Source organism: Ursus americanus, chromosome 14 (genome assembly GCF_024610735.1).
Source record: "Ursus americanus isolate L20-20 chromosome 14, mUrsAme1.1.p, whole genome shotgun sequence".
NCBI classification, from domain to species: Eukaryota; Metazoa; Chordata; class Mammalia; order Carnivora; family Ursidae; genus Ursus; species Ursus americanus.
This window is the reverse complement of record NC_142140.1, coordinates 57,327,828-57,552,794: the sequence shown is the minus strand read 5'-3', so window position 1 is coordinate 57,552,794 and position 224,967 is coordinate 57,327,828. Positions and strand designations below refer to the sequence as shown.

General features: G+C 57.0%; 10 protein-coding genes and 1 non-coding gene across 14 annotated transcripts; 4 read left to right on the top strand and 7 right to left on the bottom strand.

Moving 5' to 3' along the window:
* Window positions 1-2,154: 2,154 nt before the first annotated feature.
* TJP3 (tight junction protein 3) lies at window positions 2,155-29,839 on the top strand. Of its 2 annotated transcripts, none has more exons than XM_045804380.2 (21): window positions 2,155-2,320; window positions 13,994-14,050; window positions 14,179-14,288; window positions 15,035-15,137; window positions 15,357-15,681; window positions 17,086-17,189; window positions 18,186-18,345; window positions 18,629-18,737; window positions 19,935-19,993; window positions 20,233-20,299; window positions 20,521-20,677; window positions 21,295-21,403; window positions 21,477-21,714; window positions 21,835-22,046; window positions 24,393-24,488; window positions 27,123-27,193; window positions 27,548-27,758; window positions 27,839-27,939; window positions 28,114-28,377; window positions 29,169-29,215; window positions 29,594-29,839. In XM_045804380.2, exons 2-21 carry the CDS (start codon window positions 14,003-14,005, stop codon window positions 29,694-29,696), a joined length of 2,694 nt encoding a protein of 897 aa, XP_045660336.2. In that variant the 5' UTR covers window positions 2,155-2,320; window positions 13,994-14,002; the 3' UTR covers window positions 29,697-29,839. The 2 variants fall into 2 exon arrangements, with proteins under 2 accessions (XP_045660336.2, XP_087723517.1); XM_087867391.1 differs by lacking the exon at window positions 2,155-2,320 and adding an exon at window positions 9,722-9,908.
* Window positions 29,840-29,922: 83 nt separating this feature from the next.
* On the bottom strand, window positions 29,923-37,362 carry APBA3 (amyloid beta precursor protein binding family A member 3). The gene is made up of 11 exons (XM_045804382.2): window positions 37,095-37,362; window positions 35,850-36,452; window positions 35,722-35,761; window positions 32,547-32,692; window positions 32,308-32,394; window positions 32,061-32,222; window positions 31,473-31,652; window positions 31,179-31,391; window positions 30,468-30,587; window positions 30,233-30,373; window positions 29,923-30,147 (listed from the first exon to the last, which is right to left on the bottom strand). Exons 2-11 carry the CDS (start codon window positions 36,423-36,425, stop codon window positions 30,076-30,078), a joined length of 1,737 nt encoding a protein of 578 aa, XP_045660338.2. The 5' UTR covers window positions 36,426-36,452; window positions 37,095-37,362; the 3' UTR covers window positions 29,923-30,075.
* Window positions 37,363-37,996: 634 nt separating this feature from the next.
* MRPL54 (mitochondrial ribosomal protein L54) lies at window positions 37,997-41,080 on the top strand. The gene is made up of 3 exons (XM_045804379.2): window positions 37,997-38,153; window positions 38,801-38,966; window positions 39,633-41,080. The coding sequence occupies exons 1-3, from the start codon at window positions 38,036-38,038 to the stop codon at window positions 39,763-39,765; spliced, it is 417 nt and encodes a 138-aa protein (XP_045660335.1). The 5' UTR covers window positions 37,997-38,035; the 3' UTR covers window positions 39,766-41,080.
* A 924-nt stretch (window positions 41,081-42,004) lies between these two features.
* Window positions 42,005-43,391, bottom strand: RAX2 (retina and anterior neural fold homeobox 2). Its single transcript, XM_045804378.2, has 2 exons — window positions 43,161-43,391; window positions 42,005-42,418 (listed from the first exon to the last, which is right to left on the bottom strand). Exons 1-2 carry the CDS (start codon window positions 43,374-43,376, stop codon window positions 42,080-42,082), a joined length of 555 nt encoding a protein of 184 aa, XP_045660334.1. The 5' UTR covers window positions 43,377-43,391; the 3' UTR covers window positions 42,005-42,079.
* A 3,393-nt stretch (window positions 43,392-46,784) lies between these two features.
* On the bottom strand, window positions 46,785-53,821 carry MATK (megakaryocyte-associated tyrosine kinase). Of its 3 annotated transcripts, none has more exons than XM_045804377.2 (13): window positions 53,651-53,821; window positions 52,259-52,318; window positions 51,805-51,918; window positions 51,587-51,702; window positions 51,288-51,507; window positions 50,691-50,784; window positions 49,357-49,422; window positions 48,459-48,558; window positions 48,304-48,379; window positions 48,134-48,207; window positions 47,830-48,025; window positions 47,324-47,410; window positions 46,785-47,231 (listed from the first exon to the last, which is right to left on the bottom strand). In XM_045804377.2, the coding sequence occupies exons 2-13, from the start codon at window positions 52,265-52,267 to the stop codon at window positions 46,992-46,994; spliced, it is 1,392 nt and encodes a 463-aa protein (XP_045660333.1). In that variant the 5' UTR covers window positions 52,268-52,318; window positions 53,651-53,821; the 3' UTR covers window positions 46,785-46,991. The 3 variants fall into 3 exon arrangements, with proteins under 3 accessions (XP_045660333.1, XP_045660331.1, XP_045660332.1); XM_045804375.2 differs by having other exon boundaries at window positions 48,295-48,379; window positions 53,651-53,818; XM_045804376.2 differs by lacking the exon at window positions 53,651-53,821 and adding an exon at window positions 52,494-52,777 and having other exon boundaries at window positions 48,295-48,379.
* A 12,276-nt stretch (window positions 53,822-66,097) lies between these two features.
* Window positions 66,098-104,914, bottom strand: ZFR2 (zinc finger RNA binding protein 2). The gene is made up of 19 exons (XM_087867390.1): window positions 104,861-104,914; window positions 89,099-89,312; window positions 88,048-88,171; window positions 87,376-87,597; window positions 86,987-87,273; window positions 84,120-84,302; window positions 82,520-82,748; window positions 81,309-81,469; window positions 80,329-80,448; window positions 78,761-78,885; window positions 77,755-77,887; window positions 76,916-77,106; window positions 74,654-74,825; window positions 71,993-72,128; window positions 70,449-70,546; window positions 69,907-70,002; window positions 68,547-68,658; window positions 67,886-67,983; window positions 66,098-67,189 (listed from the first exon to the last, which is right to left on the bottom strand). The coding sequence occupies exons 1-19, from the start codon at window positions 104,911-104,913 to the stop codon at window positions 67,010-67,012; spliced, it is 2,934 nt and encodes a 977-aa protein (XP_087723516.1). The 5' UTR covers window position 104,914; the 3' UTR covers window positions 66,098-67,009.
* A 6,385-nt stretch (window positions 104,915-111,299) lies between these two features.
* ATCAY (ATCAY kinesin light chain interacting caytaxin) lies at window positions 111,300-139,983 on the top strand. The gene is made up of 13 exons (XM_045804374.2): window positions 111,300-111,645; window positions 114,265-114,382; window positions 125,021-125,079; window positions 127,908-128,129; window positions 129,311-129,496; window positions 129,808-129,910; window positions 130,684-130,815; window positions 131,573-131,659; window positions 134,681-134,779; window positions 135,452-135,487; window positions 137,484-137,555; window positions 138,608-138,637; window positions 139,862-139,983. The coding sequence occupies exons 2-13, from the start codon at window positions 114,306-114,308 to the stop codon at window positions 139,869-139,871; spliced, it is 1,113 nt and encodes a 370-aa protein (XP_045660330.2). The 5' UTR covers window positions 111,300-111,645; window positions 114,265-114,305; the 3' UTR covers window positions 139,872-139,983.
* Window positions 139,984-149,838: 9,855 nt separating this feature from the next.
* On the bottom strand, window positions 149,839-162,535 carry DAPK3 (death associated protein kinase 3). Its single transcript, XM_045804372.2, has 9 exons — window positions 162,410-162,535; window positions 161,311-161,451; window positions 156,042-156,402; window positions 155,756-155,885; window positions 155,408-155,456; window positions 154,718-154,744; window positions 152,806-152,958; window positions 152,068-152,113; window positions 149,839-151,607 (listed from the first exon to the last, which is right to left on the bottom strand). Exons 2-9 carry the CDS (start codon window positions 161,370-161,372, stop codon window positions 151,071-151,073), a joined length of 1,365 nt encoding a protein of 454 aa, XP_045660328.1. The 5' UTR covers window positions 161,373-161,451; window positions 162,410-162,535; the 3' UTR covers window positions 149,839-151,070.
* Window positions 162,536-166,191: 3,656 nt separating this feature from the next.
* On the bottom strand, window positions 166,192-175,360 carry EEF2 (eukaryotic translation elongation factor 2). The gene is made up of 15 exons (XM_045804371.2): window positions 175,215-175,360; window positions 174,010-174,224; window positions 172,905-173,086; window positions 172,607-172,818; window positions 171,923-172,101; window positions 171,619-171,724; window positions 171,089-171,202; window positions 170,707-170,845; window positions 170,371-170,566; window positions 169,486-169,744; window positions 168,930-169,037; window positions 168,224-168,577; window positions 167,731-167,913; window positions 167,517-167,649; window positions 166,192-166,912 (listed from the first exon to the last, which is right to left on the bottom strand). The coding sequence occupies exons 1-15, from the start codon at window positions 175,215-175,217 to the stop codon at window positions 166,719-166,721; spliced, it is 2,577 nt and encodes an 858-aa protein (XP_045660327.1). The 5' UTR covers window positions 175,218-175,360; the 3' UTR covers window positions 166,192-166,718.
* Window positions 172,174-172,238, bottom strand: LOC123796853 (small nucleolar RNA SNORD37). The gene has a single exon (XR_006780825.2). It is a non-coding gene; the product is annotated as a small nucleolar RNA SNORD37 (small nucleolar RNA).
* A 21,419-nt stretch (window positions 175,361-196,779) lies between the features above and the next one.
* PIAS4 (protein inhibitor of activated STAT 4) lies at window positions 196,780-220,092 on the top strand. The gene is given in 12 exon segments (XM_045804370.2): window positions 196,780-196,909; window positions 201,891-202,317; window positions 212,626-212,710; window positions 213,545-213,586; window positions 213,942-214,032; window positions 214,137-214,265; window positions 214,347-214,452; window positions 216,494-216,567; window positions 216,660-216,820; window positions 219,204-219,334; window positions 219,546-219,601; window positions 219,604-220,092. Coding segments are annotated over 12 exon segments (1,548 nt in total). The 5' UTR covers window positions 196,780-196,882; the 3' UTR covers window positions 219,823-220,092.
* Window positions 220,093-224,967: the final 4,875 nt, after the last annotated feature.

The window sequence follows — 224,967 nt, the reverse complement described above, 5'->3', positions numbered from 1 at the left end:
CAGCTTCGCCTAGGAGCTTGTTAGAAATGCAGATTCTCGGGCCCCCTCAGCCTTCCTGTCTCAAACACTCCATGGGCGAGACCTATAACCTGGGTTTCAAGGAATACCCCCCTTCCTACTCCAGGCAATTCAGATGCCTGAATTTGACAACCACTGACTCCAACAGGAGAAGGGCTGGGGGCTGGGCCAATGATAAGGATCATGAAAATGGCCAAATTAAAAAAAAAAAATCAACTTTCAGGTTGATTCGGAATGTCTCCTGGAGGGAAGTCAATACTAAAACTGAAAAAAAAAAAAAAGTGGCAAAACAGGTCTTACTTAGATATGCGGAAGTGAATGTCAAAATAATCAGTTAAAAGATGCCAAAGAGGGGGTGCCTCTGAGAAGGGAGAAATTGCGGGGTGGCAATGGCATTGGTGGTTTTAGCAAACCTAAACGACAATTTGACCCTTTAGAGTGCGTGCATTATTGGGAAAAACAACCCCAAACTGGTGTTGCGGGAGACAGGAGAGGTTGGGCAGGGAAAGGAGAGGGGGCGCGGGGATCTGGTAGGGGTCGCAGGGTGGTGTCACAGCTTCTGAACCTCCTACTTCATCCTCTTGTGTTCCTGCTCCTGGGTTCCCATTCTGCAGGCTGGGAAACAGGCTCCCTGGCTTGGCGGGGTTACCTGGTTTCTGGCGCCCCCTGGTGGCTGCTACCATCAGAGCCAGGTGCTGCTGGCAGGGACTCCTGTGTCCCTCCATCCCCCTCCCCATAATTTTTTTTTTTTTTTAAAGATTTTTTTTATTTATTTATTCGACAGAGATAGAGACAGCCAGTGAGAGAGGGAACACAAGCAGGGGGAGTGGGAGAGGAAGAAGCAGGCTCATAGCGGAGGAGCCTGATGTGGGGCTCGATCCCGGAACGCCGGGATCACGCCCTGAGCCGAAGGCAGACGCTTAACCGCTGTGCCACCCAGGCGCCCCTCCCCTCCCCATAATTCATCCGTTCATACATTCATTCATCCATTCGTTCATGCCACAAATATTTATTGAGCACCTACTGTGTACCAGGTACTGTTCCAGGCCACAGGGACACAGGAATGAGCAAGACAAAATCCCTAACCTCAATGAGCAACATTCTAGAAAAGACAGATAAACAGGCACAAGACACAAGGTAGTTTCAAGTGCTAATAAATACTTTGAAAATAACACATATGTGCTACAACTGTGACGGAACGTGATCGGTAAAGACGGGCTTCACAGATAACGCATCAGTATGCGTTCAGCACCTGCCCCCAAGTTGTCCGATAGAATGATCATGGAAGCCAATTTAAATTTAAAACTCTAAATGTCATTTTAAATTTCCTACTGACCACATTTTGAAGAGTGAAAAATCAACAGGTAAGATTAATTTTAACAATATATGTCACCTAACCCAAAACATTCGAAATACGATCATTTCAATGTGGAATCAATACGAAAAATAACGAGTTATTTTACATTCTTTTTTTTTTTTTTTTTTTTTTTTTTGGCATTCTGAGCCTTCCAAATCCAATATGTGTCTTTCACCTACCCACATCCTATTCTTTCTGACCTGGGGATGGATAGTGGCTAGAGGGTGTGTACCCAGCATGGTTCTATAAGCACTTTCTGGACATCCATTCACTTATCCAACTTCTGAAACAGTCCCAGGAAGTAGAGGCTGGTGTTTGTTGCCATTTTTCAGCTGAGGAAACTGCGGAGACTCAGTGACATGCCCAAAGCTGCCCGGCAGGAAAACGGTTGAACACCCCTAGCACAGGAACCCAAGCAGGTGAGTTGGTGGCCAAGGAGCAGAATTTTCGCTCAGTTCTGTCCGGTGGGAAGGAGCCAGTTCTGCGGTAATCTGTGGGACGGCACGCTTGCTGGAATGGCTTGTCTGTCCCAGATTCAAGGAGGACAGTGAGAAGGGGAGCCACGAGGTGTTTGTTTTCCCCGAGGACCCGCCTGTATGTTCCAGTCCCCGCGCTGATGCCAGGGGCGCAGGGTCCGCGGTGTGAGCAGGGCAGTCACTTGGCATCCCTGGCCTCTGGGAGAGCAGGGGTTAAGGCCAGCTGCTCCCACGTGAGAGCACCTTGCGACAAAGCCATACACCCAACCAGCTTCTGGTTTCTCCCTGGCGTTGTGCACCTAGTCCTGCTGGTTCCACCTGCCACTGACAGAACTGCTGAGGAAAAGTTGGGGAACCAAGTGGGGAGGACAGAGCTCGAAATTCAGGGCCCCTCCCCACCCCATGCCAGGCGGGCACCCAAGCCCTGGCTCCTGCCGCCTGCCCAGAGGCCACCCCGCCTCCTAGACAGGTAAGTACCCCCCCCATGCCCTGCTCTGCTCTGCACAGACCGAGCTCCCCACCACAGGGTCCAGGGACCCCCATCACCTCCCCTCTACTGCCCAGAAAGCAGGAAACTGACACTCCTGTGTGGACATTTGACATAGTTTCTAAGGGATTATCTGGCTGGCAGTTACTGCCCCTGGCAACCTGCCCAGGACGCCAGAGCCAGAGACTTAAAAGGGTCATTGTTGGCCCAGGTGGTGCCGGGGAGGCAGACAGGGCACAGGCTGCTCCCTAATCCCCCAACACTGAGCAGGGGAGGCCCGGGTAAGGAGGTGGCGGGTGAGACCGCTCCTTCTGGAGCTTCTGAAGACACTCCCAAGTTCCCTGGCAGTGATACCCCCCCCACCTGCTGGGACCTGCAGGGGGCTGGGGAGGGGTCCCGCGGCCCTGGGCCCTGGGCTTATCTCGGTTGTCTTGATTCCTTCTCTGGGCAAAACTTGCCAATGGAGAAAAGCAAGAAGGGGGGAGGGTGGGCTGAGCCTCCTGTGGGCAAGGTGCCGATGGTCCCCAGGGCAAAGGAAGCCAAGAGCCTGCAGAGGACAGAGTGGGGTAGGAAGAGCTTTTTCTGGGTCGTTTGCTCCCCAAAGTAAGGACAAAGAGAGCTTCCTGGCCAGCCAAGTATCCGATTGCACCTCAAGTTTCTTTGTCTGGGACAGAGAGGGGCCCTCTGGGGCCAGGCAGGCACAGGCATATGACTCTCTGGTATATAGATGGTCTGGAATTGGAGGTCACTCCCAGGGAGTGGAGAGACTTCAAATCTGGAGTCTGTGGGGTTGGAAGGGGATATATCTTGACTGTCAGATCCCCCCTGCCTGGGATTTGGAGAGAAAACCCAAGGAGTCAGATAGATCTAGCCACCAGCCACTTTCCCTATCAAAACCTCAATTTTCCACTCCATAAAATGGGTACAATTCAAGTTGGCACGACCCAGGGCTGCTGAGAGCAGCAAAGGAGGGTGTGGGTAATCGATTCTCAGTCATGGGGGGTTGGGGTAAACAATCCCACCCAAAACCAGAACTCAGAATGCCAAGCTAGTTGCAATGTCCCATCTGCCTTCTATTAGACAGAAGTTGAACTCGGGCTCAGAGAGGGGCAGCTACTTGTCCAGGGCTGCACAGTAAAGTAGGGATGTCAGGCATATAGGAGAGCAGGAAGTCTGGGGGCTGCCCCTGCCACCCCCACCAACACTCCAGGCTCAGCATCTTGTAAAAGTCCTGCCTCTGTGGCACAGGGCTTCCGCATGGCCCTGAGTTCTGGCGAAAGTCCGCTGAGGCCCGTTTGGGTTCCTGTTCTTCCTCCTCAGCCTGGCCTTGCGCCAGACGAGCAGTGTTTGCTCAGGGAGGAGCCTGACACCCTTTGGAATGGGCTGAGGTTAGCGGGAGATGCCGCTGGGAGGAGGGGCTGCCCAGGGAGTGAACTTGCATTAGCGAGCACCTACTGTGTGCCAGGTGCCGGTCTGGACCTTGGCGATTCAGCAGGGAACCAGACCAACGGAGATCCCTGCTCTTGTGGGCTGTGTTTGGTAGAGGAAGACATTCAAGAAACAGGAGATATAATGAGGAAGGAAATTGTATCCAGGGTTAAAGACTGGTCAGTCTCACTGAGGGGAGAATGTGGAAAAGCAACTGGGACAGGAGTGAAACAGGCAGAGGTATATTACAACCTCCAGTGGAAAGATCAGGGAGCCTTGTTGAGAAGGTGACATTTGAGGAGACATGAAGGAAGTGACTATTAGTGAACGAGCATTCCAGGCAGAACGCATAGCCCGCGCAAAGGTCCTGGGGCAGGACCAGGCCTGGCATGTTGGAGGAACAGCCAGGAGGCTTGTGTGGCTGAAGCAGAGTGGGTAACGGGGAGAGAGGGAGGAGGGGAGGGCAGGGAGGGGACAGGGCGGGTTATGCAGGGTCTTGTGGGCCACAGGGGGGACTTGGGCTTCTACCCCAGGCAGTTGGGAGTCCTGGAGGGCTGTGGGCAGAGGAGGGCGGGACCTGACTCAGGTGCTCACGCGCGCCCTCTGGTGGCCTCTGCAGGGAGGACGGAGTGCGGGGGGAGGGGGGTGAAGTCAGGAGCAGGGGGACCAGGGAGGTCAAACAAGGAAGTCCTGCAAGATGTGGCTTTAGAACAAAGAAACATTTTATTTTGAATCATCTAAAATTGACAGAAAAGTCGCAGATTCAATTCAGAGAATCCCCCCATGATCCTCACCTGGTCTCCTGCGACACTCACATTTTCCCTGACTGCGGTGCATTGTCAGGACTGACACCAACACCCTCCATCACCCTGCCCTGAGCTGCAGACTGTAATCAGAGCGTGGGAATCGCCTTTTGTGCCCGGGGCCCCATCTACGACCACAGAGCCCATTCAGTCATCAGGCCTCCTTGGCTTCCTCCAGGCTGTGACCTTGTTCCTTGACCTTCACCGCTTGGAGGAGATGGTCAGGGATTCTGTAGAAAGCACCTCATTTTGGGTTTGTCCAATGCTTTCCTCATGACTGGATGGGGAGGGGTGAGGGTAGGAGGGGCAGATTCAGGGTGCAGCAGGCACCAGCATGCACAGGAGGGGGGAGGGATGCCCCAGGGCTTGGCAACATGGGGGGTCCTGGGGCATCTTAATGAGAGCACTGTGGTGTAGGGGGTAAGGAAGGTGAGGAGGGGCATGTAGACTCTTCTAGAAGCTTGCAGTGTGGGCTGCAGCTGGAAGGGGACTCACAGAAGGTACCCCCACCCCCAGATGGGAGGAAGCCGGAGCCCTGGGAGGGAGCTCTGCTGCAGAAGAGCAGAGCCCCCCCCTTCCTGCCTCAGTTTCCTCATCTGTATAAGATGGGGACCTGGTTCCAACTTCTGAGCAGTATCATGGGGCAGCTTCAAAAGTGGAAACAGCGGGCGTGGCGTGGAGCCGGTGCATAGGAAGGTTGGCCTGGGCACTCCTTTCGCTTCCTTCTCTACTCCCAGGCAGGAGGGACTAGAGGTCCCAGTGGGGGAAAACGAGGGTGATTTTATGGTGTTCCCAAGGCTGGAGGGGCTCCCCGGGAAGCTGTTTATATCAAGGTTCTGTCTTTCTGTGTAACACCTGGGGATAGGACCAAGACCCCTGCCACCTTTGCTTACTGTCGCTGTTATCAGCCTGGCCTCTGCACCTCTCCCCCAGGCCAGCTCCCCTCAACCGTCCCTCATTAAACCTCCCCCACGACCCCCACTTTGCCAATCCTTATGTGCTCTCTGGCTGGGCCCGCCCCCCGCGGAATGTGTCCTCCCAGGTACACAGCCCGGGTCTTTCTCCTCTGTTCAGACTCTTAGGCGGCTTCCCAGGAGCTATTTATTCATTCATTAAGCACTTACTGCATGCCAGGCACTGTTCTAGGTGCATGGGAAACTATAGGGGTAGAGCTCGCAGACCAGCAGGAAGAAGGGATCTTCCAGAAATAGTCCCACAAATAAATGTGCAGTTAATAAGCTGCGACCTTAGCTCTAGGACATTCCATAGCTCCTTAGCATTTCTAGAGCGATTCAGCATCCGGTCAACGCCAGGCTTTGGGGTACCCTCTAAAACTATCTGCTCTTCCTCTCGCCTCTGAACCATTTCACAGCCCTGTAAATTAGAGGAAAGCTGTAGCAGGGCAGGTGATTCCGGTCCATAGAAATGCAAATGAATTTTGTCCAACGGAGACTGTTGCTTATTGCCCGGCGGTGATTGTCTAGTTTACTGTCTATCTGCAAATTCATGTCGGCATTCTTGATGTGTGCGCGCGCTTGTGCGCGTGTGTGCGCGCGTTTGTGCGTTTGTGTGAGCCTGTGCGCGCGCGTGCGCTTCTGCGCGCTCATGAACAGTCTGCAGTTCGGTTAATGGTGACGTAGGATGTTGGTGTCTTAGTTCTAACAACATCTCGCGGTCGTGGAAAATGCTAGTGTTGGAGGAGACCAAGTGAGGGTCATTTGGGGACTCTCTGAATTGTATCTACAACTTTTCCAACAATTTGAAATGATTCCGAAATAAAATGCGTGTTTGTTCGTTTGTTTGAAAGCCACACCTTGCAGGGCCCCCAGGTTTGACCTCCCTGGTGCCCCCGCTCCTGCCTTAGGCCCCCACCGTCCGTCCTCCCCTCAGTGACCACCAGGGGGGCGCATGCGAGCACCCAAATCTCGGTCCCCCTCTGCCCACTGCCCTCCAGGGCTCCCACCTCCCTGGGGGTAAAAGCCCAAGCTCTCCCCTGGCCCCCAAGCCCCTGCACGACCTTCCTTGTTCCTCTTTCTGCCCTCCCTTCCCTCCTCCCTCTCTTCCGCTCGCCCACTCTGCTCCAGCCACACAGGCCTGTTCCTCCAAAATGCCAGGCCTAGTCCCGCCCCAGGGCCTTTGCACAGGCTGTGCCCTCTACCTGAAACACCTAGATCTCTCCATGGCTCCTCCCTCATCTCCTTCAGGTCTAATTGTTCCTCGGCTTGGATCCGTCTCACCTAGGTCACTCTTACTAAACTCAGTTCTTATTTTGAGTGCCATTCCTCGGGGAAGCCCTCCCTGAGCCCCCAGCCCCTGACATGTCTCCCTGCCAATGCTCTCAGAAGTCTAGGTAGTACTTTTTATTCATGTTGTGTGATGATTCGATTATTGTCTGGCTTTCCTGGGTCTGTGGCATCAGTCCCGTGCATACACAGTGGGCACTCAGTACATGCAGATGAATGAACAAGCCGGAGGCGGCCAGGCCGCGGAGCTGCTCCAGGGCAGTCTTGGGTTCGAATGACACACGTTAGGCCACAGATTATGGCCTCAGCCTCCTGCAGCCCAGCAAAGCAGCCTCTACCAGGGAGGCCCCAAGCCCCCTATCTGAGCCCCCACCCCCAGGCTCTCCCCCCTCCTGTGGTCACCACTCTCGGGGGCCTCAGTCCAGCCCCGGCTCTCTCTCTGGGCCTCAGTTTCCCTCTAGGCACTTGGAAAGATGGACCAGGATCATCCCAGGGGTACTTCCAGGACTCCACCTTCCATGGCTTCCTCCCTTCCCCCTCTCCCTCACGCCATGCCCTCACTGCCCCCCTTGGTTGAATTTAGCACTGACATTTCAGATGGGAAGTCAGTTCCGACGGGTTCCTGCTCACCTGGCGCATAGTGGGGGCTTGAGACATTTTTGTTGCATTAATGACCAAATAAAAAGTGAATGCATGCATGAAGTAGACTGATGGAAAGCAGATTTTTGTTTCCTTAAAGTGATCTGGCTGGGGGGTGGAATAGCGGGCTTAAGGCGAGCTCCTCTGGCCAGTGGGGCAGCACAGGCCACGCCCTTTTTCAAAACCCTGCGTGTGCTGGCTGGGTTGGTGGAGCCTGGGACACTCGATCTCGGGGTCGTGGGTTCAGGCCCCATGTTGGGTGTGGAGCTTACTTTTAAAAAAATACCTGCATTTGAGCTCAGGGTCGTCTGATGGGTACTAGGGAGCCATTGAGAGTTCTTGAGCAGGGCATGAATGGGGGGGCAGAATGTTGGGTGGCTGGAAGAAGACCACGTGTCTTGGGGTGGTGGCCCCCCTTCTGAGAGTGGTCTAGAGTGGGGTTTCTCTGCCTCAGTGCTATTAACATCTGCAGCAAGGTCATTCTTAGTGGGGAACAGTCCTGGGCCCTGTGGAGTGCAGAGCATTACCCCTGGTTTCCACCTTCTTGAAGCCAGGAGCACCAGTCTGTTTTGACAACACAAAATGTCTCCAGGCATCTCCAAGCGCCCCCCCCCCCCCCCGGGCAAATTCCCCTACAGTGAGAAACGCTGGTAGAGAGTGAGGGGTGTGGGGTCAAACGGCCAAATCCGGGGCCAAATCCGGGGCCAAATCCTGCTCTTGCCGGTCAGGCTCGCCCCTCGGCCCAGCTGCCCCGCGGACACGTGGGTCTCATTCTGTGCAACTGGAGCGAAGCAAACGCTCACGAAATGAGCCAGGAGCCTCATTACCACAGACTGAACCCATTTAGTCCAAAGATAACGGTGCTGAGCTCCGGAGGAGAGCAGGGGCTCCCCACATACGGGCCACTCCCCAGTACTCACAGCCACGAACACCCACAGACGCGTGTCCGTGGGGAGCTTGTTTATGTTCTCCGATGACTCATTAAAACAAATACATGGCTATGTATATATATATAAAAAAAAAAAGTTTGACCTTGTTCAACCTAAAATGGTTTTTCGAACTGCCTGCCGGTGGCCAAAGATCACACTGGGAAAAACTGAGCTCTTCCCTCCAGCCCTGAGGTTTCCAGTAGGTCCTCAGAGGGGTTTCTGCAAAGGCTTACTGTCTTGGAGAGCTTTGGAGACGCTTGAGAGCCCCTGCTGGCTGACGGGGCTCTGCGGACTTGTGTTTTGGGGAGAACTGCAGTGGGGCGGGGTAAGAAGTCTATTTTGAGGGCCTCAAAGATTTTTATTATATTGTCTGCCTTGTTCATTTGGCAAACTCTTACTCAACCTTCAAAACCCCAGCGCAATTCTCCCTCTTCCAGGAAGCATTTCCTGATCCCCTAGTTTCCTTGTTTCCTCTCTACCTTTCGGTGCCACGGCGGGGGCGGGATTCCTCTCCGCCAGAATTGACTGGATGAGGCTGGGAAAGGTGTCTATGCCCAGATTTGCCCTTTCAACCTTGGGATGAGGCAAGGCACAGGAACAGCTGGGCCTCGGGGTGTGTGTATAGAGAGAGACCAGTAAGGAATGTGTGGGTGTAGCCACGGTCAGCCCCGACCATCCTGGTGATTCCTCCCTTACTCACCCCGCAAGGAGAGGTCTTCCTGCCCTGGCCCCCTCATTCCTAGATAGCACCTTCTGAGGCTGGGGAGGACGCCGGACCTTTGCTCCCAGAAGCTCGAAGAATTTCTTCCGGCCAGCCCCGCCCTCCTCAGCTGGTGGCCCAGCCCAGTGCCGGGTGTGAACAAGGAGCTCAAGCTCGGCCTTAGGGCCAGGCCTTAGGGGCGGTAACCGCGCACCTTCGGCATCAGAAGTCCGAGCCTCGGACCTCACCGGACCTCGGTTTCCCCCGTATGTAACGGGGCTAAACCTCCCGAAGACGCGGTGCCGCGAGAAAGGCTAGCCCTGTGTTCTGGAGGTCTCCGGCACTCAACCTGCCCCTGTTGCAATAGTTGTCCCAACTCAACCTCGAAAGGTACCCAGTCCGCCGAGGTCTAATCACAGGCTCCGTTCGGAAACGCGGCCGGAACTTCTGCCGGGTCTTCACTGCAGCCCTGTCTGGCCGGTCTCCGGCCCCGACGGCCGGCAGGTGTTCAGCTGGGTGGAAAACCCGGCCTGGTATTCCCACGCCGGGGCCTGGATCCTGCGGTTAGGGGCGAAGGCGGCCTTCGCGGCGTCCCGAAGGCGTGTCGGGGCGGGGGCGGGGCCGGTAGGGGACAAGGAGGAGGAAGAGGGGCAGGTGCTGCCGGGAGCCGCAGAGCGGGCTGGAGGAGGGCGAGGGCCGGGCGCTCTCTCCGCCGCCAGCCTCCTCAGCCTCCTCCCTCACTCCAAGGTGGGGACCGATTGACCGTTTCTAGGCCCCTCAGGGGCGCTGGAGACCCCGAGGGGGTGGACCATGGCGGTGAGATTCCAGGCGAGTAGCCCGCAGACGGCGGGAGGGGGAGGGGATCTAGCTGGAGTGGGGCCTGAGACCTGGACCCAGGACCCAGGACCCCAGATCACCCCAGATTACAGATGGGGAAGTTGAGGCCCAGAGGAAAAAGGGTGGCTAGCCCGAGGCTGCGCAGTGAGGGGCGTTCGCGCCCGCTGGTCTCCAAAACCTGTCTCTGGGGTCCCCAAGGCCTGCCTCTGTTACCCGGTAGACCTGGGTTCAAATCCTACCTTTTCTGTATAACTTTGGGCCGGCGAATCAAGCCTCCCTGTACCTCGCCTGTAATATTGGTGCTCTTCATTTTAAAGAAGGGTGTAGGGAGGATTCTAAGAGGAAAATGTGTTTTAAGCGCTTGGCACGTAAAGGTGCCCCATAAAGATGTTGACGCCTGGCTCCGGGGGTCGCGTCGAGTTAAGCTTGAGCTACGGTGCACCGGCAGCTGTGGCTTCTTTTGTGGGCTGCGGTGGCTTCGGTAAATGCGACAGGCTGCTGGAGAAGGAACCGCCATGCATTGGGCACCTACTGTATACAGGGGAGGCAGATAGGGGTCGAGACCCCCTTTTACACAAGAGTAAGCCTGCTGGGAAGGAGGGGATCTCCGTGTCTCTATTTGGGGGATCATCACCCTCCAGGCATGGAGCTGGAACTGACAGTCGCCGCACTGGGTGGGAGATCACGGCGGGGGGGGGGGTGGTGGTAAACTGAGGCCGTAGGGGGATTGTGGCTCGCCCCAGTCCTGAGGTCGGGCAGTTCAGGTTCCTGCCAGCTTTCTTCCTGACTGCGGGGAAACAGCTTCCAGAATCCCCTCCCCATGTCGCCTATTTGTGGCCCCCTTCCCCACCTCCCCCACCTTTGTTCCCGGAGGTGGGGGCGGGGAGGGGGAGAGAGAACTACAGTCCCTGAGCCTGGTGCCTGGGGTTGTGTGACTTGGTACCACCTGACCTGCCCCCACTGGGTGACTCCTCCTCTCCCCGTTGTTTGTCACAGGCCTGGGGCTCGGGGTGGGGACGCAGGTGCAGGCCCCGCCCCCTCAGCTCACCCGATGGGTCTCACTGGCTGAGGGGGTCTAGGAATTCTGGACACACCCGGTTGAGTTCCTGGCTGAATATACCTTTTCTTTTGTCACCATTCACCCATTCCTCAAACTCTTGTCTCCCCACTGGTCCTGTGGGGACTATGCTGGGATCCCAGGGCCCCCAGCCGTGCCCACCAGCAGGCCCCGGACTAGAGGGGTATATGGGAGACGGTGGACAGGAACATCCCAGATTCCAGTAATTAGGGATGTGAGATGTGTGTACGGGGCCATTGAAGGCTCATTCCCTGGAGGGAGACACAGTGGTGCTGGGGCTGTGATGGATGAATAGGAGTTTGCCGGAGAGAAATACAGCTCGTGCTCCGAGTGGAGGCTCATCGCAGGGCCAGGAGGTGTCAGTGGCCATCGCCAGAGTGTGCAAAGAGACAGCCTCATCCGGCCTTCACAGCCCAGGAGGAGAGACCAGAAACCTGCAAACTGATGATTACACAAGATAGTTTGAGATGGTTTGGAAGCCATGAATAAAACATAATAAAACACGGTAGGGTGGGGGGGAGCCAGGGAAGTCTGGCTGGGCAAGGTGGGCTCCCTGCGGAGGCAGCTTTGAGCTGAGACCCCGAGTGGCAAGGGCTAGCTGTGCACAGATCCTGGGAGTGTGTTAGGCACAGGGGTCCCTCAGGGAAAGCCGTGGAGGTGAACCAGGCTGAGGGGGCCTGTGCGGTTAGGCTGGGCCCCCAGGGCTCTAGTCAAGGGCTCTGACCGCTGAGGAGGCAAACCTGTGCAAGGCGGGGCAAGCCTGGGCCACCTGCCCCGTCCCTCTAGGGGCCCTGGTTCCCTGGGGCTGTTTCTTAAAATAAGGCCAGGAAATCAAAATTCTGGAGGCCATTTCCTGATTCGAAGTGTACAGTCAAAGCCAGGTAAAAAGATTCTGTTTTTGAAAAATTAATTTGAAAAATTAATTAAGCAGAAGGGTGCTGTGGCCCTGTGGTGAGGAGTGAGGTGTGGGATGGGCTGCCTGCGTCCACGGTTTGCTGTGTGACCTCAGGCAAGGTATTGGACCTCTCTGGGCTTTTCTGTCCTCTCCCTTACGGTAGGAATAATAGTGGTGCTACATCCTAGGGCCCGTCAGGGTTGAACGAGTGAGTGTATGGAAAGCCCTGGCTGGCAGCCAGCATGGCACAGTGTTTTCTTATCAGCGTGCAAAGGAGGAAAGTCGGCGTTCTCCCCTCTCTCTCAGGACCTCTGGCGCGTCTCTGGGAGAGAGGCTCTTTCTGCCTCTGGCGCGTGGCTTCTCCTTGTCCCGCTCCGGCGCCTCAGCCCTGGAAGACGGGCAGCGGGGATGGGGGTCACCCATTTTACAAGAGGGGAAGCTGAGGCTGGGAGCGGCGCCGCCCCCGCCAGCCAAGGGGTTGGAGTCCTGGTTGTGAGAGCTGCCCTCTCAGCTCCCGGGTAACTGCAGAGCCAGGAGTGCCCGGGAGGCCCCGCCCTGGGCTTTGTTCCTCTTCCCCCCGCCCGCCTCCCCCCTCTCTGGGAGCCAGGAATGCTGCTCTCCTGGGAACCATGAAGAAAACACACCGGAGCGGCCGGTGCAGGGTTTTTCTGCCGAGGGAGTCACCCGCCCGTGGTACCAGGCTGGGGAGGGGCGTCCTTTCTAGCAGGTCCCCCGGGGAAATAGGGCCACGGAGTTGGGGGGTGGGCTCCTCCTCTCTGCCTCCCCCCCCCCCCCGCCCCAGGGTGTCCTGGAGTGTGGCCTTGCACTCTCATCTATCGCAGGGGACTGAAAATAATCTGGAATTTCCACATTCCCCAGCGGCCACCTCCATCAGCTCTGTCGGCTTGGCAGGTGACTCTGCCTCTCTGTGCCTCAGTCTCTTCCTCTGTGGCTTGGGGAGAATAGAATCTCCCTTCGATGAGTGGATTAAATGAGATGGTTCATGGACCGTGCCCAGCACAAGGAAAGCCTGCCTGCCCTTCCTCCCTCCCTTCCTCCCTCCCTTCCTTCCTTCCTTCCTTCCTTCCTTCCTTCCTTCCTTCCTTCTGTAAAGAGCTGTTGAACCCGGCTTTGAATCAGGACTCCACCGCAAACAAGATAAACAAAAATCCCTGCCCTCCACATCTGATTTTCTAGAGAGGGGAGATGGACAGATCAACAAAATCTAGAGAAGGTCAAGGGGTCACAGGTTGTATGAATTAGGCAACTGTATTGGGGCCGGGTGGGTAAGGGGGTCCGTTGTGGAGTGGGAGGAGCTTACTGTTCTAAATGAGGGGGGCGGGAGGCCACGCCAATAAGGTAATGTGTGAGCAGGCGGCCTGGGGAGGGGTCAGGTGGAGATCCGGGGGAAGAGAGTTTCAGGCAGAAGGAACAGTGCGTGCAAAGGCCCCAGGTGTTGGAGGAACAGCGAGGAGGCCCGGGTGGCTGGAGCAGAGAGCACTCCGTCTGCCTGGCGGGCCTGGCTTGACCCCCAGGCGTGGGTCCCCCAGGCTTAACCCCCTCAGGCATCGATCCTTCCAGCCTGACCCTCCCCAGGCATGGATCCCCCCAGACTTGATCCCCTCAGGCATGGATCCGTTGAGCCACTGATCCCCCATCCCCTGCTTGGTTTCCCCCCCCAGGCACTTGCCTTTTCTCTGCTTTTACCAGTTTGGTTCACTTAAACCAAGGTCTCAGCTTTGGCACATGAATGTTTGGGCCTGGATTGTTCTCTGTGGGGGGCTGCCCTGCTCTGTGGGGGGTCGAGCAGCACCCCTGGCCCTCACTCCCTGACGCCAGGAGTACTTCCAGTTGCGATGACCACACATGCCTCCAGATGTTACCAAATGTTCTCTGGGGGCAGAATGGTCCCTAATTGAGAACCCCCGACTTAAATCCACTTTGCAGATACAAAAGCTGAGGCCCCCGGAGAGGTAGCCACTTGTCCACAGGCTTGGACCATGGGGGTGTCAGAGCCGGGCTCCCCACCCAGGGCAGGGGACCCCTGAGTGCTCCAGTGGACCTGCCATGGCCTCACGCCCGCCTTCCGTTCCCTCCTGTCAGGTGTTGGACATGGAAGAGCTGACCATTTGGGAACAGCACACGGCCACGCTCTGCAAGGTGAGGCCTCCCTTTCCCCACACGGGTGCCAACAGGAATGTCCTTTTGACCCCGGGCTGCTCGACAGGAGGGGAGAACCTTTGTCCCCACGGGAAGCAAAGCTCATCCTATATGTTATCCTCTCTTAGGACCCCCGGCGAGGCTTCGGTATTGCAGTCTCTGGTGGCCGAGACCGGCCCCATGGATCTGTGGTTGTGTCTGATGTGGTGCCCGGGGGACCAGCGGAGGGCAGACTGCAGTGCGTACCAAGGCAGCAGGGGTGATGGCCGAGAGGAGGGACCCGTGCGGGCCGAAGCTAGGAGCCGGGAAAGTGCCTGGCGCCTGCCAGCTCTGCCTCCACAAGGCTTAGAGCTGGCAGCAGACAGAGTTGGCGATGTGGCCCTGCCTCTCCCCAAGGCACTTCCTGGTCCTCCAGTGTAGGTCTCAGGGTCACAGTGGCCCCAGGGCATTCCTGGAATGAAAAGACTGGAAAACCTGTTGTGGCTGGAGGGAAGGAGACCCAGTGTTCTGAGCCCTCGGGAACAGGAGGCTCCTGGGAGTTAAGTTGGGGGAAATGGTTCTGGGACCTGAGTGGCTGACGGGTGATCTGGCTTAGCTGGGAATCAAGGAACAGCTTCAGAGAGAGAGAGATGTTGAAACACAGATGGGAAAGAGGGGGAGAATAGCAGAAAGAGGAGACTGACAGTTGAAATGAGGGGTATGGAGACACCCGTTACAGCCACGGCTTCTGTTCTGTGGTTGCGTTTTATCATTATAAAGCATCTATGATTGGCCGCATTTTAAAGATGAGGAACCTAAGGCCCAGAAGGATAAATGTCTTTGTGAGACTTGGGACACCAGTGAATTAGAACCAGGCCTTGTAGAACTGGCGATGCCCGCCCCAAAGTGGGGCACTGGGGGAGGTGCCAGGGGCCCCCAGGGGAAGGCCTGGGGAGAGGGCTCCCATGTGAGGCCTGCTCCCTGAGACCCAGCCTCCTCCCTTAGGACAGGGGACCACATCGTCATGGTGAACGGGGTCTCCATGGAGAATGTCACCTCCACCTTTGCCATTCAGATACTCAAGACCTGCATCAAGGTGGCCAACATTGTGAGTGGGGGTCAGGTGGGAGGGGCAGCCCCTGGCACAGGTGGCTCTCCCAGTCCTGCAGCCCACGGGCAGTCTGAGTGTAAGCATCTACGAGCAAGTGGAATCTTGTCCCCATTTCACAGCTTGGACGTGGAGGCCCAGAGAGGGGCCAGGGTCCCCCAGGACCACCAGTGGATGGGTCAGAGCCTTGAGCTGGCCCTCCCCTTACTCCCCTAACAGACGGTGAAGCGTCCCCGGAAAATCCAGCTGCCTACCGCCAAGGCCAGCGCGTCTGGCCGGGGACATCAGGACTCCGACGAGGCTGACCACGGCCAGGGCTATGAAGGCGACACATCCAGCGGCTCCGGCCGCTCCTGGGGCGAGCGCTCGCGCCGGCCGAGAGCGGGCCGCCGGAGCCGGGCCGGCAGCCACGGGCGCAGGAGCCCCGCTGGGAACTCCGAGGCCAACGGGCTGGCCCTGGTGTCTGGCTTTAAGCGGCTGCCGCGGCAGGATGTGCACATGAGGCCCGTGAAGTCCGTGCTGGTGCGGAGGCGAGAGAGTGACGGTGAGCACGTGGCCCGGGCGTGCTGGCATCTGTGGGATCAGAGCTCCCGCAGAGCGGCGCCGGCCCGGCCCTGACCCCGTCCCGTGTGCTGTGTGGTTCAGCAGAATAAAGGCCCCCACGCATGTCCCCGTCCTGGCCCCCCCCGGAACCTGGGACGTGTCGCCTCACGTGGAGAGGGAAACCTGTCAAGGCCCCAAGGTGGGGGTGGGGGTGACCCTGGGCTCCCGGTGTCCTCACGAGGTCCTCACGAGAGGGAGGCAGAGGGCGGGAGGCCCAGAGACGGGCAGACCCCACGCTGCTGGCGGGGAGGATGGCGGGGAGGCTGGCGGGCCAGGAAGAGGCAGGAGCCGGGTCTCCCTGGGGCCCCGGGGACACCAGCCCTGTCCACGCCTGGGTTTTAGGACTTCCGAGCCCAGAACTATGAGATCACAAGCTGGTATTGTTTTAAAGGCACTAAGTCTGTGGCAATTCCGAGTAGCCCCAGGAAACACACTGACCTGGGTAGAGTGTCGTGATAATGGAATTCCCTTTGTGATACCAGCGCAGGGGTGTGACCTCTGACGCCATCTCGACTCAATGGCAGCACTGTGACCTTAGAATTCTAAACATGATGTGACAAATGGCACTGGGACATCTGTCCCCATCTTGGAATTTTATTTATTATTATTATTATTTTAATATTTTCTTTATTTATTTGAGAGGGGGAGAGAGAGAGAACGCACAAGAGCAGGGAGAGGGAGAAGCGGGCTCCCCGCTGAGCAGGGAGCCTGATGCGGGACTCGATCCCATGATGCCAGGCTTATGACCTGAGCCGAAGGCAGACACTTCACCGACTGAGCCCCCCAGGCACCCCCCACCTTGGGATTTTAATAGCAAGAGTCACATCCTGGGGCGCCTGGGTGGCTCAGTCGTTGGGCGTCTGCCTTTGGCTCAGGGCGTGATCCCGGCGTCCGGGGATCGAGTCCCACATCGGGCTCCTCCTCTGGGAGCCTGCTTCTTCCTCTCCCACTCCCCTTGCTTGTGTTCCCTCTCTCGCTGGCTGTCTCTATCTCTGTCAAATAAATAAATAAAATATTTAAAAAAAAAAAGAGTCACATCCTGAACACTGATGGTGATGTCATGAAGAGCTTCTGTGTGGTGATGGGAGCCGGGTGCTGGGGAGCGGGGGCCAGGGCTCTGTTGCTTCCCAGGCCCCTGCCTGTGACCTTCTGTGTCCGGGTCCTGGCGGGCGGGTTGTCAGAACAGTCCCAGGGTGGCGTGGAGGGAGCCGAGCCTGAGCTCTCCCTGCCGGCTGGTGGCCTGGCAGGCAGGCGGGAGGGTCAAGGGCAGGTGAGAAGTCTGACCTTGAGAGGAGCCCGCAGTCCAGACCCCAGGCCCTGCCTCAGTTTCCCTCCTCCCCCACAGAGTTCGGGGTCACCCTGGGCAGTCAGATCTTCATCAAGCACATCACCGATTCGGGCCTGGCCGCCAGGAACCGTGGGCTGCAGGAAGGAGACCTCATCCTACAGGTGAGCCCAGGCTTCCCGTCGGGGGCGGGACAGGGAGACCCAGCCACGGGCAAGGTCGGCAGAGCTGGCCGGAGCCCTCTGCCTGCTGGGTGTTGCCTGTTACCCAAAGGTTAGCGAGGACAACGCAGGAGCCCCCGCCCGCATCCTCTGCTCTAACACTGCCCAATGTCGGCTTCTAGTATCCCCGGAATCACACGGGGGCGCTGGCCACGGCGCTCATTCCAGGACACGTCCTAGGAGGTCGGTGCTGTCGGTCCAGAGGCCAGGCTTACAGGCACGGCTCTGCCTCAGAGCTGATTTCTTTCTAGACCCCTCTCCTGAAAATTGGTTTCTAGTGATTCCTAGTAGATGATTTCCAAACCATTCCCAGCTGATTGCTTCAAGAGCCTCTTCAGAGTTACCTGTTTCTAGTGACCCCGAGGAATTGTCTGTTTCTAGTGGTTTGGGGCAGACACTAGAAACAGGTGGCTCGGGGATGACAAACTCACAATCCCCAGGGTGAATGAAAACAGACACCCCCGCCCAGAAATGTTAGAAAGGGATTCTGGAGGGCCCAGAGAGGACAGTCCTTCCCCAAATTATGTTTCTAACGCACCTCTAAATGTCTGTTTCTGGTCCCTCCTACAGATTGCTTCTGGTATCTTCAGCTATCTACTCTCTGTCCCCTAGTGAGACTTATTTCTGTTTGTTCCTAGTGTCTCCCAAGAAATTCCCCGTCTAGGGAGATGGGGAGTCAACCTGCTTCTAATTTTCCCCTAGTGCCACCCCACCCCTCAATAAATTGGCCGATTCTGGAATTCTTGTGGGGTCACTTCTGGGCATGATCTCCTCAGAGCAGGAGGAATCCAATTCTATTCTTTCCTCTTGAGAATGGCTGTTTTTATGACTTCCTGGGGATTGTGTGTTTCTAATCCCCCCCTCCCCCCCAAGCTACCTGTTTCTAGTATCCCCGATCTTGCATTAACTCACTTCTGTCTTTCTTTCTGGCCCTTTTAGATCAATGGTGTGTCCAGCGAGAATCTGTCTCTGAGCGACACACGGCGACTGATCGAGAAGTCAGAAGGGAAGCTGACACTGCTGGTGCTCAGGGACCGAGGGCAGTTCCTGGTGAACATCCCCCCGGCCGTCAGTGACAGTGACAGCTCCCTCCTGGACGGTGAGGGCCCAGAAGGCAGGCCCTGGGGCTTGAATGGAGAGTAGGGGAGGCAGAGAGTGCTGGGCAGAGCCTGGTGGGGGTTGGAGAGCCTGGCCCTGAATGGTTCAGAGAGGGACAGAAACTTGCCCAAGGCCACACAGTAAGTCAGGGCTGGAGGCCCTGGCTGAGCCCAACTCGGTCTAGGCCCCTTTGCTGTAAGGGGCCTTGATGTTCCCCTCTGTGAAATGGGTCCAGTCTGGAAGGTGTGGGCCGGGGGCCTGAGGGGACATGCTCTCCCCTGCAGACATCTCGGACCTCGGCTCAGAGCTGTCTCAGGCGCCGCCCTCCCATGTCCCACCGCCACCCCAGCACATGCAACGGAATTTGGATGCCAGCCGAACCAACTCCCCCGGGTATGTACCCCCATCGGCCAGAATGGTCGAGCAGGAGGAGCATAACTTTTCCACCTGGTGGCCTGCCTGGAAGAGGCTTCCCCCGTCCACCCATAGTTCTCCTGGCCCCCAGGACTGGCTCTGGGTTCTCGGTCCCAGGAAAACCTGACATGGATCGACTTTAAAGCAGAAAGCACTGAATTGTACAACACATCCCAGAAGACTCCAAGATGCATAAGGCGCCGTTTAGGGATTTTCTCGGGGGCACAGCAGCCACGGATGTCTGCAGGGATCGGGGGGTGCTTGTTGCTTATGACGATGATCACAGATGGGGACAGGGGGCAACAACCTTGCATCAGTGTCCTGTGGCGGCTGTAACAACGGGTGCAGACACGGGGGCTTAGGATGGCAGATGAGGGCGTGGGACGGGCCGCGCTCCCCCTGAGGCTCGCGGGTGGGGGTGGGGCGCTCTCCTAGCTTCTGGAAGCTTCCAGTAGCCCCCAGCAGTCCTGGGCTGGGAGGTGTCCATCTCCTCTCTGTCTTCACATCATCTCCCCTCTGTGCATGTCCGTCTGTGTCCAAATATCCCCATTTTAGAGGGACAGCAGTGCCAAGGGACCAGGGCCCACCCTACTCCTACTGGTAGGACCTCTTCTCCGCTCATGACACCCACAACGACCCTATTTCCAAGAACCATCACATTCTGAGATGCGCGAGATTACGACTCGAGCAGATGAATTTTGAGGGGACACAACTCAATGCCTAAAAACCTAAGTGCCCAACACGTGGGAATTAGATAACGGGTGCCCTGCTTAGGCCTCCCGCATCTGCGAGGCAGGGGTCTGTCTGTCATCTGTGGCTGTGTGGCAGATCACCCCGGAGCCTGGCAGCTCCAAACGCCAGTAAAAACGTCCTCACACTGTGTCTGAGAGTCGGGAGCTGGGGCGGCTTGGCAGGGCGCTTCTGATGTGCGATCTTGGCGGGTCACCCCCGAGGAGCCACCTGGGACTGTAGGATTTGGGGGTGGATGACCGACTCCCAGCCTCCTCATGTGGCGGATGGAGCCATCCCCAGGGCCCGGAGAGAGCAGTGGCCCCGCGGTCTCACAGTGAGGAAGGAGCAGAACCAGGAGTTGACCCTGGGTGCAGAGAAGTTAGAATTCCAATAGTCGCGTCTCAGCATCCACCCCCACTTCACCCCAAGTCTGTTCCCCTCCAGGGAGAGCCCCCCACTTCGGCGGGAAGATTCGGTGGATTCCAGAACCATCTCGGAACCAGGTGAGCAGATGGCGGAAGGGTGGTGACTCTGAGCATCCCTCTGGTTTTTCTGATCCCAGCCAGTGAGGCTGTGCCAGGCAGGGCGGGAGAGGCTGGCGTGGGCCTAAGAGGTCAGGGACAGCTCCCTGGGGATGATGGGGGGCTGGGTGACCCCACCGTGGGGCAGGGAGGCCGTTGGGCAGCGTGTGGTGTCTGGACTAGTCTGTGTGCTGGGGAAAGACACCGCTGTTCCCTTTCAGACTCCCCGAGGCAAAGCAGCTACGACATCTACAGGGTGTCCAGCAGCCAGAGTGTGGAGGACCGCGGGTATGTCCCCAGAAAGAAAGCCCACTGCCCAAGACCTGCACACCCAGGGCCGCCTCCCTAGCACACGGTCCTGTCTTCTGTCACCAGAGGGTCGATGCAGCCACCGTGCGGGGCTATTTGGGAAACTGAGGCCCAGAGGGGGTGGGGGCTCTCCCAAGGACGTCCCGCATGTCCCCTCCCGCCCCCCTCGGGCCTGACCCCATCTCTGCCTCCCCTCCCAGGTACAGCCCCGACTCCAGGGTAGTCCGCTTCCCCAAGGGCACAACTATTGGGCTGCGGCTGGCCGGCGGCAACGACGTGGGCATCTTCGTGTCGGGGGTGCAGGAGGGCAGCCCAGCCGACGGGCAGGGCATCCAGGAGGGAGACCAGATTCTGCAGGTGACCCGGGCAGCTGGCGGTGGGTGTGGCACCCAAGTCTGTCCCGGCCCGCCTGTCCTCCCCGGTGCCCACCCCTCGGACTGGCCACACCCCCGAGGGCATCTGAACCTTTTCACGCCTCCCTGCTTGGGTCGTGACCTTGTTGGCTGGATCACGACCTTGCTGACTGGGGCACAGCTTGTCTGGGTCACGGCCTTGTCCATGTCACGTCCTGGTTATTGGTGTCACGACCTTGTTGTCCAAGTGATGACCATGTCCAGGATGCGTGCTTGTTATCAGTGTCACGGCCTCGTTATCGACATCGTAATCTTGTCGTTCGTGCCCCAGCTGCACTCACCGTGTCCCGACCGCGTTGTCTGGGCCACGGCCTCGGCCGCGTCGTGCCTTCATGGCCTGTCTTGCCTCCTCCACATCTGTCACCTGCTTACACTCGTTTTATAATCTTGCCCACATTCAGTCTCCTCCCTGTCCTGACCCCCTCGCCCTGCAAGCGCGGCGCCACATCCGCTCCCCGCCGTCCTCCGCCCGGGAGTGGGCTCTGTCCAGGGGCGGAGCTGGGATGCCCAGCCGAGGGGGTCCCCAGGGCTACATCCCATCTTGCGCCCCCTTCCCGCCAGGTGAATGATGTGCCGTTCCGGAACCTGACCCGAGAGGAGGCCGTGCAGTTCCTGCTGGGGCTGCCGCCGGGCGAGGACGTGGAGCTGGTGACACAGCGGAAGCAGGACAGTGAGTGTGTGTGGCCAGGAGGGCCGGGGCCGGGCGGCAGCCTGGGCGCTCACGGAGTCTCCCCTGTCCGCAGTCTTCCGGAGAATGGTGCAGTCTCGCGTGGGCGACTCCTTCTACATCCGCACGCACTTCGAGCTGGAGGCCAGCCCGCCCTCAGGCCTGGGCTTTACCCGCGGGGATGTCTTCCACGTGCTGGACACGCTGTGCCCCGGCCCCGGGCAGAGCCGTGCCCGCGGGGGCCACTGGCTGGCAGTGCGCATGGGCCGCGACCTCCGGGAGCAGGAGCGGGGCATCATCCCCAACCAGAGCAGGTGTGGCACCCCCCCCCCCCCGCCTCGGCCTCCCCGCCGGCGCTGGGCACGGCTCGCTGCCCACCGTCTCCGGGCTGCGTTTCTGCCGCCCTCAGTGACCAGTCCCCTGCTTCTCCCCAGGGCGGAGCAGCTGGCCAGCCTGGAGGAGGCCCAGCGTGCCGTGGGGGCTGGGTCGGGCGCCTCGGTGGGCTCCAGCGCGCGGGCTGAGTTCTGGCGGCTACGGGGCCTTCGGCGCGGAGCCAAGAAGACCACCCATCGGAGCCGCGAGGACCTGTCCGCTCTGACCAGGCAGGGTCACTACCCGCCGTATGAACGCGTGGTGCTGCGAGAAGGTGGGTCCCTGGGGCAGGGCAGGGCGGGGGCGGGGTGGGAGCTCGTGATACTATCGGAAGTTCTGGACCAAGTGTTCATCCATGTCCAGCCTTTGGAAGCCCCTGTTCTTACCTCTCTTCTCCCACCAAAAATACCTCTTTTGAGTCACTGTAGGGCACCAAAGGAAACAGGAAAGGGCTTCTTTCCTTAATAATTAATATTTATTTCTAATTGAAATATGCAAACGACATACATAATCTCAGAAAAGAAATGGTTAAAGAGAATTTGAATAATTTATCTTGTTAACGTATCCAAAGTATTATTTTTTTTAAAGATTTTATTTATTTATTTGAGAGAGAGCACGCGCGCGCGAGTGACCAGGGTGGGGGAGGGGAAGAGAGAGAAGCAGCGTCCCCTCCAAGCAGGGAGCCCGACACAGGGCTCGACCCCAGGACCCTGAGATCATGACCTGAGCCGAAGGCAGACGCTTCACCAACTGAGCCTCCCAGGCGCCCCCAAAGTATTTTAATAGATAATCCAATTATAAGTTACGAGTGAGATATTTCACGTCCCGTTTTGTGTGTCACCGTCTTTGGAATCCGGGGTGTATTTTGCACTCACAGCACGTCGTGGTTCCGACGAGCCCCATGTGAAGTGCTCCACAACCACACGTGGCTCCAGGCGGCACAGCCGGCGGGGGCTGTACATTCAGTGGCTGCTGCTGGCGCTAAACAGACACCATTTAAAACACACGCACGCTGTGAACAGGTGTCAGACCCAGACCTGCACACGCGTGTGCACCGCAGCCCAAATGTGGAAACAGGCAAGCGCTCATCAGCAGATGAAGGGACACACAGCGTGTGCCCCGCGCACAGGCGCGTCCCTCTGCCACGAGCAGGAGCGAGGCGCCCACCCGCGCTGCCCGGGGACGGACCCCGAGCCCCCGACGTTCAGGGAGGGAACTGGACACAGAAGGCCCCATGGCGTGTGAGTCCACGTGTGTGACACGTCCAGAACAGGCTCGTCCATGGACGGGAAGGGGGCTCGCGCGGGGCCCGGGGGCTGGGCAGGGGGTGACGGCTGACAGGGAGACATTTCTTTTTGGGGCGATGAGCATGTCCTGAAACCAGCGCTGGCAGCTGCACAGCTGTGTGAACGCACTAAATGCCCCTGAACTGGACATCTTAAGATGTAGAGTAAAATAGTAAATTTTATGTTATGTATATTTTTAAAAATGAATTTAAAAAAGCTAAAAATCGTAAGAAATTAGTCAAATATTTAGAAATACACACAAAAGCAGCACATAGATCATAGATCCTTCGTCTGAGCACTGGGCTGGTGGGGAGACGGCTCCATCCAGGCGGCAGGAAGGGAAGCGAGCCCTTGCCCATGGCCTCGGGGGAGAAGGAATTACAGCAAGTGCAGAGGCCTTAAAAAAACCACACAACCTGCCGGAGGGATGGGAATGGGCTGAGCTGCTCCTTAGTTGCTGCTCAATGTCCAGGAGAGGAGAAAGACTTATTTTTTATTTTTTGAGAAAGACTTAAAAATAAAAGGCCACCAACTTAATTTTGACCAAAGAATATTTAGACACCTGAATGTATCGAGTTTTTGAGAGAGAGAGAGAGAGGCCTGGAGTCCAGAAGAGGAGAACAAGAGCAGAGTCAGGGTACAAAGAAGGGGCTGGTTACCCGCTTTCCTCTTGCCAGGATGCCCTCTGTGCCCGTTTCCTCATGGCTAAAATGGTGTATCCATCAATCCAGGGGTTGGCAAACTCTTCCTGTACAAGGTCAAAGACGAAGTTTTCGCCTTTGTGGGCCAGGTAATTTCTTGCAGAACAACGCAGCTCTGCAGGAAGGCAGCCTGAGACAGGAGGAAACAAGTGGACGTGACTGTGTTCTAATAAAACTTTATTTATAAAACAGGCAGTGGGCCGAATGTGACCCCCTGGCTGTAGTTTGCTGACCACTGAGTTAGTGAGGTTCAGCTGCTCTAACAGACCCCATGTGACAGCTGCAGACAGACAAGACGCCTCTTTTTAAAGTAAGAGACAACGGTGGTCTCCTCGCGTCTTGTTTTTCTGCCTTACTATGGTCCAACATGGCGCGCCCACACCCACATTCCAGCCAGGAGCAAGGGTCAAGAAGGTGACGAGGTCTCCTGCCTTTCCCGGAAGGATACAGCCCGGAACCGCACACATCCATTCTGCTTGCACCCCATTGGCCAGGATGTGGTCACATGGCTGTCCTTGCCTACAGGGGACGCTGGGAGATGTAGTCTTTAGCTGGGCGGCCATGGGCCTGGCTAGATCTAGCAATCTTCACTGCAAATGGGACCTTGATTGTTGCCATTTCTCTGCCCCTCAGCCAGCTTCAAGCGCCCAGTGGTGATCCTGGGGCCCGTGGCAGACATTGCGATGCAGAAGTTGACTGCTGAGATGCCTGACCAGTTCGAAATCGCAGGTGAGAACACAGGTCCTACGGCAGCCTTGTTGCGGGGGTCATTTGACAACCCTGGCCTGCCGCTGGGGCCGAAGCAGCTTGATGAGTGGGCTGCTGCTGCTGCTGCTGTTTGGGGAAAGAGGTAGAACAGCCCGTGGAAACATGAGACACATGAGTCACCAGCACCCCTCTAATGCCGGGGGCCGGACGTCCTGAGTCAGTCTTGGCACTCTTAGTCTGGATAGAGTCTAAGAATCCTTCTTAACACAGCTCACCAGGCAGCCCACCTGCCACCCATTCCTTCGTATGGTGAAGAGATATTTATTGAGCTACCGACCCAGCATCGAACTAGATAGAGAAGCTCCCCTGAGGAGACCCAAAATTAGCCTCTACAGAAACAAGTTAGAGTAGGGGGTCAGCAAATTAAAGCTCCCCGGCCACATCTGGCCCATCAGCTAAGTTTCTATACAGCCTGCTAACTAAGAATGGTATTTACACATTTTTACAGAGAGAGAGAGAGAAAGTGCACGCGCACACACGAGGGGGGAGGGGCAGAGGGACAGAGAATCTCAAGCAGACTCCCCGCTGAGTGCAGAGCCCGGTGCAGGGCCCGATCTCACGACGCCCCCCCCCCCCAGATCATGACCTGAGCCAAAATCACAAGTCGGACACTTAACCCACTGAGCCACCCACGTGCCCGTATTTACACATTTTTTTAAATGGTTGAAGAGAAAAATTCTGTGACACGTGAAAATGATAATGAACTTCAAATCTCAGCATCTACAAATAAAGTTTTATTGGGATGCAGCCACACCCTCTGATTGACATAGTGCCTGTGGCTGCTTTCCCGCAGAGAGAAGTATCTGCAGAGCGGATGCACTTAATAAAGCCTCGGCTCATAGCACCGTGCGGCAAGAATCTCGGGGAGGAGCCCCCGGAGGAGGGTGGAGGGGCTTTTGCAGATAGTTGCTGGCGGGTCCTCTGGCCCGGCTTTCGAGTGAGGCCGTTAGGTGGGCACCCGTCAGCTCGAGGCAATGCCAGGGAGTCCAGTGGATCAGTGTCCTTAAGTCCCTTCCCGCTCCTCGTGGCTGGGTGACCCTGAGCTGGTGGCTTGCCCTCTCTGAGACCTCACTTCCTCGTCTCTCGAATGGGGTGTGTTGTGCTCGGCGGGAGGACCGAGTGAGGGAGCGCGGCGCCTCCACCCCGGCACGCAGGAGGTGTGAGCCATTCAGGAGCGAGGCCCTGTGTCAGTTCGGCCTCCTCACTGCCCCGGGGGCTCAGCAGCCTTCAGGAGGCTGTTCCAAGAGCAACCGGGAGGCAGGGCCTGCGGGACAGGAACGTGCTGGGAGCAGGCGGCTCCTGGGTGTGGTTCAGAGGGCCAGGGTGTGCTGACGTCACTAGTCATCAGGGAAGTGCGAGGCCCAGTCACACCCGAGAGGGGCCATAGCGTCAAACGGAGCAAGTGTCCGTGAGCCTGTGGGAAGTCGGAGCCCTCAGGCGAGGCTGGGAGAAGGCAGGGGGGTGGCCTCTGGGGAAGACAGTTGGCAGCTCCTCGGAAAGTTAAACACAGAGTCACCATCGGACCCAGCCAGCGAGTGCACGTGTGGGTCTACACCCAAGAGAAGTAAAGGCCAGGCTCCCGCTGGTACCTGCCCCCCCAAGTTCCCAGCAACATTGTCCACAGCGGCCAAACTGTGGACAGACCTCAAGGCCAATGAATAAACACGGTGCGGTCCGTCCACACGCTGAACACGGTCCAGTGTTAGGAAGGGACCCTGACACCTGCCACGACGTGGAGGGACCCTGAGGACACCGTGCTCAGCAAGAGCAGCCAGACCCAGAAGGACACATCCCGCAGGTCCCCACTCCCAGGGGGTCCCCAGAGGAGTCCCGTCCACACAGACAGAAAGGAGATGGTGGGAGCCAGGGCTGGGGCAGGGGCTGGGGAGTCCGTGCTTCCTGGGGACAGAGTCTCCAGGTGGGGAGATGGAACGTTCTGGAGATGGAGGGTGGGGGTGTTTGCAGGCTGGCGTAAGTGTGCTTCGTGCCGCGGAGCTGTGCGCCTGGAGACAGCTGAGGTGGTGTATTTTATGTTATGTGCGTTTTATAACAATAAAAAAAAAAACAGGTAAAGTTGTGTACCCCCCTTCCTTTTAGGTCCCCCCAGGGCAGGGCGTGTCTCCTCCTTCAGCTGCCTGGCTATACTAGAGGGCTTCCTGGAGGAAGCAGTGCTCCATCTCAAGTCCTAGAGGACAGATGGGGGATGGGAGAGCAGCTTCCTTCAACATAGTCTGAGCAAAGGCCTAGAGTTGGGGTCAAGTCTGGGAGAGCCAGTGTCTGGAACACCGACTCTAAATCAGGCTCCTCGCCCTGCCCCTTTCTGGCTCCTTGACCCTGAGCCAGTGACCTTGTGTCCCTGAGGCTGTTTCCCGTCTGCCTGATGGGCCAGTAGCAGTGTCGGCCACGGTCAGCAAGGGTGACCGAGTGCAGTGAGCGCCAGGCATATGGCTAGGGGAGCTGCTGCTGTTAGGACTGCTCTCAGGGCGATGGGGAGCCATGGTGGGTTCTTGAGCAGAGGAGGGGCAGGTAGGCTTGAATTTGAGCAGCTGGGGGAACGCCCTTCTGAAGCTGCCGGGTTCTCTCTCCCTTCCACAGACAGTGTGTTGAGGACGGACAGCCCCTCCAAGGTCATCAAGCTAGACACCGTGCGCGTGATTGCGGAGAAAGTAAGCAGGGTCCTGCTGTGGGTCCCATTTCAAGGGGGGGAACCAAGGCGCAGGCCTCCTGTTCTCGCCCCACGCTGCACAGCAGGGACTCCCACAGCGCCCCTTGGGAGGAGTTGTGATGTGGGGGCTTGGGAGGGACACGGGGGCCACCCCTGGGCTATCACAGCCCCCGTCTGACGTGCCGGCCTGCGGTGCAAGGCTGGGGTCCACCTTGACCCCAGCCTTCACCTCCATCTCTGATCAGCTGATCTTTCACCTGCCTCTTGACCCGCCCCCCTCTCTGTCTCTGGGTGTTTCTCTCCCCGTGGTCTGTCCCCCACCCCCACCCCCGCCCCCTCTGCGGGCTGGGCCCAGAACAAGCATGCGCTCTTGGACGTGACGCCGTCGGCGGTTGAACGCCTCAACTACGTGCAGTACTACCCCATCGTGGTGTTCTGCGCCCCCGAGAGCCGCCCGGCCCTCAAGGCCCTACGCCAGTGGCTGGCGCCCGCCTCCCGCCGCAGCAGCCGCCGCCTCTACGCCCAAGCCCAGAAACTACGCAAGCACAGCGAGCACCTCTTCACGGGTGGGCTGGGAGCTGGGGGTCCCGGGCAGACGATGGGGCCTGGGCCGGGTCTCTGCCGCACTGATACCCCCTCCCCACAGCCACCATCCCGCTGCACGGCACGAGTGACAGCTGGTACCAGGAGCTCAAGGCCATCATCCGGGAGCAGCAGACCCGGCCCATCTGGACGGCCGAGGACCAGGTACCGGGTCAGGGCTGGGGGCAGGTCCGTGCTCAAGATTTGACCTGAGGTCAGGGTCTTGCCTTGGTTTGGGACTGAGGTTGAAGGCTGGTGTCCTGGGTCGGGGATCTGGTCTGAGGCCAGAGAAGGCCTGGCTCGGGGGTCCTGGCTCAGCCTGGCCACCCCGCCCCGCAGCTGGACAACTCCTCGGAGGACAACCTAGAGCTTCCTCACCGCGGCCTGGCCGACAGCTCTGCGGATCTGAGCTGTGACAGCCGGGTCAACAGTGACTACGAGACAGATGGCGAGGGCTACACAGACGGCGAGGGTGGGCCCCACACGGACGTGGACGAGGGTCCCCCCGCGCCAGCTCTGGCCCGGTCCTCCGAGCCCGTGCTGGCAGATGAGCCCCAGAGCCCGCGGGATCATAGGAGAGCCTCCGGTCCCCAAGGGGTCCAGGTGAGCAGGGCCCGGGGGTGGCCCTGGCAGGGGTCTTGGGAGGGGCCTGAGACACACGGGGAGCCTATTTCCCCACAGGATGTCGACAAACAGAAGCTTCTCTGCTGAGATCAGTATCTCAGCCCGAAACCTAGGCTATTAGAACCTGAGTCACTGAACAACTTAAAACAAATGTTTCAACCACTGTGTTTCCTTATCTGGGATACAATGAGATAGATCAATCTTGATGTCACAAGGTGGTTCTTCAAACTCAGTGTGCTTACCCAAGTTCCAGCCCATACGACTTGGGTGTTTACCAGTAACAAACATTTACATAGTATTTATTCTTTGTAAGACTCCCTCACCCCCCACAGTGCCTTTCTGTAAATTTGACAAAGGTACCCCTTCCTCCAGGCCCTCTTTAGTTAAATGTGAAAATGCACAAATCTATGATGTGCTCCCTGGAGTTGTGCAGTACCCAACCTGCTCAACTGTCCATAGCAGCTTGCTTATGGGGCAGACACTATCCTAAGCACTTTCCATACACGAACTTATTTTGCAGATGGGAAACCCAATTCCTCCTCTGCTGACAGGCTAGGGGATCTCAGCTAAGGCCTTCCCCCACCCCCACCCTGTCCCCAGCATATCTTCTCACTAAAAATTAGAGAGGAGTTGCAGACCTGTGTGAGCTGAGGAGAGAGCCTGTGGCAGCACTGCCTGGGCCAAGGTGGGGAGTTGGGGGGAGGGGGTGCTCTTCATCCCAGTTTCTCTCACTTTGGGGGAAGTGCTGACCTCCTTTCTCCCCCTCTGAGGTGGACGACCACCCCCGCCACGGTCAGAGGCGACAGGACAGTGTGCGGTAAGCCCCCGTACTCCAGACTGGAGCCCCTCAGCCCTTTTCCTGGGACTCAGGCTCAGGGGATGAAGGGACCTAGAATCAAGCTATGTCTTCATGTGCTCCCAGCCTAGTGGGCAAGATGAAAGCAGAAGGGCCAATCCCACCCCACGGAGTCAGGGCCCACTTCCTGAGAGGACTGGGAAAGCTTCCGGAAGGACAGGACATGAGATGGGGCTTTGAAGGGTGTGTAGGAGTTTGTTAAGGAGGCTTGACCCCTAAACGCGCAGTCCTGCTCGTCTCTGTCCACACCCACTGTGCGTAGCAGAGAGTCAGCCTCAGGTAAGGGTAGTTCAGGCCTCCCCACTGCCCACAGCCTCTCCTCTGTTTCCTGATCCCCAGGACCTACGGGCGAGAGGCCCTGAAGAAAAAGTTTACACGAGCTCAAGATACGGAGTCCTCTGATGAGGACGGCTATGACTGGGGCCCGGCCACTGACCTGTGACCCCTCCCAGGTGGCCGTGCTGACCCATATTCCTTTCTCCAGCCCCCCCGGCTCTTCACCCAGAGCTGGGACTCGATTTCCCATTCAGAACCTAGAACCCCGCTTCCTTCTGCCAGTCTTTAATAAATAGAGTATTTTCACAACGCTGGGGTCTGGAGATTTCTGGGGAGGACACGGAGTGAGAGTCGGTCCTATCTTTCCTCTCTCAACACCACAGACCTCGATCTGAGATTTTGCCCATTTTTTACGCATTTAATGTTTTACATCAGAAAACAGCACGGCACCAAGAAGCCCTGGAGGCCCTGCAGACGGGCTCCCAGGGCTGCTGGGGCTAAGGCACGGTGGGCGGCGGGGGGGGGGGGGGGGCGCCGGTGGCCGGTCACAGGTACACGGGCTGCTCCTGGCCTGTGAGCAGGCGGTAGGTGGCGGCTGGCATCGTTTTGATGTGGACCTGGGGGGCCGGAGAGGAGGCCGGCGGCTCAGGGAGGGCCCGCGCCGGCAGGAGGCCCCCCCGGACCCGCCCGCTGCCCACACACCTCCGTGTGGGCCTCGGTGAGCAGCTCGATGATACGGGCGTGCGGCGTGGCCACCACGCTATGCCCGTTGATCTCGATGATGCGGTGCCCCACGCGCACGCCCCCACGCTCCGCTATGCCCCCCCGGAGGAGGCTGCAAACCTGGAGGGACCGGCAGGGGCTGCGGCTGCTCAGGCCGCCCGTGCTCGGGGCCCCCACCCCCACCCCCCACCCCCAACCCAGCCCGGGGTCTCACGATGCCGTCCTCCACGCAGAAGCCCAGCTGCTGGTGGGCGTGGGGCCGGCGGATGATGGCCGTGGTGACTGGCGGACAGTGGACGATGCTGAGGGTCACCACGGTCTGTGACTTCAGCTCCTGTGCAGGACAGGCGCTGTGGGCCTCGCGGGGCCTCCCGGCTACACTGCAGCCCCCTGGGGCCTCAGTTTACCCACTCGTGAAATGGGGCTTTAGAGTCAAGGCTCTAGATTCTAGAAGACCCCTTGAGCAGCAGTTAAGAACACAGACTCAAGCCGGGCAGCCTCGCGTCGGAGCGGTGACCTCTCCCCTCCCTATCTGTGGCCTCAATTTCCCCGTCAAGAGCAAGTTTCTAGTAGCATCCGCCACGCTCACTCAGTAACATGCTGCGGGGACCGTCTCGGGCCTGCCCTTCTGGCCTGGCCAGGGCCCTCCCCAGCTCCGGGCTTCGGTTTCCCCAACCAGCCACGAGGGTCAAGACTCAAGAACACACTGGCTGCCTCGTGCGGAGAGGAAGGCTCCCGGGGCTGCAGCTAGACCACGTGCATTCAAATCCTGCCCTCACACCACCAAGGTCACCCCCGACGGCAGCGCCCCCTCTCCAAGCCTCCGTCCCCTGAGCACACCCTTGAGCAGGTGGGACTTCAGGCTCCACCTTCCCCTTCTGGACCGTGCCGGGGAAGGGCACCCAGCCACCCCGGGAGGACTCACGCGGACGGCGGCCTGGCAGGCAGCAAGGGGCAGCCCCACCAGGCTGGTCCCGTTGATGGCAGTGAGGCGGTCCCCGATGCTGAGGGCCCCCGAGCGCTCAGCAGGACCCCCGTGCAGCAGGTTGGCGATGACAGCCGTGGGCAGCAGGGAGCCCCAGCCCGACTCCACCAGGGCCACACCCAGGCCCTCGCCCCGGCGCTTCTCGATGCACACCTGGGAGGGGGACATGGGGCGGGGGCCGTGAGGGCCGCTCTGGGGGGGGCGCTGGCGGGGGCCACCGGCCTGCTTGCTCACCTCCCTGCAGTTCTCGCTGTTGGAGAAGTGGTCGAGGTCCCCATTGTGGAGGTGGCCGGGGCCCGTGGCGCCCTGGCTCTGCTGGGCGCCCACCTGGTTGGGGTCGATACCACTTTCCCGAAGGAACTGGCTGTAGGCCACGGTGAAGGCCTGGCCGATGGCCTGAGCGATGAGCTGGGCCTGCGCGCCGACGGGCAACATCTCTCGGGGGGTGTCCCACCCACCTCCTCAGGGCCCCCAAACCCTCAGGGCCGAGCCCTCCCACCCCCACGGGGGGCAGGATTCCCAGGAGACAGCGCGATGCCCTGTGGCTTCTGGGACTGTGGAAACCAGCCACTGTCTTGGGGAATCTATGGGGGGAGGGGAAGGGAGGGAGGCAGGCCTGGAGGGGGAGGGTTGGGGGTCGGCTGCCAGTCTCCAAGGCTTATGGGAAGGGCCAGGGGCTTTGGGGGCAGGGAGGGAGACAGCCGACAGCGCCAAGGACCGATGGAAGGACGCTGCGGTGACAGTGCGGCCAGGTGGGCTCTGGAAGGGGGGGGCTGGCCCGAGTCCCCCTCCCCCCAGGATGCCCAGAGCGGGGCTGCTCACGTCCTCTGAGTGGAAGACATGGCAGAGCATCTTGTAGAGCCTGTGGCCGCGGGCCTGGGGTGCCGGCCGCCGGGCCAGCCGCCGCCGGGCCATGAGCACCAGCACGCTGCCGATGTCCGCGATGTACGAGATGGTCTGCAGGGCGTGGTCCATCAAGGCCTCCTGCGGCGGGGGAGACCAGGCCTGGGCGGGCTGTGCGGGCCCTCGCGGGGCCCCCTCACCCCAGAGGCCGGGCCCGGCCCCGTACCTGGGAGTCGGCCGTCAGCACCTTGACCCTCTTGGTGGACACGAAGAGGTCCACTTCCGTCATGGGCTGAGTCTCCCCGTCGGGGGCCTGTGGGGGTCAGCGGGAGGTGGAGGCCCGCGAAGACCCAGCCTCTGCCGCGCTGGGCTCCAGGGGCCTCGGGGGACCCGGCCGACAGCCCACCCGCCCACCTGCCCGCCCGCTGGCCCTGGGGAGCCCCACCTGCCCAGCCCTGGCTTCACCTTGACACGGTCCATCGCTTCCCGGGCCTGGGCCATGCGTGTGCTGGGGGGCGGGTTCCGCTCGGACACCAGCTGGGTGGAGCCCAAGTATTTGGCCCCAAATATGACGCCGTCTAGGAGGTCTTCATGGTCACAGGGACCAGGTACTGAGGGCAACAGTGGGGGAGGGTCAGCCCCTGAGAGCCCCCAGCCACGCGTGTCCAACCCCCAGGCTCGGCCCTGGGTCGTGGCTCCCTCCGTGGTCTGGAAGCACAGAGTTCTACCCCCTGGCTGAGCACTCTTGAGCAACACACGTCCGCCCACCGTTCCAGAACCATCCCATCAGCAGAAGCCACAGACATCCAGAGCCCTGTTGTCAGTCTAGAGCCAGCTCGGACTCTGTCCACGGCTCAAGGACTCCAGGGCACAGGAACCAGTTTCAGGAGCCCTCGGAGTCTAGAACCACAACCAGATCCAAAAACCGCTCTAGCACTCAGGCACCTCCACCCTGTGTTTCTAGAATCCTGTCATCGGGCTAAAACCAGGCAGTCCCATTTCTAAAACCAGCAATGTTATAAAACCATAGTCAACTGCACCCAATGGTTCTGGAATGCCCTAAATCAATCTGGAGCCAGTTCACTTTGCCTGCTGTTCTAGATTTCTCCCTTGTCAGCCCACGACTGGAGACAACTGTATTCCACAGTTGTACAACTGCCCAATCAGAGAAGAGACAACTCCCCACGTCCAAAACTTTCACACCATCCAGAACCCCAAATGGCTCCCATCTGTGGTTCCAGAGCTCCCTGACAGGTCTCAAACCATAGAATTCTGCAGGGGTTCTAGAAATCAGCACGCCTCCAGAATCCCATTTTCCCACTCTGTGATTCTGTAACTTCTTAATCGTGACGGCATTGGGTAGCCTTTCCTATGGTTCTAGAACGTCCTCAAATAATCGGGACACCTCAGCTGTACCCAGCCAGTCTAGGAGTGATGTGCAGTCCAGAAATGAACAACTGCACGTCATTCTAGAATTCCACCAACCTAGCCCAGAACCACATAGAACTGTGCCATCACGGCTCCGTAATTCCCTGAACAATCCAGAACCAGCCAGCCCTGCCAGTTCTAGAATGTTCTAACCAGGAACGGTTGCTTTTCTGGTTTAGAACTGCAGGTGCAGGTCCCGGCTCTGGAGGACTTGAAGCGAATTTAAACTACAGCCCGTTCTGCCCATTATCTTTCGTGACCTAAGCATTCTGGAACAACAGAACTCCACTCCGGGGTTCTAGAACCGCACCATCCAATACGCTAGCAGCCAGGCTCGTGTGGGGATTGTGCACCTGAAATGTGGCACCTGAAAATGCACACTGGATTTTGAAAATTTAGCATGATAAAAAGGTAAAATAAGTGTAAGATATGGATTATACGTGGAAACAACACCTTAAATAGATTGTGTTAATCAAAATGTTATTACTTTTTCCTGTTTTTTTTTTTTTAAGTTTTTGTTTTTTTAAGTAATCTCTACACCCAACGCGGGGCTCGAAATCACGACCCCAAGATCAACAGTCGCACATCCTCTGACCAAGCCAGTCAGGTGCCCCTGTTTATTTTTTTAAAGCAGATAACTAGGAAATTAAAAGTCACACGGGGGGGGGGGGCGGTGCTGGATCAGTCGGCTGAACATCTGACTCTTGATTTTCAGTCAGGTCATGATCTCAGGGCCGTGGGATTGAGCCCTGTGTCGGGCTCCACGCTCAGCAGGAAGTCAGCTTGGGATTTTCTTTTTTTCTTTAAGATTTTATTTGCTGTTTGAGAGAGAGAGTGAGCACAAGCAGGGGGAGCAGCAGAGGGGGAGGGAGAAACAGGCTCCCCGGTCAGGGGGGAGCCCAATGTGCGGCTCGATCCCAAGACCCTGAGATCATTACCTGAGCGAAAGGCAGATGCTTAACCAACTGAGCCACCTAGGCGCCCTGCTTGGGATTTTCTCTCTCCCTCTGCCTCTGCCCCTCCCCTGCAAGCATGGGCGCACTCTCTCTCAAGATAAATAAAACCTTATTTAAAAAAAAAAGTCACACATCGCTCACATTATGATTCTATTGTATAGCACGACTCTAGAACTTTGATTACTCTGGAATCAGACAGCCCTGTCCACAGTGCTAGAACACCCCCTGGTCTACAACTGTAGATAAACTCTAGTCACTCCGTGATTATGAAAACCCCCAGTCTAGACAGCTCTGTTCACCATTCTAGAACACGATCAGCCCAGGTCCTTTTAATCTAGAACCACAGGCAAAATGCCAAACTCTAGAACTCCCAGGGTGAGTCACAGCTCCACCCAACTCCAGCACCTTCTTGGAACTCTAAGTCCAACCAGCTTCACCTTCCCACAACCATAAAACTTCTCTTTGACTTACAGCCTCAGGTAGTTAGGGGGGAAATCCTAGAACATTCTAGGTGCCCAGAACTGGTTCTTTCCATGCTTTCAGGGCAGAAATTGAGAAACTTTTTTTTTTTTTTTTAAAGCAGGCTCCACACCCAGCCCGGAGCCCAGTGTGGTACTTGAACTCGCAGCCCTGAGATCAAGACCTGAGCTGAGCTCAAGAGATGGACACAAGCGCCGGAGGCACGCAGGCGCCCACGACCGACAAACTTTTTATGCAGGAGGCCAAACAGTAAATATGTTTGTCTTTGTGGGCCAGATGGTCCGCACTGAAACGACCCAGCCTGGCCACCGTAATGTGAAAACCACCGCAAACACTACGTTAATGAATGGTCATGACGGTGTCTCAATAAAACTTTATTTGTGGACACTGAAATTTGAGTTGCACATTGTTTTCACGCATTAAGAAATACTATTCTGTTTTTTCCCCAACCTCTTAAAAACGTAAAAGCCACTGTTAACTTGCAAGACACGCCAGAACAGGCGGGTTGGACTTGATCACAGATGGCAACGTGCCAACCCCTGCTCTGGAACCCAGTGCTACAAATGCCACGCCTGCTCTTCCATTCCCTATTCATTCTAGAACATTCGCACCACTCTCTCTCCCCTCCCAGACCATCTGGAATCTACTCAACCCACCTCGGAGCCTCTCTAGAAACAACTCCTTGCTGGCAAACTTTGTGCCATTTTGGGAGGAGCCTGATTGGGGATATTCTGAAAAAGCTAACTCCCTGGGGCCAGGGTGGGCAGGACACTCACCCTCCTGGAGGGCAGGGTATGGCACCAGGGTCTTGGGGCTCTGGAAAAAGATAGAAGAGGGGCAGGACTGAGTCCCCTGGCTTGGTTCCTGGCAGCAGAGGCGGCCTGGGGGGCGGGACAGGCCCTACCTGGGTACTAGCAGGCCGTTCCTCAGGAGTAACCAGAGGCACCGTCTCCAGCCAGGGTTCTGGGGAACTGCTTGAGCTCCTGTTGCCACCCTGCTCGGCAGAAGCTCCCTCCGCCCATTCCGGGGCACTGGTATCTCCGTCTGGGTCCTCGGGGGGCTGCAGCGGGCGAGGGGCAGGGTCCAGAGGCTCCTTGGGACAAGACTGGGAGGGAGGGCATTCCTGGCAGTGCAAAAGGCTCAGCAGGTCGTCCCGGCCGGCCTCGGCAGACAAGAGCCCGTGGGCATCAGCAACGTCCTGGGAGGCCAGGCCGTGGCCCGTGGCCACGTGCAAGGGGCAGGGAGGTCCATCTGGGGACAAGCCCACCAGATCACCAGGCAGAGCCTCAAACTGCTGCACCAGGTCCTCAATACCGGGCCCGTCAAGTTCCATCTGACTCAGGCTGCCAGAGCGCCCCGGCACCGGGTCCCACTGGCAGTTGGGGGTGAGGTCCTGAGAGGGTGAAAGTGTGTCCCTGGGCTCCTCCAAGTCCATAACTGGAGGGCCTGAGGGAGCCTGGGAAGTTGTCAGGAGTTCCATGCCTGCTCCCCAGGCTCAGGCCAGCATCTGAAAGACAGATTCGAAGATAAGACTTCCTGAGTGCCAACGTGGTGCCAAGCTCTAGGAGGGTGTGGGACACAGAATTTAATCCCCACCATACTCTGCAAGGAAGGGTCCGCTATGACCTCCAATTTATAGATGAGGCAATCGAGATGCAGAACAGGCCATTGTAAGACAGCAGCTTCATAGGCTCCAAACCCAAACCCCGGAGTACTCCCCCATACCTGTCAGCCCAGACCGCTCCCCACCCGTGGATCCTGTTCCCCCAGACTTGGTTCTTACAAGTCTCCCTCCACCGAGACGTGTAACCCAGGATGGAGACACAGCCTGACTATACAGACCCGGGAAGGGCAGGTTCCCGAGACCTCGTACTCAGGGCCGCAGCCTAAGACTAGATCCAGGACCCCAGACTTAATATTAGAGATCCAAGACGCCAGAATGCAAAGCATAGTCTCAAAACCTCCAATGCCACGCTCAAGATCAACCCCGGACTCTGACCCGGACCTCAGAACCCAGCCTGAAGACGTAACTCCACCTAAAGCTACGAGTTAAGACCCCGGTCCTCTCGCAGACCCCAGCCTCAAGACTTCAGACCCCCTTCTTCAGCCGCCGGCTCCAGACCCCGCTCTGCCCCGCCGGGACACTCACTTCCCAAACCGAGGTGGCCTCAGACCGCGAGGTCCCCCAGAACCCCACGCCCCCGGCCGGACAGTCCTCCAGTGGCCGCAGCTCGCCGATTCCTGGCCGTGGCGCCGGCAGATCTGTCCGCACAGCGCTCGGACCCACTGGGCTTGCGCGCGTTTGCGGGGCCTGCTGGGAAATGTAGTTCTCCCAACCGCCTCGCTGCGCCGGAGCGCTAGGTGTCGGAACCAAGGGTTCGAATCCTGGGCCTCTGTATACACAGAGTGGGAGTCCGAGCTGGCCTCTGGACCCATTTCCTCAATTACAAGTTGGGGTTAGTGATCACTGCCTGCCATATACGGCTGTGGGCATTACTCCAATGGATGGCAGATGGGAAGAAATGGGACCGGGAAATATTAAAGTGACAGTGGGTCTCTCTACTCCGGGGACACCGGAAGCAGCGCAGGGACCCTATTGTGGATGGACTTCCGGTTTCGCTCACAGTAGGAAGGCGGAATGGCACGTCCTGGCGTAACTTTCCATGCCTGAGCTTCGCTTCCGCAATTATAAACGGGGGATAATAATAGTACCTACCTCCTACTTGTGAGGACTAAACGAGATCGAGCTGGTTACGGATTTAGCAAAAGGGCTGGAAAATGAGTCTTTTAAGTATTACCAAATTACTTTTAGGCTTTCAGTAATTGCTCATTGAATAGAATCAGGAATGCATAAAGCGTGATCTTAAAATAAGTGATAACTGAAGGAGGGCACTAAGTAAATGAAATACCTTTTTTGAAAGTCCCCTTCTAACGGTAACATATCTATAAAAGTTTCAAAGAATGCGCAAATAACGCCTAAGAGTGGAATACTACATTTCCCAGAAATCTCTAGGATCCTACAACTCCCAAGCACCCTTTGGCCGCTGTCGTAGCCCGGAAAAGTGCACGTGTCGGCAGTCAGCATACGTCATGGCGGCCAGACTCCTCTCTGGGGCTACGTGGACCTGGACCGGCTGGCGGGCCCGGAAACTCCCGGTCCCTGCCGAGCTTGGAAGACTCCTCGTACGGGGCTATGCCAAGAGACCGGGTGAGCAGGATTAAGAGGGACCCAGATGGGAAAGTTTTGGGACATTGAGGAGTTAGTAGTACGCAGGCGCTGGTTTGGGAGGTCGTTCCTAGAATCAGTGCGCAAGCGGAGGGAGGCAGGCGCTGAGCTTTGTGCGCAGGCGCAGTTTGAAAATACCCGGGATTTGATTGGACTCACTGCGCAGGTGCGGGGTGTTTTTCCGGGGCGGAGGGGGGCGGTTGTCGTGAACTTGGGTCCCAGTTCTGTTTGTGCCTTTAAAGGCACTGTGTGTTCTTGAGCAAGTCGCCACCGGAAGTTTGAGGATGCAGGGGGTCCATCTGACTATTAGCTACTGAAGCAAAGGCAAAATCACCCGGATATAGCCTGGTCTGATCTCCTTTGTTGGAAGGAGAGAATTGACAGAATATTGGGCTTTCAAGACGCATACCAGCCCTTTCTCCGTGACATAAACAGAATTGGAAAGCAATGATCTGGTCCCTCTAAGCGTCAGTGTTTAGTGCAGTATCCATGTCCCACTTAAAATCATCTTGGGTGCAGCAGACAGTCTAGTCGGGGGCTAAGGGGCCCCCTGGAGAAAGAGGGGGCAGAAGGGAAGGCTGGCCTCCTGAGGGTGCAGCTGGCAGAAATGACTCTCTCCCACCCCCCAGCCATGAAGGGGGGCAAAGGCGCCAAAGGCGGTGTAGCCAGTGAGGCCCTGAAGGACCCAGAGGTGTGCACAGACCCCGTCCGACTCACCACACATGCCATGGGCGTCAACATCTACAAGGAGGGCCAGGACGTGGTCCTGAAGCCAGACGCGGAGTACCCCGAGTGGTGAGTGAGCCAGGCTGGAGAGCGCGGAGAGCGTGTGCCAGGGTGAGGATGGCCTGGCTGATCAAATCTGAGGTTTCCATAGGGCTTCCCTGGGGAGGTGAGGTGTGACTCAAGACCTGAGTGGGTGGAAGGAGCTTTAAAGGTAGAGGGAATAGTCAGTGCAAAGGCCCTGGGGCAGGACTGCACCTGGTTTGTTAGCAGAACAGCAGGAAGTGAAGGTGGAGAATAGAGGGAGATGGGGCAGGGAGGTGATTGATCTTATCTCTCACAGGGCCAGGGGGGATACAGGGAAGAATTTGCTCTTGGCCCCAGGACCAGTAGCAGGACATTGAAGCCATTCACCTGTGCTGATCCTTAAAGCTGGGGAAGCTTCAGAAAGGTTAAGTGAGTGGGTAGGGGGGTGTTCCCAGCAGACAGCACAGACAATGGCCAGGAGGCAGCGGAAGACTTGGTGTATGCCCACCTCCCATACCAGCACCACTGGAATCGGGCAGCTTTCCCACAGCCAGGAACCCAGCTCGGGGTGGGGACGGCTCACCCCGGGATCATGCCCCCACCATGTGGCTGTGGGGCCCAGTCTGCTGCCACTTCTGCCCATGGTGCCCAGGGAGGGGGACTTTCCAGGGGTCTGCCCTGCCTCCCTGATTCCTGCCCATGCCACGGCAGGCTGTTCCAGATGAATGTCGGCCCCCCCAAGAAGCTAGAGGAGCTGGACCCTGAGACCCGCGAGTATTGGCGACTGCTGCGGAAACACAACATCTGGCGTCACAACCGCCTGAGCAAGAACCAGAAGTTCTAGCGGGGAAGGGGCCGGGCTGCCCGGAGCCACCAGAGACCTCACCAGGCCCTAAAGCAGGACCCCCGAGGCACACCACATCTTCTCCTCCCGGCCCCCATGGAAGACTCGATTTTCCTGGAGAAAACAGGGTTTTGAGGACAGAGGAGCCCCCTGACCTGGTGCCTGTTTGGTCCCCACGGCGAGGCTGGATCAGGGCCCTGGGGGCCGTCCCTGGCAAGCCCTGGGTGCTGCTGGGTGCCGTCTGGGGCCAGCGGGCAGGGGTGTGCCTCAGGCCTGTAGCTGCAGGGGGAGGTTTTTCTAGACACGCCTCTCGGTTGCAGGGGACTCGGACCTACTCCAGACGGCCCAGACATGAGTGGGAGACTGAGCGTCCAGGGCGGGCTCTGCCTTCAGGCGTGCTGACTCGGGGGCTTCGCTGTCCAGACGGACGGCTTTCTCTGGCTCTGGGTCCTTGTAGCCCCCGTGGGTAGTTCTCCTGGACAGGGGTGGCTCCAGGACTCCTGGCTGACACCCCTTACCCGGTTTAGCAAGCCCAGCCAGAGGGAGGGGACTTCCTTTTCCTTCCCACTAAGGTCCCGTGTTCTCTGCATTGGCCAGTCAGTTGAGCCCCGGGACCTAGGCCTACCCACCATCCTGCTGCCCACCCCATTAGTGCCCTGGGCTCAACCTCCCCCACACCCACCCCACCAGGAAATGCATCTGGGAGTCTTGAACTTGGCACTGCGAACCTGACCCATAGCCTGCGTGAGAACCAGCTCCTCACAGTCCTGGCCCCTGCCCTACCTGGCTAGGGGCAGGGTCACCAGGGTGAAGCCTGAGAGGGTGTGCGGCTGCAGGGGGTGGGGTGGCCGCATGAGGGCACCACCTGGGGGGCTGGACCAGGGGCCGTCCGGGCTCCTCTGCGCTGTCTTGGCTGGCACGGCTGGGCAGGGCAGGGGACTCACTCCGCCTCTTCCCAGGAGCCGAGGGCCCTCATCCTCTAAGAGGACTGCCAAGCGGATTACCTGCTCTCTCGGGTGGCCTGCCCAGAGCAGGTCCCAACCCTGCCGTGGATCTCCTTGGTTCTCAGGGTAGACACAAAGTTGTAACAGCCACAAGGCACCTTGCTCGCTCTACTTCAGCCCCAGGGCCTCCTGGGTTCCCCCACACACCTGGCCGGTCCTGCCCCAGGGCTTTGGACGTGCCATTCCCTCTGCCTGGCGGCTCTTCCCCCAGGTGTTCCCGTGGCTCACTCTTTTACTCCTCCAGTTTTCCAGTGTCACCTCCAAGAGGCCCCCATCCACCTCGTTCAACTACAGTCCTGTCACGCCCTCCAGACTGCCTCTTGCCTTATTCTCTCAGCACTTACGGCCGCTGCTGTTTTACGTACGCGTTTATTTAATTGTGCTTCTTGTCTTCCTCCCACTGGAGTGGCGGCTCCGTGAGGGCGGGGATTGTTGTCCATCTGTTCACCATCACATCCCCATTGCATAGCGGGTGGATGGATGGGTGGGTGGGTGGTTGATGGATGAATGGATGATGAGGGTGGTGGGTGGACGGGTGGTGGGTGGGTGGGTGATTGACCCAGCTGCCACCGTGTAAAGAAGACACGGCTGTGGGACTCATGTATGAGATGCCAAGGGAGCAGAGATGAGCAGGCCAGTTAAGCCCAGGGCTGTGCACTGGTGTGAGGACCCAGAAGTGAGCCTATGGCTACTTCATGGCCGGAGCCCAAAGACGGGGTGCTGGTCACTTGCAACTTCTGTCCTTGAGCCCCTCGCCTCCTGTCCTGACCCAGGCTGCCCTGTCCCGTGGGGAGGTCCCCTGTCATGCTGACACTAGGCCAGCTCCCAGCCTGGTCACACCCTGTTCCTTGCCCTCCGTGGCCTCCTTGTCCTGGAGTCCAGCGGAGTTCTGGGAAGGGTGGTCATCAACCCTGGCCTCTCTGGGCCTCGGTTTCCTCCCCCACAAAGCAACTGTATGAGGGGCAAAGTGATGGGCCCAGGATGGGCACTCAGGAGCACGCAGTGAAAGCAGAGGCTTTCTCGGAAAGTGGGAGGCCCAAGAGCTGGGATTCAGCTGTGAAGGACGAGGCACGGGCAGGGGGACCTGGGCGCAGTGAGTCAGAGTGGCTCGTGATGGCAGCCTTACTGTCCCAGAGCCTCACAGTCTCCACGCCCGTCTGGCAGACAGGAGCCCGAGGCCCGAGGCCCCAGGCCAGGCCTCCTCCTTCCTGACACGGAAGCCTGCAAGGCAGGCTGAGGAGGTGCTGGGAGGGGACCAGCACGGGTGGCCACAGACAGGCTGAGGTGAGAGGGCTAGGCGGGCCCCAGACTCAGGCCGGCGGCCAGGCCCTGTCCAGAGCCTGTGCGTGCTCCTTGGCCAGCAACCGCAGGGACGCCTCCTCCAGGCAGAAGCCCTCTGTGAAGGCCGGACCAAGGGCATGGGGCCCGAAGGGTGCCTGCAGCGTGGGGCCTGGGCCCAGGAGGCGCGGGAGGCCCGGCACGGCGGGGGGTCCGGGGCCCAGCCAGGGCTCCAGGGGCAGCGGCATGGCCGGGGGGCGGGCAAACGGCAGTGCCGGGGCCTCGGGGAGCCTCGGGGCTGCCACAGCCCCGGAGCCTGACTCCAGACGCTCCTGGCGGCGCCACTTGGCTCGGCGGTTCTGGAACCACACCTGGAGGTAGTGAGAGGGGTGCTCCCAGTTCAGGGCCCATGGGGAGGAGCCAGCCCACTCTGCCCCACCCCACTGTGTCCTTTGGGGCTCCCAGCTTCGCAGGGTTCTGCCTGCTGTCTGGCCTGACTACAACCCGCTGCAGTGCCAACATACTGTTATCTGCCTTGGGAGACGGGTCCCCCTATGGCCCCCATCAAATCAGCCCGAAGTCTTCTGAAGCTAAGCCCTCCTCGCCCGCCACTCTCTGCGCAGCCCTTCAGGCTCCACAGCCTCTCTTGGCCCTGGGCATGGGGTCCGAACTGCTCAGCTCAGCAGTGGATGCCCTTCACGAGCTCTTCCTCAGCCGCACTCTGCCTCCCCATCCCTCGGCTTCCTACGGCTGGAAACACCTCCAGTGTGACCGGCCACAGCCACTCCTGGATGCTCAGAGATCACCCGTTCTCCTTTCCTTTCTTTCCTTTTTTTTTTTTTTTTTTTAAAGATTTTATTTTTCAGTAATCTCAACAGCTAATGTGGGGCTCGAACACGCAACCTTGAGATCAAGAGTCGCGTGCTCTACCAGCCGAGCTGGCCAGACACCCTGCCTTTCTCTGCTTTCTAACTGGAAAACTTTTACTCAAGCGCCAAGGTCCCAGTCCCACATCCCCTCCTCCAGGAAGCCTTCTGAGCTTGGAGATCTGCCTACACTGGGAGGGTCCGGATCTGGCTCTGGCTCCCTCCCTGGGCTGTGGGGTGCCCTCACCTGCACGCGCACCTCAGGCAGGTGCACCTTGGCCGCCAGCTCCTCGCGGCTGTAAACGTCTGGGTAGTGGGAGGCCTCGAACGCCCTCTCCAGCTGGTGAAGCTGGTACGTGGTGAAGGTCGTGCGGTTTCTCCGGTGCTGCTTCTTGGGGGCCTCCTCACCCGGGCGCGGCCCCCCACCCTCCGCCGCCGGCCCCTCACCGGGGCTCAGGAACATGGCTTCTTCTCACCCCCACCTGGCCGGGTGGCAGCAGGATACAAGGCAGTGAGACAGCAGCAGGGACTGCCGGCTGGGGACGGCAGGGGAGCCCCCAGCGTCTGCTGGGCCTGGGGTGAGATGTACCGGGGAGGCACGCACGGGGGCCTGCCTTCATTCCTCATCCCCGCCTCCCTGTCCATCCGGGGTGCTCACTCTCCGTCCGTCTCCTCTTTTCTCTGTGTGTCTGTCCCTCTACCTCTGTTCCCACTTTCCCACTCGAGCTCTCCCTGACGGGCTCTTCGACTTATAGCTCAGTTTTGGTCTGTCTGTCCCTCTCTCTGTGTTTCTGGGGCCCCCAGGAAGGCAGGAGGCTGGGATGCTGCCCCCATAGTCCCTCCTGGGAGGCTCTCTGCACCCCCAGCTCCCACTGGTGCCCGCCTGTGCCCACCTGCCCAGTACTCACCACCCCTCGACAGCCCCAGTATCCACGCAGCTCTGGCCCCCGCGGGCCCAGCACCCCGTCCGCTGCTGGCCTGGCTCTGCCAGACCTGAGCGGGGAGCGGCTTGGGGTCCGGTGAGGGGAAGATTAGCGCAAGGTGATTAATTGAGGCGGCCCCTCCCGCCCGGGCACTGGCTGCTCTGAACCGCAGAGGGAGGGCACGGGGAGGAAGGCTGGGGCTCCAGAGTGTGTGTGGGGTGACCATCGGCCTGGCCCCACCTCCCCTCGCAGTAGGACACCAGCAAGGGCCTCCTGTCTCCGGGCCTCAGTTTCCCTAGCTGTAGAAGGGTGACGCCAGGACTTACCCGATGGGGCTCTCATGGGGCAAGGAGGGGATGAAAGTAGAGAGCATTGCACAGTGACTGGCATACAGTACGTGCTCCATGAATGTCCACTGCTACTGTTTTTATCAGCTGGGGCCAGAAAAAGGTCCTCTTAGACGCACAGGTGGTGACGGGGGGGGGGGGGAGCCAAGGTCCTGACAGGTGAAGGCAGTTCCAGTCAGCTCCCCCAGAATGCTGAGCTGCCCAGGGAGTAGGGGGCATTTTTGCTGGCTTTTGAGGAATGAACAGAAGTTCACTCTTCATTCAATGAACATTATTGAGCACTTACTGTATACCAGATACTTTTCACAGCAGTGAACAAAACAGACACAAATCTTGGAGCCAACATCTTAGTAGGAGAGATAGTCAGCAAATAAGATACGGAGTGTGTCAGGTGGTCATAAGGCTGGTGAGAAAACTCAAGCAGGGGAGGGAAGGGGAACAAAGGGTTGCAACAGAGTTGCTCTTTTAGAGAAAGTCGTCAGAATGGGGCATGACTAAGGCTAAGATTCTGGACACAACTGTGTGTGAGGGGGAGGGTACTGAGGAGCCATGGGAGGTTGTGGAGCATGGCAGGGATGCAGTCAGATGGCATTTTCGATTAATATCTATTGTGGACAAGATGGGAGGCCAGGAGGAGGCTAGAGGCCTGATCAGGGCAAGGGCTGTGGGGATGGAAGTTGGGGGAGAGGGGCACAGAGGAATGATCCTCAGGGAGAAAGTCTGGGGAAGAGGGAGATACCAGTGATACCCAGGCCCCCATTTTGGGGACAGGTGGATGACAAAACGGTCCCAGAGGCAGTGGCCCAAGAGCCGGAGCAGGTTCCAGGGGAAGCCCCTGAGGCTGCTTTGTCCACCCCACCCCCACCCAAAGAGCCTGGGGCCCAAGAGGAGGGGAGTCCGGGGGTGGGGGGAGGGTCAAGACGAGGCTAAGAAAATGTCTGATGGATTTAGTGACACGGAGGACGGGAGGGAGGCCCAGGCCCATGTATGGACGGGGGAGCAAGTGGGAGGAAGAGAGCACAACTGCCGGAATGTTGGCTTTGTGGGGAGAGGCACGCTCGTGCACAACCCCCCACCCCCAGGTGAGGGGGTGCCAGGCCCTGGAGGAGTGGGTCCGACTGGGTGCACTATTGGCCTTGGATGAGGAACCAGCGGTGGCTCCTGCTGAGGGCCAGGAGGGGGAGTCAGGGGCTTAGTGCCCAGGGGTGGCGGGAGCCCGGCAAGGAGGCCCCAGACACCTGAGCCCGGGCAGGAGGGGTGGCTGGTGCTTCCCGAGGCTCCCTGGGACCCTCTGAGCCCAGCTGCCCTGTCTGTGAGGTGGGCTCGGGGCTCTGGGGCCAGGGGCACGAGGCCTGCAGTATGGGGGGGTTCCTAATTCCCTAATTACTAACAAGCTGCTCTGTTGTCAGGCCCCAATCAGCTAATTGGCCCCGGGCGGGTAAGAGGCTGCAGGAGGGCTTTGGTGGCTTAGCGGATGCAGTTGAGGGTGCAGACGCTGTGTCAGCTTAGAGGGCCGGATTAGGGGCGGGGCGGGGCCTCGGGGCTACGCATCCCCCCAGCTGCATTAGTGGGGGTCAGGCCACTCTCAGCCCCACTGGCCTCCCATCCTTCGTTGCTCCCCCAGGAAGAATCCTGAAGCCCCTTCAGGTGCTGGTGGGGAAACTGAGGCCAGAGGGTGGGCAGGGCTTTAGGGGGGGCAACGCAGGAGGTCAGTGTGACCTTGGGAAAGTCCCCAGGCGGAGGTGGGTCAAAGTGGGAGGGAGTGCTGCGGTCTGGTGTCCCCTCCCCAGCCCCAGCTTGGGGGTTCCTGGGGTGACAGCCACCCCAGCCTGGCCAGAGACCCCTCCAGGCATCCTAGAAGCTGCTGGCTGGAAACATCAGCTGAGAGGGGGTGACCGACGGTCAGAGCAGTAACTGAGCGCCAGCTGTGTACGCTGAGCCCTTTGCTGGTGTGAACCTTCGGACCCGCACTCCCCCACCCCAGAAGATCACAGAGGCGGCAGCTGGAGCCCAGGCCGGGGGACCGACTCCCCCGTTCACCAGATGCACTAATGTCCCCCCATCCCGGAAATGCTCCCCGTTGGGAATGGTTGGTCACCGCAAGTCAGGGCCACAAAGCTCAAACTTGGGGCTGCAAGCCTGGGCCCAGCCCCTGTGCGGTACGGACAAGAGGGGTGGGGCCTGCGCTTTTCAGCCAGTCTCCCCGGGAGTCACTGGGTCAGTCTGGCTCCCTGGCTTCCGCACGCCGACCCTGAAGGGCAAAGGCTGGGGCAGAGGGGGTGGAGGCATGGACCTCGGGCCTCCGCGTCGCTAGCACCATCCCGCGGTCCTCTGAGCCCGGGACCCCAAGGGCTGAGGGGAACGATGGATGATAGGAAGTAGGTCCGTGGGGGTGGCTGTGATCCTGGGGGTTCTCCTGGCTCCATCCCTGGGGACCTGTGTCCCCGCGGCGGCTGCAAGATCCCAGCTGGGTCGGTCCCTTGGTGGGCAGACAGCGGGCAGGTGGATCTCCTGGGGCTGAGCCGTGGTGGGGGGTGCCCTTGTGTTAACCCCCTGGGGCGAAGGACGCCAAGGGTTGCAGAGAGACTCAGACACCCACAGTCCTTGGAACCAGTCTTTATGGAGGCGCTGATGCTCGCCTCCCTGGTCTGTGGTGTCCACTGGCTGCCTGGAGCCCCCGTGAGGGCCTGCCCCTGCTGTGAGCCAGGTGGGCAGTCCACCGGCCCTGACCCTCCTCAGGCCTGGCCTGTGCCCCCACCCTGCGCCCTCCACTCTCTCCTCTGGGGCCCGAGGCCCCCCTGAGCAGGGTCAGGGCTCCTGGCCCCGGGGCAAGGGAGAGCTGTCCGTGTCCTGGTCCCCCACCAGGGCCGAGGCGCCTGCGCTGCGCAGCTCCCGGGCCAGCTTCTCTGCCAGTTTTCGGAAGGGCGGCCGGCGGGCAGGCTCAGCCTCCCAGCAGCTCCCCATGAGGGCATGGACGGGGCCCGGGCAGCCCTCGGGGGGCTCCATGCGGTACCCTTTCTCCACGGCCTCAGACACCTCCTTCAGCGACTGTGGGCAGAGGGCACACCGGAATGGCTGGGGTCAGGGCCACGGTCACCAGACCTATGGAGGGCCCAGTGCCTCCCCCAGACCCCACTCACCATCTTGGGGTACGGAGCCCGGCCGTATGAGAACACCTCCCACAGAAGCACCCCGAAGCTCCAGACATCCGACTTGCTGGAGAACTTCTGTGGGGCCCAGGATCAGGGTGAGGAGGGGCCCCGAAGGGCTTCTGCGCCAGCCCCTGTTCCTCCAGGAAGTCCCCCTGGGATGATCTTCCCTCTCTGGCCTCCTCCCAACAGCCCACTCCCTCTGAGCCTCCCCTCAGCCGAGTGGGACTCAGACTCGGTGCAGGGAGGGGTCCTGGTTATTCTCGGCCCCGGCACGGAGCCTGTCTGTTTCAGAAGTGGGGAACCCGAGGCCCAGAGAGGGTCACACAAGGGAGAGGCCAGATGCAAGGTAAAAGGAATGACCGTGAGCCAAGCACTCACTGGGGTGGCAGAGCCATTCCCTTGAAAGAGGTCCAGAGAGAAAAAGACATGTGCCCAGGGTCACACAGCAGGAGGAACTTGGGCTTCGAGGGTCCCACGGGCGGAGGGGGGCTCACCCCATGTTTGAGAGCCTCGGGCGCCGTCCATTTGACCGGCAGCCGGCTTGAGTCCAGCCCCTTCCGCTCAGCTTTGGCCAGGCCGAAGTCACTGACCTTGGCCACTAGGTCCTCGGAAATGAGGATGTTGCGGGCGGCAAGGTCCCGGTGTACCAGCTTCTTGTTCTCCAGGTACTCCATGCCCTCGGCGACATGCCTGCGGAGGGCGCAAACTCCCAAGGCCGGGCTCACCCTGCTCCGTGCCTCAGTGTCCCCTTGACCTTGGAAGGCCCCCCCACCCCCCCACCCCAGGGGCCACACTCACAAGGAAAACTGCAGGAGCTGGGGGGTACTCACGAGGGCCCGGCCTCGTGTGCGCAGAAAGTTCACCAGGTTGCCCTGTGGGGGAGGGAGATGGGCCTGGGGGGCTCGAGGCTGCTCAGCCGCCCCCCCAGGCCCCGATGGCACCTCGGGCCCCACCCCCACCTTGCTCACGTGCTCCATGACGATGTAGAGCCCCTGGTGCAGGATGACGCCCAGCAGACGCACCAGGTTCTTATGCTGCATCTTCCTGGGGGGCCGGCAGGCGGGCCGTGAGGGTGCAGCTGGGACCCCGACCCCGGGATGCCCTCCCCGCCCCCCGGACTCACGTCATCACTGCCGTCTCGTCCAGGAAGGCCTGGGCTGTCACATCGCACTTGATGTTCTTCACGGCCACCTTCTGGCCCAGGTACTCGCCCTGCAGGACCGCTGGGGGGAGAGCGGCATGGGGCCAGGCAGATGGGAGTACCCAGCTACCCCGAACCCCACGTACCCCAACACCGCTGTGGGGCCCCGGGCCCGGAACACCCTTCACCCCCAAAAGCTGGATCCAAGGGAAAAGCCAGGCCTGCAAACTTCAGCTCGGGGGCCAAATCCAATCCTGCCAGAGGGCACCCTGCTTCTGCAAGGCCCCTAAGTTCAGGGACACCTGCGTGGCTCAGTGGGTTAAGGCCCCTAAGTTCAGGGACACCTGCGTGGCTCAGTGGGTTAAGGCCCCTAAGTTCTGAGCGGTTTTTACAGTTCTAAATGTTTGAAAAAAATCAAAAGAAGAATACTACTTTGCAACAAATGAAAATCACATGGAGCTCACATCAGTGTCCACAAATAAAGTTTACTGGCGTCACGGCCGCCCCATTCATTTACCTGCATCTGCGGCCGCTTCCCTGCTACAAAGGCGGAGCTGAACACATGTGACTCAGACTGTCTGGCCTGAAAAGGCTAGAACAGGTGCACTCAGGCCCTTTACAGAGCAGGCAGGCCGACCCCTGACCTAAGAAAGCCCCAGAGCCTTCCAGAACAACGATTTCCAGGAGTGGCATTCCAAGCACAGGGCCTGGAGGTGCGAAGGCATCACGCATGATCACCGAGCACTGAGCGCCTGCCTGAGCTGACATCAGTGCCCCTCCCAGAGTGGCACTAACACGGGTATGAATTAACCTGCCCCTCGTGACTCCTAAGCCTGAACACGCCCCCTTCCTTCAGCCTCTGACCCAGGCCTCCACTCACCTCCAAATTCACCCTCTCCAATCCGCGCGCCCAGCGTCAAATGTTGCAGGTTCAGTAACCAGCCAGCTGTGGGGTGGAGGCGGGGTCAGAGGGGAACGGGCTCCACCTGGCGAGAGGCCGGGTGGTGTCCCCCACAACGCCCTGGCCAGGGGCACACACTCACTGCTCCCAGCAATGGCCCGAGGGTCTGTCCGAGACACCCCACTCCTAGGCCTACTTATCAAGTGCTGGAAAGCAACAGAGCCTGTCTACCCCAGGACGACCTGAGGAAACAGGTTACAGGGTGGGGGGTGGACCCCAGCCTTGCTCCCCAGGAATGCCCCATTGGACCCAGGGGGCGGTGCTGGCAAACCCTTTAGGGTGGCCCTCCTCTCTTCTACCTGGAGACTGTGTCCCTCAAATACTCCAGGGGCTCTTCCCTTTATAGTCCTGTATCTCTGGCCACCCAGGACACACAGCAAAAAATACAACAGACATGGAGACTGGTAAAGCTTCCAGAATCTTCTGGCAAAGGTTCCAGAATCTTCCAGAATCTTCCAGCGCTCTAAGTAGTCATCTGGGGTCCAGCCTCCCTAACTCCTTGTCTCAAACGTGCCTGTGTTCTCCCATCCTCTGTCCTCTGGTAGGTTCAGCTGGCCCCTTCCCCTTCCTCCCCAAAGCCCCCCTCCAAATCACGAGCCCTTAGTTACGATCAAGCACAGGGACACCAGCCACCCCTTGGGGCTATCCCCAAGACGTCCAGATTTCCCTGGGAGGGACAGACAGGATCATCAGGTTCCGAAGCTGACGCACAGGACGAGTGGACGTGGGAGGGGGCATTTGCTTGGGGCCTTAAGCATCGAGGATTTCATTACTCAGGGGCTGGAGGGGCACTTCGGGTGGAGGGAACAGAATGCACAACAGCATAGAGGCGACAGAGGAAAACGAGGAGGCAAGCAAAGAGGAAGGGCCTTGTAGATGAACCAAGAAAGATGGCTCAGCCACAGGGAAGGTTCTAGAAGGCCGGGGAGTGGTGCGGGTGGTTTTCATGGTGGAAAGTCACCTCTGGAGGTGCAGAGGCAGGGGTCCCGTGGAAGGGGAAAGCCCCCCAGAGAGAGGCGGTCTGGTGGGAGGGTCTGAGGTGGGCTGGGGCTGGGGCTCAGGCCTCTGGCCCAGGTGACAGGGCAGATGATGGGGACTTGGAAGCAGCAGCAGGTGTGGGAATTTGCTCCTTGTGGGCTGATGGGCGTGTGTGGGCGCCCCTGCCCTACCTGAGGGCTGCCCCAGGTCTTCCGCTCACAGTGCCAGGCACAGAAACATGCTCATGCGACGTGCCCGTGGCCGCAGGCCCCTACCTTTGGCCAGTTCCTCCTCTGCGGACTTGGTGCCCTGCTTCCTCTTGGGTTTCACTAGCTTGGTGCAGATGGCCCCCTTGTCCTTGCTGTAGTGCTGCGGGGTGGGGGCGGGGCAGGGGCGGCCGTCAGCCTGGCCGCCAGGGGCAGGGAACCCCTGCCTTCCGGACCCTCCCCAGGAGGCTCTTTGAATGGGGTGGGCAGGAGCTGGGGAGAAGAGGGCTTTGCTTCCCACCCGAGGAGTTGGGCTGGTTTCCATGGGAACAGAAAGGATGCAAGCTAGGAAACAGGAAGATCCTGGGGAAGGTGGGGCGGTGGTCTCTGGATTTGTGTCAACGTGGAGGTGCCTAGGGGTCCCCAGAGGAGCCACCCCAGTCCCTCCCTAGAGGTGGACCCAGAGGACTCCGACCAGCTGTGGGGCTGGTGGTCCACCGAGACCAGCTCCTCCTTCCCACACTGGGACTGTGCACGTAGCTTTGGGTGTCCCGGGCCCACCTGGTTGCCAGAATGCGGGGGGGGGGGGGGGCTGGGGGACTTGCACCTCCACCGTGTGTGCAGGCCATGCGGCTCTGGGGGGCCCGGGCCTGGCGGCGGCCGTACCTCCACCATGTCCATGAGGTTGCAGAAGCACACGGCCTCGTCGATGGTCAGGTGGCCGTCGCGGTGCAGCACGCGGTAGTGGATGACGTCACGGCCGAAGCTGACGCACAGCACGTAGTCGCCGGGGTGCCGCGCCGACTCGCGCACCAGGAACAGCCCGTCCTCGGGCGGCTGCAGCTGCTGCACGGCCTCCTGGCCGGAGATCTTCCCGTGGAACCACCTGCGGCCGGCGGAGGGGCACGCTGGGCCAGGCTGGCCCCGCCCTCTTTCCGCCCACCCCGGGGCGTCCCCAGACTCACGGCATGAGGCTGAGCTTGGGGTCCGCCGACAGCGCCTCTCGCTCCCGCAGCGCCCCAGCTGCCAGCAGACCCTCCTGCCCACTGGCGTGGTGCTTGGCACGGTACCAGCTCTTGCTCTGCCAGGGAGGGAGTCAGGAGTTCGATTGGGGTGGTGGGGCGCGGGGCCTGGCAGAGACACACCTCCCCCAGCGCGCCCAGGCCCTGCGGCCACCACTCACCTCACAGGCCTCCAGGATGGTGACCACGTCGCCCTTGTGGAAGGCCAGCTCTCCCGGCTTGGGGCGCGTGTGTTCGCACTTGGTGATGCACTGGGTGCCTGGGGCCCAGCGCCTCTGAGGGGGGTGGGGGGGCAAAGGGGCATGAGGGAGAGGCCCAGGGAGAGAAAGAAATGGAAACTGGGCAAAAGACAGTGAGGCAGAGACCGAAGGAACAGGAATCCAGAGGGAGCAGCCAGGGCAGAAGTATCGCTCACAAACCCAGGCCCCCAAAGCAGAAGGTCAGGAAGAAAGGGCGACAGCAGTGCAGCATCAGGTGACAGTGAAAGCATGCAGCACTGGCTGGAGGGGGACCTGAGCCACAGGTACAGCCCCCGACATGGGGCTGAGGTCCCGCGGGTGCAGATGGGGTCGAGGACAGGCCGGGGACACAGGCACCCGGGTTGGGGGCACTCACCGTTGGCATCCTGGCTGAGATGAACGTGGGGTGCCAGGCACGGAGGAAGTGAGGGCTCACCTGGGGACGGGCGGAGACCAGCTGGATAGCCCAGATTGGAGGCAGGCGGGGACCTGGGGCCATTACTAACTAACCACTTCCCACCCAGGCAAGGTGGAAGCAAGAGCCAGAGGGCATCTCCACAGGGGGTTCCAGGGGGTGACTCCCCAAGCCCCTTTTGGGAGCTGGTCTTTACCCAAGGAGTTCCTTATCAGAGACACAGCGGTGGAGCATCGGCGAGGAAACCACAGTCTTGCCCCGCCACTGTCCCGAAAGGGCAACGAAGGCACAAGGTGGGCACAGAGCGAGTGGCCATAGGGTGGGGAGGGGTGAAGCGCCTGGCTCAAGCCCCAGCAGCCACACAGTGGGTGGGGAACATGGTGCCGCCTAATTGAGCTTGGTCCTTCCTCTTTTCTGGTAAGTGGGCAGGGGCAGGGCAAGGAAACAGAAGATGATTCAAGGTCATTCCCAAGTATCTCTGAACCTAGGGTGGGGCCGGGAGGGGGTGGGGGGAAGGGGCATGCAGCCCTGCTGGGCTCCTCTGGCCATCAGGTGAGCCTCTCTGATGCCCCCCAATCCCAACGCCAACCTAGGACAGACATGCGGTCTCTTACTGCTGCTGGGGAAGGGGCTTTCCCACCCCTTTTCTCCTCCTTGGACCCCACAGCAGGTGGCTGGGCAGTGAAGACAGTTGGGGGGATGAGCCTCAGCCCCTCCAGTATTGCCCCCCATAAATCCCCAGCCCCATGTGTACTCACACGCATACTGATCCATGTACACACGAGCACACACAGAAACACATGGGGCTTGGACACAGGTGGACACAGGTACCCACAGGCACGCGGGTATGCAAGCAAAAGCACGTTCACCTGGAGACAGGTGTGTTCACTTCTACACGCTTACACACGGACAGACTCTCAGACGTCCAGAAATGTGTGTACCTGCCCTCCCCCAACACACACACAGACCCACACTTGAACACCTGCGCGCCAGACGCTGGGCGCCAGACACTGGGCCACCAGGGCACGCAAAGCTACACGCAGGGCCGCGCACACGCATCTCGGCCACACGCGAACATCCCTCCACGTGGACGCGCGGATACACACACCCGGGAGCTTGCAGACGCGCACACTCGCACCCAGAAAAATACCCCCACCCTGCGCCCGATCGCCTCTAACCACCCGCTACCCCAGCCGCGTACCCGCCGCGCACGCCGGACGCGCACAGTCGCGCTCACACCGGCCCCTCCACCGCACGCCCGGGACTCCCCGGAGCCCTCGGGGTTCCCCCCACACCCCGCCACTGCCCCGCGGTCTCTCCCCTCACCCGCCACCCCCCCGCCACCGCGCTCACCTGCTCAGGGGGCGCCCCCGGGCCGCGCCCCGCGCCCACACCCAGGAGGACCCCCGCGCGCTGGCTGAGCACCCCAAGGCAGCCCTGGCTGCACAACTTGGAACAAGTTGCTCCGTTTCCTCATTTTGGGGTGGGGGGAGGAGGGCTAGGGGAGCGGGGGAGCGGGAGGCGCCGCGGCCCGGGAGGCCCCCGCAGGTCCTAGCGCCGGCCGCACTGCGGTCTGCTCCGCGCGCCGCCGCCGCCGCCGCCGCCGCCGGCCCCTCCCCGCCCCGCCCCTGAGGCCCCCGGCGCCTCCCGCATGGTCCGCGCGGGGGCCTGGGCGCTCGCCTGCTCCACGCCACTCCCTGGCACCGTGCCGTGGGGCGCGCACCCCGCCCACCCTGGGAAACGGAGGCCTTGGAGAGCTGAGCGGGTGCCGCACACGGGGCGGGGGAGTTGGGGGGGGGGGAATGGGGAGAGTGAGCTGCCCGTTTGGGGAGATAAGCAAGTTGCAGAGCCCAGACTGCATCGGACCCTTGGGACTGCGATTCCAACGCTCTCCTCGCTCACCTCTTCTGCCGAGAGCGTTGTTGGCGTCTGGCGCAAAGCAAGTGCTCGAAAATGTCACCGGTCGCCAGTATTGTTGGGGTCAGCAGCAACATTAAGGGGATACTGGGGTTACAGAAAAACGTCGTGAGGAACCGGAGGCCTCCTGGTGGAGCCTGCCCGGGGTCAACCCAGCTGTGCCAGGAGTTCCTCCTCCGTAGGGCCGGCAGCGCGGGCTTTGACCTCGGACAACGGTTGGGTGAGCATTTGCTGAGCGTGGCTCCGGGCCTGGGCCAGGGGCCCAGCAATCCCTCTGCTTCTACTGAATGAATCTGTTGGACGAAGACAGTACTCGTCGGAGGGTAATGAGCCAGGATGCCCGGGGAGCCTGAGTCCCGTTTAATCTTCTGTCAGCCCAAAAGGCTAAGTGTCTACGCTCAAAGGCGTCATGTGATTTCTCAGGATAGAGGCCCAGTTACAGAATTGCAAAACATCTCTATTATGGAATATTCTAGAACAAAAACTAGGAAATTGTATGTATCAAGGTTCTAGAATCAACAGTTGTCGAAAACCACCACCACCACCACCATGTGACTCAATGCAAACAGCCCCATCCTTTCGTGTTATTCAGGAGAGAATAAGCCCACGGGGAAAGTTCCAGGAGGCGACCCCCCAAACAGCACCAGGGTTATCCCCATTGAGGGCAGTGGGCAGGAGGAGAGGGAGGGAGAAGTCCACTTTCCCTCGAAGTGATGGAATTCACTGTAAGTGGTCATGTTGGCAGGGAGGATGCCCCAGCATATTCCTACTAAGCAGGGCTCCCCAGCTTGGCTGTGGGAGAGTCCCAGGGTATAGCCACACCGCCCAGCCATGCGCACTGCTTGGACCCAGGGCTGGGGACCCTACAGCCAGTATTCAGTTGGGTCACGGGGCCACCATATATGGCAAATCATCACTTGCCTGAAATAGAAACATCAAAATAACCACAGGAAACCCCATAACACCAGTAGATTCAGACCAGAGACTGCAGCCAGAGAGCCCACGATGGAAGCTGGCCTGCTCTCTGCTCAGCAAGGACAGGAGCCTGTGTGTATAAGACCCTAAGACACCCTAGCACCTCAGGGAGACCTTCTCCTTGAGGCAGTCAGGGAGATGGGGAGAGGGTTGAAAGGGGCTGGCTTGCTCCCCCAGTGAAGCAATACTAGGTATTGCTGGGTAACACCTACGTGTTCCCCAGGACCCCAGAGATCCTTGTCCCACATCTGGAAGGCCCTACCCCAGAAGGACGGATCAGAGAAACCACAGGTGCAGAGACTGGAGAGGGACAGACTTCAGTGGACAGCGCCAGGTTCCCAAATCTCCAAGGGCTACCCTGGGGTCCAGGCCCCCGCCCCCCGCCTATGGGCACGGGGCACTGAGCTATACCTGACTCTAGAGAGATAGGTTTGAGTCCATGGTTTATTTGGGTCAGAGTTATGGAAGGGGTGAAGTCCCCACTCCTGAAGGCATTCGAGAATTGGCCACTTTGAATCTCGAAGACTAAATGGGTATTGCAGTCCCCAGAGGTGGGAACCCCAGTTTCTCCTCCTCCTGCCAGAAGCAGGGGGGACTAGCCCCTTCCTTCTACCAGCCTGAAGCCAGTTGGTAGCCACACCATCAGACTGGACTCCAGAATGACCCAGTCCCATCTCCTCACCCTCCAGACTTCCGTCCTGTCGACTTGATTCCAGAAACTCTCTGACACCCCAGGCCACCTGCCTGGTGTATGCAGGTAATACAGAAGCCCCCCCCCCCCCCCCGGCTCCCCAGCTGCCTCCAGTTTTTCTCCTTGCTACCACTCCTTCCATGGCTAAGGATGAAAATGTGACTGTGGCCCTCCCCAGCACTAAATCCTTCCATAGCTCCCCTCTGTCTGAAACGCTCAGTCCACCATTGCGAGCTCTTCCCGTTCGGCTAACAACTGGCTTCCCTGGCCCCGTCTCCCTCTGCTCCCACAAAGCACCGAGCGGTCTGGCAACTCTGAACGGCAGGAGTTTGCATCCTTTGGGCTGGCTGTCCCTTCGGCCTGGAATGCCCTTCTACCTTGTCCCCGGGCATCTCCAGCCCACACCCAGCTCAACTGGCACCATTTTTGTGAAGCCTTCTCGGATGTCCCCGCCCTTCTCGGAGCCAGACCCTGCTTCTATGCCCTGAAAAGACTCAGCGTTGGAGGCACCAGCTCTCTTGTCTCACTGCATGATGGCTGTGGACCTGGCCTTGGTGACTGAGCCCATCAGCCTGCCTGGGAAGGAGGTCAGTCCTGATGACGTGGGAAACAAAGGCAGAAGAAAAATTATTAGATTTCCTTCCTACCTACAGCCCACTGACAAGCCCTTGAAACAGGTAGGGTGACATTCCTCTAGGGACTCAGCTGCGTCAATGATGATACTTTACTAAGGGCAAGAGGCAATCTTAGCCCGACCCCCAGGACCCTGTATGCCTACTCTGACGTATAAAAATTCCTTTGGAAACTTCCTTTATCTCTACCCTCCAAGATACATGTTGGCAATCACCCCCCAAGCATATGACCCACCGATACACATCTGAAGGGTCTCATGACTGAGGGTTTATTAGATGGTAATAAATGACCTTTTCCCAATAATAGTCACCCCCTCAAGGTCCTGGAAACCTTGCTTCCAAAATTCCTTAGAGACTTGTGCTGTCCTTAACCCCTCCCAGCTTGCAAGTATATAATGGGCCACTCCTCATGACCCCAGTGCAGCTCTTCCTGCCCACCGGTCCCGTTCCCCTGCTTTAATAAACCACCTTTTTGCACCAAAGATGTCTCAAGAATTCCTCCCCTAACATCCTTCCTACCTCAACAAGAAAGCAGGGACTGGGTCCTGCAGGAAGAAGTCAAATCCTTGGATGCAGCCATGCCTCGAGCTCACGCTATGACTAGTGTGGGAAGGCACGCATTGCCTTTTGGTTGCTTCTGGACGGAGCTTCTGCCACTCGCAAGCAAAAAGATTCCTAATACTGAGGGGCGCCTGGGTGGCACAGCGGTTAAGCGTCTGCCTTCGGCTCAGGGCGTGGTCCCGGAGTTATGGGATCGAGCCCCACATCGGGCTCCTCCTCTAAGAGCCTGCTTCTTCCTCTCCCACTCGCCCTGCTTGTGTTCCCTCTCTCGCTGGCTGTCTCTATCTCTGTCAAATAAATAAATAAAATCTTAAAAAAAAAAAAAAGATTCCTAATACTGAAAATGGGGCCAGAAGTGGGGGGTTGAAATGAACAGAGTCTAGGATGAGGAACTGGTGAGTTGGATTAGATGACCCCAAACCCAGCTAGGAAGCGGGATCTCCTGGGCGTCCCCTTCCAAGATCCTATAAATCTGCCTTCCATCCATTGGGTCAGGTGGTGCCGTCTTCCGTCACTTGCAACAGAAGAACCCTGAGGGACCTTCTCCTTTGTCTCCTGAACACCTTTCCCTGTTTATTCAAATCTCACTGTTCTTCACGTCATAATTTTCTCCTATTTTGGCTGTTGCAATTTGTATCAACCCCCCCCCCCGCCCGTTCTACCAACTCCTAGCGATGTGCGGGCAGCCAATCCTCTCATTTTAGAATCAGAGCAGCTGAATTCCAGAGAGGCAAAGCGACTAGTCTGTGGTCACACAGCTGGCTGGGGCTATAAATCAGGCATGTGGACTCACTCAACGGCGTTGTAAACTTCTCAAAGGCAGGGCATATTTCCTATTCTTCTTTACTGATATGGATGAAAATCAATGTAGGCAATGAACAGAGGGAGTCGTGTAACAATGCACTTTACATAATGTATCAGTTAGTACGACTCGCTACACAGGGAGGGAAGACCCCAAGTGCTAGAGGCGTGAATTAGATAGAAATTAATCTCTGAGGGATGTACTCCTGGGCAGTGTCAGGAACCCAGGCTCCCGCCGTCTTGCTGCTCTGCCCTTCTCAGCACAGGAACTTTCATCTCTTGAGCTAGGATGGCTGCTTAAGCTCCAGCCCTCCCAGGTGCATTCCAGCCAACGGGAAGCAGGAAGTTGGGAGGAAAAGGTACACCTCTTCCCTTTAAAGACTCTTCCTGGAAGATGCACGTGACACCTTTTCTTCATGCCATTGGATGGAATGTAGCCACATGGCCAAATTTAGTAGCAGGGGAAGCTGGGAAATGTAGTCTTTACAGCAGGGGGCCAAGGAAGCTTCCTTGAAGCTCCCAGGCCTGTTCCACCTCAGGGCCTTTGCATCAGTTGTGCCTTCTGCCTCGGACACTTCCCCAGACCTACCCAACATCCCGGCACCCTACAGAATATTTCAACCTGCTGACACTTCATGTCCCCTCCCCTTGTAGCTCTGGAGAACTACCATGGTCTAACTGACCGTATATTTTACTTCTTGTTCTTGTTTACTGGCTGCATCCTCTCTAGAACATCAGCTCCCCAAGGCAGGGATTTTGGACAGTGTCATTCATTGCCGTGGCCTCCGTATCTGGCACACAGGAGATGCTGGGACTGTATTTTTTTTAAGCCAATGGATATTGGGGAAGGGAGAGGTAATGAGCAGTGACTGACATGTGTGAATGGAGCCCTTTCGTTGTACCCATTCCACAGATGTGAAAACTGAGGCTCAGAGGGTTCTGTGGCTCACCCCAGGACACAGAAGTGGCAGGCTTCACTTTGAACTGAGGTCTGTCAGGCTCCAGGGCCCACACGCCAGCCGCACAGCAAGATGTTGGGTGTATGACAGACCCCCAGAGAGTTCTACAGAGGGCGGGTGAGGCAGGCCAGTGGCAGCCAGATGTGGAAACAGCTGAGCTGCCAGGGCCCCTGTGGATTCTCCACTAGAGCAGGCGGCCTGATCGGACTGCCCCAATTAGTACACCTTTAAATTTAGCTTTCTCCTCCCTGCCAGGGGACTTGGGGATGCGATGGAGGAACACGCCACTCTTTCGAGGAAAACTGCTGCATCGCTCACTCTCCAACCGGAGACATGGTTTGACGGGCCATTCTCCACTCACCGAATGAGGGGCTTCTCAAGGCGACTGCTTTGGGGTGCCAGGAGTGGTCTGCCTTTGACGGGAGAGCCTGTCTGCTCTCCCTCAACATCCCTCACCTTATCTTCCTTGTTCTATAGGTGAAGCTGGGTCTGTCATTTCCCAGCCATGCTTGCAGGTTGTGTCTGGGTCCGTGTCACTTCTTGGCTTAAAATCTTTCCATGGCTCCACCCTGCTTAGGATGCACCCAAGCTCCTCACCGTGGCCCATCACCAGCTGGGTCTGGCTGCCGTCACTTGTTGCCTCCACTTCTCTTGGCTGGCTCTCTACCACCTCCTCTGCCTCTTCCTGCTGTTCCTCAAATGTTCCAGGCATTGCCCAGCCTTGGAGCCTTTGCACAGGCTGTTTTCTCCTCCTAGTATGTGCTTTTCCCGGTTCCTCTCAAGATTGGCTCCTTCTCGGCATTTCTGGCTCCTCCAAGAGACCCTTACTGACGACACATAATGGCCACCCACCATCTGAGCCCACATCACTGCCTGTGACCCTGTCTTACTCATTCTTGTTGATTGCCCTCCTGACTTACCTTGGCCCCCTTGACAAAACATATATTCCATGAGCAAGGGCAGGGACTATCTCTGGCTTGGTCAATCATTTATCTCTGGAGCCTGGCACGTAGTAGACTCTTACATTATTATGTAAATTGTTCACAGCGGAGCAATGTACACTATGGAACACTTTTGTTTTCTAGTACTTGTTTTGTTATTTTCCTGAAGTTAGTAATTGCCTTTGTTTTGTGTATCTATGACACTCACTTTCCTCCAGCCTTTCCAATGGAACAAAAACTTCTCCACTCAGGGCCAGCTGCAGCCCAGCTGTACTCCTGGCCCTTCACCTTTTCAGCACCTGGGGATTCCTGGGCTGTAGCTCTTGTTACTGGGGTCCAGGTCTCCCTGTTTCTTGGTCTGTGCCCTCGTTTTGGGAATGTGCACCGTCTAGGCATTTTCAGAGAAGGTATTTTCCTTCCACTCTCCTGTGTGATTGGTGGTCTGGCTGAGGACACTGTGCTGGGTGGTGGCCAATTTCCCTTGCCTTGTGTCTCCCGGCTTCTGGTCTGGGGCAGTTGAAGAACCCAAAGCTATCCTGTTTCCTCATTAACTGCTTGTCACGTTGTTTTCTCTCTCTTTGGACACTTGTAGAAACTTCTCATTCACCACATCCTGCACTTTCAAAGTGTGGGTTTGATGTGGTTTTGTTTTTTTTTTAACCTGTTGTGCTGGACAGTTAGTGGGCTATGTCATGTTTTCCATTCCTGGCAAACTTTCTCAAATGACATCTCTGGTGATTTCTTCCACGTTGGTGTCTCTCTTCTGTCATATATTGGGCTTCCAGGGTTGATCTTCTCGTTTTCTTGCCTACCTTTTTTCTTTTTGTCTTCTCATTCTACTTTTCTTCCAAGCCTGTCAGCATTTCCATTTTGACTCTCAGGTTTTTAATCTCCAAGGGTTCTTTCTAGTTCTTTGAATGTTCTTTTTATTTCTTTCGTTTTTTAGAGATTTTGTTTTAAGTCATCTCTACACCCAATGTGGGGCTTGAACTCACTTTCCTGAGGTCAAGAGTCGCTCGCTCCACCGACTGAGCCAGCCAGACACCCCTGAATATTCTTTTTTCAAAAGGCAAATGTAGAGCTGCTTCCTGACCACTGTGTCTTCTACAAGCTCTCCAAGGATAACCTGCAGAAGGGTTTCTCTCCAACTGCTTTCTTCTGTTCTCCTTGTCTCTTTTCTCCAACAGGTTATTTTTTTCCCCCAGAGATTTTAATTATTTATTTGACAGAAAGAGAGGCACTGAGAGAGATAACAGAAGCAGGGGAAGTGGGAGACGGAGAAGCAGGTTTCCCGCTGAGCAGGGAGCCCGATGCAGGGCTCGATCCCAGGACCCTGGGATCATGACCCGAGCTGAAGCTTAACGACTGAGCCACCCAGGCGCCCCCCCCAACAAGTTACTTTTTTCTTCTCTTTTTGGGTTTCAGTCTGTCACTAGCTAGAATTTATGAGGCATGTGCTGCAGAGCTGGCAGGAGGCCCCCTGCCCTTGACTTCACTCTACGTTGAGTATGAGGCACTGGCCATTGTACAGGAGTCCCAAACACCAGCAACAGCTGCTCTGGAAGCTAAAGGGGCCACTGTTCCACGTCTGCCTTTCATCTGGATTGCCGGTTTCCACCTTCACACCTGCCCTTTGCCACACCTGTGTCCCGGAGGCGGAAACTTTCTGTGTGGCAAGTGTGAAAAGATCCATTTTATTATTGAGTTCCCCCCCCCCCCCGCCAGCTCCGCAAGGTTGGTGCTACTAGTTTCGATTCAGCTTTATAGAGGCTCAGGGAGGTGAAGTGAGGGGTCCTGACACCCCCACAGCTAATATGTGCAAGGGCCATGCTGAGACTAGAGCCTGGAGTCACCCTCATGCATGAAATGACAGCTTCTGGTTCGTCTTTGGGTCCCCGCAAGGAAGACGCTGAGTGCTTGCTCATTGAATATTGAATACATTTCCACGCTCTTGGTGGTAGACATGCGGAAGCCACGTGGGTGACGGCCGATGGCACATGACAGGCGTCCCATAAACACATGGTGAGTGATTGAGAAAATGAAAGAATGGTAGTGTGATCTAAGGCATCACGGAAGGAAACGGAACTGCTACACTTCTGTCCCTGTGAAGAAAAATATTTTGGAAATGAGAAGACACAGACCTGACTTGGGGGTGGAGAACGGGGCTCCTTTGTTTACAACGAGAGGGAGACTGACAGCTCTGATGGAACATAATCTTGCACACGGAAGTGTCAGATGCCCTTTGATCGAGAAGTTCCATTTTTGGACATCTGTGGGAGAGACAGAACCCCAGCTGTACAAGAACACGTGTGCTGTGCTGTCGTCTATGAGGCGAAAACAATCTAAGTGTCCACAGTAGGGGACGACTAAGCACATTAGGCTACGTTCGTTTTAAGGACTATTACGCATCTGTTAAAAATTACCTCTCTTCATAGTAGCCAAAAAGTGGGAACAACCCAAATGTCCATCAGTGGATAACAAGATATGGTCCACCCACACACGGGAATATCAGCCTCGAGCAGGAGCGAGGCACCCACCCGTGCTGCCCCGGGGAAGGACCCGAGCCCACGACGCTCAGGGAGGGAACGAGACATAGAAGGCCACGTGGGGTGTGAGTCCACGTGTGTGCCACGTCCAGACAGCCTCATCTACAGATAGGAAGGGGGCTCGTGGGGGCCGGGGGCTGGGGAGGGGATGGGGGTGACTGCTAATGGGGGCGAGGCTTCTTTTTGGGGTGACGGGAATGTTCCGGAATGAGATAGTGGCGATGGTTGCGCAGCTCTGCAAAAATACCGAAACCACTGAGTTGTACGCTTTGAAATGAAGGGGCAAGTTTTATGTTATGTGCACGTTACATTTAAAAAAGTACGTAGTAAGGTCTACAGAAGTATTACATTAGACAAAGTATCTAAACACACTGAAAACACCTGAGAAATCCAAGTTGTGACAGTGTCAAGTGAAGAAAAGCAGGAATCGCAATGTATGTATAAGGATCCTCTCCGCAACCGAGAGCGTGTGAGAGACAGGGAAGGAAGGAGACCCGGGGGTGCGCAGGGGTCCACGTCATCCCATGCTTCCGTTGTTCTGAAACTTCCAAGTTCATTGTCAGGGGAAAACCCAATGTGTTCAAGTTCTTTAGCGTAAAGCAGACATAAAACTCACCAGCTTCACCATCATAACCGTCTCTAAGCGCACAGCTCCGCGGCATGAAGTTCACTCACACTGTCCTGCAGCCACCCCCACCCTCCGTCTCCAGAACGTTCCATCTCCCCACACGGAGACTCTGTCCCCAGGAAGCATGGACTCCCCAGCCCCGGCTCCCACCAACTCCTCTCTGTGTCTCCTCTGGGGACCTCCTGGGAGTGGGGTCCTGCGGGATGTGTCCTTCTGGGTCTGGCTCCTCTCGCTGAGCACGGTGTCCTCAGGGTCCCTCTACATCATGGCAGGTGTCAGGGTCCCTTCCTTTCTAGGGCCAGATTGTGTTCCATGTGTGGATGGACCGCACTGTGTTTGCCCTTCATCCATCGATGGACATGTGGGTCGTGTCCACCCTTTGGCGGCTGTGGCTGACACTGCTGGTATCATGGGGCTGCAAATACCCCTGTGTCTCCCAATACTCTTTTTTTTTTTTTTGGCAGAACTTGAGCAGACATAAACGGGCACTACTCCCCCAACCCAGGCTGACTTCTCCAGTGTAGGAGAAACACGGGTCCTCTGGCTTGTCCGCTAGGCAGAGTCTTCCTCGGCTTACCTGAAATATCTTCTCGTCCCGGCAGCCAAGCTAAGGGGCGGCCCGGGAGAGCATGGAGCCAGCGTTTCCCCACCCAGGCCGTCCAGAGTGGCCAAGCCTTTGGAGATGTTCCCTCTGCCACCGGGTGGGACTTATTTTGGACCAGGGACATGGTGGGTTTTCCCGGCTGTCAGGGTTACCAGTGACTCTGGAGGGAGTTGGCAGGTCTGCCCTTCCATTTTTGTCTTTCGTGGACTGCCTGCCAGGTTCAGCTCCAGCCCTGCCCACACTGCCCGCGTCATCCCTCCCACACTCACCGCCGTCTCCTAGCAACGGGGCTCGCCTGCCAGCATCCTGCAGCCTGAGGTCTAGGGATGCTTCTCCAGCGCCTGGTCTCACTTGGTCTCGTGTCTGCCTGCCCACTACCCGCTTGCTCTGGGGTCCTCTGCTGGTGGGAAGACGGCTGGAGAGGGAAGCTCAGAAGCGACTGCTCTTCGGGCTTGCAGGGAGCTCAGTTGCCCAGACGTTTCATCCATCTGGACCCAGTGCTTCGCTAACCAACTGCCTGATTTTTTTGGAGTTGCTAGGGGGGAAGATTTAGCTCCCTGTCAACAGGGTTGGTTTTAGACCACCTGGCGGTGAGGATACCCTCCATCTTCCCCAGGAGCCAGGGGTAGGCCTGGCGAACAGTGGGATATGGGGTTTCCCAGAGCTGCCCCTGCCAGAAACTGCATGCGGGTCGTAGCAGTAGGGACACGGGGCTTTCCACGAAGGTGAGGCTGTGATGGTTACAGCTGCCAAGTCCTCACCCTGGAGGCCAAGCCATCCTCCCTGCCCTTCGTCTTGTTGCCTCTGCCTTAGCTGAAGCCTCTTGCCCAAACCATTACAACAGTATCCTGGGATAAGATGGCAACAAACAGCGTCCTCCCAGCCAGGAGGCATGGTTCTTTGACAGTGAGACTCATCTCTGGGTGTCAGAGCATGGGTTCAAGCATTTAACACATTTATTGGGCGACTACTATGTACTTGGTCTGTTCTAGACTTGGGGATACCATGGTGAGTAAAGTGGATACACTCCCTACCCACAGAGAATTCACATCCCTGGGGGAAGGCAGGGAACATGTGACTTTATTAATCAGTGGTATGTGGTGTCTAGAAAATTAATATGGTTATGTGACAGGGGGAGGTGGTCAAGGAGTCTTTGAGGAGGTGACATCTGGGCTGAGACCCGAGGGAAGGGAGGCGTCGCTGGCCATATAGGTCAGGGAAGAGCTTACAAGGTAGTGGGAAAACATGTGCAAAGGCCCTGGGGTAAGAACAGGTTTGGCTGGTCTGAGAACAGCAGAGGCTGGTGGGTCTGAAGTGGAGTTATGGAGGGAGAGGTTGGCAGATGGACTTTTGTGGGGCTTTGTTGGGATTTGGGGTTTTATCCCGAGCTCCTACGGCTGGAGGATTGAAGCAGCAGATGGACCACTGGTGGCAGGCAGAAGTGGGGCCGACAGCACTTCCTGGTGGCTCGAACTGGAGCACAAAGGAACCCAGGAGGACTACCCGGTAGTGGTGGTGAGCCTGGGGAGCTGGTTGAATGGCAGAGCCAGTGACAGATGCAGAGGGAGGGGGGTGGGGTGAAGCTCCACTGTAGGAGGAGAATGTCAGGACCGTCCCCTGTGACCCATCCGTGGCTGCAGCCAGGACCAGCTGAGGGGCTGGCTCTGACTCCTAGGTATTGGCAGGGTGCCCGGAGGAGGCAGGGGGCCACTCCCCCCAGAGGCAGAGCACAGTGGCCTGCCCTCCCAGGGAGGTGGCAGTGGTTAGGCAGGGCCCACCTGCTTCCAGTTTCCGGTAGATAATGTGCCTGCTAGGAGGAGGCCTGGCTTTGTCGGCCCGAGGGGCGGACGGTCCCCTGGCCCAGCTCTGACAAGGGGGTCCTGGCATCTCCCTGCCCTGCTCTGCGTGTGCCCCACCCGTGCTCTGACACATGCCACTCCCACTGGACACCCATGCCTCCTGCCCTCTGCTCCCCTCCCTGCCGCCTGCACCACTGCCTGGGGACGCCCTGGGGGCTTGAAGCTATGTAACCAAGTCTCCCCATGTGACCCCCCTCTCCCCTCTGAGGTTTGCAATGAGCATTTGGGAAAACTCCAGGGAACTCTTGTTAGGGGACCTGCAGGCGGAGAGCCCCCCAACTCAGCTAAGCCACCTCTTCCCCCAGGAAGCCCTCTGGGCCCCCCACCTTCCTGCTGATGGCCCCACTGTTCATTCCTGGGACCAGGCCAAGGTGGGTTCCTCGAGCAGCCGTGGGGCACGTGCAAGATGAATGCTTCTCGAGTAGGGTCCCCGGGGCACACTGGTGTGGGGATGGCCCGAGGGACCCACACGTCAGGGTACAGCCTGCGGGCAGCGCCAGCTCCTCAGACTTTTCCTCACTGCTCACACTCGTGGTCTGAATCCCAGCAGTGAGGCTGGCTGGTCAGGCGCCCCTGCTCGGAGCACTGAGGGAGTGGCGGGACGGCCCCTCAGGGGCACCTGTACCCAGAGGGAAAGACGGCACAGTTCACACCAAAAGACATGATTTATTTACTCGCAACCCCCCACAAACCCCCGGGTACCTCCAGGAGGACGAGACATGAAGCCACACTCAGGCTGTCCCCTAAACACAGAAATGAAATTGAAGGGATCGACCAACCACAGACGGACTTTTTCCCTTCAGGGCCACCGGGCAGCTGGGCAAAACGCCCCAGCAAAGAGGGAGGTCTGGCTGGATTGGGGGGGCGGGGCTGGGCCAGGGGCGCCCCCAGGCCCGGCCCTGGGCCTGCATCGGCTGCACCCAAGTGGGAGCGAGGGCAAAGCCCAGGTCCGAACGAAAAGTGGCAGACAGCAGCGTTAGGAGAAGGCACTCAGCGGTACGGGGTCAGGGACGCCTGTGGGTCACAGTCGTCTCTGGGGGGCCAGGCGAGCACCCAGCCTGCATCCTCACCACCACTCGGCCTTATCACCCTCCCTGAGGGTGGACTTTGGCAGGTAGACACCACCCAGCTCAGGCCCTGCAGGCCTCTGGCGATGGGGGTCTCTAGGCTGGGGGTCTGGAGGGGACGCTCCTGGCCTGGCTGTGCCCTCGGGCTTGGCCCTCACCCCCCAGCTCTCCCTGGCCTGCCTCCACAGCCCAGACAGCCCAGCCCCTCGGCAGGATTTCAAGTCCACACACAGCTTCGGCATCCAAAGGAAGTGCTTCGGGAAACCCACAGGCTTAGGCCACAGGGTGAGTGTAAAGCAAGCGAGAGACACCAGGGTTTACCATCACTGGGCCGCACCTTCTACCCGCCGTGGGGGCCTCGGGGTGGGGACGGGGCAGCCCCAGGCAGCTCTCATTCCCCGGTAACATGGTTTCGCTGGCGATTTAAACACAAGTGTTTTTAAAGAAACCCCCAGAGCATTCCTGGAAAGGAAAACACGACGGTCCGACGTTAGGATGAATCTGGGGAATCACATGCAGGGGTGAGGCTGCTCAGGCGGGCCCCTCTCCGCCCAGCCGGCCCTGCTTCCTCTGGACTTCGTCCTCGGGGGCTGCACCCGCCTCCCGCAGCCTCTTGCGGCAGCGCGGCCCCGGCCTGCTCCTGGGGGGTGGCAGACGCTCCATGCCCAGGACCGCGTGGATCTGCCGGAACGCCAACAAGCGCAGGGCGTGCTGGGGGCAGACAGCAGGTCAGCGCCCTCCTGCCGCACCCCGCTCGCCCTGCGCCCATAGCCCAGCGCGGACGCGGCGCTCCGTGCGTGTCCTTGACCACAGGCTTCCCGCGACGGCACAGCTCAGCGCACACTCAGGCATGAAGCGGGGTGGGGGGCTCGCTGGGGCCAGCCAATGGCAGCACGCTGCCAGGACGCCCCTCAGGGCATCAGCCGCTGCCAGCCTCTCTACGGGGACCCCAAACCCTGCATCTCCCATGCACCCCTGATCCTGAGCTACTTGACGCTTCCTGTTAGGGGCAGCTCGTAAGCGCCAGGCCCGATGTGGTTTCTGGGCCGCTGGGAGAGCTTATAAATAAACTTGCCAGCAAAAGGGAAACCACAGCCGGGGGCTCTGCTGCGGTGCGTGGGGCTGGCTGTGCCAGTCACGCTGGAGGCCACGGCTGGGTGTTTGCACACCACGCGGCGGGGGCTAGGGGCGCCCAGGAAAGTCCCAGCCAGCAAGGCCTCAGGCGTGCGCCTCCTCGCGTGGCTGCTTCGGCCCTGAGCCGGGCTCTCCCACCCCGGGGAGCAGTCCTGTCACCCACAGGCCGCCCATCTCTGCAAAGGGAAGGAGAGGGGGAGGGGGAGCCCCAGACCATTTCCAGGACCTGGGGGCCACCCCCACCTGTGGAGCCACAGAGGCCAGCTGTCCTACCTGGGCATTGGCCGTGATGTCCTCGCGCTGCTGGGGGGTCATGGACCCGAGGACGTCCCTCTGGTCTCTCTCGCAGGGATCCTGGAGCCCGGGCCCATCTTGGGGAGGCGAGGTGGGGGCCGAAATGGAGAGAGCAGCCCGGTGAGAGACTGCCATGGCTTCGGGGCAATGCGGGGGCCAGGGTGGGTCCCACGGGGTCTGTCCCTGCCGGCCCCCACCCCCACCCCGTGCACCATGTGACTGCACAGATGGGCTCACGGCATTGCCTCTGCTCTCCCTTAACCTGCTACCATCCTGTGTCACTAGAACGACCGGGAAACCCCCTTTCTGCATCTGATAGCTCAGCCGTGGGGGGTGCAGGGTCTCCCGTTGGCAGCGGTAAAATGTGCCCCGCCAACGCCTCTGCCTACAGCCCATTCCCTGTGTTGCTGGCTGTTTCCTTCTGCAAGAGTCCCGCGGCTCTCCAGAAAGGGCAGGTGGGCCCCAAGAACCAGGGTGCCCCAGGCCGGGCTCCTTTCCTGCCCCAACCCGCCCGCCCCGCTCTCCTCCATGGGCACAGCTGTCTGTCCCGCCCGCTCTCCCGTCTGCCTCGGACAGTGTTGCCGAGTATGTGTAAGCCACGGGAGCTCGCGCTCTGGGCTCCACGGCCGGCAGGACTGACCTGTCAGGAGTGTCCCCGAGGCCACACACTCCAGGACACGCCTCATGCCGTCCCCAGGGCTGAGGGGCCCCGTCGCGCTGCTCAGAGCCTTCTCCGCCAGCAGCTCCATGGCCTGGGCCGGGTGGGGACAGGAGAGACTTCGCGCCTTGGGGGAGAGCCCTTGGGCCAGCTGGCCTCCCGCCCCGAGGAGAGAGCAGGAGGGAGCGAGAGCAGCAATGCCGGGCTGGGTGGGGTCTCAGGGGACCCTGAGCTCCTTCCCGCAGGCCCACCCACCCTTCCATTTCTTTCTTTTTTTTTTTTTAAAGATTTTTTATTTATTTGACAGAGAGAGACAGCCAGCGAGAGAGGGAACACAAGCAGGGGGAGTGGGAGAGGAAGAAGCAGGCTCCCAGCGGAGGAGCCTGATGTGGGACTCGATCCTGGAGCTGCGAGCTGGCGTCCCAAGAATTAAAAGAACCACTCTCTGTGACCCTCGTGCACTTAGCTGGCGTCCCGACCACTGAGCTCCTCTGGCATGCCCCCCCCCCCCCGGGAGCTACCCTGCCTGGAGGAGTCCTGTGGGCAGGACCATGATGCGCTATCTTGGGGGTGCCTCCAGATCTACAGGGAAACGTGAGTGGACCCCGTGTCCACAAGGGGGTGGCATCAAGAGTGGTGTCCCCGCTGGACATGGGGCAGGAAGTGGAGGCCGGGATGGTTTTGGAGACAGCCCTGTGTCTAAGGCCCAGGGCGGCTGGGCCGGGGTGGGAAGGGTCTGCTTGTCTAAGAGCCGGGCTCTGGTGGGGGGAGACGTGCTACCCGCAGAACTGCACGCAGAAAGCAAGCATCCCCCAAGGTAAACGAGGGAGGGACAGACTCAGACCCGCCAACGGGTGCACAGACATGGCGTGATCCCAAAGAAAGGTGTGGGGAGGATGCCCCCCAGAGAGGGCAGGGAGCTGGGGGGGGTCTCACAACACGGCAACTTGGGGTTTGGGGGTACGGGTGCCCCTGCATCTGTCTTCTCCCCTCTTCCCGATGGGCTCTGGGCTGACTGCCAGGGGGTGTCAGAGCCATGGGGGGGTCTCCCCTTCATAGGAGGGAGGGGGCATGCCAGGAGGCCCTGAGCCTTCACGTGCTCCCTGGTTCTGTCTGCGAGGGGTAGGTTTAAGATGATGGCAGTCAAACGAGGCTGTGCTCCGTAGCAGGCCTCTTCCCGGTCCCATGGGACCCCTGAGACGCCCCCACCCCATCTACCTTTCCTGGTTGCTCAGGCTTAAGTGAGCCCCCTTTTGGAAAGCCCAGCACTGGGAAGGGGAAAGTCTGTCTTGGACGAAATGAGGCCTGTGGGGGCTGTGGGGGCCGCCTGGTGCTGCCTTACCCAGTGCGGCAGGGCGCCCCAGGCAGGCACACGCTGGCAGAGGTCACGCAGGACCCTGAGGACAATCACACATGGCTGTAGGCCGCTGGCTCGAGCCTTTGGGGGAAGAAGTACACCGTCAGCTCAGGGAGCCATGTGCACGAGGCCCCGGGAACAAGGGTTGATGCTCAGGGCCGTGAGCCTGGCCCAGGAGGGACTCCGGGGGACAGCACAGGCCAGCTGGCCTCGAGGATGCCACCTGGGAGCGGAGTCCACTCCCCAAAACGGCCAGGCCAACTGAAACGGCCCAATTTGGAGCCCCTGGTATGGGCCATTGGGTGGCTGCGGGGCCACAGCATCCCCACGCCCGGAGCAGCGAACCCTCCACTCACGTTCCTGACATGAGTGTCGGGATCGTGCTTGGCGAGGAGACACGGGCCAACTGGCCAGCCAGGAAGCCGCCGTGCACATGGCTGCCCTTCCTGTTGTACCTGGAGCCCGCTCCCCTGAGCAGCGGGACAGACCTACGTGCCCCCCCCGCCCCACCTGCCCCTGCCCCTGACCTGGAACCACTTGGCGTGGCGGAGGGCAGCCAGTGACTGGACGCACTTCTCTGGGCTCAGGACGTCACCTGGGTCGGACAGAGGCACCTGCATTCCCTCTAGAAGGAAAGGGCGTGTGGGCACCAGGCCCCTTCCCTCTCCTCCCGCCTCCATGGGCCACACGGCCCAGCCCCTCGGGTCTCTGCAAGGTACCGGGCTCCAGGACACTGCAAGGACCAGAGAAGTCATTTCTCTGCAAATCCTCTCCCTCTGCGGTTGCGAGCTTCCATGAGGACGGAGTGCCTTCCACGCCCACTCCCGTGGTGAGCAAATTACAGTTCGGATGGGAAACTTATGAATGAAGCCAAACTTCCAGACACTTCCGAGTGCATCACCACAAGGGAGAAAGTGGGTCAGATTCCAAGAGGCGCCATCATCGATGGCGAAGACCCCGAGTCTGGGAGAGACTCAGGTGCCTTTTCCTGCCTGCTTACTACTGCCCCACGCTCCCATCCTCACCCCAGGAGGCCCCGGATCACAGAGGTCCTGCAGTGGAACTGAGTGACACTTGTGCATAAATGTCCCCACGCGTGGGTCATGGGCCAACCCCTCCTTCAGGCTGAGATGGAGTCAGCAGTGGTGTGTCTGCGAGGAGGGGCTTTTAAAGCTCCCCTCTGGTGACAGCCAGCTGGGGCCTGGCCCCCTGTGTAGGGGGCGGGGGGCGGGAGGCCACAGCCGGGGTTCCCTCCAGGCAGCCCAGTTTAGCGGCCTTGGACCGCTCACACTTCCCCATGTGTCCAGTCCACCCCTTGTTTGTGTGTTTGAGCAAAGCCTCGCGGGGCCTTCTGCTAGAATTTAATGATGTTGTTTTACCCTCTGTGTTTATTTTTTAGATGACGATGACAACTGGTAACGTTTTCAAGGTTACCACGCTTGTTCAAGGGTGCCATTCTTAAAAAATTTAACTGACAAAAATGAACTGATTTAAAGAAAAACGTTAGATGTTGGTGGCCCTCCGTTATGACAAAATAATCATGAAGAAGGCTCGAGAATGACTGGAGTTTGGAAGACAGTCATGGGGGCTGTTCTGGGAGGTTCTATGGCTCCCAGAGGCCCGCGGCGTGCTCCTGGCTGCTGGACTTCACCATGCGGCCGTGACTCAAGACACTTGCTGCCCGCGGGCCTGGCCGAGCACCCTGCCCACTCACTTGGGCAATGCCAACACGCCTCAAGTCCCCTGAGCCCCACGTCCCACATGAAAGGCCTTGGGACCCACGCAGTCAGCTGTGGCCCCTGCTACACAGACCCACAGAATCAACTGAGCCCCGGGGACCCGGCCCAGCTGGTCTCCCCTGGGTGGGGAGCAGGTGCCTCTGCTGGCCTGGAGGCAAGGAGCAGATGATGGTGCTGCGAGCCCAATGTGGGTGCCCTGGAGCGTAGCACAGCCCACGAAGTGCCAGAAGGTTGCTGGCTGTGGCCCCCACCCCATCAGCACTCGGGCAGATACTGCCCTCAGCCACCAGGGGGTGTGGGGCATGGGGCGGGAGAGAAGGGCCTGGCCGCACCTTGGTCCATGGAAGGGTTCTCCCGCATCAGGGGCGAGGTGATGGACACAGTGACCCTCATCCTGGGCTCCTCGCAGGAGGAAATGATGATGTCTTCAGAGTCGGAGGAGACCTCGTACTTGTCTTCTGTCACCATCTGTGGGTGCAAATGCAACACGAGTCCGTGTCACCCCAGCTGAGAAGCACGAGTAAACAAGCAAGGGTGTGGTCGAGTGCTGGGCCCGGTGCTGGGACTGCCAAGGGACAGAGATGTAGACCCCACCCTGCGGAGCTCACGTTCGTAGCAACGTGTATAGATAACCGATCTTGCATGTAGGTGCCTTCATATGTAAAGAATCCCCGCAGCTCAATAACAAGACCAGCAATCCAATTGTAAAAACAAACTGGTGAGTCACATAACCGGTAGCGTGCAGAAAAGAAACAGAAATGACCTTCCTCATGCAACAGAGATTACTCCCATGGTAAGAAAAAAGCAAACTGAAACTATAATGAGGTACCATCATCACCCGGGAGGACGGGCCTCAAGAAGTCTGAGGCGCAGCTGGGCTGGCAAACCCAGGCATCTGTAAACTGCTGGTGGAGGCTGACCGGGCAACTTTTACCAGAAACGTCTGGCCTCACGTTTTTGGCTGGCAATTCTGCCCCTGGGATAAGCTCTCCTGTGTGTACGAGCTTATCTTCTCACTGGAAACGACCTGAATGTCCAACTACATGGAAGGGCCCCTCAAGTGACGAATGAACAGCCATGAAATGCTCGTCAGCCGCACAACACAGTGACACTCCCTGAGGATGCGTGCTATGGTTTGGGCACAACAGGCGAGAAGGGGCAGAACCGTGGACCGCAGCTGCCTCCAGGCAAGACCCAGGCCCCCTCTGGCCACGGTCGCCACCCCTTGCCTGCCACAGGGGCCCAGGCCCGGCCCCCACCCCTCACGGGGGGGTAGCCTGAGCGGGTCACCAGCACAAGCAGGAACCCCGGGGAGGCTTCGGAACCAAGGCGGGTTTGTGCACTGCCTCCTGCCTGGAGAGGCCTTACTGCGTCCCTCCCTTGTTCTGAAGTCTCTGAACGCCTGGCCAGGGCGCCCCCGAGCTGGCGTGGAGCTTAAGGCAGCTGTCTCTGCACCCCTAGAAATGCTCTCTGCCCCAGCTAAGCCGTCTTTCCGCAACTGGCTGGCAGGGGGTGCCCAAGTCAGACTGTGGGTTCAAATGCTTCCCCCTCAGCTCCCTGGACTTCATGGTGCTTCACAGGCGGGAACCGGGGAGCCCCAGGATGCCTGCACATGGAGACATGCGCCCAGCACCCAGCGTCCAGCACCCTCCGACACCACCTGCATGCACGCCTGAAGCCAGTCTTGGCCCTGAAACACATCCCTCTCCTGGCCGCTACCCAGTCCTGTTCAGGGCCTCCTCCTGAGGCAGCCCTGTGGGCAGCCCTGTCCATGCTGCGGGGGTGGGGGGCGCTGCCAGCTTAGCCACAGCCTGGGCTGTTTCCGTGAGGCTGCATCTGAGTCACGCTCGCACCCCTGCAGTAGCTAGCAAGAAACCATTGTGTCATGGGTGTGAAAGAAACAGGTATTTACTGATTTCTCTCAAGATTTATTTATCTGAGAGAGACCACATGCGCTCATCTGCGAGAGTGGAGGAGGGGAGGAACAGAGGAAGAGGGAGAGGGAGAGAGAGAACCTCAAGCAGACTCCCCACTGAGCATGGAGCCTGTCGTGGGGCTCAATCCCATGACCCCAAGGTCATGACCTGAGCTGAGATTAAGAGTCCGATGCTTAACCCACCGAGCCACGGAAACGAGTATTTAAATCAGCCAAGTGGGGGCACGTCACTCCTCTGCTCAAAACCCTATCTTCCCACTTCCCTGAGAATGCAGGCCTACCTGCTTGTAGGGCCTTCAGGCCTGGTATGATCCAGGCCCCCGCAAATGCAGGTCCTTCTACATGGAACACGGCTCCCCCATCTCTCAAGGCTTCCCCTGGTCTCTAGCTCCCGCCTCAAGGGCTCCATCCTGTCGGGAGGCATGTCTCCCACCATCCTGTCTGATGGGCCTCCCCCTCCCTGCCGGGGCTCCCTCCTCGGCATCAGACTTGCATTTCTTTACAAACGGCGCTTCGGACATCAGCTTGTTCTGCTTGTTCGTGACCAGAGTGGGGGCCCCAGAGGGCGGGCCTGGGTCTGCGAGGCCCCCAGGGCTGCGTTCTCCCAGGAGCAGAGACAGACACGCCCTCCACCCCAGGAACAGATTTTTTTAACCTAAGATAATCTCGTTCCTCCCCAGTCATTGGTTCTGGTGAGAACGTCCCATGACAGTCCAGAGAAGAGCCCAGGTCCCCCCTGCTGTCCCTAAGCTGCTTTTCACGGGGTCCTGCGGCCGCTCATCTCCCCACCACAAAGGGCCGCGTGCAGTGCTCGGCTCCACTTACCCCTGTAACTGCTGGTAAGTTGGCATCCGCAATGACGGGACACCTACATCATTTCTGAGTTTTTCCCTAGACTCACTTTATAAAGGAAACTGAAGTCCCTCCTTTCTCTCGTCAACTTTTTTATAACAACAACCCGGTCTGGGTCCGACAGCCACGTCTGTTGTTTCTTAAAATCACCTAGAAACAAAGCCACGCCGCCTGGGGCCACGCGCGTGGGGGCCACGGCTCTTACCGGGAGCTGGCGGGGCAGCTGCTCCGAGATGGTCCGCAGCAGGGCGCGCGTGGGCTTCCGCGAGCAGAGGAGGGTCAGCTGCACCGTCCTGTCTCCGCGCAGGAGCAGGCCCTTCGCCAGGAGGCCGACCCGCATCACGCCCTTCAGGACCCGAGCTGAGGGGGAGCTGCCGCTGTCGAGACAAGCCCGCAAACGTGTGAGACCCTCAGGGGAAGGGGGTTAGAGAAGGGGCTGTGGCCAGGGTCCCCGGCTCCTGCGCTCACGGGCTCCTTGCTGGGCCTCTGCCTCAGCTTCCCCATCTATGAAACGGGTACACGCCTCTGGGAACGAGCCCGCCAAGCTGCACATGCTCGTAAGGGCTGGGCGTTGTTACTCCTTCCTGATATTCTGGGTTCTGAGGAAGGCCACCAATGGCCAACGCTGTGGCCCCTGGTCCTCAGCCAGCTGGCGCCACCCGCAGGGGCCCTGGGCTCTGTGTGCCATCTATGTATTTCTTGTCAGTTTCTGGACCGACAGGACTGGGCCAGGAGGCCGCCAGCAACATGCAGACAGGAGATGGCTGGACTGGGGGGAGGACCAGGGAGGGCAGAGCGCAGGGGCGGGAGTGTAGGGGAGACTGCAGACAAAGAGACTCAGAGGCTCATCAATCAATCTGGATCCCAATTCACACCCACTGAAAAGCCAAACAGCCCCAAACCCAGAGCCTGAGCTCTGTGGCCCCCACTTATCTAACGCTGCTGAAGGGTTGTTGCCAAAGTGTAACAGCGCCTTGGTTCTGTGAAGTCAAAACAGGAGCCCTCGCTGCTTAGGCCGGCCCGGGCCTCTCGGACGGCTCCCTTCTAAGACATCCCGCAGGACAGCGCGAGGGGACCGCGGCTCAGGGACCCGTGCCCAGCACTCGCCGGGGCTCTGCTGTTCCGTCAGCTTGCGTGGGAGAGGACCTCCACGCAAGCGAAACCCCCACGCTAACACGCTCTTTGCCACAGCCGAGTGCACGTTCACCATGACGTGCACTTCTGCGTTTTTGAAAAAGAAAAAAAGGACCTAACACATGTGACATAAATGTCATGTGAAAGCGTAAAGAACAAGGTTGGTTTGATTTTTCGAGCACGTGGCGGTTGCAAGGTTTGGGGAGGGGGCAGCTTGCAGCCATTTAGGGGTGGCCCCGACACGCGCCTCATGGAGGCTGACCCGCGGTCGTGGGGCTACGTGAATCTGCAGGTGCTGAGCTGAGCGCCCTGGGTGTGCGCACACGACACCCGCGACAAGCTGGAACGGGACTCTGCCATCTTGTGCGAGGGCGCCAGTGGGGACCGGAGCACACCCGTTTCTCTACCACACCTGGGTGGAGGAGGGGCACTCTCCTGGGGAAGGTCATAGGTTTGAGCCCAGAGGCACGCTCGCATTAGGATGACTCCCTGGAGCTCACTCACAAGGGGCACCTGCGCGCTCCCCCAGGGCACAGACACTGCGGTACCAAGAAGCTGGCGAGTGGCACCGGCCGGACGCCAATGGGTGGACGCTGCAGGATCCCTCTTGCCTGTGCACGCGGTGTCCAGGACCGGCTGAGCCCCAGGGAAAGGAAGTGCTGTGGCGGGTGCCAGGGCGGGGGTGGGGGCGCAGGGAATCTAACAGGACGGATCTCCACGTCAGGGGGTGAAAGATCTCTGGAGGCAGATGGTGGTGATGGGCGCACAACACGCGCATCCTCCGTCCGCCGGACCGTGCGCATGAACGTGGCTAAGATGGTAAGCCGCACGGTGTAGGTCAGCATCATACAAACCCCTCAGAGAGGAGACGAAGCAGACACCCAGAGAGAAAGGACTTGGAAAAGCAGACTTCCTCCAGATCACAGGTGGAGGGGCCTCCCCACCCCGACAGTCACAGCGACTGGAACAGTGACTCACACGGGCACTCAGGGGCGGCATCTCCTGCTTGGGGTGGGGGGGCCTCACCGCCCCCAGAGGAAGAGGACGGGTCAGAATCACCCTTAATCTCCATTTCACAGATGAGAAACAGACTGGTTCACCCTTCGTGAAGAACATTTCTAGACGCACATTTGATAGGAAATGTCAGTTTGGGAAATGTTCTGGTCGCACACTGGAAGGCCCCAGAGACCTCGGAGAGCTCAAAGCCAGTAAGGGTGAGGTGCCTCTGGCCTTCTGCCAGAGGGTCCAGAACCCTGACCCTCCACCCGGAGGGGGGCCTCCCTGCCCCACTAAGTCAGCCTGGGCCTTGGGAATGGAGAGTGACCCCCACTACCTGTGCTCACTGCCCGCGTACTCTGGGCTCCCGGAGTTCTCCTCGGCCAGCATGTCAGACACCAGCTTGAGGGCGCGCTCCGAGTGGGAGACAGCCTTCTGCACGGCCAGGAGCTCCTCCTCCGTGGGGTAGATGGCAGCGTGCTTACACAAGACGTGCCGGTCATCACTGGACTCCAGCCGCCGCGCAGACTGCAGGGAAAGGCAGGCTCGTCACGGGCAGGCCAAGAGGCCCTGGGCACCCGGCATGCAGGGGACAAGGTGAGTGTCAGCCCTGCTGATGCATGGCACATGCAGAACGGAGCCCTGGGGAGCCCTGGTTCAGGCTGGCTTTGGGGGTGACAGGCAAGTGGTGAAGGAAAGATAGGGACCCTGAGGCGGTGAACCCGCGAGGATGTGGGACGTGGGGCCTGTGGGCTCCCCTTTGGTGATATCCTTACACTTCTGAGCCAGAGGCTTTTTGGCCAACCCAGCAGAGCTCCTCCCCTCAGCAAGGTGGGAACGGAAGGCTCCCATCCAAGCCCGGGCCCAGCCTGCACAGATGGAAGCTGAGGGCTCTGGAGGGAAGTGGTGACCCGGGCCTTGGAGCCGAAGGAACTCCTGTGCTGGTGGTGGGGCCTGGGGCTGGGGTTCCTGTGGGTGAATAGTGATGGGGCTGGGCTACAGCCCTCCGGCCCTGCCCGCTCCCACCCCTGGGCACCTCTTGGGGTTTTGGTTCAAAGCCACGTTCCTTGCTCCTGGAGGGTTCAGGTCCTTCTAGTGAGGGCCTGAGGAGGTCACTCGCCCATGGGGCCTCCACCATGGAAGGCATTTTGGCACGAAGACAAGGCCACCACCCACCGGAGGTGAGCCAGCAGGCGCCCCCGGCCTGCTTGTGAGGAAAGGAGAGTGTTGGTCGGGTGGCGAGGGTGCAGGGTGCTCATCCGGGGCCTGGGGCCCCTCTTCCAGGCGCCTTCTACAGAGCTCGTCGCGCCTGCAGGGAACCAGGGGAACAGGCTACTCTGAGCGGCTGCGAGACCCCTGGGCTGTCGCATTAGGAGCGCGCATTGTCCTGGGGCTGAGCAAGGCTGGGGCTCCAGGACCACCAGAGAGGGCTGCCGCTGCCTGAGGGGGCCCCAAGAGGCCATGACATGGATCTGCCATGCACCAGGGAGACTGAGGCAAGGCAGGCCGGGAGGACAGAGGCCAAAGGCAACAGGGGAAGGAGGGGGCAGCTGCAGCCCCAGGTCTGTCCTGGGCTTTGTTCCCCAGCTCAGACGCTGCCTGGATCTCTGTCAATCACACACCGTGTCAGAAAAGGCTTTCAAACTGCTCCAGAGGGTGAAGGAGGACAGACAAACGTGTGGGTGGTCAGGGGACACTGGGGCCAGGAGGACACAAGGAACACTAAGGTTCAGGGGAGACCAGAGGTCAGGGGACACAGGAGGTCGAGGGACACTGGGGTCAGAGGACATAGGAAGTCAGGGGACACAGTGGGTAAGATAGACACAGGAGGTCAGGGAAGAGGGACAATGGGGTCAGGGGACATAGGAAGTCAGGGGGCACAGTGGGTAAGATAGACACAGGAGGTCAGGGAACACCTGGGTCAGGGTGCATGGAGAACCAGGGCATCCCTGTGAACGGGGGCCCAGAGCGCCCACCCCGTGGTGGCGGGGGCTGCGCTGTCTTGCATTTATTATGTGACACTCACACAGATCCTTAGCGTGACCATCTCCCCCAAGGACGGTGTCCCCTGCCTACATTGCAGGGGTGAGCACCTGGGTCCTCGGGCCCGAAAGCGAGCAGAGGGTGTTTGGGAGGGCGAGGGTGGCCTGGCAGGGACCCCGCACACCTCATCCCCGCATGCCAGCGCCGCATCTCCTCAAGCCGCCTCTTGGTCAGCTGCCTCTGCTTTCTCAGCCTGGCCTCCAGCAGCTTCCGAGCTCTGTGGCTGGGCTTCACCGCAATCGGAAGGTCGGGGTTCACTTTTTTCTGGAAAGGGCAGGAAGGGCTGTGAGATAGGAGACCTTCATTTCCACGAGTGCCAGGAGCCCCGGGAACCCCCCGGCCCACAGCCTTCTGCGGGCTGACTCAACAGTCGGGCTCTGTCCCCCAGAGTCCTAACACTCCGTGGACCCGGGCGCCTCAACACAGGGAGCTTCTGCGGGGAGCACGGCTGCACCACAGGTGCAGCCAGGAAAGAAGGAAATTCGGCCCTATCGCGAGACACCCTCGCGGACCACGGATGGGTCGCTGCAGAGCCAACGCCAAGTGCATATTTCTAATCAAGCTAAGTCGGGAAACACCGTTTGCGTGAAATCCAGCAATCCGCATTTTCAAGAGCTTTGCAGATTCTCTTGCTGCACATGGTTTACGGGGCTTCCTTCCTCATTCACAAAGTGAGCGCCGTCTAGGGGGCATTCACGGCTGGCAACAGCCCATGCGTCCATCGACGGACGGACCAATACACAAAATGTGTCCCCCACGCATGGGCACGTCCCTTGGCCACAAGCAGGAGCGAGGCGCCCACCCGTGCTGCCCCGGGGACAGACCCTGAGCCCACGACGCTCAGGGAAGGAACCAGACGTGGAAGGCCACACGGCATAAGTCCACGTGTGTGACACGTCCAGAACAGGCTCCTCCACCGATGGGAAACGGGGCTCATGGGGCAGTGTGTGGGGGTGACTGCTAATGGGGATGGGGCTTCATTTTGGGGTGATGGAATGTTCTAGAACTAGAGAGAGGTGATGCTCACAGCTCTGTGAATACACAGTAGTAAAAGCCATGAAACTGTACCCTTTATATGGGTGAACTGTGTGGCAATAGAGCAGCTAAAAAGGGGTGGGTGTGCATACGAGTGATGACATGTCCCACTGCCCCGCAAACCTGTGAGGGAAGCCTGGGGAAGGCAGCTGACAGCCCCTCCTCTGGTGGAGCCCACGGGGTGCAAGGGCCCACAGGCCACCCCCTTGGGCAGGAAGCAGAGCACCCCGACAAAGGCCCTGCTGCGCTGGAGGCCTCAGCACCCGTCACCCGGGCTCCTCGGTTGACCGGCTCCCGGAGGATGCTCGCCTGGACAGCCCAGCACCCCTGCTGCAGCAGTGGCCCCTGGGACATGACCTCCCGGCCCCCGGCTCCCTCTCAGCCCTTCTGAGCTGCATGCCGGCTGGGCTCCCAACAGAGAACACAGACATGGAGAGTCTGGGGCCAGGAGGCAGCATCTGTGAGCCTGTTCCGTGCACTCGGGGACCCCTCCGGCAACAAGGGGGTACAGAGCCGAGACGCCGTGGGAAGCACAGCTACAGCTGGGTTTCCTGGGGTCTCCAGGCAGCGGGAATGCAGGGGATAGGCCCATGGGTCCAGTGCTCCTGCTGGGGGCACTGGGCGGGTTGCAGGAAGCCTGGCCAATCAGCCCCCCTCCCCAGCCCCGCATACCTTGTACTGCAGCCGGTGCCGCCGCCCCCGCACGTGCATGTCCCTGGCCGTGGCGTCGCCGAAACTGCACTCGCACAGCCTGCAGTGGAACCGGACCACCTTGCCTTCCTCGTTGCGTACCTGAGACAAGCCCTGCTGAGTCGGCCGCTCCCCACGCAATGCGTCTGGTCCCTGGGCAGGGGCACCCCCGTCCCCTCAGGGGCACTGAGCCTTCCCGGGAGGCCTGCATGCTGGCGTCCTGCCTGCCAAGCGGGCTTTGGGGAAGCCAGTGTGTCACCAACGCACCCTCCCATGCCCCAGCTGCCCTCAGCCATCATCCTGTCCTGTTCCTCCACCCCCCTCCCTGCCCCGGGCGCAGACACCTGCAGCCCCGCGGCCTGTCCGACACGGTCCCTGCCTCTGTTCGGTTGTGAGCTCCACGTGTCACAGGCCCTGCTGTTTCCTGAGGCTTTTATGCACCTTATCATCTCCTCAACTAGGAAATGCCGGGCTCCCAGGCAGGACTCCTATCTGGGGTGGCGATCTTGCAGGGGACAGACAGAAGGTGGTGAAGTGGTTGAACAAAAACAGAAGAAACGCTAATGCTCACACTTCCTTTTAGCCACTAAGGGGGAGCCTGGGAACTATGGAAGCCAGGGGAGAAGGCTTCCAAATCTGGTTCTAGAAGCTGATCCAGGCAGGCTTAACAGGCTCTGGGCATCAGGGCCAAAGCCATGGAGGTCATGCACTGGCCCCTGACGCCCAAGAACCCGGTGCCTCTGTCTCAGGTCTTCCTTCTAGGACCTGACACCCAGTGCCTGGACCTTCCAGTGAGTTCCGCAGGATGTCGTGGCTCACTGTGGACTGCCCATGGACAGGTGTATGCATCTCAGATGGAGACCATGGCGCAGTCTTGAAGGCTGACCCCTGCCAGAGTCCTTCACCACAGCCCCGGGTACACGCCCACAGCCCAGGGCACGGCCGTTGCCTGGCAGAGTTACCTCTTCCACGTAGCCTGGGCCCACTGGCTGCGCATCACAGCTTCCAGAAGCTTCTGTGGAGCCTCCTCGGGCAGGCGGATCTCCGGGCCTGTCTGGTGCGGGGTGGTGTGCCCGTTTGCCCTCTGGGGGCCTGCTGCCCGCTGCCTGTAGCTTGGAAGGCCCTGGAATGAGGGGTGGAATGCGATGCAAACCGAGGTCTCCTGCTGCCCATTCCCCCCTCCTTGTGACGTCAGTCAGTCGGATTCCCGGTCCCGAAAGACCCCTTTCGTGCCAGCTTGGGTCGCAGCTGGAGCGCCAGGCCCACGCAGCATTTGGTGTCCATCTGAACGCGTCCACGGGGAGGCCCCGGTGGCAGGCCTCTCTCAGAGGAGCCCATGGCCGCACCACTCTGCAGCCCCTAGGTAGCCAAAGACGGAGTTCCAGGTGGACCTAGGGTCATGGTCAAGCTAGCCCCCTTCAGCAAATTCACTGGCCCCAGAGGGGAGACGGGTCTCTGTTACCACACCGCTGTCTGGTTTGGATTTCGATATCGTCTGGTTCCTCAAAGCGGTGCTGCTGGGGCTCAAAACAAACCCTCTTGCCCCTTCCTGGGCAAAGCCCGCTGGCGGACGGCAGAGCCTGTGGGGCGGCCTGGGCACGAACCCCACTTCCACTGTCTACGAGGTGGCCCAGGGCCAGGTATGTGACCTTGCGTGACCTTGCCTCCCCTCTGTCTGTCCCTCTGCAAACGGATTATGACACAACCTACTTTCCAGAGTCGTGGAGGGCAAATTGGGCAATGCCGCGAAGCAGTCAGCGGAGTGAGTGCCTCACACGGACCGCAGCTGTTGCCACTCAGTCCACACCACCAGCCAGGCCACACCCAGGGTAGGCGGGGCCACAGGTGGGGGGGCTGAGGATCCTGCCTCAACTTCCAGAGACCCACATAACTCGTCAGAGCCCACTCCGTTCAGCCTGAGCACCGGGGCATGGATCGTGCTGCCACCGCACCACGGGCTCTGCCCACACTTCCCAAGGGTGTGGCCCAGAGGTGGCCGCAATATGGGGAGAAGGCCTGCCTCTCACCATCCCCGCCCTCCATCCAGGGCTCAGCCCCTCTGGAGAGAGGCGATGGCTCGCACTCACGGTCACAAGTTAACGGGACAAGCGCTTCTCCAAAACCCCAGTGTGAGGAGTGAGTCTGTGCATGGGCGTTGGGCTGTGACACGTACCCACACTCGTGGCTTTCAAAGACGCCGGTCTCTTGGCCAGTGCTGGCTTGCTCAGAGCGCCCATGCCGGGGCCGGCAGAGGCTGTGGGCTTGGTGGAGGCCGTGGTGGGACTCTCTGCGGCGAGGGGGGCTGGCTTGCTGGCGCAGGGGGCCTGGGCTGAGCTGGGGTCCCCTGGCACTGGTTCTATGGTAGGGATGGGCTTCCCCAACTTAGTGTGCAGCTTCAAGACCTGGAACAGACCCAGCCCCCCATCAGGGCCACCTCTGGGCCCAATCAGACTCCCTCAAGACGCAGGAAGAGCACCTTGGTGGGTGGATGGGGCTGGCAACGTTGCGGGAGGGAGCGCGCCGGTCCCATCCCAGGTCCCAGTGGCACGCCCTTGGCTCTCGGGCATCACTCCCTCTAGAAGATCCTTCCTGCTTCCAGGCCCCAATCCACGCACTTGTTGGAGGGACCATGCCTCTGCCTACAGCACCTTCAGGGACAACCACCTCAGAGCTGTCTTCTGGCTCTAAGTCTCTGACACTCCCAGCTCAGACCTGTCCCTGCCCAGAGCTGGCCGCAGGGTTTCCCCGGCCCCTAGAACAGCCCACGCCTCCAGCCCACCCCTGCATGGCCAGGCCTGTGCATCCCCTTTCCCCACTTCTCCTGCACCTGCTCGCTTCCCCTCCTCCACGTGTCTGCTCTCGCTTTTGTGGGCTTCGTGGGTTAGCTCAGGCTTTGGAAAGTCTGCCCTGGCTGGGCCGAAGGACAGGAGAAGACAGGTCCTCAGGCAGGTGATCTGAGGGTGGCCCCAGCTCCGCAGTGGGGAGCTGGAGGAGGGCCAGCACGGGAGAGGGTAGGAGCAAAGGCCCGGGGGCAGGAAGGAGCACGACAGGTGGGCTTGGGCACCTGGAGGAGGTTCTGTGTGGGGCCACGAGATGGGGCCTTCCTAACCCTCCTGCCGGTGACTACATGGCAGGAAGCTGGGATCCCAAGAGCTACTCCTCCTGCCTGCAGCACACACCCCCTAAGCGAGCGTTACCGTGCAGGTTAGCAATACCATTTGAGAAGGGTTGCTGCTTTTGAAAAGCTCCTTCCGGAGCACAGCAAGGGCAGGCCCCGGTGAGAGAAGTGGGGGTCTCCCTACCTTCTCTCGGGTGGGGGATCCCATCAAGGTTCTCCACCAGCTGACACAACACAAGCATTTTTAAGGCCACAGAAGAATGGTGATATTAAGATAGCAATCAATATTAAAAACATGGATATTAAGTCATTCCCTGTCGATTAAAACACTGCTATCAAAATTAGCATGAAAACTTACTGTTTTAATTGTATTAACCGAACTGGACCTGTTTAATTTTTAAAGAGCAGAACCCCAAATGGAACATGCAGTTTGACCTCATCAACACGCAAACCCTCTTTTTTATAAACCTGTAAATACTTAAGGCTTCCCCTGCAGCCTGGGAACAAGGCCCCCGCGCCGCTCCACACCTTGGTCCAGGGGGTGGGTGAGACTATTGTAACATTCTGAGGAATGCAACCACGTGGGCCCCACAGGAAAAGCTTCCTGTCGCCGGCAGCGGCCTCCTCAATGCTGTCGGGCCGTGAGGGCTCCTACCTTCTGATGCCTGGCGCCCCGGATGTGAGCGGCGTAGGCATCTGCCCCCGTGCACCACACGGCACAGAGCCCGCAGTGCAGCCGCGCCTGCACCCCACCCGGGCCGCCACTGGCCTGGGTGCCCGTCTTCTGGGCCGCCTCTTTCTTTTTGTGCTTCTGCCCTTCCAGGTGCTCGCGGTAGGTCTGCAGGTAGAGAGTGAGAGCGGCCCGAGAGGCATGTGTGTGCGTGCGCGCGCGCACGGTTCACTTGTGGGGGAGCCCCAGGCCTGCCATCCCCCTCCCTCCGTTCACTGGCAGCCCAGATGCTCGTGTGCCCCTTCATTAAACCCAGTCAACAGGCCAAAAGCTCAGCCTGAACCACAAGACGTCTTTTTCCTCTCTAAAAATGGATGAGCTGCTTTCGTTTCAAGGGCTACTTGGAAGGAAAATGCTGGCTTTTCAGAATCTGACCTCAGAAACCACACGAGGACATCCGTTGCCTGAATCACACTGGGCACACTTCCTTGTCAGAAGGCAGTTAACACACAAAGGGGTCTGGGCGAGAGAGGGTGCGTGAGTCACAGGCCCCCGCATGCCGCACCGCGGTGCCCGAAATATCGGACGGCGTCTGGCAGGTGACCAAGCTCTTACGTGGCACCCCACACTGCTCTCTGGGAATCCTTAAGACGAGGCCGTGGGCTGCCGTAAACATGCTCCAAGTGGGCCCGCTCAACCAATGCACCTTGACGATGCCAAGACTCGGGCCACCCTGGTGACCCGGGCTGGTGATGCAGGCTGGTTCTGGGGCAGACGGGAGGCAGGGACAGGAGCTAGAACTTGGGAAACTTCTGACATTTACCTAAGCAACAGAACACACACACACACACACACACACACACACACACACACACACCAGGTAAAAGCCTGTGGGCAGAGAAGAGCCTGGAAGGACAGACCCAGTGATGGTAACAGGAAGCTGCTGCAAGTGTAGTGAGTAGGGCAGGGCCCGCCCGCGTCCTACATGCACACCAGTTAGGCCACACGGCTTAACCGCGCACTGATTTCCAGTCCCAGTTCCCAGTTCTGCGCCCCAGGCCTTCCCCTGACATGTGGAGGCGGAGGAAACGACCTACACAACGTGCCACACAGGGTCCTAAGCTCAAAGTAAGAGGAAACGCTTGCAACTGTCTTCCTGCCACGGGATCCCCACCGTAAACACGTGTTCAGCATGTAAAGAGAGAAAAACCAGGGAGGTGCATTGGGAAGAGGACTGTCCAGTGCTCCTGCAGCTCCAAGGGCTCCCCTGGCCCCACAGGGCTCGCCCCGAGGCCACATGGTCAACTGGGCCGTCCTGAGACAGGCCACCTAGACGGACACCCCAAAAATGGGCATCAGTGCCGCCTGGGCCATGGGGAGGCCGGTGACAGAGCCCCTCGCGTGCAGCAGACAGGAGTGCATGGCAGGAGGTAGGTCAGTGCTGGAAACACCCAGAGTCCCAGTGGTGGCGGTGGACGCAGGAGCCCGTCCGGGGTGGTGAGCTGGCACAGAACAAGACCCACGTGCACGTGGGGACAAGTGAAGCAGGAGACATGTGAGTAAGAAGGACGCTTGCATCAATGTCAACACCATGGCCGGGAGACTGGCTGCACTATGGCAAACTGCTGGCACTGGGGAAGCTGGGGCGGGGGTACAGGGACCTCTCTGAGTCATTACTTACAACCGCCTGTGACCCTACAACTTTCTCAGTAAAAATTCCAACTGGAAGAGGGCTATTAACCTCAGCAAAAGGCTGGGAACAACGAGAGCTCATGTTTCTGAGGCACGCCGCACACGCACCAGGTGCTGGGCTGAGGGGTGACACGCTCGGGCAAACCCTGTCACCACAGCTGTCCCCGAGGAGACCAGCTCAGAGAGGCCCAGACACCTGCTCAGGTGACAGGGAGCGCAGAGCTGGGCTCCACATCACACATGTGAGCCCGTCGTGGGGAGCATCCCGCACTCACGCAACACAGTGCCACGAAGGGTCTAGAATTAGGAGCAGAGGCTTGTGCCTGATGAGCAAGAGGAACCAGGAACCCCGTGATGCAGAATGAAAATCTCGCAGAGGAGTGAAGACAGGAGCGGAGAGCACTAACCTCCCGCTAACGAGTGTGAGTCTCACGGCCGAGAAAGCGCACAGGACGTTAGATCAAGACAGCGGGAGGCGGGAAAGGGCCCTGGCCTGCCCCGGGGAAGTGGGGGCTGGATGAGGGGTTCCGGGGTCTCTCCACACACCCCGATAGCGATCCCGGAGTCCATGCACCCCTCCAGCTTCTAGCTTTCTCTCAGAGTATTAAAAAGATGACAACTAGCACGTGGTACTCTGTCAAGATGGAGCCCTGGTGTCTGATGACCTTTCAGAGTATGAGCTGGGTTATCTGTGAGTGTGGCTGGAGGATCTCCCTCTTAGATGGCGACACACACGCGCACACACTCACACAGACATGCTTCCGTCCACCCGCCGCCTTGCTTAAGCAGCCCTGCAGCGAGGGCGCGCCACCCCCAGGCGCCTCTTGGAACTGCATCTGCCGCAGCCATCACGGCACGGAGGAGGGGCTCTGACCCCCGCTGCCCGCTGCTGCCCACTCGGGCGAGGGAAGCCCTGGACCACGTTCCTGCCGCCAGCAGTCAGTGCCGCGACTGCCCTTCTGTCCTCCACAAGCACGCCAGAAAGGCAAATCTGACGTGTACTTGACATTGCCAGTTTAATAACAGGCCTTTTGGGGCAGGCAATGACCCTGATGTCTGGTTAGCCAGGTGGGGCAGGGGGCTCTCCCAGCCCAAGGTGGGTAGCACGGTCCCCAGGAAGGTCCTCTGGGCCTGCTCAGCAGGGGGGGAGGGCAGCTGACCTGGGGACCAGCGCAGCTGATCTTGCAGATGTCACAGTAGTGAAGTGGAGGCTCCTTGGGGCCGCCCCTCGGTTTCGGCAGCTTGGGGGGAGCCAGGAGCTTCCCAGAGAGGCTGCCGGCAGAACTGGCACTGGGACTGCCTCCTGGGCCGCCCCACAGGGAGCCCGGGGGCGTCGGGAGCGGGAGGGGCTGCTGGGGAGGCGGTGGCAGCTGGAGGGGCAGCGGTGGGGGACACTGAGGACCGGCTGCCGAGAGCACCGCTGCTTCATAGCTCGGGTAGCTTGGTCCTAGGAAGCAGAGAGAACAATCAGACAGAGGGAGGTGGGTTGGTTTGGGGGACGCTTTGAGAGTGACAGCCTGTGCCTGCTCACGCACAGGACGCGTCTTACCCATGTCCAGGGCCGAGGTGGGGCTGTAGGTCTGGGCGTAGGAAGGCAGGGTGGAGACGGAGGCCACGGGCAGCACGCTGCTCGCCAGCGGGGAGGCGTAAGTCTCGGTGTAGCTCAAGGCCAGGGTGCTGGCTGGCTGCCCTGTCTTGGCGGTGGCCGCCGGTTGTAGGGGCTGCACTTGGCTGTACCCGCCACTGGGCTGGACAGAAGTGTCTTTAGTCCCTGGAGGACAAGCAGAATCTCTCTGCAAAGCCACCCTTTGCCACAGCCTGCCAGGGGACAGTGGGAGCCACGCCCCTGTAACCGTGGCCACTGGCCTCCCCAGCTGCCTGGAACCAGCACAGGCCCCAGGCCCTACTGGCCACAACGGCCTACAAGTCCACAGCCCCGTGCCCTCCCATCTCTAAACTCCCAAGTCCTCAGCAGAACTCCCCTCCTTCCCGCCTGGGAATGCCTCCTTGGAATAAAACTGGTTAGCTGCCCTTTTAGTTCTGTCTCTCTTTCCTTCCCACCCTCTCTCCTACACCAGCCCAACCCCAGCTGAGCCTTCCAGGCATATTGGAGAAGACAGCCCTGAGGTCCCCGGCCCTCCTACGGATCTGGAAAGTTTGAGTTGTGACTTTGCAGGGGCTCCTCCCATGGTAAAGCCAGTGGCTCCTTGCGGAGACGCACCTGGCTGGCAGGCTGTGGCCGAGGCAGGGAGCTGAGGTGGGCTGGCAGCCGGCAGGTGATACTGTCTGTTCTCGAAGCTACCGTAGCTACCAGCATCTGTCGATGGTCCGTAGCTGTAACTGTCCTGCGAGGGGGTTACCAGAGTGACACAGAGCATGGACAAAGCCCTCAGGGCAGTGGCAAGGTGTGCCCTTGCTCGCCCCACACGTGGCACGCGTTCACACGGTTCCTGAGCTCCTGCTCTGTATCGGGCCGTTTCAGGAGCTGGGGACACAGTGAGCAGTGACATGGATGGGGCCGCTCGCATGGAAATAACACCTGAGAGCAGAAGTGCTCTGAGGCATGCCCAGCCTGGAGACGACTCCTCAGAGGAGCAGTTCAGGGAGAGCAGAAGCAGAAGGTTGGGGTTCCCAGCAGGGTCAGCCGGAGGCAGAGGCTGGTGGGCTTGTGGGAGAACAGAGGGTGGGAAGAGCAGAGGGCTGTGAGCACAGCGGCTGCGGCCAGGAGAGGGGGCCGGGGGGACAGGTGGGGCTGGGGGCTCGGGGAGGGGCTGGGTGCCATGCCAAGGGGCATTCGGGCTGTGGCGTGCAACAAGACAATGACATTCAGGTGAGGCCAGGAGGCAGTCCTGGGGGTGGGCCGGAGGGGGAGTCCCAGAGGCAAGGGAGGGAGGAAGACCAGACAGTGTGAGCTTTGCTAGCTGGGCAGCCTGTGGTACATCCGCTGACCTTAGGGGGTACCAGCAGTGGGTGGCAGAGGCTCGGGGGGGGGGGGGGAAGGTTGGACCATGTCCAGCATGGGACACATTGGCAATTCCAAGTGGAAACGCAGTGGCTAGATCTCTACGCCCAGAGCTCCGCGAGCGGAAGAAGGCATCATCGGCTCCAGAAGCGCCCAATGAGCACAAGCACATCCCCTGCTCACTGTCAGGGGGAGGGACGAGAGCAGGAAGGTAAGCCTGTGTCCCCGTCTGTCTGCCCATACGGGGCGCCCACTGCACAGGCCCCCTCAACATTATCCGGGACTAGTCAAAGGAAGGCCAGGCTGATACCTGGTAGGAGGGAGCCACGGTCGGCGCCAGGGCAGGCTCCTGGGGCTGGCTAGAGTGGACCTGGTACCCGCCATACCCCGCTGGGGTGACAGGCCTCAGGGGCGGGGCGGCCACGGGAAACGGTGGGGTCACAGTGGGACCCATTCCAGCAGCGGGTCCTGTGGCGAGGCTGGCTCCAGCGGTGGGGAGGGGAAAGGCCATCGGAGACTGGGTGCTAGAACCACAGATAAACACAAAGGCCGGCTACATCAGACGAGTTCTAAGCAACACTTCATGGAACGCCTAAGTTCCATCAGCCTCGGGGGCCGGCTGCTCTGGATGCCTCCAGTAAATCCGTTCTTTCTGTGACTAACGTTTGTTAAGACCTTTCTACGGGAGCAGGCTTGCATTCCAGCACTTTTCACAAAACAGCACAATGTCCTAACAACTCTGTGAGTCAGGGACCCTCCTTGTGCCCGTTTATAGGAAAGGAAACTGAGGCACAGTAAGTGGCGAAGTCAGGACCTGAGCCCATTAGTTGATTTCCCCCCTCCTCTGTGTGGGCAGCAAGCTTTTCCTGGACATCAAGATTCTTCCAAGAAAGTTGGGCTTGAATAGCATTTTGTAACCAAGGAACAAATGGATCCCCCAATTATTAAAATACAGAAGCTCAGTTAACACGAACTAAAAACTCGTAGTCACGAGACCCCGTTATATTGGCAGCTTGCTCTGCACAGCACTGAGGCCTCTGTCAACACCACCTCATTCTCAGCCTACTGCCATCGAGAAGGTGCCACTGTGTCCATCTGTCTGTCCGTCAGTCCCGTTTCTGAATGCAGAAACTCTGAGAATCAGTGACACAAGTCAAGCGTTCGATTCAGACCCAGATCATTGCAACCCAAGTGCCCCTCACTCTACTAAGTATCAGTCAGCGAGCAGACGGTCCTCATGAAAATCCATTTGTCTGGGAAGTATCATCAAGGCTTTTAGCCCCATACCGTCATGGATCCCACAAAGGTCCCGCGAGCTCTGCAAGGAAGGAGGCTGGATGTGTGCGTGGGGTTTGGGGCAGGCAGGCCTGGGTACAAGGGACCGCAGCCAGCGGTGCTCATGCACCTGGTACCTTCGCACACCTTCTGGACCAAAGCCAACCACGCGATGACTGACGAGCCACCCCCCCCCCCCGTTCCTCTGAGTGGCTTGCTGCCCAGCTGGGACAGCACGGGGAGCGCTCTCCAGGCTGAGCAGAACGCTGAAGGTCAACCACACAGAGTCAAGTGCAAACACTCCTCACAGGAGCTGGGGCCCAGCAGAGCCCAGGGCCTCACCCCTGCCGGGAGCCTGCCCACCTCCCTGCTGGCATCTCCGTCCCCCCGGCAGCCAGAGCACAGCATAAACCTGCCTATGTCGCCCTCCCGCTTAGAACCCTCCAAGGGTCTGAGATGCAGCCCTGAACCCCTGCACCCCATCCCCTCCTGTAGGTCGCTGCTCGAATGTCACCTCCTCCGACAAGCGCTCCCTGAGCCCATCTAGGACAGCCGCAGCACCCTGTCGCCCTCCCCCTGCTGGAGTTTTCTTCCCGGTACTACCTGATCCTCTTCCACTTGTCTGTCACCTGGTCGTCCCCTCCCCCACAGCACGAGGCCACAGGGGTGCAGCAACGGCAGCGTGTCCCAAGGCCTTTCCCGGCACTGCAGCAGCAGCTGGCACAGAGCAGGTGCGCAGCGGACACAGCTGCGGGACACGAGCTTACGGGCGTCCTGGGGGCACGTGTCTGGGGAAGGGCAGGTGGGGCGGCCCCTGCAGCTCCCATCCACAGTCTTTCTGGATTCCATCCAAGGCAGTGTCCTGGACCCCAGGGGCCACTACTAGGTGCAATGCCACTGTCCAAACAACTCGGAATCTGCAGCTCTCCAGCGAAATTACAACACAACGGGGAGCCAAACCTGCAATCTATAACAGCACGAGGTGCCTTCATCTCTCCCAGGAAAAACGGAAGCACCCTCTCTGTTACGAAGGAGCACCGAGATTTCTCAAGTCAGCCACTCATGAGATTCAGGGCTCTCTTCTCACCATCTTAGAGACTTTTTTTTTTTTTTTAAGATTATTCATTTATTTATTCGACAGAGATAGAGACAGCCAGCGAGAGAGGGAACACAAGCAGGGGGAGCGGGAGAGGAAGAAGCAGGCCTCCAGCGGAGGAGACTGATGTGGGACTCGATCCCATAACGCCGGGATTACGCCCTGAGCCGAAGGCAGACGCTTAACAACTGAGCCACCCAGGAGCCCCTATCTTAGAGACTGTCTTGGTCAAAAAGCAGATCGAGCGGGTGGTTGGCTGGCTCTCTGAATCCCTCGGTATCAAGACTTCATTACAAAAATACTCCGAGCGTAGAACAGAATGCGTGCACGCCGCTGAGCTGTCATAAGCCTCCGTATTCTGCCATATTCGCATCAGAACTTCTTTAAATAATGAAAACTGAATCTTCCCCCCATCAGATCCCCTTCCTTCTCCCCTGGGGTTGGCCATGATTTCTATACTTCTACTACACAGGAAGGAGTCTTCATGCCACACAGTGGTGTCTTTCAGTGTCACCTTGCGTGTAAAGCTATGTCATTATTACACATCTTACCCAGCAACCTGTTTCTCCACCCCCGACACCCCCAGGCTGCCGGAAGGTACTGGCTTCATACAAATACTTGTGGCTCCTTCATTTTTAACTGTTATATCCCACGGTGCTCTTCACTTGGCTAGAGGACCCCTGACCTGGCCCCACATTTCATTTTTGTTGAAAGATTTTATTTACTTGAGAGAGAGAGAGAAAGAGTGAGACAGAGCAGAGAGGGAGAAGCAGGCTTTCCGCGACCAGGGAGCCCAACGTGGGGCTCGATCCCAGGACCCCAGGATCACGATCTGAGCCGAAGGCAGACGCTTCACCAACTGAGCCCCCCAGGCCCCTGGCCCCACATTTTAGAGCTGCACCATCCAACACGGCAGCACCGGCCACGTGTGGCCCCTACGCACTTACAATGTGGCTCGGGTGGCTGAGGAACGGAATTCAACACTTAGTATCATTTTAATCAATTTAGGTTTCTCGGTGGAAGGCACAGAGAGAAATTTCCATCATCACAGAAAGTCCTATGGGGCAGTGCCGCATGAGAAGGTCCCACCCATCACACACACACACACACACCCGTTTACTGAGAAACACACAAGCGTCTCAGCCGCCTCCCGCTCTCGTGACTGACCCTGTTCAGGCCCTGGGGAGACCCTTCTCCCTACCTCTTGCTCTAGAACATGAAAGCAAAATACGGTCTCCACTCACACACAATAGATGATCCAGCCTTAGAAAGAAATGGACCCTGACACTGGCCGTGACGTGGAGGGACCCTGAGGACACCGTGCTCAGTGAGAGCAGCCAGACCCAGAAGGACACATCCCGCAGGACCCCACTCCCAGGAGGTCCCCAGAGGAGTCCCGTCCACACAGAGAGGAGCTGGTGGGAGCCAGGGCAGGGGCAGGGGGTGGGGAGTCCGTGCTTCCTGGGGACAGAGTCTCCAGGTGGGGGGATGGAACGTTCTGGAGACAGAGGGTGGGGGTGGCTGCAGGACGGGGTGAGCGTGCTTCACGCCGTGGTGCTGTGCGCTTAGAGGCGGTTCAATGGTACACTTTATGTCGTGTCTATGTCACTACAATAAAATGAAACCTCATAACTACTACCGTTACTCCCCACCCCCCATATATTTTGTCTTCATGTTTAACAGACATTTTCTAGTATTTTAAGAAACTTTTTAGAAAGACATAAACAATTATGTTGATTTTTCCATGTTTTACATTTACTCAGCATTTTTTTTATTCCTCAACATCTTTGATGAAAATATATCTGCTTTGTTCACTTCAGCTGTAACTGCATTTTAAGGTTGGATCTGTTAGCTCAGCCTTTCTCAACTGGGGTTCCAGCAGAAATGAAGGCCTCGTGCCCCCAGGCGACCGTGTAGGTAAGAATTCATGTCCTTCTGAGGATCGTGGAAGGGCGCTAGCTGTGGCCCGTCCCTAAGGGGACTCGGGCTCTCCGACCATCTCCTGTGTCCTGCAGCTCTGAGATGGAACCCTGATCGGGAAAGGGGCTGTGTTGGTTGGCTCGGGCTGCCATTACAAAGTCCCACCGACCGGTGGCTTCAACAACAGACTGTACTGGACAGGCCGGAAGTTCAAGATTAAGGAGGTGGCAGGGCCAGGTCCTTCGGAAGCATCTCTCCTGCGTGTGTAGACACCATCTTCTCCCGTATCCTCACGGAGTCATCCCTCTAAGTGTATCTGTGTCCCATCTCCTCTTATGGGGACGCCAGTCATATTGGATTAGGGCCCACCTCTGTGACCACATTTTAACTTAATCACCTCTTTAAAGACCTTGTCTCTTGGGGCGCCTGGGTGGCGCAGTCGTTAAGCGTCTGCCTTCGGCTCAGGGCGTGATCCTGGCGTTCTGGGATCGAGCCCCACATCAGGCTCCTCCACCGGGAGCCTGCTTCTTCCTCTCCCACTCCCCCTGCTTGTGTTCCCTCTCTCGCTGGCTGTCTCTGTGTCAAATAAATAAAATAAAATCTTAAAAATAAATAATTAATTAATTAAATAAAGACCTCGTCTCCAAATACAGTCACATTCTGAGTGAGGTCTTGGGGGTTAGGAGTTCCACATGCAAATCTGAGGGAGGACACAAGGCAGCCCATCTGCGACAGCTGCTTCAGGTCATTACAGTAGCACAACTCAGATGACAAGAAAATCTTGGTTACACAAACACCACTCATGCTGAAACAAAATGATATAAATGATACAAACAAAATTAATATAATTTTAAAAATAAATTTTACAGAATATATAATCACTAATGATTTGTTACTTTATCTCAGACCTCCAAACCGCACTAGCCCATCAACAGAATGCCCAGACATGCACGATAATCAATAAATTCGGTCACCTCTGATGTTTTGCCAGCCAGAAAAACCTCGGCCTCTTTTTGTTGTTGTTGTTGTTGTTAGAAAGGTTTACCGGCCAAGGCAGGTAAGCTAAAACATACCGTATTTAACTTTTTGCCAGCTCGATTTACGATGTTAAAGTATTTAGACGTACGGTGTGCAGTGCATTTGTACTTTCACCGTGCGCGTCCAAAGGCTGATGACTCACTCACTTGAATGGATCACGCCTCATTCGCCTACCTTCCTCTCGGTAGACGTTTACATTATGTATACGTACTGCTGAGTCAAAAATCATCCCCAGTGCTGTGGTTTCAAACCCTAATACTGATCTTCACGGTTTCTGAGGGTCAGGAACATGGGGGTGGCTTGGCTGGGCTCCAGGCTCACGGTCTTTCTGAGGCTGCCGCCGAGACGCTGGCTGGGGCGGCATCGTCTGAAGGCTTGACTGGGGTGGTCGGCTGTGCTTCCCGGATGTTCCCTCCCACAGTGGGCCGTTTGGGCCTGGCTGTTTGCAAGGGGCCTTGGACCCATCACATGGGCCTTTCCCAGCACTGCTAGCTACTGGCTTCCCCCACAGAGGGTCGGGTGTGGAAGCTGGACTTGTCGTGACCCAGCCTCTGACACCAATCACAGGGCAGAACTTCTGCCACATGCCATTAGTTAGAAGTGAATTACTGAATCTAACCCACCCTCCAGGGCAGAGGATTAGGCCCCAACTTTTGAAGGAAGGAGCATCGAAGAGTCTGTGGGCATCTCTTTAAACCAGCAAACACTATTTCCAATATCCTGCTGGTAAAGCTGCAAGGTATCCTCCCCGTACATTCTACACATGCCTTCCTGCGCTGGCTTCTTCTCGTGGCTTCCCTCCCAGCCTGGGTCCCACCCCACTGACCACAAACCAAGCACAGCCCACCGAATGGGGCGAGGCCGGCTGCCTCAGACCCACCCTTGCGATCTCGGGTAACTGTAATGACTTGCGACAGGCCCTGCCTCCGGCGGCATTGGGGGTTAGGGCTTCATATGAATTGGGGGGGGCACAATTCAGCCTATAGCACCACCTTAGCATCCAAAACACGACAAATCTTGTGATTTATTCAAGACTCTAAAACAGGACATATCTTGGAGACTCCCCATTGCTAACTGCATAAACCCCAGCTTCTGCCTTACATCTGAGAGCCCCGAGCCCACTGTTTAGCCTCCTGCCACCCCCCCCCCCCCCCCCCCACCGATCCTCTGTCTCTCAGCACAGCACAGTTTCCCGGTCAGGCCCCTGTGCCTTCCTCCCATTTCAATGTCCATACCAGGCCCTTCACTCGGGCTGGTAGGCAGCATCCCAGCCCCACCCACCAAAATCCCAGTCACCCTTCCCTGCAAGTCCTCTTCTGATCTTGGGAGGTGGGGGAGGGCTCCTGCTAACTGTGGGCTGCTGGCATACCATTCTTTCTCCCTCAGGGCTCCACAAACACTTAAGACGGGGCCTTGCAGAGCAGTCAAGGGTAGTAAACCTGTGGGGACAATGATCAAAGTGGTGGCTGGGGCCCAGAAAGGGAACATGAGACCCACCTTATTCTGAGTAACTGCTCACGACACCGCGAAGGCACCTGTTGAGTGTTTATGGTCTGGGAGGGTAGAGTGCTGCCTCGCTTTTAGTTAGCTAAGGGAGCTCTATTAAGGACGTGGAGCGTGGGGTGCCCCTCAAACTCGGGGAGGGCATGTGTCGTGCGTCTCACACCCACTCTCGAGAAAGACTTGGTGCAGCAGTGCCCAGGTGGAGAGAAAAAGGGAGAAACGGGAGGGTTTTAAGCAGGGTTCGCCAAGGGACAGCCACATCTGCCCACTGCCTGCTTTCGTACGGCCCGCAGCAAAGAATGGTTTTCCCATTTTCAAATGGATGGAGAAAGTTAAAGTACTATTTCGTGACACGTGAAAATTACGTGACATTCATAGTTCAGAGTCAAAAACTAAAGCTTCGATGGCACACAGCCACGCTCGCTTGTTTGTGCACTGTTTACGGCGGCCTCCGCCCTAGAGTGGGGGAGCTCAGTAGCGGCAACAGAGGCCATATGGCCTGGTGTTAGCGACCGAATGTTTGTCTCCCAGAATCCAATGTTGAAACCTTACCCCTCACTGTGACAGGGCCTTTGGGAGGGATTAGGATTAGATGGCATCAGGAGTTCTGAGCCCTCAGGAGTACGATTGCTCCCCCACCCCCGCCGCCCAGGCAAGGGCACAGTGGGAAGGCAGCCGTCTGCAACCAGCCTCGGGGCTCTCACCAGAACCCAGCCCCGGCCACCCTCATCTCAAACACACAGCCTCTGGAACTGCGGGGGATACTTTCCTACTGTTTACAAAACACCTGGTCTGTGGTCCTTTGTTACAACAGCCCTAAATTATACACAAAGCTGCAAGTATTTACTCCCTGGCCCTTTACTGAAAAGATTTGCTGATTTCTGGCTTAAAACAGTGACTGTTTATTTCGCTGGTGATTCGTAGGCTGGGCTGCATCGCACCAGAAGTCAGCAGCAGGCCGCTCCGCCTCTGGAAGGCAGCTGGTTATCACAAGGACACTCTGGCGCCCTCCCTGTAGCAACTCGTCCTCCAGGGCCGGCCTTGGGTCCTTCATGCGGCAGCGTTCCCAAGGTGGAGGGGATGCGGGCAGAGGCTCCAGAGGCTAGAAGTCCAAGATCAAGGTGCCGGCAGATGCCGTGTCTGGTGAGGGACTGGTTCATGGACCACCATCTTCTTATGTGTCTTCACGTGGAGGATGGAGTGAGGGAGCTTTCTGGGGCCTCTCTCATAAGGGCACTCATCCCATCCGTGAGGGCTGCACCCTCACAACCTAAGCGCCTCCCAGAGGCCCCACTTCCCAGACCACCACATGGAGGACTAGGCTTCAGTTAGGATTTTGGGAGGCACTGACTGTCAGTCTGTGGCAGTGTCACTTCCACTGCAGTCCTTTGGCAAGACAAGGCAGAAGCCCAGATTCAAGGGCCAGGGAAACGGACATTACTTCTAGATGGGAAAAGCTGCAAGGTCATGGCTGAAAGGGTGAGGACATAAGGATGAAGGACAAGGACATTTTGGCAACCAATCTGCCACACAGAGGTTTTAGGTGTTGAGGGAGCCAAAACACCGCTCATGGCAAAGACTTCCCACAGGCATGGCCCACGTGGTTGCCAAAACCTAAGAAATCTGGCGTAGGGGTTCTTGCCCGGGATGACTCTGCCCCTAGCGAACACCGGGTGATGCTGGGGACATCTGTGGTTGTCACAACTGGGGTGCTGCTCTACTCCCCAGTGCCCACCCCAGAGTGACCTGCCCCAATGTCACACGTGCTGCTGAGAAACTCAGACCTGCAAAAATGGGTGAGGATACTGCAGGTTTGGGGTTGGGGATTGCGCCTAGCGTTTGGGAGCAAAAGCAGCCAAGGGTGCAGCAGAAGCAGTTTCTCCCGCCCAGGCTCCCCGCCACAGGTCCAGAGGGAGAACACCCCACCCCTGCTTAGGCTCCCCTTCATGGGGGGTCACTGGTCACCTCGCCTTCTCTCAATTTCCAGTCAGGCGGAAGCGGAGTCCCTTGGACTCTTCGGAAATGGCAGTTTTGCCTGTAGTCACTCGGGCTTCACAGGCGCCACGTTAAGGATCCCTGCTGGAACGGGGGAGCCAAAAACCAGTCGTCGAGGTTAAATGGCGAGTTTTACACGGCCCTGTGCACCATGGCATGTCTCCTTCTCTCGGGAAATGTGATCAATTCTCCTGGCAGTGGCACGGGCCTCTCCGCGCCCGCACTCGGGCACCTCCACAGCATAAAATCCCACAGGCACGAGTGAGACATTCCCTCCAAGCAAGATGGTAGAGAAGAGACGCTGAGGCAGAGAGGTTCTACACAAGGACGGAGCTAGAGTCACAGAGGTTTCAAGATTAGGAACTGGGAGAGCTACAGCCTAGTGGGATGGCTTCCAGTCCTGCTCTGCTCACTGGGGCCTTGAGAAAGTCACTTACTCTTTCCAACCCTCGGTGTACTGGCCCGTAGAACAGGAAGCCAGCTCTTGAGAAGGCAGGACAATTCAACAGGCACTCACGCGCTACAGCAGCTTGCACAGGCAGCGGCCTACAATGCAGTCCAGGGGTGCCAGGTCTCCCGATTTTAAGCAAGGCTAGAAATCAGGGTTTTTGCGAAGTCTCCCCTAATTTATTTTTTTTAAAGTTTAATCTCTATACCCAACGTGGGGCTCGAACTCATGACCCCAAAATCAAGAGTCACATGCTCCTCTGACTGAGCCAGCCAGGAGCCCCAAAGTCTCCCGATTTTTAAATGCTGGCAACCAATTCCAATAAAGCAAGCAACGAGCCTACCACACAGGCTGAAGAAGGCAGGTGTGAGAATCAAACGTGGTGTACAGGCTGCCAATTTCCAAGCCCTGATGGATGGGGAACAGGAATAAAGAACCACAGATATGCTCTCGTGAAGCCTCCCCTTAAGCCCGCAGCCGAACCCCTGTGCTAATATAGTTGGAAGTCACCTGTTGTTCAAAGGGAGGGTGTGCCACTGTACCTCAAGGCTGAGGGCCACTGTCCCCACGACGAGGACCCCGTGACAAGGACCTACCTGGTGCCGTCTGCCAGGAGGGAGAAGAGCTAAGGCTGGAAGCTGGGCATCTGTTAGCACAGGAAAAGCAGTATTTAAGCACGTCTATGTGAATGCGGATCCCAAAGTCCCAGCTGACATCCTTGTCTTTGGGTCAAGGCAATTATCTTCTAATAGTTTTTTGGTCTAAATGTTTGCTTCAGGGCTCCTGGGTGGCTCAGTCAGTTAAGCATCTGCCTTTGGCTCAGGTCATGATCCCAGGATCCTGGGATCAAGTCCCGCATCGGGCTCCCTGCTCAGCGGGGAGCCTGCTTCTCCCTCTCCCTCTGCCCACCACCCCCCTGCCACTTGTGCTCATGCTCTCTATCTCAAATAAATAAATTCAACCTTTAAAAAAAATAAAATAAATGTTTGCTTCAGGGAGGCAGGGTTTTTTTGAGTATATCATCCAGATTTTAGAATGCAAGGTTGGCAAGACTCGTTGATAACCATTTTGCTCAGTCACCTGATCAACGGGGACGTGGAGGGCTGGAGATGGAAGGAACTTGGCCGAGGAGGTCAGGTTCCCTGACCAGCGCTCTCTCCTGTGGGGCATGCTCTTGCTTGCTCCTACAAGGCCAACCATAAAAGAACACATGGACCCCGAGCGTAGCGCTCACTTCAGAAGGGTATGTCTGAGGAATCCACAGCAGGTAATGACGTGTTCTGGGTTTGCTGTAGCCGTGAGATCTCTCTGCTACACACCACTGTCAATGGGTCATATTCAGTGGGAACACGCACACGCACAAAACCGAAAACATTTAGAGTCCGAGGGGGAAAAATCAAGTGGAAAAAAGATCTTCCTGCAATCACAGTGCTGAGAAAATACACTCAGTATTATCCTTTTATATCCTGGACCCTTCCTTCCAGAACACAGCTCTTCACCTACTCATTTACCTCCCCTTGTCCTGGCATAAACTAAGCCTGACTGAGATAACTGCTGAGGACCAAGCAGCTGGAGCTCTCACGGCAAAGATCACCTACGCTGCAGTGCTGGTGAGAGAAAACTCGGATGCAGCACCCTGACCTCGGCAGTTTTCCAGGCACGTCTGTGACAATTCACAGGGCTGAGGAATATTCAGAGTTTAGATGGCATGCGGTGAACTACTTTACCCACTGCTGGTACGGTCACTAAAGTCACTCATTGGGAAGGACATTTCCCTGTTTGTCAGTAAGATCATACTACTTTCTGTGTACACACCTAAGTAAACACCCAGTGATGATCTCATCTGGCACTTCGGTTCGTGAGGTTTTTATATTCGAAATACACATATGACATACATTCATACTCATAACGATTCTGATTTTTAAAAATATTTTATTTTTTTACAGTTTATTTAAGTAATCTCTACACTCAACATGGGGCTTGAACTCATGACCCTGAGTTCAAAACTCAAACGCCCTTCTGAATGAGCTAGTCATATGCCCTGCAATTCTGATTTTTTTGGCAGATTTTTTTAAATTATGAAAGTCTTATGTACGTTCTCCAAGTGAAATGCCCAGTTCAGATCCAGGAACTCCCAGAAAACATCCCAACGTACTGAAAACGGGTTTGATAAACTAAATCCTTGGACTCTTGAGAAGATGACAGAGAATTTCATTCCCCAACTCCACCTGCAACCTTCTTTAAACTGTAGTCAAGAGTCTCCAGCTCTGAATCAGGGCCAGCCTGGCTCCTCAGGACAGAGGCACTGGGCTGCTCCACATTCCTGAGGCAGGGATTCCTGAGGCTGGTGACAGGCGCGTCTCAAAGCTCCAGGGCGAGCCGGATTCTGGGTTTGGCAGCGCAACTCTTCCATCCTTCTGCAAAGGAACACGGTCCCCAAATGGAGGGTGGCCACAAGGTTAGCCCACCAGGCAGATGCTTAAAAATGCTGTCTTGATGATCTTATGCTGAGTAAGCCAAAGAGAAAGCATTCTTATGCGCCCTCCTAGAAGCAGTACAAGTGAAAGAACTTCCAACCGGGGTTATGATGGCCATGCCAGTCTACTGCTGTGAATCCAACTGATGAAAGGCCAACGTTTGAGGACTGGCGAGGTGTCATGTGTGGTTCCAGCCCTCTCCTGATGCTTTCAGGGGCAGAGAAACCTCCGTCACGTCCACACTGGTCTAACACATGTACCTCTTGTGTTGACAGAGGGAGGCAGGACTAGACAGCCAATGTGAGGTTCTTATGAGCAAGGACAACAGACATCCAGCTACTAACCCTGGATTCAACCAATGACATTCAAATTAAAAAGGAGCCACTGGTGGGGTGCCTGGGTCATGCAGTCGCTTAAAAGTCCCACTCCTGGTTTCGACTCAGGTTATAAACTCATGGGTCGTGAGACAGAGCCCTGTGTTGGGTTCCGCACTCAGCTGGGAATCTGCTTGCGATTCTCCCTTCCCTCTCCCCCTGTCCCGCCTCCCCCTTCTAATAAGTAAATCTTTAAAAAAAAGAAAGAGAGAGAGCTTCTCAAAAGCTTATTAAAATAGAGCTTCTCCTTTGCTTTTTAAAAAGATTTTATTATTTGTCAGAGAGAGCGAGCGAGCGTGCACAAGCAGAGGGAGCAGCAGGCAGAGGGAGAAGTAGGCTCCCTGCTGAGCAAGGAGCCCAATGTGGGACTCAATCCTGACCCCAGGATCATGACACCAGCCGAAGGCAGACACTTAACCAACTGAGCCACCCAGGTGCCCGAAAATAGCGCTTCTCCTGATGGGAAATCAAGTATTTCCCCCAAATCCAGCAGTTGTCTAATTTAGACTTAATAAGAATTCGAAGGCAAAGGTAGCCAGGTGTACTGTACAGGTGGAATTTTCACGAAACTGCTGAACTGAACGAAGAAGGAAGGAACTGTAACAGAGAGGGCCAGCCTGTCCCGTTCCACTAGTGTAGACCTCCTGCATCAGGCTCCAATTTCTAGATGTTTCCATTACCAAAGTAATTTAAACACACACAGAGCCCCCCTGGAGTTCCTGAGCTGCTCTCAGTGAAAATGGCACTTGCGACTAATAAAAAGCGTTGCCAAAGTCCATTTTCCTCATGGGATTAATCCTTCATTCTAGATATCTGCGGCACTAACTCTAATTCTAAAAAAGCCTTAGGAGATTTAAAAGACCACATAACATACAATAATTGAAACTCACCATACCAACAAGTAATTGTAAACTTTTCTTATACGTTCAAGAGTGAATGTGCACCCAATTCTTACTGACCAACAATCCAAAAAGTTCAGATTCCAACCCTAATAATGGACGATATAAGGAATATTCCTAGGGGCTATGGTTATCAAGTTTAAAAGCCAAGAAAACCTACTCAAAATTCCTCTAAGAAAAAAACAGTTGTCTTCGCTTTGGCAATTTGTGAAATGAGCTTTGTAAATACTGTTGTCCAAATGCTACCATAAAGTCGGTATATATTCTCAAAATCTGTTATCTAATTAGTCTTCCCATGGCACGTCACATAAGAAATATATACTCTAAAAGCAGCTGAGGGTTCCAAGCAAAAGTCACTTCCCCCAGAAGAAAATGTCTAGTTGAAGTCATTCAGAGAATGCAGATGATCTCTTTTCAAGGTTTTCTGAGACTGAAATTTATTTTACTATGATACCTATGTTTCAGTTTTGCTTAAATTTACTTTTTTTTTTTTTAGAAGATTTTATTTTTGGGGCACCTCGGTGGCTCAGTCAGTTAGGCGTCTGCCTTCACCTCAGGTCATGACCCCGGGGTCCTGGGATCAAGCCCAGCATCGGGCTCCCTGCTCAGCAGGGACCTTGCTTCTCCCTCTCCCTCTGCTGCTCTCCCTGCTTGTGCTCTCTCTCAAGTAAATACATAAAATCTTTTTAAAAAATTAAAAATAAAAATAAAAGGTTTCATTTTTTAAGTAATCTTCACAACCAACGTGGGGCTCGAACTTATGACCCTGAGATCAAGAGTCCCACTCTCTGAGCCAGCAGGCACCTCTACTCTTTTCTTAAGGAATAACACATGTCCTTGGGGACACTTCTAAAGCACAGACTAATTTGACATTTCATTCAGGGTAGTTTCACATCCTTAGTTACACGTGAGTTCATGTTATCACCTAAGTCATCAGAATACAGACAGCAGCTAGGCTGAAATGTGTAAGCACATTAATTCAAATAAACAACAGATGCATCTGCCGAAGCCCAGCAATTACCTATTTTAACAGTGTAAATATTCCATTTCTCCTCCGGAAGGTAACCTTTTAAGAAAGTTTTTTTTTTTTTTTTTTTTATTCGACAGAGAGAGACAGCCAGCGAGAGAGGGAACACAAGCAGGGGGAGTGGGAGAGGAAGAAGCAGGCTCTTAGTGGAGGAGCCTGATGTGGGGCTTGAACCCAGAACGCTGGGATCACGCCCTGAGCCGAAGGCAGACGCTTAACCGTTGCGCCACCCAGGCGCCCCTAAAAAAGATTTTATTGATTTATTTGAGAGAGAGCAATCGAGCAAAGGTAGGAACCGAGAGGGAGGAAGAGGAACAAGCAGACTGTGCTGAGTGAGGAGCCCCACTTGGGGCTCGATTCCAGGACCCTGATGATGACCTGAGCTGAGACCAAGAGTCAACACTTAACTGACTGAGCCGCCCAGGCGCCCCTCCCCCAGAAGGTAATCTTAATAGACAGCATAACATTCCAGCGATTTCCCACTCATGAGAAGAATGCACTGAGAAAGAAAATGGAGGAGAAAAGAAAGAAGTGCTTGCGAGCAGAGGGTGAAGCCCTTCCAAAAGTGCATGCCTCTAACAGCCTCGGGACTAGTGGAGTCCTGCTTCTTTAACCACGGGCAGTAAGAACAGCACTGAGGGCGGTGGAAACAAAGAAGCATAAAACAAAAACACGGTGTTGCAGGAAACAGCAGGCCCCATCAGAAAATCCATTACTAGCCAAACACCCCACCTTAGAAGCCACTCCAAGTACAGAAAACAGGAGGAGCCCCTCTACTTTCCGCAACCCTTATTCCCAAACCCTGGTCTGTTTCCTTGTGATCCCAGAGGAAAGAACATGGCAAATCAAAAGGACTGGGGGGAGAGGTCAGCCCTAACTTTCCACATATCTATTTTCAACAAGCTGAAACTGAAACGTGCAGCAAAAACATTCGCGTCTCGGTTGCGCGGAGGGCAGTCTGCGTCCTCGTTTCCTCAGGGCCTGTGAGAAACCGGCCCGAGAGGTTCAGCCAGGCTACAGCTGGAAAAGGATGGGTTCGCGGAGGTGCCTCCCCGCGTAGGGCTCGCTCTTGAGTGTCAGGCTGAAGGACGGAGGCAGCAGCGACGCTCCAAGGAAAGGCCCTGGAGAACGGCGTGGGGGTATTTGTACAGTGGGGATACAGCACACCCTATGTGTTTCTCTCCGGAGATCCCTCCTTCCCTTGGCTGCTTCCTATCTCTGCCCCCTATCTCTTCTCTAGTCTCCTCCCTCACCCCCAAATAATGCGTGGGTCTCCGTCCTTTACACCCACCCCACAGAGTTTCAAAGTCTCAGGTTCCTCTAGCTCTCCTTACTGTTCCCCCTCCCCTAAAAGCCCCTAGTGCCCACCTCCCTATTGGGTGTCAGGACCCCCCCCAAGTCTCCGCCTGGCCCCCCAATCAGGCCTCAATCACCCCCGCCAACGTCTCCGAGTTCCCTCACCATCCCCACCCCCTTCAGAGGTCAGTACCCCCAGACCCCACATCCCCCTGCCTAGCCAGGTTCCGCCACCCCCAGGTCTGTCCCCCCTCCACTCCTCTCTTCTCCGCCAAGGTCTCCGTTCCACACCCTGCGCAGTCAGGTCCCTTCCGGATCCGCCCTCCATCCCCCGCGGCCCTCAGGACCCTCCCGGACCTCCGTCTCTCCCCCACCCCCGCCCAGGGGTCCCCGCGCTCTGGCCCTCTAACTGTGCCCCTCAGGGGCCGCCCTCCAACCAAGCCCCCTCCCCACTCAGGCTTCTGTGCCCGCCTCGGGGGCCGCTGCCCTCCCCACATCAGGCCTGAGCGCGCCCTCAGGTCCGTACCCCCAACCCCGCCAGCTCTCCCTCTGAAAGCCACAGTCGGAGCCGCGGCCTCCCGGCTGCGCGGCCATCTTAGCTGGCGCAGGCCTCCCAGCCCGTGTCCCGCCTGGTTCCGGCCGACACGCCGACCCCCAGCTTCCCCCCGGGGCCGGGGTTGGGCCCGTGTCCGGCCGGCGGCGCGGGTGGCGCAGGGGCTGTTACCTGTACTGTGGGCCGGCGCCCCACGCGAAGCCGGAGAAGTTACTCGCTGCCATCTTGGCGTCTCCACGGAGCGCGAGCCAACCCGAGGCGCGAAGGGGCAGGACCGCCGGTGGTGACGCTCCCGGGCCCCGCCCCCGCGCCGCGTGCTGCTCGCGCCCCGCCACGCGCCCCAAGCCCCGCCCCCCGCGCGAAGCTCGAGCCCTCTCGCTTCCCACAGCACGTCTGCGGGCTGACTCTGCTTCGAGCCCCGCCCTGCCGCAAGCACCGCCCCTTCCTGGAGTCCCGCCTTCCCTCCGGCGGCTCAACATCCGGGGGCTCTACCTCGAGCCCCGCCCCTTCCCGGAGTCCCGCCTTTCCTTTAACCGTAAGGTTTTGTCGGGGGTTTCTGCCCTGGGCTCCAAGACCCACCCTGAGCGGGAGCCCGGAAATACTTTTACTTTGTGTCCCACTTGGGTGGGTTTGGGAGTTCCGCTGACCGCTCTGGCTGAGTGCAGGTGGCCCCGTCGATGCGGCCACGTCCTGCTTGTCCCTTCGGCACCCCCTGGTTGGCAGCCTTTCGCGGGGCCTTCTAAGAGCCCACTCAGCACCTAAAATTTGCTGACCCTGAATTAGTGATTCTCACCTGTAGTGATTTGCCTCCAGGGGACACTGGTCGGTGTCTAGAGACATTTGTGGCTCCTGGCATGGAGGGGGTGGGGGCCCGGGACGCCCCACAGAGAACGACCCGGCTCCAATGTCCGGTGGAGAAACCCTACTCCAAGTTTAAGTCATTTTTGAAAGAGATTTCTTGACCCACCTACTACAACCGCGGCCACGCTGGGGCATGCAGCAGTGAGCAGAACTGCATGGTGCCGGTCCTTCTGAACTTAGGGTCAGCGAGGCAGATCATAACCAAACTATTCATTACAATTACAGGGCCTTTTTGGTTAATAACAGCTTGACCAAGATAGAATCCACATACCGTACAATTCACCCATTTAAAGTGTGCAATTCCGTGGTTTTTAGGACATTGAGAGAGTTGCACGGCCATCAGCACTGTGTGATTCCAGATAATTTTCATCACCCTGAGTAGAAAGTGTCTCCATTAGCCGTCACTTCTCCATCTCCCAGCCCCTGGCAACCACTAGTTTGCTTTTTGTCTCTATGGGTTTACCTGTTCTGCGCATTTCATGTAAATGGACCGCTACTTAGCCACAAAAAGGAATAAACTCTTGATACACACAACAACTTGGATGAAGTGCTAGAGAATTATGCCGAAGAGGAAAAGCCGATGCAACAAGGTTACATGCTGTACATACTCTTATGATTCCATTTACATAAAATTCTTGAAACGTCAAAATTACAGAAATGGAGAACATATTTGTGATTTCTAGGGGTTAAGGACATGGGGAGGAGGGTATGGGGAATGGAAGTGCTATAAAAGGACAACGTGAGGTATCCCATGGTGAGGACATCTTCTGGCTCTCGACTGTATGGAAAGCAATGGTGAGATTGTACTATAATCGTGTAAGATTTTACCGTTGGGTAAATGGGGAGACAGGGTACAGAGGATCTCTGTTATTTCTTACTGCGTGTGAATCTACAATTACTTCAAATTTTTAAAACTTAATAAAAAAAACCAGTACATGTACCAACTGTGGAGGGGTGGTGTTCCTTTCCTCCTTGATATGAAGCAGGCACGGGGCTAGTTAATTCTTGGACAAAAACCATGGCAAGCCTAGGGTGCCAAGGAAAGCCGTATGGGTGATTTAATGGATGGCATTCTTCCACTTGCGTCTTCATGCCCATGTGTGGCCACCAGCAACAATCGAGTGGGTCTGGCAAATGCAGCTCTCCCGCCATGCCCTGGCTATAGTTCAGAGTGGTAATTACACAGGGCCTCCCTCCAATTCCCCGCAGCTCTGATGAGGTAAGGAAGGCTACATGCTTTATGCAAAAGCAGGTCTGCTTTAATGTTTTCTCTGGATTACATAATCTCGCCCCCCCCCATGTTATTTACTACAAGCATTGTGCTAAATGCTTTGCATGCAAGATCTCATCTAGTCCTTACAATGGCTCTTAGAAGTAGATACAGTTGATTCTCATTATTGGCAGCAGCTCTGGGGGAAAAGTCGCAGCAAACCCTTGGGGAAACCCTGGGGTAGGTTCCTGCAAGCCTCTGGTCACAATATTTTCATCAACTCATCAATACATAATCTTGTGCCCTATGTGCTCTGTCTAAAGACACCTTATTTAATACACATTGTTGATTCACAGCCAACAGCACTATAATTCATGCCTGAATGAAGTTTATCTAACACATAGATTTTCTCTGTAAGCTGCATCCCAGCCTTCTTGTGCTCAGAAACACTAGACAGCACTGTGCACGGGGGCCACTGTAAACAGCAAAACCACCAACATAAACTGCAAAAATCATGGTAGTAAATAGATCCCGAAAGGGGCCGTTTACAACCTGGGCTGGAATAAGGAGGCAAAAGGGTGTCTTGTTCAAACCCAGCTGGGAACATGTGTGGCCAACATTCAAATTTTTCACCACTCTGCATTGTCTGCAAATGACCCTGAAAGCACCGTGAGTATTGATTTGGGGGTTACGAATGTTACAGATGAATTTCAGCCAGTAGCCAAATTTATAAATACAGAAGCAACTAATAATGAGGCCTGAATGTCCTTGTATTAACTCCCTTTGCAAATCAGGAAAATGACAGTCAAGGAGCTTTAGCAATTTCATTGCCTCAACCCAATTTAATGAGAACTATGTTTCAGGTTCTCCTCTAGGGCAGGGTTTCTCGACCCACGCTGTTGATATTTCGGGCCAGAAAACTCTCTGTTGTGGGGGGCCTGTCATGGGCATTGTAGGGTGTGGAACAGCATCTCTGGTCTGTACCCACTCAATGCCAGCATCATCTCCATCCCCCAAAGTGATGATAACCAAAATGTTCCCAGACACCACCAGATATCCCACGAGGGGCAGAATCCCGCCCCACCATGAGAACCACTGGTCTAGGGACTCGAGACACAACAATGACAAAGTGCAACATCTCTGCTCTCAAGAAGCTTACATCATGGGAGAACGGCAAACGGGGGTGGGGAGTTAGTTTCATGGGCACAGAGTTTCAGTTTGGGAAGGTGAAAAAGTTCTGAGACGGATGGTGGGGATAGTTGCACATTGCGAATGTAATTGATGTCACTGAATTAGACACTTAAAAATGATCAGAAAGGCAAGTTTTATGTATGTATATTTTAACCACAATTAAAAATAAACCAGACAAGGGACCCCTGGGTGGCTCAGTCAGTGAAGCGTCTGCCTTCTGTTCAGGTCGTGATCCCAAAGTCTTGGGATCAAGTCCCACATCTGGCTCCTTGCTTGGCAGGGAACATGCTTCTCCTTCTGCCTGCTGCTCCCCCTGCTTGTACTCTCTCTCTCTGTCAAATAAATAAATAAAATCTTTTTAAAAAATAAAAATAAACCAGACAAGAGCCAAGCTTGGTTTTTGCAGGGCCTCCTCGGCCGTGGCCGCAGCACCACGGACAGCTCCCTGTGCTCTCTCATAGGGGAGGGACTGCGGCTTTGTAAATGGCCCTCTGTCCAGACTGCCTTTCTCCCGCTTCTTTATCCATCCCAACACTACCCAGTCCTCAGGACCCAACTCACATCGTCACTGCCCACCCTCCTCCCCGGGAAGTCTTCCCATGCACCCTCCCCCACGCCACTCTGCTCCAAAGATGTCTCTAAATCAGCCCAGACTCCTTTGCCCATCTGTTTCTCCAAATGGGAGTTCTGCAAAAGCAAAGTCTTTCTTATTCAGACACTGGACCCCAGTGCCCAGCACAAAGACTGGCCTGGATTTTTCATTCAATTTGCACAAGTGTCTCTTCCCAGAGCTCCACTTCCTTCAGGCAGGAGTCTCTGGGCTCTCCCCCCTTGCTGTGGGGCAACGCCTTTCTGCCTTGGGCTTGGAGGGCACAGACCCTGATGCTGTGAGTGAGCAGAGTATTGTCTGATCTCCATGAGGGGAGCCAGCATCCACACATTCCACTTGCATCTGCTGGAAGTCTCCTCTATGCTGGGTGCTGCTGCCCTCTGCAGTGAACATGGCCATATACAAGACCAACTAAGTCAGGGCACTGGGTGGCTCAGTTAGTGAAGCGTGTGCCTTCGGATCAGGTCATGATCCCAGGGTCCTGGGATCCAGCCCCATATCGGGCTCCCTGCTCAGCAGGTGTCTGCTTCTCCCTCTCTGTGCCCTTCCCCCAACTTGTTCTCTCTCTCTCTCTCTTTCTCTCTCTCTCAAATAAATTAAAAAAAAAAAAGACCAACCAAGTCTCTTTTACCTTGAATTTTATAGTCTAGCAAGGGGGTCAGAGAATAAAAGAAGAAACAGGTCAATAATTTCAAATAGTGGTAAGTGCTGTAGGGGGGAAATCAGGCTCCTCAGTAAGTGAAAGACACACGCACTCTATGTCCCGGTAACTCCACTCCCAGGCGTGTACCCAAGGGAACTGAAAACAGGGACCCAGATAAGTCTGTGCACAGCCACGCTCACAGCAGCTCTATTCACAATAGCCAAACAGGGGAAACAGCCCCGACGTCCATCCACCAGTGAAGAGATAAACAAAATGTGGCTACCACCACAGTGGAATATACTGTTCAGTCACTGAAAGGAAGAGAGCACCGATGCTGCGATGTGGATGATCCTTGAAAAATATGCTCAACCAAAGAGGCCAGACACAAAAAATGACATAATGTATGACTCCATTTATATGAAATGTCCAGAACAGGCAAATCCACAGAGAAAGAAAGTGGATTAGTGGTTGTCGGGGTTTGGGGCCGGGGGATAGGCGGTTAGTTTAATGGGGACAGAGTTTCAGTTCGGGAAGATGAAAAAGTTCTGGAAACACACAGTGGGGATGGTTGCACGGCCATGGGAGTGTGCTTAATCTCACTGAACTGTACACTTTCCAATGGTTAAAATGGCAAATTTTATGTCATGAGTATTTTACCACAATTTAAAAATGAATATACTAAAAAAAAAAAAAATCGGACTGGGCAATCGAATGGGGTGATGGGGTGGAGGGCGAGGTAAGGGTGGTGGGGGAAAGCCTCTCTGAGGGCATTACTTCTTAGCTGACACCTGAATAATGTGAACATCTGCTGGAAGAGCGTTCCTGGCAGTGGGAGCAGCCTGCTCAAAGGCCCTGTGGTGGAAATGAACTTGACATGTTCACAGAACAGGTGAAAAACCACCGCAGCTCAAAGCAATAAGCATCGGTTCCTATTTGGGGCCATTCATTCATTTTCTGCTGTGAACAAAGTACCACAAACCAGGTGGCTAAAAGAAAGAAAGAGAGAGAGAGAGAGAGAGAGAGAGAGAGAGAGAGAGAGAGAAAAGAAAGAAAGAAAGAAATCTATTCTCTCCCAGTTCTGGAGGCCAGAAGTCAAAAATCAAGGTGCTGGCAGTGTTGGTTGCTTCTGGAGGCTGTGAGGGAGAATCCATTCTATGCCTGTCCAGATTCTGGTGGCTGCTGGCGATCCTTGCCATTCCTTGGTTTGCAGATGTGAAGACACTTGCCATTGGACTTGGGATTCACCGTAAATCCAGGGGATCTCACCTCGAGATGAAAGAACTGGATTCCTAATTCCATCTGCAAAGACCCCCCCCCTTTTTTTTCCAAATAAGGTCATATTCACAGGTTCCAGAGGTTAGGACATGGCCATGTCTCGTGGGGGGCCACCATCCAACCTGCTACAGGTCTAAAAGTAGACCCAGCAACAGCACGACACACGCAGAGAAGCTTTCCCGGCACCCTGCTAAGTGCTTTCCTCCATTATCTCATTAAACACCCAAAAGTCAGTACCATGATGTTTCCATTTCGCAGATGGGGAAACTGAGGCCCAGCAGGTAAGATCACTTACCCAATGGTGTATCCCAGCTAGTTAGCCTCCCAGACAGCGTTCGAACCTCCTTCTGATTTGATTTCAGAGGCGGAACTCTTTATGTCGTCCCGAAGTCCTCCAGGGCAGGGCCTCTGTGGCGCACAACTGCAGGGGGCGCCTTTCCCTCGGTGGCCCCCGAGCAAGTGTGTCTCGGAAGACTGCCTCCCCAGCACGCAGCTGGGTCCTCAGCACACCCGGCTCGGTCCACAGTGAGCGGCCGGCTGAGGGACCCAGGGAATGCGGTCCTAAGGCTATTTCCCCTCCCTCCCTCCCTCCCTCATAATCTAAGGAATGAGGCCATCGCTGTCATTTATTTATTTGTTTGTTTGTTCCTTGTTTTGTTTCTAAATCTGTGATGCGCCATCAGGAAATCATTTCCGCTTCTGCCCCTGGTGAGGCTCTTGGAAATACTCCCCTTTCAGCCAATGGAGAGCACCGGATTCTGGCAGGGGGCTGTGCTTTTTGGTCAGCCCTGCCCCCACCCACCCACCCTGCACACAAAAGCAGCATAATTAACTGTCTTAAGGCAGCGGAGCCTCCGCCAGCTGCCAGCTGGCGAGAAGAAAACACCTCGGAGGCACCGTCCGCGACGGCGGCAGGGGCCGCGAGCGCAGCCGGCCGAGGGGCAGCCGACCGCTAACTGCAGCCGTCCCCCACCTCTGGACAAAAGCGCCCATCTGCGCCGCCACGTTGCTCTGGGTGACCTTCCCTGGGTGCAGAGTCCGCCCCTGCGCGCGTCTTCCTCCGATGCTCTGAAGGCCCAGGGACTGCGCTCCGAAGGCGAGGGATGTCCGGCTGCATCCGCGCGGGGCTCGCCTTTGTTTGCGCGTAACCCGCCGAGACCGCCGAGGTGAGTCCACCTTCCTTCCTCCCCGCCGTGCCCGGCAAGGTTTGTCCGGAGACATCCGCTGCCGCAAAGCCCCTTCTGGCAGGTGGGGCGGGTGGGAGCAGGGAACCACGGTCTTGTGATTCTCTGGATGACAACACAGCCATGTCTCCCGATGCCGAGGAAAACCATCCGCAGGCATACACACCCACAGTTCACCTTCCGTGCCCACCGCTCACCTGGAAGGCAGAGGATTGCACCATTTTCAGGACATGCTTAGCGATTAGGCTGATAAAACCCTCAGCCTCTCTCTGGGACGCTTCCTAAGAGACCGAAATGTACACGTCCCATCTCTGTGCGTTTCCTATTTATAACACCGTGAGCGGATTTGGAAAAAAAAAAAAAAACCGACTTGCTAGCTGTGTACATAGAGGCTTGCCTATGGGGTGGGGAGGAAGGGAGAAGGTTGAAGACCGATTCCTCCTTCTCTGTCTGAATTTGAATGTGATATACCGGCCGTTCAGCACCACAGTGCCAAGCTCGTTTCTCAGCGGCCCCTCACTTTGCCTCATTTTCCATCCTCGAACGTGAAGTCAGGATCGTAGAACAGGGCCCACGGGGGACCCACCCACACCCCACATTTAGAGGATTGTGGGGCCAGCATGTGGCTCCACAGTCTCAGCTGTGGGTGGGATGGAGGGCTCGCTTCCTGGGGGCTGAGGTCACACCCAGCTGGGGATAAGGAAAACAGACGCAGAGACCTCTCTCTCCCGAAGGGAAATTCATTTCCATTGACCCCAGCTTTCCCTTGCAGTAAGGTTCCTGGTGGCGGTTGCTGCCCCGAGCATCAGGAATTTTTTTTTTTTTTTTTTTTTTTTTTTGCGTACTGCGTCTTACTGTCCCTCCTCCATGAATGAATGACGACATTCAGAACAGTGACAAGAATCCAGTGGGAAACTCACCCGAGTGTGTGTGTGGAGGGGGGCAGGGTGTCTAATTTTAGCTACCCCTCCCCCCCTGCCTGGCCTTCACCTGGCCCAGGCTCCCCCTAGCTCCTCCCTCTCGGACCCACGACCTCAAATGCAGACCCCGCCCCCAGGGGCTGCCACCCTGTGCAAGGCTTCAGATGACACACCCAAACGGGTAGCCTTGCACTGGCTCTACAGAGGGGCAGCCTCGGCATCTGGAAGGGTGGGAGCAGGGTGGGGGAGGGGGAGTGCTTAGGTGCTGGCATGTGCGAATAACAACCCAGGAGCTACTTGGAGGATGGGATGCAAGGACACAGCAAGCCCTCTGTAATGACTGTCAAAACCCGCCCAAGTTCCCTTCACAAGTGTGCAGTTAAGACAGGCCTTCTCAGTCTCGGATCTAGGGACGGTTGGGGCTGGATCATTCTTGGTCCTGGGGGGCCCATCTTGAGCAGCACCCCTGACCTCTGCCCACTCGATGCCAGTGGCACCCTCCCCAAGTTGTGACAACCAAAATGCCTCTAAACATGGGGCGCCTGGGTGGCACAGCGGTTAAGCGCCTGCCTTCGGCTCAGGGCGTGATCCGGGCTTTATGGGATCGAGCCCCATATCAGGCTCTTCCGCTATGAGCCTGCTTCTTCCTCTACCGCTCCCCCTGCTTGTGTTCCCTGTCTCGCTGGCTGTCTCTATCTCTGTCAAATAAATAAATAAAATCTTAAAAAAAAAAAAGCCTCTAAACATTGCCAAGTGTCCCCTGGAGGAGGGGGAAGGGCAAAATTATCCCCAGTTGAAAGCCCCTGGTTTAAAAGCATAGAACCCATGGTGTTGACTAAGTCATAAGATCCTGGAATGTTATGTCCGAAAGGTATTATATAAAGATCATTTCTGGTCCAACTTTTTCATTTGCAGAAGGGGATACTGAAGCTGGGAGGGGTGAGTGGGGGAGTCTTCCATGCTGCAGGGTGGACCCCAATTCAGTCTCATTCCACAGTTCCGACTGCTCCCAGACAGCCCAGCTCTTAAGCCACCATCTAGGGTGCTGCCCGAAAGCCCACCGGCCCCCAGCTCCTCAGAAAAATAAACAACAAAACTTGTGTTTTGTGCTTTGTAAGAATTATGACCCCCAACTTCCAGCCCCAGTCTCTTCCCACGCTGCCTCCATTAGCCCTGAGGTCAGCAGGTTGTCAGGACTTGTTTCTTTGTTGGGGGATAAAAGGGCACGGCAGGTAGCCTGAAGAAGGTGGAGGTGGGTTGGGGTTGACCAGGGCCTGTTTGAAAGTGGCAGTCCCAGCAAGGAAGTTTAAGTAGATCAGTCACTAACACTTTAGTATAAATGATTTTAATTGGATTTATTGTTCCCCAATTGAAGTCCAAGGTAAGGGAGGGATGATGAGCCCTAAGGAGAATGGACTTCAGAGCTTCAAAGTGAGGGGGGGCTTATGCCTGGAGACTCAGCCCCTCACCTGGGTTCAAATTCCAGACCCACATGGGTGTGCTCAGCTCTCTAGCCTCTGTTTTCTCACCTGTGACATGGGAAACCTCGTGGAGCTGGTCAATGATTCAGGGTAACGAAGGACGCAACACTCTTCGCATACTGATCTGAAGTGCCACACATGGGTGGGGGGCTGTTACTACGATAACTGTCCAGTAAAACCTCCATTCGGCCCTCCTTCAGGATTCATCTCTGCTTCAAGCCAGCGCCTCTCCTCGGTTCTCATGGGGACCACTGAAGCCACGCTCCGGATGGAAAATGTGGATGTGAAGGAAGAATGGCAGGACGAAGCTCTTCCCAGGTATGGCTTCTCCATTTCCACATCAGCTGTTGCGTTGCAGGGGGTCGGGGGGTGCCCAGCGCTTTTCTGAGCTGGGGTGTGGGGGACGCCACCGGTGGATGGGACCAGGCACATAATAAATATTTGCTGAATTATTTAAGATCGATTCCGCCCCCCCCCACCAAAGCACCACAAAAGCTCCCATTCCAACGCTATTTTAGGAGCTCTGAACGTTCTTCTGCAACCATCTCATGGACTACTATATTCTTACGCATGTTCCCACGAATCCAGGTGATAGCACATTTTTACCCGTGGCAGCCAGAGCAATCTTGTCCTACTCCTGCTTAAAATCCCTGGGGCACATGCCCACCCCAAAGAAAATCCAGTGTTCGGCTTCCCCTGCTTCTTCAACCTCTCTCCCACCACGTCCCCCTCTTGCCCCTCCAGTTCTAGAAGCTTCCTTCCCATTCCTTCCCCAGGCCCAGCTGGCGCTGACTGTCAGACTTCGCCCTTGCTGTTCCCTCTGCCTGGAATGCCCTTCCCAGACACCCATGCTTCCCTCGCTTCCTTCAGATCTCTGCCCACAAGCCTCCCTCCCAGGGAGGACCACTTGACCCCATTCATTACCCCCTCCCTCAGTCCCTCAATCGTTTCCTTCCTGAACAGCGGCCTCAGACACATCCACATCCTAACCCCATCCCCAGTGAATGTCCCCTACATGGCAAAGCCGCGTTGCAAATGTGATGAAGCTATGGACCTCCAAGTGGGGAGATGACCCCGAGTCATCCGGGGGGAGCCCGCATGTCAGCTCAAGGGTCCTTCCGGAAGCTCGAAGGGAGACTCTGTTCTCACCCCTTTCCCAGATTCTCCCTTCGCGCTTCCAGAAGGAACCGGCCCTGCCCACACCTTGCCTTCAGCCCCGTGAAGCCGATTGCGGACTCACTTCCGGCCCCTAGAATCCTAAGAGAATACACGTGTGTTGTTTTAAGCCGCTAAGTGCCTGGTGTTTTGTTGCAGCGCCGTAGGAGACTCTGCTGTGAGTCTAATACTCTATTTCACATATTTATCTTGTTCATAGTCTGTTTCCCCCTCCAAGTGGAAACCCCCCCCCCCACAGCAGGGCCTTTGCTGGATCACTGCTGTGTGGCAGCAAGAGGCCAGACCCTGGCATACAGTCGGCGCTTAGTAGCTGTTGGGTGAGTGGGCGACAGTCACTGGTAGGAATAAGAAACCGTGCAGGAAGGAACAGAGACGCGTGAGCCACCAGGCCTCGTGTCCCTGTTTGCGGCTCTGGGTGGCGTGGGGTAACGTGGTCGCCACAGGCTCCCCTATTCCGATGGCTGGACCACTGCCCGTCTCCGCCCTTCTTTAATGCAAGGAGTTTACCCTAGGGGGTGATGCCCGAGAGCTCATTATACAACCGTCTGGGAAGGACTAGCCAAAGGGATGCATGTGCTCGCCCTGGAAAAGAGAATTGGAAGAGGGTCTCCAGTTCCAGAAAATCCCAGCCGCTGAGGGGCCCAAGGCTTCCTCATGCCTCAGTTTCCCTGTCCGTGAAGTGGAGACGTTAATCGCTCGCTCCCAGAGTTCTTGGAGGAACCGGCGGAGGCACGCGGGACGAGGCGGCGGGGCTGGGCTCTCCACATGACGCAGGCTCCCCAAACGCACAGTGCCCCTCGGACTGCTCTTAGCTGCATCTTGTTCTTGCCAGCGCCCTGCCCCCCACCCTTAGAAGATAGCCCCTCTCCCAAGCCTAGCTGAGACAAAACGGGGCAGCTGCAGATGTGAATTTTAAGTGAGTTTCTCCCAGCTGCAGAGGGTCCGGCTCTGCATTCAGTGGGCCAGTGTCTGTGGCACAGTGGCCCCGCTGTGCAGCCCCGGGGCGGGAGCCAGCCCTATGCAGGGCCGTCTGCCTTCCTCGCTCTGCAAGAAGGGAGAGCATCTCGCTGATGCGGCAGCCAGCTGAGTCTCCCCACAAGCACCTCTGTCTAGTGCCAGACAGCCCACAGTTCCGTTCCTTCCAGCTCACGGTCCCTTCCCAGAGGCGTCTGCGAACTCCCCTGCGGTGCCCACAGCCCCTCCTGCCACCATGACCTGTACCGTCTTCCTTCACCTCGGCCCCAGAGGGCAGCCTGGAGATGATGTAGCCCGCTGCCTGTTTTCTCCATTTGTTCTCTGTAAGGCTACACGCCCGCTGAATGCCAGGCCCCGGGCAAGACACTGGGGACACACGGTGAACAAGACAGACCCCCTCATGGGGCATTCAGTCTGGGGCAGAGACAGGCTTTCCCCTTATAAACTTCACAACCTAATATAAAACTGAAGCCGAGTTCGCAGTACCTGGAGAGTGCCTGGCTGGGGCCTGACCGTGCTGGAGACACTGGAGAGATTGGGGAGGGGATCACTCCTGTCTCTCCTAAGCCGTGAAGGATGAAGAAGGCTAGGGGTAGGGGCTGAGCATTCGAAGCTCAGAGAGCAGTGTGTGCAAAGGCCCTGAGGCCAGTGGGAGCAGGTTGAGGGATGGAAGGAAAGCTGAGGGGGCATCTTGGCCAGGGTCTCACAGCTAAGGAGAGGCAGGTACAGGGTTAGACAGATGTCTGGCGGGTGCCTCAGCCTGCCCTTCCCTCCACAAGCAAGTGGCCGTGGGTTTTGTTTGTTTGTGACTTTTTATTCTGATGAAGTTCCAAACTTAGAAAAAAATGACAAGCATGGTGTGAGGCAGATCTGTAAACTTTCCCCAGATTTGCCAATTAACATTTCACTCCCTTTGCTTTCTCATTCCCTCCCGCATCTCTCCCTCCCTCCTGTGTGTCTCTCCTCTCTGTGTCTGTCTCTGTCTCTCCCTCCCTCCTCTGTCTCCCTCTGCCGCTGTCCATGTATGTATCCTGTTTGTATCTCTCCATCCCTGCGGGCATGCCAGTGCACTCTCCCCCCCAGCCCAACACAAGCACGGAGCTGGTTTTGTGCTGCACACCCCTCAGCAGTCCCAAAAAATGTGTGCAGGCACTGTGGGTTTAGGGCACGCAGTGGGGGAGGGCTCCGAGCGGCCAGAGCATTGCTGCCCCCCCCCAAGCTCCGCCCTTCTCCATCCTGTACTCCCGCCTGCAGGCTCGTCTCTCCTGGTCCCCTCCTCCTCTGTCCCGTAGGCTTGGGCTGCAAACAGGATGCCACCAACAACTGCTCTTGCAGTCCTGGAGGCTGGTGGGCAGGTCAGGACGCCATCAGAACTGGGCTCGGGAAGGGCTCTCTCCCCGGCTTGTAGACGGCTACCTTCTGGCCGTGGCCCTTCCTCCATGCTTGTGTGCAGAGAGATCACTCCTGCCTCTCCCCTTCTTATAAAGCCACAGCCTGATGGGCTCAAGGCCCCCTTACGACCTCATTTAACCTTTGTTGCTTCTTCAAGGCCTGTCTCCAAATGCCGTCATATTGGGGGTGGTCCTTCAATATATGAATTGGGGGGGAACACGATTCAGTCTGTACCATCCTCTTTGCAAAGACCCAATCTGACTGCTGGGAGTAGAGTTGGCGTGGGGGGCGGGGCCGTGGTGCCACCCAAGGCCTTGGGACCCTCCCCAAGGCTGTGGTGCTTGGGGGGGCAGAGGGGGACAAAGGGACGGGGGTGTTGGATGTTGCAGAGAAGACACAATGGCACATTTGTCTGGGCATCTAAAAACCCCCAAGTGGCCAAGGAAGAACCTTTTAGGCCCCTCTGGTTCCCTTGGCCGGGCCCTGGGTTTTCATATTGTGAACCCCCAATGTCATTGGCCCAGTCAAGAGGCTAGGAAAAGCCTCCCTCTACCCAGAAAGAGATTGTGTGGTTGCCACTCACCAGAAGCGGCCTTGGGCAGGCGGAGACGGAGGCTGGCCAGCCCCGGAGGGGAGACCGAGGCAGCAATGCCTCAGCTTGATACCCTCGAAGTCCTGGAGCACAGGCTGGCGGGGGGACGGGGGGATGGTCAAAGTTCATTCCCAATCCCCTTTTCTCACACCATGAGAAACTGAAACTGGAACGTGAGGGTAGACTTGGAGCCAGGAGCCACCTGTGAGGGCAGCACAGTCACAGCCACAGAGCCACTCCAGATCGGTAGGTGCTTCTGCTGGTGCTCCCCACCACTCACAGGGTGCGCCTTCACTCAGTCTATCCTTCCACAAGCCACTTCTCTGAGGGCCAGGTCCGTGACTCACCAAAGCAAGATAGGAGGGGCATGTCCCAGCAGGAAGCAAGCAGTTAGAGAAAGCAGGAAGCAGCACTCTAGACAGAGGGGTGAGATGTGCAAAGGCACTGGGGCAAAGGAGGCCTTGGTGTGGTAGGGAATGCAGCACTGGAGCCCATTGAGGTGGCAGGAATGGGGCTGAACGGCTCACGGATGCCACATCCTGGAGGGGTGCCCAGGTGAGAGATCTGGGTTCCACACCGCGGGCTGCGTGAGACAACAGAGACGTATTCTTGCACAGTTCTGGAGGCTAGGAGTCCAAAATCAAGGCGTCAGCAGGGCCCTGCTCCCTCTGAAGGGGACTCTCCTTCCCCCCTCTCCCAACTTCTGGTGCAGCCCGCAATCCCGGGTGTTCCCTGGCCTGGGGACACGTCCCTGCAGTCTCTGCCTCGTCCTCACATGGCCCCATCCCTGTGTCTGCGTCCAAACTCCCCTGTTCTCATCTGCATGCCGCTCGCTGGATTTAGAGTCCCGTTAATCCAGGATGGCCTCTTCATACCTTAATTACGTCTGCAATGGCCCTATTTCCAATACGTCACAGTCCGAGGACTGGGAGCTAGGACTTGAGTTATCTTTTGGGGGAACAGACTTCAACCCAGCTCGGAAAGATGAAGCCACACTGGGTGCCTCGCGTATAAAGGAAAGCCCACTTTTCACGTGGCTTGTCCCCGGCGGGCTGAGCAAGGCTGCGGGGAGCCCTCTGGATCTGCTCCGAGTTTATGGAGAGGCGTCAGCTCAGCGCGATATGAGCTCTGCCGGGCCTTGGGGAAATAGCAGGGTTTCAGCTGGGAGGGTGGGATTTGCTCGGCTGCTATCCCATGTCCAGAGCTTCTCCTCCGTGGAGCCTGGAGTCCTGCTGAGCCGGCTTCTCCAGGTCAGCATGAGCCTGAACGTGATGGAACAACCATTGCACACTGGGGGTTCTGCCCGGTGCCTCAGCCTTTGGACTCCCTCCCACCCCAGGATAGCTCCTTCCTCCACCACCATCCTCCATCCCCTTCCCCATCCTCCATCCCCTTCCCCATCCTCCATCCCCTCCCCATCCTCTATCCCCCTCTCCCCATCCTCAATCTCCCTCCCCCATCCTCCATCCCCCCCATCCTCTATCCCCTCTCCCCCATCCTCTATCCCCTGCCCCCATTCTCCATCCCCTCCCTCCATCCTCCATCCCCTCCCCCCTTCCCCTACCCCACCGGCTGCTTTCTGATCTGTTCCTAGGACTCTCCAAGCTCATTCTGGCCTCAGAGCCTCTGCCCAAATGGAATGCCCTTCCCCATGTCTTCCCATGCTGCCAGCCTCCTGCTTTCAGGTCTCCATTCAAAAGTCACCTCCTCATGGGGCGCCTGGGTGGCACAGCGGTTAAGCGTCTGCCTTCAGCTCAGGGCGTGATCCCGGCGTTATGGGATCGAGCCCCACATCAGGCTCCTCGCTATGAGCCTGCTTCTTCCTCTCCCACTCGCCCTGCTTGTGTTCCCTCTCTTGCTGGCTGTCTCTCTCTCTGTCAAATAAATAAATAAAATCTTTAAAAAAAAAAGTCACCTCCTCAAAGAGGCCTTCTATGACTGCCCACAACTGCACCTCCCCCACTCCCCGTTCTTCTGGCTTACTTTCTTTGTGGCAAGTATCACCATCAGCTTCCTTCATCAATTAGTTTATTCTGTTGGTATCTTTCCCCTCTCCTGCATCAGTCAGGGTCCCTGCAAAGAAACAGAACCAATAGTTTTTCATTTTATATACACATATCATATACATATGATATATATTATTAATCATATTTTATGTAAAAATCACATTATAGTTGTATAATATGTCATATTATATAATTATATATTTACATAGAAATTATTTGGGGCACCTGGGTGGCTCTGTCGGTTAGGTGTCTGTCTTTGGCTCAGGTTATGATCTGAGGGTCCTGGGATCGAGTTCTGCATCGCGCTCCTTGCTCTACGGGGAGCCTGTCCCTCCCTCTGCCTGCCGCTCCCCCTGCTTGTGCTCTCTCTCTCTCTGTCAAATAAATAATCTTTAAAAAAAATTACTTTATTTGTGTTACTGTATTTATTAATTTACATTCTTTATGTATATATACTTTATATATATAATATATATGTTCTTATATATGTTCTTTATATATTATGCTATTATTGTGTTTTTGTGTTATACATACAATTATGTGCAATTACATATAATTACATGCATAATTATATGTGTATTTTGTATGTCATATAAAGTATAGGATATATTACATACTTTCTATATTATTTTGTACCTGAGTATGTATATTTATTTATTTATGTATTTATTTTGAGAGAGTAAGCAGGGGGAGAGCAGAGGGAGAGGGAGAGAGCAGAGGGAGAGGGAGAGAGCGAATCTCAAGCAGACCCCGCCCCGGGGCTTGATTTCACAACCCTGAGATCGTGACCTGGGCCAAAATCAAGAGTCAGACGCCTCACCGAGCCTCCCAGGCGCCCCGAGTAGGTGTGTTTTCTATGCACGTGGCTTATTCCAAGGCAGCGGCTCCCACGGCGCGGGACGGGGTCTGAAATGCACAAGGCGGGCTGGGGCCGCAGGCAGTAGTGACACCGACGTCCTGCAGCAGAGCCGCTTCTTCCTCGGGGAAGTCTTGACTCCTTTCGATTGCAGGAGACCCGCATTGTCCAGTGTAGTGTCCTTACCTAGAGGCCCAGGATATGGGAGGCCCGTCCGCCAGACGCCTTGACAGCAGCAACCAGGTGGTGTTGGACGGACTGTGTTGCAGCCTGGCCGAGGCTCTGTCCTGGCTCCATACCGTGTGCAGCCCCGAGCCCCCACACCTAACGTGCATTTGTGAACTGAATGAAAAGGAGCTGCTAGTTCCGTGCCCATTTTACAGAGGGGAAAACCGGCTCAGCGTGGGAAGGGCACCACGCACGTGCGTCGCACTGGAAAGAGGCAGAGCGGGAGTGGGCTTCTAGGCTCTCTCAGACATCCGCTGTGTCTCCCTGGGGCCTCAGTTTCCCGGTCTGCACCAAGCAGCTGGGTGCTTTCCCCGCCTTGATGTTTCGGCCATGGCCGGGCCCCGTTCAGCTAGGTTAGTGCCAACATAGGATTTACATGGACTCGTCCAGGGTTGGGAGGCTGAATCGCATCCTGATAAGAACCGGACAGCTCGGGCTGCCAAACAGCACAACATCCCTCCGGCAGAGGGACATGGTGGCAGGACAGGGGGTCCAGAAGACCATTGGCTGGACGGAGGACGGGTCGCCCAGGCCGGTGGATTTTTCCCTGATGTCCCCACTGGGGTCGGTGCACGTGGGCTGAGCGATCACAAGGGGGCAGTGGAGAGCAATGACTGGAATCCGCTCTGCACTGGGTTGTTCTACTACTCCCCCCACCCCTGGGGGCGGGAGGGATCCCTCAATTTCCTCCTCTGTGCAGTGGGCTCCTTCCTGCCTCCTAGGGGTGCTGTGAGGAGCAAGTAAGATTATACCGCAAACATCCCCAACCAGCACGCAGCGAGCGCCCTGCCCGTGGGGTAAGTCACGATTCCAGCTCTTCCTAAAACGGGAATTGCAGCTGGAGACATCGATGGGCGCCGGGCAGGCAGTGGACATGATAGAAAGAACCGGAACAACATTCCAGCACCCAGGGCAGCAGGAATGGCCCGCAATCCGCTCCTGGTGGGTGCTTACCTCTCCCAGAGGGCGGGTGTGTGATTGAGGAAAAGACAGAAATGCAAAATTTGTGTGTTACTGTTACGTCTCTGATTTGACAGCAAACTTAAAGTGTTTTTAAATGCTGCGTAGGCAGGACGAAACCAGGGGCGTGCCTCCACCCTCAGTCTGCAGTTCGGGGCAACCTGGCAAGTGGCAGGTGTGTTTCCTGCGCTCTGGGACCCAGGACTCCTTCGTGAGTCCCCCATGTTGGGAGCTACAGACAACGGGGAGCAGTAGGGACGCGCAGCGGGCGTGTAAGCTGGCTCGTCAGCCTTGTCTGCTTCTTCTGACTTTATTCCACGCTTGTTTTTCTTTTAACTGAGGGAAAATGCACAGAGCATGGAAGCAACAGTTTTAAGTGCACAACGCAGTGGCATTTGGTACCTTTACAATGTTGTGCAGCCCCCACCTCCACTGAGTTCCAGAACATTCCACCTCCCCAAAGTGAAACCTCGTCCCCATCGGCAGCCACTTGTCACCCCCGCCTCCTCCCCCAGCCCCCGCGAGCCCCCTGCCCGTCCGTGGAGGAGCCTGTTCTGGACGTGTCACACACGTGGACTCCCACGCCGTGGGGCTTCTGTGTCTGGTTCCCTCCCCCAGCGTCGTGGGCTCAGGGTCCGTCCCCGGGGCAGCGTGGGTGGGCGCCTCGCTCCTGCTGGTGGCCAAGGGACGTGCCCATGCGTGGGGGACACATTGTGTGTATCTGTTCATCTGTCGATGGACATTTGGGGTGTTTCCACTCTTTGGCTGCTGTGAATCGTGTCGCTGTGAACACTGGGGTGTGAGCTTTTGTGTGGACACGTGTCTTCACTTCCTGTGGGCCTGTTCCTTGTGCACCTCTGACCTGCATGGGAGCCGTGAGGTCCTGTTCTTCCCTTACGCCCCAGACCCTCCACTGCGCCTGGGGGGTAGTGGCTGTTCCAGGAGCTGGTTGTTGGCTGAGTGGGTGGAAGGGGAGTAGAAGAGGAAGAAGGGCGCCAGCCCAGGCCCTGAACACAATGGAGGTGAGGGAATGAATCATTTTCAAAAGGAAAGGAAGACGCATTCCATCATCCATCCTCTCCTCTCCTGAGCAGCTCCCCGTTCAGCCCTGCTGGCACTGCCGAGCTGCAGGGGTGAATGAGTGCTCCCCTGAGTCAGCACCCCTGCAACTAGAGCCCCTGGCATCCCGAGCACTCTGCAAAAGCTTTGCCTCAAATTGAGTATTTCCCGGGAGCAAAGGAGCCGGAGCGCCTGGGTCAAGCTCAGGCAGCGTGAGCTGTCGCTCCCAAAAGTGGCCCAGGCGTTGCCAGGAAGAAAGGTCTTATTTGGGGGCGGCCTGGGTGGCTCAGTCGGTTAAGCACCGACTCCTGATTTCAGCTCAGGTCATGGTCTCAGGGTAGTGAGATCGAGCCCCGCATCAGGCTCCATGCTCTGTGCGGAGTCCGCTTGTCCCTGTCCCTCTTCTCCTCCCCCTGCTCATGCTCTCTCTCTCTCCCAAATAAGTAAAATCTTAAAAAAAAAAAGGTCTTATTTTTGCAAATCCATGCTCAGCAAAATTAAAGGGGCACAAACGCATAGTTGGCGACATTATTTTTAATAACAAAACTTTACCTTTTAGAAGTTTTAGATTTACACCGGCGCCTGGGTGGCTCAGTCGGTGGAGCGGCCGACTCTTGATTTTGGCTCAAATCGTGATCTCAGGGTGAGAAGATCGAGCCCCGCATCGGGCTCCGTGCTTAGTGGGGAGTCTGCTTCTTTCCCTCTCCCTCTGTCCCTCCCCCAACCCTCCGTGTCACTCTCAGAAAAAAAAAAGTAAACAAACAAATAAATAAATAAATAAATAAATAAAAGAAGTTTTAGAAATTACAGAGAAGTTGAAAGAATATTACAGAAATTTTCCCTATATTCTGCATTCAGCTCGTCCTATGATTAACATCTTGCATTAGAAGGGTGCCTCTGTTACAATTAATAGACCCATGTTGATACATTCTTAGTAAGCCGAGTCCGCAATTTATTCCGATTTCCTCAGTTTCCCCCAATGTCCCTTTTCTGTCCCAGGGTTCCATGTGATACGGAGTCGTCGCATCTCCTTGGACTCCTCCAGGCTGGGACAGTTTCTCAGACTTCTCTGGGTTTTGAAGCCCCTTGACAGTGGCGTGGAGGATGGGGCAGGGGTTTTGTAGGAAGCCCCTTCCTTGGATTTGTCTGGGGTTTTTCGCGTGGTGAGACTGGGGGGATGAGTTTGGGGAGGAAGGCCCCCAAGCGAAGTGCCCTTCTCCTGACGCCATCTCGGGGGGGCGTGCTGTCACCACGGCTTGTCACTGCAGACGTTGGCCTTGGTCCCCTGGCTGAGGTGGGCAATCAGGTGTCTCCCCTGCTTGGTTACTGGCTTCCCCTCTGCACGCTGTCCCCCCTCCCCAGTCTCTATCTCCTGGACGGCAGAGAATCGACATACGTTATTTGGAATTCTGCACAGAGAATGTGTCTCTTCTCCCTGTTTATTATTCAGCCAGTTATGTACATCTTTATGGACTGACGGACATTTTATTTTATACTCTGGCTCACAGTCCAATACTCCATGACCTAAAAACGGCTTAATATCCCCAAGACGATCTGAAAGGAGCCCTCGGGCACTGACGTGTTATGATTTTCTGTGCCGACGAACAGGTGCGCTCTGTCCCAGCAACCCCCCTGAACTAACCGAGTCTTGCTGCTGTTTCTTTGCACCCTGCGCTCCGGTGGCTGACATCTGCGCTCGGCCGGGTCTGCAGTCCACTCCCGGAAGAGACGGGGATGGACCCGCTTGGCAGCCCCACAGAAGACACGTCCTGTAAGTGTCCCTCCCCTGTAGTGTGCGGAAACGGGCGCGCTGTTTCCGGATCTCGCTCTGCCTGAGGCTGAGACTATAGACGTGTCAGAGGCCATGTCCCCGGGCGGAATGTCAGGGAAGGGGGTTGTTCTGCTCAGAGGCTTGGAGGGAAAACAGCCAGGGTGGGTGAGAGACGTGTGGGCCCGGTCACAAAGTTGGCATGTGGTGTTGCTATGTGTCCTTGAGCTTGTTGCTAGCCTCTCTGTGCCTTCGAGTCCTTACCTATTAAATACAGGTAGTGAGCTTCCTGCAGAAGGGGGTATGCAAGGATTTAATGAGGTGACATGTATAAAGTGCCCAGGAGTTGCCAGGCACAAAGTCAGCCCTGGGAGGGCTCTGCTGCCCTAAGCATCAGGAGGGCTCACGGCTCTGAGGTTCCAGAGCCCCAGAATTCAGAGACAGGGGCTCAGGGCAGCCAGAGGAGCTGCCACGAACACGTGTTCTCTGCGGCATCTCCTCAGAGTCCTGCTGGGGGCCCCCCTTCTGCCTGCATCTTGCCCGTGCAGCTCATCACAGCGCCCACCTTTTCTGAGAAAAGACTTACCAGAGAGGGACAGCCACATCCCTGACATCACACAGCACCAAGAGCCAGGTCTGCCTATGAGCCAGAGAGGGGCACCAGCTCGTCCCAGTTTTCAGGAGCCATTCAGGATGCTTGGTCACCCCAGAGTACCAGTCCTCCTTCTGACCTGAGCACATGGGCTCTGCCTGTTGTTGTCACATCCCCAGAGGGTGATGTTGGGTGTGTCCCATCACCCCTTTGAACCCCTGTTTCCTACTTCTGTACAACGAGGGGTGTGTAATAATAGTACCCCACTTCCTAGGTGTGGCTGGGTGAATAACAGCCCCCGGAGATATCCAGATCCTAATCCTGGAATCTGCAAATGTCCCCTCACATGGCCAAAGGGACTTTGCAAGTGAGATTTATTTAGTTAAGGAGACGGAGAAGACATGGTGGTTAATTTTATGTGTCCACGTGGCTGGACCACAGTACCCAGAGATTTGGTCAAGCATTATTCTAGATGTTCCTGTTGAGAGTCACTTTTTCGATGAGATTAACACGTAAATGAGTAGACTCTAAGTAAAGCAGATTGCATGCCATAATATGGGTGGGCCGCATCTAATCAGTCGAGGGCCATTAAAAGGAAGAAGACTCAGGTGTGGTTCATCCTGGGGCAAAATCCCTCTTCAGCTGTGAACATGTGACACCTGACAGGTTATCTGCTTCCAAAATATGATGGAGGGACAGGCGTGGGATAGATATCTTCACTCCAAAAAGGAGAAATGGGAAGGAAGAAAGGGGTCATCAGTTCCAGAGAGTCCAAAGCTTGGCGGGACATACTCCATTAGGTTGGTTTTTTTTTTTTTTTTTAGTGCAAATTGTGTTGGATTTTAAGTCTGGAGAACAATCCTCTCTGGCTCAATGTTCTGTCCTGCCGGCCCACACAGTGACATTACCACTGCCTTGCTTCCCTGCTGGGGAGAAGTGTGCAGACACCCCCAGGCTCCCCGTCCCCTGTGCTGCGACCTGCAGCTCCACCCCCTCAGGGAGAGGGAGCCCTGTTTCTACCAAGCACACCTGACTCCCCACTCCCCACACTGTGCTGCCCTTGACAGCCAAGTGGTCCTGGCAGTCGCCGCCTCAGTGTCCCCATCTGTAAAGTGGGTGACGTGTCTTGCCACACCAGGTCATGGTGAGATCAAGAAATCGTGTCAGTGGCCTGCACAGAGCAGGACTGAGTAAATATGACTGGTTTTTATCATCTTGTGCCAAAGCACACACTTACCTCCCCGTGTCTCATGAAGCAGTCACCTGTGACCCATGGCTTAGGGCTGAAAAAATTCAAAGGAGAAAAAAAGTGAGGGGCTGGTCCGTTTAATCGTGGATTGGGGAATGTCTTCACCTCGCGCGAGAAGAGTAGGGCTCTCCCGCTGGCTCACTTGTTCTCACTCGCTGTGCACCGATGAAACTGGGGGGACTTCCCAAGGCCTCTGGAAGAGCAGCCTCTCCCCCTCGAGCTGGCTTGGGGGCCACAGGGGGTCACTCTCCTCGGACGTAAGGTGACCTCCGTCACCCCCCAGGGGCCAGCTCTGCTCAGCCTGCTGTGCGATCTGCTCTAACCCCTTGGGGGCAGCCCCGGGGCAGGGAGGGAAGCCACTTTTTACAAGGAGACCAGAGTCCCAGCTAAGAGTGTCCAGGAGAAAGCAGTTCAGACCATGGGGCATGCCCAGCCTGACCTGCTCCCGAGAGATCCAGAAGGCCCTGCACCCTCCGTGCCTTGGTCTGCTCACCTGGTAAAGGGGATAATAACAGAACTTGCCCTGTGTTGATATTGTAAGGTGGAAACAGGAAAACACTCGGGGAGCACTTCCCAGAGGGCCTGGACCACGTGGCAGGGTCCGTCAGTGTCAGTTATTTAAGAGGCGAATGTCGCGGAGAGGGGAAAGGTCAGGACGTTCTCTGCCGGCCGTATCCAGGGGCAACAGTGATCACAGATACTGGAGGGTCCGGAGCCGGGCAGGCTGCCCGGGGGCTGGTCCGCAGGCCATCCGTGTGAGCCTGACCCGACTCCGCTTGTGTGAGTCCCATCTGGCAGATGGTAAAAGTAAGTCAAGCTTAGAGAGGCGAGGTGTCGGCATTGAGCCCCTGCCTGCCCCAAAGGATGGCCTCTGACTTCTCACCATCCCACGTGATGGGGTGGAGCTCTCGCCAGGTCAGCAAACAGGGAGGGGGACAAAGAAAGAAGAAAAGACAGTGATTTTGTCTCATTTTCCTGTTTTCCAAACAGCCCCTCCCAACACATTGAACTTCAACGGAGCTCATCGGAAGCGGAAGACCCTGGTTGCCCCGGAGATCAACATCTCCCTGGACCAAAGCGAGGGCTCCCTGCTGTCCGACGACTTCCTGGACACCCCCGACGACCTGGACATCAACGTGGATGACATCGAGACCCCCGATGAGACCGACTCGCTGGAGTTTCTGGGGAACGGCCACGAGCTAGAGTGGGAAGGTGAGGCTGGGGCCGCGCCCGTGCCCTCGGGCTCCGGTGGGGCAGGGCCTCCGGCCAGGGCTCCCGGAGCAGCCCCGAGAGCGTCCCTCCCCTGCTGCAACGCCCACACGTTCTTCTTGTGGGTGTGAGGGTTTTCCTGGGGGGACGTGGCTTTCACATGGTTCTCAAAGGTGACCACGTCTAAAGTGAGGTGCCTCCAATGATTACACAGGTGAGTGGGGGGCACTTGTGCAGGAGCAGGTCCTTACTGAGGTGTGGGGTGGGGGGGGGGATATGGCAGGAGAGGTGGTACCCGTCCCCACGCGCGGCCGGAGGGAAGACACGCTAGACAACGAAACAAATGTGCCCCAGCTCGTTGCAGTCGGTCGTCGGTGCTAAGAGGAAAGTAGGGTGAGGGGTTGGGACAGGGCGGGGGGTGGGGGTCTCATCTGAGGGGCGGTCCTGACCCAGGGGTCATGGAGCCATGTCTGGGGACATCTGGGGCTGTCACACTGGGGGTGCTCGTGGCATCGAATGGGGGGGGCAAGAGGCCCTCTCAGCCCCTGCAGCACCCAGGACGCCCTGAATTTTCTGCGGTGCCAAGAGGGAGAAGGATTTGTTTATTTATTTTAAAAAGACTTTAGGTATTTATTTGACAGAAAGAGAGAAAGGATGAGCCGGTGGGAGGAGCGGAGGGAGAAGCAGACTCCCTGCTGAGCAGGGAGCCCGGTGCAGGACTGATCCCAAGACCCTGGGATCACAGCCTGAGCCAAAGGCAGACGCTTCAGCGACTAAAGCCACCCAGGAGCCCCTGGTGTTACCTCTTTAGATGTTTGCTGGAATTCAGCCACGAAGCTGCCCGGCCCTGGGCTTCTGTGCGCTGGGGGTTTCCATCCCTGATCAATTTCCCTGTGTGTTACTGGTGTTCAGAGGCTCTGAGTCCAAAACCAACAGAGTGCTCTGGGAGGCCAGCAAAGGGGGGGCCCCAGAGGGCTTCCTGGAGAAGGTGGCATTTGAGCTGGACCATGTAGGGAGAGTAGGAGGGGCAAATGGACAAACGGGGAGAAGCATATGGACAAGTGTCACAGGAGAAAGATGGTCACACAGCCACAGGCAGTGGGGGGGGGGGTTACTGGGCGGGAGGCTGGGACAAAACGTCTGGACTCAGGCATCGCTTCCGCTCGCCCCCGGCCTGCTTCCAGATGACACCCCTGTGGCTGCCGCCAAGAACATGCCCGGGGACAGCGCAGACCTGTTTGGGGACGGTGCAGTGGAGGATGGCGGTGCCACCAATGGGCGCCTGTGGAGGACGGTGATCATCGGAGAACAAGAGCACCGAATTGACCTGCACATGATCCGGCCCTACATGAGGGTAGTGACCCACGGAGGTGAGACCGCACCCCCTGGGCTCCTCCCGGCTCCCGCCAGCCAACTGGAGGTTGTCAGAGGCCCTCTCTGAACCTCAGTCTCTTCATCTGAGCCAAGGGATGTTAAGCCCTCATGGGGGGGTGGGTACAGACAGGCTGGGTGCACACAGGGGTGCCTACGAGGTTGGCGGCAGAGCTCGGGGTTTGGTGACTCCCCCAGACGAGGTGCTACGACTCAGAGCTGTAGCGGCCTGGCTGGCGAGGAGGTGGGTGCCTGGCCAGAGCTCCGGGCAGCTCAGAGCGGGAGCCACTCCCTGGCCGCCTCTCCCCAGGGTACTACGGCGAAGGTCTCAACGCCATCATCGTGTTTGCGGCCTGCTTCCTCCCGGACAGCAGCTCCCCCGACTACCACTACATCATGGAGAACCTCTTCCTGTAAGTGGCCGCCGCGCCGTCCCCCGCCCGCGGTTCTCTCCGCAGCAAGAACCACCCATCCTCACCCCCGCTGACTGACGTACGGCCCCCGCGGGCCAAGCGCTTGCACGCTTGCACGTGAAGACGCAGCTCACGCTCAGCGCGTCCCGGGGGGGGCGGGGCGCGGTGTAGACGCTGGAACTGCTCAGACCGCACGCGCAGCACCCGATACGCGGGGAGGTTACGTCGCCTGGCCGGGGACACCCGGTGCCGTTGTGCTGGGACGGAGACCGATGCTACACCCTGCGGGTAGCAGACAGGGCTGGGGTGCCGGGTGGTTCAGAGGGCGACGGGTCAGAGCACGAAGAGGCCCCAGAAACCAGGGAGCCCACCCTCGTGCCCCCCTTACAGGTGGGAAAGTCGAGGCGGAGACAGAGGAAAGGACTTTTCTAAAATTGCTCAGGGAGAATCGGGACAGGGGCGGACCCCAGACCCACACGTCTGATGCAGGGGACTGTACACTGTTCCCCAGCTGTATCTGGGGCTGGGAGACCCACCTCTCAGGGTTCACGGAGACACTGGATGAGGTCGTGCCTATAAAACACGTGGTGCCTAATAAGTGCTCCATGAAATAGTAACCGCTGCTACCGTTTTGCCCACTGACACTGATTCGGGGTGGATTGGGGTCTACGTCCAGCCCCCACCCCGAGTGTGCGAGGACGCAGGTGCCACAGGCGTTGGCGGCGGGGACCGGGGCTCCCTAACTCCGCCCCCCGGCCCCGCCCCCGCGCCAGGTACGTTATCAGCAGTCTGGAGCTGCTGGTGGCGGAGGACTACATGATCGTCTACCTGAACGGCGCCACGCCCCGGCGGAGGATGCCCGGCATCGGCTGGCTGAAGAAGTGCTACCAGATGATCGACAGGAGGTGCGTGCGTGGGGCGGGGCCCCGAAGGCGGCGTGGGGGTCAGCGCGGGGGTCAGCGCGGGGGTCAGCGCGGCAACGCACGACCGCAGAAGCGCAGCTGGAAAGCACAGGCGCGTTTGCCGCCGGCTCTGGAGGCCAGAAGCCGAGGAGCGAGGTGTGGGCAGGGTCGGTTCCCTCGGAGGTCGTGAGGGGGCGTCTGTTCCACGTGTCTCCGCGCTCCTGGGGGTCGTCGGCCATCCTCGGCGTCCCTCGCCCCACCCCTGCCTCCGTGGTCGCGTGGCCTGTCCTCGTGTGTCTGTGTCCGGATGCCCCCTCTTTGGAAGGACCCCAGTGATTGCGTTAGGGCTCACCCTGCCCCTGGTGGGACATCATTTTAGCGAAACACATCTGCGATGGCCTTATTTTCCAATGTCCCGTTCTGAGGTCCAGGGGGGTCAGGACTACAACATAGGAATTTGGGGGGAGATGCAGTTGGATACGACCACAGCCGGCGGTCAGAATCCGGGCGCCCCGGGAGATCTTTCAGAAACGGGAGGCAGTGTGGCCACGCAGGCAAGAGCTCAGACTATGAAATGAGGTGACAGCCGGGACGAGACGTCGGGGTGGCTGCCCACAAACTCCACCAAGGGGCCCTGCTTCACAGGCCCCCCTCCCCCCTGGAAACTGGAGACAAGCGTGGCCGTCAGCTGGGAGCAGAGGGGAGGCAGCACCTGTTAGCTCCTCCCTCATCTCGTGCGTTTCCTGTGCTCCCCCCACAGGTTGCGGAAAAACCTCAAGTCCCTCATCATCGTGCACCCATCCTGGTTCATCCGCACCGTGCTGGCCATCTCCCGTCCCTTCATCAGGTAATAGTGCTGTGCCCTGTGCCGGACCTCCTGCCGGGTCGTGTGCGTCTCTTGTTTCAATCTGTATTTTGCAGCTTCTTTGTGACAAATATGTATTGGTGTTCTATGTTTTATTAAGATTTTATTTGTTTATTTGTCAGAGAGAGAGAGAGTAAGCACAAGCAGGGGGAGCAGCAGGCAGAGGGAGAAGCAGGCTCTCCACGGAGCAAGGATCCCGATGTGGGACTCGATCCCACGACCTTGGGATCATGACCTGAGCCGAAGGCAGTCGCTTAACCGACTGAGCCCGCCAGGCATCCTTGTATTGTTGCTTTAAACCATTTTCAATCACATGTGTTGTTATTAAGGGACCAACACAGGAAGAATACTAGCAAGCAGCCCTCCCGTAGTAAATGTTGGATACCTTTTAATGTTTATAACCACGATCTGGGAGGCCGATGCTGTCACTAACCCATTGCATGGAGGAGGGAATTGGGGCCCAGAAGGGTCAAGGGACTCAGCCAGGGTCATGCAGCCAGGTCGCTAGCCCACCACAGCCCCCCCCCCCAAAGTGAGCCCACCTCTGTTCACTCCAGCATCTGCGAGGGGACCCTGAGAACGCCAGGGGGGTCCAAGCCCCTCCCAGCAATAATGTCACGAACGTGTGTGTTGGGGGTCCGCAAGACCACCCTCGGCTGTGAGGTTCACTGGAAGGACTCACAGAACGCAGAGAAGCTGTTACCGTTTGCTACAGGGGAAGGATGCACATCGAAGGTGGGAAAGGACAAGGTGTCCCCTCCCACGGAGTGGTAGCAAAAGCCCTCAATTGTCCCTGTGATGATGTGTGACAAGAGAGGGGAAGTACCACCAAGCAGCAAGCTCGCCCTGCTCGCCAGGCTTTTCCCGGGGGTTGAGCCACACGGGATGGAGGAGCCAAGCGGCCGGCCTTGGCTTCTGTCTTTGGGCGGCCCAGAGGTCACGCTGACGGGATGTGCCCAAGACGCCCACGGAGGTCGCATCCTCAACACCGACTATGTGGCCGGGCTCAAGGCCCCAGGTACCCAGGGCACTCAGCAGGCAGGGCATTCCAAGTGCTTCCTGCCACCTCCCACGAACATCAGGAACCCGGGTCTTTCTTTGCAGTGGGTGGGGGTTGGGCGTGCCAACCCGCTGGGTTAACCCTTTAGTGCAGATAGAAAAGCGCCCGATATGCAGATCAACTAAAACCAAATTAGTCGTGTGAAATGCCCTAGTCGATCACAGAAACCCGGTATTTAATTTAATACGATTCAGAGCATTGAATCGAATCGAGATCCTTCAAGGGGCGCCTGGCTGGCTTGAGCGGTAGAGCACGCGCGCGGCTCTTGATCTCGGGGTCGTGAGTTCGAGCCCCACGTGGGGTGTAGAGATCGCTTTCATAAATAAACCTGAAAAGAAAAAGATCCTTCGCATTCACATTCCCAGTTAATGATGCGTGACGAGCTTGGGGGAAGGTCCACCCTCTGAAGGGGACGCGCTCTCAGCGTGAACAGTTTGCAGGGAGGTGAGCTCAGCCGGTCGGAGTTCAAGGGCTTGGCAGCACCTTAAAATACTCGCACCCTAGTAAACTCAGGTGGGTCTGTAGGCTCGTCACGGGCCGTGTGTGTAACGATGAACCCCTGGGCGAAACGGCGAGCACGCACTCCAGCCGAACGGAAGCGCCGTCTGCTGTCCTCAGTGTCCCCAACCGGGAACAGACATTTGCCTCGAATGCAGACAACGCTTTCACCCGTGATTGCTTTCCCATCGTGAATTTTGAGGGTCTCGTTTTGAGTTTTCAAAGCGAAAGGAGGAAGCAGGAGAGAAAAGTGAGCTTCCCCATGTACAAGCCGAGGAAAGGAGACCATTCTGAGCCCCCGGTGGCCCCAAGGCTGTGTGATTACAACTCGAAGACGAGGCCGCTTTGTCCCGTGGTGATCAGAACGCTGGGGGTGCCCCTTGCCCGGGTGAGGAGTTCCGCCTCCCGGGAACCCCCCCCCCCCAGGTGAGAAAGGAAGCTGGCCCCACAGGCAGACAGAGCCTTGTCACCGTGGAGATTCGGGCATCGGTGTCTGAGGATGGGCACGGTGGGCATCACCAGGTGGCAGTGACCGGGCTTCCCGCCCGCATTCATAGCCCAGCGCTCGGAGCAGCAGGTGCGGGCTCTGTGCACCGCAAAACCCTTTCTAACAGATCAGCGCAGTCCGCCCTCCGCGCACTCCGGGCGGGACGTACTCAGGTCGTGTGGACACGATTCCTGCCTGTGTGTCTGAGGCTCATTCCCTGCCCACGGGCCCTTCTCACAACAACAGGACAGAGACCTCGGGCTCCAAGGATAACCGGGTTGGGTTTTTTTCCTTTTTATTAAAAAAGTGGTTTGAACCGCGCAAAAGCAGTTGGCTCTGCTCATTCCGCCGCACGCGGCCGCTTTGTGACTGTCCATGGGGAACGGGTGTCGTGCCTAATCGTTACGAGCGGCCTTCTGCCGGGCGACTGCTGGATTCTTCCCTAGTGGACACTGTGAACTGTGTAATTCATCACGTGTCTCCCTTTGCATCAGCCGCCGGAAGGCCAGAGCCGAATTTTATCTCATCTCTAAAAATAGACAGGAAACGCCTTAGCGCGCTTTCGTAGACATTTGACTATATCTTACTTTTTTTTTTACTGTTACTCAATTATTTTATTATTTTCTGTAGTGCTGTATTCTCCAGGCCTTATGTCTGTCATTTAGAAAAATTATTTGACCTTGAAAAAAAGCATATTCTGCATTTTATCCAACTTAGGTTTAATTAAATTTTTAAAAAATAATAGTAACCATGAGTTCAAAGCAGCAGCTGGTGACAAAGCTCGGCAGGGACCCTTCCCTTGACCCTGGGTTCTGCTCTGTCCACCCCCGAGGGGCGGTGGTAGAGGCTAGCCTGGGCAGGGACGGAGGTTTGATGGAAGGGGCTCGGGGCATCCCCATCGGCCAGCGATCCCTCCGGGCCTGGACTGCAGACCTCTCTCTCCTTCTCCTCCTGCCAGCGTCAAATTCATCAACAAGATCCAGTACGTGCACAGCTTGGAAGACCTGGAGCAGCTCATCCCCATGGAGCACGTGCAAATCCCAGACTGCGTGCTACAGTAAGTGTCCCCCGAGCTGTGCGAGTGTCCCCCACCCCCAGGCTCCTCCCCTCCCCTCTGGCGTGTCCGGGAACCAGGCATGAGTGGGAGCCTCAGAGCAGAGGGAAACACGGTGAAACACGCACGTGTGAGGTTCGAGGGTAAGTGGTCCAGCAAGCCATGGCCCACAGCTTGTTTTATCCATAAAGTTTTATTGGCACACAGCCACACCCATCCGTTGACGGATCCGCTATGGCCGCATCTGAGCTACGTCTGAATTGAGTAGTTGTGGCTGAAACTGGCCTACAGGGTGGAAAATACTTACTCTCTAGCCTTTTAGAGGAAAGCGGCCCTGATGAAGGGGCACGTCAGCGAGGGTGTGGCTTTCTAACGGCACTGTGTAACTGCTGCTGCTGGATCAGGCAAGAAAAAAAGACCTGCCGAGTCTGGAATCTGTCCGGTGCTGGAATACACCAACGAGACAGGTCTTCCCTGCTCTGGGGGAGTTCGCAAAGCCGCTGCAGGAAATGTGAAAAAGACTGTCCGGCTGTCTTTCTGCCCTGACGCCTGGCGTGTGCTTCAGACGTGACAATGAGATTGTTTCTCCGTTCCCAAGAGCAAAGGGAGTCCCCGGGCCGCACACGTACGGGCAAGGAGGGCCGTGTCTGATGCGTTTTACTTTCTCTCTTCCAGGTACGAAGAGGAGAGGCTCAAGGCCAGGAGAGAGAGGTCTGTGCAGAGGGCCTGTCCCGTCGGGGCCGAGTCAGGGTGGGGTCTGGGTTGGGCCTAGAGTTGGGGGCTTGCTGGCAGCTTCAGCTCGGCTGGGTCCAATGACACCCACACACGTGGCCTTGTTGAGAGCTTTGAAGCAGACCAGGGTTCTAATCCAGTCTCCCCCACTTAATCCCAGAGTGACAAGAGGCAAGTCAAAAGTTCACATCCGCTGTGGGGGTTACCTCGAGAAGTCGGGACAGTGGGACCCACTTGGTAAAAATGGTGGCTCATAGTAATCATGATAAAATTAAGTGCTCCCTTGATAGAGGGGACACAAGCTCCAACCTCACCCCGGACAGACCCAGAAATGCCCCCTTCACTAACTCTCTGGCTCAATTTTCGTTGGTGGCATAATCATGATTGGTGGTCTCAGGACCTCGGGACTGTTCCGCCTCCGCCCCACCCCCCAGAGCGGGTAAGGGCCAGGACTCCAGACAGCATCTTACAGCTCGGGGATCCAAGGCTCAGAGAGGGCAAAGCACCTGCCCAAGGCCACACAGCGAGTCTGGGGGAGGGCTGGGCCTTTCTGGCATTGCCAGGCCCTGTGCCTGTCTCAGGGGAGACAGGTGGATAAGACAGAGTCGTGGTCCAGAGGGCTCCTCAAATGGCAAAGGAGAGGGACACCTCGCCAAGTAAGGAGAGCGGGTCCTGCGGCAGCGGGGATGTGGGCGGATGGCCGTGTAAGGACCAGAGCTATGGTGGCCTCACGCAGTGTCGTTTAATAATGACAAGCCAGAGGGAGGCCGAGGGCAGGTGGGACGCACCAACCTGAGCCTTCTCCTCTTCTCTCCTCCCCTTCCCCCCCCCACCTTCCATCCTGTCTTTCTCTCTCTCTTTCTTAATGTTTTATTGCGGTAAAATACACACAACGTGAAATTCACCATCTTAACCACTTTCAGTGCACAGCTCCGCGACATGAAGCACACTCTCCCCGTCCTGCACTCACCCCCATCCTCCGTCTCCAGAACATTCCATCTCCCCACACGGAGACTCCGTCCCCAGGAAGCACGGACTCCGCACCCCCAGCCCCAGCCCTGGCTCCCACCAGCTCCTCTCTGTCTGTGTGGACGGGACTCCTCTGGGGACCTCCTGGGAGTGGGGTCCTGCGGGATGTGTCCTTCTGGGTCTGGCTGCTCTCGCTGAGCCCGGCGTCCTCGGGGTCCGTCCACGTTGTGGCAGGTGTCAGGGTCCCTTCCGTTCTAAGGCTGGATCACGTTCCAGTGTGTGGATGGAAGGACACGCTGTGATCATCCTTCATCCACCAGTGGACACTGGGTTTGCTCCCACCTTTCGGCCGCTGTGAACCCTGCTGCTGTGCGCACGGGGGTGCAAATGTCCGTGTGGGTCCTGCTTTCCCAGAGTGGAATTATTGGAACACACGGTCATTCTCCTTTGACGACGTTGCAGAGCAGCGGCTGTGCTCCACGGCAGGTGCACAACCCCGCGCCCCCGCCCACCCCAGGAGCTCATCAGCACTGCGGCTTCGGCTTCCGTGTTCCAGACAGTGGCCCTCTTACTGCTGTGAGGCGGAGTTGTCTGTCTGTCTTCTTTCTTCCTTCCTTTCTTCCCGTCTCTATCTCTGTCTCTCCCTGTCTGTCTCCCTGAGTGGTGCCCCCTGGCTCCCAAGCCTTAGCTGTGGAGGGAACAGAGACCAGCCCCGCAGGCCGGAGTCAGGGCACAGGGCGACAGCGTCCACGGGACGAGGGCCACAGAATGAGGGCACGAGGTGTCTGGGATGATGACCGGAGATAAACGTTCAGGGTCTCTCCTCCCCCGTCAGGCCCCCACTCTCGCCCCCTTCCCCATGGCCGCCTCTGCCGTCAGTAACCCCTGGGGGATCTCTGCACCCTCGGGGCCTGTCCAGGGGCAGCGAGACCCCATCCATGCTGCCCTCAGAGGCCACAGTGGGCCACGCCAGCTTGTCACCCTGTCCATCTCCCTCCGTCCCCAGCGCCAGGCCGCAGCCAGAGTTTGTCCTGCCCAGGTCCGAGGAGAAGCCGGAGGCAGTGCCGGTGGAGGACAGGTGAGTGTGCAGGTGACCACGGGCGAGGCTGCCGAGCCCCCGAACGGCTGGTGAGAGCGACCACAGCGCTGTCATGACGGGCCCTGAGAACGCGGCGGGAACGGCCAGCATGATGCCGGCTCCGTCGTGAGTGCTCGGTATCGGGGCCCCCTTCTCCACCCCGGGCTGTCCCCCCAGGGACACCCGCAGAAGCCAGCAGTTACATTGAAACGAACAGTCGGGGTGCCTGGGCGGCTCGGTCAGTACACAGTGGGACTCCTGATGTCAGGGTTGTGAGTTCGAGCCCCACGTTGGGCGTAGAGAGGACTTAAAAAATAAAATAAAATATTTAAAAATAAATTAACAGTGGATAAAATGTAAAAGTTCGCTCCTCTCTGGGGCTCAGGCGCGGCTGCCTGCCTGGGGCTGCAGGGGTCGGAACACGCCGCGCACTGTGGGCCAAGTCGCCGTGTGGCCGGCCCCAGCCCCCCTCTCTGCTCCGGGGGCTTCTTCACAGAATTGAAACTCACATGACATGCAACGAACCGTTTTACAGTGCACATTCTGGGGGCCTTTAGGGCACCGGCAAAGCTCTGCAAGCCGCACCTCTCTCTAGTTCCAGAGTGTCCCGTCACCCCAGAAGGGACCCCATACCCATTAAGCCGTTGCTCCCATCCCCTCTCCCCTTCTCTTGCTTCACACCCAGCAATACTATCGCAAGTCCCCTAGCGCCTCGCCCTGGGGTGGGCGGAAAACACAGCCGGCTCTGGTCCTCTCCCCGCCGCCCACCTCTGCCCCGGCCGGCCTGCCTCCTGCCTCCGAGCCTCGTCACAGCCTCCGTCCCCTGCCCTCGCGCGACCTGGGGCACGGGCTGCCCGGACCCGGAGCAGCCTCGGTGGGCTCGTTCTGCGTTAGTGAGGAGCCTCAGCCCCTCGTCGCGGGTTACGCAGCAGACACGTGCCAACCTTGCTTGTACCAGACGAAGATGAAGCCATGCCGGACCCCGTGGGGCTCACGGCCAAACGCCGAGGCTCCCCAGATAGGCAAATAATGCCGACGTCTCTCTTCCACAGGTCTGCTCCGGTCACAGATCAGGAGACAAGGTGAGCGGGAAGCGGAGCCGTGTAGGTGCCTGGCTGGAAAAGATGTCCCCGTGGAGCCATCGTCTGGGGGTCGAGGGCCACTGTACCGGGGAGTCAGAGAGGGATCGGCTACCAGGACACCAGGGTCTGCACAACTCCAGGGGGCGCCACTGCCGTGAGGCCCCAGAGCTAAGCCACATGGCGGCCCTGACTGAGATGCCCACCCGGAGCCAGGCCCTGTAAAGCCCGGGCTATTTTTTTTTTTTTAACTTTAATTTTAAGTAGGCTCCACACCCAGTGTGGGGCTTGAACTCACGACCCTGAGATCGAGAGTCGTGTGCTGTGTGGATTGAGCCGGCCAGGTGCCCCAAGCCCGGGCTTTATTACTCAGCCACAAGTACACAGCTTGCCCACGGCCTGTCTCAGGGCCCCCACCTGCTCCAGATGCCGGGAAAAGCCTGTGTCGGGGGTCACGGAGACCACCCTCGGGTTCAGCTTTGCTGACGGACCCACAGAACTCGGCAAAGCGGTTGTTCTTACACTTGTGATTTGTTGGGGTTTTTTTAGAAAAATTTTTTAAAGATTTTATTTATTTGTCAGAGAGAGAGAGAGTGCGCACGAGCAGGGGGAGCGGCAGGCAGAGGCAGAGGGCGGCTCTCCGCTGAGCAGGGAGCCCGATGTGGGACTCGATCCCGGAACTCCAGGATCATGACCCGAGCAGAAGGCAGACGCTTCACCGACGGAGCCACCCAGGCGCCCCAAGTGTCAGACTCTTGATTTCGGCTCAGGTCATGATCTCAGGGTCGTGTCAGGCTCCTCGCTCGGTGCAGAGTCTGCTTGTCCCTCTCCCTCCCTGACTGCTCCTCCCCGTGCTCTTTCTCTCTCTAAAAATGAATAAATAAAATCTTTTAAAGTAAAATAATTAAAGACACAAAAGAAACTGTAGGAAGCAATGGATGGACAGACAGATGGGTGGGTGACTAGATGGCAGATGGAGGGACGGAAGGATAAGGGGCTGTCTCGAAGCTTCCCTCCGGTCTGATTGGAGGCGCCGGCCCCAGGGCCCGTTCTGCTACGGCACAGAGAGAGCGGTTGGCTGCCAGGTGGGTGGCAGGCAGCAGGTACCCCTCTTGCTGCCGAGGATCCCAAAGCCGGATTAGATCACGCTGTGCAGTCCACCCACGGATGCATTCCCCGCTTGCTTTAAAAATAATGATGACCTGACCTGTGCTTATCTCTCTCTAGCCTGTCCTGAGGCGACAAGAACACAGAGAAGGACAAGAAGGAAGATTCCAGATGCCAAGAAACCTCTGTCAGACGCCCTCCGGCCCTGGACCTCATCCCCACCTCGTCCTGAGTCCCCGTCTTCGGAGGACGCCAGTCTCCTCCATCCATCTCTGAAACTCGGCATCCTTTTTAGCTGCTTGAAAATGTTTTGGGTTTGTTTTTGCTTTTTTTTTCAACAGCGCGGTATTAGCGTGTTTCAGGGAAGGACCTGGTTCTCCGCCCTCCGCGCTCACGAGCTCGCGTCCAAGAAGAGCAAGCAGCTGAGGGCACGGCCCGTTGGTCCTTGGCGGCCTCAGAGACCCCCTCCCACTGCACAAAGTCCTGATTCGAGACCCTTCTCTTGCTTGTCACCTGGCCCCCGTTGGAGCCACCGACGCCCCCCGGCTCTGCGGCCGGATCTGGCCTGGAAGCTCAGCCCCCAGCAGCGCTGTGCCCCCAGGGGCCTCCCCTCCTTCCCCCTCGTGGGTCTTCATCAGACCAGCTCCCCCCATCTCAACACCCACCAGCACAAGTGAGCTGCCGATAATTACCCCGGCCCTGCAGTTACAAAGCCGCGCCTCCCCATCTAGAACATTCTCAAGCCCCTCTAACGTGGATGCCACACCCCAGGGGAGTCCTGGTCAATACCTCCTACTGAGGGAATGAAGTGTCCCCACTTTTCCTGACCCCCCCAAGGCAGGGTTGGGATGTACCCCTCAGGCTCCCACCAAGGGAAACGGGCTCCGAACTGTGTGAAGGAAGATACAGGGTACTACAGGTTTGCGGTTTTGGGGGCTCAGTTGGGAAAGGAAATCCCTGTGGCCTGGATGCTCTGGGGATGTGCAGTCACAGGAGGCAAATTTACCTTGGACAAAGGACAGACTTTTCCAATGCGGCCCAAACACCCGTCAGGTGGCCTCTGTGGGTAGTGAGGTCCCCATCTGTGGAGGCATTTAAGAAAGGGCTGGCAAGCGCTTGCAGAATGTGGTCCTCTGCGGTCCCCTCCAATCTTCTTTTTTTTTTTTTAAGATTTTATTTATTTATTTGACAGAGAGAGAGACAGCCAGCGAGAGAGGGAACACAAGCAGGGGGAGCGGGAGAGGAAGAAGCAGGCTCATAGCAGAGGAGCCCGATGCGGGGCTCGATCCCATAACGCAGGGATCACGCCCTGAGCCGAAGGCAGACACTTAACTGCTGTGCCACCCAGGCGCCCCTGGTTCCCTCCAATCTTAAGAGCCTCTGTTTGTATAAATCTGAGCGAAAGTTGACTGGGGACCGTCTCCGGGCCCCGGGCTTCTTAGCGGTCAAGATTCATGTGCGCGGAGAATGAGGTTTTTGGCCTCAGAGGCCATGCCAGATGCCTCCCGACCTGGGACGCCCGGTGTTTTGGGGTTATTCCAACGGTGGGAGGGAGCCAGTGGTGTTTAGTGCTGAGGGAAAGGAATGCCCAACATTTGGCTGTGGGGAGAGTGTCCTGCACGTCACGGAACTGTCCCACCCCAAATGGCAGAGGCTCTTGCACCGGAAAACGCCGAGTTTCTGAGCGAGCTTGGGCCTGCATCCCCTGGGTCACAGCACGGCCCTGGGAAGGCAGGGATGCCTGGGGGCTGGCGGGGGGGCTTTTAAATGTGTGTTTCTGCCGTGTTTCCCGAATGCCGAATAAAGGACAGGACCGTGTTCCGGGCCCAGACGTGTCACCTGCAGCCCAAGGCATCAGAGACTGGCTGACGGGCCTCTCCAGGCTGCCCTCCTAGCGACCCCACCCCTGGTCTGCTCCTGGCCTGCCGCAAACTCTGGGTCTGGGTGGCCGGCTGTTCTTCCCCAGGGCTAACGCGTGGACCCCAAGCTGCAAACTCCCACCTCCGTGCACGCAGTCCCTGCCCGGAGGCTGGAGCCGGCTGCAAGCTGAAGGGTGGGAACTGATGCGGGCCACCCCCTGCCAGTCACTGAGCGCCCAGGAGGCGACAGAGGGACAGGAAGCGGCAGACCCCAGCTCCCCCGCCCGCCCCCCCGAGGAGCCTGCAGCCGCACGAGAAATTACAACGGGGTCCACCTGGCCCAGCGTGGCCGGCCCGCCGCCCCTCTGGACCACCAGCAGCCACAGACAACGGGCAAGCGGGACCCAGGATCTCAGCTGGGCCGCGGTAGCCCCTCCGGGATAGAGAGATCCCCGAGCGGCAGTCCCCAGGTGCGAGAAGTCCCAGTGCACAGCTCCATGCAGACGGGGCTGCCGTACCCAGGCTGGATGCTGCCCGCCCCTCGAAAGCCACTTTGCGAAAGGCGTGTGTCTCTGGGGCAGTCGTGGCCAAAACGCAACGGACCCCGGACCCTGGACCTCGTTGGAAGGGGACACCGGGTTTTCCTCCCCGGACACGTGGCATGCGTCCTGAGTCGTAGCTCAAACGCCCAGCCTAACGACAGCGAGTTCTGTGGTTTTTAAAAACAACTCATTATGATTACTGTCGTGATGTTCAGACATCATTTCCATGAGCTTTGGGGGATTTTTATGTGGAAATAAAGAACGGTAACTGAGAAGGGAGGGTTGTCACTTTTGTCCACTTCCCGGAGGTGTGGTTCTGGCCTTGGGCCAGGAGCAGACGAACCGGCCTGAACTCGCGCCCTGCGACCTCGAGCGACCTTGAGTGACCTCAGGCCGGTGGCCTCAGGTGTCCTTGGGCAGCCTCAGGCGACCTTGGGTGACCTCAGTTGACCTCCCAATCCTCTGCAATCAAACCCAGTCAGCAGGTGATCCTAGTAGTAATTTAATAACCATATATACGTGTTCTTACTAGTACTGAAGAGAAGGCTCTGTGTGTCTACACTAGCACCAACACGTCCCAGACCGGGCGCCACGGTGCCCACGAGCGACTCTCCGGCTCCCGGCGGACACCGGCGGGGTGTCCTGCGACCTAACTCAACCCGGACATCGCGCAGAGTCACGCGGACCCCACAGGTTAAGGGCTCAGCCCCACGAGCACGCGTGCCCCCAGCTTGGACGCCGGTCTCCAGGTGTGGGTCCCCAGGTCACCCACGCTCTTGCCCCAAGTGGCCAAAAGTCAGGCGTTTCCTCAGCCTTCCCCCAGCAGCTCACAGAACTCAAGAAAAAGGTCTCCTTGCTTTTTGCCTGACCATGACAAAGGATCGGACTTAGGAGCAGCCAGCGGAAGAGCCGAGGGGGGGGGGGGGGGAACAGGGCGCGAGCAAGGGGCGCGTCCCCGAGCCGTCCCAGTCGCCCACCCGAAGGCGTCATGACGCAGGCATGATTGGTTAACCTCTGGCCGTTGGTGATGAACCCCACCTCCAGCCCGGCCCCTTCTCAGGGGTCTGCTGGCTGCTTTCCAGAAGTCCCCCCACTCGCATCAACGCAGGTGTGGCTACTGGGTGAGTCACAAGCAGTAAAAGATGCCGCCTCCATCTTGATCGCTCCAGACCAGTTTCGGGAACCGAGGACAAAAGGGACTCCCTCTTCTCACCTCGGAAGTCCCAAGGGGTTGGGAGCCGTGTGTCAGGAACTGGGACTGAGATCAAGTATTTCCTTCTTGTGACGCATCACAATACCACCTAGTAACAATCGCAGCCCAGTGCCCGCGTTCCCAGGACAGGTGGCACGGCCCGCCCAGGGCCCCACAGAGGGCAGCGTAGAGCTCCCCGTGCTGGGTGCAGGAGGGGCGTGTGCCCAAGAGAGAGGTGCCAGTGGAGGCGCCCGGCCCCAAGGGGCTGGCTTCACGGTCCTGGAGCAGGTGCCCTCAGGGTGGGGCCGGCTGCATGGGGCACAGCTGAGGCTGGGATCACAGGTGCCACTCCCGGTCTGGGGGTGATGGAGCCACCCATTCTCCCCACCCCACCAAGTCTCTGATTACCCTGCGGGATTTCTGGAAACCTGACCCTTTTGCTCATAAATTAATGCATCCATTCATCTGCTATCTCTGGGGGTCCTGCGAGGCCCCTGCTCCCTCGTGCTGCCCCCCGCCTAGGGGAGAGGGGATCTTGACCCAGGAACCAGGGCCTCCCTGGGGACCAGGACGAGGGGCCAGGCCCTGTCCCAGAAAGAAGGGTCCTCTCTGATCAGAGACCTGATGGGGAAGCAGCAGTCCGCCCGTCCAGCAGGTGGGTGGAGGGTGTCCCTGGCAGAGAGCCCGCCCCAGTAAAGGCCTGGGGGCCGGATCAACAGCACTGGTGTTAGTGGGACCCTGAGCTCAGTGCGGACCTGGACTCTCTCTTTTCTAAATTTACCATTAGTGGCATTAGAACATTCACAACGTTGTGCAACCATCCCTATTATCTAGTTCCAGAACATTCCACTCCACCAAAGGGAAACCCTGTCCCCAGGAGCAGTCACTCTCCAGGCCCTGGCGCCCACTAACCTACTTTCTGTGTCTGTGGATTTGCCTGTTCCAGACGTTTCACATAAGGGGAATCGAACACAGTCATGGGATGGTCACCCTTCATGACCTGTGGGCTGTTTGGGGACAGGCAGGTCACACTGTGTGCCAGGCGAGCCGACACCAGGAGGCCTCCCGGAGGCGCCCTGCCAGGGGCCCTATCTGGGCACGTCACTGTCACCTGTGGTCTGGGCTTCGTGCCCCACAAGGAGGCTCCCAGGAAGTTCTTACCACTGGAATTGGGTCAGAGGTCGCACCCCGGAGCCAATGTCCCCACCTGCCCAGCTGCCAGGCGCCCAAGGAAGCTCATGGGTCACAGGGGCAGCCAAGCTGGCAGTCAAGAAAACGGAGGCCCAGAAGGGGCTGGAGGTGGAAGGAGGAGACAGGTGGGGTCCCTTGCTCAATTCTGTCGCTGGCGGCTGCCTTCCAAGTACGGTCACAGTGCCAGCAACCTCTCCTAACCTCTGCACCGGGTCAGTCCCCGCTGGAGCCATGCGGGGACTCCTCAACGACTAGTTGACTGGATGACACACTTTCTGTGTCCCTTGGCTGTCTTGGCCACTGTGGTCCTGCCGGTGGAATCAAGGGAGGGAGGTCGCAGAAGTCATGGGGGACACACAGGCCACTGCAGTGGGGGAGCCCCTGGCGTCTTGTCGGGGGACACGCACAGCTTTACAGCCAAAGGGAGGCGGCTTGGTGGACGGAGAGTCACTGAGAGGAGACACAGGGCGGGGGTCCTGGAGAAACTGACTTGGCAGGATTCTTGCTGAAATCAGGCTCCTGGGGTGGAGCTTGAGGATGAGACCCATTGGAAAGGCGCTCGGAGGAGAAGGCCTCTGTCCAGGGCAGCAGGGAGGTGACGGGAAAGGGAGAAGGACTTGTGACCGACCACGTATGTGTGGGGCCCACCAGACAATCCAGGAGACCCTCCCCAGCTTAGGTCCTTAACTTAAAATCCCGTCCGCAGCCTGCAGGAATTGGAGCGTGCACCTCTCTGGGAGCCCTCGTTCGGTCTCCACGGGCTACCTCTTGAGCTGGGAAGGGGCAGGATTCTGGGGCTGGGCAGCGGGAGCTGTGAAGGCCTCTGGAGATCAAGGTCAGGGGCTCCATCTTCGTGTTCTAACCTCCCTCTCACTCATGGCCTGTTTCCCCCATTTGTTCCACTGAGTGGCTCGATTCAATGAGCTCCTATCATTCCTCTTTCACTAGTTCCTTCCCTACCATTTAGGGGGCCCTGGCCTTTTGTGGGCCCTGCCTTGTTGGGTAGCAGGACACAGTGGACAATAAGATGCACCTGGTCCTCCCTGTGTAGAGGGAGAGAGTGGAGGAAGCAGAAAGACTTCCTGGAGGAGGGGACGTCCAAGCTGACACAATGGTTTAGGCTAAGTAGGCCACAGGGAGGAGGCTGGGATAAGACCAAAGGGGTTCTGGCAGCTCCTTCTACCTGTGGGTCCTGTCCCTGTGCTATAATAAGCACGTTTTTGCACCGGGGGGGAAAAAAGACAAAGGGTTCAAGGAAGCAAAAACCGCATGTGCGAAGGCCCTGTGGTGGCAGCTCTGGCTGCAGAGGGACAGGTACATGACGGGTAGGGGCAGGGCGTCCTCCCTCTCTCTCTCCCCCCACCTCCCTTCATAAAACCTCCTGGAGGTGGGGACTCAAACCCAAAGAGAGCCTCCCTCCCAAGGGTTGGGGCCATCTGCCTCCCGTCATGAAGATGAGGACAGCGAGGCCCAGAGAGGCAAGGGTGGGGCCGAGCTCACCCAGCTGGCGGGTGGCGGGACTTTTAACCAGTGGTTTGCTAAACGTGTCGGGGACTCCCTGGGGGCGGGAAGTGGGAGTGGCCCCTGAGACTCTGTCACGGAGTGCTCAAGGTCAAAATCACGCACGGGCCAAAGATCCATTCAGAGTGCAAAGACAGACGGCTGGATTTTGCTGGAACTGAGGACTAAAGAGAACAAGTCAGCTTCCGGAACCTTCACCTGTCCGGTGTAGGTGCAGGACAGAGGAGACTGCCCCTAATGACCCGAAAGGCTGTGAGCATCCTCCTCTCCGCTCTCGCTGGGAGGCTGGGTCCTCCTCCTGCGCGCGCAGCACGATGACCGCTGGCAGCCGGTGAGAGAAGCCGCCTCGGACCAAGCCAGACGTTGAAAGAGGTTTGCAAAAGTGCCGAACAGTGCCACTCTTTCACCTAAAAACCGGTTTTGGCTTAAACAGCATGAATCTGTCCTCCGCAGTGCTGGCGGTGAGGGGTCTGGCGGGTCTCGAGAGGCTGAGGTCCAGGCGTGGGCGGGGCTGGTTCCTGGGGGGCTGCACGGCTCGCCTGCCCCACTTCCAGAGGCGCCGCACCCTGGGCTCCTGCCCCTCTCCGTTGTCCAAGCCAGCAGCGGGCATCTTCCTGACCCTCCTGCTGTCCTCAAAGCTGAAAGACTCTCAGCTTTTTTCTGCAACTGAGGTGCAATCCGCATACTACACAGCTGACCGTGGTAAAGCGTGGGATTCGGTGGCGCTGAGCGCGTTCACAACGCTGTGTGGCCACCGCCTCTGTCCGGTTCCACAACTTTCTCATCAGCCCAAAAAGAAGCCTCGTCCCCATCAGCCGTCACCCCCAGCCCCTCCCCCAGCCCCCGGCCCCCACGAGCCCCCTTCCCATCCGTGGAGGAGCCTGTTCTGGACGTGCCACACACGTGGACTCACACGCCGTGGGGCCTTCTGTGTCTCGTTCCCTCCCTGAGCGTCGTGGGCTCGGGTCCTTCCCCGTTATGGCAGGTGTCAGAATTCCCTCCTTTCTAAGGCTGAACGCGATATTCCAGGGTGTGGACGGACCACCTCTTTACCCATTCGTCTGTCGGTGGACACTTCGGTTGTGGCCAGCTTTCGGCTACCGTGAGCAACACTGTTGTAAGCGTTTTACGTATCTTGATCCATTCCATCTTCAAAACCAACCCCTGTGGTCGATTCTGTGCTCCCATTTCACAGAGGGGGACACTGAGCCACGGAGACATGAAATGACAATGACTTGCACGCAGCTGCAGAGCGCCAAGTGAGAGCTGCGAGTCTGGAGGCCGGCGGCGTGGCTCTAGTCACAACGGTGATGCCCGTGCCCACCCCACGCCCTCTCGGCAGCCGGTGCGGGGATGCACACCGAGAAAACCCAACACGCGCTGGGGACGCCCGGCTCAGGCGGCTTCCATCAGCTTCGATGCCTACGCTGACGCTACCCTTCATGACTACGGAGCTCCCTCAGAGCTGACTACGGAGCTCCCTCGGAGCTCCCGCCGGATCCTCACGGTGCCGCGGTAGGGAAGGAGGAATCACCTCCGTTTCGTGGTCGGGCACCTGTGGAGGAGGGGTAACTTGCCCGAGGTCGCTCTACAATTTGTGAGCTTTGCTTTGAGACACACACAAGCTTTAAACGCTCCCCTCCAACGAGCTTCGCACACCAGGGCTGGCCTGGTTCCTGCCTGTTAGAGGAATGCAATCCATGGCTCCCCAGTCCACCCCTCCAAGCCACCCCAAGAAGAGGCACAATGACGCCCCCACTCTGCACAAGGCCAAACCAGACGGCAGGGAGCCCGCACGCTTGCGCAGTGGCCCCCTCTCCTCAGAGCAGAAGGAAGACGGCGGCCCAGCACTAACGTGTGTCCCAGTCACAGCCCCTTAAAGAGGGAACGGAGGCTTAGCAGACAGTGTGGTGTCACAGGACGGGCAGGTGAATTGTTCAGTAAACCCACGAGGGCTTGTAGCTCATTTTCCTCAGTGTATCAGTCAGCTACTGCTGGGTAACACAGGACTGCCAACAGCGGCTTGAAACCACACGCGTTCTGCCCGGTCTCCGAGGGTCAGGAGCCCAGGCACGGCTTACCTGGGTCCTCTGCTCAGCGAGTCTCAGGTGGCTGCGATCCAGGTGCCAGCCAGGGCTGTCTTACCAGACAGCGCCACTGGGGAAGGGTCTGCTTCTGGGACCTCTCGTGCGGTCAGCGGGCTTCACTCCTTGCTGGCTGTCCCTGGCCATCTGGGCCTCCGACGTGGCAGCGAGGAAGGGTCTGCTAGCCAGATGAAAGCCACAGCCTTACGTAGCCTAATGAGGGAAGCGACGTCCATCACCTGTTGTAGCTGCTGGTTTGATCCCCCGCTGGGCCAGCCCACTCTCAAGGGGTGACAGCAGGGGGCAAAGAGCCCAGGGGGCCATCTCGGAGTCTGTGGGCCAAAGTCAGAATAAGAACCGTATAAGCCCCACAGGCTCTGCAAGACGACAGCACCATATGCTGATCACCGGCGTGGGCCACATGCCCTGGCTAGGTGCCGCGTGACCCCAAAGCGGCTCCCGATGCCCTCAAACGGTGGAGTGAGGAACCTGGGGCTGGGCTGCGCGGAGCCACCCAAGATAACCCCGGTAGGAGGGGTGGGGCCAAGCTGTTTCCAAAGCAAGGACGCGCACCGTCACCCTGAGATGCTGTGCATCTAGGCCTGCGGCGTGCGGACCCTGGACACTGAAAGTGTGGGTGTAAGTGCAAAGTGAATTTCGGTTTCTACCCAATCCAGCAGCTGGATGGACGAGTACTCCCTCCTCTCCCGCATCAGGACAGATAGTGTCTCAACCTCTGGCCAGTGCCTCCCGGGGGGTCTGGAGCCCTACTGATCTCACACGCACTACACACATCTGGGCGCCCCTCTCCCACAGCCAGCCCAGCGCTCTTTGCAGCGTGATCTAGGGACACTTGCTGCTCAGTCATAGTCCTAAAGGACCTAACGGCCAGACACCATGTGCTGGCCAAACCAGGTCCTAGGCTGGACGAGCCAGATGCAAAGGACTGTTAGGGACAAACAGAGAAGGCCTGAGGTCTGAGCAGTCAGAGAGCGGAAATTTACTGAAATGCTAAAACCTGCCATTGTGATCCAGAAGCAGATTAAAAGGGATAAATGTTACGGTAAGTCAGATCTCAAATTTTTTAAGTTAAAAAAAAAAAAAGGCAAATGAGCAGAAACGTGGCCCGGCGTGTATGGAATGAGGCAATAAAAAGATGGCCAGGGGCTCCGCTGACGCTCAGCGCTTGGGCTCCTGGGAAGGAAGTAGGAGGGCTCCTTCCTGGAACCACATTCCAGACCCAGAGGCTGCAGCGCAGCGGGGGCGACACTCCCTTCCCTTCCGAGCAGACAGGGTGCCCTCTGTCCAGCAGAGGCAGGTGAGGCCCCTCCGATTCCAAGCCCTGGGCCCTTGGCAAAGCCCCCGACACAGGTCCTGCACACGGAGGCCGCCCCCTGCCAGCCAACCCCTCACAGCTCGACCCTGCTGGGGCCCAGAGAGGGCAGCGGAGCCCATGTGTGGCCTGGCAGCCCCTGAGGCAGCACTAAGGGACAGGCAACCCCTCTGACGTCACCATGGGTGCCTGGAAGCTTCCGGTTCATTACAACGAAGTGAGACCAGCTGAACTCCAAGATCAGGGCAGCCTGCAAGGCGCCCCATGATGCTCTCTTCTTCCCAAAGAGCACAGGGGCAGCAGCGGAGGGGCACAGACGCGTGCGCCCGCGAGGCCGCAGCAGTGGGTGCCTGGGCCTGAGCGCACACACAGCCGTGTTGGGAAGTGGGGCTTTATTTCCTGTAGACTTGGAGCAGACACATGCAAACGGGTACAACAGAGCTCGCGGAGGGGTACACAGTGCTCCCACCCCAGCCCTGGGGCCAGGCCTAGGCACGCGGGAGGACGGCTCGGACAGACCCCACAGTCGGGTCCTGAGGTCCTGGCCAATCCCACTGCCTGGCTCCCCCATGCACTAGGCCCAGGAAGAGCTCTGTCCAGAGAACTGCTCCCGGGCGACAGAGGGGCTGCACAGACGTCACTCGTTTAACCCGACCTGCAGCAGACAAGCGCAGAGCACCGCCTGCCTGGGACCCACATTTTGGTGAAGCCCGGACCTTAGGGCCCTTCCTCTGGCGCTCCACCCTGCTCGAGGGCGGCACCTAGTGGCGGGCGATAGCTCTGCCTGCTGCAAACCCTTCTCCACCCCTCTGGTCCAGGGCAATCGGGACAGCTGGGGGCAGCAGGGAGCAGCAGGGGCTGGCCAGGCACTCAGGGGACACTAAGCCTTCGCAGAGCATTCAGGGGGCGATGACTCCACAGGGGCTACAGTGAGCCCTGACAGTCCGAAGGGCAGCACTGGAACGGGGAGTGAGGTTGGGGCATGCCCTTGGCCGCAGGTGCTTGAAAGAGGAGCGTGGGGGCCGTGACGGCTCCTCAGCCGGCACCTGGGGCGCCCTGGCCTTTTTTCCGTGCCCAGCCACACACCCTCAGTAGCCCCTCCAAACCGATGCCTCGAGGGCTGGGCCATGCCCTCCACGGGTCCTGGTGCCAGCTCAGGGCTGGGGGCGCAGTGAGGGTGGGGATGGCGAGAGCTGGGTCAGAAACCGCCTCCACCGTGGACTCCGGAGAGCTGCCTTCCGTCTCTACAAGGGCCGGGACCTTGGTGTCCAGCAGGGGCAGGCAAGGCCCCTCGGATTCCAAGCCCCGGGCCCTCGGCAAAGCCCCCGACACAGGCCCTGCACATGGAGGCCGCCCCCCGCCAGCCAACCACTCACAGAGCCCAGAGTTCCTCGGGGGACGCTGCCCCCGAAGCCCCGTTGTCTGAGCCACAGGACAGAGGAGCTAAGCCAGGGGAAGGCAGTTTCGAATTCCAAGCCCCCTGGAGCACATCGCAGCCCAGGCCCCCTCCCGCCTCGGCGCCCAGCTTGGGAACTCTCCAGAGCCGGACCGGGGTGACAGAGGCGCCTCGCCCCACGCTGCCGAGGCACCCCCCGCCACGCACGGCCCTAGCGGAGGCCGCAGCCCACGCCCTGCAGCTTCTCCTGCTCCATGGCGCGCACCAGATCCTGCACGAAGCGCATCTCGGAGGCCACCTGCTTCGCCAGGGCCTCGTAACGGTTCTCAAGGCGGCTGAAGCGGCGCTTGAGCCCGCTGGCCCCCAGCAGGGCGCCCTTGGCCTCCTCCTGCGCCTGCCGCTGCAGGGCCTCGGTCTTGTGCAGCTCCTGCCGCAGCCGCCGCAGGTCCTGGCCGATGCTCTCGTTCTCCTCCCTGTACCAGGCCTCCTTCTCCTCGTAGATGGCCGTCAGCGCCTCGATGTCCTCGTGGAAGAGGCGCCGGCTGTGCTCCAGCCCCCGCAGGCCCTCCTCCGCCGCCGCCACCTCCTCCAGCACCTTGGAGAAGCGCTCGAAGTTGACGTAGGTGTTGTTGGGGGGCATGCTCGAGTGGGACTTGATGGTGTACTCCTTGAGGCGCGCCGTCTTCAAGCGCCGCCGCTCGGGCTTCCGGCCACTGTCCTCACGCCGCACGTTCCGCCGCCGGATCGCCTGCAGAGAGAGAGGCCCGTCGCCCAGAGCAGGGGTGGGCGGTGGCCACCAAGGGCCACATCCGGCCCTCCACTGGCTTTCCTAGATAACGTCGTATCAGCACGCGCCCCTCCCACTCACGTGGGGTACGCGCGGCTCTGGCACTCTCCTGCTAGGACCGCAGAGCTCAGGAGTCACGCCAGAGACCGCAGAGAAGAAAACACGGACTCTCTGGCCCTTTACAGAAGCCGCTGCTCCTGGCTGAGAGGTCACCTGTTCTGGAAGTTTCCGTGGGATGAAGCCCTGCTGCGGGCAGAGGGGCTGAAGAGCCAGCTGGGTATCACAGGGAGACGGCTCCAACACCGGCTCAGGGCACACCCCGTGCCCTCTGCCACCCAGGCCCACCCCCCGGGGACCCTCCCTGGACAGAGGCCTTGTCGCACTTGCTGTCCTTGAGTGGGAGCAGCCCTGCCCACCTCACCTTGATCCAGGAATGCTCCAGGCTCTGGGCGATGGTCATTCTTCTCCTGGAAGAGCCCCCCCACCCTGGTTAGTCCCATGCGTGCCATGTGCCCCATCCTCCCACAAGGATGGCGGGGAGACGAGCAGAGAACAGGCAAGGAGTTTTCCGGGCTCTCCCCTGCACCTCCACTCTCAGCCCCCACCTCAGACAACTCCCACACGCAGACCCGCAGGGACTCCCCTCCAGCCTGGGGGCAGGTCCCTAACATGCCCCTGCGCTCCAGACCGTCTGCTGCGCTCGGCCGGCAAGGAGCCCACGAAGGGGCCAGCGGAGGCGCAGGCCCCGGGGTCTCCCGTGCTTTCCGAGGGACCTCGGAGGGACCTAATGCTAGGTCTCACCAACTCAGGTGCCCACAGGAGGGACCAGGCAGGTGGCAGGAATGGGCGGCTCGTGCCAGGGAAGGACTGTCACCAACGGGAGCCCCTCTCCGTGAATGAGGGCTCCATGATGCCAGAAGTTTTAGATTCTCCTGGGAAAAGTACCCCAGGAATCTGGAATTTCACATGACAGCTATCTTAAATGTCCGCAGGGAAGGAACAACTCCTGAAGACACAGCGGGAGCCAAGCTAAGCATCCACTGCCGTCCCCAACTCCCAGTTACAAACAGGGGATGGCACGGAGCGATGTGCTCTCAGGGGACCGGGCGGCCTTCCCTGCCAGCCCCCCCGCCCGCCCACCCCAGCCCGGCGTGCCTACTTGGGGTCTTTGACGAGCAGCCGGCGGATGAAGTCCTTGGCCAGCTCGCTGGTATTGCTGAAGTATTCCTCGTCGAAGTCATAGTTCACAGCCGAGATGTTGGTCAGTGTCTCCTGCTTGGTCTCACCCAGGAACGGGGAGGCGCCGCTCAAGCTGGAAGGCGGACACAGGGCTCAGGGTCCCCGGCGCCCGCTCCATAAACAGGCCGCTTCCTGGGCTACCGGCTGGCACTGCCCTGCCGCCTCGGGGGCCGGATGCAGAGAAAAGCGGATGCTGGGCCCTGGGCTCCCCGCGCACCCGCATTTCCCCGGAACCTGCCCCCAACCAGCCCCCAGCCTTCCACCAGAAAGCACAAAAGGGTCATGGCCAGCCGCTGATGGGCACTCAACAGGGGGCAAACATCTCTAAGGAAGCTGGAAACATCTGCCCCAAACATATGGTGATTATAGAGGAAAAGCTGGCGACTTCCCAGGAGGGTGTCCTGGCCGACACCACGCCAGCCCCTGGGCAGGGTGCACATCACCACAGATGACACAAGGACATCAGTGCGTCCCAAGCAGCTGCTTGGGGCTCTGGGGATGTGGCACAGTGACGTACAAGGGGTACACTCCTGGTCCTCACCCCTGTCCTCGGGCACAGAGCTCCCATAAGCCTCGTACTCTCCTCAGTGCTAAGAACTAAGAAGGTGGGAGCACCTGTTATGATACTCGGTCTCTAGCCCCGGTTTTTGAAATGCCTGCAGGGTGGTAAGAGCCCTCTGCCGCCCATCACGAGAACCTTTCAACCACACCAGCGCTTACATGAAGGAGGAAACTTGGAAGGGGCCTAGATGACCCCGGGCTGGGGCTGGTGGCCGGGGAAGCAGCCATGGGGTTAGGATGACCTGCTGGCCCCACCACGACCTCTGGGGCAAGAAGAGGAGCTGGAGACTGAGTTCGTCATTGACAATTTAATCACTCATGCCTACATGATGGAACCCCCATAAAATACCTCAGTGAAAGGGCTCAAAATTTCTAGGCTGAATGCCTCCACGTGTGGAGAAGAGGGCGCAACCCCAAGATGGGTTTTTAAATAGTTTGTGGTTTTGTTTTTAAAGACTGAGGTAAGGGGCGCCTGGGTGGCTCAGTCAGTTAAGGATCTGCCTTCAGCTCAGGTGTTAATCCCAGGGTTCTGGGATGGAGCCCCACGTCAGACTCCCTGCTCAGCTGGGGGGGGGGGCGGGGGGGGCGGCGGTCTGCTTCTCCTTCTCCCTCTGCCCCTCCCCCAACTCATGCTAGCTCACTTGCTCTCTCAAATGAATAAAATCTTTAAAAACAAACAAACAAACAAACCCGGGGCGCCTGGGTGGCACAGCGGTTAAGCGTCTGCCTTCGTCTCAGGGCGTGATCCCGGCGTTATGGGATCGAGCCCCACATCAGGCTCCTCTGCTATGAGCCTGCTTCTTCCTCTCCCACTCCCCCCTCTTGTGTTCCCTCTCTCGCTGGCTGTCTCTATCTCTGTCAAATAAATAAATAAAATCTTAAAAAAAAAAAACAACAACCCATCTTAAGAAACCTTCAGGGTGGATCGCTATGCCACCTGACAAGGGAAGAAAAAGCAGTGGGGGCCTGCCTGACAGGGATGGAGGTGAGGAACAGTCCAACGGTGGCACCTGGGGGAACAGGTCAGGGAAACCCCTTCTGCCCAGAGCAGGGCCCTCCAGGAGCCTGAGACGGGAATCACCTTCCTCCCCCATTCGTTTGCTCACCCGCCCACCCACCCACCATCCTCCCACCCATCCGTCCACCAAGTTCACTAAGCACTGTGGTGGGTCAGAGCCCGCAGTCCCTCCCCCTGCCCAGAAGCCTTCCTGACCCTGCTCCTGACCCAGCAGGGCCCCAGGGGACGCAGGAAGCACCAACCGGGCACTCACAGGATGTAGGTAATGACTCCGATGCTCCTGGAGCAAACACATGAGAAGAGAAGAACAGTCAGCTCAGCGGTGGGGGGTAGCACCCCAATTCCCAGAATCTCTAAATGGCCAGGGGTCCGGAGCCCAGGTGGGGAAGCCAGAAGCCCATGGCCTGCTCTCCTTCCAGGGTCTGAACGGCCTCCACTAAGCCCTTCCTCCCTCGGCTCTGGGGGTCTCAGGACTGGACACTTGAGCTCATCTGGCCATACCCATCAAGGCTCAAACTGGGCATGGGAGGGGCTGGGCAGATGTGGGACTCTACGATGCCTGCTGTGCTCCAAGGGGGGCTGACAAACGCTTTCCACAAAGGGTGAGACAGCGAATGTTCCAGGCTCTGTGGGTCACAGTCTCTGTCACTTGTCTGTTTTGTGTTTAACAACACCTTAACAAGAAAACCATTTCGAGCTCACGGACCTGCTCCAGCTGGCAGGCCAGCGTTTGCCGATCCCCGTTCTAAGGCAACGGTCTGTCCTGCCCATGCCCAACAGCACCGCAACCAGATGGATGGGACATTCCAGCCTGCGGCTGTGGCCTGGCAGCTCCCATGGACGGCTGGGGGAGTCCCCGAGGAGCAAAGGTGCTCCACGCCAGGCGTGTGTGTGCTGGGCTCGGCACCAGGCAGCCTTGGCCCCACCACTCCCCGCCACTCACCACATGTCTGCCTCCAGACCCAGGGGTTCATAGTTGACAATCTCTGGAGCTGCGGGGACAGGGAGACGGAAGGGGCAGGGTCAGACACTGGGTACATTTGAGGCAGCAGAGGGGACACAGCCACAGGGAGTGGCACGGCCCACCTGGGGGGAGGGGGTGCGGGGCAGGGCTGGCTCGGGCAGGAAGGCCTGACCTCCACGTGCCTGACACCAGGACTCGGGAGAGGAAATCTGCGGGGTGGGGGGAGCGGAGCCGATGCCCAGGGGCCAGGCTCAAGGTGTCCCCGCAGGCCAGGGATCCTCACCGGCCCCACAAACCCCGGCCCCGAGGCCCCATGCAAAGCCGTACCCACAAATTCGGGGGTGCCGAAGATGTTCTTGAACTCGTTCCCTGCTTCGATCTTGTGGGCGATGCCGAAGTCGATGAGCTTGATCCGTGGGTTGGGCACGTTCTTGTCCAGCAGCATGATGTTTTCTGGCTGGGGGTGGAGGAGGACCCTGTTGCTGCGCCGGCCCCGCGTCCCCAGGGACAGCCCCGGATCTCCCCTGGGAACCCCCCATGGGTCACCGGCCTGCACTCTGTGCCTTAAGAGCTGGACCCCCCTCCCCAGACCCCCCACCCCACCGGGGCCCACCTTGAGGTCGAAGTGGGCGATGCGCTTGGAGTGCAGGTAGTGGACGCCGTCCAGGATCTGCTTAAGGAACTGAGTGGCCTCGTCCTCCGTCAGCGACTCCTTCTCCGCCAGGAAGTCGAAGAGCTCCCCGCCCGAGACCAGCTCCAGGATGAGTACCACGTCAGTCTTGTTCTCGAAGATGTCATGCAGCGTGATGATGTTGGGGTGCCGGATCTCCCGCAGGATGTTCACCTCCCGCTCGATTTCCTCCCGGCTGACGCCCCGCCGGCTGGACGACAGGCGACGCTTCTTGATGAACTTGGCCGCGTACTCCTTCCCCGTGCCCTTCTGCCGGCATTTCCGCACAATGGCAAACTGGCCGCTGCGGGGGCAAAGGAGTGAGCGGGGCCTGGTGAGGGGCTGGGGCAGGGAGGGCGGAAAGGACAGCACCTCCCAGGCCCCGCCGCCCCGGGAATCCAGGTGCCAGGTGAGCTGCCAGGTGGGTCCAGAGCGGCCACGGCAGGTCTGCCCGGCGAGAGCAGGGACGCCGCTCCGTGTTTACAAAAGGAACTGAGTCCATCCCAGGGCCGGTGGGATCCCAAGCAGCCAGGAGAAATTGGCCGACAGGAGGGGCTTCCTCGGGCACAGCCGGCAGGAGGCCTGAGGGCTCACCGCCCCGCTTGCCGCCCGTGTCAGAGGAGGGGGCTGAGCGGCCAAGAGGGGTTTTTACTTTCATGTGATATAATTTTACACTGATTTGACTTTCCATAGTCTATTTCATCAATTTTAAAAACCTAAGAAAAAATTTATAAAGCCACTGGCTTCAAAGGGGCTTCTTATTCAGCTGGCCGAGTACGAGAAACACGCACATTTTTGAACTGACAGGACCGGGGGCGGGGGGGGGGGGGCAGGTCCTGCGCCCGTGGAAACGGGAGCTTAGATACCGTTTCCATGCGCCTCTGCAGTTCCTTCCAGTGTCTGCCCAAGAGAAATGACAACAGAAATCCAGAGAAGCTTCTATACAAATCCTCAGTCAGCACAACTCACAGCAGCCTCAAGGGGGAAACAACCAGATGGCCATCGACATGAATACACTGCGTCCCACACGCGCGCGAGTGTCCCTCTGCCGCGGACAGGAGCTGGGCGCCCACATGCGCTGCCCCAGGGACGGACCCCGAGCCCACGACGCTCAGGGAGGGAACCAGACACGAAGGCCCCACGGTGTGTGAGTCCACGTGTGTGACACGTCCGGAACAGCCTCATCCACGGACAGGAAGGGGGCTCGTGGGGGCCGGGGGCCGGAGGAGGGGAGGGGATGGCTGACGGGGATGGGGTTGCTTCTGGGTGATGGAATCTTCTGGAATTATTTAGGGTGACAGTTGCAAAACCCTGTAAATACACTGAAGATCACTAACCTGCATACTGCAAATGGGTGAACTGTACAGTATGTGGCTTGTATATCAAGACAGCGGTTATTAAAAAAGAGAGAGAGAGAGAAATCCTATTTACTGCACTCCAGGGAACTGTCCAATGTCCAAATTATCTTGCTATCCAGGAACTTAGTTATATTCATTTACTTTAACTCAAGAGCTGGCTGAAAAAGGCCAGACAGTAAATATTTTTAGCCTTATGGGCCATGTGGTTTCTGTCACAATTCTTGTGTGTTTTTACAACCTTTTAAAAAAATAAAAAACCATTCCAGTTTCAGAGGCAGGCAGGACCACACGAGGCTGGGGCGGGATTTGCCCATAGGCCGTAGTTTGCTGACTCCATGTAAGCAGGGACCAAGGGCAAGACAAAGCACACGCTCCTGACAGAAAACTTCACGGTACTAGCAGGTGTCAACAGAAAAGAGACGACGTGACATCTCAGGGAAATGAGGGGGAGGGCGCAGAGGAAGGAAGGGCGAGACGGGGGCAGGCAGCTGGGCTTGCAGAAGCTGGCAATGGCAGAGGGAGGACAGGCAGGCAGAACGAGCCTCAGAAGAGACACACAGACGGGTGAGGGACCCAACTGGGTTCGTGCGATAAGTGGACTGACCATGGTGCCAGCACAGGTGTGCTCGACCCACGCTCAGTCAGAAGACCGAAGACGTTCCAGGTGGGCAGGTGGGAGGCGCAGAATTATTACTAACACGGTGGGCTGAACGATGGCCCCTCCAAAGACACCCACGTGTGAATACCCAGAACTTGTCAACGGATCACTGCCCCTAGTAAAAGGGACCTTGCAGGTGGGATTAAGTCACGGCCCCTGAGGTGGGGGTGACCCTGGGTTCCCGGGGAGCCAGAGGGTGGGAGTCCCAGAGATGGGCAGACCCCATGCTGCTGGCGGTGAGGACGGAGGGGGCGCCGAGGCCCAGGAAAAGGCAGGAGCCGGGTCTTCCTGGAGTCCTGGGGGGAATCACCCCTACAGGCCTGTTTTAGCCTCCCGACTCCCAGACCTTTCACATAATAATCGCACGTCCTTCTAGGCCACTGAATTGTGATGGTCGGTGGCAGCAGTGACAAGAGACTCAAACACTAATCCAAGAGCCAAGTGCACAGGTCAGCGGAGAAACGCAGTGTTCCTGGTCAGGCACCGCCCCTACCTCTGGAACCTGCTACAACAGTCCCCTGGGTACATTATGCTCCTGCCCCCTCCACATCTCCACTAACTCTCCCCCCACCCAAAATGCCTTCCCTTCTCTTTGCCTGCACCAGCCAAGCTCAAGTCCCACGACAAACCCCCGGTGGGAATGACATCGAATTCTGAATGTTCGCTATGCTAAGTGCTGGGCATGGGGCCTCATTTTCAAATACAAGGACTGGTTTCCCGTGCTTTGCTCTAAGCTGAACAAATGAAGAGGAGTAAGGCAGAGCTCACGGGAACGGGCAAAACGATGCTACTGCAGGCTGAACTGGGTACCCCAAAAAGCCTGGTTGAAGTCCTAACCCCCAGCACCTCAGAGCAGGATATCTGGAGACAGGACCTCTAGGAGGTTGATTCAGATAAAATGAGCTGAGAGAAGTGGGCTGAATCCAATCTGACCGCTGTCCTTATAAGAGGAGAGGAGGACATATGCACACAGACAGACAGACAGCCCTGTGAGGCCCGGGGAGGACAGCTGTGTGCAAGCCCAGGACAGGTATCACAGCAGGAACCAGCACTGCGGACACCTTCATCTTGGACCTCCCGCCTGCAGGCCCGGGAGAGCACGGATCTGCTTTTCGCGGCCCCCCGCCCACAGTGGCGGCCCAAGCCCACATAGCTGCACACGCCACTCTAAGAAGTGGAAGCCAGAGCAGAAGGCCACGCGTGTCAACCCACAGACTGACTTGTTCCCCAAGACTACTAGTGTGAAGGTGACTATGAAGAAAGAACCCCCCAACCCTTCCTAAGCACACACACAAAGAAACCTGCTTCCACTTCATGTAGCCCCATCACCCTGGGACAAGAAAACGTGGCCCTGCTTTATTTGTGGTCCTCCTCACTACGATGATGCCCAGCAGCTGATTCCCCACAGACAGTCAGCAATTAGCCTCGGGGAAGACCCTGCTCTGAAACTGAGAGCTTGCTGCGACAGCCACCTGCCGAGGTGCGGAGCGAGCACGGGAGAGGACGCTGTCCGGGGCACAAGGATGCGTACTCATCCCAATGTGCAGGGCTCCGCCTCACTGGGACATCTGATGGGCCTCTTCCAGGGGGGCAGGCGGAAGCCTAAGGCCCACCTCTGGTTCCAGCATGCCTGGGCTTTGCAGCCGGCAGGGCTTGGCCTCAAGGCTTGAATCCCACGTGCCCACTTCCGGTCCGTGTGGCCTGGGGCAAGCTGCTTCCCTCCTCTAGGCCTCCACTTCTTTATAAAACAGGGAAGGCAAGCGCACCTGCCTTGTAGGTCCTTCCGTAGATGAACGAAACTAACAGAAAGACCAGACCATGGGACGTCCAAACAACATCTGTAATTCATACAAAATGCAGCACGGTGTGCACGCTGTCCTGTGCCTGTAACCCTTCACCTCATGGATGTCCGAGCACGTTCAGGCTCATTGGATGGAGCCGTGCTGTCCAAGATGACAGCCACTCGGTGGCCCACACGCCAGTGCAAACCGAGCTGTGCTGGGAGCGTGTATCACACACCAGATTTCAAAGGCTTCGCATCAAAAAAAGACGGTAAAACTTTTCACCTGTAATTTTTGTTGTGACTACAAGCAAAATGATAATAGTTCAATCTACTGGGTTGAATAAAAGATATTATTAAAACTGACCCAGCGACTACAAAATTTCCACCTGCTCCCGAGGTGGCAAACATCACACAGGCTGCCTGGCTCCTTGTGACGGCTGCGTAAGACTCCACAGAGGCAGTAGTGCCGGGCGGACCACTGAAGAAGCTTCCTGTCCTTTGTTCAGGTAAAATCTTCACAACGACTCCCCCTGTTCTTAGGTCACCGGGTCCACATACGTAAATATTCCCGTGGAATTAATTCCTAACAGTGGAATCCATGGATGAAGGGGAATATACACGGGACATTCCGCTGACTTTGGCCAAGCCCACCCTCAGCAGAGGCCCTAACACATTTCCAACAATAAAGGACGAGAAGAATGGGGGAGGGGGTGGGGAGCCTACATTCTCTACCATTCTGTTAAGGAAATTCCTAAAGGAGGGACTTCAGAATCCCAAATGAGCCTGAAACACTTTCTCAGCCAAGGCGTGAGGCACGACTCAGTTATTTACATTCCCTTTTGGTGACATCATGGGGCTGGTCAGCAGCGAACTCACCAAATAAGGTCTGAGGCTGGGGGAGGGGGGAGGATGGTGCCTGGCTAGTCTGAGGCAGGGTGTTCTCAGGGGACACGCCAAGGTCCCACCAGACAGGAAATCAGCTGCCTGGCTGGAATGGGAAACCTCTGCTCTTTCCCACAAGAATGCTAAACAATTGGCAGGGATGTGGGCCCAGACAGGAGGCCTCTCCTGCAAATGTGCACAAAAATCAATCATCTTCCTCAAGAGAGGATTAAATAGAGGGACAGACCTTTACCAGCAAACACTGCCACCACTTACTGCTCTCACACCACGCGGCAGGCACTCTGGTAGGTGCTCCGTGTGCTCAATTCTATTTTTCCCCAAGGAAACACAGAGAAGGTCAGAGCAACCATGTGCGGACACGGCCACCTGACTAAATTCCTTCGGCCAGCACATGCCACTGACTCATTTCTTCTCCAAGAGGAGGATGAAGGACAGGAGGGGGGATACTATGCAGAAACCCCACAGTGTCCCTCTCCCATGCCCAGAGCCCCGGCAGCCAGCCCTGCTCACCTGCCCAGCTCCTCCCCCATCTCGTAGTAGTCTTCCACATCTTCCTGCCTGAACGTTGACATGGTGGGTGGTCTGCTTTCTGGTGCCTTCCCCTCGATCAAGGCTGGAGACAGGACCTCAGGGAGTCCCCTAGCTGTGACCCTGGAGGAGAAAGGGAAATAGGGAAGAAGTGAGACGCCAGCTATTACTCTTAGTTACATGGAACAACCTCCCCATCCCCCCCACCCGGCTCCATCCCCAAACTAAGTTCCACACTCCTCATAAAGGGCACATGCATGTGGTGGCCAGGTACTTTCCCGTTATCTCACTTGGACACACCACCCAAAAGGTCTCTGGCAGCCCCACTGTGCCGGCTTGGCCCCGAAACTGCCCCCAGGCCTACACCTCTGGCTCCCACACACTGCCCCAGGCCTCTGCCTCTCCCACCTAGGCTTCTCGCAACCTGCTCATCCAAAGCCGCCCCCCCACATTCCTGCAAGTTCCCCCCACACTCTGCACACCCCCAAACCCCAGGGCTCCCTCACACCTGTCCAACTTGCTAAGTCGTTCCAGTGCCAACACCCCCCACCTCCTGGCCCATCCACGACCTTAACTCCTCCTGTCCTCACCCATTCCACCCACAAACCCCTGACCTCCACAGATCTCTTAAGGCCTTCCTCAGTGGTGCGCTGAATTCCTCGGGAACTGAACAATGGCTTCCAAGTTCCGGCCAGCCCCCTACCCACTGTCGCCTCCCCCTGACCTCCGCTGTCCCGACAGGACTAACCGCTTGCCCGCTCCTCGTTGGCACCCCGGCAGAGGACCGCACCCCGACTCCCCCATCCGCAAAGGGCCACATCTCAGAGTCTCCTCCATTGTCTTCTCCCCCAACCCTCGGACAAGCTCCAGGGTACACCCCGATGGCCCCCTCCAAGGTCCCTCCAAGCCCTAACGTCCCGGCTCGAGCGTCCCCAAGGCCGCCACGCCCCTCGCAAGCCCCGACCCAGCCCCTTCTACAGCCGGCTCATCCCAGGGGTCTCCGAACGTCCCCCCGCGTCCCCGAAACGCCGCCTCGGCCTCCCCCGCCCGCCGCCGGCCACGAGTCACGCCCGCTCCGCACCGTCCGCGGCCCCGCGCCCCGGCCGGCCCTCTGCCGCGCTGGCCACCACCGCCCTCTCCAGCCTCGCCGCCTCGGCCGCCGGGACGCGCAGACCTGCGTCGACGTCACCACGTCAGCCAGTGCCCGCCCCCGGGAGGCGGGTCCCGCCGCCCATTGGTCTGCGCGCCCGCCGCTCGTGACGCCCCGCCCCCCAGTCTCCCTCCAGGCCCAGCCCCCTGGCGTCCGGTCCTCCGAACACGGATGATGTGTCGCCACTGGCCGGCAGGCTCGCCTTCATGCAGAGGATTGGTTGGAACCGACGTCGGTCACACTCAGGAAGTCGGAAGGCCGACTTCCGGCTCCTGGGCCGCCCCGCCCGCTCTCCTCTGACCCGGGTCCTGAAGCTGAGGGGCGGGATGCCGAACTGCGGCATCCTTCTTCCTGCCTTCCTTGAGCACGAGCTATGCGAATGCGAGGCCGCTCTTGGGGTGGACTCCGGGACCGCTTTAGTCGCTGAGTTGCAGTTTCCCCCTCTGTAAAATGTTACCCACATTTCAAATGCATAAACAAAAATGCAAATGAGATCAGTCAGGTGTTGCCACTCAAGCTTGATTCTTATGACTCCTGTTGTCTCAAGATAAGTGATAAAACAGCTAGTTAGTATGTACCAATCAACCATCTGAGGAGGTAAAATATGTTAACATCTCTCCGGTTCTGCAGATGGGGAAGCTGAGACTCAGGTTAAGTAACCCACCCGAAATCACACAGCCAGTAATGGCATAGCTGAGATTCATCCCCAGAAAGCCCTGAACCCAAAGCCAGTGCTGGACCACTGCAGATGCCGTCTGACAAAAGACCCCAGGTCTTGACTTTCGCCACCTACCCTGACCTCATGCCATTCTCTCCTCCTCACTCACTCCACTCCAAGCTCATCTGTCTTCCTTCTGACTTCAAACATTGCACTCCCACCCAGGTATTTGCACAAGCTGTCCCTGCAGCCTGGAGATTGCCTTCCCCCATTCTTGCTTCGAGCACCTTCTCCCGCACCTGTTGCATTAGTGATTAACTACATCTTACATTGGATGTAATCATTACATCTTACGTTAGTATGGCACACTTGTCACAACTAACGAACCAACAGCAATACATTATCATAACCAAGTCCAGACTTTATTCAGATTTGTTCTCCCCGACGTCCTTTTCCTGTCTCACAATCCCGTCCAGAATCCCGCCTATTTAGTCCTTAGAGTCCTCTTGGTTGTTTCTGACTTTCCTTTTTTGATGACTTACACAGTTCCAAGGAGGACTGGTCAGGTTATTTTGTAGAATGTCCCTCAATTGGATTTGTCTTGTTTTTTTCATAGACTGGAGTGATGGATTTTAGGGAGGAAGACCAAATGCCCTTCTCACGACACTGTATCACAGGTCCAGACTATGAACATGACATTGCTGTTCACACTGACCTTGGTCACCTGGTTCCAGATAGTGTCTGTCAGTTTTCTCCAGAATACTTTTTTCTCCTCCCCTTCCCATACTGCATTTTTTGGAAGAAAGTCACTTATGCATAGCCCCCACTTTACTGAGTTGGAACCTCATTTTTCTTGAAAAAACAAACCAACCCGACAAACTATAGTAAATTAGACTTGGGTATATGGCATTTTCCTAAAAAAGTAAAAATCAAATCTGTCACTTCAAGGGAAACAATGGACAAGACTTGTTGCCAATGGTAAATTTTAAGGTTTTAAGAAAAAAAAAATTCAAAACTTGCTTGACAGTTTCCTGATAATTTGACACTTCCTCTTTTGAAACTGTTAACAAATGGGACTTTCCAATATTTTTTTAGTGAGATGTGTCAACATCCAGAAGAACAGACTTGGTATATACGAGTTATTTCCAAGGAACCAATGCATGTCACAAAAGCACGCACAGGAAAAGGACGCCTCCAAAGTGCAACAGGGGCCGATGGAGTTTAACAGTGACGAAAAGTTCATTAGTATGGTCTCAGACACCACATTGTAATTATTCTTTAAGAAATTACCACTTGTCGAGTTTCGGTGTTCCATCAAAGAATATCCACAATTACCCAAGAACAGTTCTTAAGGGGCTCCTCTTTTCCAAGCACAGGAATAAATAAAGCTGATTCTCTCCACAGAATCCAACCAAAACTATGTTATCACCATAGACTTAACACAGCAGGTATGAGAACCCAGCTGTCTCCAATTACGCCAGAGAGTTCGGGGATTTTCAAAAAGGTAGCCTACTATTCTAATTTTTGTTTCGGACGGTTCTTTTCTTCACAAAGATGTTAACACATAAGGGGCTTATTGTCTTTGAATAAAACAATTTTTTAAATCTCTCAATTTTAATTTCTAAACATGGCAAATATCAGTAGATAAAACCCATTTAAACAAAAAGGGTCTTGGGGTGCTTGATAATGATTAAGTATGTACAAGTGTCCTGAGACTAAAAAAGGTTGAGAACTACTGGCCTAGAGGGACACGGATAACACAAAACTCAATAAAAGGAAACAATGTGAGGGAAGCAATACACACAGACACATTACTTCTAACACATCGATGCTTGGGAATAATCACAAAGACCTGATGGTTCCAAGTCAGGACAGCCCCTACCAGTGGAATCCTTTTGAATTTTTCAACTGAAAATGCACACGGACATTGAGGTGCTGTGTTAGCCAAATACCCCAAGTGACATACAAATTTAGAATTAAGTTCCATCTTCTCAATTTTGTCCTATCTTTTGACAAAACTACAGGATATTAAAAATGCACAAAAGTAAACAATGTGGCATCTGGGATTGGATCTTGAAACCGTGAGGACTCTAGGGGAAAACCAAGTGCACAGTCACTTAGCATACCTTTGTACATCTTTGCAACTTTTCTGCAAACGTATTCAAAAAAGTGTTTATAAAAGTGCAAAAGCACTTGAGTGTGCATGTCTAGCAAGGTCAGATTTTGAAGAAAGAACATTTTGCACCATGAATGACTTTCTGTGGGGAAGATGCTGGGGGTCAGGACACTTGCACAGGGCAAGTCTTAGGTGGGCAGAACTGTCCAGTACATTCCTGACATCCATCAACCCTGGCTCCTACCTTCTAAATGCTAACGGGGTTCCCTAGGCTGGTGAACACCCCAAGTCCCCCCCAACAAATTCCCAAAAGGGCTCCCACCACAGTGTATCATCACTTTAGAAGCAATGGATTCTGGTCATTATCAAGGAAGATGAAGAGGGACTAAGTGTTCAGATCTTAGTCCTACATAAGTTCCAGAATTAAACATTTAAGGTTAAAAAATCAGCTATGTGTGTCGTTTTAACTTTTCTGAATAACCAAGCTGGCTGGCTAAGGCAACTTGCCTGGCAGGTGGCTTTCTTCTGGGGTTTTCCCTCACTGGACAGTTAAGCCCACAGGAGCAGGGAGCATTTAGAGTTGTCCAGGCCAGAAAAATCACTATGGCAGCCCCAGCACCAGACTCCAAACGTGTATTTACGTGCAAGGTTAGTCAGTTCCTTGCCCGCAGAAAACCCCCCTCTGGAGCACCTAGCAGACATGTGGGCCAGCGGCCACCTCTCACAACACAGGGGCCAAGGGGCACCATCACACCGGCTAGCCCTGTGTGGCAGACGGGAGGACTGCCTGATGGGCCTCTGTACCTGGGTCTGGGTTCCCAAGGTAACTTCAAAGTCAAGCTGAACTTTTGCACTACAGTATCACTAACAGCGGGGACACTGGAATGGGGGGCCCACTACAGCCTGACAGGACCAAGGAAGTCACATGGACACACACGGTCACCACCATATCAAATTTATTATCCCAATGGTACTAATACAGCTGGAGGAGCTCACGGTGACACCGCACAGTTTCCTGCCTTCTAGCTTCTGTCCAAAGAGAAAGATCTACCCGCTCGTTCCTTCCCCCTTTCCGGGGGAAAATCCACTACGGGCCGTTTACCCAAATAAACCTCTTAATGCGTTATTGTTATTACTTTTTTGGACATGAGTTTCTGAAATGAAAAAAAAGTGTTGCATGTCCCATCCCGCCTCCCCCACCCCCACCGGCCAAATAAGTCCCTGCTGCCAGGGCGTTTCTGTTGCCTCTGTAATCTTGAAATAAATATCGAAAGAAACAGCATCAAGTGTTCACGTTGAGCGATGGCACTGAGTGGGCCCCAGAACCCAGAGGTGGCGCGTCCCCGTCTGGACAGTCTCGAGGTGTCGTGGAGAATGCGAGGGCTTGTTGCTGTGGTCGATCGTCAGCCGGGGGCAGGGGCTGTGCTGAGTCCCACCTGGGGTGGTGGGCTGCAGGGGGGGGCTGCCTACAATTTGTCCAGGAAGTTGTCCAGGGCCGGGATGCCTTCCTTTAGGCCTTTGCGCTTGCGGGTTTCGGCCACCACCTGGCTGGGGCGGCTGGTGTTGTCAAAGGGATCCCCGGGCAGGATCTGCCAGTGGTCAAAAACGCACTGGGGGAAGGCCTGGCCGCCAGTGTTGGACCGCAGGTCAGCGGTGAAGCCTGTGGGGAGGGACAGGGTTCACTAGCAGGCTCAGGAAACTTGGTTCCCACTACCTCCATGGCCAACCCCTCCCCCCCGGGAGGGGGGTGTCCAGACAACACAGGTACACACATCACAGAGCCCCATCAGCCCGTATTAGGTCACACGTTAAACCTTACCTGTATTTCACACACGCCTTGCTCAAAAATCATGAATTTGTAAGGGAGACAATGGTGGCCATTCCTGGGCCTCCCTCTGCTCACCCACAGCATGAACCTGAGCTACAGGCCAACTGCTCTGCTGGCCTTGATCCTAACATTTCACCAAGTTACCTATCAAAGAGTTTTCTTCCCCTGCAAATACACCATTTGAGGGATCTGCACGCTGAGTGGACCAATTCGTCCTCCACAACCGCACTGCTCCCACCATCCAAATGGGCGGAGGCCAGGCCAGCACTTTGCAGATTCCATCCATGGCTCTCATCAGCCCGCTCCAGGCCTTGCTAGAAGCAATACCCTAACGCGTGCTAGCTCGATCAGGTTTGCCTGTCTGACTACGGCTCTTTCCCAGAGCCAGACAGCCACAGAGCACTGCGTGTCTGAAGGATGCAGAGCTGGCACTTACCAAAGGACTCATTCACAGGCAGGTAGGCCTTCACGACAAACATGGGGGTGCCGGCCACCTGGGACTCCTCAAAGACATGACCCCGCTTCCTGTTCAGGACACCGTAGATTCCACCAACCACTTGTTCCGGACACTGTCAGACAAGAATGACTATTGTAAGCAGCTGCTGGGCAAAACAGGACCGGTAAAAATGAAGAGACCCAGGACTCCCTACCTGGATCTCCACAAGGTAGATAGGCTCCATAAGCCGGGGCTGGGCAGTCAGCACACTGGCGTAGAGGCAGCGCCGGGCAGTGGGGATGATCTGGCCACCCCCGCGGTGGATGGCGTCCGCATGCAGGGTCACATCATGGACATCGAAGCGCACACCACGCATATTCTCCTCGCACAGAGCCCCCTGCAGGAGGAGCCAAGACAAACCATCAAGGTCCTGCGGCTACTGCAGCCCCTCCTTCCAGAAGAGATCACACAGCTCTACACCAATGCCTCCAGGTCTCCACCCAGACACACCTGCTGCGTCCTGCCCAGCTCAACCAACCTCCCTAGGAACCCCTTCCCAGAAGGCAAGATACAGCCCCGCTTCACCACCAAGGAACCAAGAAGAGGTGACCCCAAGATCCCCCAACAGATGTGAGCCTCCCTGGCCCGTTTGAGAACCCACAGCTAACTAATCCATCATCTACTAGACACCCAAGTGGCTCCCTCACCTCTTTGGTGGCCCACTGGAAGCCGGCTACCACGCTGTCCTTGATCTCGTTGAGGTACTGCACACCCTTGGTGATGTCAGTGAGGACGTTGGGGCCGGTGCCGTCGGGCCCAAAGCACCAGATCTTACGGGCCTCAGCCACATCCCACTCATACTTCTCGGCCAGATAGCGGGCCCGCTGTTTGAGCTCCTGGCGGGCGGACACCTCGCCCTTGTCAATGTCCTCGGCCAGGCCGTCCGGGAAGGGCCGTGCCTTCATGTACAGCCGGTTGTGCTTGTTGGGGGACTTGGACAGGCAGAGCACATTCGACTCCTCACTGACAGTCTCGCGATAGGAGACTACGGGGTCAGATTTCTGCAAAGGAAGCATGAAGATCAGGCCAGGGAGCGACCTCCCAGGGAAACATTCACGGGGCCTTCGCAATCGGACTCATGGGCATAGCATCACACACAGATGCCAAGTCAGGCCCTTGAAAAGCAAGGTGCTGAACACCCAGACCTGAGGCTGGCTACAGAAACCTTCAGAACTGTTAAAACAGTTCTTATCATCTGGAAAGCAGTAGACCCTTCACACTGCAACAACAAAGGTTTTGAAAACCTATGTAAACGTTTCCTAATAACACATTATCTGACAAACATTCTCGAGGAAGGGCAGAGGACCCCCGACTATGCAGTCTCTACCTGCCCTGCTCTGTACAAGGCCTCACCTTGATGGGGATGCACGCATGGTCTTCCTCCAGGTCCTTCAGGCAGATCTCCAGGTGCAGCTCCCCAGCCCCTGCGATGATGTGCTCCCCAGACTCCTCAATGATGCACTGCAACAGGCCAGGAATCAGCCCCGGGCACTGACCTCAGGACACGCGGGGACCCCTGGGAATTCTATGGAATGGCTAGAAAGCAGGCTCCAGGCTTCCCTCCAGTTGGAGAAGGTGGACTCCCCAGAAATGGGTATTTCAGGTAACTCGGGGCTCATGAAAGGCAGCAAGAGTTCTCACGTGCCCCCCCTCCTTTTTTGCTGGTTTTCAGCATTACCCCCCAGAACAATCTGCTCTACGAGGCCAGCCTGTAAAACCCCAACGTATGAGAAAGAACTGGATGCGACTACCCCCCCCCCATTACATAGCTGCTGCCAGGGAAAATGTGTGCTTAGCACACACCTGACTTTCCAAATACCTAAATATCCCCCACTCTAGAAGCTACCTGTAAGCGACAGACCAACCACTCCCGCAGGTAGTGTTCCCTTCCGCCAGGGGACCCACCCACCTGCACCATAGGGTCCGACTTGGCCAGCCGCTTTAGACCCTCCACTAGCTTGGGAAGGTCAGCCGGATTCTTGGCCTCCACAGCGACCCGAACAACAGGGCTGACACTGAACTTCATCACCCGCATGTTGTGGGCATGCTCAAAGGTGGTGATGGTGCCAGTCTTCACCAGGAACTGGTCCACGCCCACCAGACCCACAATGTTCCCACAAGGCACATCTTCAATGGGCTCCACATAACGGCCCATCATCAGGATTGTCCTGGCAGAGACAAAAGATCATCAATACGCCAGATCCCCAAATGGCCAAAAGGAGTCCTTCCTTCTGGAGCCTATGGCCATCCTGCTCGCCTGGAAAGGTGGTATGAGCCCAGTCCCAGAGCCTCAGGCCCTGGCTTCATGTTGTAACCCAGGTTCCTGTGACAAGACTCCCAGATCTCATGCCCCAAAGCACAAACCTACCTGCCATTCCCACCTCCCCTGTGGGGCTCCACACCCCACTCAGGGCTGACAAGAGTGTCAGAGGAACCTGAGAGCCGACAAAGTCCGGGCCCCAAGGAGCCTGAGATGGAGGTTCAGTCTTTCCCTCACCCTTACCGCCACCACCAGACATCACCTCTGAAGTCTACATTGGCTCTCTACAGACGGAACAGAACTACTGCCGCCAGCACCTTGAGCTTAGGGACGTGTGTTTCCAAGTCCAAACCAGGGCTCTGACTGCTGCTTTCGGTGTACAATCATGCAGACGAGTCCCTCCCTCCCCTTAACAGTTCCTTCGCCCTCTCTGGGCCACACTACACCCTGCCGCCCTCCCTGTGGGGGCGAGGTGGTGAATGGAGAGGATATGGACCAGCCTGGCACATACCCGGGAGCTGCTGAGCACCTTACCTCTGGATGGGCTTCAGGTACAGGTCCTCCTTCTTCCCAGGGGTATAGTTGGGCCCCATGATCCGGACCTTCAAGCCAGTGGACACCAGCCCCGAGAACACACGACCAAAGGCGTAGAACCGACCTTTATCAGAGGTCGGCACCATTTTGGAAATGTACATCATGAGGGGGCCTTTGGGATCACAGCTTTTAATGCCTGAGGAGAGAAATCCCCAAAGGGGAACATGTCATGCTCTCACAGCTCCCCCTTACAGAGCCATGACCCAGGACCTGGCAACAAGCAGCCTTCCGACCACCACTCACCACCAGCCGCAGAGCCCAGTGACCCTCACATACCCATGGCTGCCTCGTCGTCCGGGGGCCCCTCGTACAAAAGCTCACAGCGGTACTTCTGGGCCGTCACGGGAGAAGGCAGATGGATGGTGATCATCTGCAGCAGGGCGTCCCCGGCAGGCAGCCAGCGGCGCATCACAGCCTGCAGAAGACGACGGAAAGCTCAGGTCAAGGCCCACGGCACTCACCACCTCCCGCTCCAAGTGACAGGAACACGCACTTAAGAGTCCGAGCTGCTCCTCCCAGAGAGTGGCCAACACCACAGCTCTCCTGACCACCCTGCTGGCGATGGGGCTGTGAGTGGTGGAGCCTCCAGCAACAGAGCCACTGCAGCACCAGAGGGCAGGGCCGGCGGCAGCCCCAGCACAGGGCCCGCCACGCTCACCTTTAGAAGTGGTTTGCCTTCTTTGTCTTTATCTTCGCTGTCCAGCTTGATGTCCAGCTTTTCAATCAGCTTTGCCGTCTCCTCTTTCTTGAAATTCATGATCGCGTCAAACACCTAACATGTTACAAAAACAGCATGGTGGGTTTAGGAATGTCAACGGAAGCCCTCAGCTGCTTCCTGCCCAGCAATACTAAGCCATGGGCAAAGCAAAGTCCCTAACAGCACGGCGCAAAGGGCCTCGGCCGACTAAGTCTTGGCACAAGTAGAGAAATCTGTTTGAACACCTAGACCACAAACGTGTTCTAATTCACAAACACTTAAAACTTGCTAAAAAGCCCCCACCTTTAGTCTCCACTCCCCACCACTAAACCCCCAGCCAGGGAAGCACACTCCCCTCCACCGCTCTTACCTTCCCCAGCAACCCACCTTTCAACCCAGCTCTGCCCAGCCATAGGAGGTCGGGTAACAGGTCCTCTGAGAGCCACCAGGCCCAAGGACAGCCAGCCCAGGGGATGCACTCAGCAGCTCACCTTGAAAATAGGGTCCAAAATGAGCTGGCAAAACGTCCGTGGTAGCTTCTTGCCATCAGGGCTGGTGGCAGACTTGCTGAATTTGCCGTTGGCTGGATCAAAATACCTGGCAGAGAAGTATTCACCAACTCAACTATGGTTAAGAGCATCAGGAGAGACCCAGGTGGGCCAAGGAAACCAAGCTGGGCAGAAGGAGCCTATAATCGTTTGGTGGTCCCCAGCCACGTCCCCACCATTGCCAGTGGATCCCCCCAGGTACAGGAGTACCGCAGAGCGCGCCTACACCTCCCCCTGCGGTGCTCACCGGTCACCCCACAGCTTCTTCATCATGTCCTCCACTTTCTTGGCCCGCTCAGCAGGCCCCAGCTGGCCCTCGCCCTTAGCAGCAAATTTGGCAACATACATCTCTGCAAACTGCTTCAACGTAAAGGCCCAACCGTGGAGTCCAGACCCGAAGCCGACAGTCCCAAGTACAGGGTCAATCTGCAAAAGGCGAGAAAACGCTATGAGCAGAAACAGTTGCACAAAAAGCACAAAGTCCCTGGGTACTGTGGGCCTCAGACATCGGATTTCTTCAACAGCCATCAGGTCAAAGTGAAGAAACTTTAGTCATCATTTTTAAGGCCCCCAACTCTGCTCCATCCCCTCTGGAAGCGGGGTGTGTGCCTGCTAATGCTTAGAGCACTGTCAGCAGGCAAAACAACCCACTAGTCCGCAACTCCCCAAAACCACTAGGTGAAACCAGCTTCAAAAATGGCCCAGTTCCCTTGGCACCCTAACGTTCCTGACAAACCCACTTTCAGAACTACCAAGAGCCCCCAGACTCACAATATTCCCCAGGGCCAGCACCCTCCCACCAAGAAAAGTAACGGCCCTTCCAGTGCAAGAATTGAGGCTCCCCCTAAGAGACATCGGACAAAGTACTGGGAACACAGGGACAAACATCAAGCTGGCTGAGACCCTCAACATCAGCAGGCAAATGACTTACCATGATGTTGCCCATGGGTCCACTCTCGCCCTCCCCATAGGTGGAAATGATGACATTGACATTCTCCACGATGCGCTGGAAAGTCTGGTAGAGCTCTTCAGGCTCCAGCTGCAGCTCCAGCAGAGCCCGGTCCATCTTGTTCATCATCAGCACAGGCTTGATCCGCTCAGCAATGGCCTGCCGCAGCACGGTCTCTGTCTGCACGCACACACCTGGGGGTGGGTGTCTCCATCAGTGGGGTGGGGTTGGGGGAACAGCCCCAGGATCCCAACCACACGTGCGGGGTACCTATGCTTACCAGACACACAGTCCACCACCACCAAGGCACCGTCGGTGACACGGAGGGCGGCGGTCACCTCCGAGGAGAAGTCCACATGCCCAGGGGAATCGATGAGGTTGATTAGAAAGCCGGAGCCATCCTTGCTCTGCTTGATAAAGTTCAAGTCGTTCTCCGAGAGCTCATAGAAGAGGGAGATAGCCCTGAGGAGATTGGGGCAAGTTGGGTGGATGGAAACCACATCTTCACTACCCTCCCGTAACCCCTGGAGTAAAACCAGGTTCTGCTCAAGAGTCAGTATGGCCCTTTTCAACTTCTCAGTGAGGTGGTATTTCCTTTCCTTGTAATTATTCCTCCCTACAGCCAAATTTCAGACTTCCCACACATAAAGCCATCCCACCCAAGACGCTTTTGTCCCCAGCCAGGGATGTCCACCTCCCCACTAGTACCAGCTGCAAAAAGCAGCTCCTTGGAGCCCACCTGTTCCAGCCCCCCCCCCCCGTGCTGGTTACTACCAGGCTCAACACACCTGATTCCAAATACTGACCAGGTGACAAAACAAGACCTAAAAGCCCCAGACTACCTTTCACTCTTTTGCCGACCTCTACCCACAACTGAAATAAGTTAACAGAACAAACGCCCAAAAAAACCTCATCAACTACCAACTAAAAATAACTGACAGCTACAGTCACTGCTTTAGGTGCTCACTCTACCGACGTTAAGGCCAAAAATACTGTCACGGGAGGGGGGGGGGCGGGGGTCCACGTATAGGCCAGGATATCTGGCAGGATTCTGATGCCAGTGGCACTACCCCGAGACTTCTCTACACAGTGCCAAGAATCCTGTAGCCCCAAAATGAGGAAGCCACTGGGTTAACCCCCTCCCTCTCCAAGGCTCCCCAGGCCCCAAAACCAAGCATCACTGTGCCTCACCGGCTGGCTGCAGCTTCCCCTCACTAGACTGAGCCTCATTCTTCCTCCCAGTTCAAAAAATCCAGCCCTCAAGGTGCTCAAACCATCTCCCCAGCAGCCCCAGCAACAGTACTGCTGTCTGGCTTTCCCATGCATCAAAGACCTGGGTGAGCACCTCCCCTCCCACTCTCCCCAGGACACCACGGATTGCTCACGTTGATTTGATGGTGATGCAGCGCTCCTGCTCGTCCTTCCGGGTGTCAGTGAAGCGGGTCTCCCCAGCACGGGCGGAGGCGATGATGCCGGCCTTGCACACCAGTGAGTCCGTCAGCGTGGACTTGCCGTGGTCCACGTGGGCGATGACGGACATGTTTCGGATGTTGGCCTTCTTGTCCATGATGGCCCGGATCTGGTCTACTGTGAAGTTCACCTGGGCAGGGGGAGGGGAGGCTCAGGCCAGCCCGGGTGGCCTTGGGACTTGGCTCTGGGACTTCAATCGATGGACTGCCAAGGCCCCAGCCAGGAGAGCGCCGTCGCTGGGACAGCCTCAACCACGACCTTAACTCCTCCGTCTGTTGGCTGACACCCCCTTAAAAATACCACTCGCCCCATCTCCGGGAAGCCCACCTCTACTTGTCACTGAGACGCAGCGATGCAGATGGGGGCTGGGGACCAAGTCTCCAGAACTGACACGAGGTTTCCGACGGGATACACACACACACACCGAGGCGGTGGCAGCCCGGTTAAGAGTGCGGGAGAGAGGAAGCTCCCCTAAAAAACCCCATCCCCGCCGCTGGATTCTGCCCCGCTTCTCCCCAGCGAAGGCCCTCTGTGCAACCCAAGGTCACCCCTCCACCTGGGGGTCAGACGGGGCCACCCGAGCGGCGGGGAGCCCGCGCTGCCCCCACGGACGCCAGCCTCCATTTGCTGGCTCCGCTGTCAGCTGTTCGCAGTCGAGACGCGCAGAGGGCAGGCAAGCCGGCCAAGACGGGGGAGGCCTTGCTCCCTGCGTGCCCACCCCCGTCTTCCCACCTCCCTGCCACCCGCGGCAACCGACAGAAAACCAAGCCCAACTCGCGACCCGCGGGTTACATAAGGCGGCTCGCCCTCGCCCCACTCCCCGTATGGCGCCCGCCATTACGGCGTCTGCCACATCATCATAACCCCCCGCCCCACCCCGCCTCTGCCCCAGCTCCGGCCTGGGGTCCCGCGAGGCGCCGGCGCCCCCGGAAGCGGGGAAGGGGCTCGGCGGACGACGCGACGCGCAGACATGGCGGCAGCCGCTTCCTCAACCTCGGGCCCGCCGGCGCCGCCATGTCTCCTCCATGTCCGGGAGGCCCCAGTACTCCAGACCCGGGAGCGCTGGTCCCGCGGAGGCCCCGCCGCCCTCGCAGGCCATCAGCCGGACGGCGCTGCTCACCATGGTGGCGGATGGCGGTGGATTCTCCCAGGCAGATCCGAGCGAGGTGAGTCGCGCCGAGGATGGCGGCGACGACGGCGGAAGAGAACGTTGACGTCAACACCCGACCTTTTATAGGCAGAAGCCGGTTGGGCGGGTCATCTGACCACACTGCGGGGGCGGGGCGAGAAGCAACGCCCCGCGCAGGCGCAGGGAAGCGCCCCTCCGGTTAACCCTTCAGGCGGTGGTGTGGCCGCGGGATTTCCCGCGGGCGGTGGTCGACCTAGAGCTGGGTGCACGGCTCCGGAATGCAATACTCAGGTGCGGAAAGCGAAAAGCGCCGTTTTAGGTGAGAGTGTTAACCATGGCAGCTATATCAGCTTGCACAATGCCAAGCACTTCTGTGACAAGCACTTCACAACGTGAAAAGGGTCTGTGGGTTGTACCACAGCCAATTTTCTGGTTCTGCTATTATGTAAGATGAAACCACTGGGGGAAGGTGGAGGGAGGGTCCTTGAGACCTCTCTGTACTATTTTTGCAACTACCTGCCTCATAATTATTTCAAAATAAAAACCTTTTTTGAAAGCAGGTATTAATCACTCATTTATCCCAGAAAGATAGATTGGTCATCTACTCTATCAGGAATTGCTGTAAGCGTAGTCGGTATAAACAATAAACGAAACACCTTATTATCTTCCTCACTTTACCTGTTCTTACACTAGGTACTTGGATTCTTCTGTGCCTCAGTTTCTTCACCTGTAAAATGGGGTAATCAGCACTAACTCACTGGGGGAGAGTAAGATTAACTAAATATATTAAAAGGGATTAGCTCGCGCCTGACACAGAATTCAATACACCTCAGCTATTTTAATTAGCTATCTCTGCTATTAATACGTTTATTTCAGGGACAAGGTTTGTCATGTCTCAGGCACAGGGCTCAGCGCTTTCCAGGTGCAATCTCATTTTCTATTTCATTTCCTCTCTAGCCGGAGGTTCACAAGTCTATTTTGCATTTGTGTCCTAATCTGACCCTAACAAACCATTGTATCTCAGATCTTTGGCTCCAGGGAACAAATCGGCATTCCATTCAGGATCTTCATTCTTTATGAAGAGCCAAGCTCAGTGCTTGGTACATAGTAGACGCTTAGGAAGTCTTTCTTGTATCATCCATGAATGATATTCTTATTAGCACACACAAAAAAAACCCTAAGGTAAATCTTCCCCTACAATCATGCTGCCAGAGGGAGAGGGACTGCATAGCTTCCCCCTCCCCTCCCAGAAGGGGAAATATGCATCTGCAAAAAACAATGCAAGTTGCAATGTGAACTCTAAGCCTGTGCACCCCTCCTTCCCACAAATGCTTCACACATTTTGTTTTGCAAAGTGCTGTCCAGCCCTAATAGCATTTACACTGGGGGTTGATTCTGGGGCTTGAAACACCTACATCTCTGTTCTTGACACATTTGATGTTAATTTTTACAAGGCAAATATATGTGCCATTTGAAGGACACGTGTTTTTTGGGTTTTTTTTTTTTTTAAGATTTTATTTATTTATTTGACAGAGAGAGAGAGGGAGAGGGGGAAAGAGAGAACATGAGCAGGGGGAGCAGCCCAGGGACAGGAAGAAGCAGTCTCCCTGCTTGCTGTAGGGCTCAATCCCAGGACCCTGGTATCATGACCTGAACTGAGAGCCACCCAGGTGCCCTGAAGGACACGTTTTCAGCAGTTGGGTATCCAGTTTCCCATTCTTAATAAATTTTAATCTCTAAATGTATTGAGCACCCACTGTGTACTGGGCTCCATATCAGACACTTCACAGAACTTCCTTGCAAATTGGGGCATTTCATTGATGAAAAGCGAAGGTTTTCATTAAAAGGGGGGGTCAATTTGCTCTCAAGTGAAGAGAATGCTTATTACGAAAATTCAATTTACTGTAAATTTAATCAGCAGGGTTGAATTTAAGGAGAATAGTGAGATTTAAGTTCTTCCATCCACTGTTAGCCTTCATGGGGAGATGTTCTGTCCCGAAGCTGCAGAGATGGGACCAGGTATTGGCAGGATACCTGTCCCCATCGCTATCCCCAGACCCACGTTTAGCAGAAGCCTGGGGAAGGAATTGAGCTTCAGCGGAGAGCAAAAGCAGCCACAGCCAGGTTCAGGGTCTGCAGTAATAAATACAGGCCGAGGTAAAGGGCGGGGAAGAACCACGAGAAAAAAAGTCACCTCCGCAGGGAGGCTCAGCTGCGCATGCGCCAGCCCAGAGGCTGGGTCGTCCAGGAGGCGACGGCAGCGGCCCCTGCTGACCAACATCCGCCATTGCACGCCCCTCGGAGCCGCCTTTTGGTGCACATTGAGAGCTTATTACGACGTCGGCGACCGCCCTTTCAATCAATTAATTCACTAGCTCCTCCTCACACCCTGGGCTTTGGCTAAGCTCCTTTGTGCTGGAGAAAACTGAGGCTCGGAGAAGTTAAGTGATTTGATCAAAGTCTCAGCTGATTAGAGCAGAACCAAGTGACTCAGAAAGGCATGATTTAGCAGGGCATACATATGATGGAAGGTTCTTCAGCCTTAGGGGGGACAAACATTCCTGTACCTGCCACGATGTGGAGGGACCCTGAGGACACTGGGCTCAGTGAGAGGAACCAGACACAGAAGGACACATCCCGCAGGAGGTCCCGGATGAGTCCCATCCACAGAGACAGAGAGGAGATGGTGGGAGCCTGGGCTGGGGCAGGGGCTGGGGAGTCCGTGCTTCCTGGGGACAGAGTGTCTGTGGGGGGAGATGGAAAGTTCTGGAGACAGGTGGTGGCAGCGGTTGCACAAGAGTGTGATTACTTGGGACGCCTGGGTGGCTCAGTCGGTTAAGTGTCCGACTCTTGATTTCTGCTCTGGTAATGATCTCAGGGTTGTGAGAGTGAGCCCGGTGTGAGGCTCTGAGCTCCGTACAAAGTCTGCTTGAGATTCTCTCTCCCTCTCCCTCTGCCCCACCCCCTGCTCATGCTCCTGTTCTCTCTCAAATGAATAAACAAAATCTATAAAAAAGTAAATAAATTCTGGTCCTGCTCTCACTGGCTGTGTGACCTTGGGCATGTTACTTAACCTCTCTGAGCTCCAGATTTTGTATGTAAAATATTGAATTATTACAGAACCTATTTTATTATGGGGCTCTGGTGAGGCTTGAAGAAAATAATACCCAGTATACAATATTCCCTTAAGAGTTTACTACTGTTTAAAAAAAAAAAAAAGGATTTACTCTTGTTATGGGCTGAATTGTGTCACCACCACCACCACCAAAATAATATACTGAAGTCCTAACCCCTGGTACCTCAGATTTTGATTGTATTTGGAGAGAGGGTTTTTATAGAGATAATGTTGTAATGAGGTCAGTACAGCAGGCCCTCCTCTGATGTGACATCAGTCCTATGGCCTGATTCAAACACAGACGTGCACAGAGTGAAAACCTTGTTGAGGACACGGTGAGAAGACCACCGTTTGAAAGCCAACAAGAGAGGCCTCAGGAGAAACCGGCCCTGCTGATACCTGGATCCCGGGACTTCCGGCCTATTGTTTATCTTTTTAAAATTTATTTATCTGTCAGAGAGAACACGAGCACAAGCAGGGGGAGCAGCAGGCAGAGGGAGAAGCACACGCCCCACAGAGCAGGGAGCCCAACGCGGGACTCGATCCCAGGACCCCGAGATCATGACCTGAGCTGAAGGCAGACACTCAACCAACTGAGCCACCCAGGCGCCCCAAATATCTGTTGTTTAAGCCTCACAGTGTGTGGTGTTTTGTTATTAAGCCACGGCAAACTCACACAGCTCCCACTATGGGACAGAAACACTAGATTTTATGCTGCACCCATTCCCCTTTACAAGCATTTATTAGCGCCTACGACACGTTCGGCCGGGCTGGAACCAGAGCTAGGAGAGGGGGGCACTCTCCTTGAGCACAAAATGTAAGAGGGCTCCAAAAATCTCAGTCACTGGGGGCGCCTGGGTGGCTCAGTCATTAAGTGTCTGCCTTCAGCTCAGGTCATGATCTGGGTCCTGGGACTGAGTCCCGCATTGGGCTCCCTACTCGGCGGGGAGCCTGCCTCTCCCTCTGTCTCTGCCCCTCCCCCTGCTTGTGCTCTCTCTCTCTCTCTCAAATAAATAAAATCTTAAAAAAAAAAAAAACTCAATCCCCGGGTTAATATTTTAACACTACTTTTCTTTAACACCACTTTTTCAAAAATCCAAACAGATGCAAACATGTCCATGATAAACAAGACACCAGATTTTTATTTTTGTTAAAGATTTTACGTATTTATTGATTGATTTGAGAGAGAGTGCAAGAGAACACGAGTAGGAGTAATGACCTGAGCCGAAGGCAGATGCTTCACCCACTGAGCCACGCAGGTGCCCCAGGACATCCAATTTTTAAAACCAAGACAGGACCAGCATTCCGGATTCTCCCCCTTTGCCCCAGGGTCCAGCACGGCTTCCAAACAGCTCTTTAGTGTGTAGTTCTGCAAGATGCCTGTGTTGGCTTCAAGACCCGAGAAAGCAGTGTCACGTTGCATTCTCCCGGAGCGGCCTTAGGGAGGGACATATTGCACCCCAGGGAGGGTCGAGCAAACAGGTTTAGGGAAGTCTGGCAAAGCTAAGAGGTGAGAACAGCAGCTCCAGGGAAAAGCCAGCCTCCAGGGTCACTGAACTCTGCAGAGGCTTTAAGGAAAAGACAGACTTGCTTCTCCCCTTCAGAGGGGTTTTGCTGTGGCAGCTGTGAAGCCCCAGGTTACAGGGGCTTACACTGAGAGTCTGGGAGGAAAGTAAAGGTGACCCTCTCTTCCGAGCTCCGCTTCTGCGAGGACACCCAACTCGCCCTTAGGGACTTGATTAGAGCCCTTCGCAAACTGTTTTGCATTTCTTTGTTTTTAAGCTGCCCCTAGGACCTCCAGCCCCGGGACTTTCCAGGAGCTCCACCCCTCCCCACCCACCAACACACCCACCCCTGTGCAGCCTGGCTCCACCTTTTTGCCTGGAATTCTTCACATCCCTCAGACATGGAGCTCCTGCATTTCTTCGGTTATCTACCCTCCGGGAGCTGACCAGCCAATGGAGGAAGTAGTCGATCCAATATTTGCACAAATTGAACCTTTCAAATTGGGCTTAGATGGAGAGATAGACTGAGCAAAGGAGATAGCAGAGCAGGGGAGGGCTATGATCTCGCCTGCGGGATCAGGGAGGGCTGCCTGGAAGAGGTGACTCTTAAAACTGTTACCCGAAAGATGAGAAAGCTTTCAGTGAGCAAAAGTGGAGACGGTGGTCCAGGGAGAGGCAATAGCAAGTCCAAAGGCTCTGAATAATGAAAGCCAAGTGGCTCCCTCCCTCCACTACTTTCAACACAGGACGGAGTGAGAGCATAGCTTTAGCTGGGCTGGCCAGGGCGTGACTCCAGGACAACAGACAGCTGACTTTTCCTTAAAGGGCCAAGTAGAAAGCATTTCGGCGTTCTGGGCTACACAATTTCAGCCACAGCTTCTCAACTGTTGTGGTAGCATGTAAGCAACCACAGACAGACTATGCAAGTGGGCATGGCTGTGTTCCAATAAAACTTTATTGATGGATGCTAAAATTTGCCTTTAATACAATTTTCACAAGATATGAAATATTCCCGCCCCCAACCATTTAAAAAATGCAAATACCAGGGGCTCCTGGGTATCGTAGTCGGTTGAGTGTCCGAGTCTTGGTTTCGGGTCGTGATCTCAGGGTCTTTAAATCGAGTCCGCAGCGGGCCCCGCGTGCTCAGCACAGAGTCCACTCCAGATTCTCTTTCTCCTTCTCCCTCTGCCCCCCACCCTGCTGCGTGCACACGCTCTCCCTCAAAATAAATAAATACATTTTTTTTAATGTAAAAACCATTTCTAGCCCCTGGGGCACACAAAAAAAGACTGTAGGGTGGATCTGGGCCTGGGGTGGCAGTTTGCCACCCCCTGCTCTGGGAGAAGGGTGTCCCTATGATTTATCATCCAAATAGGAACACTTTATGTTGGCAACGTTGTGCCTGAAGTTTAACCAACATACGGAAAAGGCATAAATCAAATGTAAAAAATCTGATGGCTTTCAGAGACTAAGCACAGCACGGTAACCAACATGAAGATTAAAATACAGACCGTGGGGCTCAGTGGGTGAAGCGTCTGACTTTTGATTTTGGCTCAGGTCATGATCTCAGGGTCCTGGGATAGAACCCTGCAGGCTCGGTGGGGAGTCTGCTTGAGATTCTCCCCCCCCCCAGCGTGCCCTCTCTTTCTCTCACTCTCTCAAAATAAATAAATAAACAAATCTTTCAAATATGGACTGTGACCAGCCCTCGGAAACCCTAGAAATGCCCCCATGTCTCCTCCAGTTGCTACCGCCCCAAATAAGCCACCGTCATGTCTTCTAACAACATCGATTACTGGGGTGTTATTGGTGAATTTTGTACGTGTTCAATCATGCAGCATGGCCTATTCTCAATGCTGTGTCTTCCTTTCGAGACCCTGGCACAACAACGCATTAGTCCATTTCCCTGTTGGTGGGCATTTGGGCTGTTTCCAGTTTGGGGCACTTACGACTAACGCCGCTATGGAATATTCTAGCACAAAGTCCCAACAGCACTTCTGTTGGGTACGCACCTCGGAGTGGAACTGCGGAGTCACACACCGTGCCGGATTCCAGCTCCAGGGGATTGCATTCGACTACCAAAATGCAAAACAAATGTTAATTTCATGACACCAGGATGATTGGTTGTCCACCAGGCTTGTCCCGGGACCCTGGGATGTGTGGTTCCCCCAGAGTATAGGGGAGCATATGAGACCCCAAAGATCGGAAGCTTATGTACGGTTGCTGTCAGTCTCATTTGTAAATGGGAATGGGTAATCCTCGCTCTGCGTCAGTGGATAGCACCCAGGAGCAATTCTGTCCCCCATGGGACACTGGGCCATGTCTGGGGACGTCTGTGGTCCTCGCAACTAGGGGTGCTCCTAGCATCAACTGGGTGGGGGCCAGGAATGCTGCTCAACACCCCCAGTGCCCTTGATGCCCCCCAGTGCCCAGCATAGGCCCACTTCAGAGAATGATCGGGTCCTGAAGGTTCACAGTGCTGAGACGGAGCAAAACCTATTATGTGATCATTTTCTTAAAAAATAATGTGCTCTAGGGGCACCTGGCTGGTTCAGTCAGCAGAGCATGTGCGTCTTGACCTCGGGGTCGTGAGCTCGAGCCCCGCGTTTGGGGGGAGAGATTGCTAAAAGTAAGTAAGTAAATGAATAGATAAATAGCTCTAAATGTTTAGAGTGTGAATGATATTTATCTATCCCACATGTATCTAGTGAGCACCTCGCGTCTGCCGGACATTGTCTGAGGTGCTGGGGACACGGAACAATCATCCCTGTCCTGGTGGGGCTTGGATTCTAGCGGGGACATGGCAGGGAGAAGCATGAATACAGTATACGGTATGTCAGGTTGTGAGAAGTGCTGTGGAGGGAGCCAAAATAGGATTAGGGGCTGGGATCACTGGAGGCCGATGGTAGTAGGATTTCATACGTATAAGGACATAAGAGAGGGGCACCTGGGTAGCTCACTCCGTGAAGCGTCTGCCTTCAGCTCAGGTCATGATCCCAGAGTCCTGGGGTCGAGCCCCGCATCAGGCTCCTTGCACAGTGGGTAGTCTGCTTCTCCCTCTCCCTCTGCCCCTCCCCACTGCTGGTGCACTCAGCTCACTCTCTCTCAAATAAATAAATAAAATCTTAAAAAAAAAAACAAAAAAGACATAGCAAGGCAGAAACCTGAAGATCAGGGATGGAGCGATAGGGGTGTCTGGAGAAGGGCATTCCAGGTGGGGAAAACAGCATGTGCAAAGGTCCAGGGGCAGGACCTTGCTTGGAGTGTTGAAGGAACAGTGAGGACGCCCTGTGCCTGGAGCAGCTTGAGGGAGAGGAAGAGAGGGAGAGAGGGAGGAGGGAAGGGGACGGAGGGGATGAGGTGGGAGTACTGGGGCTTTTACCCACACGGAGGTGGGAGTCCTGGAGGGCCCTGGGTAGAGGAGGGCAGAATCTAGCTCAGGCGCTCGCTGGTGCCCTCTGGTGGCTGCTGCAGGGAGGACAGACTGGAGGCCGCAGAGGGCAGTGTGGATTGCCCTGGTCCGGGCAGGAGACCCTGGGGCTTAGGAATAAGCAAATGTGCCCCCGACCCGGCACACTGGAATATTATCATGTCCTAAAAGTGAGGGAAGTACTGACACGCTACAACATGGCTGGACCTTGTAAACATGATGCTCAGTGACAGAAGCGACATAAAGTCATACAGTGTGTGATTCAATTTGTAAGAAACGTCCAGAACAGACAAATCCACAGACTCACAAGGTAGGTTAGTGGTTAACAGGGGTCGGGGGAGGACGAATGGGGAGCCATGGCTAAGGACTATTGGTTTCTTTTTAGGGTGATAGAAACATTTTAAAATTAGAATACGGTGGGGGCGCCTGGATGGCACAGCGGTTAGGCGTCTGCCTTCGGCTAGGGGCGTGATCCCGGCGTTACGGGATCGAGCCCCACATCAGGCTCCTCTGCTGTGAGCCTGCTTCTTCCTCTCCCACTCCCCCTGCTTGTGTTCCCTCTCTCGCTGGCTGTCTCTATCTCTGTCAACTAAATAAATAAAATCTTTAAAAAAAATAAATAAATAAAATAAAATTAGAATACGGTGATATGAAAACTCATTATACACTTACATTGATTCTACCTACTTTGCTCCAACCCCTCTGCCCCCGCCCTGGTCCATCATCACTTGGGCGGGTGACTGCCCTCGCCTCCTCCCTGGTCTCCTGCCTCCACTCGTGGCCCCCACAGTCCCTTTTCCATAGCTGCCAGAGGGATCTTTGTAAACACAAATCCTACCTTGCCCCGTGGGCTAATTTTATGTGTCCACTTTGCTGGGACATGGCGCCCATATTTTGTCCAACACTATTCTGGGTGTTTCTGTGAAAGTGTTTATGGATGGAGCGCCTGGTTGTCTCAGTCGGTTTAGCGTCTGCCTTTGGCTCAGGTCATGATCCTAGAGTCCTGGGATTGAGCCTCACATAAGGCTCCCTGCTCAGTGGGAAGCCTGCTTCTCCTTCTCGCTCTGCTGCTCCCCCTGCTTGTGCACACGTGCACTCTCTCTCTCAAGTAAATAAAAAATCTTAAAAAAAAAAAAAAAGAAAGAAAGCGTTTTTGGGTGAAATTAACTCAAGTCGGGGACAGTTAAGTAAAGCAGGTTGCTCGCCCTAATGTAGTGGGCCTCGTCCAATCAGTTGATGGCGTGAATAAAACAAGAAGACCGACCTTCCCCAAGCAAGAAGGAATTCCACCAGCAGATGGCCTTTGCATCTGAATTGCAATGGCAGCTCTTCCTTGGGTCCCCAGCCTGCATTTCCACCGTGGCATAAGCAAATGCCTTAGAGCAAACCTTCCTTTCTCCCTCTCTCCCTCCCCCTATCTCCCTATGTATGCACATGCATGTATGTATGTGTAGATGCACAGACACACATCCCTACATGCACGTGCATAAACACACGTGTGCATGCACATGTGCACACATGTGTGCATACATACATGTGCATATGTTTACTGTGCACACGTGCATATATTCTATACACGTGTTGTTTCTATGTAACATATACTGTACTACATATACACAGTATCTGTAAGATGTTTGTAACAAACATATTGCCATCAACATCTCAAAATCTTTCTATCTTTTTGCTTCACCCTTCCTAAAAGTATTGCCCTCACCCTGGTGGCCCAAGATGTGCACCACATGTCCACATTGCAGCCAATAGGAAGAAGGAAAGAGGAAAAGGAAAAGGACTGCACATATCACTATCATCATTGGACAGAACTTAGTCACATGACCACACTCAGATGCAAGGGAGTCTGGGAAATGTAGTCTTTATTCCAGGAGGATGTGACCAGCTTACAATAGGAAGTCTTCTTATTGACAGACGGACAGATATGAGGGAACAATTCATCTTTACCACCCTGTGATCATGCTAAGACTTCTGTGAGACTTGCCACCTCTTGAAACACCCAGCACAAATTTTTCTGCAAATCATACACTTCCAAATTTACCAGTGCAGAGCTTGGGACATATATAAGAATACATCTCTATGGAATAAATTCCTAAAAGTGAAATTGCCAGGCCAAATTGTATGGGTACTTTTAATTTTTAATAATGACATGACTGTGGAGCGCCTGGGTTGCTCAGTCAGTTAGGTGTCCGACTCTTGGTTTTGGCTCAGGTCGTGATTTCATCATATGTCATGGGATCAAGCCCTGTGTTGGGCCCTGCGCTCAGCAGGGAGTCTGTTTGAGGATTCTCTCTCTCTCTCTCTCTCTCTCTCTCTCAAATGAGTAAATCTTTCAAAAAATAATAACACAAATGTCAGGGCGCCTGGCTGGCTTAGTCAGTGGAGCACACGATTTTTTTTAAATAAATTTATTTATTTTTATTTTTTAAGATTTTATTTATTTATTTGACAGAGAGAGAGACAGCCAGTGAGAGAGGGAACACAAGCAGGGGGAGTGGGAGAGGAAGAAGCAGGCTACCAGCGGAGCAGGGAGCCTGATGCGGGGCTCGATCCCAGGACCCTGGGATCACGCCCTGAGCTGAAGGCAGACACTTAACGACTGAGCCACCCAGGCGCCCCAGCACGCGACTTTTTATCTCAGCATTGTGAGTTCAAGCCCCGTTGGGTGTAGAAATTGCTCAAAAAAATAATAACACAAATGTCTAATATTATAAATAAGATCAGATTACATATACTATTTTTAAGATGCCTCTGGTATTTTTATTACGAGTATTTTCAAATGTACTGTTGGTGGACAGACTCTTAGGGTGGCCCTCCAATCCCCACCTCCTGGTATTCACACCCTTGTGCAATCTCCTCCCCTTGAGCGTGGGTGGGACCTGTGACTTGCTTCTAACTAACAGAATACAGAAGTGGCGGATGGCATTCCCATGAATCAGTTACATAGGATTGCAGTCTCCAGCGTGTGAGTTGTCTTTCTCACTTGCGGGTTGGGATGGAGTGAGCATCCACGTTGGGAAGGTTCCTGTGACAAGTCCTGGAGGGTGGCTTCTAGCTGACAGCCAGCAAGGAGCTGAGTCCCTCAGTCCTACAACCACAAGGAACTGAATTCTGCCCATGACCACAGCACGCTTGAAAACATTTCCTTCCTCAGTCAGGCCTTCAGATGAGACCATGGCCTGGCACACATCTAGATTTCAGCTCAGACTCTAAGAAGCAGAACCACGTAAGCTGTGCATTGGATGTCTGAACTACAGGACATGTGAGCTGATAACTAGGTGCTGTTTTAAGCTGCTAAATGAGTGGTTATTACACAGCCATAGCTACACATTCAAGTTAAAGGGACTGGTATAAAGAATCATCATGTGTCAATCATAATTAGTCAACGACAATCAAGATTTTGCAAGCTTGTAATAATTCCTATCAGGAAATATATTCAAAATTTATGAAATTTCTCAAAAATGTCATTTTAGGAGCACCTGGGTGGATCAGATGGTTGAGTGTCTGCCTTTGGCTCGGCATCATGATCTCTGGGTCCTGGGGTCCTGGGATTGAGCCCCACATCAGGCTCCTTGCTCAGTGGGGAGTTGGCTTCTCCTTCTCCCTCTGCCCACCACCCATCATGCTCTCTTTATCTCAAATGAATAAATTGAAAATGTCATTTTACTGTTTCTCTTCTTTTTTTGAACAGCATATCAATTTCCTAGGGCCGCTTTAACAACGTATCACAAACTGAGTGTCTTAACTGACAGAAGCTTGCTGTCTCCCAGCTTTGGAGGCCAGAGGTCCAAGATCAAGGTGTCCACGGCATTGGATATTCTGAGGCCATAAGAAGGAATCTGTCCCATGCCTCTCCCCCAGTTCTGGTAGCCTCAGGTGTTCCTTGTCTTGTAGATGGCTGGCTTCTCCCTGTGTCCTCACATTGTCTTCCCTCGTACATGTCCAAATCTCCCATTTCTATAAGGACACTAGTCATACTGGGTTTGAGCCCATCGTAATGACCTCATCTTCTCTTGATCATTTGCAAAGACACTATTTCCAAACAAACTCCATTCGCAGGTGCTGGGAGTCAGGACTCTAACATCTTTTGGGGAGACACAGTTCAACCCATAACAGACAGGACTCAACAACAAAGTCCATGGTTAAATTCAGTTGCGAAGTCTCTTGAGTCTCTCTTCATTGGGATGGTTCTCCCTTCCCCAGCCTGCTTTTCCAAATATGACCCCATTGAAGAAACCAGGTCGGTTGTGCTGAAAAGTGTTGCACATTCTTGCATGTGTTAATGTGCTTCCTCGGGGTGTCTGCGTCCGTTAGCCATCTGGTCTAGCCTTGATAAAATGGCAGTTAGGGCTGGAGTCTTGGTTGAATTCAGGTTCAACTTTTGGGGCAAGAAAATGTTTCCTAGGTGGTGCTATTTACTTCCTATTGCATTACACCAGAAGGCTCAGAATGCTGCACGTCCCAAGTAGAGTGATTCTGAGACGGATGCGAATGACCAGGTGACGGCAACCCAACCCCTCCCGGGTCAAGTCATCCTTCCATTGATGGCTTTGACCATGAATCATCTTTGCTGGAATCAATGATTTCTTTGAAAGTTGCAAAATGGCAGCTTTCTAATTCCACCAAAATGTAAGGCTTTTGCTTGTTTTTCGTTTTCAAAAATTGAGCTATAATGGACATATAGATTAGTTTCAGGTGTATAATACACTGATTCAACATTCATGTCAAACGTAGACTTTCTAACTCCTATATCGATTGGCTGGAATTCTGTAAAAAAAAAAACAAAAACAAAACTTCCCTTTATCAGCTAGAGCTACTCGATTCCACTGAAATACAGTTTGTAGGGTAAAGGCTGATTAAATGCTTAATTCTCTTTGAAGTCCTGCTTTGATAGGAGTGGGTGCCCTAGTTACCTGCACGGGTGACAAGGGGTACCTTAGTTTTCTTCTTCCTCTTTCTGCTTTTATGAAGTAGCATTAGGAGCTCATGGTTTTTTGTACTTGCAACGTGTCTGGCCAATTACGGTCACCCCGTTATTCTTTGCAAGCTGCCTCTCCCCCCACGTAAAATTCTGTCGGGAAGATCTCCATCATTCCACTGAGTCTGAGATGTCATCCATGGTAAACACGGCTTTATTCCCATGACTTATGTATTAGTAAGAAAGAAATATCAGCCATCAATCTACATCACACGATTAATGGTAAGGAGCATCTTAATTTCAGTGACATTAAAACAGGAAGACCACACACATCTGAGTTTCTTTTAAAAGTCATGTTGTAGAAAAAAAATTAAAAAAATAAAAAGTCATGTTGTGCAACAGTCTATTTTGCTCTTTGTTAAAAAAGCTTTTTATTTTGAAATAATTATGGATTCATAGGAAGTTGCAAAGATAGCCCAGAGAGGTTCCCCGCACCCTTCACCCAGTTCCCTCTCAAGGGTTCCACCGTATGCAGCTATGGTACAACATCAAAGTCAGGAAGGTACCGGTACGATGTGTGTCTAGGCTGGTGTCATTTACGTGCAGATTCACGTAACAACCACGATAATCCAAGCACAGAACTACTCCGTTGGTCCGAACGTCTTCTTTGTACTCTCCCTTTACTGTCTCTCCGAATCCACTCCCCATGGCCCAGCCCTTATGCCTAATCTCTGTTCCGGCTCTCGAATTTTGTCCATTCGAGAATGTTGTATAAATGGAATCATATGGAACATAACATCCTGAGATTGGCTTCCCCTCCCCCCGCCCCGCCCTAGACTCAGCATAACGTCCACCTCAATTAGCGGTGTAATAATACATCACGATTCGGGATGCCCGGGTGGCTCAGCCAGCTAAGTGGCTGCCTTCGGCTCAGGCCTCGATCCTAAGGTCCTGAAATCGAGTCCCACATCGGGCTCCTTGCTCAGCGGGGAGCCTGCTTCTCCCCCTGCTTGTGCTCACTCTCTCTCTCTGATTATAATAATAATAATAATAATAATAATAATAATAATAATAATAATACATCACGATTCTGGAGTGCTTCCTGGGTGCAAGGCCCTGGGCTAGGTGGCCCTACGGTCACCCAGGAAGCAGACGCTGTTTGTGGTGGCCAGCGTCTGACATGGCCAAAGCAATCCTCAGCCCCTGGCATCCAAGCCGGCCCCACTCACACTGAACAGGGCTGAGCTCTGTCACCGATGGGATAGTGTGTGATGGCGCAGAGTGACTTCCAAGGCGCCGTAAGAAAAGACGGCATGGGTCCCTCCTTGCTCTGGCTCTGGGATCCCCCACCTGGGAAGCCAGCCACCATGTGGTGAAGAGGCTCAGACACAGATCCCCGTGCTGAAGAACTGAGGCTTCCCACCAGCAGCAGTACGATCGAACTACCGCAAGCAGACCTGCCAACCCCAGGTAAGCCTTCAGATGACAGCAGCTCTGTCCAACATGCCATCGACAACCTCTGAGAAACCCAGGCCGGGACCACCCAGAGAAGCTGCCCCCAAATTTCTGCCCCACAGAAACCGGGTGGGATAACAAATACCGACTGTTATCTTAAGCTGCCAAATTTGGGGGGTCATCTGTTAGACAGCTGTACACAACTGATCCATTATTTCCTTCCTCTTTCATGGCTGAAGAAAACGAGGCTCTGACAAGTTAAGTAACCTGCCCAAGGTCACACAGAACACAAGCCCTAAACTTGATATTCTTTTTTTTTTTTAAGATTTTATTTATTTATTTATTTATTTATTTATTTATTTATTTATTTATTTATTTATTTTTCAGAGAGGGAGAGAGACAGAGGGAGAGAGAGCACAAGCAGGGGGAGCGGCAGGCAGAGGGAGAGGGAGAAGCAGGCTCCCCGCTGAGCAAGGAGCCTGATGCGGGACTCCAATCCAGGACCCTGGGATCACAACCTGAGCCGAAGGCAGACGCTTCACCGACTGGGCCACCCAGGTGCCCCTAAACTCGATATTCAAACCCGGGAAAACAGACCCGGAGCCATGCTCTTCCACTAGGTAAATAGCAACGTAATTTAGCAAAGCAATCATCTATGGCTGAGCATGTAGGTTTTTTCCAGATGGCCGCAGGTGTAAATAGCCCAGCCCTGAATATTAGGTGTGTACCTTTTTATGCCTTTATCTTCCTAGAGTGATGCTGGCAAGTCACTTAATCACTCAGGACCTCCTTTTCCTCAGCTCCAATAACAGGGTCCATTTCATGGGGTGAAGTGATAACATACGGGAAGTGCGTGAAACAGGGCTCAGCATCTAGTAAACGTTGGCCAGTATTATTATTATCGCTGCCATCGGTATTGTTATTTCCTGGGGAAGTGGAACTGGTGGGTCAAAGACTAACTCCCTTTTCCAGAAAGGCAATCAACTCGGCCATTTTACACACTGACTCTTTGAAATATTATCAGCTTCTCTTTCTTCCCATTTAAAAAATAAAATAAAATAAAATAAAATAAAATAAAATAAAATAAAATAAAATAAAATAAAATACTGGGGCTCCTGGGTGGCTCAGTTGGTGGCGCTTCTGACTCTTGATTTCTGCTCAGGTCATGATCTCAGGGTCGGGCTCCGCGCTCAGCAGGAAATCTGCTTGAGATTCTTTACCCCTCTCCCTCCCCCTCCCCCTCTGCTCGTGCTCTCCCTCTCTAAAATAAATAAATAAAATCTAAGAAAATAAAATACTAAAAATCTAGAACAGGTGGAAAAGGCAAGAGATAAAGCAATCACCAAGATCAACTGGGGAAACAACAGGTCTCAGGAAGAGAGGACTGGGGCTTTGCTTCTTTGGAACATTTCGTCCCTAATAAAGGCAGTCAAAGATTATTTATTTGAGAGACTCTGTGTGTGTGTGTGTGTGTGTGTGTGTGTACCTGTGCACAGGTGGGGAGGGACAGAGGGAGAGGGCGAGAAAGTCTCAAGCAGACTCCTTGCTAAGTGTGAGCCCGATGTGGGGCCCGATCTCAGGACCCTGGGATCATGACCTGAACTGAAGGCAGATGCTTAACCAAGTGAGCCACTCAGGCACCCAATTTTTTCTTTTTTATACATAAAAAAAACTAGCAAAATATACATAACATGAACTTTACTCTCAATTCTGTCCATCGGTCAATGTGTCTGTGCAGAGGCCCACACCACACTGTTTTAATCGCTTAGCTTTACAGTATATTTTCAAATCAGGAAATGTGAATCCTCAGATTCATTTTTTTTTTCTCCAAAATTGTATTGGTGGGGCGGCTGGGTGCCTCGGTCGGTTAAGCCTCTGCCTTCGGCTCCGCTCATGATCTTGTGTTTCTGGGATCAAATCCCGCATCGGGCTGTGTGCTCGGCGGGGAGCCTGCTTCTCCCTCTGTCCTGCTCCCCCTACTTGTGCCTCTTTCTCTCTCTCTCCTGTCAAATGAATAGATAAAATCTTTAGAAAAAAATTGTGTTGATCATTTGGGGTCCCTTGAATTCAATAAGAATTTTAGGATGGATTTTTCTCTCTCTGCAAAAACAAGTTATTGGGATTTTAACAGGGACTGTATTGAATCTGGCGCCCAATCACTTTGGGTAGTTTTGACCTCTTAATAGTATTAGGTCAGGCACCCAAGGTGATGTGGGGTTAAGGGCCACAATACACAAAGAACTCCTACAGCTCAACAACACAAAACACAAACAACCTAATTAAAAGGGCAGGGGCGCAAAAGACTTGAATAGACATTTTTTTAAAAGATTTTATTTATTTATCTGACAGAGATAGAGAAAGAGAGAGCACAAGCAGGGGGAGGGGCGGGCAGAGGGAGAGGGAGAAGCAGGCTCTGTGTGGAGCTGGGAGCCCAATGCGGGGTTCGATCTCAGGACCCTGGGTTCATGACCTGAGCTGAAGGAAGATGCTTAACCGACTGAGCCCCCCAGGTGCCCCTTGAATAGACATTTCTGCAAAGAAGATATACACATGGCCAGTAACTGCATGAAGAAACGAGAATCCTGAGCATGATTCCTTAGGAAATGCAAATCAAAACCGCAATGAGATACTAACTACTTCATACCCATCAGGACGGCTATTGCTAAAATAAAATGAAACAAAAAAACTGAAAGTACCAAGTGTTGCTGTGGAGAAATCAGAACCCTTGTGCACTGTTGGCTGGGATGGAAAATGCACCAGCCGCTGCACAAAACAGTATGGCGGTTCCTTAAAAAGTTAAACATAGACCTACCACACAATCAGCTATTCCACTTCTGGGTATTTACCCAAAAGAACTGAAAGCATGTTCTCAAAGAGCTATTTGTACGCCCAGTGTTCATAGCAGAATTATTCAGAACAGCCAGGAGCTGGAAGCAACCCAAGTATCCATCGATGGATGAACGGATAAACAAAACGTGGCCCATCCATATGACAGAATGTGATGCAGCCTGAAAAAGGAAGGACATTCTGACACCTGCCACAATGTGGAGGGACCCTGAGGACATCACGCTCATCAGAATAATCCAGACTCAAGAGCAAAATACTGTATGAATCCACTTAGATGAGGTCCCCAGAGGAGTCCCGTCCACACAGAGAGGAGATGGTGGGAGCCAGGGCTGGGGCAGGGGGTGGGGAGTTTATGCTTTGTGGGACAGTCTCCGTGTGGGGAGATGGAACGTTCTGGAGACGGAGGGTGGGGGTGCTTGCACAAGACTGTGAGTGGCTTCATGCTGCTGACCTACGCACTTTAAAATGGTTAAGATGGTACAGTTTTTTAAATATTTATTTTATTTTAGAGAGAGAGAGTAAGGGAGCGAGTGGGGGTAGGGGCAGAGGGAGAGAATCCCCAAGCAGACTCCCCGCTTAGTGTGGAGCCTGCCATGGGGATTGATCCCACGACCCATGAGACCATGACCTGAGCTGAAACCAAGAGTCAGACATCTAACTGACTGAGCCACCCAAGCACCCCTAAGACGATAACTTTTATGTTTTACGTATTTTATCACAATTGAAAATTAAGAAAGAAAACAGAAAGAATGGAAGTAAAGAGGAAAGAGAGGGAGAGAGGAAGGAGGAGCCAAATCTAGCCTCACAACTGATTTAATTTTATTAATTTTATTTATTTTAAATATTTTATTTATTTGACAGAGAGAGAGAGAGAGACAGTGATAGAGGGAACCCAAGCAGGAGGAGTGGGAGAGGGAGAAGCAGACTTCCTGCTGAGCAGGGAGCCCGATGGGGGGCTTGATCCCAGGATGCTGGGATCAGGACCTGAGCCGAAGGCAGATGCTTAACCCACTGAGCCACCCAGGTGTCCCAAGACTTTATTTATTTGACAGAGAGGGAGAAAGAGCGAGCACAAGCAAGGGAGGGGTGGCGGGAGAGGGAGAAGCAGACTCCCTGCTGAGCAGGGAGCCAGACATGGGCTCAACATCATGACCTGAGCGGAAGGCAGACGCTTAACTGACTGAGCCACCCAGGTACCCCTAAAGATGTTTTATCTTTTAAATGTTTAAACAAAACAGAAGACTATTTTATAACATATGACGAAGTTATAACATTCAGATTTCAGTATTTACAAAGTTTTATCGGCACATAGCTATGCCTGTTAATTTGCATATAGTCCAGGGCTTCTGCCCCAGGACGGCAGTTGATCAGTTGTTAGAAACACTGTATGTGGCCTCCAAAGCCAAAAATATTTCTTATCTAGACCTTTACAGAAACTGTTTGTGGACCCTGACCCAAAACATTATCTGGTATATGGTATGTGCTCAATATATAGAGAGATTATTACGAAATATCTCGTGGAGGGGTGCCTGGGTGGCTGGGTCCATCGAGCATCCCACTGGTTTGGGCTCAGGTTGAGATCTCTGGGTTGTGAGATTGAGCCCTGTGTCAGGCGCCACACTCAGCACAGAGTCCGCTTGGATTCTTTCTCCCTCTCCCTCCCCCCGCCATGCTCGTGACTCCTGCACTCTCTCTCTCTCTCTCAAATAAATAAATCTTTTTTTTTTTAAAGATTTTATTTATTTATTTCACAGAGATAGAGACAGTCAGCGAGAGAGGGAACACAAGCAGGGGGAGTGGGAGAGGAAGAAGCAGGCTCATAGCAGAGGAGCCTGGTGTGGGGCTCGATCCCCTAACACTGGGATCACGCCCTGAGCCGAAGGCAGACGCTTAACCGCTGTGCCACCCAGGCGCCCCTCAAATAAATAAATCTTTAAAAATAACAGTTCATGGAAGAGCCTGCTGTAGTTTAGGACTGTGGTCTTGGAGTGGCTCAAACCCGGGTTAAGTTTCTATGTCTGCCAAAGTAAGGTTGCTTCTCATCGCTGAGCCTGGGTTTCAACATCAGAAAACGAGGGCCAACTAGAACGCTAACCATGTGGAAACGGCTTGATCTGGCCGTTCTGGGAGAGTAAGGGCGTAGCAGTCTCAGCTATGGATCGTCACAATCCCCCAGGAATCCGGGCCCTAGCCCCAACAGTGAGCAATTCACATTTTGTTTTACCTCTTCTCCCCGCAGTCCGCACACACTCATCATTTTACAGCTAATCCTGCATCATTTCTTCTGTAAACAGGCCCACAAGTACTTCTCAGAGCCTTCTCAAAACACAGCCATGATACCATGATCGCACCTGAAACCATTAGAACCGTGAGAGTGGCAAGATTCTACACACATGTGATCGGATTTCACCACCACCAGAAAGTACATGTATAAAGTGGAGAAATCGAAACATCTGTACCCGAGTGGATTGTATTGTACAAACATCACTTTCCTGGTTTTGACAACACACAGCGTTTCTGGAAGATGTTATCATTGGGAGAAGCTGGGGGAGGGGGAGGTAAAACCCTGTACTACCTTTCTGATTTCTTGGAAATCTGAAAACCGTTCCGAAAATTTAAAAATTGCAATAACAATAAAACAAACCCTGTAGGGACGCCTGGGGGGCTCAGTCTGTGAAGTGCCTGCCTTCTGCTCAGGTGATGATCCCAGGGTCCTGGGATTGAGTCCCCCATCCGGCTCCTTGCTCAGCCCGGGAGCCTGCTTCTCCCTCTGCCTGCTGTTCCCCCTGCTTGTGCGCGGGTGCTCTCTCTCTGTGACAAATAAAGTCTTAAAAAAAAAAAACCAACCCTGTAAAATTAGAGCTTGGGTGAGGTCATGCACAATTGCAGCGTCGGATTCAGTCTTAAACATTTTGATATTTCGTTATCATGGATTTTGTCCTCTTGCACTCTTATTTTTTAAAAATTAGACTAATAAGGGGCGCCTGGGTGGCACAGTGGTTAGGCGTCTGCCTTCGGCTCAGGGCGTGATCCCGGCGTTATGGGATCGAGCCCCACATCGGGCTCCTCCGCTATGAGCCTGCTTCTTCCTCTCCCACTCCCCCTGCTGTGTTCCCTCTCTCGCTGGCTGTCTCTATCTCTGTCAAATAAATAAATAAAATCTTTTAAAAAAAAATTAGACTAACAAGGACACCTGGGTGGCTCAGTCGTTAAGCATCTGCCTTCAGTTGGGGTCATGATCCCAGGGTCCTCAGATGGAGCCCCATGTGGGGCTCTCTGCTCAGCCGGAGTCCGCTTCTCCCTCTCCCTGCCGCTCCCTCTGCTTACATTCTCTCCCTCTGTTAAACAAATAAATAAAATCTTAAAAAAAAAATCACAGTATCATATTTTGTAACTGAGTGATTTGGGGGTCTTCCTTAAGTTTCTCTTAACTCCTGCCCTGAGAATCATGAACTCAGGCTATGAGCCCTGAAACATACATTTTTTTTAATTAAAAAAAATTTATTATTATTTCTAAAGTAAACTCGCCCCTCAACGTGGGGCTGGAACTCACGACCCCGACATCCAGAGTCGCATGCTCTCCCGACGGAGCCAGCCCGGCGTCCCGAGAACACACATTTTTGTGCTCTCGTCTCCGGCTTTTGCCACGGGCGCTGGGGAGCCGACGAGGGCTCTAGAGCAGGGGAGGTTCCCGTTAGCGCAGATTCCAAAGGTTACTGTGGGTGGGGAGGCGGGACCGGCAGAGGGTCGCCCGCAGGGGCAGGGCAGAGAGAGCCGCGGGAAGCTGGGGAGGAGGTCCTCATTCCTCGGCCCGGGGCCAGCTGGGGGACGCCGCGCCCGCTAGCCCTTGGCCGCGCCAGGACCCGGATGTGCCGCGCGCCCGGCCCGCCGGGGCTGTACGGCGCTACGCGCCCGGGCGCCCGGCTGCAAGCGCTGGCGGCCGCTGCCTGGAGCACCCGTCCCCTCCCCCGACGCCGCGGGGCATCCGGGCGCGCACCTGGCGGGCCGCCCAGCCCGGGGCCGCCGCACCTGGCTGCATTGTTGTCACCGCCGCCCCCTCCCACCCTCTGTTCCTCCCCACACAGGACCCAGCACTCGCCCCCACCTGTGCCGGGCCAGTATCCCTTTAAGCAGCCAGACGCCGCCAGGGGTGGGCGTGGCCGCCGCGGGCGAAGGGGGGGCGGTGTCGGGCAGCCCTGATTGGCCCGAGGCCCGAGCGGCAGTCGCACGCGCCTGCGCACTGCGCAGCAGCGCGCGCCGGGGGGGTGGGAGGGCACGCGGGTGCTAATTGGCCGCCGCGGCGGCCCCGCCCGCGAGTGGCGGGCGGTCACGTGACGCGACGGCTGGGGGCTCCCGGCGCGGGGGACGCTGGTGGCCAAGATGGCGGCGGAGCTGGTGGAGGCCAAAGTGAGTGAGCGGCGGCGGCGCCGGCCCGGGCGGGCGGGAGAGGGGGCGGGGGCCGGGCGGCGGGCGGAGGTCTGCGCCTTCCGCATAGGGCCCCGCGGCGCGGCCCGCTCGCGGTTCGCTGCTCGGCCCCCTCGCCCGCCCCTGGCCCTGGCGCGCCGGGTGCGGGCGGGGGGCGGGGAGGCCGGGGGCGGGGCCCCCCAAACCTTACCCCAGCCTTTGCGCTGGGGGTTGGTTCCCGGGCTTGAGGCGGGGTCGCCCCCCCACAGCCCGAGTGGTTAGGGTCCAGTCTCCCTAAGCACCGGGACAGGGCCGCGCCTCCCAGCTAGAGGCAGTTGCCCCGGACAGCATGACGGACTGGACTGTTCGTCTCCTTCTCTCTCAGAGCTGGGGTCCTGCTCTTTGGCTTGGGGGAGTGTCTTCGCCTCTCCGCCCCCTATGGCACCAAGGGCTGGCATCTGGGTCTCAGGTTCCCACCCAGCAGGCCAGCAGGGGTTGGCAACTCCCTGCTCTGAAGGGTCCCTTGACCCTTCTGCCACCGATTCCACCATCCGGGATGATGAGCCAGGGTCCTGAAGCACCCCCAAACACAGTGTTCTCTTGGGGTTCGTACCCGGGCTGGAGTTTGGACCCCTAGTTCAGCTCCCGCTTTGATCCCAGAGCCCCGCCCCCTCCTGACAACCATCTCTCTCGCCCTCAGAGTGGGCACCGTGTCACTCGAGTTTGCTCTCCCGCCTGGGATGGAGTCCTGACCCCTGTCCTCTGTTCAAAGCCTTCCTAACTCTCTCCTCAGTCTTGGGTCCTGGGCTCTGCCTTCGCCCCCCTTTTTACCTTCGGGACAGCATCTGTGAGGTTTTGGACTCTGCCCCAGGGGTCTCTAAACTTCACACTAGCAAGATCAGACCCCACACTGGCTGTTTCCCCTATATTTCCTAGTGAGTCTACTAAGATCGTACTCCCTCCACACAGCTCCCCAAACCCTACTTTAGATCCCTTTATGCACCCCAACTCTGGCTTCTGAGGCTCCCTCTCCTTTTTTGTTTTTGCTGGTTTCTTGTGTTGATCCGTGGAGAGTCCCTGGCCTCTTTCTTTACTGCTCTCGGTGCTTCTCCCTCATACTCCATTTTGGGGCTCAGTTTCCACATCCCATAGATGCCATCCCTGTTCCGGATGTACCTTCTTCCAGGTACCTCCCCAACGGTGAGGCTCCAGAGCCCTTGCCCCGAACTAGAACTACGCTGGGGTTGTTCCCTTCCTCCCTGAGAAGTTTACTCAAGGTCTTTGGTGGCCGAGAGGTGGGGGGACTGGACCTTCGCTGGACAGAAGCTCTGCCCCCTCCCTCCCACTGGTCTCCCCTCCCCAGGGTCCTGACCTGTAAATGTTTTCTTTCTCCTGTTCCTCTCTCTCCTTCCATCTCCCTTCCCTTCCCTTTCCAAGCAGATCTGAAATGGAGCTCCCTTCCCCATGGAGCGTCCCCTTCAATGCCTGTACTACACACTCTGCCCTTCTCTAGGGTTTTGAGAAATTGGGACTTGCCCTGGAGGTGCAGAAGTCTGGACTCTGCAAGCCCAAGTTTGTAGCTGGTGTGCTGGAGGTCCCCCGAGCCCTGAAATTCAGTGGTCCCGTGGGGCTGTGACTTTGTGACTCTGGGCCCCGGCCCCCGCCCCCACCCCCGCCAGAGGGTAGGGACTAAATTCTTTTATACCATCCAGGGCCTTGAAATATGATCTGATGAACTCTACTTGACCCTCCGGTGGCTGGGGCCCCCCACCCCAATTAAATCAAGTTGACCCTTTCTTCAAGTTCTCTAGAACGTGAGCCTCCGTTCTGTGGCACAGCTTGCTCTGAGCCTCGGGAGCCTTTCTTCTTTAGTCTCTGGCTGTCACCGTGGAGTGCCGTACGTGTCATTGAAGTGTTCTCTTCTTTTAGGTGCTTACCTAGCCTTTTGTATTAGGAGCTGGAGATTTCGTCTTTTGGGGTACAAAACTGGCTGGTCCGTGGGGAGAACAAGGGGGGGCTTGTTGGTAAACTTGGAAATCAGACTCTTCACCCAAGGCCCCTGAGAGGGCTTGGGGGAAGACGCAGTCTGGGAACCGCTTGGGATGGTAGCATTTTGCACAGGTCTCCCATTTCTTGGAGATAAGGACCTTAACTTTCCCCCACGTTCAGAGGAACCTATACCCGAGACCGGTTCAGTTAAGCCCAGCAGCTCTGTCCAGGCTGATGTTTTTCCACGCAGCTCGAAACAAGCCCGGAGTTGAGACTATGGAAGCCGTCGGGGCCTGGTGCTGTTCATAAACACAGATCTGAGGGACAGGCAGTGTAGGATGAAGCCATGGCAGGAAGTGATTTGCAAAGCGCTTGGGGCTTCTTCCTGAATGTTTGTACCCCTCTCACGCTGTCCCCCCTCCCAGTGTCAAGGGCAGGCTCCTTGGTGGTGGCAGCTGCTGAGAAATCTGAGTCGTGAACATATGGCAGCCTGAGGGATGTGCCCCAGGATGCTCATGCAGCAGCTCCGGATGTCCAACCTGGTGAAAGGGCTGGGCCTCGGCAGGGGCAGGGTACTCCCAGGGGCGGGGTGATGTTAGAAGATGTGTTGTGGTCAGACTCGGCACCCCGAGCCCACCTGCCGTGAGCTCCATGGAGGGCAGTCAGCTTCCACATCACATCGCCTCTCCCCTCCAAGGCCTTGGGCCTCTTCCAGAAGAAACATCTTGTGTGCAAGCCTATTTTCTCTGCTCAAGGTAGGAAGTCAGGCCAAGGAAGGTGAAGTCTTGGTTTTCACTTAGGTTCCGGGCTCTCTGAGGACCAGCACAATGCTTCGGTCCCGAGGCAGGGGTTGTGCGGGGATATGAGGGTCCCCAGGCCCCCAGACAGCTGGGTGGGAGTGGGGAAAGTGCCCTTGGGACTTCAGTGGACCCTGCCACTCACACGTGGGCAGGCTTTGGACCAGCCGCCGCTTTCATGGGGCCTCGGTTTTCTCACCTGCCTAGTGGGCGTGGACCCATGTGCGATTTGTGGTCAGGAAGAGCCCTTGTGCTTGGCATGTGGTGGACACTCTACATCTGTAGTGTGGGAGCAGGAGAAGGCTCCCTCTTGAAATTTTGCAGGCAGGACAGGGCAGCCACATGCATTTGTATCTGTCGTTTTGTGCCTCGACAGCCCCTGCGCTGTCAGCGGAAGCCTGGTATACGGCGGGAGTGATCTTAGAAGGTTCCCATCTTCCATGGCTAGATGAGATGCCCAAAGTGCAGAGAGGCTGACGGAGGGCCCAGGGTCGTCTGGGAACCCAGGGTTCGAGTCCCGGTGCTGCCATCAGACTCCACGCCTCACCCTTCAACAGCCAGGAAACGGGAAACACCAGAGCCTTCTGGCACTGAGACCGCTATGTAAACACCCTGGCAGGGTTCCCACCCACCTCCGACTGTCAGACTCTCAAGTTGAATTTAAGGGCTTTATTGGTTTCCTTGGGTGCTGTCCTGCCCCGTGCCCACCAGCTTCCCGTATACACCCTCGTCACTTGTACCTATTTTTCCCTGGAAGTTTATTTTTCTCACCGCATTTCATTCATCGCAGGCCAGCTTTGGGGCTTGGTGTGGGTGGCCTTGAAACCCTGCTGGCCCATCCGTCCTTCAAGGACACTTTGCTTATGTAGCATAGGGGGCAGCGTCACTCCCCTGGGTGTCCCAGAGTCTCGCAGAGGGCAGGCCATGGTCAGGCCGCCCCAAAGAAAACATTGGCATCAGCTGAGCTCTCACATTTGGTTTGATTGAGTTGGAGGGACCCTGCCAGGTAATAAGTGCCAGACCCTGCCAGCCCTTTCATCACTTCGCCACAGCTCACTTCACAGCCTCTGGGGCTGCTGGATTCCCAAAGCCTTCCCCTCAGACCCACGGTTCTCGATGGGCTGATCCTGTTCCCAGGGGACACTTGACAGGGTCTGGGAGACCTTTGTGATTGTCACCGCTGGGTTTTGGGGGGGCTCCTGGCATCAAGTGGGTGGAGGCCAGGGATGCTGCTGAGTATCCCACAGTACCCACGACAGCCCCACCCCAAAGAACAATCCAGCCCCGATGTCCACAGTGTCGAGGTGGAGAGGGCCTGCTGGAATGATCAGCAGACGTTTGATGCTCGCCTGTGCTCAGCTCCATGTGGATGCCTGTAGTGCAGTAGAGAGAGATTAGCCCTGGCTCTAGAGTCGGGCCTAGGTTTGAATCTTGGCTATAACGTGGAGCTCCCCCTAGCCTGGCAGGGTTGTTTTAAGACTCAGTTAAGTATATGATTGCATGTGTAGTGTGGTTCCTGGCAGGTGATTAGTATTAAGTCGTGGCTACCATCCTCCAGACCGAAGGGAAAACATGTTTGTGGCCAGCGTTGATTTACTCTGCTTTCCGTATGTTACCTCATCTGGTCCTTTCCACATCCCGACGGAGTGGATCCTGTCATACTGACGAAGAGACTGAGGGTCAGAGAGGCCATTAGTGTTCTTGGCTAGGGAGTGGTTGAGGCTGTTTACGGGTAAAGCAAGATTCCCAGTTCCTGCCCTGGGGATGCTTTCAGGCTTGAAGATGGGAAAAGAGAACCTAAAATAGAAGGCAGTGGTGTGTGTTGGGGGGGCGGTCAGAAGCTTTTGCTGCGTTGGCAATGCTGAGGAAGGTTTGAAGAGGAGGAGGGGAGCAGGGCTGAGCTGGAGGGGGCATCACAGGGAAGGGTGAGCGGGCAGCCTGAGCAAAGGCATGGAAGTGGGACTGAGCCTGGGCCAGTGGGCCTGGTGCCAAAGCCGCCGCCTCCTCCTGGGCTCCTGCTCCTGCCAGCTAGAGTGAAGGGGGCCTGGGGGCAGGGCCAGGCCAGCTGATGGGTTCTCACTTCGCTGTCCCCCCGTTTAGGGCGCAGGTGGCTGCAGGAAGCCCCTTGCCCCGTCGGCCGTCCCTGGATCCGGCCGTGTCTCCTCTGAGCATGTGTATCTCTTGTTGTTCTTCCCCAGAACATGGTGATGAGTTTCCGAGTCTCCGATCTTCAGATGCTTCTGGGTTTTGTTGGCCGGAGTAAGAGTGGACTTAAGCACGAACTTGTCACCCGGGCCCTCCAGCTGGTCCAGTTTGACTGTAGCCCCGAGCTGTTCAAGAAGATCAAGGAGCTGTACGAGACACGCTACGCCAAGAAGAGCTCAGAGCCTGTCCCCCAGGCCCACCGGCCGCTGGACCCCCTGACCATGCACTCAACCTACGACCGGGCTGGCACAGTGCCCAGGACTCCCCTCTCGGGCCCCAACATTGACTACCCCGTGCTCTACGGGAAGTACTTGAATGGACTTGGACGCTTGCCCGCCAAGACCCTCAAGCCAGAAGTGCGTCTGGTGAAGCTGCCCTTCTTTAACATGCTGGACGAGCTGCTGAAGCCCACAGAGCTGGGTGAGTCTGCCACCGCCCTTTGGGGGGGGGGGTCCCACCTTCTGCATTCTCCCAGCGCCTGTGGCCAGCCACCTCACCGACCCAGAGTGTCTTCCGGGAAGCAGCGAGGGCCGAGGGGTCATGGGGGGCTTTCCCTCCCAGGAAGCACAGGAGCCACCTCTGGATCTTTATATTAGTGACCTGTAGGGTTGTCTCACGAATAAGCCTGAATCTCAGCAACTTAGCATGAGGCACTTAGCTTGTGAGGGCCAGAACGTGGGAGTGGCTTAGCTGAGTGGTCCTGACTCGGGCACTGGCGGGGTCTCTGCCGGGCTGTTTGCTGGGAGCTGTCTCATCTGAAGGCCTGACTAGGGCTGGGGGCCGCCCACTCACATGGTTGCTGGCAAGTTTCGGTTTCTTGCTGGCTGTTGGCTGGAGACCCCGGTTCTTGACACGCGGGCTCCATAGACCGTTGAAGCATCCTCACAGTGTGGAATGTTGGTTTGCTTTCTCTGGAACCAGTGATGGGGGTGGGAGGGTGAGCGTGTGCACATGCATGAGTGTAGGAGCAGCTAGAAGCCACATAGTTTCTATGACCTCAGCTTGGAAGTGCCCTAATGTTGTGCTCCATGTTCCATCGGTCACACAGACCAGCTCTGTACATTGTGGCCCGGGACTGTACCAGCCTGGACCATCAGGAGGCAGGCATTACTGGGGGCCACTGGGGATGCTGGCTTCCGTGCTCTAACTCCCTGTGGCAAAAGGGCTGGAAGTCAGATCTGACCTTTCTGCCTTCCTTCCCCCCACAAGAGGCTTGTTTCCTGGTATGCAGCCTGGGGAACAGCCTTGGCCAGAGGGTTCAGGCTGATCACCACGGGCCAGCTGGTTAGGGGATGGCTAGCTGTGCTCCCAAGAGGTGGGACACTGCCAGGACTGAAGGAGACAGTGCCAGGCAGGGCCCTGTGGTTCTTCTTTGCTCATTTCTCTGGTCCCCAGGTTGATGGAGTGCCGCGTGTGGACAGGCCCCTGGCCCCTCAACAGCAGCCATGATGTTGGGGCGGGGTGGGTGTTAGCCTGGTCTCGGGGCCTCACATGCTCTCTCCAGCCACAGCTGCCTGTGCCTCCAGGGCTCCAGGTAGCGAGTCTAGTGCGTCGGGCTGCTTGGTGCTCTCGGATTTGACTGGGTGTGCGTGCGGTCCTGGAGGCCCTCTCGTCTTCATTCTCATCTCTTCCATCTTTCTCTTGAGGGCTTGCCGGGTGGGTGCCTGTGGAAGCCCACCCTGGGCACACAGCAGGGAGCAAGCAGAGCCCCCCCTCCCCACCCTTGTGAAGGTTCACTCTGGCATTCCTTGTTTAGGGCCTAGAGATGCCCTGAGCATGTGTTCGCACTGTGGGTTGGGCTGTCTCCCTGCAGGCTCTCATCCACATCTCCCTTTCAACCCCCACATCTTCACCGGGCCCCTGCTGCACACCAGCCTCTGGCCCCCGTTGTGAGTTGGTCTCTGCGTGCCGTGGCAGAGGTCACAGCCCTGCCATGCCCCTTCCCGCCATGCCCTCTGCTGTGCAGGTCACTCCCTCCCACCCTGCTGAGCCAGCATCCTGTCGTGCTCAGCCAAGGGGCCCCTCTGTGTTCAGAGAGTTCCACACCAGCCCCGTGCCAGCCAGCCCACTCTGTCCAGCCCTCGCGGGGGCGGGGAGGGGGCCAGATTCAGCTGCCTCTTTTCCTCCTTCCTGTAGCCCTTGAGCTTCATGAGGTTGGGCGAGGGGGCTATGGTTCTGGTGAGGCTGCAGGAGGTGGAGGAAAGAGTTGCTGGTGGTCCAGGCCCTGGAGTCCCAAGGCCCCATTTCAGTCCGAGGCTCTGTCCTCTCCTGCCTTCCCTCTGGCAGTGTTTGTCACCAGCCCCCGGGTGGGGAGTAGTTGGCCTAGCAGCACCTGTCGTGGGGTTGACATGGGAGCATTGGAGACCCAGGGCCCTTTCCTCATTTTCTCCAGGACAGCCCCCCCCACCACGCCGCCCTGGCTCTGCTCCTCCCGACTTCCTCTGTGTATGTTGGAACCCATTCTCCCTCTACCCCCAGAGGTTCTCCAGCAGGCTCTGGGGGCCTTGGGGCTGGCTGGCTCTGAAGGTTTGGCTGACGGTTCAGGTTCCTAAGGACTCAAGGCTGATGTTCCTAATAGGGAGGCTGGGTTTTCACCGGGAAGCAGTAAGTCAGGCTCGGCACTGGGTGGGGGGCAGAGGTGACTTTGAACTCAAGGGCCAGCAGCCTCCCTCCGCTGCCTGGACCACAGACTTCCTTCCTGCATGGCTTGCTCCCACTCCCGCCCCACAATGCATCACTTTGCCCTGAGCCCCCCAGGGACCCCAGTCACCTGATCTCCGGGAGAGTCTGCTCCCCTGTCTACACCAGGATTACACTGCTGGCGGCTCAGAACAAAGAGGCCGACCCCGCCCTGCCCCGGCTCCCACCCACTCCCCAGCCCCTATCCTAAGATGTACCCCTGCCCTGGGACTCCCATCCTCAGGGACCCCCCGGCGTCTGCCAGGTTCCTAGGGAGAGTCCTCGTCGAGCACAGATCTGGCCCTGAAGCAGTCTGGTCCCCTCTGTTCCAGGACCAGCGGTTTTGTCCACCCATTCCTCAACCTGGGGGCCTCCTTGTGGTGACTTCTGCAGCACTGGCATTGCCCAAGAGCCACTTCACGGGGCTCGAGCGCAGCCAGCTTCCCCTTCCCCCTCGATCCTGACCGTGACCTGCTGACCAGAATGAGGTCCAAACACTCTGGTCTGCTTCCCCGGAAGAGCTGCCGGCCAGCTCCAGCTTCGGGATGGAGACCGCGCCGGGTGCAGAGGAGACATAAATCACAGGGAGTGGAATGTTTGGGTTGGGGGAGGGGAGGAGAATAATGGAGCTGGAAGGACCTTAGGAGACGAGGAGCTGCTCCAGCGGGGCTGGCACCTAGAAAGGTTGGGAAACTGGCGCGAGGTCACACAGCATTGTGAGGAGGGGGCCCTGGGGCCGCAGGCTAAGCCATCTTCCTGACTCGAGCCCTCCCTGAGTTATCAGTGCCCTGCACCCCACTGGGGAGGTACCCATTTTTGAAGCACATGAAGGTTCTGGGACCTCAGGCGTTCTCTTAGAGAGCCTGGCTGTCTTACCCATCCCAGCCGGGAGAGGGACGCGTGCTTCCCCACCACAGCAGACTCCAAGGGGGACCAGGGAACACCTCCTGGGCCTGCCGCTGCAGCTGGGGGCTCACTGGGCATCTGACAGCCCCCCAGCATGTAAGCGGCCAGTGACCGAGGAGGCCCAGAGCTCCGTCAGGGTGCGTGGGGGAAAGGAGAGGCCGTCATAGACTTGCGGGCGGAAGGAAGGAAACACGACCTGCCACAGGGCTGCGCTGGGAGGCTCGCTGGCGCCCTGTGGCAGGCGTCTCGGGCTGTGAAGGAGCCACCCCGCGTCTGACAACTCCCAAGGGTCTGCTGGTTGTCTCCGTGGCCCGAAGGGTGGCCAGCACCACTGCTGGCTGAGGACTGCCGGTCCAGTGCCCGCCCTGTTACACAGGGCACATGTGTGCCCCTCATCTGGCTTCTCAGGCCTTTGGCTCCTTTCGCCCAAGCAGCAAGGCGGGTGTGGGGTCCCTGGCCTGGCGTGTTTTGCAGGGAAGCTGCACTAGAGGCAAAAAAATGGTGCGGGGAGAGGACTGCTCTGATTGGGGAGTGCAGGCTTCCTAGGGGGCAGTCAGGGCTGGGAGCTCCTGGTCACGCATTCGTGGGGAGGTGGCAGTCAGGAGGCTTCCTGGAGGAGGCCACGTTCTGGACCTGAGGGGTGAGTTGCCATAAGCCTGACAGAGAGGAAGGGCAAGAGAGTATGTTCCAGGCCCAGGCCTGGCAGTGAGCGAGGGCTCTGGAACGAAGTCGTCGTGACTGGAGTGTGGTGTGGCGTGGGAGAAGAGAGGGAGCGAGAGGCCGGAGAACACAAGATGGGTGGGCCGCGGGGAGCGTGGGGCCTGCCTGGACTGTCCTGAGGGCTTTGGGGTCATCGAAGATCTGGTGAGCTTGCCTGGGTCTCGTTTCCTGGGGTCCTCTCTGAGGTGGGAGTTAGCCCCTGAGGTACACGGAGGCAGAGCGGCCTCTGTGCCGTCCAGGGGCCAGGCGGGGCTCATACACAGGTGCGTCCTCCCTCCCTGGGTCCTCAGGTCCATCTGGTGCCCTGAGAGCCTGGTCATGTGGTCATGTGGCATCCCAGGTCCGGCCTCCCAGCCCCAGGGGCAGGTGGCCCAACCTACTGGGCCGGCGGGACTTCCCCACAGCCCACCTGCCTAACTGCCTCCCGGGTTTCTTCCCTCCACATTGCCAGTCTCCCCTGGCAGCCAGAGGAAGCTTTTAAATAGCAGGCTGGTTATGTTCTTCCTCTGTTCAAAACACTCCCATGACCCGCTGACTTTTCTGCTTGGTTTCTTCCCTGCTCTCCCTTCCGTTTGCCTCGCTATTCCTCCAAAACACCAGGCCCAGTGTTGCCCCAGGGCCTTTGCATGTGCTGTACCTACCGTCTGTCACACTTTCTCAAACACCACATGGCCCTTCCTTCCCCGGTCGCGTAACCTGAAGCTCATTTTCCTTTCCTGCTTGCCTTCCCTCCCCTGTCGTCACTGCCCTCTTCCCCTCCACGGCCTTGCCTCCAGCCCTGACGCGCCTTATTCGTTTGTAGGTGTTCTTTAACACGTGCGCCTGGGGCCGGTCCGTCCCTCCCTGCAGCCACAGAGTGGAACGGGGCTGGAGGTGCCCGGTCCAGGAGCTGAGAAGCAGCCTGTGGGCTGCCGTGAGAAGGACCATGAGCTGGCATTCTCCGGCTCTCCTTCAGTGCGTGACCCTCTTGCGTCCCGATGACCTCATGAGTAGCAAGTCAAGAGCCCGCCAGCTGGGTGTGGGCACCCAAGTTCTTGCTTCTGTGAGTGGAGGAGTTGGGGTGTGAGCCCAGAGCCCCTGACCCAGGGCGCATGCCTGCTTGCTCCCTGCTGTTGGCAGGGCCCCCTGCGCCCATCTCCTCCCCTACCGCCACCTGCACTGCCCACACCACCTCTCAGACTTTGACTTCTCCGTTTGGAGAGTTGGGGCCGGAGTCAGACGCTGTGTGGGTCTGGGGGCATTGGCCTGGAGGACGGGCCTTGATCCTTCTGGGAGGCCACAGCATGCAGGAGGCTGCAGACTAGTGGGAGGGAGGCCAGGCCTCTCTGACTGACTGGAGATCCCTGTTTCTTTGCTTCTTATTTAAACTTCTGTAAAAGTGCGTGTGCATTGTACAAAATAGGATCAGGTCTCTGTTGGAGGTTTGGGCTTGTTCTTTCCACCGTCTTTTCTATGCATGTGTCATCCTGCGATATGGTGGCTGTGTCCTAACTGCTGTTTCATCTCCCCTCCCCCCCAGTATCATGAACGTCCGCTCAGGACATGAAGTGCTCTCTGCCGGTCGCGGTTTGCACGGTGGCCTGGCAGCCGGGGTAGAGGTGGCCATGCTGGGCTTCTCTGTTACTGTCTTGGATTGAACTGGAGGCTGGTTCCCAGTCCTCCCAGAGGACCTGGGAGCAGGGGGTTCCCTCCCTGTAGTCCCTGGGGGGGGCTCTGAGGCCTGGGTGGGTACCTCGTCCTGGCCCACGCGCTACCTGGCGGGGCCCCCATGGCTTTGTGGCAGCCTGTGTGACACAGCAGTGGTGCTTTGGGGTTGGTTTGGTGTTCGTGACAAGCCAAAGACACTGGGAAATTGTGTTGATTCTTAGGAGGTAAAACTTTTAGGAAAAATCGAACAGGCAGGGAGATACGGGCAGTACCGGGAGTGCAGGGGCTGTGGAGGGCTCGCAGTTTTATAAAAGCGATCAGGAGAGTCTGTTGTTCCAGCGGCGTTTGAGCAGACCTCAGAGCCATCAGGGCCATCTAAGTAGCTGGGGGAGGAATGTTGTGAAAGGAGGGATGTTGCGTGCAAAGGCCCCAAGACAGGATGTTCTTGGCACGTGGGAACACGAGGAGGTGGCCTGGGTGGCAGCCGTGAAATCAAGGCCACTAGGGGTGGGGACAGCATCCCTCACGTGGCAGACGGTGAGCTCGGGGGAGCCAGGGGCCCGCGAGGGGTCTGTGTACTGATCAGAGGGCAGGGGCGGTGGGAGAGGGACCTCGCTAGTATGTTTTAAAATTGGAGCCAACTGGGAGTTGATGCTGCGGGTCAGGGGGTTCCGAGAGTCATGGATGCTGCCCACAGCTCAGCCCTGAACAGATGAAAGGGCGGAGCTGCCATTGGCAGTGGACGATGGAGACCTGTTTGGGGGGGACCCCCCACCTCCCTCCTACCGTATAGGGTATGCTGTGTCCCGGGGCCGATGGCACAGCAGAAAATCCGAACGCTGTCCCCGTGGTGGTGTCATCTAGAAGTGGGACCCCTGGGAGGGACCCCAGACTCTTGGCCTCCCATGATGGTGCTCACCGGCCTTCCTTGTTTCTGGGGCGGGAGCTCCCTGGCCAGTGGGTGGGGTCGCCGGTGGTGCTCTTGGCTTCCCACTTAGCCGTCACAGCCTGGCCCAGTGATGGTGAGCCTCCCGCCACCGCCGCCCCCCCCCCCCGCCCTGTTGGAAATAATTGCCCCTTGGCTCTTTGGGCATGTCTGGGCATGTCTAAGGTGGCCTGTGTGCGCCCCCACCCCCCAATTAGACAGCCCGTCTCAAGGGCCCCAACCAGGACTCCGCAGGGACTAGCCAGGCCCTTGGCAAACAAGCATGGATTGGTGGCAGCAGTTTGGCAGTGACACGCCCAGCTCTGTGCCCTGTGAACTGGGTCCCGTGGACGGAAGGCCACCCAGGGGATAGGGATGTGTGGCCCAGGCAGAGCCTGGGGTATAAACCTGGTGATCTGGCTTCTGAGTCTGAGCTGGCTTTAAATCCGAATTGTTTGCTTTTTAAATAGGTTACCTGCTGTTGTGCTTTGGAATTGAGAAGGTTCTGGAGCAGGGGTTGGCCGACTAGGGCCAGGGGCCAACTTCATTGGCTGCCTGTTTTCCTAAACCAAGCTGTATTGACCGACAGCAACGCCTGTTTGTCTGTTTACTGTCTATGGTGGCTTTCGTGGTACAAGGCAGAGTGGGGACGTTGAGGTAGGGACCATGTGTCTCACTAAAACCAGGACTGTTTACTCTCCAGCCCTTCATAGGAATAGCACGCACACCACTGTTGGAAGGGTGGGCAGTACAAAGAAGGCTGGTTCCTTGCCTCTTCCAGTCACTCTGAGGCGGTGACTGCGGCCGGTTCTCACAGAGCCCCTGCCCAGAGATGTCTCTTGCACAGACCCTTCCCTCTGCCGGTGACATGAGTCCGGGGGTGACGTACGTCTGTCCGCACCAGCTGCTTTCACCCAACAAAAGCATCTCGGAAGTTACCCCTTATCGGAGTGTGAAGAGTGTCTGGATTCTTCGCTCCCTGTGTCAGGGTCGCATAGTATGCCTTCGTAAGCTGTCCCGGAGCGCGTCTTCACCAGACCAGATCTGTGGGCATACATTTAGGTCGCCAGCCATCTGATGGAAGCCATTCTGAGTAGTGGCTGCCCGTGGGCCTCGGTCGTCCTTTGTGTGTGAGCGTGTCTGCAGTTTCTAGAACAGAGGGGCCGCTGTGTCCCACGTTGTGTGTTGGTGATTTTAGTGTGCGAGACAGCCTGCCCTCCCCAGAGGCTTTCACTCCTGTCAGCCATGTCTCATCCAGTCTTCTGATCGAGTGGCTTTTCAGTGTTGGTTGTTTTTTTTGTTTGTTTTTTTTAAAGATTTTAATTTTAGGGGCTCCTGGGTGGCTCAGTTGGTTAAGCGTCTACCTTCAGCTCAGGTCATGATCCCGGCATCCTGGTATCGAGCCCCACATCGGGCTCCCTGCTCAGCGAGCAGTCTGCTTCTCCCTCCCCCGGTCTTGTGCTCTCATTTGCACGCACTCTCCCCCCCCCCCCGCTCTGTGAATAAACAAAATCTTTTTAAAAAATTAAAATTAAAAAAATAAAGATTTTAATATTAAGTCCTCTCTACACCCAACATGGGGCTCAAACAACCCCTAGATCAAGAGCTGCAGGCTCCACCGACTGAGCCAGTCAAGTGCCCCTATTCAGCATAGATGTCAGTGTTTTTAGGTTGAGGCATAATTTACATACAACAAAGTCCACAGATAGTCTTACCAAGTGAATGTACCCCAGTAACCAAATACTAGCAAACAGAACGTATCTGTCACGTAAAGCCCCTCAGCCCCCTTCCAGCGTCCCTCGCCACATCCCCGGAGACAACTCCCGTTCTGATTCCTGTCGCTGTGGGTTAGTTGTGCCTGTTGTGGACGCAGCCTAGTGCACATGCCGTGGGTACGTCTGGGCGTCCGCCGACTGGCTCAGCATCCTGACTTTTAAATTTGTCCTTGCGCTGCCCTGGGTCATCATTTTACTTCACTGCGTGAACATACTGCCGCTTGTGTGTCTGGTTTTCCTTTGGCAGGCACGTGGGTTGTTTCCGGGTCAGGGCTCATAGGAGTAAGTTTGCCATGAGCATTCTTGTGCACATCTTTTTGTAGACATATTTCCATTTATTTGGGGGGCAGGAACCTAAGATACCCCTTAAGAGTGGGGTTTCTGAGGTGTTGGTTAGGTGTATGTTTAACTTTGCTAGGAACTGCTTGGCAATTTCTGCCTGTGGCAGAAAATCCTGCTCACTCCATGTCCCCGCCAGCACGTGGAGTTGTCACTCTTTCCATTTTAGCCATGCTAGCGGATGTGTAGAGGTTTTAAACCAAGCTTGCATTCCTGGGCTAAATCCGAAGGGCCTGGATATTTGCTGATATTTTCTAAAGGTTTTTTTGTTTTTGTGTTTATGGGGGATGTTTATCTGTAATTTTCCTTTCTTTATATGTTTTTGTTAGGTTTTGTTATCAGGGTCATGTCAGTCTTGTAAAGTGAGTTCACTGTTCTTTATTTTTTGAACTTTCATAAAAGTTTATGCGGTTTCTTAAATATTAGAACTCATCAATTGGATATGCAGTTTTCTTTGTGGAAGAATTTTAATTATGAGCTCAACTTCTTTAACTGATAAAGGGCTTTTCAAACTTCCTATATTTTTTGGTGCTGGTTTTGGTAATTTGCAACTTGGGAAAAATTTGTCTGTTTCATTTAAGTTGTTAGATTTATTGCCATAAAGTTGTTGGTTTCATTCCTGTATTAAACCAAAAGACTGTAGGATCTGTACTACTATCTTTCATTTCTGACAGTGGGTGTGCTTACGATCTTTTGTTATTGTTTGTTCTAGTTAGCTTATCAAAGAAGTCTGACTGATTTTCTTTGTTGCTGACTTTCTATTTTTATCTTTAATTTCCTTCTAATAACTTCAGCTTTAATTTTCTCTTCTTTTTCTAGTTTCTTGTGGAGGAAGCACAGGTCATTCATTTGAAACCTTTTTGTTTTGTTTTTTTTTAACAGAGGCATTTAAAGCTATGATTTTGCCTCCAACAACTGTGTTAGCTACTTCCCCCAAGTTTTGGCGCACTGTATATTCTCATTCAGTTCAGAGACTTTCTGATCACCCCTGGGGTTCTTGATGCAGTTATAACTTGAGAGTGAAGAGCCAGTTTGTCACCACCATGGTCTCCATCGCCTGGCAGACATTCCTCTACTTCGGTGCCCAGTGGGCACTTTGGGATGGCTGGCATGGCTCTGTGTGTGGTGTCCCTGCGGCCCTCCTCATGCCTCCTGCTGTGACTAGGCTGCTCCGTGACTCGTTTTGTGCACTTGGTGGTTCGGGGCTGTTTCACTTGCCTTCCTCCTCCACCGGCCATGAATGCCCGAGGCAAGATCTCTATCCAGCTTGTCCTTGTTCCCTCCAGCAGTGCTTGCAGGGCCTATGCTGACCACCGCACAGACAGGCTCACGCTTGCCGGGCCCCGAACAGTCGTGCGAGGTGGGGACAGAGTTGTATTGGCATCTTACAGGCTCCAGGTGAAGTGGCTGGCCCAGCAGGCTCCTTGCCCTGAGCCAGGCACTTCTGTCTGCCTGCCCCGGAGGGCTGAGAAGATTGCTGCTTCCCAAGGGGCCCTTCCAGGGTTAGGGGTGTTCCTTGAATCGTAGGCTGTGGTGTGGCACCAGGAAGGCCTGGGCTCCCCCTGCACCCTCGTCCCTGGTGGCCCTGCTTCCGTCCCACAGGCCCAGCTGCCTGGGTGAGGCTCAGCCTCCTGTTCCCTGCTTCCCGGTCTGAGGAGGGGCCGGCCCTTGGACATGAGTGTGGCTGGCTCCCTCACTGGGGACCAGACGTAACCCTGACCCTGAGTTTGTCTTTAGTTCCACAGAATAATGAGAAGCTTCAAGAGAGTCCGTGCATCTTTGCATTGACACCAAGGCAAGTGGAGCTGATCCGGAATTCCAGGTGCGCTGTGCCCCGCACCACTGCTGGCCTCCACGGCAGGCGGTGGACTGGCGTGGTCTTGGGCCATCTGGAGGGCCGGGCTAGGGCAGCCTTCCGCAGCCCCGATGTAGACCCGGCGCTCCACAGTGGAGGCAAGGGGAAGCCCCGCCCCCACCCTGTGCTCAGCACCTGCCGTGTGCACTGGGCAGTGCGCCCCGTCTTCGTACTCTCGCTGCCTCTGATCTGCAGCCCCCAGAGGTGGGCCGGTGTCCCCCTTTAACAGGGCTCCCCTTGGCACTCTTGGTATCGGGGCCAGGTCACTTTTTGGAGGGGGTGCCCTGGACACTATGGGGGGCTGAGCAGCATCTCCGACCCCCACCACTTGGTGGCAGGGCTCCCCTAGTCGTGATGGCCGTAGCTGTCCGCAGACTGCCTGGGGTCCTGCTGGGGCAGGATCGTCCCAGTGAAGACCCTGAGCCATAACAGCTGAGGGACAGAGGCCATTCCCTGCTGTCTGAGGCCCTTCCGTCTCCAGCTGAGTCCGAAGTCACCACTGGAGCAGCCATTTGCTGGCCCTCTTGGCACATGCTGGACCTGTACCCACCAACCTATTTAATATATCCACATGGACCCTGCCCTCCACTTGTGCAGAGAGGGGAGGTCATCTGCCCAAGTCCCCAGTGAGTAAACAGGAGAGGACATTTCAGTCAGCACCCAGAGACCTTCGGGTGCCCAGGGAGGTAGCAGGTGAACCTGTCTGGCTAGCTCAGGTGAAGGGATCAGCGTGGCGTGCTGAGTGCTCTTCTGCCTCACTGACCCCTCTCCTCCTCCCCTCTGCTTCCTTGGCATGCGCAGAGAACTGCAGCCCGGGATCAAGGCCGTGCAGGTCGTCCTCAGGTAAGCCTGGGCCTGCCCGGACCCCGCGGCGCCCGTAGCCCTGCCCTGTCCACCCCAGGTGCATCCCAGTCAGGCCCCTCTCCCTCCTGACAGTTCTGGTTCTCCCCGGTCAGAGGCGGAGCCCCACTCCTCTCTGCCTGCCGTCTGTCCTTGCCTGTGGACCCATCACCGCATAGCCTCGCTCAGACCAGATCCGGGGCCCCGAGAGCCCCTCGCGTGGTCTGGAACGGCGATCCACCTGCCGGGCAGACACGGCCCTCGTGGCCTCCACCCTGGCCCTGCGCCCACACCCCTCTTAGGGCCGCCCCTCTGTCCAGAGCCCCTGCCGGCCTCACAGTCCGTGTCGTCACTGCAGAATCTGCTACTCAGACACCAGCGGCCCTCAGGAGGACCAGTACCCGCCCAACATCGCCGTGAAGGTCAACCACAGCTACTGCTCGGTCCCGGTCAGTGGGGCCCCCTGGGCAGCCCTGGGCCGCTGTGGGGGATGGGGCCGAGAGGCTGCCGTGGAACCTCTTTCCGCGGTGTGAGCCCCCGCGTCTGCTTCCAGGGCTACTACCCCTCCAACAAGCCCGGAGTGGAGCCCAAGAGGCCCTGCCGCCCCATCAACCTCACCCACCTCATGTACCTGTCCTCGGCCACCAACCGCATCACCGTGACCTGGGGGAACTACGGCAAGGTGCGCGGGGCGGGGAGCGGCCTCTGCCCCCCCCAACGCCCCACCTCCGCCTGACTGCCCCTCCCCCGTCTCTGCCCCCAGAGTTACTCCGTGGCCTTGTACTTGGTGCGGCAGCTGACCTCTTCGGAGCTGCTGCAGAGATTGAAAACCATCGGGGTCAAGCACCCGGAGCTGTGCAAGGCACTGGGTGAGCTGGCCGGCCTGTCGGTCACCCCGGGGGACGTGGACGGAGGGGGAGCACAGGAACCAGCGCAGAGGCCCTGAGGCAGGGACGCGGGAGGCGGTCCCTCCAGCCCAGGGAGCTGGCGCCACGAGAGCCGGGGACCGGGTCTGCTGGCTTTTGGGTCATCCCACAGCAGCGAGGCGGGAAAGGTCCTAGGGGATGGGTGCTCAAAGCAGAGCTGGGCGGGGCCAGGAGCCCAGGGGGGCAGGAGCAGACCCAATTTGGAGCTGCAGGTACTGGGTGGTGATGGAGTCCAACCTGAGACCAAACCAGCTGTGTTGGGGACGGTGAGGGGGACACAGTGAGCATTGAAAGTGAACCACCGCCAAGACGGGTAGACAAAATCCATCCTGTTTCTTGTCTCATGTCCATGTATGCAGTGGCTTTGTGGCCTCGGGGAAGTCACTGGCCCTGTCTGGTCGCTGCGCCTTCTGACCAGATCCTCACAGTAGCCCTGGGCTGAGGGACTTGGCGATGTCCCCATCTGACCATGGGGGACCCTGAGGGGCAGAGTGGCAGGGCTCCTGCCTGTGCACCCCACCCCACCGCCTCCTTCTTCCCTCAAAGAGCCCTTTCTTCAAAACCACTCCCCCACCTACCCAGCTTCCTGTGGGGACAAGGGCCGACTTGACCAGAGGGGGCAAAGGGGGCAGGCACTGGTGTGGGGGCCAGGTGGGATTCATCCAGGCCTTGGTCCACAGGGTGGGGGCGGGGCACCCGGAGGTCTGGGGAAGTCTGGGAGGGGCGGGGGTCCGCAGTGCTGAAGGGGGAGGTGTGTATGGGACCTCTGGGGCCCCTGCTTGGCACCGATGGTCCGGTATCCTCTCGGAAGCCAGCCCCAGGCCAGGTTGCCGGCTGCTGGGTTTCTAGTAGCCGCGGGAAGTCCTGTACTTGTCTCACCTGTGGCCTTCTTGCGGACCCAGTCTTCTCTCTGTTGGGTGGGGAGGCGGCGGCCTGGCTTCCAAACCACGTGTACTGGAGTCCATCATGGGCACTTAGCCAGAGAGGCGAGCGTGAGGTGGGAATTCACATAGATGTGTGAGGGGAGTGGGCTGGGGACGCGCCTGCGCGGGCCCCCCCAACCCTGTGTGGGAGGGAAGAAGAAGCTTCTGGAGGAGGGCTGCAGGGCTTGAGCGGAGGAAGGAGGGGCAGCTCCGGGGTCCGTCTCTGCTGAGCCTTCTGGGGTCTCTTGGCCAGCCTCCCCATTCCCACTGAGAGCAGAACAAAGGCAGAACAAGCCTGAAAGGGTCCGGAGGTGGGGAGCTGCACGCCCTTTGTGGGCCTTCCCCAGGGTTTGCTCTGCATGCCTTTCCTTCCAGTCTTTCTTCCAGCCCTGTGTTCACCGTTGAGAAGGGGGCCTTGTGTGTGGTCGTGGGCATTTGCCACGAGGCCTTTGGCTTCAGGCACCGGCCAGCTTTTCCTAAGTCGGAGAGGTAGCTTTGGTCACCCAAGAAGCCGTGCTCGTGGGCTCGCGCCCGCCCCTGCCAGATTTGGGAGTGTTCGGGAGGGGGGCCTCGCGTCCTGGCCCCGCATGTGGTGCAGAGGGCGGCCAGGACCGTCCTGGAGCGAGCGGCCCGTCTCCCTTTTTGCCAGGTGCTCAGGGATGGTTCGCGTGGAATGTGCAGTCCCAGCGGACAGCCCTGCAGGCGGCTGTTGGCCTCCATCTTCCTTTCACAAGAGGCCCGTGGGCTGTGCCGGTGCGCGGCAGGGTGGGCTTGTCGGGTCAGCGTGTCCTGCTGGCGTGCCGCTCCCCAGCTGCTGCCCTGGCTGCTTTCACAGGGGACCCCGCAGCCCTGGGCCCTGGAGCCGAAACATGCATCTCGTCGTCCTGGGCGGTGGCTGTTGGGGTCTCCGTGTGCGGATTGTCTTCCCCCTGAGATGGAGGGGCTGAGGGTGCTCGCCGCTGCCTTCCCCAGCGCCGACGGGGGCTGGAAAATCTGCCTCTTGGCTCCGACCCCACAGACGCCTCTGTCCCTTCTAACATCGACCACCCGCTTGTCCGCAGTCAAAGAGAAGCTGCGTCTGGACCCTGACAGCGAGATCGCCACCACCGGCGTGCGGGTCTCCCTCATCTGCCCAGTGAGTCCGGGTGCGCGCGTCCTCTGCCCCCACCTGCCTGCGGTGCGGCGCCGCTGGGGGGGCCACTCACGCCACCCCCTCGCTCCCCGCAGCTGGTGAAGATGCGGCTGTCGGTGCCCTGCCGGGCGGAGACCTGCGCGCACCTGCAGTGCTTCGACGCCGTCTTCTACCTCCAGATGAACGAGAAGAAGCCCACTTGGCTGTGCCCCGTGTGTGACAAGCCGGCCCCCTACGACCAGCTCATCATCGACGGGTGAGGCTCCGGGCCGCCTCGGGGGGGCCCCGCCTCTCCCTGGGCCCCTGTGGGAGGAGGGGCCCAGCCGTGCGAAGCTGGAGGCCCCTGGGGCGCCCAGCTGTGCAGGCTCTGCGGGCTGCGCTCGAAGCCCGGGTGGCAGGAGAGGCAGATGTGCTCCTCGGGGGGCTCTTTGGGGTCTTCGCTGCCCCGGCGGGGGCTGCTGGCGTGGGCTCTCTGGGCCCAGGAGGTCTGCCGTTGCTTGTGACCTCACGGACCTGGAGTCTGCTTTTCCCCACACGGAGCGGGGACCCCGAGACCCCAGCCCCGTGGCCACTGCGCGAGCCTTCAGCGCCGCCTCTGTCACACGCTCTGTACGGAGAGGTGGGAAGCACAGCCGTGTCCCCGATTCTGGTCTCGGCTCTCGTGTGCCCGTCTTCCCAGGTGGCGCCCGCGTGCAGCCTGGCCCTCCCCACGCCACAGGGGGATGAGGGGAAGAGGCCATTCTCCCCAAAAGGGAAACTTTGCTCAGGTCTTAGGTTTCCAGAAACTGAGCCCAGCACCTGACCAGGCCGTTCCTGCCAGGCGCCAGCCACACCCATCTCCTGTCCCCGGAGCTGGGGGAGGGGCAGGGGGCGAGAGGCTGTGGTCAGTTAGGGGTGGGTGTGCGGCCGCCAGGCTGGCTCCGTGGCCACACTCTGCGCCCCAGCAGTGTGTGCGTGCTGTGGGCTGGGGGCTGGCCCACGGCCGGTAGGGACTTGGCGTGAGTCCGTCCCCACGTTGGAGTGCTTGTTGTCAGCCATCCACCCCAGCCGTGCGGGAGGTGGGCCTCGATCACCCCCACCTTGCAGATGAGGGGACTGAGGTTCAGAGAGGCAGTCACCAGGCGTGCCCAGCTCACAGGTGGCCGGGCCAGGACCGGAACCCGGGTCTGGCCAGCTCTGAGCCTGGGTGCCCTCCCTGGAGGGGCTGAGCCTCCGTGCCCCAGTGTCCCCACACTGTCTAGCCTTCGGGTGGAGTGAGGAGGCCCCTGGGGCCGGGCACAAGGGCCAGGGCTGAATGGCTGCTCTGTTCCTGGCCTGGCAGCTGTGCGGCCCCGTGCCTGCCTCTCCCCCCACCCCCACAGGCCTAGAGCGGGTCACCCAGGCTCAAGTGGCGGCGGCTCCGACAGCTCCAGGGGCAGATGGGCCTGGGGTTTGGGGGTATGGCTGTGCCCCACACAGACCACAGTCCCAGCATCCCATGGGGCCTGGGCCTAGCCAGGGAGGCTTCCTAGAAGCAGGGTCCTTGATTCATGTGTTTGCTTGAGGATTCGCTATTTTGTCCCACCCTTGTCCCGGAGCTGGGTGACTCTAGGGTCCCCATAAGGACTCTGTCCCAGATTCTGCCTTCAGGGAGCTCCCAGGCGGGCATGGGGAGCGTGGGGACCCGAGCCAGAGATGCTCCTGCTGCTTGGGCTCTGCTGGCAAGGGAGGGGGCGCTGCGGACTAGGACGTGTGGTGGAGACCGCCGTGGCGGGCAGAGTCGTCGGGACGCCACAGAGTGACCCCGGGTGGCAGGCCTGTGAGTGTGATGAGGGGGGCCCCCAGAGGCTCCAGGGGATGTCCTGGAGCAGGAAGGGCCTTCCTCGTGTGTGACTGTGTCTGAGGTGGTTCAAGTCACGTGGAGGCAGGTGCAGCTTTGACCTCCTGGGACAAATGTGGGGGGCCTGTTGCCACTGAGGCACGTGTGTCCCCTGTGCGGGACCTGGCCTGGCGTGGGTCCCCCGGTCCTGGAGTCGGTGGGCACTGCAGAGGCCTCATAGGTAGGGAGACGGAGGCCCTGTGACCTGGAAGGGGCGGGGCCAGGAATGGAGCCCAGGCGGCTTGCTTTCTGGTCTCATGGGCTTCAGGGAGCTTCCCACCCGTCCCTGGGCATCAGTGTCTCCATCTGTACAATGGGTCTGGCTGGCAGTACCTCAGTGAAACGGTGCCCAGGGCCAGAGCGTGTCCTGCCGGGCCGGGCCTGCGATGGGCACTCTCTTGGGGGTGCTGTTGGCGTGTGTGGGAATGCAGTGGCCCCAGTTCTTCCTGCCCTGCCCCAGAGCCTCTCCAGGGGGCTGTCTGTGCACACGCGGCGCCTCGTGTGTAGAGAGAGGGGTGGCGCAGGGGCGGGGTGGGAGGGTGGGGGGCCGAGGAGCAGAGGGGGTAGCTGTAGGCACATGGAGCGCTGCGGGGCAGGCCTCCCCCTCCCGCGGGGCAGCCGGACCTCAGGACACCAGGCCCTGGTGGGTGCTGTCCTTAAACCGCTTTTGCAGAGAAGGAAGTGGCTTGTTCAGTGAGCAGCCGGCCTGAGCCCGGGCGGCGGGGCGGGGTGGGGAGGGAGCGGCCCTGCCGGCCCAGGAGTCAGCCCCTCGCCCCTCCAGGCTCCTCTCCAAGATCCTGAGTGAGTGCGAGGATGCCGACGAGATCGAGTACCTGGTGGATGGCTCGTGGTGCCCGATCCGCGCCGAGAAGGAGCGCAGCTGCAGCCCCCAGTGCCCCATCCTCGTGCTCGGTGAGTCGACTCCCAGAGCGCGGGGCAGAGCTGGGCTCAGCTCGAGGCTCTGGCGGGAGACCCCGCGGTTACCGAGTGCCTGCTGTGCACCGGTCCTGGACGGGGCTCTGGGACCCGGTGGCGCTCGTGGAGGCGGAGGAGACACAACAGGGCCCCGGCCCCCACTGGCCTCCACGTACCTGCTCTGAGCTCCTCTCCCTGTCGCCCTCAGGCCCCTCGGACGCCAATGGGCTCCTTTCCACCCCCAACGTCAACGGTGGTGGCGGGTGGCGGTGCGCTTGGGGGCGCCGGTGGCGGGGGGCGGCGCGGTAGGCGGTGTTGAGAACGGGAAGCCGGGAGCCGACGTGGTGGACCTCACGCTGGACAGCTCGTCATCCTCGGAGGAGGAGGAGGAGGAGGAGGAAGAGGACGAGGAGGACGAGGATGAGGAGGGCCCCCGGCCCAAGCGACGCTGTCCCTTCCAGAAGGGCCTGGTGTCGGCCTGCTGACTGCTCGCCGCCGCCACCAGCACCGCCACCGGCTGGACACTCGACTTTCCTGGTGCTCACCCACGCGGATGGGGCGCAGGCGGGCCTCGGGGTACAGAGGGAGGAGTGATTTTTTTTCTTTTTATGGTTGTTCGTTTTGTTTTTCCACCCCTTTCCCTGGCTCCTGGCACCTGTACCTCTGGACTCTCCTATCGGAGGATTAAAAAAAAGTAAAAAGACAAAAAAAAAAGTACAAAAAAAAAAAAGGAAAAGGAAACAAAAAAAATCAAACTCTTATAAACAAGGCAAGCCACCCACACAGCTGCTTCCCCGGCCGGAGCCGGAGCCGGAGCCGGCCCTGGGGAGGGGTGGGCAGACCCAGGGAGCCCACTCGGACGCCCCGCCCCGCCTCGCCTCTTCCAGGGACCATTCCAGCTGGTGCAGAGGGACGGGGCGCGTGGGGGCAGTAGGGGCAGCAGGGGAGACGGACGGGCGCACCGCCCCCTCCCCGGCAGCAGCCACGACTTTGACATTCGTCTGTTCCTTTGCTTTTTTTTCTCTGCAAACACGTTCTCTCGCCCAGAGACCCTGGAGCGCACCGCCGAGCAGGGAGCATTTTAGCCAAGAAGCCATGGAGTGGGTTGGGGCGGGGAGGGGGGCGGGGGGGGGCACAGGGAGCAGGGGGGTGTGGGGGGGCCAGGGAGGGTTTAGCCACAGATGTGTTGTATTTTTTGAAAGTGCAATAACTTGGTATTTTGAAGACCCAGCATGTGGCCAGGACCCCCTGTGGAGGCGGGGGCCCCAGAGTGCGGCAGCGTGTGGCGTGGGGGGGTCTGTTCTCTAGCCAGCTACCTCGGTAACTCCAATTCAGGTTAACTTCCCTACGGAACAGCGCAGATGTCCACAGATGCCACCACCACCGGCCCTCCTCAGCAGGGCGGGGCGGGCGGCCACTTCCCGAGGGGCAGCAGGGACTCCCACCCCACCCTCTCCACGTGGGGTGGCGCCTTCCCCCTCTTCTTGCTCTTGGGTTTTCCGACGGGTAGAGGCCTGCCTGGCCCCCCCCTCCCCCGGGAGCCTCACTCTCGTCTTCCAACAGGACCAGGCCGAGGGCCACCTGTCAGCGACTCGCCCAGCCCCTGGGGGCGCCCGGCCTCGGGGGTCCAGCCATCGCGGGGGGCCCCCACCACTGCCCCCATGCCTCCAGGATCCCGCTGCTGGGTGCCCGGCCCCCTGCCCAGCATCCTTGTCCTCTGGAGGCCGCGCTCGGTTCTCCCACCGCCTCTGCCCTCTGTTCTGTTCTGCTTTTTTTTTCCTTGCTGCCCCTCCAACCCCAGAATAATTTCCTTTGTGTAAACAGAGCTCTTCTAGTCAGGAAGCAATACCGTTTCAGGTCTGAAGAAGAAAGGGACATCAATCTGGCCGAGGGCAAATTCAGTTTTACTGTATAAACTCGGCTGTGCAGCTCGGCCCCCCTCCGGCTGCACTGGCAGCTGAGGGCCGCGGTTTTCTAATATTTGTATTCTAATTTAATTGTTTTTAAAAAACGCAAATAAAAAAGGTCAAGGTGAAGCCACTGAAGTGTCCGCTTCTCTGTGCATCAGGGTGCTGGCTCGGGGTGAGGGGATCAAAGGACAAAAGCTCCCCGTGAACGGTCCCCTTAGGCTGTGTGTCGGGGACCCAAATCCAAACAGCGCAGCATTTGGTCAAATGTGGAAGGTTTGGCTTTGCAATGCTGGGCCCGGTGCCTGTCTTCTAGTCTGGGCAAGGAACCGAGGCAGAGCTGCCATGTCCAGGATTGTCCCCGCTCCCCTGGGTGGCTGGGAAAATACACACACGGCCAGTAAGCTGGTGGGAGGACGCCGGGCCTCGTTAGGGAGATGCGGGCCACAGACCCCAGACCCCAGGCTGGGAGGGCTGGGAGGGCTGCAGTCAGACAGTAGCAAGTGTTGGCGAGGACGCGGAGGGACTGGAACCCTCACGCGTGCCTGGCGGCAGTGGAAAGTGGGGCAGCTGCCCTGGAGGACAGGACAACAGGTCCTCCCCAGGTGAAACACAGAGTGACTGCGGGACAGCCATTCCGTCCTAGGTTGGCGAGACGAGTTCCTATACAGACCTGCACGCGTGTGCACAGCGGCCAGAGGTGGAAACAGCCCTGCGTCCAGCGACGCGACTGGACAAAGGGTGTCCCCCACGCACGGGCACGTCCCTTGGCCGTGGCAGGGGCGAGGCGGCCACACATGCTGCCTTCCACATGGACCCTGAGCCTGCGACGATCAGGGAGGGAACCAGACACAGAAGGCCCCAAGGTGTGAGTCCACGTGTGTGACACGTCCAGAACAGGCTCCTCCACGGGCGGGAAGCGGGCTCGTGGGGCAGTGGTGGGGGTGACTACTAACAGGGATGGGTTTCTGAGGTGATGGAATGTTCTGGATCTAGACAGGGGTGGGCTCCTGGAATATGCTGAAACCCCTGGTTTTCCAGGATGAGTCTTGTGTATTATTTCAATTAAAAACAAGCCCCTCCCTCCTAGCGGGGCGTGGGGGTGGGGACACACGGCACGTGGGAAGAGGTCCTGGTGGGCTGGTGGCTGCCTCAGGCCACCGGTCCCACACCCACTCAGCCCACGGTGGAGGCCCCAGGTGCCAGCCCCGTGTCTGCCCCCATGTGACCCCGAATCCCTCCCTGAGCACCTGCTAGTGCTCTCCCAGGCTGTGGCATGGCCATCCCGCCTCTCGGTCCCCTCCATCACCCACCCCCCCCACCCCCCACTCGGGGCCCTGACAGCGGCTGTGTTTGGTAACCCCAGCCAGCAGTGGGGCTGCAGTCCAGGACCCCTCATTGTGGGTGGGCAGCGGCCCCCCTTCCTCCTGGGGGGAATGTCAGGGGAGCAGCCAGTGCAGATCCTTGATCATGTCATGAGGCCCAGCGTGGGGCCTCACCCGGGGGCCTCCGACAGACTTGGGGCTCCCAACCAGACGCCCGGCCCCCGGCCTCCAGAAACCCTGGAGCTGGAGGTGACAGGGAAGCCCGTCTGGCCAGTTCTCCCCGCCCGTCCCTGGGGCCCCTTCCTGGTGGCACCTGCTCAAGCGGGGCCTGTGGGTCACCTCCTGTCGGGGCCCCAGGCCCTCCGTCCCCGCAACCCAGCCCCCCCACCGCCCCGCAACAAAACACAAAGAACATCAAAATCAGGCAAATGAGGCAGCAGCATTCGTAACAGGCTGCGTTTAGTGGTTTTTTTATGTACAAGAAAAATGATTTTTTTTTGTCTGGTTTTTCATCTTTTGTCTTTTTGTTTTTGTTTTTTTTATTACGTTTAAAGCTTCTCCCCCCCACCCCCAAAAAGTGCATTTTTATCAATTGATTTTTGTTTTAAATCTCCCACACTTTATAAAGACTCTCAAATACAGTCTATGGAATGTCTGCTCTGTGCTCTGTGTCCCCGGGCGCCGCCCCTGCCCCCCATTCACCAGGCCCGGCCCCCCCAAAGTCCAAGGCACCTCGTATCTGGGCCTGGGAGGGGCAGGGGGGAAGCTGGGTGTCCAGACCCCTGGCCGCGGCCTCCAGGCAGCCCTGGCTCCAGGACTGGGGTCTCCCCGGCCCCTCCATCCCCTGGCCCTGCCCGCCCACCCACCCCCCCATGTAAATCTATGTATTTAGTGCGAGCTAGTCTTAACTCTGAGGTTATGGCTCCCGGGGTGCCTGAGCCCCCAGGCCCTGACCCGTCCTGCACCAGCCGCCCCTCCAGGAAGGCTGCTTCCTCAGCTTAAATAACTTTTTAAAATAAAACTGCAAATATAAATATCTTTCTTTCTCAAAAAATAGGATTTTTGCTTTTTTTGTTGGTTTTACATTTTTTGTCCTGCTTTTCCTTTCACTCTGTCTGGCCTCCTACAATCCTGGCTGCCTGGACTGCCTCGGTCCGGGGGAGGGGGGCTCCCCGGGCCCCAGCTCCTGCCTCAGTCCCACCGTGTGCCACACGACGCCATTGCCCCCCACCCACCCCACACTCCCGCCACCGTTGATGGGTCTCAGTAGTGCAAAGACTCCCCGGAAGGCCCTGGGGGGCCCTCCCCTCCCACCTGAGACCCCCTCCCCCCTTGGAAAGAAGCAAAGGGACAGCCATGTACAAACGGAAACAGGATGAGATGGCCACATGGGGTCTCCTGGACAAGCCACCCAACGGGGGCAGACTTTGGTTCGGCCTGCTGGAGCCCGGCTGGGCGCAGGCCATACCCGCGCCAGGCTGGGCCTGCTCCGGCACTTTACATTCACTGGGTTTTAAGGTTTTTTTTGTTTTTTTGTTTTTTTGTGTTGTTTTTGTTTTTGTTTTTGTTTTTTTCTTAATCTCAAAAGGCAGGGTCAGGGTTGGGGTGAGGGGCTAGGCAGGGAGCAGTAGCAAGGGTGTTAACCTCTCTCTCCCAGGTCCCGCACGCCGGTGCACGGCTCGGGGGAGGGGACTCCGGCACCCCCACCCCCAGCGCCCCCCGGAGCCCCACCCCCCGAGCCCCAGCCGGGACCGCACTCTTGCACGCGCGCGCACAACACACATCCACGGAACTTCACCGAGATGATGGAAATAACAATTTCGCTTTGTTTTTCTTTTCTTTTTTTTTTTTTTTGTACCAGGCAGTTAAAAAAAAAAAAACACCCCAAAAAAAGAAAACACAAAAAAACCCCAAACAACCAAACAAAAAAACGTTTTGCTGTGTCCCTTCTGACCAGTCAGCACGTCCCCCTCAAATTTTTTTTTTGTTTGTTTGTTTCCTGAAACGCGAGAATTCAGCAGTATCTTTGGCAACACTTTATCACGACCTTAATTTAAAGAATAAAAATAAAATCGATCCACGTCTATATACAGTATGTGATTGCGCAGAGTTGGGGGGCTGGGGTCCCGGCGCTGGGCCCATGCAGACGCTGCGGCCCCTAGGACGGGCTGGCGGGCAGCAGGAGAGGGTTAAGGCGGAGTGGGTGGGCAGGGCTGTCAGAAGCTGAGCTCAGAGCTAGGGGCAGGGGTTTAGTGCAATTCCCGAGGAAGTTTGTGTTAAAAGTGTGCTCGGCGGGGGTTCAGCCCTTGCCCCCGCCATAGTCCCAGAGGCCTCGATCCCCCAAGTCCAGTCGCCCCCACTGGCCAGGACGACAGCTGTGATTTTTCAGTTGGTTTTA

Bases quoted from the DNA above. Each gene is read 5' to 3' on its own strand.
- TJP3 (XM_087867391.1), top strand. The intron at 20,678-21,294 runs GTGACCCGGGCA...CCTTCCCGCCAG, and splicing joins AGGGAGACCAGATTCTGCAG to GTGAATGATGTGCCGTTCCG. The intron at 21,404-21,476 runs GTGAGTGTGTGT...CCCTGTCCGCAG, and splicing joins GACACAGCGGAAGCAGGACA to TCTTCCGGAGAATGGTGCAG.
- APBA3 (XM_045804382.2), bottom strand. From the start codon at position 36,425: ATGGAACTCCTGACAACTTCCCAGGCTCCCTCAGGCCCTCCAGTTATG. The intron at 32,395-32,546 runs GTGAAGCCAGGG...TGACCCCCACAG, and splicing joins AAGCGATGGACCGTGTCAAG to GCCCCCGACGGGGAGACTCA. The intron at 31,653-32,060 runs GTGAGCAGCCCC...GTCGGCGCGCAG, and splicing joins ATGTCTTCCACTCAGAGGAC to GCCCAGCTCATCGCTCAGGC.
- MRPL54 (XM_045804379.2), top strand. From the start codon at position 38,036: ATGGCGGCCAGACTCCTCTCTGGGGCTACGTGGACCTGGACCGGCTGG. The intron at 38,154-38,800 runs GTGAGCAGGATT...CCCACCCCCCAG, and splicing joins GGGCTATGCCAAGAGACCGG to CCATGAAGGGGGGCAAAGGC. The intron at 38,967-39,632 runs GTGAGTGAGCCA...ATGCCACGGCAG, and splicing joins GACGCGGAGTACCCCGAGTG to GCTGTTCCAGATGAATGTCG.
- RAX2 (XM_045804378.2), bottom strand. From the start codon at position 43,376: ATGTTCCTGAGCCCCGGTGAGGGGCCGGCGGCGGAGGGTGGGGGGCCG. The intron at 42,419-43,160 runs GTGAGGGCACCC...CACTACCTCCAG, and splicing joins TGCCTGAGGTGCGCGTGCAG to GTGTGGTTCCAGAACCGCCG.
- MATK (XM_045804375.2), bottom strand. The intron at 48,026-48,133 runs GTGAGTGTGGCC...CGCCCTCCGCAG, and splicing joins CAGCTCCTGCAGTTTTCCTT to GCATGTCGCCGAGGGCATGG. The intron at 47,411-47,829 runs GTGAGCCCCCCT...TGGGCCCCACAG, and splicing joins CCGAGGCTCTCAAACATGGG to AAGTTCTCCAGCAAGTCGGA.
- ZFR2 (XM_087867390.1), bottom strand. From the start codon at position 104,913: ATGGCAGCGAGTAACTTCTCCGGCTTCGCGTGGGGCGCCGGCCCACAG. The intron at 77,888-78,760 runs GCATGCGGGGAT...GGTTCCCTGCAG, and splicing joins CTTGAGGAGATGCGGCGCTG to GCGCGACGAGCTCTGTAGAA. The intron at 70,003-70,448 runs GTCAGGGGCAGG...CTTCCCCCAAAG, and splicing joins GCCACGCCAAGTGGTTCCAG to GCTCGAGCCAGCGGCCTACA.
- ATCAY (XM_045804374.2), top strand. From the start codon at position 114,306: ATGGGGACCACTGAAGCCACGCTCCGGATGGAAAATGTGGATGTGAAG. The intron at 131,660-134,680 runs GTAATAGTGCTG...TCCTCCTGCCAG, and splicing joins ATCTCCCGTCCCTTCATCAG to CGTCAAATTCATCAACAAGA. The intron at 137,556-138,607 runs GTGAGTGTGCAG...TCTCTTCCACAG, and splicing joins GCAGTGCCGGTGGAGGACAG to GTCTGCTCCGGTCACAGATC.
- DAPK3 (XM_045804372.2), bottom strand. From the start codon at position 161,372: ATGTCAACGTTCAGGCAGGAAGATGTGGAAGACTACTACGAGATGGGG. The intron at 156,403-161,310 runs GTGAGCAGGGCT...TTGCCCCCGCAG, and splicing joins ATGGGGGAGGAGCTGGGCAG to CGGCCAGTTTGCCATTGTGC. The intron at 152,959-154,717 runs GTGAGTGCCCGG...TCCGCCTTCCAG, and splicing joins GGAGTCATTACCTACATCCT to CTTGAGCGGCGCCTCCCCGT.
- EEF2 (XM_045804371.2), bottom strand. The intron at 170,567-170,706 runs GTATGTGAGGGT...TTCTCTCCTCAG, and splicing joins GGACGACGAGGCAGCCATGG to GCATTAAAAGCTGTGATCCC. The intron at 167,914-168,223 runs GTGAGGGAGCCA...CTCCTCCTGCAG, and splicing joins TCCAGTGGGCCACCAAAGAG to GGGGCTCTGTGCGAGGAGAA.